The sequence below is a fragment of the Calliphora vicina genome, chromosome X (genome assembly GCF_958450345.1).
Source record: "Calliphora vicina chromosome X, idCalVici1.1, whole genome shotgun sequence".
Taxonomy (NCBI): Eukaryota; Metazoa; Arthropoda; class Insecta; order Diptera; family Calliphoridae; genus Calliphora; species Calliphora vicina.
In genome coordinates, this window is record NC_088785.1 from 7,656,879 (window position 1) to 7,945,236 (window position 288,358).

The window sequence follows — 288,358 nt, forward strand, 5'->3', positions numbered from 1 at the left end:
CTTTCAAATTATATATATAAAAAGTTCGAATAATTACCAAAAATTTATTAACTTAATTTAACAAAATACAAAGGACATAATTAATTAAATTCTAAAAATGAGAACCCAAAATTAAAAGATTTCTAGGGGCATATTTTCCTCAGTTATGGATACATAACATCATTTAATATGGTTCTGTATCCTATACCTGTCATGGTATCTTTTATAATATTAATTGGACCCATACCTTGCCCTGACAAACAACCCCATACCATAATAATGCCACCGCCAAACTTTACAGTACTTTGGATCTAATCCTTTTCCCTTTGGTCGTCTTACAAATGTTCTCCCATCACCGCCTCTTAAATTGTATTTGGATTCGTCGGAAAAGAGGACAGTATTCCATTTCTGTATCGACCAGTTTAAATGATCCCTGGCAAATTGTAGACGAGCAGAACGGTTCTTTTTAGAAATGAGTGGTTTTTTCACAGGACGATAGCAACCAAGACCAGCCTCATTTGACCTGCGACTAACTGTTTGGGTACTTATTTCTAATTTTAGGCTATTAACAACCTCTCGAGGAGTTATTTTTGGGAATTTCTTGAACTCTCTCGCTATTAAATTATCTTGTCTAGGAGTAGTCTTACGAGGTCTTCCACCTAAATGTTGAGTTTTTACAGAACCGGTCTCACGAAATTTCTTTATAATTTTTGAAACTGCTGATTTATTTATTGAATATTTGTCGCAGATACTTTTTTGTTTTAAACCAGTTTTAAAATCGTTAATTATTTTATTTTTCAAGTCTTCACAAATCTTAACTTTAGCCATTTTCGTTAACTTTGAAAAAAAGCAATTATGCGATTGCACAAGTGTTTCTGTATCTTGAGTTTGCGAGAATTATCTGTCATTTAAATAATTTTCCAGCAATTATTGGAAGGATGTGAGAAAAAGGGTTTCTGTAACAATATTTTTCGAAAAGTTTCTCACAAGAACTGTCAAAACAAGTCACATTTGAAATTGGTGTGAGAAAAACTAAATTTTAAAAAAATATAGATATTTTTAACTTCGTATGTATAAATATGGAACCCAAATCAGACGAAAATGTAAGTAGCCAGAGTTTGAATAAAATAATTATATATACACATGTAAGTACACAAAAATGTGTTTTAAAATTATTTTTTTAAATTCAGCAGTTTTAAGCGCCACACTATACTTTTTTTTATATTCAAATAATGACAATCAATAAAACACAATTGTTATATTTTGGCATTTTAAATTGTTTGGCCTTTCAGTGTTTTCGTTTTATTATAATTTCTTTCTTTCGTTGACGTTTGTCTTGCATTTGACACTTAATTACTGGAAATATTCCAATAAGAACAGAATCTGTGTTGTCTGTTTTCGCATTCAAATACAGAAAGACTTTTTTCTTGCACATCGAGAAACGATGGAATTTTTTGTTTCACACTTCATGTGAGAAGTTTTCCGATGCGAGAAATACAGAAACGAGCTACAGGATGCTTTTTACATCGTTCTTTTAAATATTATTATCGTTTTACACTTATTTCTTGCAGAAGTTTAAAAGTTTCCATTGTTTTGTCAGTAGCGAAATAGTGAATATTTTTAATTTTGTTTCCTTTTTTCAGAATATAATTAATTATGTTGTTTGTTTTTCAGTTAATTTATATAAATAAAACTATACAAGTAAAATACTAAAAAAAATAATTTTTATATTAAAAAAATATTTTAAATTTTGGGCTACATATGGAATATTTGGAAAAGTTTCCATTGTTTTGTCAACCACTGTATATTGCTTTATAAATATTTTTTTTTAAACAAACACAGACTGCGAAGCGTTTTGCTTGTCTGCAGTTACACCCAGAGTCTCTGGCGGGAATCGAACCCGCAACCCTCAGATTAATAGTTCAGCACACTATCGACTGGTCTATCGGGGCACCCTTTTAACATTTATTAAAACACTTCTTTCACATTTAAGATTTTTATTAGAATCAGGATGATTCGTATAGTCAATATAGATGTATAATATACACTTACTGAACAATGTTAGTAAATTCAAGTATAATCATAATAAATACAAAAATATATAAATAATATAAATACAAACATTAATTTATAAAGTATATAAAAGTTATGGTTCTTTCTTTTCTGTTTTTTTTTTCAAAATTTCTTCAATTTCATTTATATTTGTAAAATTTAATTCGGGCAATAATTCTGTCATATTAACAGGCAAAACATTAAAATTTGGAACAATTACCTTCAATCGGCTTTCAAATCTTTTGATTTTGAATTCACCAATTTTAATTTCACAATTTTCAAAGTTAACAAAATAATTTCCTTTTAAGGGATATGAAAAATTAATACACGAATCATACAAAATGATTTCTACGTTAATTAAAAATTAATTTCCAATCTCAATTTCTACAATGTATTTTTCTTTCTTTTCAACTTTATTACAATTATTATAGTAATTATTTACATGAATTTACAATTTCCATTTTAGACAAAATATTTTCCACAATAAATGTTATGTTTTTTTATAGTTACAGTCCTTGTTATTTCAATATTTAACTGCATAAAATTTTGATTGGTAACACAATTTCCTTCTTATATTCTTCGACAATAAAATTCGTTATTAACAAAACAAAAACTATCCAATTGCCATCTATCGAGCTTATACTACCCCTCATATATCTCAACTTTAGATTATCGATATCAAAGTGATCCACTTCTTCGTTTTTCATAAAATATCTGCCTGCAATTCCATGTTTGGACATGACTATATTCTCCTGTACTTGTTCTATTTTATCATTCACTTCGTTAATCAACAGTATGAATATTATTACACCACCTAGTTACTTTTAAACTTTCATCGACCAATCGTATATTCTGTAAGTCTGATTTAAATCTATATCTTCAAAATGAACTTCTATACTTAATCTGTCCTCATCGTCCATACTACCAAACAGCCATTTTATCAATCTACCTCCTGCATTTAATAATGCCCTTTTGTTTCTTGAATTTGTGAGAATTTTAAGTGTTTGCAACGAGTGCTCTAGCTCGTTAACTTTCTTATTAAGGCTTATAGGAAGCCAACCATCATCTATTTTAAAGTTATGACAAATACTTAATTTTAATTTTTGAATTGTATCCCTAATGTCGTTTATATCGATTACGTGGATTAACTTCGAGAAACTTTCAATTATGTTGAGAGGTTCACCTTGTAGTACTGCGTAACCCGCTTGGGTTTCGATACTTCCAACCTGGACCGCAGACTCTGTGCATGGGACCAACTAAAACAGCAGAAGTACCAGGATGGTTCACATTGCTGTTCCCCGAAAAAGTTTTCAATGGTCTTTTAATATTTGCCAAATCTATCTTATCAGGATTATTAGCATTGTATTTCTTCTTATCACTCATATATTGAGCAATTTTCCGATGATCTATATCGGAACGGTTCAAAAGGTCAATTGGTTTCATATTTGTCGTGGAGTGAATTGTGATATTGTAAAAGCCTATTTCCCCACATCTATATTTTCGTTATTTCGTTTCAGAATTCGAATGTATTCTAAGAGAGACAATTACATTCTCTCTATGTCGGAATTACCAGTATGAGAATATGCTGTTGTGAAATGCGTTTGAATATTCTTTTCCGCACAAAAGAGTCTTATTAAAACGTTATTGAACTCATTGGCCATTATCAACAACTCTGGTTTACCAAGTAAGGTAATACTTTTCTGAATTTTTACTTTGACCGTACACATATTTTTATCTGTAATTTTATGTACAGAACCCAATTTAGTAAATCTGTCTATTGTGGTCAGAAAATATGTTTTATTTGAAAAAAATTTAAAAATATCCATATGGACAATCATGTTTGGTCTTTCAGGTGTTACAGTATGGTTAAAATGTTTACGATCAGAATTTCTATCGTATTTGTTTTCATTGCATATTCTGCAAGAATTTATAAAATTGTTTATATATTTTATTAAATTTGGATAAAAATAGTAGTCTTTTATTTCGCCAAAATATCTCTATGGTTTCCGTTATTATGAGTATTTTCAATTATCCCATACATTTCCTCTTCGTTAGGCATGTCAACTTTGATCATTACCAATTAACGGTTCTAATTTTTCCTGGACTATACAATATAAATTATCTGGAAGCTCGGAATATATGCCGACTCTCCCTTCTAAACGTTCTTCTAAATAAATCGTTTAAATAATTATCATTACGCAAATCGTTTTCACGTACATTTCGTACATTCCCGTTGTTTAGTTTTTAAAATTCTTATTTGTGTTCTATATTTGTTTACAATATAATCACTTAAGGTGACGGGTGCATTCTTTAAACCGAATGGCATTCTGATAAACTCATAATGTCCCATTGGAGTTGAGAAGGCTATCTTCTGAATGTCCATATCTTCCATCCTAATCTGGTGGAAATCTTTCGCAAGATCAATGCTGGAAAAATAGTGTGCCCTACCCAATTTATTAAATAGAGAATCTATATTGGATATCGGGAATTTATCCCCCACGGATATATTATTTAGATTTCGGTAATTAATGACTATACGCCATTTTCGTTTACCATCGTTATCCAGTTTCTCCGGTACTATCCATAAGGGTGAGTTATAAGGCGATTTACTCGGCCTAACTATTCCCTGGATTAGCATATCCTTTATCTGGGTTTCAATTTCCCTTTCATGTGTAAGTTATGAATTTTGCAGTTTAATTAATTAAAAAAAATAATTTATTTGTTCACTTTTTAATTAGAACTAACTTTTATTACAATTTTTATTCTTACATTATCTTAAAAATAAATGTTAAATTGCATGTAGAGATGCCAAACGGGGAATCCCGTTCCCGAAAATCCCGGGGACTTTTTGGGATTTCTTAATTTTAAATCCCGAGATTTTCGGGATTTTCCAAATCCCATTTTTCATAAATAAATAGGGGAAATTGTTATTTTTGTGTGCCTTTTTCATGTATTTTGACATTTTACATGCCCGAATATCGCAAAGTGATGTTCAGCAAAGTTGTTAAGCTCAACTCCTGTTACAACATAGTTAATAAAGGAAGCGGTATTTTTGGTTTTCCTTGAGTTTTATTTACCTAATAACGGATCCAATTCTTTCCCGATTTTCTTGAAATATAATTTTTTGAATTAACAAGATATGTATTAATAATAGTATGAAAATAAATTCAAACTTAAAAAAATAAAGAAGTAGTTTTTTTCGAAAAAATAAATTACTTTAATTTTAAATTGTACAGAAAATAAGAAAAAGTAAATAGTGTATTTATATTTTTCAGAAAGACATCATTTCGGGAAATATTATAAAAACAAAATAATATCAAAATTCGTATTATTAAGTGGTCCAGAGCCTTCCGAAGTAGACCTATGTTTTATATAAATTTCAACTTTAGACAACATTTTCTCAAATCGCATAGCTGCTTTCAAAAAATTAAGACCTGTTTTATATGTCCCAATATGTTCTTCAATATTGTGCAAAGGGATTTCATAACCTCGAGCTTGGTGCCTTCAATAAATCAAAAAATCTAAAAAATCCCAATTTTGGGATTTTTGGGAATTGTAGGATTGTCATTAACAATTCACAAATATCTTTTTCACTTTTTTATTTGGATCGAAAGTTTCTATATAAGTGTAAAATTTCGGCGCTACGAACGAAGTCCCCAATGAACAAAGTCCCCAAACCGAAAATGAACTAAGGCCCCAAAAGTTTATATAGGAAAAACCAACAACGAAATTTAGGGACTTAGTTCATTTTTTGGGGATTTATTTCATTTCTAAAATTAGGGACTTTATTCATAATGAAATTACACCCCAATTTCTGAAAATGAAATAAATCCCCAAAATTTTTTTGGGGCGTTAGTTCACTTTCTTCTTTTTTAAATAAATTTATTAATAAATTTTTGGGGTCTAAGTTCATTTTCTTAACACATTGACTGCCAAGGCACTTTCAGCAAATAAGATGCTGGGGGCCACAGGATTTTCTTTGGAATTTTTTATGGGATACTGAGTTAGAAAAAATACTCAGTACAAGTTCTGAAAGTGACGAAGAATGTGAAGATTACAGTTTTGATGAGAAACTTCCAGACAACATCGAAAAAATTCTTAAAATCTAGCACTATTGTCTGACATGGCTAGAGAGAATAAAAGTCGTGTCGGACATATGTGTCCGACGTGGCGTAAACCGCATAGGGCAGTGTCACACATATGTGTCCGACGTGGCAGTCAATGTGTTAAATATGAGATTATATACTATAACCTCAGTATAGAGAGAAATCGTTGAAGATTCAATGCAAATTTATAATTATTTTTGATTTTATTAATTGAAAATGTACATTTTTTTATACTTTTGAACTTATTTAAATTTTATTGAATTTGCATATTTTTGTTAATTGTTTTCAAAAAAATAAGAAAAATGGGGATTTATTTCATTCCAAGTTTTTTTTTTTTTGTTATGAAAAACAATTGGGGAATTAGTTCATTTCGGTTTGGGGGTTTAGTTCTTTTTGTTGGGGATTAATTTCATTTAGAACTTTGGGGTTTTAATTCATAATGAATTAAACCCCCAATTTTGGGGTTTTAATTCATTTTCGGTTTGGGGACTTTGTTCATTGGGGACTTCGTTCGTAGCGCCTAAAATTTCATTAAAAACGATTCATAAACAAAACTTTTATTGCATTTTAAAAATTAAAATTTTCCAAAAAAATCAGCTATAATATTTTATTCCCATATTTTTGAAAAAAGTCTTCTATAATTTTTTTAATTCTTAAAAATTTTGTACATTTTTGAAAAGAGGTATAAGGTATAAGAGAGATATAATATGTATATCTTTTCTTTTCCCGTAGCATAATTAATGGCTTTTCTCCGATGTTTGGTAATGCACTGCGTTGAATGAAATCTTTCAATTTGACCATTGACGATACTACTACATAGTGGTATTTCAAATACTTTTATTTTGTATTAATTTTCCAACATGACTATTATAGCGGTAGAATTGAGTGATTTTTCATTGTCCATAACAATTGTCTCCGGTATACCAAAAGAAAGTAAGAGTTTTCTCAAAGGTTCTTTAACATCATCAACGGCTCCAAATCTTAATATTCTCGCTTGCGCTAATTTTGAAAACTTATCTACTGCAGTTAGTATTGGCTTTTTTTCTGTCATAAAGATATCTACAGTATCGGCCATAACTAAAGCACCCCCTCAGTTAATTTTTTTCATATTATATTTTCTTTTATAAAAACAAAGTTTTAAATTTCGAATATGTATTATTTTCATTTGTTAATATGTTTATTATTGATAAACAAATACTTTTAAAGTTAATCTTTCCATAAGTGGTAACATAAGATCAAAAAATATTTTAAGGTAGAAAATGAAACGGACAAAACTAAAGCACCCCTTGATGGATATAATATAACACTAATTTTAATTACTATTTTTTGCAAATCCTTTGCATTGGATGACACAAGCACATCACTTAGGCATAGAAGATATTGAGTTTTTTATCTTGTCTTGCAATATTCCTTCCCAGGCTATTTTAACGGCTTGGAATAAATCATGAAAATTTCAGATCCTTATTTCGGCAATTTTCACGTTTTATTTTCATATTAACAATATCCCTCAAGTTCTCAATAGGATTGTTATTGGGAGATTCAGGAGTTCAATGAATAACTAGAATTTTAATGCTCTGTAGCCAAGTTTTACAAATTTTGGAGGTGTGTTTAGGATCTTTATCCTGTTGGAAGCTCCCTTTAAGTGGCATCTCTTCACTGCCATAAGGCAACATTACATCTTTCATTATATCACGGTACATGAAATGATCCATAATCCCATTAATTTTATGAATTGGCCCAATTCCTTGACCAGAAAAGACACCCCAGACCATTACATTGCCTCCTCCAAGTTTAGTTGTTCCTTTGCAATACTTAGGATTCAGTCTTTCTCCTTTTGGTCTGCGTACACGCCTTATTCCATCGGAACTTTTTAAGTTGTATTTGGATTAATCAGTGAACAGTACTGTCTTCCATTTTTGGACACTGTAGTCGATGTGCGCTTTGGCAAACTTCAGTCTAGCTTTCTTGTTCTTAGCTGATATAATGGGTTTTTTTTGCTGGTCGTCAACTGAATAATCCGACTTCTACTGCTTTTCAACGGATTGTTCTTTCGCTAACGCATAATCATAAACTTGTTCATACTTGACTAGATTATGCTGTAGGATATTTTTGAATTGCTCTTTTGATCAAGGAATCATAATATCGTGTTTTATTTCGCGGACGTCCTCCAGAATGCACCGTTGATATGCGACCAGTCTGCAAAAACTTTGAAATGAGCTTGAAAAAAACTGATCTGTTAATTGAATATTATTTAATCACTTCATGTCGTGATAAATCCGTCTTCCGGTCTTCAATACCTTTAATCTTAAATTCACTGGAGTACTTTTTCCATCCCATTGTTTTTATTGCAATAAACTGTATAAAACTTAAATTATACACACTACGTTTTCCTTTATTTTCATCTTCTGGAATTTTTAAATCCATTCGTTGTCAGTCCCGTCAATTCACAATGCAAATATACAGTAGCGTAGTCAAATTTTTAAACATCTTATAAGGGGGTGCTTTTGTTTTGTCCGTTGCGTTTTGTGTTTTTATATGATTTATCATTTTAAATTAATTGTTCATAAAATTATCTTTTACTAAATGAATGTTATATGAATATTAACAATATAAGTTAATAAAATATATACAAATCAGAATTCAAAAAAGCATTTTTTATTAAAAAAAATTATGTTTTGAAAAATTCTATTGAGGGGGTGCTTTAGTTATGGCCAATACTGTATATGTAAGATCTGTCCAGGAAATAAGGTTATTGGCGTCTCTTGAAGGGTAATTTTGTTGGGATGTCTCTCATATTTGTTTTCCTTACATACTTTGCATAGACTAGCGATTTTCTTTATTTTATAAAGCATATGGGGGAAATAAAATTTGGTCAGTAATTGTGTTTTATTTTCTATACTATTTCTGTTTGCTCTATTATATTCATTGATTATCTCGCGTTCCTGTTCTTCTTCACTTTTAAGGTCTATAACCATGGTTCTAGTGTATTTTGTTTAGTTTTCCTAGAATTTCGTCAGTATTTTCAGTATTTTTTTAAAAGTTGAATAAGAAGGTCGTTTGTAATACTGGGTTCGTTAATGGTGTGTCTATGGAAGGTGGGGCATACTATTTCAAACCTATATGTTGACTGTGCATCTTCATTGGTTATTATTATCTGATTTTGAAAAGCATAAATATAAGATGTTGAGATGAACTTTCGTCACTGTGCTGTGTGGTGGTCATAGTCACCCCTATCGCGAATCAATATTCCACATGAAATATTTTGCCTTTTCCTTTTTTTGTTCATCAACTTTGTCCACATGAAAAAATTCCCCTTGTTGTGAAATTTTTAGATGGAATTTTGTAAACAATAAACAGCTGTTACTAACAAAATTAACTATTGTGAATGAAAAGTTCAGGGGAATATCACGATAGCAATTTTCCCTTCGAGTGAAATGGATATTTCATGGAAACAAAATTTCACATGTTATTGCCGATAGGGGTGAGTATTTACTTGGAGATTGTATACGAAGGTCTAGATAATGCGTCTGCGACAACGTTAGTACTACCAGGTTTATACTGCAATTTGTAATTAAAATCTTCGAGGAATACTTTCCATCTTTTAAATTTGAAGTTCGAATTTTTGCTATTTAAAGCATATGTAAGAGGAAGGTGATCTGTATAAATTTTCAATTTTGGAGAACCATATAAGTAATTTCGGAGGGACTTTAATGCCCATACGATTGCCTGCATTTTTTTTCATTCGTCGCATTATGCTCTTCCGCTCTGCTAAGAGTTCTTGACAGGAATGCGATTGGTCTATTGTCCTGAGATAGGACGCATAATTTGAAGCATCTGTCGTTAAACAAAACTCTTTACTGAAATCTGGGTATGCAAGCATTATATCTTCGGAAGCTAATACTATTTTTAGTTTATTAAAGGCATCTACAGCTTCTTGATCTAGTGCAACTGATATCTTTTTCCGGGTAGTAACCAATTTCACTAAAAATATTTCCCTATTATCTAGTTATTACCGTTGGAGGGTCCCGTAGGAATCGCAACAGTTTTTCTTTTCTTTTGATTAGGTCTAGTAGTATCTTTAAATAAAATTTTCCACTTTCACTTAACACTTAAATATTTCACTTTCACTAATGTTCTATCTTATTATTTTATAATTTCTGTTGGAGGCTCCCGTGGGAATCGCAACAGTTTTTATTATTAAATATATTATATAAAATATTATTGACCAGATCCTTTTTGAATTTAGCTCCTACTAAGGTGTCAGCAACTTCTCTTTTGGCTTTAATCGGATGGTTGTTACCGGTCCTTTTCTCGCTGTTATTTTGCAGCCTTTGGGAATCGCAACAGTTTTTATTATTTATTGTCTTAAATATAGGATAATAAATATTATTGTTCTTACATTAATACTATAACAGCTTGCATAGCAAAGCTTCCTTTTTGAATTTAGCTCCTACTAAAGTGTCAGCAACTTCTCTTTTGGCTTTACTCGGATGGTTGTTACCGGTCCTTTTCTCGCTGTTGTTTTGCAGCCTTGGGGTGCTTTTCTTCCTTCTATGTAGCATATGGGGTACTTTTTAAGAAGTCCTTGATTGTGGATTATGCTTTTTGTTACAGCCTTTGTTTTTCTTGCGCAGCCTGTGGGTGCTTATCCAATTTCTTCCTTCTTGTAGCCTATGGGGTACTTTTTAAGAAGTCCTTGGTTGTGGATCGTCCTTTTAGTTACAGCCTATGGGGTGTTTTTTTTTATTAAAGGTGATGATCCTTTTACGTTGGGCGCCAGTTATGAATTTTGTAGTTTAATTCATTAAACAAATATTACTTTATTTGTTAATTTTTTAATTAGAACTAACTTTTATTCTAATCAATTTCAAGGTAATCAAAATGTTATTTTGCATTATTAGTTATTATGGTCATTTACCTCATTTATTGTTTGCAAATGTGTCAGCAGTTTAAATAAAAATGTTCAATGTATTTTTGAAAATATTATATTTTTTATTTTTTTTGCAAATAATAAATGTTTTCCTCTCAAAAAATGTTGGCACCGCTGCCTTCATATTGTTAGCATTTTTGTCTGTATATGATATCAGTTGTTTTAGCTGTCACTTAACGTTGCGGACAAAATTCAGTTTTCAACAAAATTCAGATTCATACGTAACAGAACGTCAACGTTACAGAAAAACTAACGACATATACAACTTCCCATAAGCTAAAAACAAAACAGCTGATTCGTTACAGAACGGAAAGTACAAACTAATTAGGCCTTAAGTCGATCGGTATAATTTAACCGTTTATTGACCGACGGTACTTATAAGTACCATAACAATAATAAGCTTACAAAATGAAAACAAAACATATTTTGACCCTTTTTGCCCAAAAGTACACTATCATCTTTTGAATAACTCGCTTACATAGAATAACAGTGAATTATTTCATGTTCTCATTGTGGTGTTTATTTATGTTGTAACTAACTTGACCCGGTGCGCTTCGCTACCCCTGTCGAAGTAAAATAAAAAAAATGTGAAAATATTTTATAAGCAAATAAATGAATATAATTAATACCGGAATTTCTTGTTTGTGATTAATTGCATACTATGCCGTTGAAGGTATAAAAAATATCCCGTGATTTTAAAAAATCTTGAAGCTTTTTTTTAAGATATTCGCCTATTTTTAGTCAGACTCCTTACAATGATATGAAAGCTATTTATAAAAAGTTAGAAGACTCTAGCTATAACAGTTGTTTAGATATCAATTTTCAATGCGTCGAGGTACCAAAATAACACATGCAAAGTATTGAGAATAAGAATATTAGAGTTCTCCAGACATTCGATAATAAACATTTACTTTGTATTGGAGGGGGCACGTCCCTTCTTAATTTCTGACATAACAGCACACTGGCATCAACGTAATTTACACAAAGTTTAAAGACTCTTACAATTACATTCACTTGATATTCGAATATTTATATATGTTATTTACAATGGTAACAAAATTACTCATTTGAAGAATTACTTAAACTATTATAATTCTCCAGATATTCTTATTACTGTACGGAGGTTAGGTGAAAATATGAATTGGTCCATAATTGGATTTGTAATCCAGTTATTGAACAAAAAAGGTGAAAAATTTTTAAAAAATTTAAAAATGGTAATTTTTGCGATTTTTAACGCACTGGATGCACCTTTTTCGGGTAGGTATGTTCCGTACTTTTTTTCTACTATTCAATATCTACAACTTTGCTTCAGCCACAAAAGAGATATTCCGTACGGTATACATACGAGATATAACCGTGCTAAAATATAGAAAAAGTGATAGAAATCCACCTTGAGGGAAAAAAATTCGTATGGTCATTAAATTATTACGGCAGCCAACTTGACAAAATAATGATGCAGAAGTTCTTATTTTTGGGGCTACTTTCATGTGCAATTGTCAGAATTGAGTCCCAAAGCAATGAACTGAAAAATGTTGTACTGTGTTATATGGATGATAAAAAATATTGTTTCGTAAAATAGACTTGTAATAGAAAATGTTATAAAAGTTACAAAACTAATCAATATATTAATAAAATTTAAACAAAAATCGATGAGTTTTTATCTTTTGTACCAGGTTCCTTGCAGGTCCCTTTCGGTTTCTTGCAAGTCCTCCAGAAAGTTAAAATATTTAATATTTTTGGACGTTACACAATTCTGCACAAACGCATTATACCTTCCCCACTATTGTGGTGTAGGGTATAAAAATTCGTCGATGGGTAATTTTGGAAACTCAAATTCAAAATTTGGAAACTTGAATTCAAACGATAAATCATTAAATCTGGTAAACGTGATCCTAAGTCATACTACCAAATTTTACGGGGATCTAAAAAGGAAAACAATTATTCCGTGAAATTCTCTGAGGTATATGTTATGAATTGTATATGACTTGTTTTTAATAAGGCTGATTTTAGTTTTTTTATTCTAAGATCATGGGAATTTTACAATTGTATGGTTTTTTACAATTTGTTTCAAAAAAATAAATTATATTTGCTTCAAAAAATGGATGAACATTTTACATTCCATTGAGTATCTTAAAAAAAAACAAATTAATAATATGTGAACTAGTTTTAAGTTTTTCAGAATTTGAGCAATCAATATTTTCAAATAATTAACGAAATTGTATAACAATGATTCTGAGAAACTATTGCTATCCATATACTAAAATAATAATTATTAAAATAAGGTTTTATGAATATTTTAATCAAAGCCATTTTTTGTCTTAAATTAAAAAAATAACCAACACATCTGTAAGAACAGCAACAAATACTATAATATTATATATAATAAAAAAATATAAATGTTATTTTCATTAATTATTTCAGGGAGATTATATTCTAAATATTAAGTAGTATTAAAATTAAGAGACACAACAAAACCACTCTCTAAAATAAAGTCATGTATAAAAAGAAAATATAAATGACAATTGTTTTCATCATTCTGAATGTTATTAGTAAAGATCACTCATGTTGTGAATCGGGAAGTATCTAATGTGTCATCAGCGCACACTATAATAATATATTATTTTTATTCATAAAAATATTTATGAGGAACAGAAATATGATTTTAAAAAAAACCTAAAAAGGAACTCAGACACGAAAAGCATTCAAACATTTCCAAAAAGAGCAATAAAATACAATTGGTCAATTCACAAGGTCTCCTATCAGTCATATTATCATAATATCCTAATATTTCACGACTCGTCGGCTCGGCTTAACCGACTCTTAGGCGTTCGGCGAAGGTCTCTGCTGGTTGGTTACAATAACACAATAAACATAGCATACCGAGTATTATTTTTAATTTTTTTTTTCATTTTGCTTTTCATTTATTGTAATATTTAAAGCCACGTTTGGCCAATTATATACATTGAATATCAATATTAATACTAAATATTACTAAAGCTACGTATACACGGTTGTCATATTCTTACAATATTGTCAGAAAATGTTCAATAAATGGTTACCATCCATGTTTTGCTTGAAAAGCCTTTCAAACCATTGTGAAATATTAGGACATTATGACAATATGACATGTTAGGAGACCTTGCTAATTGACCAAATATATAAATACTAAAGGCCGTATCTATAACGAAAAATTAGGGACGAACAACGATCTGCTAACTAGCAGACCGATTAGGCTTAGCAGAGTGTTAGAAAAGAGTTTATTTATAATGCATTTTTGTCTGTCAGTAAATCATTAGAAAATCAACTCTGAAAGTGTGATGTATTGCCAACTATTGAAAGAAAAATCAATTCTGATGTATTTGTTGACATTTCTATTTAAGTTGTTTCCCTCAAGTCATATAAAGAAGAACAAAATGTTGAATTGATTAATTTTATTTTGTTCCCATACAAACTTTAACCTTTTCAAAACGTTGGTTTATTTCTTTTAAACAAACCGGATACTTTTGATTGCAAGTAAAAGCCGTTTAGTAGTTTAAAAGTTGTAACAACTCTTTATTTATTTAGAAATGTACAACAACAGAATTAAATAGTCGCTCAGTGTTTTTTATACACGTTTATAAATTCGCAGAAATACAGACACACTTTATAATGTCCTGTAAAAATACAGGAAACTTTAAGGCACTCAGTTGATGTTTATTCGAATAACGTCTTTGATAAACTCACTAACGACTGCAACCTCTGCCACTATTTATAACACTGCCATCTGCACTCTAGATTGTTCTTTAACTGTCAAAGCTCGTATATTCGAATTCTAGAGCTTTCGATGTTATTCAGTGTTGCCATACTTACAATCAATGATCAACTCAAAGCTTTTACTCAATGTTAATAATACCCACAGATATGTTACTGTTTGAGAGGCACTGCTGTTTAAAAGCATTGTGCAACTTTAAATCAGCCGTTAAAATCGTTATATTCGAATTCAAGTACAATTTCGTAACAATATGTTTAACGTTTTTTTTACAAAATTTATTTTTACACAAACAGCTGTTGTTTAAAGACTTAGCAAGAATTTGATTGTGCGTTTAGCGAGTGGATAAGAAATACATAACATATAAATAATCCGCGTGTTAACTCTTTCAGCCACGTTTTTTTGTGTATAAGTTTAAAATCAAAACATTTGCATTTTTACTTTAATCAAGGTTAGTTAGAAAATGTGGTTAGTAAACTAACCACCAAACCGCAACGAGTTAAATCCATGCTAAATTAGAAATACGGCTGTAACGGTCTAATTCATAACAATCCCTTATTTTAGCTGTGCAATAGTTATCAAACAGTTATAGTCTTATAAACCACTAATAAAAAATCTTATTCTTAAACGTCTAATAAGACTGAATTATTCATTTTTAATTTAGTGGTGCATACAGCGACCAACCGATTATCAAAGTAGTCGGTTAACTAAATAAAATCAAATTTAAGTACCTTTAAAATAATAATAAACAAAATAATAACTTCAAATAAAATCGTATTACATTTTTAATTTTCAAACACGACTGAAACAAACGAAAAGGCAATAAAAAAGAGTTTAAACCCTTTTTTCGCCGATTATAACATGTATTTAAATAAGCCTTTATTATCTTTGTTTATGCATCACTATTTAGTTTAGTTTGTTTTTAAAGTGGATTTCATATAAAAATTTTGTAAGATTTATAAAAAATGGAAAAAAAATAAGTAAAATACCATTTATTTTCCTATATATTTTTGAAATTGCTCAATGGTTCTAGTGTTTATAAACCGGTTAACCGAAAAACCGGTTTTTCTTCAATGAGATAGTTTCATAATGTTTATTGAAAAGTTTTCAAAGCACGCTGTGAGTTTTGATTTGGAAAATAGAAATAGTTTGACTCTGGTCGAGAAATTAAGAAGATGAAAAAACTGGTATATGATAAAGAATTGAACAATATTAACGTGAAGAAATAAACATTAATTTTTTAAAAATTAATGGTTACGACTTAATAACACAGAAGAATGATTACCAATCAAGGAGCAAATATCAAAGGTCATAGAATTGAGTAATAAAACATATCATTCAAGAATAAAAACATAGCCTTTGGAGTACATAGTAGTATCATTCAAACGACTTTATTGAGGGACCGTCTAATAGTATCAGAGCTATTAAAAATAAACAAATTTAATGAGAAAAGAGAAAACTACAAGGAACAAATCAGGGAGATTGATAAAAAATTATGCAAATGTTAGACATAAAGAACAATACAAATTAGAAAATGTTCACTAATCTAAATTTTCAGATTTTGAAAATTGTTCTAGTACTCTTCCTAATGGTCCGTAATGGAAGAAGACAGGGAAAGTATTAAAAAATACATTAAGCGATTTATTAAGAAAGTAACGATTTGGAAATTATGTGAAATTGTGACATTAGAAAGATCAGAATTAATAAAAATTACCTCTTATATTATATAACTGCAAAATAAAAATCAAGGACCAAATTTTCCAATATCAAAAAACAACTTTTCAAAATAAATATTTTTACCCTAATAACAACTTTTCACAATCCAACATAATTCCAACAAATTTTAATCCGTTAGAATTAAAAAAAAATTAAAACATCAAAGAAATAAAGGAACTCAGATTCAACAAAAAATTTTCATATGAAATAAACATAATTGTGGGATTCAAATGGTCTGCTATTAGGTCGTATTGTCATAATGTCCTAAAATATTAATTTAGTTTAAGCAAATTTTTGTTCTGTTTCATATTGGTCTGATTTGAAACCTAAACTGCTGATTTACAATACAAACCTCTTCAGATTAATATTTTTAAGAATTTCAATGATTCTAAATAGTAGAGGACGATGAGTTTACTTAAAAACTTTTTCAGAATAAATTGCATATAATGAAACTATTAAAAATTAAAATTAAATTCCGCATAATTCTATAACCTTTCATTAAAAACTTACACGCAATTTACATTATGATTTTTTTTCATGTTTGTCCAGACGTCTGTTTTCATGTTTGTCGATGATTGGGGCTGCGCGGGGTCGAGAAGAATGGGGGGTAAGAAAACAAACATGATTTCGGTTTTTCAAGTTTTCATCACACATTTTGCATTTACAAGGGGAAAATATGCAATTTTTTCAGTTTTTGTAAAATTTTTGCCATTATTTTGTTGTTAATTTTGTTCATAAATTTCTTGTTCTAGTGGCCTGAGACACGTTAATGGCCTGGCGATTTTTTAATAACTTTAAAATTTTTTCACCAATTTTTGTCTTTTATATCTTATTATAACGAAAATTACGTACACATTTCGATTCTTTTAAATTAAATTGTAAAAGTCATTATTTAATGCCAAAATTTTTACAAAAACTGAAAAAAATGCATATTTTCCCCTTGTAAATGCACCTCAAAACTTCAGCGTCGTTGCGCCACCAGTTAACGTTATCCTATCATCCTAATATTTTACACAACGTGTTTCTACAATACATAGAACAATTCTAGAGGGGGGACGGCCTGTACCTACAAAGTTTTTTTCGTCCATACAATCTTGGAGCACTGTAATGTACATACGTTCTTTCAATAAATTTGACTTCATTAGTGTGTTTTGTTTTTAAAATTTTAATTTATTAATCATTTCGTTAGCTTTTCAGAAATATTACAGAAGAGACAAAAAACGTTCTAAAATCCATGATTTGAAATATTTTTGAATTCTGATAATGGAGTTGTATTAATTATTTGGTATGATTTATAATGACAAATAATCACAGCTAAGAAGAAGTTCGTTTGCATCTTATAGGTCCTTTTTTGGTACATTTTCTGTATCATATCAGAAAGTCGAGGTGATAATAAATTTTAAAATTATCAAATATTTAATTAAAAAATTGATTTACATTTTTTGTTTGAAATTTAATGAATAAACCAATAATTAAAACAAGTATTATATGTATATTTAGTAACATATTTATACTCAATTCCATTTGACTGAGATAATAATTTTGAAATTTTTACAATATAAAATGGACTTAGCACTTTTGTACATTTATAGTTATTTAATATTAATCATTCCCACTGGCGTAGATATGGGGGTGCTGGGGTGTTCAAAACCACTCCAGACTCGCATCTGCCCACCCCAGATAAAAATTTGGAAAGTCGTAGAAAGATTTTTTTGGATTTGTAGATTGTTCCGTTATGAGATTACTGTGCCCTAGAACATTAATCATGGGGTTTTTGGAACCCAAAAAGTTAAAAAATATTCCAATGACAATCGTACAACGGAGCACATGTAATGTTTGGTTTTTACAAGCTAAAATAAAGGAGTCAAATCCTCAAGCCATTTTGGTTCATTGTTTATCTGACAGGCTAAACTTAGTTATTGTGGATTCGTGTTCACACATATCATCAGCGCAAACATTCTTAGCATAGAGGCTTTATGCATTCACTTTTCGAAACCAGAAAATAATAATGATTTAAAAAGCCTATAGATCCAACATTAGGTAAAAGCTAAAATCTGGATTTGCCGGATTCTATTCCTTCAGTTGATTATTGGAAGTTAAATATATAAAAATATTTTATAAAATAAATTAGCAGTTTTAAATATTGAAAATTAAGTAGTTATGTCAGCAAACTGAATTTTTGTGATATTTTAGTTTTGTTTTAATAAAAAATTATTTTTTTTTATAAATAAAAATGTTTATTTTTACTATTTGGAAGGGCACTTGCCCACCCCAGAATAATCATTCCTGACTACTAAAAACTAAAAATTTTAGAGCTGTATATACTTTATGGTACATTTTATGTTTTCTACACATACATGACGGTTAACTGGTTTTTTCGATGTCGGTTAACCGAAAACCCGGTTTTCTAAAAATGGATAGTTTTCGATTAACCGACAAACCGGTTTTTTAAAAAGTCGGTTTTTTATAAACACTAGCACAAACGCATTATACCCTCCCCACTATGGTGATGTAGGGTATAATGAATTTAAACCTTTAATTTGGGCGGCTGACAAACATCAATTTTGTGTTTTTACACAGGCATGGTGACATGCCGCGCATTATCGTTTAATAACCCCTTCACCCATATTCAGTGTTGCCGTTTTGGTTAACCAAAATTGGTTATTTTCTTTCCTGATGTGTATTTATTTTTGATTTTGGTTACTTTTTTCAAAACATTTTGTTACAGACAGATTTTTCAAAATTTAAATATACGATCCTAATGAGATATAATGTCTAAGACTAATGGTGGTGTACTCTAAAAAAATGTTTCGACATCGGTTTGGGTTAATCCTTGTTGTAGGTGTATAATTTTACATGAGAGTTTTCATAAACAAATTATATATATTGTGATTGGCAATTCAAGCCCTTTGTAATGATATTAAATGATTTGAGAACGAATAATTATTTTAAAAGATATTTACGATTTAGGGTTGTAAATGAGTTCCCAATAGTGGTTTAATTACACAACGGAACAGACATTTTGTACGAGTTGACGAACCCTCAGTACTATGTTAAACTTGTTTTTTTCCAGTCAATTCGCGTTTTCGAAATTTCGCGGTTTTTATATTCACATTATATACCCCATTTTATTGGTGTATTTCTTCTAAATTTTAGGTAATATATCTTAGAATGTGATTTTTTTTAGCTTGAAACTGGTATACGTAGACATATGTTTCTTTTGAGTATAATAATTCTGGTGGATGTTTTGGAAAATTTGTCTGATCTTTCAAGAATGTTGAAATTTGACTCTTTTAGCTTTATCCTCAATAAAATGTTGTATTCCGAAAAATCTAAATAAAAATTTAACACTGCACATTCAAAGCATTAAAGTGAACATAGTTTTTAATTAAAATGAAAAATTAGTTAAAAATGTAATGAAATATTACCGAAACACCGAAATATTACATCCTAAAAAATATTTTGTTTATAAGTTAATTTTTTAGGTAATTTTATCTTATTTCTTGATACACATTTAAATCCAACTACAGAAATAGAAATTTGAGTTTTGTATATACTCGTACATGATATACATCGTTTTTGGTGAAAATATTGTTACGAAATTGTACTTGAATTCAAATATAACGATTTTAAGGGCTGATTTAAAAGTAGCATAATGCTTTCAAGTAGAAGTGCTGTGGTGGCAGACTGTAACATATCTGTGGGCATTATTAAATAAAAGCTTTCAGTTGATTTGATCGTAAGTTGGCAACGCTGTATTCGAATATTCAGTTAAAGAACATTGTAGAAAGTACGCCACAGATGGCGTATGTATTAGTAAGATCTAGAATATTCGAATTTTGACAGTTAAAGAGCAATCTAGAATGCAGATGTCAGTGTTATAAATAGTGGCAAAGGTTGCAGTCGTGAGCAGCGTTGCCACTCATAAAATATTTTTTCCTACCAAATATCTAATTAAAAACTACCAAAACCTACCAAATTTATAATAATTGAGAAATGCTATATGGATTCGTTTCAAAATTAATAGTTAACTTAAAATTATATTATTGCTGCTATAAAATTACCCACACAGAGAACCCTAATTCGTGATGGCATTTTTTGAACTCAACACTACTAATAAATACACATTTACCTGACTAAACTAAATATTTAAGAAAATGCTATCTTCATATTATAGAACAGGGAAAGGCAAAACATGGGCGCCGCGTTTTTCATTAACTCTTTTCTTACGTACGTGTGCACACGCATTGTAGAGAAATAAACAACTTTTAATCAGTCTAGCTTGAGAACTCAAACAAGCAGGTTGTGTATCGTTTTTTTTATCGCACAATTTAAGAATCAGTGTTGCCAGTGAAAAAAAAAATGTCCCAACTTTTGAAGATGTATGATGAACAATATGAGATTTTACATTTTTTATTGGGGAAAAGAGACGAAAGTTTACTGGCAACACCGCTTCGTGGTGAGAGCGGAGAGAGTGTATAACTAATACAATCGTAAAATGCAATAGTATAGGTTGCCTTTCCCTGTTATAGAATATTATTTTGGCTTAACATAAGTAGTTTTTTCGTTATTATTTTAATTATTTTGTTCTTAAAAATACTTATGTATTCAGAAATATCGTAGCCTACCAAAATACGACAAATATCGGAACAAACCAACCAAACTACCAAAAGTCAATTTGTTAACTTGAAACTACCAATTTTGGTCCAATTGGACCAAAGCGGCAACGCTGGTCGTGAGTGAGTTTATCAGAGACGCTTTTCGAATAAACATCAACATAGTGGTTTAAAGTGTGTTGTGTTTTTTCAAGTAAATTCGTGTACATTATAAATTGTGTCTGTATTTCTGAGAATTTATAAACGTGTATAAAAAACATTGAGTGGCTATTTAATTCTGTGGTTGTTGTACATTTTGAATAAATAAAGAGTTGTTACAATTTTTAAACTACTAAACGGCTTTTATTTGCAATCAAAAATATCCGGTTTATTTAAAGGAAATAAACCAGCGTTTTGAAAAGGTTAAAACGTAACAATATTTTAAAATTTTTTGTATCAAATTTATTTTATTTTATAAAAAAAAATAAATTTTTACATACATGTATTTAAGAAAAAAAAATATAGAATTACCAAACAAATTAAAATCGCAATAATTTAAAAACAAGAGCTGCCCAAAAAAACTAAAGATAGTTTTAAAAATGAAATGTCCCATATATGTTTTATCAATTATATTTTTCGCTGCACCAAACCAAAATGTCAATTTTGTTCCTCTATATTATAATCGATTCTTTAAATTGAATAAGCTTAAAAATTGATGAACAAGAATGTTTATTTTTAATATTAAGTTAACTAGTTTCAACCTTTGCTATTTGTTTAGATTTTATTAAAAATACAGACATCTGTATAAAACTGTCTTTACATGAGACAATGATATATCAATTTTAAACAAATTCGTTTTATTTACCAAAAATTTCATTAATAATATATTTTAGAAAAATTATAAAATAGTTTTATTGCTGTAGCCAGTAACGCAAATAAGATAATTAAAATGAAAAATGTTTAGCAAAACCACAGAAAAAGTGTAATATTTGAAAAACTATGCCACTATTTGAAAAGATATGTTCAAGTCAGCTATTTCATCTAGAGGTTAGACAAAATAAAGTACATTTTAAAAAAGTTCAAAGATTTACATTTAGTAAAAATAGTTGTGTAAAATAGAAAATTTCATACTTCATTCATTTTGTTTAAAAAAAGTTAAAAACATGCGCCCATAATCATAGTCAAACACTAAAGTTGGTTCTTTTTAGAAACAACTTTAAAATAAAAACCTGCTTTTAATTATTTTGCAACTATAGTCAAAATTAAAGTATGTTTTAAATTGAATCGACTTTAACTGGGTGCCACCGCAAATGTAGAAAATGTTTTCATACAATATACAACAAAATACAGACAAGTGGCAACGCTGAACAGCTGACATACAAAATTTAAAAAAAAAAAAACAAAAAAGGTAAATAATAAAAGTAACCGGGACAACTAAAGAAAAAAAGTTGTTTGTTGTGGAAAAATGAAATATATAAGATGAATATCATAATTAGAATATTTTGGTACTAATTTTATTGATAACTGTTCAATAATTGCAAAATCTCTACCAATATCTTGTAACTTAAACATTTTTTACTTTCAGCCGAACTTTTTTGCTTGGTGAAGAACAGCTGATGCTGTTGTTAAACGAGTTAATAACAGCTTCAGCTAGTTTTATATTTAAAGTCGACTTCAACGTCAGAAGTATACTTTAACTTGTCTATGATAGACCTAAAGTCCACTCTTGAGTAAAGTCGAGTTTAATTATCTTAAAGTATTCTTTATTTCTGACTATGATTATGGGCCATGACGTTTCAATAAATTTTAGTTGGTTACTTTATTATCATTTTGGCTATTTTTTTAAACAAACTTGGTTACAAATATTTTGAGGTTGTGGCAACACTGCCCATAGTCTCCTTTCGTAATATCTTCACTAACAATGTACTTAACTGGTATATTCATATTAAAAACATTATTTTTGTTTATAGGGTAAATACTAGGGTATTCAATTAATCGGGTTTTGGATTAATCGGTTAATCGAGCAAATAATTGATCGGGGTTTAGATTTAATCGGTTAATAATCGCTTAATATTAAATTATTCGATTAACCGAATAATTTCTATTTTAATTTTAAATTGAAAAGAAAAACACGAATTTTGTATACTTATATAAGAATTTTGTTAATAAAAAGAACAAAACCAAAAAAAGCAAACAATACATAATTCAACAAAACAATAAATAATAAATATGCACATGTGAGTTTTTTTTTTGTCGATTTTAGGAAAATGCTTAAATTTTAAACTATTTTTTTTAGTTTTAATTTATAACTTGACTTGAAAAAACTATATCACTGATTGTAGATGTTGGAAAAATCGAAAGTAAGGCATGATAAAAAGTATCAAATTTCTCAGTTCTTTTTTAGTTTTTTCTAAGCATTTTTTTTTAGATTTCAAATACTTTAATAGTTTCGTTAAGTTCTGATTAAAGACTCGTTTCAGTAATGTGTTCAGTTTCGTCTATTACCATGTCGTCCTTCAACTAATTATCACAAAGTTCATCATAGAATATTCTAGAAAAATGTCATTTCCAAATTCCTTAGTTTCAGTTTTCGTACTATACTTCAAAAAACCTATTGCTAGAAGGGAATTAAGAAATTAAATTTAAAAAAATAATTCTGTATAAAGTGCAAAAAGAAGACATAATCGGTTTATTCGTTATTTGAAAATCGTCAATTTTAATTTATTCGAACAGTTAACCGACAAAAATTAATCGGTTAACCGATTAACGGTTTTATTAAAAAGTTTTAATAAAATTTTAACATTTGCAGCTTTATAATGGTATACAAATAAATTTTAGTAGTCTGAGGGTGAACACATTTCCGCCAATCTGCTCCATATGCATATTTATGTAGCTGTTCCAACGTGCATTGTATGGACTCGCATTTATTTATTTGTTATTATGTTTACTTGTGCAAAATACATTTGTATGTGCACAGCAGGGACTCGACAGTTTCCGGAACATTTGTATATAAGTACAATGTGGTAAGCAAAATCAAATTTTAGGTTCTTTCCAAATTAAGTTGATAAAGTAAGTATTTTATTTTTTATTATTATTATTATTTTAGTTTTTAATATATTTGAAAATATTCGATATATATTTATGTAGGTATGTACTAAAGTATGTTTTTTTTATGTATGTATAAACGTATGAAAGTCTTTAAATTTGCATGCAAGTATGTAAGTATTTATGGGTCTGTGTGTGTGCGTAAAATGAATTCTTTTGTAAACTTCATTGAAATCTCTACGTTCCGGCTGTTGGTTCCTGCCGAATCTCAGATTTCAGCTTAACAAATTCTTTGGCGACTTCATCATTATTGCGTTGAGATAGAATACGTAGAATTGTCCAACCGGTCTCATCCATATGAATTCTTCTTTGTAATGGTAGCCAACAAGCAACGGAACCCTAAACGAGATTAAGAACAAGATTTAAGGAGTAAATAAATTTTTAATATGAATGCATACAAACTATGTATTACCTTCTCTAATATATCCTTTAGAGGTATAACGGCTACGCCCACTAATCGATCGTCTCGAGCGAAGCAGTAATCTTTAACACAGATGTGCAATTCGAAAAAATCCAGCTGCTCTTCAGTGCCAATAGTGCTGTTGGTTGACAAGGAATGGAAATAGTTTTGAATACCTGTTCTATTTTGAAAACATACATATTTATGTGTATACTATGTGTGTACTTACAAATTAAAGGATTCGTTGTATTTCGGCGACCAATTGTTTGATTTTGATTTGGTAGCAAATTTACGTTTCTTATCCTGTAAGTGCGGGCCAATAAGATTGATCTCAACAAAAGGACGAAACATCCCAGATGGAATTTGCCATTTAAGATCATTAGCAGCCACAACTACGGAAAAATAACATATTCATAGAGATAAGTGTAGATGTATATGAAAAGTTTCATCAAGTAATGTTCTAGAAATTCATATAAATAACGTGACAATATATCCTATATTTAGGATTAAAGATTGACCATTTGTCAATTTTCTAAACTGCTTTTTGATATAAGGAATAAATAAATATTTTACAAAAATTTAATAACTACCCAATAATAAAATAACTACAAAAAATTATGTCGCCAAAAAGCCACAATATATACCAAATTATAAATATTTTCATGTCAATCGAAAATAAATTTCTGCCGCCGTTTTTATGTTTAATCTATCAAAAATGTATTTCAAATAGAGATGCCAAACGGGGAATCCCGGGGTTTTCGGGATTTCCTAAATCCCGAACCCCGGGGTTTTCAGAAATCAGTCCCGATTAGCATCTCTAATTTCAAAACGACAATAGAATTGATATGGAAGGTTAACTGAGAGGTAACTGTATTTATTTGTAAGAATATAAATCAATTGTAATTACATACATATAACATATTAACGGTCTAATTCATAATAACTTAAAACAGCTTTATAAGTCGTAAATAAGAAAAAATTCAAAAATTTGTATTCATAAAAGTATAATAGTCTTATAAGTGTGTTATAAACCATTCATAAATTTGAAATATTTATTGCAGCTTCGACACTACTTTAAACCTACTTTAAGGTATTATTTTTAATTTTTATCTTGAAAAAAGGTAATTGTTTATAAATTTGCAATAATAGACGATACTATTGCATTTGCTAAACATAATTTTAACTCCGCCGGGGAATAAATCCCACTTTAATAGTATATGATTTTGTTTCATATTTCTCCGGCAGTGAGCTACATGAGGTTCGCAAGTGAGTTTGATTGCCATTTTTGTCATTTCCTTTTAACCTGTAACGCCATGTTGTAATATTTCGGCTCTGGATCATTCAAGGATCGAGATCTCTAGAAAGCCAAAAATGCATATTTCCAATTCAGATATTGAACGATTGCTTCTCGAAAAGAAAAAGCTTAGAAGAGAATGGCAACAAAATATATCACCTGCTGCAAAGCAGAGGCTGTCCATCGCTACTAGAAGACTGAAGAGAGCCCTTTGTTTAGAAGAGGATCGCAGAAACGAAAGATACATTGAGAGTTTGACGAATACTAAACATACGAACTTTTCTCTTTGGAAAGCCACACGTAACATCAAACCACCGGTAGAGGGAAAAACTCCGTTGAGAAAATCTGACGGTAATTGGGCAAGAAATGATAAGGACAAAGCATTAATTTTTGCCGAGCACCTACGTAATGTATTTAAGCCAAATCCACCCAACAATGATTTTGTACTGGAAAATCCTCCTGTTCACGAGACAGCGGATGATCATATCATAGTATATGAAATACAAAAAAATCTCCAGGATATGACAAAATTACGCCATCCATGATTAAAAACCTACCGAATATAGCTATAATCGTGATATCTGTATTGTTTTCTGCGATCATTAGACTAGGCGTTTTCCCAACTAATTGGAAAATTGCTCAGATCATAATGATACCTAAACCAGGAAAAGATTTAACAATGCCGTCTTCATACAGGCCTATAAGTCTACTGCCATGCATATCAAAGTTATTTGAGAAAGTATTGCAATGTAAAATTATTCCATACTTAAATAACCAAAATATTATCCCAGTTCATCAATTTGGTTTTCGTGAACAACATGGAACCATTGAACAAGTTAATCGATTGACTGGAGAGATCAGAAAATCTTTTGAAAATAAAAAATACTGCTGTGCTATCTTTTTGGACATCGCCCAGGCCTTCGACAAGGTGTGGCATAAGGGGTTAATTCACAAAATTAAGTGTCTACTGCCACCAAGTACGCATCGATTGCTGGAGTCATACATATCAGACCGAGTTTTTACAGGAAATTATGAAATTAAAGCTGGTGTTCCACAGGGAAGTGTTCTCGGACCAACACTTTATTTGATATATACTTCTGACTTGCCTGTGTGTGATAGACTTACCATATCAACATTCGCTGATGATACGGCAATACTTAGCTCACATGCAGATCCGCAGGTAGCTTCTACGAAATTGGCAAATTATCTGAGACTCGTGGAGATATGGTTGAATAACTGGAGAATACGAGTAAATGAACTCAAAAGTAAACACATCACATTTACTCTCAGAAGGGGTGATTGTCCACCTATCACACTAAATAACATAAACATTCCACAGACAGATACTGTTACATATCTTGGTATTCACTTGGATAGACGACTTACTTGGCGTCGTCATATAGAAGCCAAGAGACTTCACATGAAGTTAAGAGCCTCTAGCCTTCACTGGTTACTAAATCACCAATCAAAATTAAGTCTTGACTATAAAGTCATCCTGTATAAATGTGTTTTAAAACCAATCTGGACATATGGAATCCAATTGTGGGGAACGGCCAGTAATTCCAGTATTGAACTTACACAGAGGGCCCAATCGAGAATTCTTAGGATAATGACAGGTGCACCTTGGTACATAAGAAATGAGAACATCCATAGAGACCTACAAGTACCGTTAGTTAAAGATGAATTCAAGAATGTCCATGAGAAATACATCATGAAATTGTGGAACCACCCGAACCCGCTTGCAAGACATCTCACACAGACCCAAACAAGATCAAGGCTTCGTAGAGCCGATCTACCACCCCGCTAAGATGTGGCCCATAGTTTTAATTTTAGTTATAAGATTTTATTACTTACTGTCAGGCCTAAGTAAGACAGATTCGATAAATAAATAAACGATAAAAAAAAATGTTGTAATAAAATGTGTAAAAATTGAGTAAGAAGGCCCACACAATCTAATATACCCACTCCGAAATTAAAACTATGTGTTTCCACATAGAAATATAAAATTTTGTTAAAATTTAACAAAATGACAATAAAAATTAATTAATAAAACAAATTATAAAATAGTGATGTTTATTTTATCACAGAATATTGGTCATTCGATTACTTTTAATAATAATTGTAATAAAATATATAAGAACGTTAGTACATTAATACATTTTAGCTTAATATAAATTTACTAAACTCAAATGTAGATTTTTTCTCTAAAAATTAGTTTTTATCATCAAAAATGTATTATTACTAAAATCAAACAATAAAAAAAAGAGACTTAACGAATATTTTATCCTAATGACAAGCAACACTAACACCGAAAAAGGGGAAATAACTAGGAGCATTGCCAGCTTAGACAAAAAACAGTACATTAGTTATTGTGCCTTTATCAAAAGTTTATGAATAGAATACTTTTATTAAAGGTTTATAAAGAAAAGTGTTTCTTAATAAATTTGTGCTTTAAATCTACAATAAGTTTTTATTATGAATTAGACCGTAAATATTTAGAGAAAATAAGTATTACAAAAATATTTACAGAAGAGGAAGAAAGGATAATCAATATTGACTGCTCTCTCTACCGCTTGAGTTTGACAGGGGAGAGAGGGAGTTAGGGAAATGGTACAATTGCTCCGGTTTTTCAAGTTTTCTGTATGTGCAAAATAACTGTTTCTGAATCAGTAGGTCGACAACGAACTTTAAAGTTGTTGGTAAATATCTGCTAAGTTTGATTAGTTCAAAAAGGTGGTCCGAGGTCCGTCTTTACAGCTGGGAAGAGTTTTTATAGAAAACCACATTGGAGCATTTACAATATATATTGTAAGAGTTGTTAGATTTGCAGAAGGGTTCTCAATTGAAATATATAAACGAAGCATTCTGTTAGCATGTGTTAGCCATCGAGCGTGAGACATTTTGTCTGTTGATTTTTTTGCCAAGTCATTTGAAGCTTTACCACTTGAAACACTCTCAACTGTTTTGTACAAGTTGAATATTTCTTGTTCTATGTACTCTACAGTGCCAGTGCAGAAGGTGCAACATATCGTAAAAACTTCGAGTCAGGTTCTTTTATCAAATCAATGTGGTTCTCTACTACACATTGCCTGTACTTCCTTTCATCTTGTTGAAAAGTTATATTTAATTTTCGAGTGAGACTTTAAAATATTTGCGAATTTTAAATGATTTATTTATTCGTAGCATTACCTACATTCGTTTAACAGATACAGTAGGTTTTGACGATTTCTCCCACACTCTAATAAATTTTCATGTAAATTTCCCACAATAATAATAGGAAACTTTTTTCATTCTATAATACATGTTGTGTGTAAATTCAAATATTTTTTTTGATAACAAATGGTTTTTGTTTTTTTAGAAATAAAATGTTGACAATTTGTATATTAAACTTTTAAATTAGTTTACACACTTTATGTGTAAAACTTCAATTTGTGCACAATATATGTATGTAATTTTAAACATAAAATGCCTATTATATTATAAAAATTTAAAATACAACATTTTGATTGTATTTTTGCTGAAAAAAGTATGTAATTGATTTTGATAAACATGTTATGCTTAAATTTACGCATATTGTGCAATTTTACATGAAAACTTACTTACTTTATAGTAGTAGATTTACATGCATTTTTTAGAGTGCATATTTGGCTTCTATTTCTTTATATGTTGGCTCCTTTTTAGTTTCCCTCTCATATTTAAGGCTATGGCGGGTGCACTTATAAAATTTCATCAGATCTGCATAGGTTGGCAATGGTACCGTGAAATAGCTCCCAAATTAAATAACTCCCAATGAAATTATTCCCATCAAAAATTAAATAATTCCCAAACTTGAAAAATGAAATAACTACCAAAGGGTAAAATGAAATTACTCCCAATAATCGGCGTTTTCATAATTTTAAAAATATTACTCCCAAAAAAGCGAAATAACTCCCAATAGAAATTAAATAATTCCCAACCCGAAGCAATTTATTTATGTAATCTAAAAAAAGGAACTACAAAAGAAATTATTCTTATTATTATTATAGCGTAGCGCAAAGTTTTACTCCTCTGGGATGTGTCAAAAACTGGCTTCACTCAAAAAATTTGCTTTGCATTGCTAAGGTTTTCTCCTTCGTGGTGTATCAAAATGTGGCTTCGCTCAGAAAAGATTTCTTCCATTGCAGAAAGGTTTTATAATATTTCAGAAAGCCGATTTTCATTTCGCACCATATTAAGAAATCGTTGCAACCTGACAAAGGCCGACGATGTAAAAAGAATCTTTTCTGAGGAGAAACCTTTGCGCCCGGCCGAAGGCCTGCAATGCCAAAAACTCTTCTGAGCGAAGCCAGTTTTTTATACACCCCAGAGGAGAAAACCTTTGCGCCCGCCAATGCAAAAAACTTTTCTGAGTGAAGCCAGTTTTTGATATTTATGGGTTCTGCTTTTGCAATGAAAATGAAATAACTCCCAATACAGTGAAATAACTCCTAATTCCCAAAATAAAATGAAATAAAACCCAACAAAAATTTCATTGGGAGTTATTGCATTATGAAATAAATCCCAACAAAAAATTATGAAATAACTCCCTATGCGTTAGGAGTTGTTTCATAATGAAATAAGTCCTAAGTTGTATGAAAAATTTGTTGGGTGTTATTTAATTTTAAAATAAAATTCTGTAGCATAATTTTGGGATAAATTTAAAAAAAAAAACAAAAAACTAGGCGTATGATTGAAACTTCAGAGTCTATGCGGCAAGGCACCTGTTAACATTGTTCGATTTGACTCAAATTTTCAGAGCTGGACCATTATATAAAGTACTTCACGTTTCTTTCATCTTTTCGTGGGGAGTTATTTCACGGTACCGTTGGCAATGCATTATTTTTCAAATAAGCGACAATTTCAACTATTCCTAGTATGCCCCATTCTTCAGATTATGAAAAACAAATAGATAATTGCATAACTCCGTGTTGTAAGAAACAAAGAAGTTGTACGGAAATTTCCCTATTTTAACATTTGCCTTGAATTGTTTTATAAAAAGCTGTAAAGATGCTGACATGACAAATATTATTCGTTTTCAAAAACAATGGAATAAATATCACTTTTTTATGAATTGTCATTTTAAAAGGATTTGAAACAATTCTTATGAACAAATTTAAATAATTTTAATTTTACCTGCTTTAGTGTTCTTATATTTTATGTATAAAATATTGTAGAACAAATTTCTGATAAAAATTTACCAGTAGTTAAAACTCATAAATTAAAATCGCATAAAAAAAATCATAAAATTTATTTATATATTTTTTTTTCTATTTTGTACCACTGTACATATATCTATTTGTTTTCACCACTCGCGACAAATATGATGCAAATCAACATATGTTAGTAACTAGTTACTTCTTAAGCATTTGTAGTTCGCGCCTGTTTTTATTAAGCAATTTGACTAATGCTTTTGCTAAAAATATATAAGAACCGTATTAGCTTGAACACGTTCTTTATTACAAGTCTTAATTAGATTACGCTAATAGCTTAAAATAAAAGTACAGACAGCGTGTTTTTACAAAATTTCACAAATCACAGAATTATTACAATTTCAAAATAAAATCAAAGTTGCTAATCCAAATAAATTTGGTTTATATCCTATAAACATAAATATTTTTCAATATAATCCTTGGTGCCACATCCCTACGGGTAAATTCTTTTATACATTAAATTTAATATTTAGCTAATACAATCCAAATATCACTACAGATTTGGCACCAAATTTAGAATTTGAGTATTGTCTATTGGACTCTTTATAACCTCCAGATCAACTATTTTTAAACCTGCCAGATAAAGTTTATTGTTCTAATCTATGGCCTAATCTATTTTGGAACAATCTCAATATTCTTTAACATCAAGTTCATCAACGGTCCATAAGAAAATCCGAACATCGCTCTGAAATTGGCTAACACAGTATCTGAAGACATTTTCCAGTCACCATACCACAAATCCAATAAAAATATTCAATACAACACGAAGATAGTTTAAAATTTAAGGATGTACAACTAGTCTTCATCTAATTTGCTCACAATTATTATTTAACTAAACTACACAAACTACAGCATCAGCATAATTTTTCTTAACCTCGTTTAACTAATTTGAAGGAGGATTAGTAAAAACAGTAAAAAAGGGATTCCTACAGGGGACATTACCAAATGTTGCTAACACCCTTTGAAACATGTTGCTAAAATCTTTTTGATAAATTTGTTTTTTTGTTTAAGTAATGCAGAATATGTAAAAGAAGAATTACAAAAATTGCGATTCAATCACAACAACAATCAAATTTATAATTGTCTCCCTTCAACGTATTATCTAGGCATTGCTGAATGGCCATTCAACGATGGATTCATTACGACAAATGTAAGTGTCATCTCATTTATTTATATATTTTGTAGTTAGTTAATTATCACTACCAACTTTGTGAGCATATCAAAAATTAATAGAAACAAATATTTTTAATAAATTAATGTTAACAATGATAAAAATAAATAATTATAAAATGTGCTAAAGTGAAAATTTATATTTTAAATAATAATACCTACCTATAGTTATGAATTTGGAATGTATAAAATAAAATAGATCAATTATAAATTTGTGTTTGAAGTGAAGTGAAGAAGAAGAAAAAAATAAGAAAAATAATAATATAAAAAAAAAGAAAATTATCAAAAAAATGTATGAAAAAGCAACAAAGAGAAAAATAATAATTAAAATTTATTAATATTTATAAATATAGTTTTTAAAGTGAGTTTTTTTAAAGTCAATATTTATGGAATATAATTGCCTAATAGCTGCGTTTTATAAAGTTCAGTGAGTTTCTTAAATTTCAATTATTAAATTAATCTAACCCCTTCACATATTTACTTCTTAAATTTCCACGCCTCTGTTCTTTTTTTATTTCTTTTATTCTCAATAACTGACCTACATTAAATTGACCTAATTTTTATTCTGCTTTCCTCACATTCGTTCTTTCAATACAGGGTAAAAAGATCAATTTGATAATGTAGATACTTTTTTTCTTAACAATATTCTTTTTAATTTCTAATTAGAAATATATATATATTTAAAAACAAAACTAAATTTATTTAAATTTAATTTAAACTTCAATCTATATTGTTGTTATTTTTTTTATACCTATATACGAGTAAACCTAAAATAAAATCACACCAATGAATTATAAATGTAAATTACTAAGTAAAAATTATTTGAAGATTGTTATTATTAATAGATAAACTGTAAAAATTAAAATCTTTCTTTAATGAAATGGTTCCAATTGATTTTCATAATAAACTTAATATCATGAATTGCTAAAATTTCAAGTTTTTGATTCTTTCGGCAAAACCAGCTAAGTAGCGATACCACTATGTTAGGGATCATCAGGAAAACTTATTTTGGTATAGTAGTAGATGATCAAGGTAGGGATGGGCATATTGTTGCATTTACCAGCTATTGGCAACAGGAATTTTAGATGCTATAATACCTCAATTTCATTTCAAATTTCGTGTTTCTCAAAAATTTAATTTAATATTGCTAACTACGTATAATTTTGTTTAAAGACTGTTCATTTTTTTGATTAATTCGCATGCATTAAAATAGTTATTATTATGTGGGTTTTTTTCATCTTGCGTTAAGTTCATGGACCCTACCCGATAGCGACGAGCCAGAGCCGGAAAAGAAAAGCATGCGAGAACTTAACCAACTAATTTTTGAAAAGAATACATTTCTTTTGGTTATATGCTACAAAGCTGAATTTCATATTATCTTTCCTTTTAATGACTTGTTGGTTGTATTGGACTTAATCAGTGCTGTATGTCGCTACTTAAGTCATTTTTCAATCAATTAATTATATCGTAATCTATCGAAATATGTAGAAAACTATGTAGTATATTAAAAAATTGTAGGGTTTTTGTATATTAATTAAGTAATATGTAAATACGTACAAATTATTATTGGTACCACTAGTTAAATAATATTATTTCGCATAAAAAGTATTATTAATGTGATGTAAAAATTTTACAATTTCTAAAAATTCAATCAAGATCCGGAGGCAGTAAAACTTAAAATAATGCAACAAAATTTTAGATTCATATTACCTACAACATTTGGCACTTTTTTTATCGCAAATTTTTGAAAAAAAAAATGTTTGACGCAAGGCAATGCTATGTGATCTTCAACACACATTCAATTCTCCCCATCTGCTATTTTTAATGTTAATAATAATATTGATATTATTTATTGAATTTTCCTATTTTTTTTCACTTTATATTTAACTTTTAAGAGATCAAACAATGAATAAACTTCCGAAAAATCCACATAATAAAGTCTAGCGGGTGGTCAATTTACGTTACTCCGCGATGTGAAAAACTAAGATTGTCCCTGTAACAGTAGCCAGGGAGCAAATCTCGGCATCAAGGGATAAAATGCATAGATATCCACATATTTTCTGCTAACAAAGCGGCTGTTAGGTGTGGAGCTCAGTGTCAATAATACCCCAACTTAAGCACTTAAAAACCAACCTAAATACACCATCTCCAACGCGTAAGACCCAAAACATGTTCAAACATTAATGTCTTAAATTTATCTTTTATATAGAGCCAATTTCGTAATTATTATAAAAATTTTGTTGTATTATCTCTGCATAGTCCTAACTAATTAAATAAATAATATAATGAATGCTATTTACCTTTTACATTCACTTTATATTCGCCGGTGCCAGGATGTGAGTATAGATCAATTTGTACAGATATTTCGCCAACACTTTCTTCTTGATTTTCTGGATCAACTGTTTAAGTAAAACTTGTTGTTATAATATATTGCAGTGTATATAGCAAGAACTTATATCCAAGCATAGATATATGTATTTGCAGATTAACCTTCTTGAATATAAGCCCTCGATAAGTACATGTATACAAACCTTCAAGCACTTGGCTGGATATAAACGTTTTAATAAGCGTATCAGTCATTTGGGTATAAAGGCTCAATGCATAACGTAAACTTTGGAGTTCTGATGATTTTTCGAGGAACGTTTTCTTCAGTCCATTGCCACCGGCATGGAAGTACTGTTTAATTGTATCTAAGGCCACGTCAAGAACAGCACATTGTTTAGGTGATAAATTCTTTTCGACTTCTTTGGAAATGTCCATAACACCACTTAAAGCACTTTTAACATCTTGTTTGCCAGCCATATGTGACTTAAATAGACGACCCATATCTTCTATTTTAGCATTAGATGCGAGGTTTTTAGCATTATCGGTTAGATGTTTGAACATCATCTTAAAATACAAATATATTGATAAATAGGTCGACATTCTGTATAAAACTGCAACATTGAAAATTTGAGTCAAATCTGATTGAAAGGATCTGATGTTCGCCAACGCAGGAAAAACTATTTTTCTTTAAGTTTTTCTCTAAAAATATGTATTAAGCCTAATCCTGTACTCATAAGGCAAAATTGCACACACTGTTTTTTATGCCTTTTAAAGGACGTTGCTTCTTTTGTCCAAATATGTAGGTCGAATAGCTAGAAATATTCAAATAAATATTTGAGATGTAATATTTATTTGAATATTAGATGCCATGAGTGCATTTTGCGTTTTATTTTTGAAGTACAGGATAATTGTTAAATATTAGTTTCCCCAATTTATATATAACGGAATCGTAATCTATATGGAATCATCTTTCTAAAATGTTATAAAACTAAGACAATCGCTGGAAAACTAAGTCTCAAAGACTTAACCGTTACAAGTTTTATGATGAACTATTTAAAGCATAACTATTACAATTAAATTTTTATTTATTTATAATTACTATTGTCCAACAAATATTTATATTAATTGATAAATTAATTATATCAAATGTGTATATTTCTTACTGACAAGTATTATTTTTCAAATTTAGTTCAATCTTGAAAAAAATTATAGATATTTCCAAAAACATTCATAGTATGGAAAGTCTTATGCATTTGATCTGATGTTTGTAACGCCCAAAAACATTAGTCTAACACCTTAACCCCTTGTGGACCAAGACCTTAAATCGTTGAAGCTTATTATTGTTATGGTACTTATAAGTACCGTCGGTCGACAAAGGGTTAAAGTATACCGATCGACTAAGAATGACTTTCTGAGTCGATTAAACAATGCCCCTTCGTCCGTCTGGCTGGGGAAATTTGCCCCTCCAAAACCGAAAAGTTTTAATATAAAAAAGAAAAATGTAAAATAAATTTTAATTTGTTTGCCTTGAAAATCTTGATATTAGTTATTTAGTTAGTGTTCTTGTTTATTCTACATTATCGGTTATATTTAGTCTGTGAATGAAAGACATTTTTGAAAACTGTAATATATTTTAACTGATTTTTGTGTGTTTATATCATTTTAGAAAGATATTTATGTATAGATTACAATGGCGAATTATAATATTTAGTAAACTTTTGTTGAAAAAAATTCTAAATTTCGGAGCTTGAGTCATTATTATCCAATTTGACTAAAATTTCAAGTGCTACCCACTTCTCGATTCCCAAGTTAATTATATTTTAATTTCGACTTCATCATACCGTTTTATCTGTCATTGGTGGCAAAACAATAGTCTTTTCAAGAGTGCGCATTACAATCTTCCATAGTTCCTTCAGTAGGCGTTTCAATACGGTCTTTTCACATGATTGTGCGTAAAGGGTTAATGAACCATCTAGAAGATCCATTAGTGGTCGCAATACTTCATCAGCTTCCACGGCAACAGCATTACGTTGGGCTACCTGATTTTGAGCGTTTATATTACCACTTCCGCCAGTACCTTTAATCGCCAGCAGCAAGTCTCCCAGCTCTCGTACCGATTGAGTAATTCGTGGTTCCAGACTTAAATGTTTTTGTATAAATAATGAAAGCAAATTAATATGTCATGAAGTTGGAAAAAATCTTCGACATGCGATCAGTTTTAGATTACAACATCTTACAAATGCACAATTTTATCATTATTGTAAGTGCACTTTGTATTGTGTATAAGTTATTTCTGACTCACTCTTTACACAATAGCGGAGTTCAGTATTAAGTTCGAGCAGTCGTGTTCTATTATGCAAAATATCACACTAAACCAATAACAAAATAAACACTGATAGCTTGATTACAATTGGAACCACAACCACAGTGACGTGAATTTTACTAGGATTTACTTAAAAGTATTACACAACACTTAACAACAAAATTATTAAATAAAGAAACTATGTAGTAATATTACAGTATTATGGGAAAGTTGTTTAAAAAAAAGGAAATATTTCATAAAATAATACTATTTACATATTTATTTTCGTTTGTATTTATGTCTCTGGCAAATTAAGATTTTACCAATCAGAGATTTCTCATTGTCAAGAATGTTTACGACCGACAGGTACATATTTTCTTAAAAGCTTCTTCTTTAAATATCGATATTATTATATTAAAATGAAAATATATGTAGATTAAATCAGGTAATTTAGTAACAGGCTATTCAACGTTCTGGCACCTTATTTCATTTTCCACACAGGTTCTGATTGCTGACCAGTCTGGATTAGAGTTTCCAAAAAACCGAATAATTTCAAAACCGATGTTTCGGTTTTAAAAAATTGAAAACTGAAACTTGATATTAAATATCAAATGTTATAGAAACAAAATCAGTTGATAATATGTATTGTGTAATACGATTACTTATTCAATATAAATAAAATGCGTGAAAGTAAATTTCACATCATTATTTCCTTTTTAGATTTTTGCAGTCAGCTGTTTTGAATGTTTGCCCAGTAAATATCAACTAAAATAACAAATAATTGTTTGTTTTAACTTTTTTTTCTTCTCATTCTTTTTATTCATTCCTTTTATTTCGGTAGATTGAAAAAGAGAGAAAATGATAAAAACACAATACATTGCAAGTTACAGCAACGCTATACCATTTTGTAGTAAAGAAAAAATATGAAGACATTTTGCATTTGCAAGACCAGTTGTATTAAAATTAGAGTTGGGCATAATCGTTCTTTTTACTGATTGGTCGTTTTTGTTCAGAACAAATAAATGAACAAGTTCGTTCTTTTTCTTCGGTTGTTCACTTCTATTCTGTGGTGTTTAACTGAACTAAGTGAATGAACTATTGCTCTCTTAATATTTTTGCAGTGAACAAAACGAACAGGACACTTCTGCTTTTGGAAAAATAAATTTGATTTTAATAATAAAGAAAAGAAGGAATTATATAAAATTCAAACAACATAAATCCCATTTAAAAGCATTTTCAAAACATAAGTTTCAAACATACATATACAGTAATGACAGATGTCCAAAAGGAATAAAGTGAATAAAAAGAACAATAAAGAACAAGATGATTGAACAATTTCACATTGTTCATTTGACTGAATTGTTCAATTGAAAATGTAAACTACGCTATACATACTACGAGTTAAGGTAGGCTCACACATGGCAAATATTTTATGAAAAAGACGTAACCACTAAATAAAATATATTTGAATTCTGTTATTAATTTCAAAAACTTATTTATTTATTGAAATTCATTGTAATATAAAAAGTTCCTTTGGACCAAAATAACTTATATTACATAGTTAAATTACCTGAATAAATATACATTAAAAAAAAAATTATATTCACTTACCTTATGGCGAAAAGACACGCCAAATCATCAAGGGCAGAATTGAGATTTTGCTGCAGTTCCTTAAGTATATTTGCCGCATCCTCTTCTAGTTTATCGCCACCCATAGATTCGAACATTTTTTCCAACTGAACACGCAATTGTTGGATGTTATTCATTAGGATACAAGCCTGTAGATATAATAGACATAATATTATTTATAGGTATACGTATACATATAGTGTATCACAAAACTATTTTGTGATTTTTAGGAGAAATTAGTTTTTCATTCATTTATAATTTTTTTTTAAAAAAACAGGTAAACATAATTTTTTTTTTTTAAATTGATATATATATATTAGAGTGACAATCAGTTGTATGGAAAAAAATTTTTGTTAAAATTTTGAAGAGTGCCGGGTGGAATATTGTGACACTAGCCCTAAACGTTAAGTGCTGAAAATTTGGGCCAAATCGGACAATGATTTCTGGACGCGCATCGAGGTCAAAGTTCAGATATATGCAAAATTTTTTTATATGGAATATAAAAATATATAACATTTCGCTATCTTTTCATTAGAAATTCCAAATATTGAAAAATTTGACTTTGACCTTCACGATTCAAAGGTTATCGTTTTCCGATTTTAGTAAAACTTTCAGAACATATTTAAAATTACAAGGACTATAATATTATGAATAGGTTTTACTTAAAATTTATAACAGTAAGGAAATTGCACTCATTCGCCTAAATATGGACAAAAAATTAGTTTTTCTTGAAAAACGCAAAATTTAAATCGCAGGTACGGAAAAACTGTAAGAGGTATTGACATAATTTTTTCATATTTTTATTTCCTATTTTGATCTCAATAAACCCCAATGTGATGATCGAAAAAATCTGAAATTTGTTAACAAAATTTTTAAAAATTTGAAAATGGAGTTTTGAAACAGCCGTTAAAAAAAATTATTTTTTTGGCCATACCTGCGAATAGGTTAACGGTATCCTACGAAGACAAACACTCATATACAAGTAAATATGGATATATTTTAAGTAAAAATTAGCTTTTATTTTAATTTTTCTAGAAATATCTTAATTTTTTTCCTAAATTTTTTGTTCAAGTGACCTGAAACACGGTAATGGTCTGGCGAATTTGAAATAACTTTAAAATTTTTTAATCAAATTTTGTCATTTATATCTCATTACAACGATAATTACGTACATATTTCGATTCTTTTGCATTCAATTGCAAAAGTATTTATTTAGTAGCAAAATTTTTTCAAAAACTGAAAAATTTGCATTTTTCTCTAATTTTGGCGATAATACAGTTTTTGGGTCATTTTGAACCAAAGGAGATACAGGGTTAATTTCCAAAATTTTTTTTTAATGAAATATTCATTAATATAAATAAATCTACATATTTCTAGAAAACAATGCAGAAAGTTAACGAGTTTCACCTATTTATTCCATTTTAACAGTAAAATATTGCATATATCTGAACTTTGACCTCGATGCGCGTCCAGAAATCGTTGCCCGATTTGGCTCAAATTTTCAGCACTTAACATTTAGGCCTAGTGTCACAATATTCCACCCGGCACTCTTTGAAATCTAAAAAAAAAAATCGGCTGTCACTCTAATATATATATGTCCTTTATTTATTTTAAAATAATCATATAAATACATATATGTAATATAAAAAAATAAAAGTTCATGTTGAACATAGGGCATTTACATTATTTAAAATGGGAAAATCCTAAATTATAAAAAAATTTTATTATTATTTTTGGTTAGTTCTTGTTGCATTTTATTATTTTGCATGACATAAAAGTAATAAGCATTTTTAAATTGCAATTGTTATTAGCAGGGCAAGGATTTCTATGCAAATGCATGTTTGTAGTCAGTAACTCAAAATCTCTTTTGACAATTTATCTTTCGGAATCGAAGAATTTGCAACAAAATGGCATCGATTTGTTGTTGCATATTTTTTTATAAATGCATATTTTGCATATTTTTCTTTTAAATGCATATATTTAGCATATTTTTCCATTTTATTGCATATTTATTTTTTTTGATATATTTTTGTAGCAGCAAATAGTCTAAAGGTATTTTATTCAAAACTTATTCATGTAACATGTTTAGCACATGGGTTACATCGAGTAGCCGAAGAAATTAGATCTCAGTTTGAAGATATAGATTTATTAATTTCGAATGGAAAAGTGTTTTTAAAGGCACCATCTCGTGTTGCTTAATTTAAAGAAAAGTAACCAGTACAATTACGTACATATTTCGATTCTTTTGAATTCAATTGCAAAAGTATTTAGTTGGTAATAATTAATATTTAATAATAAATATTAATATAAATCTATATATTTCTGGAAAACAATGTAGAAAATTAAGGAGTTCCACCTATTTATTCCATATAAATGGTAAAATTTAGCATATATCTGAACTTTGACCTAGATGCGTGTCTCGAAATCGTTGTCCGATTTGGCTCAAATTTTCAGCACACCCTTAAAATCTTTGCAATCTAAAAACAAAATCGGCTGTCACCCTAATGTACATATGTATATGTATATTGAAACTGTGACCAGATATTTATATTTTTCTTGTATTAATAAATATATTTCAAATAAAAAACTTGTTTTTTACTGCATATTTTTGTCATTTAGTGCTTAATTTCTCTCTTTACCCTAGGTCTCCACGTAGCAATATTTATTGCTGCAATTGTCAAATTTGAGCAATTATTGCTAAGCAATAAGCTGTCAGTTCAGTTGTCATTAATGTAAAATTCCTTCTTTCTATGATTCAGTGCGATTAATTCATACATATTTAAAGTGAAAAAAAAATTAAGGCGTATTAAGAAGGTGAGTGCGTTCCGGCAACAAATACAACAATGAAAAAACAACAGGAATTTTGTTTTTTTTAAAATGTAGGGTAAATGTCAAAATCAAGGCGAATTAAAATATTACTATGTTATTTACAATAACAAATGTAAACATAAATATAGTTTGACACAAGGTATATTAATTTTATAAGGTAGTGTCATCTGCGAATTCAGAATACCGAGCGGTTTGGTTATATTTTTTTATAAGTAGTTCAGAGATGCGCAAAAATAAATTCTCTCACCAATACACTTACACTCACCAACACATTCAATTCAAACACACAGATACAAAAACTGAAAAAATAAAGAAAAAGTCATACAGCAGTGCTCATGCGTATTCCTAGTTGTCTCGTTGAGTGCACAACGACTACTAAAATGTAAGAGCATAAGAATACGTGTGATTTGATTTTCCACAATTGTGGTATGAGCTGCGCATGTCTGATGTAAATGCACTTTTATCTGATGCAGAGACCAACGACAAACTAAGAAAAACACTATGGAAGAAACATAAGTCCATAGGGTACTGAGAAACAAAATAACAGAGGAAAACTTCTTATTTCGAAAATTAACAGAAAAGAGGATATAATTAGCTGAGCTCCATAAAAACTTTTGAGTTTTTGCAATCTGTCATATTCAACAACGAAATGCAATATTTTTAGTTCAGATGGGTAAGCCAAATGAAGCCTTGAATATAAGAAATATCCAACCAAGCATGGTATCGGATCTATAATAGTATTGGGCTGCATCTCTGGCGATGGAGTTGGTAATTTTGTATTTACTGATGGCATTATAGACCACCATTGTTCATTCTGAAAGAAAATCATATACATATGTATATAGAGAAGTATAAAATATTTTTTTCTCTTGGAAATGTTTTTTTGTTTTCCTATCTGCATTTTTAACATAAAGAGCTTCACAACCGCTCACTATAAGTATTAAATTATTATTATATTATTCTTTTAACAAACAAATTAATAAATTATGTACAAGAAAAATTTTAAAAAATACCAAAAATCTCAAAACAATAACTAGAATTTAAATAATGCAATATACATACTTTTGTGACAATATTGCTTCATTTTTCCATTTTACATAATATTCCTTCAACTACAAACAAATTAAATTACTTTTACCTGTTTTTTACAATTTTATGTATGAATGAAAATCAAATGTCTCCTAAAATACATAAGCAAAATAGTTTTGTGTTACTCTGTATATAGTATATTGTCGGCTTATTTTTATTTTTAAATATGTATTCGTCTTGCCTGCAACAAGGCGTAGGTGATATTAAAGCTCCATTAGCATTGCGTTTTGTAACGTTTCTGTTCTCTACCGTTCTGTATGGCTTTATTTAGTAGTTATTTTTTTTGAGCATTTAAAATTTAAATTAAATTTTAAATAATAGTTTTTTTTTACATATTTTTAATTTTTGAACAGGCAACGTTACCGTAAATCTAACGCCATATGCAGCTTCTCATAAGATGAAAACAAAGCAGCTGATTCTTTACGGAACGGAATATACAAACTAATTAGTTTTCTCTCCATTAAAATCCCATAGCACTTTTTGCAATCAAGACAACTACATAAATATGTATTTTAAAATCATAAAATGTCCATAAACATTAAAAAAAAACATATGTATTTATTTTTTAGGTAATAATAAGTTAAATGTGGTTTGTTTATTTTGTAATACTTACAATACGTTCGTCCTTCATGTGTTCCGGAAACTCTTTTTTCACAATATCAGCATAAGCTATTAACACCTTTACGATTGTTTTAGCAAAACGTCTCATGTAACGTTTCCATATTTCAGGATCTGGACACTCGAGTTTGCTAACAACATCGAAACATTGTGTCAGTTGAGTGAAAACGTCAACCACCGAATTTGAAAATAACGCATGCTCGCTACTTTTTTGAAACTGTGTGATCGTTAATAAAGATTATATATGATTAGATTAGGCAAAAACTAATTATTCTAAATTGAAAATTGTCATCTGAATTAAAAATTAATATTTATTGAAAGTGTGAGTATTCTAAGTAGAGCAGAAAAATTCATCAACTATGGTTTCTAATTATTATTTGGCATACAATATTTTCACCCGCTTTAAAATCACAAAATTAAACCCTATTTCCTGCCATATATCCTTAATTGTAAAAATTCTATAACTTTTGCAAAAATTATCTGTATGTCACTGTATGTAATGGCACTTGGTGTGTTTATTTGAATATACTGAAATAACTTTTTGAGATGAATAAAAATTGTTCGTCCGCCAGTCTGTCCGTCTCCATCTATCTGTCTGTCTGTCCGTCCATGTAAATTTGTTAATCAAGGTATATGTCGCAATTTTAAACATGTTCCAATGGTATTTGGTCCACATCACTTTTTCGACCCAAGTAGAAACTTTGCTAATTTTGGTCATAATAGGTCGAAATGTTCTCTAGAGCACAATGGGGAAATGAAATAAAAGTTAAAATAAATCTGTAACTACTAAACCAAAAAGAAAAATAATTTCAAAATTTGTATAATTGCGAACCGAATCCAGAACCTTCTGAATTAGACCTATTTTTTGTGTACATTGCAAATTTATGCCAAATTTACTCTAATCGTATAGCTGCTTTAAAAAATTCAAAAATACAATTTTGGGATTTTTGAAAAGCTTCAATAATAATTCACCAATTTCTTTCTCACTTTTGCATTTGGATAAAAAATGTCTATATAAGTGTCATATTTCGAAAAAAGACAAACAAACAAAACAAAACTTTTAGTATATTTTAAAAATTAAAATTTTCTAAAAAAAATCAGCTACCATTTTTGATTCCCACATTTTTGAAAAAAGTCTTCTATCAAATTTATAATTTTTAAAAATTTAATACATTTTTGAAAAGAAGAACACAGTTTCCTGCACATTGATATATATTATCCAAAAGTCTAATTAATGGCTTCAAAATACATAACTCACAGTAATTAACTTCATCTTGTAGTGTTCTCCAATTTTTGGTAATGCAGTAGTCGGCAATGCAGTGCACAAAAATATATTACAAAATGGCAAGATTCTGTAAATTTTCAGTACCGCAATTCTGTAACTGTCAGTTTAACTATTAGTTAATACATAACCAGACTTCGTGTTACTGGGGGTAAGTAATCAAAAGTCGTTAGTTAACAATATTTTTCCTTAAGAGATATTCCGAATTAAATATTACCGATTATTTTCGTTAAAAATAGTCGTTAGATAACGAAATTTGTCGGTAGGTTAACGACAAATAAAATGTTCTAGTTAAGCCATAACGATAATTGTTTAGGAGTTAGCTTTGTAACATAAATATTAGAAATAAGTTGTTCTTTGAAAGTACGGTTGGTCAACTATTTTGTGTCTGTTAGATACGGACTGATTTGAGTTTTAAATATAAAAATTAACATGCTTTAATTATCTTTTTAATATAAATTTGGACATATATATATTTGGTCAATTCACAAGGTCTCTTATCAGTCATATTGTCATAATGTCCTAATATATCACGACTCTGCGGCTCGGCTTAACCGACTTTTAAGCATTCGGAGCAGGTCTCTTCTGGTTGGTTACGATAACACAATAAACATAGCATTATTTTAGAACATTTTTTGATTGAAAATCAATAAAAACCACTGTGAAATATTAGGACAATATGACATGATAAGAGACCTTGTGAATTGACCAATTATATTAATGTTAGAAAATAATATTCGAATTTTAAGAGCAACTTTTATTTGGGGCATAATATCCATATTTTACACATTTCTTTAGTGTATAATGTTTAGTGAGCATTTTAAACCATATTTGGCGATGTGAAACGAGTATAAAGAAGGAAATTCGTTGCAATTTGTCGACTGTCCTTATAACAACACATACATATGTATCTAAATTTTGAATGAATGATCACTTGTGGTGGCATATACATATGGATTATGTTCCTTTGTTTTCAGTAGGTTTCGCGAACATATTTGGGTGAGCTGATGCTTGATTTTTTTATATATAAATGCGATTATTTATTCACACGACTACAAATTTATCTGCAAACACGAAAAAATAGTGAATATTTTTATGATTTTTTTAATTTTAAAAATATTGACATTTATATTTTTAACTACATATGTATATTCGTCGTTAAAATGTATTACCGAGAGATATCGTTGACTTCAAATAGTGAATATTAAATTCGTTAAAGCAACCGATATTTTTCGTTACTTAATGACATCGCGATGCATCGGTAGGAAAGTATAAAAAGTTACAGAATTGCGGCACAGATTGATGTGGATTTTGAATTCATAAATAGTCCATAAGAAAAGTATTTAGATAGATGTGTCACAAAAACTGGTGGGTATATAATGTATTATCTCATCTTGCTTAAAATTATAACCAACAAACTTTTGTAATTTTTGAATTTTTTTCAAAAAAAATTATTTTTTTGAGCCATAAAAAATAATAATACATATACAATTTTTAAACACCTTACAAATATTTTTAAATTCAAATGCATATAACTTTGGAGTCAGTCACTATTTTTAAACAATTATTTTTTTGTTTGACATATGTATACATTCGTTGTTAGTCCAATAAATGGAGAAAATCGGGAAATATTTGGACCTGCTGTAGGGTGGGTAAAAATGTTGAGATAATTGATAGCTACGACGGCGTTCTTTATAGCGCTCGACGAGGAGCTTCTATATGTGTAAGTTTTTTAAAATCGGAACACAGGCGAAGAAATAGGTTCGCTGTAAAAATTTAACATACTTGTGGTGTTCTACTTTCGGGACCACTGGCGGGCCCATGCGGTAAAAATTCAAAACATAAACTCGACAGCACTTCTTCTTTGTGCATGTCAAATTTCATTCAAATCGGAATAAGTGTTTAGAAGTTACAAATTTATTTCACTCTCTTTTTTTTCTATACCAGTGTGTGTTGCCTTCTAGTCTGCGACGACATGTGTAATTTTTTGAAATCATTTTTACTGAATTATTTGCGAGCCATATATACAATTACCAAAATATTACCTCCGATTCCGAAAATGGATAATTTTTTTTTATAAAAAATTTATTCATTTTTGTAATGAACTTAGCCATTTTTGCCAATACACTATGTACTCATTTCCAATTTTTGCGGTAAAAATTCAAAGGTTCAACATTCGCTTTAAAAAAAAAAATTCACGGTTCAATTCCTAACACTCGACTTAAATGTCAAAAATTAATGCCGATTGGCCACTCAGTTTATATATACACATCTGTGAAAGTTGACAATTTTTAAATAAAGTTTTCAAGCTGAAAAATCTAAAAAAAATTGCATTATGGAAAAAGTGATATTTTTAAAAGAAATAGTTCTAACTAAGATTTTACCAAAATGGATTACAATACCGGAGGTGTGTACTTAAAAAAAAACTTAAAATATTTTACTAAATGTTTATATTATGTGTAAAATTTCGTGTTTTTATTAGACATGTTTTTTGTGAAGTGTCGAAAAAGTTGTTTGTCTTCTGTAGTAGAACTTATGTTGCCTACATTTGCCCAAGGAATGATACATACATATGTGGTTATTTGTGGGAAGGTCAGGCTTTATGCCATACTAAAATTTTTTGCAACTACTTGCACCGAAGCAAATAATTTTTATAACCTTCAGCTTCGTGAGAAGGGTATATATAAGTTTGTCATTCCGTTTGTAATTTCTACATTTTTCATTTCCGACCCTATAAGGTATATATATTCTGGATCCTTATAGATAGCGGAGCCGATTAAGCCATGTCCGTCTGTCTGTCTGTCTGTCTGTCTGTCTGTCTGTCTGTCTGTCTGTCTGTCTGTCTGTCTGTCTGTCTGTCTGTCTGTCTGTCTGTCTGTCTGTCTGTCCGTCTGTCTGTCTGTCTGTCTGTTGAAATCAATTTTCTGAAGGCCCCAGATATCTCCGGGATCCAAATCTTCAACAATTCTGTCAGACATACTTTCGACAATTTTGCTATTTAAAATCAGCAAAATCCGTCCATAAATAACGGAGATATGAGCAAAAATCCGAGACAACCTCTGAAAATTTCATCAAAAAACACAATGTATTGCATGCTTTGACAAAAAAGCAACAAAACGCATGGTTGTTGCTTTGGCGTTGTTGTTGTTTTTTATACAACTAAACGTTTGTTTGGTTGTGTGTTGGTTTTTTTTGACAAAAAATCAACAAATCGTATGTTTGAATGTGCATGCTTTGCGTATTTTGTTTTTCTTTTGTGTTTTGTTTCTTTTGGCGTTGTTGTTGTTTTTTATACAACTAAACTTTTGTTTGGTTGTGTGTTGGTTTTTTTTGACAAAAAATCAACAAATCGTATGTTTGAATGTGCATGCTTTGCGTATTTTGTTTTTCTTTTGTGTTTTGTTTCTTTTGGCGTTGTTGTTGTTTTTTATACAATTAAACGTATGTTTGGATGTGTGTTGGTTTCATTGCCTTGCGTATTTTGTTTTTGTTTTTTCTTTTGGTGTTCTGTTTCGTTTGGCGTTGTTGTTGTTTTTTGTGTTCTTGATAAATTTAGGATGCTGTAAGCTGAAAGTGGGCAATGTACATACTAAAGACGTGCACAGTTACAACTGTTTGTACAAGTTTCTGTGTGTTTACTAAAGTGAGTGAGTATTGATGAGTATTTTGGTGTTTCTGTTATAAGTTGGTATTGTTATTATTTGTAGCAGTTATTGTATGAGTGGATAAAAAGAGAATGAGAGTAACATATTGGTTTTCCTATGTTTCGCACAAGCAAGTACTAGTAGATAAAGATGGAATACAATAAGTAACTTATTGTATGATGCAAATAAAAACTCGTGTGTATGATTTATAGAAATTTTACCAACAAATAAGTATGTATGTCTGTTTCTTTATTTGTTTGTGAATTATAGGAGCCTAAACCACTATAAATATATGAAAAAGCATACAAATTTTCTAAAGGGGGCAAGGTTTGTAGAACTTTTGAGGAGTAAATAAAGGCCTTTTTATATAAGTATTTGATATTGTTGAAAACCTTAGGACTTGAAGATTGATTGATATTTTAGTAAAATCAAATCATTTTTTTGGGAAGTTTTTACCTAAAAACTTAAAAAAATATAATATGGTGATTTTACATGGAGAAAAATATACAGTTTGAATTAATGTAAAATTTTAACGGTTAAAGATATCATAACAAGATTTGGAACTAATATAGACTCAATTATCCTTAAATAAACCACATTATAATATTTAAATTTTTTTATTTTTAAATACCGAAATTCCTAAACCGGGTAAAATGTGTTACAAAAACTGAGTTTTTTTAGAAAAGTGCCTACTGTGACGTTATTTACCGTGTGATAGAAAAAAAAAACTTTGTAGATAGGTATTTAAGAAGCATATACGGTTATACAAGTATGAAGCTTTTTCGAGGATCGGTGCTTTGCCTTTTTAGAATGTTTTACTCAAATCTAATTTTTTTATTCAAATTGGCCAAGTTTGGATAGGTCTTGGCGGTGTTGTGTCCGCTTAAATTTACTTTACACGGTTTTGTATTATATAAAAATTTCCGGATCATATAAAAATTGTATATAGTCCCGAAGAAAATTTTTTTCTACAAAAGAAAAAAATATATGGGCTTTTTTGGGAAAATACTTTAAAAATACGGCACTTTTTACATGTTCCAACTTTGGATGCGTTTAACTTTTTATAGGGACAAGTTAATTGTTAGCTAGTTTTTTTATTTTATTTAGAATTTTATTGCCAATATACATAGGTGATATTTTAGAAAAAAAAATCGACCCTCCGTAGGCCCGCCATATCTAAAAAACCATAAAAAAATCGAGAAAAATTAAAAATAAATAAACGTAAATAACTCTTCAACTAATGGAGATAACCTGCACATGTACGCGTATTTTTTGTAGATCTTCTTAAGCGCTATTTATATTTTTAATTTCAGCTCATTCGGATCATAAATGAATTTTTGCCGATTTATTAAAAAAATTGAGATCCGAGGTGACCAACTTTGGGGGCAACTCACTGGCCCCCATTAGCGCTAGGAAACTGATCAACTGCAAATCAACTCGAAAATACCTCAGCTCCAACCATGAGAAATTTTGTAGTAATATCTCCAATAGTTCCCGAGATACCGAATTATTTCCAGAAATAAACGTTTCTAAACCACTGCGTGTTGTTCATTTTTAAACATAAATTTTCGCACATACACATCAACTCACCAAAGTTCACTTGTATATTTGTTTTACCTACAATATTTTATAATACTTGTAGTTACAACAGCTATTTGTGTGCAAAAAAGAAGTTTATGACATACTCAATACAAAACAATAAACAACTGTTTTTGTTTTTAAGAGTATAGTGTGTGTGCAAAAGCAAAACCATACAACATTAGTTATACTCATTCTCATATTTATACCCATAGTAACAGCTATGTATATGGTATACTTGTTTTGACAATACTTTAAGTTACACTCTTGCACGTCTATAGTACATACATACCTATATACTAATTATAAAAAATAATAATGCATCCACAACAAAGGTGAAGGGTATATAAGATTCGGCATAGCCGAATATAGCACTCTTACTTGTTTTTTCTAGAAACATACAAAATTTGTTTGTAACTACATTTAACGCAGCATTAGAGCTTAATGAAGCAAGTTTTATTATATTTGTGGAAAATGCTATGAGAATAAAGATTGAAATCTTTTTTGAAAATATTTGGTAAACCCCAGAAGAGGGGGTTATTATCATTTTTTTAAAAATACTTATTTTTAGCAACAGGGGTCTCTACGCAAAGTTTTATGATGCTAATTTTTGCCGCAATTTTGGCTTTTGGACACATAGTGCAATAGAGATATTTTAAAACGGGATAGTGAGTAATTGTAAAATAAATAAGGCTTTCAGATTGTGAAATAAATATGGTCTTGTTATCAGGCGTATTTTTTGTATATTTTCTACATTAACATTATAATATATAATAAAAACAAGCAAGAAAGTATAGTCGGTCAAGCCCGCCCATATGATACCCTACACCAATCTACACACAGTTACTAAATTATACGTACGATCGACTTTTTGGGAATTTTTCTAAAAAATCTATATATTTAAAAATACAAGGCCTGACTTATTCATTCACTCACTCACTCATGACTGATGAGTCAGTGAATGAGTGAGTGAGTGAGTGAATGAATGAGTTAGACCTTGTATTTTCAAATATATAGATTTTTAAAAAAAGGTCCAAAAAGTCGATCGTACGTATAATTTAGTAACTGTGTGTAATTACGAACCAATTAAACCATTAAATTAGGTGGCATGACATCAGTATATATGAAACCTATTTGTGTTGAATTTTATTTGAATACCAACATTTTTAAGAAATCCATACTCAGTAAAATCATTTTCGGAAGTGGGCATTAAATCCGGACTCTTAGTGTTATCCGATCGTTCGATCGTTATAAAATTTAGTGACATGACTCTTGTATATATATTAGGGTATTCAATTAATCGGGTTTCTAGTTTAATCGGTTAACCGAGCAAATAATCGAGGGTTTAGATTTATTCGGTTAATTTAAAATTATTCGATTAACCGAATAATGTCTATTTTAATTTTAAATTGAAAATTCAACCACGAATTTTGTGTACAAAAACATAAAAAACAATAACAATTCAACAAAAAAATAATAGCAAATAAGGTATTTGAGATCCTTTTTGTATTCAAAAAACTAAATTTTTTTAAGGATTTTAGTGAGATCTTCTGAAATTATCTTTTAAAAAAAAGAATATAATTTAATTTTTTTTCTCTTAAACGATTTTTTTCTTCAGATTTAATAAAACTTGACTTGGAAAAAACACTCTTTTGATGATTGTAGATGTTGGAGAAATCGAAAGCATGATAAAGAATATCCAATATCTCAGCTTTTTTTAGTTTTTTCTAAGCATATCAAATATTTCTTATATCATCGGATTGTTTTAAATATTGAATACTTTTGATAGTTTCGTTAAGTTCTGTACATGTAGTTCATTACATGCAAACAAAGTTTCAAATACATGTAAATTAAATATGTCAGTTGTTATTCTCACTAAACATTTTTCTTGGATGTTTGAAAAAATATATAATTTTAATTTGAAATATGTATTTGAATTGAAATGGAAAAATAAATACAAAAAGATATGTTAAAGTGCAAAAAAAGGAATTTCGGTTAATCGGTTAATCGACACAAATTAATCGGTTTATTTGTTATTTGAAAATCGTAAATTTTAAATTATTCGAACAGTTAACCGTCCAAAATTAATCGGTTAACCGATTAACGGTTAATCGATTGAATACCCTAATATATATAAATTATTTGTGTTGAATTTTATTGGAATACCAACATTTTTAAGAGATTTATGCTAGTTAAAGTGATTTTTGGAAGTGAGCCTCTATGGTAGCTATGACTAATTGTGGACCGATCATTACAAAATTTGGTGAGGCGGGTTCGGCTTATATAAAACTTATTTTAGTCGAATTTGGTTTGGATATCTATATAACTGAGATATTTGTGAGAGCTTAGGGCAATCGTATGGGGGCAATAATGGCCGATTACAACCAAATTCAATAGACTTTGTCCTTGCAATAAAAGAGATTGTACCAAATTTTGTTGAATTATCTTGGAAATTGCGACCTGTAGTTTGATTACAAGGTTTACATGGACGGACGGCCATCGCTTAATCGACTCAGAAAGTGATCCTGAGCAGATTGGTATACTTTAAGGTGTGTGTTGGGACACTTTTTTTGCATTTTAAAAACATCAGCACTAATCCAATATACCCTCCCCACTATCGTGGTGCAGGGTATAATAATAAAATAACGAAGTAGTCAATTTACTTAGAAATCTATTGGTAATGAAATGTAGCAAAAACGATGTGTTGATGATTGTTTATATGCAACTACATAGTAGGATTATTATTTCGCATAATGTCACAATAAATTTAAACAAGTAAGAACAGAGATTTTAACGGAAATTGGATATTTGCGAACGGATAAATAAAACAATCTGTCACGATCGCATTACAGCTTACCCCATCTTTTTTGTCGCGATTGAAGGCCCCATGGAGATACTCTAATGACACGTCATCGTTTTCGTTAAGCCATTGCATCACAAATGGCTCAAACCATGCAGGGTATTCGGGAACAGCACCTTTGTGCGGTGGCACTTCCTTCACATAATTACTGTACAACCACTTGACACGAAAATGTAAATTCATATACTCGGATGATTTACACAAACGATGCTGTTCGTGTTCTTCAAGGGCATATTTCATATCAACAGCAAACAAGCCCCACATGGTAGCGGCGGACAGCTGAAAGATTTTCAATTTAAATAAGTTTAGATATTAGACAATGTTTTTATATTTTTTTTACTATAAATGGTTATGTAAAGGGCGTTTTTGTGGAGGCAGAGAACTTAGCAACTTGTTTCAGTCCTATCATGTTATTAACTGCGGATGTTCGCTGAGGCGTATTTCCACATATCTTTGGCCATATATAGCACTGGATCCTCTAAAGAGCGTCAACTCAAAAATTGTCAATTTTCACTTTTTGCAAGAAATCGACGTGCAGTGGTCATATCTACCCACTGTAAAAATCTGCTATCATTTTCTCTACTCTTTCGCCAAAAAAATACAGTTGTATGCGTACAGATGTTTCATTGTAATGTATTGAAAAAAAATAATAGTTTTTTGCTTCTACTGAACATTTTAAAATTTTGAGTTGACGCTCTTTAGAAGAACCAGTGAGATATGTTGTACCGATTTTTTTTCGATTAATCGAACGATCATTAGTCGAATGAATACCATAATATATACGTAATTGCAACAGTAATTCGTAACAACTGTATACTTTGTCTTATTATAATTATTTCTTCTGTTTAAAAATTTACAGTACCGTACAATTTAAAGTTCTCCGCCACTAAAAAGTACCCAATACACAAAACTAATATTTTATTTAAATATCAATATAGTAAAATAATTAATTAAGTAAGTAAGTAAGTATCATACTTGTCCAATATTGAGCTCTTGTGGAAATTGATTCAATACAGTGCCGTAACTATTTTTATCCTCATCGATCACAGACACTATTAAGGCAATTAGCTTATGCCAAAAGTCCACACTATCCAATTTTGGTCCATGGTCGTCAGATTCGCGTTTGGCTTCGTTTGGATCCACCTTTAAAAATAACATTCAATATAAAATATAAATATACATACATATGTTCATTGGGGTATTTTTAAAATTTCGTGAAGTACTTTATATAATGGTCCAGCTCTGAAAATTTGAGTCAAATCGAACAATGTTAACAGGTGACTTGCCGTATAGACTCTGAAGTTTCAATCATACGCCTAGTTTTTTTTTTTTTTTTTTTTAAATTTATCCCAAAATTATGCTACAGAATTTTATTTTAAAATTAAATAACACCCAACAAATTTTTCATACAACTTAGGACTTATTTCATTATTAAACAACTTCTAACGCATAGGGAGTTATTTCATAATTTTTTGTTGGGAGTTATTTCATAATGCAATAACTCCCAATGACATTTTTGTTTGGTTTTATTTCATTTTATTTTCATTTCATTTATATTGTATTGGGAGTTATTTCATTTTTGTTGGGTTCTACTTTGCAAAAGCAATGCAAAACTAATTTTTTGAGTGAAGCCAGTTTTTGACACATCCCAGGGGATCCCAGCAATGCAAAAAATGTTTGGCAAACGAAGAATAATTTCACTTTTGAAGTTCCTTTTTCTAGATTACATAAATAAATTGCTTCGGATTGGGAATTATTTCATTTCTATTGGGAGTTATTTCGCTTTTTTGGGAGTAATATTTTTAAAATTATGAAACCACCGATTATTGGGAGTAATTTCATTTTACCCTTTGGTAGTTATTTCATTTTTCAAGTTTGGGAATTATTTAATTTTTGATGGGAATAATTTCATTGGGAGTTATTTCATTTGGGAGCTATTTCACGGTACCATTAACAACACCTTTTTTTTATTTTGCCAAAAGTACATACATTTGGGGGATTCAGAAGGTTTGCTATAAAGTTATATTGTCATAAGGTCCTAATATATTATGATAGTTTAAACAAATTGTTGTTGTGCTTCAAACGAAAAAAGTGTTATTTTATGATAAAATAAAAATAGTTCAAAAAGTCTTATTAGTTTAAAACTTTTTTGTTTGAAAAACAACAAAAATGTATTTAAACTATCGAATATTATGACAATATGACCCAATAGCAGACCATTTGAAACCCCCAATTGTTTTTGATCACCTTCACTGTGTTTAGGGACTTATTTCGTTTTAAAAATTGGGGTTCTATTTCATATGAAATAAGACCCTAATAATGGGGTGTTATTTCATTTTTATTTGGGGCATTATCTTATTTCATTTTCAAAATTGGGGTTTTATTGCATATGAAATAAGGGGTTATTTCATTTTATTTATTCGGTTAACCGAAAAACCGGTTTTCTAGAAAAGTCCAATTTTCGGTTAACCGACAAACCGGTTTTTTAAAAAGTCGGTTTTTTATATACACTAAGACGATTCTACAAAATTAATATTTAATAACTTTTTGTTGAGAAAACTGAAAAAAATGCCTTTGTAAACACATCTCCAAACTTTTGATTCAATGCGTTAGGGGTTAACTTTAACCGATTGACTTAAATTTGTACAGCCAAATTTAGACTTTTATATCAAGTGTCACAATAATCTACAAAAGACCATCCTAATATGTATTCATACAAAAGTAGAAAGTTGTGTCACCTGTGAATTCAAAGTGTTATATTGTTGAATATATTACATTACGATTAAAATAGAACAAATCAATCTCTTACCTGAAATTCCCTGTTATATAATTCGTAACAGTTCTCGAAAAGGAATTGATAAGTGGATCTAAGACAAGCTTTGACGCAATCTTTGACGACAGTACTTGCTCTCGGCGGACTAGATAATTCTTGCACCTTAAATTTGTAACATTATTGCGAAATTTAGTTGACAAATGTCACATTTACTTAATAACAATATCCAATTAATCAGGACAATTAATCAATCAATCATACTTACTTTCATGCGGAAAAATGTTATGCTGGTCAACAGATCCACAGTCGATTTCAAATCCATTAGCTTCTCTTGACTAGATGCGGGGAAATTATTGCGATACATTGATAAATCAATTCGTAACGAATTGTGTAATTGGTCCAAGAGTTTAACGAACTTTTCTTTCTTTAATATTAAAAATTTAATTGTATTCGTAAATTAGTATGGAAAACTTGAGTATGGATGTATTAATCTAACTTTTATTTCTCTATGTAGGAAAAAATCATCTGTTGTTTCACGCTGTCTCAAATGTTTATATTGTAAATAATAGAGATGAGCGATCTCCTGATTTTTAAAGAAAGTCGTTCATAGTGAATGTGATTTATAAATCATTGTTCTTGTAAACAATGACCATGATCACGTTTTCAAAATGTTCAACAAAATAACAACAAAGTTAAGAAGAATATATTAGCCCCATTCACAATAGTGTGCAAATGGTCATGCATCATTGAATGAATATGCATTGCATTTTTACTTTACTCTAACAAAATATACAGAAATAAACCATTGCATAAATTTGCAATACAAATGCACAAGATTGTGAATACCGGTATTATTATGTATTAAATGCTGGTATTGAAATATCGCTCATCTCTAGTAAATACTTTGAAACTACATTGGTTTAATATTTAAAATAAAAATGCGTTCACAATCAATGACAGAAAATGTATTTGTGAGCTTTTGCTAATAGGGGGTTCAGACGGCATGTATTGCTTTTATATTGGGACATGTATTCGATACATATGGAATTCCATGTGTATGTCAAAATTCACTTTATACATACGATTCATAATTTCCACGTTCAAACGTACATATGTATGTAATTGCATGTGACATAACCTCTATTAGTTTATATGTTTGTTGTTTTTAACAATATATTTATTTAAAACATTTTTAAATCACAATAAATATATTTAATGCAATGAAACTTATTTTATGATTTTTCTTTATTCTTTTTTGTTTTGTTTTTTTATTTTGCACTCACACAGTGTTGTATTTCAAAATACAACACTGGTATACACACGAAAATAGAACATGCTCTAATTGCCAAAAATGTCACAAGTAATACACATGTATTTTGCATACACAAAGTTTCATATGGATCACACGGTATGTATATGTTTACATGTGGAAAAATGTCCCAATACACGGCACAAAACACAAGCAATACATGCCGTCTGACCCCTCTTTAACTAAACACATGGTTTCAACATGTATTTATATAAATATTTATAAAGTAAAAATTGTAATAAATTCAAATTAACTTTTAATAAAAAAAATTGCATCAACATACATATAATATTTACATGTATTTACTTACCCCAAAGTTACTAGCAGCAAAACGATCACTCGCCGAAACGGCCGATGAAGCGGTTGTATGAGCATAATAAGCATTGATATTGGCCAATAATGTACTCATGACTGCTGGAACTCCGGGGCAAAGATATTTGGCCGAAAGGCAGTGAAAATGTGTCATAGCCTGATAAATATTCTCAATGCCGTAACGCATGGCAAACTCGTCAACAATTTCCTCTGGTATCTCATCAAAATAGAGTTTCCACGCATCATCTCCCTTTTGTTGCGGCAACTTAACCTAAATACAAATATTTTCAATGATAGCATACATATACGAGATACCGTTAGTGGTTTTGTATTAGATGTGCATTGGTAACAATAATATTTTTTTTTAAATTCTTTGTACTATGTGTACTTTGGATCTACCTTCATTTTTCAAAATTGGTTGTCATAAGTAAATTCATGTGCCCGTTTCGTAATCTTAAATGTACATTTCTATAAATAAATATATTTTAACATTATGTCCTCAATACGAAAATGTTGTCGGAATGACTGAAATGTAATTTGTTACATTTGTGGTCAATAAACAGTCAAAAAGTTTAGAAAACCTATAACAGACTTAGTGAGAAAGAAACACGTACTTCAATCAACACAGTGCAACATTTTTGAACAGCAAACTTCTTTTCATGTGAAATTTCTCATAGTACTTATCGATATCGATTATCGATTATTTTGCATGAACTGCGAAATAACAAACAAATATTGAAAAAATTTAAATATGCAAGAAAAATCGTTCTAAATACAGTCTTAAATTAATTCAAAAATACTCATATTGGAAAGTGTATATTTACTGAAAAAACTCTGCGTATATTCAAAACACTCATATTGATTCGATGCTTTTGTAAATGGTAAGAGCTTACAGAATATGCAAGCAATTACATGCATTTTGTAACAAAACACTTGCTGTAGTGAATCATACAAAGACAGTATTCGTTTAATTTATGTATAGTGATAACTTAAGGTAGGGTCACACATGGCAAATATTTGCTAAAAAGCCTAGCCACTTTTTTTTAGCACAAATTTGTGTGACGTGTTTACACTTACAAGTGTTTTGTAAGATCAAACAGCATCAAATAAAATAAAACTAAATTTTTTGTTTTGAATCATCCTAAGTGCAATAAGTTTTTCAAATAAATAAAAGAATTCAAATGTATTTTATTTAGTGGTTACGTCTTTATCGTCAAATATTTGTCATATTTAGTATTCACTTTTGCAAAATAATAAATATGTCGTTTGAATGGTATTCATGCACATCTCTGATAAGGATCTCATCTTCGTCCAATGTAAGCGTATCCAGTTTCATCTTTAATTTCAGGGAGTTTTATATATTGTATTTTCCCTGTATAATGTTTTTCAATATGTTCCCAATATGTTTCGATAATTCGTAACAGGGTACTCCTAGTGATGATGATATTGGACGTAGTGGATTGTCAGGTTTATGGATTTTAGGAAGTCTATAAAGTCTGGGGGCCGTTGCTGCGTTTGATGTTAATATTTTCTTATCATAAATACTTATATATTTCTTCTTATATACATACATCTATAATAAGATTGTTGTTTGCCCCCTGCAATTTTTGTGTCGGATCTATCAAAATTCGTTTGTATGTTTTTCTATCCTTCAATAACTCATCCATTCTCTCGTAGTAGTCCTTCTTGTACATTAAAACTGTTTTATTTCCCTTGTCCGCTTTAGTTATGATTATCTTATCCTTATATTGTTTCAAGAATCTTCTTGTATCGTCATAAATGTTTAGTATTAATTTCTCTTTGTCATTATTCTTCATTGTTTTTCGGTGTGCCATAATTCTGTTGGCTATATGTACCCATTGTTCAAAATCTGCTATCAATCCGATCGTCGAAAAGTTTCCGTTACTGATTGGTAGAGCAAATTTTGAACCTAGAGAAAGAATCCATTTGCTATCATCGGGAATACTTATTGTCGTATTATTAACAAACCATTCAGGGTTGATTATTAAGTTATATTCCTCTCCTCTTCGTTTCTGTCTTTGGCAAAGTTGTAGTTATAGACAAGGAGAAACAAATTGTAAAACAAATTATCCCAACAAAAACTTCCAAAAATGGCAAATAAGATATAATAAAAATTTAAATTTTTCGATATTATAGAAATTTTGAGGCACTAGATGCAGTTTTTCCGGTTAGTTTGTTTTACACTTTCGTTCTCCTATGTTATAGCTACAATTGTGCACAAAACAGTAAAACAAAATTCCAATTGGTTAAAAGGTTATTCGGGAATACAAAATTAGTATTTTAGTAAAATTGTTTTATGCTAAATTCCCAATTTTTAGTTTGATAAATTCACTGAAATTTATTGTTGGGGGATGAGCTATTTCCTATGCGCATTTCACTGGTTGCTTAAGCCAGATCATTTTTAGATCAGTTTTAACCAAAATTTACATCAGACCATAAAATCCGAACAGCAACTAAAACTAGCAAAACCCAAATAGAATTTTGTCAGTTTCGATAAGTACTTCGAGAAATTCCACAAGGAGTTTGAATTTTATGTGTTGCACTGTGTAATTTAAGACGGAAATTAAGGTTCTGAATAAGACGTGGGTTCCAAACATTTTTTTCAATTCTTATCAGTCATAGTATCATAATGTCTTAATATATCACGACTCGGCAGCTCGGCTTAACCGGCTCTTAGGCATTCGGCGCAGGTCTCTCCTGGTTGGAGAGTAGTATTATTTTAGGAAATTTTTTGCTCGAAAAACAATAAAAACCATTGTGAAATATTAGGACATTATGACAATATGACATGATAAGTGGACAGTGGAAAAGTGTAAATGAAATAATTTCTAGTTTGGTGTACCTATGAATTGGACAGAATCGAAAAAACACAATGGTATGAATATAAGGAAATTGACATATACTGATTTACAGTCAGCTAAAAGGTCTTTACTGTACTCAGACGATGTACCATCTTCTATGAATCAACATCTATCAGATTCGTCGGACACAGATATGATAGACGTTTTCTAGGTTGAACAAAACAGCGATATTGACGAATCCATCACTTTATTTACAAAATGCCTTACGCTAGTATCTAGTATCTAGATGAACACGGAGAACGTTTATCAAGATTTAAAAGTGATGGAAGATAGATACCAAGGTCGCAATTCTTGAACTAGCACTCAGAGTACTCTTGGAACTAGGAAAATAGGTTATGGAAGGGAGGAGTGTCTGTGGATATTCGATTTGAACTTTCCTACATTGAAAATGATAGGAAAGACTTCAGCGGAAAGCTTGTTCCACATATGGACAATATGGCTAATGAACGAATTTTCCCTGTAATGTGTTTTGCGGTCCACTGGCTAATCAGCCACAAAGGGGTTTTTTTTCAGAACTCATTACATTGTAGAACCGATAGAACAGCGAATCAATGGAGTTGGATACTTTATCTTCGCCCTGTCCTGTACGCGTTCGAGAAGCTCGAAAATAAACTTTGGAGAACAGGACCATACATGTATTTCATTATCGGTCGGATATAGGTGGTGTAAACAGTGAGGAGATCAGATGGAGTGAAGTAATTCCTACACCGTTTCAGAACACTGATACACTGAATGCTTCTTTCGGCACTTGAAAAATGTATTGTATTCTCATGCCCAGAACATCAAGAGCATCTAATTCCACAATATTTACACCACCCATAATACTGTAGAAGCGAAATGGTCTGTAGTTCGTTTTTGTGTCAACATGCAAAACTGAATCTTGCGTGCGTTGAAAGCGATCCTATTCGCACATTCATGTTTGCCTCATTGTCCCAATCTCCGACAGGCTTGGTATATAACTGAATGAATATGAATGAAAAATATTGCTGTCATCTGCAAAAGAATAGATAGGGTTGGAAGTTTGACGTAGAAGGTTGAATTTATCTTGAACGACTCGTATAGTGTGATCTCTGAGAAAGCCCAATATAAATCGAGAGAAGTTATTACCGACATCAAAAACAATAAGTTAAAAGTAAGATAAAAGTGCACTACTAGAAGATGTCGCTGTTGTGTATAAATACTGGTAGCATTAGAAGCTACCATTGAGTTTGTTGTGAATTTTGATTGAGTCAATATCATTAGGATAAATAATTTAAGTGTATCTTATAACCGTAATTTAAGTGTGTTTATTCTTGTCAAATATAAAAGTGAATTTCGTTGCCTTAATATAAAAAGGCTCTAACTGTTTTTTCCTTGTAAGCCCAGATTTTCGTTTATTTCGATAAATGGTCCGCTTAATGAGTTAGAGCCTTTCTATATTAAGGTAACGATTTGTATAAAAACACAGAGTAACTATTTTAAGTGTTTTTCTGTAAATGTAAATAAAGAGTTGTTAAAAAGATCGCTTTTATTTGCAATTAAAAGAATCCGGTTTACTTACAGGAAATAAATCACCATTTTTTTAAGAGGTAACAATTTAACTGTATTAAATTAACGTTCTTTACGAGATATCTATATATATTTTCTAAACGAATAGTCCGGTTTTAATAAAAATTCTGTCATTTGTCTACATATAATTGTGAGTGTAACTCTGAGGATACAGAGAAAGGGGCAGCATTCTGAGTGTATTATTTCTATAAAATACAAATAACTTTGTTTTAAAATGTATGTTACTTACCATGCCCGAATTATCTTCGCAGAGATAATGAAAAAGATTCTCATGCAAACAGGTGTATTGAACGTGATAAGGTGCCACCTTTTCTTCGCCCTTTATTTCCACCGATATGTGAAGACGTATGGCTCCAGACACCGCCGATTTGTCGGTGCGCTTTTCTAAATTATACCACACGTCCATTTCACCAGACAACGTACGCACTTCTATTATGGTTTGGCCGAGAAAATCATCCGATTCGCGTGTTAACTTTTGACGTAATTTCGATTTGAGATCATTATCCTCATCCCATACACGCACTTTTATGCGATCTGACGAATTGTGACACTCGCTATGTATTCGATGGCAGTAATAATGATGTGAGAAAAAAAAACAAAAACAATACATAAAGAGAATTAAATGACACTTGACAGACAAATTTTGTTGAATAATCCGCTGTTAGTGTGTATTGTGTACATATATTACGTTGTCGCTATTATCACGTTTTTTTTTTTTTTGGAAGAAGAAGATGTACTTAGTAGATAAATTACAAACGTGTTTGGAAAATAAAATAATACAAATTTACATTCAGAATGAATCTCAGAAAAGTTGCGTGTGTCCAAACGATAGCTTAATGTCCTGCTTTAGGTTTAGAAGAAAAAACAACAATTAATATATATATTTAATATATCTAACATTTTTGTATTTTTTAAAACAAATTCTATTTCATTTAAATAACAAACACTTTTTTTTGCATTTCTCGCAACCCAAAAAAATAGCAAATAACAAAACATGGTGATTCGGAATAGAGCGCGAACAAAGTAATTGTCTGCGACCTCGGAACATATTATTTCTACGGACATTTTAAATAAGTTGTTTATTTATACCAATCAATGTACAACTTCAAAACAAAATTGCGTATTTTATTGCAATACAAAATGTTTAACCATCAAACCACTGCATTAAAATTGATTCGGCATCCAACGTAGTTATTTCACTATGTTTCTTAGCATCCGATAATACATTCCGCTTCTCCCAATGGTGATCGTACTCTCTCGACAAAAGTTTCAGTATAGTTTCTGGTTCGATTCACCACGTGATTGAGGGTTGCTTTTCATGACATAATATTTTATAATTTTTTAAACATTTAAAACGCACAGTTTTTACAAAACCTTAACGGGATTGCTAGATTATAATAATGTTCTTGAAGCTTAAACTTACAAAAGCTTCTTTAAATACAGAATCGCTCTTAAGAAGACTATCTAATGTAACGCGAATACTATGTAGTTTATAGTTAAACGATTTATAATGATAGTTTTTTTTTTTGGAATTTCGAGGAGTTCTGAAAATTTCAGTCAAATTATCGTAATATTAAAATGCAATATCGGCTCTGAAGTCTAAAGATAAGTTTACAAATTATAGAGACATTGACCTAATTATTTTTAAAATTTATCAAAAATTAAGTTTTTCTCGAAATCCTTAAAGTTTGATTGACAGGTACATCGAAGATTTGTTCGAATACATTTCTAGTAAAATAGAAAAATATTCTTAAAAATACAAAAAGTAAACGAAAGCAAATTTACTTCTATTGTCAACTTTTTCCAAAAAAATTCAAAATAAAACTAATTTATTATTTAAAATAGAAAAATATTTTCTCTTGAAATGCCTGCTAGATTTTACTATTTTTGTGTACGAAAACTGAAAGTTGAAAAAAATATTAAATACAGTAAAACTAGTAAAAATTATTGTCTAAACGAAGACACTTCATAATTATGAGAACTACTGACTTAATAGTTTTAGCTTTCTATGCCTAATAAAATATTATTTCTTAATTTTTTGGAATTGGTTTAACCAAAAGGTTTTCAGGAGGAATTTTGAAAATTTACTAACTTATTTACAGACGGGAACGAGTAAGTGTTATCATAGTTATTTAAAAACTCATATACGATGTTTTGGGAACATTAAAAAGGTAAAAGATAGTCATGTTGTATAACATTTCTCAAATAGAGAGACCTGAAATACATAATGGTTAGAAAGATATTAAATTAATTACAAAACCTGAAAAAAAATAAAATGTTTCCTCTCGTAAACATATTTCAAACCATCAGAGCCGATTAGGCGCGGTTTAATAGTATACGATCTGATTTAACATTTCAAGTTGCACTCCTCGAAATTAAATAAAAAAAACCATATAGAAAACAATATCCATAATATTCAGTTATTATTTTATATGTACTGATATTTTGTAAATTTTTTTATTTTCAATAAATAACTCAATTTAAATTTATATGTTAATTTAATCTTAATATTTATTGTTTTTATTTTGTTTTACATTAATTTATATTGTATTTATTCAGCCCAAATTGCAATTGCGCGTCCCAGCAAAAACTTCACTTACAATTTTAAATGTTATGACTCATTATAACTATATTTATATAATTGCATTTCTTTTTAGTTATAAGTTTCTTGTAAACCGTTATTAAATAAACATGAATTATTACTGAACAAGAATAATGATTTATTTAAATGTCAATAATAAAAAGATAGAAAAGTGTCGTCAAGTTAAAAGAAACAATAATCAACTAAATTAAAAATTCAATTAATTTAGCATTTAAACAATTGCTAGAAGCCTTCAACAAAACCCAACGCGATTTGCTACAGCAGATAAAGCCAAATTCTAACTAACCACAACAGAAACAAGGTACGCAGCAATTACAAGTGCCTCAACTTTATTAACTTTATATGGCTATTACAACCGAGTGTCGGTTTGAGCCTGAAACAAAATAGAACGCCAGCTATTTCTGTCTTCTGCATGTTTTCAGATCTTCTTGCACCTGGTCATTCCAACGGAGATTGGGCCGCTCTTTGTGAGTTCCTCCTTGTATGGCTTTAAAGCTGGAGCGTCATTATCCATCCGCCAAACGTGTCCGAGCCAGCGCATTCGTTGGATTTTAATGCGCTTGACTAAATCTACGTCGGCATTCTAATTCTGAATCCATCACCAACGCGTATAGGGCCATAAATCTTTCGGAGAATTTTCATCTCAAACACTGCCAACAATGACCCATCTGATATTTTCATAGTCCATGTTTCAGCACCATAGAGCAGGACGGGTAAAGTGAGCGTTTTATACAGTGTTATCTTCGTCCTTCGAGAGAGTACTTTACTTTTCAATTGCCTACTAAGCCCAAAGTAACATCTATTGCCAAGCGTTGATTTCTAGGCTGTATCTTGTATGCAATGGATAGAAGACTTATACCTCGGTAGTTGATGCAAAGGGTAGGGTCTCCTTTTTTGTGAGTACACTGAGGTTCCATTCATCTGGCATGCATTCTTGAGACCATATGGCTTACCAACTCTTTTAAACAGCTCAGCCGGCAAGCCATCTGCGCCAGCGGCTTTATTATTCTTCAACCGGGCTATAGCTGTTTGTACCTCAATATAGTCGGGTGGTGGTATCTCGAGCTGGCTGGAGGGATACTCGGTATTGAATATATACATAGTAGGAAGTACATACATAGTAGGAAGTATAGCATTTTCTTGAAGCATTTCGGAGCGTCGAGTGGAGTAGCTTCTAGCTATCTGTTGTGATTGGAACATTGTGGTGTTTAGATTTCTTTTTTTTATCAGCGCGGGTAGTTTTTGACTTCAAGGCGTGTTCGGACTTTTGCCGCAACAAATTAGTGGTCCGAGTCGATGTTTGCACCTCGTATGCTCCGTACATCCAATACACTAGATGCGTGTTTGCCATCGTGTTCTGATATGGGGATATCCAAGTAGCCTTGTGGATATTAATATGCTGAAATATAGTACTACTTATCACCATGTTACGAGCCGCGAAGGAAAATTTCATGATCGTAGAGTTCTTCAAGGTGATCATAATCGTGTGATCTTCAAGGTGATCGTTTGCACAAATCAGGCTTATGTGAAAAATGTAGCCTTAATACGGATTGCAGCAAGCGGTTCATATACGGGTGTAAAACCGACAACATGATGGCGCAGTCGTTTGTTGACTATAAAGCCGCAACCGAACTCGTGCTTTGCTACATGGCAGCTATAGAATTTATCACAGGCTGTCTTTTTGGAGCATCCTTGTCCTTACCATCGCAGTTGGATTGCAGCACCGTGCTTGTAAAGGGTTCGAATATTCCAGGTGAATAACCCCATTTGAAAATTTCGACGAGAAATTTTTGAAAATTATTTAACAATGAAGAGACTATTTGAAAATTATTTAACAATGAATGGTGTTTTTTGAATATTTGTCATTATTTGTCGTTAGAAGCTTCATAAATAGATTGACGTGAACTAAATACAAAGAAGACCATCAATAGTGACGTCAGCAAAATTCAAGCCAGGACTTCAAGTCGCCGTAAAAGCCGTTCATGATATCAATCCTCAAGATCACAATATCGTTCAAAATCCTGAATAAATTACAGCTAGATGGGAATCGAGATCGTATGACTGCAGTATTAACCCAAATAACCTCAAATATAAATCGTGTGATAAAAATGGTCACATGCAAAACTTTATTAAAATCATCGTATAATAATTCCATCTGTAAGAATGAGGAACATGACTATCTAACTCATAATAATTATGGTATTAACCAAATTGTTGATATATTTTCATATCAACGAAATTAAAATGATGCAAATAAATGCTATTCCAGAGTAAAACTAAATGGACGACGTCAAATGTTTTTAGTAGACACTGATGTTGGTTTTACACTAACACTAATTAATTAATAAAATCGACTAAAAATAAATGCACCACTACAACCTTTGACAATTACTTTTCGAAAACTTAACATCAAATGAGGAGTTGTATGTAGTTCCGTTCGAATACGATACTCTTCTGGGTCTAGTATGGATCCTACAATTCAACAATATTAATGCAGTTGAAATTAATAATGTGAATTAATTTTCAGGTATTGTAAATAATTTTAAGGACAGTTTTCGGATGTGTTTCAAAGTTTGAAGTCATTTTTCAACATCGTCAAAAGTACGAGATCTGCCATAATTTAGAAGCCGCTGATATTATTTCAAAATGTGAAAGAAGTGGAAGGATCACCCCTAGTGATTATTACAAAACCATCGTCCACCGTCTGTACGCGACTGTGTGTGGATTATAAACCAAGTGGTAATCATCAACTATTTTCCGAAAACCACCAATATTTCTGTCATCTTGACCTTTATAAAGCATATCTACGTATTCGTTTTAGTTCGGAATCAAGTGAAATTTCAACAATACCAAATCATAAAAGAACATACAACGTCAATCGCCTACAGTTTGGCATTAAAACTGCCCCATCGGGAATAAAACAAAACTATGTCATACTTCGATGATAAAATCAACTACAAAAATTCAAGCAATTACAATTGTACTTTTTGAGGATGGTAACATTTTACTCCAGTTTCATACTCCAGATAAGACATTTATTGGTCTTTAAATTGTGCATTTATAAAACTTTAAAACATAAACTCCAGTGACCTACGGGTATAGCGGACGTACTCTCACACAAAGTCAAATTCATTGACAACGACTTTGAAATAGTCTACAAAAAAGGTTCAGCTCACACAAACGTTGATTGTCTATTTCGTGCAACACAATTATTGGAGAAAGAATCTGCAGACAAAATTATCATCGAAAAGGTCAAGGAATTATGTTTTCAATAAATTTTTAAAATTTCCAGTGAACACATAATTGCTGAAATATTAACTTCAGAAACATCAAGAGTTCCAGTACTTTCTAAAATTTTGTCAAATCTAGTAGATGGCAATGAGGAACAAGAAAAATACAAACTCGATAATGGTGTTATTTTTAAATGTCAACGAGTCCTCTAGGACAGGAAAGGTTCTCGTAAGGATGGAGAACTTAAACATCTCATACTTAAACCTCACATAGACCAACATAAAATTACAAAAGTTAAACCCATTGTAACTACACATGAATATCATTCAATTGCATATATTTTTAGTTATAAGTTTCTTATAAACAGTTATTGAATAAACGTGAATTATTACTGAACTAATTTATTACATTACAAAAAATCAGTATACAGGTAAGCCTCCATTTACGCGGTACTTTATTTACACGAATTCGATATAACGCGAACTCAAATTAGCAACCATTTTTTTCAAATACGCGACTTTTTTTACACGATTTTTATATAACGCGGCAACAAGCAACAAGAAACGTACAAAACAGAAGCGAATAACAGATTTCTTTTTTGAAAACTTCGTTAATTTTTATGAATTTTTTGTTATGTTTTGATCTCTTTTTTTTTACCCACGTTAACACGAAGTCTGGTTATGCCTTAACTAATAGTTATACTGTCGGTTAAAATTATTTTTGTTTGAAAACTGTCAGTATAACTATTAGTTAAAACATAACCAGACTTCGTGTTACTGGGGGTTAATGTATTAGAATATTTTGTTTTTTTAATTGACATTTTTTCCTTAATTTTCGATAAGAAATAATTTCTTTAGTTGAGTTTTTTTACTTTACTTTTGTTTTAAGTAAGTTTTTAAAAGTACAAATAAAATAAGTTTACTTAAAGTATACATATATCGTCGCCTTAAATGCAAACTGACGTAACTACATTTTTATTGTTTTTACAGGACACGTTATAAAGTCAATAATAATTGAATATTCTTGGCAATTATTCAATCAATTATTGCAATTATTCAATGAAGATATGCGATTTTTAGGTCCCAATTTCGTTTTGTTATGTGACTGATGTACGCGAATTTGATTTAAACGCTACTTTTTTGGGCCCAACAAATCGCGTAAATGGAGGCCTACCTGTATGTATATAAAAATAGAGTTCAACTCACTGCTGGTGCAGAATTTATTTTTTTTTTATTTTTTTGCACAATTACAATTAGTATATTTAACCGGTCCGCTGGCCTTTAGAAAACAACTGTTTTATATTGCATCTCGATCTCGATTTTAATATACAGTGTCGGAAAAAGTCGATAATCCAACCTTCAATGTTAATACACGTGGTGGCATTTTGGCAGGTTCAAATGAATTCAAGAATTCAATAGGATAATTGACGACTTGTTCTTCGTTCATTACTGTGTCAATCGATTTGTATTTTATTGTTTCGCCAGGCACTTTCAATTGTATTTGGTCATCGAGCTTGTTAACATTATCATTTTTTAATTAAAAGTAGATTTCATATGGAAATTTCTTATTCATGCACCTAATATGCAAGAGTAAACAAAATTGTTTATCACAGACCGAAAGTCAAAAATCTGACTTTACACTGGTAAAGCCATTTATGAGTCCATACGTACACACATCCATTTTTATGAAATATAGGGCATTAGCGGTATAATGTAAAAATTGGATTTTGCCACACCCCTCCGCCCACAGACCGAATATCAAAAATCTAACTTTACAGTGTTACCCGTTGGGCTATTCTGAAGATTCCCCGCAATTCTCATCAAAATCGGTCCAGCGGTTTTTTATATATATAGGTGGCATTAGCGGTATAATGTAAAAATTTGATTTTGCCACACCCCTCCGCCCACAGACCGATAGTGTTACCCGCTAGGCTATTCTGAAGATTCCCTGAAAATTTCATTAAAATCAGTCAAGCCGTTTTTGAGTTCATTCGGAACATACATACATCTAGTTTTATATATATAGATGAAAAATGTTTGTATGAGAAAATTCGAAAATCTTCTTTACGAAAGCACCGAATGGACTTAATGTAGTATTTTAGGTGTCTAAAACCATATGCAGAAAATTTCCTTTCCAATGATACCAGTTTGGAGCTAATCGGTTGTATGGTCTCCGAGTCTATAACGGACATAGGTAGAAACATTTTTTGTATTTTATATATATAGATTTAAATTATTATTTTAAAATTGCTTATTTTTGGGACATCCCGAACGAAAATGTAAGTAAGTAAAGTTTTTGCTGGAGTATTCAGTGACAGTTTTTCAAAACAGCAGACTTTGTTATTGAATTTATTTCATACGGCAGTTTGAAGCGACATTGCATTTAAAATGTGACACATAGCATTAGTTAATTAAATAGAGAATGGCGAAACTGAAATACAGAGTTAGGATTAACCAGCTGATTGTAATGTAATACATGTGTGTTGCTTTTAAAATATTTGTTTTGCCACAACAAAAAAATACAAGAGCATTTGACAGTTCTATGCACAACAACTTGGCTATTTATGTTACCTTATTATATGTTCGTATATCTTTAGCCTATGTCTATACTTGATAATTTTTTGTCACGATAAACTTCAGAATGTTTAGCTAAAATAACTTTGTTTTGACAACAAACGACATTAATTGGTGTGATCAATATTTGTCAAGTGTAGTCATAGGGTTACGAAAATACAAAGCAATATTAATAAGTACACAGTAGGGTAGCCCTTATTTTGCACTTTTGCAATTATTTCTTTATCTTTCAATTGATAATACAAACACCATATGCTGAAAATTGGAGCAAAATCGGGGTTGCACAGTGGAACAAAGTTTAAATATTTTACAAAAAATTAAATATTGAAAAAATTCTAATTAGAAATTGTTTTTGTATTTCAATTACCTACATATAGAGTAACTTCGGGTATTGTGGACTATGCGTCTAATGTGGACCAGTGTCTTTTTTCAGAAACTATTGAAGGTATGATAAAACTGATTTGTCGTACATTTTACAATTTGTTTGAAACGACAATTGCACATTTGCTTTCATGAGTTATTGATATGTTGACTTTTTATTCTTGTATTGAAATTAATGCGCCTGCTCAACATTTTTTTCGGCTCAAGTAAGAAACAAAATTTGGTACAGTTACTTGGTAGAATTTAATGTTTGGTTGTTTTATATAGTTAAAGTGGACACGTAGTTTTGCATATATTTGGTAAGAATTTAAGCACATTTAGATTATTAGGTAAAAATAACTTTTTACCACTGTAACCCAAGTTCGTGTAATGTGGACCACTTAAATTACTTGATTATGTACTACTGGTCCATATTACCCGACAATAACTATGTACTTTGTAAGCAATCTATCTAAGCCAAGAACGCGACTTTTTAGTTTGTATTAATAAAAATATATTGAAATTAAATTTTTTAATCATTCATGATTAGCTGGTTCATGAATTTTATGTATTAAATACTAGTCCACATTACCCTCATATAGTGGTCCATATTACCCTCCAATTTTTTTAATGCTGATTTTTGGGTTCCTTAAAATATTTTCACATAAATTTTTTATCCTTTAACGGAAAAAATTTTCAACTGCAAAAACCAATAGAGAATACATTAGCTAATTTATTGCTTCACAACTCTTTTAATATCCATATATATTGTGGCTAAAAATTTAGAAAAAATAAAACGGTAGTCCACATTACCCGAAGTTACTCTATATGTTTAAATAGAAAATATAAAGATACTCTGAAATCGATAATCTATTTTAATTTGATTCCAAATATATCGCGTTCATAATACTTTATTGAAGGACAAATTATAGGCCCTAATTTTGTAAATCACGTCACCAAAGTGATATTTATGTGGAAAGCAAAAACAAAATTTCAAAAATTTTAGAAATTTGTTTTTGTTTTATATACAAATTCTGAACAGAACAAACGCACAAAAATTCAAGCGTTGATTTTTTGACTTTCATAATTTGAAAATTTTGTATATAAAACCAAATCAAATTTGTAAAATTTTTTAAATTTTGTTTTTCTTTCCACATAAATATCACTTTGGTGACGTGATTTACAAAATTAGAGCCATAATGTATTACTCTTTGCTTTTATGCGAACTAAAATAAGTAATTTCTCTAGTAGAAAAATAAGTAAAGTTTTTGCTGGGTCGGGAGCATAGAAAATTGCAAAAGTGTAAAATAAGGGCCACCCTAGTACACAGCCGTAGAACGGATCTGAGTTGAAGAATAACTCGCGCGTCATCGTCATTATCTCCAAAGTACGATTAGGCCGATTTTTGAGAGTTCTGCGTCTCATCTCGCACTGGTATTGATTTTATGCGTCACATAACTGTTTTCACAGTTTGAATCGTTTATGTTAATCCACATGCTTTCCACATGTAACCTTGAATTGAGTTTATGAGAAGCCACCTTGATATACACATTTTGTTGATATACCAATTCACAACTCATGGCAGGAGACACATTGAATCTTAATTCTTAAGAATAACCATAGTATGTACCTGCTTTTTATAGGAAGGTATGGCCAACTAAGGAATATTCAGGTGCACAGCTTTAAAAGCTTGCAAATAAACTTAATGTCCCAAAAATAAACACACAATAATTTCAAATTTTGAAATGACATAGCAAAACGTGATACAGGTAAACTTAATTTTGAGTCGTAGAATCCACTGGTACAAAATTAAGTTTACCTGTATCGGCGTTTTGGTGTGTCAATTGCACGTAGTTATAGTGTTATTAAATACAAGACATGTTTGCATTCTACGGTAAATATATGAAACTTAAGGAGAAATTAATGGGTTTATTTGGAAGAATCGTTAAAGAAATATTAAAATACAACTATGTCTGCATGCGATCAAATGTAATTAGTACGGCAGCAACATGTTTTGATAACTGCATACAGCTGATAATTTATATTGACACTGCCACTGACTACTCACAATTGTAATTTGGGTTTTATTGAGCTGTGCATGATTGCCGTATTACAATAATAAACAGTTTTAAAACTGTATAATACTTAATTTCGTCCGAAATCGCACATATGTGTCTTAATGTAGATATGTATGTATATGAGGCTATCAGCGTGCTATATTCAACTTCCACCACTTTTGCTTACATTCTTATATTATGCTCTGTGCAAAAACGATTTTTTCAGCTCCATCTGCTTTTAAATACCAAAATGTAGCTTGCCCCACTTTTGCATTGATAGTTGGTATTGTAAGGACTGTATGTAACACCTGAATTGTGGGTTACCCCACTTTTGCGCTGATGGCCTCATATATAAATGGGCTTTCATTAAGTCCTTCCTGTCTTAAAATTTAAATAAAACAAATGTAAATAAATCCCAAAATAAATGAATTCCCAATCTTAAAAAATAAAATAACTCTCAATGGATAAAGTGAAATTACTCCCAATAATTGGCAGTTTTATAATAATAAAAAGATTAGTCCAAACAAATGTGAAATAACAACCCAACAATAGTGAAATAATTCCCAATTCGGAATCTTTGTATTATTAACGCTTATAAAAGGTAAAGGTTTTCTCCTCTGAAGTGTATAAAACCGGCTTCGATCAGTAAAGATTTATTTGCATTGAGCTAACCGTTTATTGATACATATCGGAATGGAGAATTACTTTGAGCCCAGCTGGCAAAACAAAAGGAAATGATTGTGCGAAGCTTTATATTAAATAGCTTCCAATATAGATGAAATAACTCCCAAAAAAAAAAATCAAATAACCCTCAACAAAAATTGCATTAATTTCATACTGAATTAACTTCAAACAAAAAATTATGAACGCATTTGGGAGTTATATCATAATGAATGAAGTCCCAATGTGTATGAAAAATTAGGTGGGGGTTATTTAATTTTTTCCAGAGAAGATATTTCATGTTACCTGAAACAAAGTGTGTATCAGATATCATTGAAATTGATCGATGAAAACCACACAAGAAAATGTCTTATAGTGCATTTACACCGAAGCGAAATCTAGTACATACGAGATTTCGAGCCAAATCTTGTTATTTTGACGAGATTTCCCATACAAAATGAAATCTACTTCGTGACTAGATTTTGGTGAAATCTCCTCAAATCTACTTAGTACCAAGTGATGAAACCTTGAATTTCTTAATAATAATATTGGACTAAAAAATACAGCCCTGTTCAAGTAAAATTTGACAGATACAAATAAAAAAAAAATAAAATAAAAAAATGGGGTAAAAATTAGTTGAAAAATATTTTCAATGGATGCAAAAATGAATAAAAAAGGTAAGTGATACATATGAAAATACAAATTATAATACTAAAAATTAACTTATTACCAGCAAATGTACATACAAAAAAATGCGTGTTTTTTTCGTCAGCTGTTTTTGATATTAATAGCCTGAAATCTAGCTAAATGTCAGAAAACAGCAGTGTAAACAGTATAGATTTTGACGAAGATTTCAATTGAAATCCGATAGATTTCGCTTCATTGTAAATGCACTATTACGGTGGCCAGTTCACATTACCGCCGTCCTGTTGAAACCACATGTCGTTGGTGTCCATAATATCCAATTCAGGCCAAAATAAGTTGGTAATCATAGAGCACGCCGTTGACAGTGATGGCCCAAAATCCAGTGACTCTTGAATCTCATGTGGATTGGTATTGTCCCAAATTCGACAATATTGTCTGTTGACGTACCCATTCATCCACAACAAGAGTTTTTGATGAAAATTAGGGGTCACTGAACAGAACACCCATTTTGATAAACGCTATATCCATCCATGGTGATTTGACAAAACAAACTGAATAAATGACAGCCAATTCGACAGATGTAGCTTCAACAATTATTTAATAAGTATAAATAAAATCCTAAAAAAATTATTTTGCTCTTACAGTGCTGGTAAGTGCTACTGATAGCAATATTTAATAGATTTGATGATGCAAAGGTCCAAAAATAAATCGCAGCAAATTAAAGGTACCAAACAATGACATTTAATTGACATTTTTTTCATGTTTTTAATCGATTTCACAGAAATTACATTTATTATTTATTTAAATATATGTATGTATATTGAAATGCGACAACAAATATTAAAAAAAAAAGTTCAACACACATAAAAAAAGCTAATGAATAGTTCATTTGTAGAGTTTCGGTTTAGGCCGATAATAAAGTTCGTGACTGTACTCAAATAGATAATTAGATAATATTCCGAAAATACTTAAAGGTTGGGATTGTCGTTTGTGAAATATTAAGCGAATAATACGAAAAATTGTGTAAATTATGCAAATATTATACATCGCTATATAATTAAAACTAGAGCTGTAATCAGCTTTCTCAATTTAACCAAAAACGATTGACAGAAGTCTGGAAAATTTTGGTGTGTTGCCTTAAATGTTAAATTCTTATCCTTTTGCCATTATAAACACAACAATCTCAAAACCACGCACAATAAGGACTAAATTATTACTAATAACAATTGGAAAATACGTCAAATGTATTCGTTTAACAAAAATATAAACAAATTCTATAAAAAATTTCATTATACTGGAATTTAAAAAAGGAAAAATACCTTAGTGAACTGCAAATTGTGATGCAAAATAATAAAATCCAACAACAACTAAAGAAAAATTAATATTTTTAATTTTTTTTGAGGGTTTTTCTCTTTTTACATAATGTCTTTTTTTAATTGCAAAAATATAACATATTTTTGCTGTTTTTTTAAATTTTATTTATGAATGAAAACATTTCTCATGAAAATGCGAAAGCAAAATAGTTTTGTGATACACTGTATGTGTATCATATTAGCTTTTGCAGATGCCATATTGTATGAGAACTACTTAATCTTGTGATGATTTCGTTTGAAATTTTACTGAATTTGTTTCAACTGAATGGCTAATAACAGTTGTTAATGACTCTCACAATTAAAGTTCAGTTGATATTCGAAAATAACTATGTACTTGGTAAGTGAGCTGCCACTCACTCCACTGTTCCGATCCCACCCATTTTTATATATTTTATGTACAATGGTAACAAAATAACTCATGTCAAGCTTTATTTTCAATTATAATTCACCAGATATTCAATTATAACTATTTTCTTTATACCCACTGTTCAGATCTCGCCCATTTTTATTTACCAAAACTTCGTACAACTTTCTTAAATACTTTCACAATTATAGTTCTCCAGATATTCGAAATTACTATTTACTTAGTAAGGGAGCAAAAGTGTCCTATCTATTATGAGCTGCCGAAATCTGGCCAGACTATCATATGGAACCTATACCGAACGTAACTAATTCGTTTGAAGACAGCATTTGCACACATGTTACAATACCTGTTAAAAACTATTTATACTGAAGTGGTTCGAAAGCTTCGTCTCACCCGCCTTATAGTCCAGACCATGCCTGTCCGACTACCATTGGTTTCGATCGATGCAGAACTCTCTCTCTCTCTGGGATACGCTTCACTTCAGAACAGAGAATCCGAAATTGGCTAGATTTGTTCATGGCCTCAAAAGATGAACAGTTCTTTTGGCTCGGAATCCATATGTTGCCAAAAAGATGGGAAAAGTTCATAGCTAACATTGGACAATATTTTGAATAAATTTATATTGTATAATTGTTTCAAAATAAATGCCAAACATTTTAAAAAAATTCCGCATTTTTAAGTCATACCCCCAATATATAGATAATATTGTAAAACTCACAATTTAAAATTTTCAAACAGTCATAAAGAACAATGATGTTCATGTTTTACAGTTTTTAATATTTTTTAATTAAAGATTTCTTTTGAATTATTATTAAATGAACAATGCATAGTGAGGAAATTTGAAAAAGGGAATTAAATCTGTAATTTCTGAGGGGATAGTCTTATTTTAATGAAAGTCAAGGCTACAGAAGATATATATATATAGTTGAGTTTAAGCTTTTAAAATGTAAACCTTATGGAGCTTTAACAAGTAAGATTTTGGTATATATGATATGTATATATCTTGTATATTTTGTATGGATACCACTATTTTATAAATATCATAGAGCTATATATTTTTTTTTTAACAAAAGAGAAGTAACACTCAGGCAATTAATATGCCTATATATAAATGTGTTACTTTCTTTGGAAAGGGGATAGAGTGTAGAGGAAATGTGGTGAAAGGAGGAGGAGAAAAGGTGGCGTTTTAGTGTTATACCACCGAAGGAGGGCGCTGTTATAAATATTAGTTATTAGTAAACTAATAATTATTGACCCCTATCGCGAATCAATATTTCACATGAAATATGTTCCCTTTTCCTTTTTTCGTTCATCAACTTTGTTCACGTGAAAAAATTCCACATTTTTAGATGAATTTTGTAAACAATAAACAGCTGTTACGAACAAAATCAACTATTGTGAATGAAAAGTTCATGGGGAATTTCACGATAGCAATTTTCCCTTCGAGGGAAATGAATATTTCATGGGAACAAAATTTCACATGTTATTGCCGATAGGGGTGATTATAAACTGATGATGTTGATTGGCAGCGGTTGGGAATCGAACCCAGGCCACAAATACCATATCATGCTTAATGATAAAACGCGCTAACCAATTAAGCCACAGCACCCTCAATATTCTGGGAAGATGTTTGTATGCGATGAAAGCTTTTACTATATATGAAATATGCTTTTGGCATACGTGATATTTTAAAATAAAATATCATTCATGGTATAGATTAACAGACGTTCTTGCGTGTTATTCGTAGTCTAATAGCGGATCAAAATCTGACTTTTCACAACAAATTTATAAGTTGTTTTTTGAAAATAGAAGAAATTACAAATTATTTCTTTTGTTCGTGATTTCTCTCTTGGGGTGGCAGTTCTTCGCTTTGTGGTGTTTTCTTTTCTGGCATAAATGATGCCTTTATTCTGTCTTTTACCATACATTGTGTTCTTTTCTGTAAAAAAAGAAGTTTTGTAAGCATGTAACGTGTTCTTTTCAAATAATGTTGCCCTAAAACCCCGGAAAAATGCTACATATTTCACCCTCAATTTTATAAAGACCCATTTTTTTGGCCAAAACTCAAAACTTTTTTTCCTATATTTGTTGTTGGAATATTGTAGCAAACACTTCAGATAAACAAAAAAAATAATTTGTTTTTGCAAACTTCAATTAACCGTTATTCTATGAATTGAGAAAGTTCAATGTTTTAAGTGCAGTGGTAAACTGAAACACGTGGTGTAATTTTTTTGTTTTCTTTGAGTCACATGTTACTGACGATGGTATTTAAATTTTTAATAGTGAAATATTCAATAAAAACAAGTAAGAAAGTATGGTCGGTCAAGTGCGACCATATAATACCCTACACTAAGTAAAAGAGCAAAATCATTTTACTTTTAAAATTTCAATAATATATATTTTTGAGTGATTTTCGGAAGTGGGCCTTATATGGGAGCTATGACCAATTATGGACCGATCACCATGAAATTAGGTCGTGTGATTTATGTCTATATTAAAGGTAACTATGTTTTCTGTACCAACATTTTTAAGCGATTTATGCACGTTAAAGTGATTTTCGGAAGCGGGTCTATATGGGAGCTATGACTAATTATGGACCGATCGTAACAAAATTTGGTGGCATGAATTTTGTATATATAAAACTTATTTGGAGCGGAATTTGTGGAGATACAGTCGATCGGTATACTTTAAGGTTTGCGTTAGACTAATATTTTTGGGCGTTACAAACATCTGCACAAACGCATTATACCCTCCCCTCTATGGTGGTGTAGGGTATAATTATGGTAATAAGAAATTACATAAAAAACTTTCATAACCTTAAAATCAGTGATTTTAACTTTTTATAAAAAAAAAACAAGTAAGAGTACTATATTCGGCCGTGCCGAATCTTAAATACCCTCCACCTAAATATGATGGTATAACAACTGAAATAATATAACAATTGTTAGAAAGACTAGTTTACGCAGACAAATTTTAAAACATTTGGTTGTGGGACTTATATGGGAGCTATGACCTATTATGACTCGATTGTCATAAAATATATTAACGTGATTTGTATGTATTTATATGGAAGATGTGGCCAATTATGGACCGATATTCACAAAATTCAGTATTATAATTTTTGAATACAAATTACTGATCTGTGTACTATTTTGGTTCAATATATGGATACTATGAGCTATTATGGTCCTAAGTATTTGAGAGCTATTTTTGTAGCATTTCATATAAGTAAACAACGCTATTAACAAGAGTATACCTTATATGGGAGCTATGCCGAATTATGGACCAATATTTAAAAAATTTTGGTTCAGTATAGATTTTTTTGGATATTTGTGCAGGTTAATGTTTTTTCCTGAAGTGGTTCTTATATGGAGGCTATGACCAATAATGGGCCTATCATCATAAAATTTGGTACATCGATTTTTATATATATTGAATAAATTTGTTTCGAATTTCAACCTGATATTTGTAAGAAATTTATGAGGATTTTAGTGATTTTCGGGAGTGGACCTTATATGGAAGCTATGGTTAAATATGGACCGATATTCACAAAATCTAGAAGTATGATTACTGGATACAAATTACTGATCTGTGCGTATTTTGATATCGATATGTTTTAAACATTTTTTAAGGTTAATATCTTTTTCCTTACAGGTTAGCTATGACCAATTATCGGCCAATCGAATTTTAACATGATAAAGGTATTTATAAGAGATTTATGAGTACTTAACTGAATTTTGGAAGTGGACCTTATATGGGAGCTATGGTCAAATATGGACCGATATTCACAAAATCCTGTAGTATGATTTCTAAATATAAATTACAGAACTGTGTGAAATTTTGTTTTAATATTGATATTTTTTAGATATTTATTTTGGTTATTGTGTTTTTCGGAAGTGGTCCTTATATGGGAGCTTACCAATTATCGGCCGATCTTCATAGAATTAGGTACAGCTATTTTGGTATATATGGGGATTATTTGTGTCGAAATTCAACTTTATAGCGACATTTATAAGAAATTTATGCTTATTTTTGTGATTTTCGGAAGTGTATTTTATATGGGCGCTATGGTCAAATATGGGCCGATCCACGAAAAATTTTGTAATATAATTTTTTTTAGCACGAAAATTATTTTTGCTGAATTTTCTATGGATATTCCTATTCTGTAGGCATTTATAGACCATAGAACCATATTTCGGGAAGAAATTTCTATGGGGGCTAGGAGAAATCATAGACCGATTCTTATAATTTTCACCAGAGTTACTCCTTTTATCATAAAAGTAAAGAGTGCAAAATTTTATGATATTAGCTGCAATATATTTACAAAAATGACCAAAAATATGTTAAAATTATCAATTTTTTTTGAGGTTGTCCCACATTTTAATTCATAACTTTGGTTCCACTGTACCGATTTCACTGACTGCTTAGGACAATAATTTACATTTTTTTTGCAACTCTACTGAGTTTGTTTGCGTATTTTGGACGTAAGCGTGTTTTACACAGACGGACATGGCTCAATCGACTTAGAATTTCATAAGGATCAATAATATATATACTTTGTTGGGTCTCAGATGAATATTTCTCAATGTTACACACGGAATGACAAACTTATATATACCCTCATTCACCAGTTATGGTGGTGGAGGGTATAAAAAGCGTATATATTTAGTCAACGTTCAAAAGATTTCTATGTATTTTAATTGAATTTCATCTTTACAATAGTTTTATGAGTATTATAGTTATTATCGCAAGTGGAACTCCTATGGGTGCTGTTTCCAATTATGGACCGATATACACAAAATTCAAAATTGTCTTTTGGATACAAATTACTAATCTGTATATTATTTTGTTTCAATATATCAGAGCTATGACCTATTGTGGGCCTATCGCCATATAATATTGTAAGGTAATTTCTTAGTATTTAAGTCGACCTTATATGGGAGCTATGGCGAATTATGGACCGATATTTAAAAAATCTTGTGGTATGATTTTTGGATACAAATTGCAGATCGGTGTAAAATTTTGATTCAGTTCAGTATTTTTTTTGGGATATTTGTGTAGGTTAATAGGCTCCATCTATGACCAATTATGGTCCGATCATCATAAAATTTGGTACAGCAATTTTTATAAATATTGAAATTTTTTGTTTCGAATTTGAACTTGACAACTCTGTTTTTAAGAAATTGATGAGAATTTTAGAGATTTTCGGTAGTGGACCTTATATAGGAGCTATTGTTAAATATGGACCGATATTCACAAAATCCAGTAGTAAGATAACTGGATACAAATTACTGATCTGTGTATGATTTCATTTTGATATCGATATGTTTTAGATATTTATTAAGGTTAATATCTTTTTCGGAAACTTATATCCTTATATGAGAGCTATGACTAATTATCGGTCAATCATCATAAAATTCGGAAATGGTCCTTATATGGGAGCTATAAAAAATTATAGGCCGATCTTCATAGAATTTGGTGCTGCGGTTTTGGTATACATGGGGATTATTTATGTCGAATTTCAATTTGATAGCGACATTTATGAGATATTTATGCTTATTTAAGTGATTTTCTGAAGTGTACTTTATATGGGGGCTATGGTCAAATATGGGCCGATCCACAAAAAAATTGGTAATGTAATTTTTTTTACCACGAAACTTATTTTTGCTGAATTTTCTATGGATACTGCTATTCTGCAGGCATTTATTGGCCATAGAACCATATTTCGGGAAGAAATTTGTATGGGGGCTAGGAGAAATCAATCAGAGTTACTATCTTTATCATAAAAATAACGAGTGCAAAATTTTATGGTATTAGCTGCAATATATTTACACCAATGATCAAAAATGTCCCACATTTGGATTCATAACTTTGGTTCTACTGTACCGATTTGGCTGATTTTCAATACCAAACTGCTTAGGACAATAATAAACATTTTTTTTTGCAACTCTGCTAAGTTTGTTTGCGTATTTTGGAAGAGAGCGTGTTTTACACAGACGGACAGACAGACAGACGGACATAGCTGAATATTTCTCAATGTTACACACGGAATGACAAACTTATATATACCCTCATTCACCACTTATGGTGGTGGAGGGTATAAAAATAGTATATAACTTACATAATTTCAACCGATTTCAACGAAACAAAAACGCACAAAATTACAGTGATATTTTGTGCTTACGAATCATCAATAACTTTCTGCTAGTTTTTGCTTATTATGAAGAAATCAATTTTTGTTTCAGGAAAAAACATTTGCTTCAAAAATTATGATTTACTCAGAGTTTAGCAGAGTGGAAGTCAAAAACAAGAAAAAAATTAAATTATTAAAAATTTAATAAAATTTATGTTTTTTTGTTATTAATTGTATCTTTTGTTTGAATTCATGTATATAAGTGAATATTTAAGTTTTGGCCAAAAAAAGTGGTTCGCCAGACCTATGTGCACTGTTTAAATAGCAGTTCTTGGTATTTTTTTTAACGGTTTTGTTTGAAGTTTGTATGTGTTAATGAAATAGTTTTGTATTTTTTGATGTCTAACAATATTTAGAAGTTACATAAATGGCAATGATTTTTGTGATCGTTAAAAACGTACCACATTATGAGTAACCATTATAAATATGTTGGGAACATTTTGGGTCAGAAAAGAAAACGCCATTAATTTATTAAATGTGTTTACCATTGTGTGAAGCTATATGAGAGAGAAAACTACCAATTCCTACTGCTTCCAAATCCGTAACGTTTTTTGCTTGGTAATTACTGCGAGTTGTTTATTTTGTACACAGTAATTTCACTAAATATTAGATTGATATGGAGATTTAGTGTTCTTTCCAAAACTACATACATATATTAAAATTTTAATAATTAAAAAATTCATAATAATAATTTTTGCACAATTAAGAAAAACTAGTTTTTAGTTACGTTTTCATTTACATTTTCAATTAAATTTTACTCACCGAATTTTAATATTAAAATTATTTAAGTAGATTAAAATTATTAAGACCGATTATGGCCTACATATATATGTACCAGGTTATTGCTAAAAATAAAATAAATAAAATTCTAAAGTGAACCAAAAAGAACCAAAATAGCCAAAAAAAAGTTATATTTTTATATTGCGGGCTATAGTGCAGACCTTAATTAAATTGTGGCCCACTTTGAGGCAACCATTGGTCATTTAAACTTTAATAAAAAACTTCAACTCAACTATACATCTTTTATAGCCTTGTTATAGCTTATTAAAATCGAACTATCCGTTTTTTGTATAGCAGATTTTTTCCCATTTACTTTAAATTCCGCACAGTGCGATAATGATCTGAACATTAAATAGACTCGAATTGTTTCACATACAATATTTTCGAAAAATTGTTTTGAATACTTCGGATATTTAAATAGGCTTTTAACTAAACTTCCACGGCTTCGTGGTTACGTGAAAAGACAGTATTAATTAATATAAAAACTCTCACATTCGCCCCATGACCTCTTTAAAGGAACGAGGGCTTTTGGATTACTTTATTTGATTGTGTGTTTAAAAAAATAGTTTGTTTTTTCTTAATATGGAGATTTCGTAGACAAAAATACTCACAAATGAAATTTTTCATTCCACACAGGATTTAATTCCTGGGGCATGGTACGAGTACGCTTTTTCACCTTGCTAACCTGCACCGTCACATATGGATCACTGGTACCGCTTTTATCCTTCGCTATCAGGCCTTGAGCACATATCACTGCGCAGGTTTTTTTTTGATAATGATTTAATTGTTTTGTTTTTAGCAATTAATGTGTTAATTTAAAGTGATGATCGCATATTTTTTTTTTTGTTTTAAGTTAATGAATTTTGAACAGCGGCAGCGTTGGTTCGTCGGTGTTCGTTTCAATATTATCAAAGAAGGTTGTTTGTTTGTTTGTTGCATGGGTATGCGTGAGTGCATTAGAGATTACAAAAACAAAAGAGAGAACATTTACATAATAAGAGTAATAATAACAATAATAATAATAATAATCAACAGCATAAAAATAATCGTTAAGAGTGTTAGTAAGGAGAGGATACAATTATTTCATTTTGTGTGAAAGATTTGTTAATGTTTGTTTGAAGGGTGTTAGTAAGGAGAGGATACATTTATTGCATTGTGTGTGTGAAAGAGTTGTTAATGTTTGTTTGAAAGTGAGGGAGTGCATGTTTTTTTTGTTGTTGTTTTAAATCAAAACAATAAAGCAAGAAAAGCATTTTATAAAGAGATTGAGGGGGAGATAGTCAAGTAGAGAGCGATTCATTAAAGATGTTGGTAAAAAGAAACATAAAAATCATCAAATCATGATAAAAAAAAAAAATAAATTAAAAAAATTAATTAAATGGATAAATAATTTAGTGATTTAGTGCAATGGTGTGTGTGCATAAATAAATGTTTATTGCATTTTGGAATTATATGCAAATTGAAAAAAAAAAAATTGCATAACGTGATGAGAGTGTAGTGTGTGTTTGTTTGTTTGTCAGTGGTATCATCGGTTTTATTTATTTTATTTAATTTAATAAATAGTTATTATTATGCACACACACGCAAAGTTAAAATTGATTTTTTTTTAGAACAGATAATATTTTGTTGAATAATATGAAACGAACGGAACCATGTAGTTTTTTATTGTTATATTACATATTTTTTGTATCAAGGAAGAAAGAAGAAGAGAAAAAAACGGAATATTTTTTTAAATTAAATGCATTTTTTTTTAATTTTTTTTGTTAATTTTTATTGAACACATATATACAAATAACAACACAAATAGTTGCGAACGTTTAGTATTAACAAAAAATTTAATAATAAAGGAATACCAAAGAAACTTTTGAACGAACAAATAAAATGGAAACCCAAACAAAAAAACACAGCCCAATACAAAACAGAATGAAGGTTTGCTTTATCAGTGCCAAATAAATATGTTTTTTTTTAACAATAGATCATAAACCACGATAATAAAGAAAGGAATTAGAAAAATATTACAGCAAACCAAACATCGTAGCTAATGTTTTAACCTATGGTACCCTCAATTATTTTCGCTCTCTAAATTACTACTGTGAAAAATTATCCTGTTTTTTTACACGTCATACAAACAAAAAAGGTTAAATATAAAAAAATTTAGCATTATTTCAAGAAAATATTGTATTTTCTTGTTTCCACTGTCAGCCAAGAGAAAAAAACGGCTGATTTCGATTTAAATTAAACAAAACAATGATTTGGTCTTAATTTCCAGGATGGGCACATAATTAAAATTGAATTATCTAGAAATAATTTATACCTAGTACAAAAACATACAAATATATACTACAATACATCTATAAAATGTATACTAAAATTAGGTTTGCCGACAGTCGCTTAATTGTAATCCATCGACATCTCTCTTTTGCTGTGGTTTGACGACAGCGGTTCTAATCAGGCTTAAGGCCGAATTTACATTATGCCTTTTCAGACATGCAATTTTTTCAATTCTCTTTTATATTTGATTTGTAAATTTGAAATATTTTTAAAATTCAGTTTTGCAGTACTAAACTTTTTTATTTAAACGTTACTTATATTCAAATCAATATTCCTTACTTTATGATGTTTGATGACCATTTTGAAGAGAAACTATTTGATTTTTAATTTTTTCGGGAATTCACGGGTACTCGGAAATGAGAATATTTTTTTTCCAATTCCTGTAAATCAAAAATTATGAAAAGTATGTACAAATCAGAGTTAGGTCCAATTTGTATCAAAATTACGTGTAGTTTTCTCTTGGCTGACATTGAAACAATAAATACTTAATTTGATTCAAAAATGATAATTTCTTATTTTAACTTAAATTATGTATCCTTGTCAAAAAAACAGAGCAAGGCGAATTCATTATATAGTTAACTAAAGTTAGTTCGATAAAAAATGAAACATTTACAAAAGCAATATGGTTTGTGCTGTCAACGTCTGTCTGTTGTTTTTGTTACCGTGTTGCAGCCAGAAACTCATGAGATTTTTACAGTTCAAACATCTAAACGAGTAAAGAAAAATATAATCACAACAAGTAAGAGCTATATATATTTATTACATCAAAACGGGGTCCCTTCGACTCCACTTGATTGTTCGCACGTAGTGAACTACCACGTAAACCAAGAGCTATATTCGGCAGTGCCGAATCTTATATACCCTTCACCAAATTATACTTCAAAATATTTTTAGGTAAACAAATTTTTTTTTTCCAAAGTTGTTTTTTTAATTTTTTGGAAAAATTTTTTTTCGAATTGTTATTTTAAAATTTTTTTTTTGTTTTTTTAATTTTTTTTTGTGAAAAAAAAATCGTGTTAAAAATATTATGGTCTTATATACGTCGCACAGTGGCTCATTTTCGTTTTTCATCGGCCAAAACTCTGTAACTTTTGAACCGATAGAGATATTTTAGATTTTTTTTGGTGGACAGATAACTTCTTGAATTTTCATTTAAATCGGTTCAGCAGTTGTTGTGCAATTTAAGGTTAAAGTTGAACTTTTAATTTTTTATAGCATTTAGTATGAAAATGCAAACTTTTCTTTTTTGAATCAGCTATACTTATTAAAAAAGTTATCAGCAGATAAAAACAAGTAAGGAAGTATGTTCGGCCAAGCTCGACTATATAATACCCTACACTATAATTTATTTTCGTGAATGATTTTCGGAAGCGGGTCTTATATGGGAGCTATGACTAATTATGGACCTATCGCCATGAAATTAGGTCGTGTGATTTATGTCTATATGGAAGTTATTTCTATTGAATTTTTTGTTTATACCTACATTTTTAAGAGATTTATGCTCGTTAAAGTGATTTTCGGAAGCGGGTCTTATATGGGAGCTATGACTAATAATGGACCGATCATCATAAAATTAGGTGACATTAATTCAGTTTATATAAAACTTATTTGGAGTAAAATTTGTGTAGATACATATATAAATTAACCATTTACGATCGATAAAGTATAACTTCGGGAGAACATTTGTGTGGGTGCTAGGTGAAATAGTGAACCGATTTCAGTAATATTCAATAGACTTCGTCCTCGGGCCGTAAAAAATGTATGTAGCAAATTTTATCGCAATATCTTCAAAATTGCGACTTGTACTTTGCGCCAGTCATATGAACAAATAAAATAAAAATAGAACAAAAATTTGGGAGTAATTTCATTCAAATGAAAAAAGTGTTCAACAAACAGGTCAAAACAGGTATATATAGGCTTAAAGAGGACACTTTGGATTTTCTCCTGGTTGTAAAATTTGTTTAATCCCTTTTGACCCTATGCACTTTTACTCCACTGAAATTCAAATTTGGCTAAAATATAGTACCTGAGAAAAAAATTAATAACACATCAGGTATAAACGGTACAATGACAAATCATATCAGCTCTTAAAGACTATTATCCTACCAACATGACAAAAGAAAAATCATCCAATTATCTATAATAGTTTGCGAGTAATGATAATTTACTTCTGATCAAATTTACAAAAATCACATTTCTATAAAATGACATAAAATATTTGACTTTAACAGCATGCCACGCACACAATTGACAATATTTTAATCTAATTTTTTGGCTACCTTAGTTTCAATGTGTTTACTATTGAATGGCATTAACATTTTTGAAATCGGAGTTAACAAAAAGTTGGACTTTTGGCCGATGAAATTGAGATATGAGCCACCGTGCGTCGTTGCAAAGGTATTTGAAATATCTATCATTAGATATCCATATTGTCTATATTAATGACTTAGTAATCCAGATATAGGTCAAAAATCGAGGTTGTCCTGGTTTTTTCCTCATATCTCAGCCATTTGTGGACCGATTTTAAATAGGAAACTTCTCGAAAGCATTTCTGATACCTGGGGCTTCCGAAGATACCTGGGGCTTCAGAAAATTGATTTCAACAGACAGACAGACGGACATGGCTTAATCGACTCCGCTATCTATAAGGATCCAGATTATATACCCTTCTCACGAAGGTGAAGGGTATAAAAGGTGTCCATTTTGAAAACTCTCAAAAAATGTTGGCCCCCTGCCTTCAAATTGTCAACATTTTTAGCTGTCACTTAACGCAGCGGATTCTGTTGAAAATAGATTCTAAAGCAGTGATGTTCATGCCATACAACAATTGTTTACAAAAATTTACACACATTTGTTATGCTCTTTGAATTGTTATTATTACAATTGAATAGGGCGGGCTTTACTTATTTATGTAAAAAATAAATATTTTGTCAATAAGATTAGAATATGTAGATATTTAAATATAATAAAAACAAGCTTTGACATCTGTTAGAACCGAAAAGCGTAAAAGTTAATCAGCTGTTTGACTGACTTCACCTTGTATAAATCCGCCTTGATTTGTATTTTTACGCTCTATTTGTTTACCATATACAACTTTCCATAAGCTAAAAACAAAACAGCTGATTCACTACAGAACGGAACGTACAAACTAATTAGGCCTTTAGGTTTTTTGTCTCTCAGTAACGCTTCTATGTATACTTTATTCAATGTAATAAACTTTCTTCTATTACGCTTTGTTGGGCTGTGAGTATTACAATTTATTTAGAAAAATATCAAAAATTTATTGAAAATTAAAAGGTAATAATCATTTTGTGCATTGTTAGATAGTAATTTAACTCAAAATTTTATTGCAAAAAAAACCAAACAAAAAAAAAAATAGAAAATGTTGTTAAATTTGTTTGTTTTTTCCCCATTTTTTTTTCAACTCACAAATATTAATTATTACTTCGCTAAGATATTGTCATACTAATTATTTATTTGTTTGTTTGTTTGTTTTGTTTATCTTTGAATTTGAAACCAATCCTTAAATTACCAAAAAAGAAATTAATTAAAACATTTAAAATAAAAGTAACGCTTAAACATATAAATAAAAAAGTTTGCAAGTATTTGTTTTAAATTTATATACACACACGTAAATACATACATATATTCACATGACAGCAAGAAACTGTAATTAGTGGGTGGTTAGTGGTGGTTGGAAAGGTGTTTAAACATATATAAATTCTATAGTATTTGAAATCAATCCAAAAAGTTAAATTTTTATTCAAATTTGTAGCCGATTAAAAAATACAAAATAAAACTATTTCTTACATTCAAAATATTAAAATAGTAATTCAAAGTAAATGCGTTATTATATAATCTCCACTATAGAAAACATATTTAAATATATATGTACATTTTTTTTACTACGGAATTCATTAAAGGCTCATGTGAGAAAAGAATTGTTCGAATGTGTCGGATTCGGTGCGACATTTGATATAACTAATTAACTGTGCAAATTTCAGTAAAATCGGGTAAGATTTACTCATGCTCTATCGGCTATTAAGTTTGGCAATAAATTTACAAGAGGAATATTATTTTATTTGTTTAAATACATACATATATTTTTTTATTTTTTTACAAAGTTAAAACGAAAACCTAATCTATACATAATTATCTATCTAAAAACATATAAAACACCAAAATCGTTTGGAAGTTATTAAAAGATCTCCTCAATTGGTAGGTATGTATGTAACCCAGCAAAGGAAAATGCATGAGAAAACATACTCGTTTTGTGAAATTTTATAAGGAATAACTAAGGAACAAATATTGTGATGATTATTTTTGAATCATTTTAATCATTCCGTGTTTTTAAGCGATAAAAAATAATTTGTATGTCCAAAAAATTGTAAATTTTGCACAAAATTTTGGTTTCAGACCTTACCCCATGTCTATACTTTACAATATTTAATGACGCGTCAAGATTTAATGGGTCTATTTCTATTCACCAAATGTGTATATCAACTGTTTTCTCGTAACCTCAAATTAAGGTTATAACAAAACGAACGTATAACAGAACATAAACGAATAAATGCGAGATGTAACGAAGAATTCCGAAAGCCAAATAACAAAAATCTTCCTGACAATACTTAAGAGATAAAGACGATGATCCGCCAACAATTCTTCAACTCAGATATGTTCTACGATTTTATTAGTATTGATATTAATTTGTACTTCCATAATACTATATCTATACTTGTCAAATATTTGTCATAACAATAAATGAAGTTTGTTATCAAGAGAATGTTGTCTAAGCTTAAGCTTCAGCTTCAGAATCAAAATATTTTGGAAATAAATCTGCAATTTCTAACTAATCATATTGACATGAAATATGGACGATTTCATTAGTATTTTTTCTGTTAGTTAAACAATAAATAAGAAAATCATATTCAAAGCAATATCTTTTTCGAGTCCAAAAATAATCGATTTTGAATTTGAAAATTCCAAAAATTTTGAATTTTTGTATTTTTTTTATATTTTTTCAGGATAAATTTAAAATAGTTAGTTTCCTAGTTTCCCTAGGCCCTAACGAAATTCTGAATTTGTGCTAAGTGTTCTAAAATTTAAAAGCTGGAATTCCAAAACGGGCAACAGATTTAGATACGATGATGTATGGATTTTATAGCCGAAATAAATAAATCGTATATTTGTTATCTCACCTTTACATTTGGTTTCAAAAGGTGTACCGAAGTAAAAAAAATAATTTTTGAAGCTTTTTTCATATGATTATCTTAATATTAATGAATTCGTCCATATATTGTGCCCGATAGTATGAAAAAACTGGGACAGTATGGTGAAATATATAACTATAAGAGATAAATAATAGCACACGCCACTAAGTTTTTACAAACGAAATTTAAAAAACATTTTTAAGTACAAAAATAACAAATATGACAAAATTAACAAATATTAAAAATCACGCACACTGTTACTTTTGGGACAAAAATAAAAAAGTGTCCAATTTCCATAATTACACTAGTTTACAAATCAGACATTTTTGTTTGCTCATGGAATGAAACTTATATTTTTGAGAAGAGCTAGGGATGCTAGTTAATTGACCATTTTTTTGTTTCCCACCTATACGTCAACATTTTGAGATATATAGGTTTTTATTTTTCACCTGCCCTGAGTACTACTAATACATACTGTAGTGTACCGAATTGTAGTAAATAAGTATTTACATCGTTTTTGGGTACTCAACACTCTGGCGAAGCTAATAGATACTTTCAGAGTTGTATTCTTTTGACAAATTCCAAAAAAAATTAACGGGAACAAAATAAATACTGTTTAAAAAGTACATCTTTCCTGTAGATAAAGGTTAATAAATCGCTATTAAATACAAAACTCTAAAGTAAAAACTATTTTAAAATGTCTTCTAGGAATTGTAAAATAAACCCAGACCATTTTTGTGTTATTTGCGGAAAAATTATTCAGTCAAATCGAGGTTTTCCTATAACACAAACACTGCAAAACGCTTATTTACATTAACAAATTTCGTAAAAGCTTTAAATAAGACAAAACCAGCATTTCAATATTTATGCAGCGTGTTCCCGAGTCTTTCTGAGGCTAAACTAAAAGAAGGGATATTTGCGGGTCCTCAAAGAAGAAAAAATTTGGTTGATACCAAATTTGAGTGCCTATTAACCGATGTTGAAAATGCAGCACGGAATTCTTTTAAACTTGTTGTTCAAGAATTTTTGGGGAATAAGTAAAGTCAAAATTACAAAGATATTGTTGCGAATTTATTACATAATTTCGAACTGATGGGTGTAAATATATCCCTCAAAATTAACTTTTTATATTCTCATGTGGATTTTTTCCCGGAAAACCTCGGACACATGAGTGACGAACATGGAGAGCGTTTCCATCAAGATTTGAAGTTTTTCGAGAGGAATTATCAAGGTTTTTGGGATCAGAATATGCTAGGAGACTACTGTTGAAGTGTCGTGAGGGAGACAAATGAAAATAATTATAAAAAGAGGACTAAACACTTCACTTTTAATTTTGTTGTCCTAATTTAATGTACATTTTTATATGTTTCGTTTTTAATAAATATCTCAAAAGTTTGACGTAATGGAATTTTTTTAATATTTTTTCCGAAGTTAGAAGACCTAAATACACAAATCCCCATATGTTTTAATTCATGAGCAAAAACCTTGTAAACTAGTGTTATTAGAAATATTCATAATAATATGTCACTGTTAGTTTAAAAAAGAATACAAGCTGTTGAAGTTGTGAACTTTTATTTATGTGAAAGAGTTGTTGATAACACTTCAAAAAAGCACGCAGTTTAAAATAACGTAACTTATTTAAAATATTTATATATCGTTTAAATGTCTATTAATTCTACATTATTAATAAGTTAATATTGTTTCGATAGAAAATAATATACATATGTATATTTTATAAATTTCCAACTCTATTATAAAAACCAATATTTTGTATGGAAAATTTTAAAGTTAAACTTTTTATAAATAATAAAAAATGTTTTTAAAAATTCTGCTTCTAATCTTAAATTTTAATGTTTCTAAAAAATGGGCGTGTCATACTCTTAGACCACCCGTCCACTTTTTATATTAAGGTCATAAGCTAGTTGTATATAATTTTGTAACTCTTTCTCTGTAAAATTGTATTTTTGTCGCCCTAGATTGGCCAAATGGGACAGTGTTCTTATGCCGTGCGAAAGGGTTTTTGCAAAGTCGGCTTCGCTTATTAAAGATTAATGATTTGGGATTTTTTCATAATAAAACCAGCGTAAAATTTTTACACGCATTTTTCAAAATTTGCTTTATTATTTACTATTTTACACTTTTGTTAAAAGTTATCCAACTTATTAAAATAACTTCTGGTATTAAAAATATTTTTTAGTGAGTAGAAATAAATTTTCAATATTTCTGAACGCACTAAAAAAGCACCTAACTTAATTCAATATTTTTTCGCGTCGAAATTTTTAAAAAGCTCTAAAAACTGTGTTAATGCTGTGTAATAACACTAGTTTTTCATTAATCGCATAAAATAAATAAAAATATACCAAAAAATATTAAAAATTTTGTGATTTCATTCTTTAACAATTTTAATATTTTTTTTTTCACATGGGAAAATCGATATATTCGTGAAAGTAGAGACCACACATAGTAATATTGCATACTCAGATAATAGGCTTTAAAATTTCAATGGATAAGCAATTCTTGAGTGTTTTTCAAACAACATTTTTCTTCCATAAATCTCTTGAATATGTATGTTAATCTGTAATTGTAATTGATATAGGCAATGATATAAAATACACGCCAAATAAGTTCTAATATAAGGACCACACCAACAAAATTCTCAGATATATATTGATATAAATGGTATAAAAATTTAGATATAAAATTCCACACAGCTCTGTTCAATAAGAACTGGGAAACTCTACTCATAAAGTCAGCTGCAAATATTTTGAATGACATTACGATTTATATTTTTATTTAAAAAAAAAGTAGATGCTTCATCATATATATCTGATTAAGCACATTTTATTTGAATATATCAATAAATTTGCTGTAAATAATAAAAACAATTGGTCAATTCACAAGGTATCTTATCAGTCATATTGTCATAATGTCCTAATATACCACGACTCGGCAGCTCGGCTTAACCGACTCCTATGCGTTCGGCGCAGGTCTCTACTGGTTCGTTACGATAACACAATAAACATAGCATACAGAGTAGTATTATTTTAGGAATTTTTTTGCTTAAAAAACAATAAAACCATTATGAAATATTAGGACATTATGGCAATATGACATGATAAGAGGCCTTGTGAATTGTCCGAATGTGTATAAATTATTACATACCCATTATTCGTTTATGTTTTTTTTTTCTCGATCATTATAGGTAGATATTTATTCGATAATGACATTTTATAAATCATCTAATACATACATTTAGATATTTTTATTTAATTTTGTTTGTTGAGATCCATTTGTCTCTAGTTCAATGAAAAATACAACACTTGCCTGGTTGCCATTGATGATGACAATCTTATATTATTTAAATTTGGGGCAATGAACTATTGTATTTTGATTGTACTGTATAGCAGACTGAGCGGCAACGTAGGCTGAGCTGATAGGTCTATATAAATTACCTAATTCCTTAAGTTGCAATTGAAATTATAATTATGGGCATACTCGATTATTTAGCATTTTTCGCAAACTTGAAACTAATTTTTGAGAAGAATAATGTATGAAGGTGATAATTTCTTACAAGTACTATAAATATATAATTTGGAACATCATGTAATGGTTATGTTTTTGCGTCAGTGATAATAATGGTATAATTAGTTCGTTAAAATTACTGCTCTATGCCGGTCTAAACTAGTTACACTAGTGCTATTTGACATACAATGCGTTTAAGATTTAAAAAATCTAACAAATGCATTTCTTTTTTAGTATGGACAAAGTGTATATAGTTACGAAAATCCGTTTTTTATCCGGAACTCAAGATTATGGAGGTGTTTGGAAAATTTCAAAAATTTTCTTGTTATATTCGATAACATCTACATGAAAAATATTATCACATCCCACCAGTATTTTTTTTGTAGCACAGTGTTATTTTATTAAATTTCTTTAACTTTCTCTGTTGGTTAAAGTTCCCGATATTGCAAATGAGGGAGAATGATTGCAAAGCATGAAACTGCTAACATTTTAACAAATAATAGTTTTTCTTTCTTTACTTTGGAGTTAACGTTCAAGTTTTGCCTTTAATTTTCCATACATGCTTAATTTTTTAATTTATAATAATAAAATAATAAATAATACTTTTTTAAATTGATGCGAACTTGCTCCCAATACGCTTTCCAGTAATGTGTTTCAATTTACAGTCAATAAAAAAGAGCTGATTACAATTATTATGCTACAAAACTATTCTGCCGCCATCATATTTTATAAATATTTATTAAATATGTTTGTAAATAAAAATAATAAACATAATAAATTGCTTTCATGATTTAACCATATATACTACAGCAGGCTACCGGCCACAATATGTCATAAAGTTCATATGGACTCGATTATTCTGACGCCATCAAAGCTACACGACCACCGTTGCACAGTAGTGGATATGAAAAAAAAAAACTGAAAATAAATCTATAACATCTAAATGGATATTCCGATTTTAATAAAGAGACAGTTGTGTGGGGGCTAGGAGAAATAATAGATCGATTCCAACCAAATTCAATAGGCTTAGTCCTTGGGGTAATATAAAAATTTGTGCCAAATTTTGACGAGTTATCTTTAAAATTTCGACCTGTAGTTTGATTGCAGACAGACGAACGGATGGACATCGCTTAATCGACCCAGAAAGTGATATTGAGTGTTATACCCTCCCCACTATGGTGGTGTAGTCTATAATTAAAATTTCAGTTGTGGGATTCTTAATATTACAGTTTAAAAATTTTTATTTTCAAAAAAAAAATCAGAAATCAATTTTTTTTTCCAATTTTTGCTAAAAAACGTCTATGAAGTTTTTAATTTTTAATACATTTATGAATAATTAACATCTCAGAGTGATATTACTACCTTGAGTAGTTTTATTAAAATATGACTATCCGTTTAGAAGTTACAGGTTAATTTCCACTTTTTCCTTTGAGTCGTTCCTGAAATATTCGTGTTCCTAAAAGGATTTCAGAAAAATCTGGGATTCTAAATTTCATAGACCGTGGGCAGTGTCAGGACAGAATCCCAAAATTAATAAAAAAAACACTTTCCGTACAAAAAATTATTTGATGGAAAATGAAGGTATACATTAGGATGGGTCGATTTAGCAATCGATATTGTGCCATCGATTTTTCGATAGCTGTTGGCATGAGGAAACAATTTTAACTACGAATATTGAATATTTTATTCCGAATATATTAAGCCGTAGAAGGTTTTCAATTTTATATCTAAGTTTACAAGGCAACAAACTTAGCATTTTCAGTTTCTTTTTTTTAAAAAAACTCAATAATCGTTTAAAAAATGTTTGAGTTTTTAAAAATTACTCTAGCATTATGTGACCGAAAATATGTACATGTATAGGAAATTGGTAAAATTTAGACGAATTTTTCGATTAAAATTCGAAACGAATTAATTAAGGTAGGATCACACGATTGCCGCAATGAACCAATTTAATACAAATTTTATTGTGCTGAATTGGGGCCCAATAAAGAAATTGTCCCAATCAAATTCTCTGCAGTCACATGATTGCTTCATTTTATATAAATTTGATTGTCGTAAATTGGCGCAAAGCGATTTAGTGGCAATAATTGTTGCATTTCAGTCACACGATTGTTCTAGTTTACGGCAACTCAGAGAAACAGCTGTTGTGCTAGATGTTAAATTTTGTTTTGTTTACATAAATGTAAAACCAATCTATTTTTGAAAAAAATATTTGTTAAATAAAAAAAGAAAATTGCGTCGGCCTTAATTATCATATAAAAAAATTAATAAAGAAATGTTAAAAGATGCATGTGGGTCAGAGAGTGGCTCACAAAAACAATATTTCATTTACAAAAATTAATATTGGCGCTAATTGTCTTCTTTGATTGCCGCACTAGAACACAATAAATATTGGTGTATTTTTAACTTTTTTATTGGTGCATGTTGCCTATCAAGCATTCACATGATCGCCGTACCAGGGTTGCATTTGATTGGGCCAAATAAGCACAATATTGTTGTGGTTTGACATATGAGCCAATAAGTTGTGAAATCACACGATTGACGTATAAAATAGACCAATAATTGGTGCATTGCGGCAATCGTGTGATCCTACCTTTACACTTTTTTCAGGTTTTACATAGTAGGACATCTTTAATCTTTTAATAAAAGTATAACTATTATTAAATACTGACCGATTAAAACTACTAGTGTTACAAGACCGGTAAAATAGTTTTTGTTAGATAATTCAGTATGGCTTACAGAATGAAAAACTGTTTCCAAATCAGTGTTTTCACCCGCAGTTAAGCCGGAGTAGTAGTTGAAGTTATTAACAATATAAATACATCATTATTTTTACGGAATGTAAACTCTGCTCTAAAATGGTATATTATTACAACATCTTGATTTCGCAACGAAAACTAATAAATATTTATAAATATGTACGTATTTATATAATTAATCTCTTGAAAAAGTGCATTAACAAAATTTGATTGCAGCAAATATTGTACTAATGTTAAGAAAGTTAATATCACCCACTATTAGTTGGATATTAGTTAATATTTCTTAAAACGCATTGCCATCTTTTGACTAGTATTTTTTAACATTATTGGACTTATAGTGTCGAAATTCTATTTAGTCTGCTTTTACACAGCAAGTTTTCTTGCGCAAGTCTAGAGTTTATAGGAGAGAGAGGCAAGAAGAAAGAAGAGGGGTACAAATGCAGACTTAGTAGTTTTATTATACTAATGTCTGGTGTGTTTAAATAAATACTTGTAAACAAATTGCCATATATTTATGTATATTTACATACTATGCATAAGTATGTATAAAAACGATGAAACAATTAATTAAATTAAAAATATTATTAAAAAATATATTTTATTATACTATTTTTTGCATATTTAACCAGGTATTTATAAGTATTGTATTATTTCTACTTCCCTTTAATATTAATAATTTACAAAAAAAAAAAAATACGTTTAACAAATAGCACATGCGCTAATAGGGTGTGTAGGGGATACAAAACTTTCAGTATCACAATAAAAATATAAAAAATATATCAATAATAAATGGCATACATACATACATACATATATGCATGTTGAGATCTCCGCTAAATACTTTAATTGTTTGTTTTTCTTATACCAATTTAAAATTTACCTAATCTAAAATAACATTGCATAATATTATGCAATTATGGTAATAGCACATTCAGACGCCATCTTAATTTTAGCTACTTGGCTAGAATCGCTGAAATTTGATGATACTCTTCCGAAACAATTTTAGTTTCCAATAATGAAGTCAAATTAAATATTTAATTGTATTTAATCACATACATTAAACAATTGTGAATGTTCCCAACTAAAATAATAGTTTAATTCATTTTATGATACGGTTTCTCAAAATATTTATCCTGGATTCAGTATAAATGATAAAAATTAATTTTTTGTGTTTTTTTTTATAAATATTTTCAAAATTATTATTTACAATAACAATTTTAAACTAATACGTTATAAATCTTATATAATTTCACCCCAGCTGGATTTCCATTTTTCGAAATTCTATCTAGTTCGAATTTCATTTGAATTTTTCGAACCCCATTTTTCTACCAAATCTGATGTTAGCTATATTTTCAAGACACTCATTATACCCTTCACCTTCGTGAGAAGGGTATATATAAGTTTGTCATTCCGTTTGTAATTTCTACATTTTTCAATTCCGACCCTATAAAGTACATGTATATATTCTGGATCCTTATAGATAGCGGAGTTGATTAAGCCATGCCCGTATGTCCGTCTGTCTATTGAAATCAATTTTTTGAAGACTGTTTTAAAAAAATTTTAAAATTTAAAAAAATAATTTAAAATTTAAAAAAACAATACGAAACATTTTTTTCCCAAAAAATTAAAAAACTGCAAAAAAGAAAAAATAAAGATAAACAACTACCTAAAAATATTTAAAATTTTTATTTTGAAGTATAATTTGGTGAAGGGTATATAAGACTTGTTTTTTTTCTTCAGATAGCTATTAAGACATAAAACAATAAAAAAATAAGCAAAATCATTAAAATGTTAATAACAGTTTAAACAATTTAAATAACATTCGAACTAGACTGAATTTCGAAATTCAAAAAAAAAACCCATTCGGTGATTTATATGAGGTTTATAACGTATTAATTTAAACTAATTACTTTACATAATTCTATATATGTAAAAATTTAAAATTTCTGACAAAACTTAAAAAATCATGAATATTTTTGGACTTGCTCGAGAATTCAGATACGGCATTGAAAGGCTTTCACATATTTCATATGTTCCCTTTGAAAGAAATATGAAAAAAGTGATCAAAACCAAAAATTACCTTTTAATCCTTTGATTTATTTTTGTATTCACTTGTTTAGATGTTTGAACTGTCAATTCAGTTGTATTTGTTGTGGCGAAAAATACAACAAACCAAAAGCAAAAGCACAGCCAACTTTAACATTTTTTAACTAATTTTAACAAAAACATTTCTACAGCACATTAATTAGTTTATGTTCGGCTGTATATCTCAAATGTATCTGTTGTTTTTGTTGCTTTTGCGTTCGCCACAACAAATCCTATTGAATTTGACAGATTCAACATCCAAACAACAATAACCAGTTAACCCTCCGTTACTCGCAACTGATCTAGTTGATACAGGTAACATTTTTTTCTGTAAATTTTTTTAAACGCCCTAAGTTTTAAGCTATTTTTTGATAACACTTTATTTTTACTGCAATTTTATTCTTATTATTCTTTTAAATACTTTGAATTTAATATTGTTTTTATGTTTTCGAAATAAAAAGTGAAGAGATTATTTTCAAACGCGCCATTCTTTTATTGATATCAATTTGATACATTTGATACTACATCATTTTTTATTGAAAATGAGAATATTCCAAATGAAATTGAGAATTTCAAATTGAAATTGAGAAAATTCCAAATGAAATTGAGAATTTCCATTTTAAATTGAGAAAATTCCAAATGAAATTGAGAAATTCAAATTGAAATTTAGAAAATTACAAATGAAATTGGGAAAATTCCAATTGAAATTGAGAAAATTCCAAATGAAATTGGGAAAATTCTTAATAAAATTTAATTCCAAATTAAATTCAATTTAATTTGGAATTTTCTCAATTTGAACTGGAATTTCTCAATTTCATTTGGAATTTTCTCAATTTAAAATGGAAATTCTCAATTTCAATGGGAATTTTCTCAATTTGAAATGGAAATTCTCAATTTCATTTGGAATTTAAAATGGAAATTCTCAATTTCATTTGGAATTTTCTCAATATCATGTATAATGTTCTCAATTTCAATGAAAAATGGTGTAGTCTCGATTGAAAATGAGGGTTAAATCAATTCGCCTTGGTACATGTTCCATTAAATGTTGTAGTTCTGCCGTCACCTTCACAGGAATAAGTAGTCAACTGTTTAGCTGAGGCAATTTGTAAAGTTCGCTTTGTATGGTGATTTGCATAGTAGTAAAAATACATAGTTTTAGCTGAAACTCAGAGATGTTCATTGTTATGCTAAATTACAATTTGGGACTGTAATAACTGTAATAACTAAACTTCGTGATGAATTCGGCCGAAATCATGAAATTATTTAATTTGACTGGCTGCGAATCTATTGAAATATGGTAAATATATTACGTATGATATGCTCTGCCATAATTTGAGACCATTTAAACCATTTTAATATATATACACAGAATAGCAAAGGTAATTAAAAAACGATGTGTAAATAAATCTGTAATTTCGAACGGCTAGTACATTTTGAATAAAACTATTTAAGGCTATAGAATTGCAACAGTTGAGTTTAACTTTTGAATTCAAATCATATACACAAGATTTAAAAATGGAACACCTCGGTTGAGGTCTACACAAAACCTCATTTCACCCACAGCTTACCTTTTACAGTTTACGAGATATTCGCTTTTTAAAATTAAAATGTAATTACAGTAACCCACGTTTTTAGTGTTTACGAATTATTTTTTTTTAATTAACAACAAATTTATAATAATTTTTAAAAGTGCAAAAAAAATTATCATAATTGAAAATTTTAAAGTTGATTTTTCGCAAATTTTTTTTTATTTTTTATTTGGAAAAAAATCCTTTTCGGATTTTAACAGAAATTTAAAATATGTATGTATATGGTAAAAATTTAATATCTAACTGATACCATTGATCAGTTATTTTTGAAAAGTTATACCAATTGTATGTCAAATCTAGGGTTTTTATCCCGTGACAAATTTCCCGGGAATTTTGCCAATTTTTCACCACCCGATTCCCGGGATTTTTAGTCGGGATTCCCGATAATTAAAAACTGATGAAACTACAAAGAAAACATGTTAGAACTCTATTTTTTTTTTAAAAAAAGTGAAAAGTTTTTTTTTTACAGAATTGTATAGAATTGATTTTGGCCTTGAAAGGAAACACAGCAATAGTCCTTGGTAACAATGTCAGCTTTATAATGAGTGTGAAATATCTGATATTTTCAGATGTTGTATTATAAAAATTCACCTTTGAATCCAATAATTTGGAAATGATTAAAAGTTAAATAAAACAGAATGAAGAAAAAACATTTTAACTCAATTTGTAGTAGATTTGAATCAACAAAAATTTAATCATTCAAAGTTTGAATAAATTCTGTTATTAATGAATTTCAAAATTAATTCAATTTAAATGAAGCTTTTGAAGGAAGCTAAAGAATTAGATATTGCGAATGGATTTATGAAATGAAAGCCTGACATTTTTTAATTACGGACTAAGATTTTAGTGAATTAAGCTCAAATTGAATTAATTACTACGAAGTTTTATATATGATGATTATAACACTAAGTTTGTATATGAAATTTTACTATAATATTCGTAGTTTACAGTATTATTATATATTTCGGGAATAGCCGGGTACCCGGGAATGTAGAGACAAATTTTACCGATTCCCGGGAATCAAAAAAGGTCGGGAAATTAAAAACCCTAGTCAAATCTAAACTCCGCAGCTAGTAAAGCTAATCAACTTCATATTCGTTTTAGAAACGAATATTAAGATATATATTTTAATGTGTCTCGTGTAAACTCAGTGATATAGTTCTTTGATATAAATTTACCGGTTAACCGAAAAACCGGGTGTTCTTCGAAATCTCAGTTTTTTGCGAATCGGTTAATTTAAAATGTTGATTTTCGGTTAACCGGTTTAACCGGTTTTTATCACTCGGTTAACCGGTTTTTAATATTTAGGACTAAAATTAATAAATCTCATGTTTTTGTGCAAAACATTTTCAGAATAAATTGCACATAATGAAACTATTAAAAATTAAATTTTTGGAATTCGTTTTTTTTTTAAAACGAACACAAACTGCGAAGCGTTTTGCTTGTTTGCAGATACACCCAAAGTCTCTGCCGGGAATCCGCATAATTCATTTTAAACTTAGTGATGATTTTACCAAACTTTAAATTGAATTTGATGTACATACCTTCTTTCAATAAATTTGACTTCATTAATATGTTTTGTTCTTAAAATTATATTTTATTATTCATTTCGTTAGCTTAGTGTACAAAGTCCATTTCATAAATATTACAGCAGAGACAAAAAACGTTCTAAAATCCATGATTTGAAATATTTTTGAAATCTGATAGTGAAATTTTATTAATTATTTGGTATTATTTATAATGACAAATAATCACAGCTAAGAAGAAGTGCGTTTGCATCTTATAGGTCCTTTTTGGGACTTGTAACATTTTCTGTTTCATATCAGAAAGTCGAGGTGATAATAAATTTTAAAATTATCAAATATTTAATTAAAAAATTGATTTACATTTTTTGGTTGCAATTTAATGAACAAACCAATAATTAAAACAATTCCATTTCACTGAGATAATAATTTTGAAATTTTTACAATATAAAATGGATTAAACATTCCTGACAAACGAAAAACATGTAGCGGCTGATTAAATGGAACAAATTAGTCGAATGTTTTAAATTCTTAGATATTACTTCATTATTGATGAAAACTCTACAGTTGAAAGAATTAAATAAACTGCAACATAGAGAAGGACTGCCAGAATTAATAGTTATCTCATTTTTTTTTTTAATTCTTGTTATGAAAGAGTTTTGCATCTCACCTACTCATATGTAGTATATGAGTTAGATATCAATCATACGCCTAGTTTTTTTTTTAAATTTATCCCAAAATTATGCTACAGAATTACTACGCAAAAGTATGTATGTGCTTACCCGGTGACGTATACTTATATACTTATACTTATTATAAATTTACTAATTTGTTGTTAGTACCACAAGCATTAAATTGACATATTTTTAAATTTATCGTACAACCGAGGTGCGCCAATCACGGTTGTGAACACACCGCCAAAACATAAACCCTACTATATACGAGTTGCGAAGTTAAAAAAAATCATTAGAAATTAAAATTTTTGTAAATTACATACATATAAGTAATATTTTTACAATATCTCCTTTACTATACAAAATATTCAGCGGAAATCTCAATTAGCGTATATGAACAGATTAAGGTTAAAAACACGATAACATTGTAATACGTAATAGTAGTATTGAATTACATTTGTAGTAAGTAGTATTGAATTACATAGTTGCTTAAGTAATAGTAATAGTGGTAGTAAAAGATATAGTATTACTGTTGTAAATGTACATCTAACTAAATTATATACAGTTTAGGTTGAGGAATATAGAGAGAAACAGAGCCAGTTGTGGATAGGAAAAGGCTTTGTTTGCATCTTTAATGGATATGTGTATATCGTTGAATTTTTGATAAATGTAGAAGCATAACAAATAGACCTTTCTTTCTATCCCCTTTTGGTAAAGATTCACTTATTTATTTGTGGCAATAGCCAAATAGTAAGATCTAATGGCGTTTTCTTTTCTGACACAAAATGTTACCAACATATTTTGTACCATTTAATAAAGGTTACCCATACCCTTATAATGAGTTACATTTTTAACAATCACAATACTACTAAAACCAATGTGATCTAAAACTATACTTTTTGCTTCCATTTGAATACTATTAATCAAAAAGTACAACAAAAAATTTTCATTAACACAAACGAACTCAAAACCAATAAAATTTATAAAATTGAGATTGAAAAATGGAGCATTTTTTCGGGCTTTTAGGGCAACATTATTTGAAAAGAACACGTTATACGCTTACCAAACTACATTTTATTCAGAAAAGAACACAAAGAAAGTTTAAAATTAAAGGCAGAATAAAGGAATCATTTATGCCAGAAAAGAAAACTCCATAAGAATCTTTATTAAATTAACGCAGTTTGTACAGCCATATTTATATATATAAATTTAATAAAAAAAAATCTGTTCTCTTAAACGTATTACAACCGAATTTTATTTTAAATGTTAGTTTTAAGGTGTTTATTTGATTTTTGGAAAGACCTAAATAGTTTGTAGCAACTGAGTCAATGGAAAATAAATTTTTTTATGCACTTTTTCATTTTATACTAAAAACACGTATTTTATGAGATAAGCTAAGTACTCTGCTCAAAATTTCGTGCGACTATATATAAAATATTTGGAAAGAAATATGTATATGCGAAATAATTTCGCAAAAGCGTCAAATGGCGCCCATTTAAAATATATGTTACAAACTATTTTGAACGACTTGAATGTTCCAAAATTAATTTAGAAGTAAAGGGTGTCTCAGTAAGAATGAGACAAATATTTTTGGAGATGGTTGTGATTTTTTTATTGGATTGAAACGAAGATATGTTCCGATTATGTATGGAATAAAATATCCGTCAAATGGCACCAACGTAACAAACAAAATTACACTAAATTTTAAAAGTGCACTCTTACTGAGACACCCTTTAGTAAACACTTTTTAAATAAACCGTTACTTAAATATAGTACATATGTATATACAAAAATCAGAAAAACGTTTAATTGGTACATTATGGGGTAATTCCAAAATATATCGACCCAAAAATAAGTTTCAAATTTTTATTTAAATTCAAAGAATACGTTCACTCTTATCTGCGCATATTATGACGTATAAACCAAGCCCTATTAAGTTGGACATCTCGGGCGTTTTTGTGAAAAATCTGCAATGTTCAGTATTGAATAAATTTGGAACGCATAATTTGATTTTAACATACATAAGTGACTTTATAAAGTACATAGCTACTAACAGCAACAGCTCACAGAAATGCAGCAAAAATGCAATAATGAAAGGGAGAATTTTGCAATTTTTTTTTGTTGTCTAATATCGAACAAAAGCGCAGCATAAGAAATGCGAAAAGGAATAAATTCCCCATAAAAAATTAAAATCGCAAAGATCTCCATTACATTACTGCTTCTTTGCTGCATTTGTTTAAGCTTTTACAGGGAGTAGCTATAATAGAAGCATTGTATTACTTGCGTACATTTCTATAGCAAAAAGATCTCCAAAATGGTAAAATGTCCTACTTTTGTCTTACGGTCTAAATATGCTATGATAAATCGAATTTACATGACGCGAAATATTGGAGGTTAAATGTCACAAAAATCAATTTATTTGATAAATCTTGCTTGTTTTACATACATACATACATACAACTACGCGTTTAGAAGTTATTACACAATTTAAATAAAATAACATTTTGTATATTTTGATTAAAGATAATTTTTGCATATCATTGATCGTTTTCGAGTTATAACCAATTTTAGTTCTTTGGCTATGTATCTTTCTAAATTCAATATGTTCAGTATTAATAAAGCATGTTTGATAATTTTTTCTCAGCCTTTAGTAATAAAAGACTATTTTAAGACTAGATTGCTGAAGGTGAGTTAGTAGTTGGAAGTGGAATTTGTAGTTGAGTGTATCTGAACGATCACTGTTCTCCCCCTGCCTTAGATTTGAGTGATTGGTGTCGAAAGTTGAAGCGGCAGAAATCTATTTCAAAGTACAACATATTAAATTCTGATAACAATATTGATAACACTGCTTATAAGTATGACAACATTAACTATAAAGCAGCTTAAAAAGCTCTAGCTGAGCTCTACTTGTGACTTCTAGAATATGTCGTTGTTCAATAACCTAAACAACCCAGTTAGTTTATTGTTAATCTTGATTAAGTCAACATCAAGCGGATAAATAATAGAAGAGTGTTCTAAACCGCAATTATAACGGTAGGTTATGTTTCATTGCTCTACCGATACTAAAATGGAATGTGTTTTGCTGAAAACAATGAACTTGTTCCTGATACCTGCACATTTTTTCGAAATACACGTGTTTCAACCCGAACTTATCTCATTGTGGATGATACACTACAGGAAAAATCTGTCCGTATGTGAAATAAACTCCTACAGTTATGTTAACCCAAGCAGTTACCCTATGTATGTATGTATGTATGTATGTATGTATGTATGTATGTATGTATGTATGTATGTATGTATGTATGTATGTATGTATGTATGTATGTATGTATGTATGTATGTATGTATGTATGTATGTATGTATGTATGTATGTATGTATGTATGTATGTATGTATGTATGTATGTATGTATGTATGTATGTATGTATGTATGTATGTATGTATGTATGTATGTATGTATGTATGTATGTATGTATGTATGTATGTATGTATGTATGTATGTATGTATGTATGTATGTATGTATGTATGTATGTATGTATGTATGTATGTATGTATGTATGTATGTATGTATGTATGTATGTATGTATGTATGTATGTATGTATGTATGTATGTATGTATGTATGTATGTATGTATGTATGTATGTATGTATGTATGTATGTATGTATGTATGTATGTATGTATGTATGTATGTATGTATGTATGTATGTATGTATGTATGTATGTATGTATGTATGTATGTATGTATGTATGTATGTATGTATGTATGTATGTATGTATGTATGTATGTATGTATGTATGTATGTATGTATGTATGTATGTATGTATGTATGTATGTATGTATGTATGTATGTATGTATGTATGTATGTATGTATGTATGTATGTATGTATGTATGTATGTATGTATGTATGTATGTATGTATGTATGTATGTATGTATGTATGTATGTATGTATGTATGTATGTATGTATGTATGTATGTATGTATGTATGTATGTATGTATGTATGTATGTATGTATGTATGTATGTATGTATGTATGTATGTATGTATGTATGTATGTATGTATGTATGTATGTATGTATGTATGTATGTATGTATGTATGTATGTATGTATGTATGTATGTATGTATGTATGTATGTATGTATGTATGTATGTATGTATGTATGTATGTATGTATGTATGTATGTATGTATGTATGTATGTATGTATGTATGTATGTATGTATGTATGTATGTATGTATGTATGTATGTATGTATGTATGTATGTATGTATGTATGTATGTATGTATGTATGTATGTATGTATGTATGTATGTATGTATGTATGTATGTATGTATGTATGTATGTATGTATGTATGTATGTATGTATGTATGTATGTATGTATGTATGTATGTATGTATGTATGTATGTATGTATGTATGTATGTATGTATGTATGTATGTATGTATGTATGTATGTATGTATGTATGTATGTATGTATGTATGTATGTATGTATGTATGTATGTATGTATGTATGTATGTATGTATGTATGTATGTATGTATGTATGTATGTATGTATGTATGTATGTATGTATGTATGTATGTATGTATGTATGTATGTATGTATGTATGTATGTATGTATGTATGTATGTATGTATGTATGTATGTATGTATGTATGTATGTATGTATGTATGTATGTATGTATGTATGTATGTATGTATGTATGTATGTATGTATGTATGTATGTATGTATGTATGTATGTATGTATGTATGTATGTATGTATGTATGTATGTATGTATGTATGTATGTATGTATGTATGTATGTATGTATGTATGTATGTATGTATGTATGTATGTATGTATGTATGTATGTATGTATGTATGTATGTATGTATGTATGTATGTATGTATGTATGTATGTATGTATGTATGTATGTATGTATGTATGTATGTATGTATGTATGTATGTATGTATGTATGTATGTATGTATGTATGTATGTATGTATGTATGTATGTATGTATGTATGTATGTATGTATGTATGTATGTATGTATGTATGTATGTATGTATGTATGTATGTATGTATGTATGTATGTATGTATGTATGTATGTATGTATGTATGTATGTATGTATGTATGTATGTATGTATGTATGTATGTATGTATGTATGTATGTATGTATGTATGTATGTATGTATGTATGTATGTATGTATGTATGTATGTATGTATGTATGTATGTATGTATGTATGTATGTATGTATGTATGTATGTATGTATGTATGTATGTATGTATGTATGTATGTATGTATGTATGTATGTATGTATGTATGTATGTATGTATGTATGTATGTATGTATGTATGTATGTATGTATGTATGTATGTATGTATGTATGTATGTATGTATGTATGTATGTATGTATGTATGTATGTATGTATGTATGTATGTATGTATGTATGTATGTATGTATGTATGTATGTATGTATGTATGTATGTATGTATGTATGTATGTATGTATGTATGTATGTATGTATGTATGTATGTATGTATGTATGTATGTATGTATGTATGTATGTATGTATGTATGTATGTATGTATGTATGTATGTATGTATGTATGTATGTATGTATGTATGTATGTATGTATGTATGTATGTATGTATGTATGTATGTATGTATGTATGTATGTATGTATGTATGTATGTATGTATGTATGTATGTATGTATGTATGTATGTATGTATGTATGTATGTATGTATGTATGTATGTATGTATGTATGTATGTATGTATGTATGTATGTATGTATGTATGTATGTATGTATGTATGTATGTATGTATGTATGTATGTATGTATGTATGTATGTATGTATGTATGTATGTATGTATGTATGTATGTATGTATGTATGTATGTATGTATGTATGTATGTATGTATGTATGTATGTATGTATGTATGTATGTATGTATGTATGTATGTATGTATGTATGTATGTATGTATGTATGTATGTATGTATGTATGTATGTATGTATGTATGTATGTATGTATGTATGTATGTATGTATGTATGTATGTATGTATGTATGTATGTATGTATGTATGTATGTATGTATGTATGTATGTATGTATGTATGTATGTATGTATGTATGTATGTATGTATGTATGTATGTATGTACATAATATGTAAAGAATATCAATATTCAGTAAATTATTGCGAGAGTGATCGTTATTTGGAAATTATTTAGTTAACATTCAACAATTTGAATGCCTTTTGAATGTATGGCATTTTATCGTTCTCAAAAATGTAGCGTGACAGATTTTGTGGAAATTTTTGAAAATAGAATTAGTAATTTAGCAAGTAACTCATCCAAGTAACTCATCCAAGTAACTCATCAAACATTGATTTACTAAGTACTGTACTGTTGTGAGATAATTAACTTATTTCAGAGCTATGGACTTAAATCTTGTTATATGATGGTTACAAGACCAAGTAGTGACACATGCATTGATCGATCATGTGTTTAGTAACGTGGATGAAAAAGGTGCTATAGATTCTGTAGAATGTGATTAGTCAGACCGCAATCTTGTTTGCTGCAAACTAAAATGTGAAATAAATCAGAAAATATTTTCGAGTAAAATAAAATAAAACTGCAATTATGAAAATGTTAAACAATAATCGGATGTTGCTTCAAACTTAATAAATATGTATTATAAACAATGCACTTCTGTAATCATGATAAATAAACTAATAAAATCTGGCGCTATGTATAATTGGAAATTAAAACAAGTAAGAAAGTATGGTCGGTCAAGCCCGACCAAATAATACCCAACACTAAGTAAATGAGCAAAAGAATTTTTCTTTTAAAAATATTAATAATTTATATTCGTGAGTGATTTTCGGAAGTGGGCCTTATATGGGAGCTATGACCAATTATGGACGACCGATCACCATGAAATTAGGTCGTGTGATTTATGTCTATATTAAAGGTAACTATGTTTTTTGTACCAAAATTTTTAAGCGATTTATGCACGTTAAAGTGATTTTCGGAAGCGGGTCTATATGGGAGCTATGAATAATTATGGACCGATAGTAACAAAATTTGGTGGCATGAATTTTGCATATATAAAACTTATTTGGAGCGGAATTTGTGGAGATACATATATAAATTAAACATTTATGACCGATAAAGTCGGAGGACATTTGTATGGGGGCTAGGTGAAATAATGGACCGATTTCTGCCAGTTTCAATAGGCTTGGTCCTTGGGAAAAATAATATGTACTAAATTTGATCGAAATATCTTCAAAATTGCGACATCTAGGACTATTTATATTTTAAATATCAGCTCATTCGGATCATAAATAGATTTGTTTCAGTTAGTATAATGCTCCCTTCGATTCAGCTATAAGTTTATTCTACAAAAATTATCTACTCAACATGCCCTTTCAGAATTATAGGGTCGCTATTCTGTTCCAAAAATGCTGTTGGACAGTGTAATTATTTTTGCATTTTAATGTAAAAGAATCGTAAATTCAACACAATTGTCGTTTTAACGAGATACAAAAACACAAATTGGTTAACATTTTTAATGTTATTAAAAATTACCCATTAACGTGTCTGAGACCACTTGAATAAGAAGTATTCTAATATTTAGAGAAATATTCTAATAAAAACATATTTTTACTTTAAATAAATTCGTATTTAATCGTTATATACGAGTTTTTGTATTGGTAGGATAGAGTTAATTTATTCGCTGATATGGCCAAAATAAGTTTGATTTTTTAACGACAGTTTCAAAACTCCATTTTAATTTTATAAAAAGTTTTGATTCTTAAATCGTGAAGTTCAATATTCAAATTTTGCAATACATATTTCGAATTTTTAATGAAGGTTTTGTGAACTTCATTCATGCCGATAGTTTTCGTAATATTTTGATAATCAAAGATAGAAGTGTAAAAACAGAATAAACATGATTTTTTTTTTAAAAAAAAGGTATGTGTTTTTGATTAAACTAATTTAAAATGTTCAACAAATTTTTGAGATCCAAACATTCTCAAACAGTATAGATACGCAAAAATTATCTTCAAACCAAATGTAAGAAATTTAATTATCTCCAATATTTTTAATAACACCTAAATTAATAGGACGCCTAATAACCAAGATATATGTAAAAAAACAGATTTTTGACATCTAATATCTCGAAAACCGTTGTAGATACGCAAAAATTATGTGCAAGCAAAATGTAAATTATTTTTCTCTAAAAATATTGTAATAACGATTAATAACTCATAGGACGCTTAATAACGGAGATATGCAAATAACTGTTTCTTTTTTGTGATTTTTGACATCTAATATCTCGAAAACTATTGAAAGTATTATTGATGTTACTTAGAACGTCAAGATAATGGTTATTGCTAACTTTTTTTGTTATATTTTATTCTTATATTACTCGCTTTTTTAAAAAAAAAAAAACTAGTTAAACATTATTTTTTCAGTAGAAAGAATTCAGAATTTAATATTAATGCCAAAATATCTTAAAAATTTGAATTTACTTTGTATTCCTAAATATAAATGGTGTCTAATGAACCGCGTCATACAAATTGCTTAATTCACAATAATCTATATTGTGTATATTGTATTAAATTAAATACACTTTTTGTTTATTGTATTTTAAACTTTAAATTAATTTAATTTAATGTTAATTCAAACCTAATTAAAATATTTAGCTTCATAGATGAAAATGCGTGTTGTATACTAAAATTTGACTCTGACTGTATATATTAGAGTGGGTCAATTTGTTCGGGCGTGAAAAAATCTGACAGGCGTATAGCAAAATCAGAATCTACACAAAATTCTAAGAAAATTACCAAAAGAAAGTATGGGTCTAAAATCAAAACCTAGCTCTCGCTGAGAGACTTCAAAATAAACGTTTAAGAAATTTCAATTTGACTCTTTTTTACGAAAATGTTTTCCGGAACATTTCAGTGTAAAGCTCTTTGTACTTAATTAGCATATTTACATGCCACCTTGGGTCTGACATTTTTAAAAATTCTCCAAAAATCTATTTATGAGCTGTGAGCTGATATTTAAAATATAATTAAGGGTAAAGAGCGTTATTTACAACTTTGGTATCTTTGGTGACCTCCACTAAAATTATTCTGCAAACATTTTCGTAGAATATTTTAATCCTTAAATGTCCTTTTTTAAAGGACATTTTCTCGAAAAGAGGGTCAAATTTACACCTAATGAGTGGAGATAGAGGGTTAAGATCTTCCACAGAAATGATCACCATAAAATTCCACGATACAACTCTGACAAAAAAAATCTCTCAGACATTAACTAACATTAAAATTTTTCGTAGGTTAAGTTTTTGCTATACGCTTGTTGACCAAAAAAATTTACCCACCCCAGTATAATTTGGGGTGGGTCAATATTTTTGGTTTTCAAAGTTTCTTAAAATATCTTTCATTAGGCGCTTCCTGTCTTTAAATTTAAATAAAACAAAGCGTGTGTGAGATATCAACGAAATTTATTATTCGTTTGTAAGGCCTATCGATGCCATTATGTATGGAATATTAACATCGTGCAAATGTCCGCCGTGGTGCGCATCCGAAATGTCCAATGGTGTTTTGGCAAAACTAGACGGATAAATGGCAGCCATTTCGTCAGATGTAGCTTCATCAATATGGCCGCTATCAACTGTCAATATTCGGAATTCCCAAATTGGAATTTACTGTATAAGCTAGTTAAGCGATAATTTGAATATTATTTTTATTATACATATTTATAGAGCAGTAAAACTTGAATTTTTCTTAACCCAATCAATTGAGTTACGGTTTAGAAGGATTTTGATTGATTTAAAAGTAATAAACCTGGTTTAATTCGTAACGTATCTAGGAATAAAAGTAAAAATTGTTTGTCGTTTTCGCTTTTATTTGATTTGTTATTCAACACATCGTTAACAAATCAACATTTTTTAAATTTTGTTTTAAAATGATTTTTTTCGTGAAAAATATCTGAATATTGAGCAGTTTATAAATAATATTGAAATAACTTGGGGGTAATTTAAATTTGTATCCTTTTTTTTTTTTTGTTTTTTAAACAAATCGAACAAACCTCTTTAATTTTTATATAACGTGGATAATCCCGAGAACAAAATTGACTGTAAAAAGTTACGCCACTGAAAAAAAAAACATTGTTTTTGTCGCCTGTGTAATTTATTTGATTTACAATTTGCAGTATAAACGAATTAAAGCGCATTTACACGACCGCATTTTACGACGAAGTTTTGAAACACTATTATATAAAAATGTGTTATGTTTATATGAGATTCGGATGGTTATCTAAATTGTATATAAGTTTACAATAATCCTCCAAAAAACCCTACTGTCCCAAAAGTATATCGTAAAATGTGATCGTCTAAAGCTACTTTTAGTGGTGCTATTAAGTGGGGTGGGTGATACAAAAAGGTTTAAAGTTGAAGAAAAATTTTGAAATTAATAAAATAACATTTGCTGTCATTAACTGTCATAATTAGATATTGTTTGTATTTTGCAGTGTAAGAAATCTTAATAGTAAGTAAATCATTTGATCAAAAGAGGACAGAAGAAGGGTGAAAAAGTTAGATAAAATAGAATAGAGAGAGATTGAGTATAAAAAATCACCATAAAACGATGTAGTATTTAGAAGAAATATTTATGTATAATATTGATTGGTAATTGGAAAAAAAGTTATGTTTGCTATGGTTGTGACTTGACTTGAAAATTATATAAGGACAATGGCTTTTATTATTTTATGTTGTTGTTGTGTACCTGTAATTATTAATTTGCACGACCATTTTGAAGTCCCCTCAACAGTTGCGTGCTCAGCCTGTTCTAAGGAATCTATGTGTGTATCTGGATCCACACCAAATGTCATCCTTGAAAATTAAAGTTTGAGTTTTTCTTAAGATATTTCTTATTGTTTTTTTTTTTTTTTTGTTTTAATAGTTATATACGCATTTAAATATGTATGTATACATTCGTATATATATTTGCAAATTGTTTGGTTTGAATTTTTTTTGTAGGGCGTTAGAATTGTTTCTATGGGCAATTCATTAAATTTTCAATTGATTTCATTATGTGTAACAAAATTAAATCTACTTAGTTAATAATAGTTATTATACATAATTCACACATACAATATAAAATAGTATAAATAGTAATTTATATGTAGATAAAATTAAAACTTACACTTTGCGATTCTGTAACATACATAAAGCCAATTATCTGGCAACGTTGTACCGGCTGGATGACTACCTCGTTCTCATTATTCTCAAAAATAACCAAGCCATGGCGAATGTATACAAGCAGACTTCATTATTTTAATATTTATATATTATATTCATATTTGTGAATTGCAAATTGCACATAAATATGTAGATTACATTTAATTAATGAATACGCTCGTATTTGAATGAATTCGCCATTTGCTTAAATTCGAATTGAGTCATGTTACAAAAATAAATATCTAGTAGTAATTTAGACATGTAGCCATTTTAACCATGGTTGTTAAAACTAGAGTGTATATTTATCATTTTTTCAGCTCCACAAGAGTTTCGATAAATATTTATTTTTGTTTATTCTATGCTGCCTATTCTAGCATATGTACATTAGGGTATAGCTTTTCTTAATATTTTTAAATAAAATCAAATCGATCCTATCCAAGTTGTAGGGTAACTAAAAAACTATTGCTTAATAAAAACAAGTAAGAAAGTATGGTCGGTCAAGACCGACCATATAATACCCTACACTAAGTAAAAGAGCAAAAACATTTTTCTTTTAAAATTTCAAAAATTTATATTCGTGAGTGATTTTCGGAAGTGGGCCTTATATGGGGGCTATGACCAATTATGGACCGATCACCATGAAATTAGGTCGTGTGATTTATGTCTATATGAAAGTTTATTATGTTGAATTTTGTGAGTATACCAACATTTATGCACGTTAAAGTGATTTTCGGAAGAGGGTCTATATGGGAGCTATGACAAATTATGGACCGATCGTAACAAAATTTGGTGACATGAATTTTGTATATATAAAACTTATTTTGCACGCAATTTGTGGAGATACATTTATAAATTAAACATTTATGACCGATAAAGTCCAATTTCTTAAGGACATTTGTATGGGGGCTATGTGAAATAATGGACCGCTTTCAGCCAGTTTCAATAGGATTGGTTCTTGTGCCGAAAAAATAATATGTATCAAATTTGATCGAAATATCTGGATCAAAATTGCGATCTGTACTCTGCGCATAAGGTTTACATGGACAGCCAGCCAGCGAACCAGACGGACGGACGGACATCGTTTAATCGACTCAGAAAGTGATTCTAAGTCGATCGGTATACTTTAAGGTGGGTGTTAGACTAATATTTTTGGGCGTTACAAACATCTGCATAAACGCATAATACCCTCCCCACTATTGCTTATCATTTGCTACATGAAATTCTGCCGTCACTTTTCGCTAAAATTATGGCCGGCACATAGATTTCTGAATATAAAAATTTAAATGGTTTCAGATTATTTCATAAATTTACTTAGACAAATGTTGGTCTTACCCTAATGTACACACACTTTTATACAGTAAATTATTGTGTGATATGCTTACGTTTTACTAGCTTCACTAGAAATCGCTATGAGATAGATAACCAAATGGCCACAGTGGGAGAAACAAAAAATTTAAATAAGTTTTTGTAGACATCATCTAGTAGAGTCCATATAGAGTACAATTAGAGTTTTTCACGGGAATTTCGGCAAAATTTTCATTCCCGAAATCCCGGGAAATTGAGCGAGAATTCGCGGGAATTATTTTCTTTTGTTTTATGTGATGTTTTTTGAACTTGACTTTCTCTAAAAGATACTAAAAGTTCCAAAACAAATGCAGAAGATTCATACAAGAAAAAAGATTCCAAAAACTCGTGAATGTTCAAGGCTGTCACAGAATTCTATTCCGAACGAAAGTGGAATTATTTTAGTATTTGGCTTTTTCACAAAGAGTAAAACAAAAATGTTTGGAATAAAACGACCATCCGTGGAATTGAATTTTATTTAATATCATTGGGTTTTCTTAAAGTTTCAAATAACATATTTACTTAATTTTTGATTTAATAGGCAATGCCCAATCAAAATTAAAAAAAAATTAAATATTTAGACTAAATCTAATGGAAATTGAAGCCATTCCGATAAAAATTACAAATGGTGACAGGTTTTTATATAACCTAAATTAGAATTCGAGCCTTATATTAAATTTTTATTGGATTTTTTTATTTGCATCCAATTACATTTTAAAACCAAAAACATTTTTTAGATTTTTAACGAAGTCTACATTCTTAAAATTGAATAATTTGATCTTGGCGGGAATTCCCGGGATCCCGGAAAATTTCAAAATGAATCCCGATTTTCCGGGAAAAGAAAAACTCTACGTACAATATTTAAAATTTAATTATATTCAGATTTATGTTCATTTACATTTTTTTTTAATTCCGCCACTGTGTCTGTTTTGTGTTCCTAGAAAAAAATGTTGCCCTTTTTTTTGCCGCCTTTTAGAAAAATGCTCATACGTTAAGTAATGCTCCTGGAACTTAGTTATGTAAGGTAATAAATTAATTGTGTAAATATTTTGAGATATTAATAGACATATGATGTTTAATGACATTTTTGATCTAAATTGTAGGATATTTATTAAGCTATAAGATTTTTTAGTTCACCTAATAGCCTTTAATTTAATACCATACATAACTAGATACAATTACCACTACGTTAACTTTTTGAAAATAGGGGCAGAAAAAGGGTAACAGTTTTGAAAGTATTGAGAATTTGGGTATTGAGTACTAAATATTGACGGTTTTGTAGTATGTTTTATTGTGTTTTTGTAAAGTTTAAAATTATGACTTTTTACACTTTTTTGGAATTGCGCTAAATAAAATAATTCAAATTGTTTGCGTTTTTGGTAACGATATACACAAAGAAATAATAGTGTTGTGATGATCAACAGCATCATATTATAATTGGATGTATAGTTATGGTTGTAAATTACAATATGTATCATCATAAAATATCATCCTTAATTAAGCCTTATTATTATTGTTTATTTGCAAATCAATCATAATATGATCAGGTGACATTTATTGGACTCAATCATATTATGATGCAAGCTTATTGTTCGTTGCATCACCGATGACTTCCGAGTCAGTGGTGAAAACTGCGATAGTTTTATCGCGAATAACCCTATAACTGAATATATGATGTTGCTATTTTTTTTTAAGAAAATATAGAAAGATTTTGACGAACTTTCCATAAAAATTGTGTAATTAATGAATTTATTTGTTTAGTAAAAATATCTCAAAAGTAGGGGGCAGATTTATATCAACTATATATTCCGAATACCAAGTAAACTCATTATCTGTAAAATTTAGGTTATTTTTATTATTTTGATCGAATTTAAAGAATTGCTAAACTGATTGGTATAAAAATGCAATTCGGAAAAATTCAGTTAAATAGGAGCGGATATTAGAGCCTGAGAAAATGGAACGGAATATTTATTTAAAAAACATTTTGTAGTGTAAATATTATTTTCCGTCTATGTTTCGGTAGGCAACTGAACTATGACTAGAAATATATACACAGTTGGCCACGTTTTCAAGACATCCTCAATGATAGGTGCAGGACAATGTGAAAAATCGTCAACGTCTTTCGTGGACGACTAAAATAGTGGCAATGTCGCTCAGATTGTCGTTCACACAACAACAACGAAAAGTTTGGATAAAAGTTGACAGACGACCAAATTCAGGACAATATTGCACATATTGTCGTTAAGAGTGTTTGATATAACACATGTCTTACATAAACCGTCCACGACGATTTGGCCAACTGAGTATGTATATCGTCACCTAAAATGCAAAATAACGTAACATAATTTTAAAAATTTTGAAGTATTAAAAGTACCTTAATTTCTCCCACTTGATCATTAAACAGAATGACAAACGCATTTGCAAACATTCTATTTTGGTATTTTTGTTGTTACGTTATTTTGCATTTTAGGGGACGATATGTATTTCGATTACCACAAAATATAAGTTTATTATTTGTATATTCGTCTAAACAAACATTCTTCTCGTGTGATATTATGTCTTCTATGGTTTATAGAAGGATCATTTCTCTTAACTTTCGTTTTGGAACTAACTGTCATACACAGGAAAACAAACATATAATCACACATACTGAAAGGCAAACACTCATTCACACACACATACTAACTAGCCACCGCATAAATACATACATACATACATATTCATATTCATATTATATTAAGCGTAAAGAGTACAATTAATTAAATTATTTTTTTTTATTATAAGATTGAGTTAAAAAAAACACACACACACACAAAATTAATATAAATTAAGAGACATTTAAGAAACTGAATATCCATATCCATTGAATTACAATACATGTTATTAGTAGTAGTATTTATTATTATTATTAGTAGTAGTAGTACAAAGTAGTAGTAGTAGTAGAAGAGTAGTAGTTAGTTAAGATTCAAACCTGTTATTGCTATTTTAGCTGACCATTTGCTGGTGCCATCCAGGACGCTCTGTTTCACAGCTTTCATATGACCTGTATGACTTTTTTCCTCTACGTTGAATACCGTTCTAAATATGATTATTATGAGTGATTACACAATTATAATATGCTTATTATATAAATATATGTAAATGTAAATATTTAATGTAAATAAATAAATAAATATTATAATAGTAACACTGTAATTTTATTAATTAATATTTCATAGGAAGTATATCAAATGGACTTTTGTCGGTTAATATGGCCGACATTTTCCACTCTACACCAAACACTTAAACCATCGTACACTTTACTTTTGGTAGGGTCAGTGTCATGTATGCTATGAACAGAATTAAATGCAAATATATTCCTATATTTACTTCAGTGTAAAGCTAGCAACACACAAAGGCGGAATTTTTTTAAAAAAAAAATAAATCTGCAATGTCGAAATGGATAGTGCGACAGTATAGTAGTTTTCTTATATACACAACATTAAACGATTTCCTATAATACATTTTTTTATTACATGTGTTTACGGATACCAAATGGGATATTCGTACGAGTCTTGTTTTTGTTTTCACATAGTTTTTTTTTACTAATACATTATCAGCACATAGGTTTTTGACAACTATGTTAAGTCTTTCACTGGAGATTAAATTCTCTGCAGTCACATGATTGCCTCATTTTATATAAATTTGATTGTCGTAAATTGGCGCAAAGCGATTTAGTGGCAATAATTATGGCATTCCAGTCACACGATTGTTCTGGTTTACGGCAACTCAGAGAAACAGCTGTTGTGCTTATTGCCGCACCAGGCCTGCATTTGATTGGGTCAAGTAATATTGTGCTTACTTGACATATGAGCCAATAAGTTGTGAAATCACACGATTGACGTATAAAATAGACCAATAATTGGTGCATTGCGGCAATCGTGTGATCCTAACTTTAGAACAGATGATGCAAAAAGAATTATTCTTTGATGTTAATGATAAGCAAACTACTCGTTTATGCATAAGGTTTAAAATTTAAAGATTTAAACCACTGCAGTGGTGCTGTTTTGCTGGGATTTAAATCGGACTATCTGTTTAGAAAATACAAATACGTTTGTTATTTGATTTTATCAGTGTTGCCAACTATTTGAAGAACAAACGGGTAAACAAATTACAAAAAATTACCAATAATTTAAAAATGATAAAACGCAAATAGTAGGGAATATAAGAAAAGATAAAATCACTTGGTATTGTTGGTGCTTTGCTTAAGCTTTGATATTTTTACAAATAGAGCTTGAGTGTTTGTAATTCTCATACACTGTATAGTTTGATTTGTATAACATCTTTAGCTTTTCTAAAGCCTTTTGGGTAAAGGTTTACTGATGATCTGACCTAAGCAACCATTGACATGAGCATAGGAACTAGCTTATATGCCAACAATATATTTCAGTGAATTTATCAAAAAGTAAATTGGGAATTTAGCATATGAAAACTAAATCTTACTAAAGTATTAATTTTGTATTCCCGAAATAACTTTTTAATGAACATTTTTAGTTTATCTAAAAATCTTTACTCACAAATAAGCCGAAAAATAAGTAGAATTATTCTACTGGAAGAAGTTCTAATTTTTGTTCACGATGTTCCGGAAATAAGAAAAAACTATTTCCTAAACAGTTTCAATTCAAATATTTATCACATATTGAACTGGTTTCAATAATTTTATAATTGAATCATGTATTCATGTGCTCAAAAACAAAATTTTTTAATATTTTTTCTACTGAATTTTGAGTTTTGAATTTGATAATTTCGATAATTGAATATACAATATTCGTTATTGATTGAAATTTAATAAAAAAAGTTATTGAATATGCAATATTCGTAATTGAAAACACATTTTAGTTATTTTTTGTATGTTTCAATTACGAAAATTGTGTGTTCAATAACTTTTTTTATTAAAGTTCAACCAATAACGAAAACTGTGTATTCAATTATCAAAATCAAAACTTAAAATTCAGCAGAAAATATCAGAAAAATTAGTTTTTAAGCACATGAATTACATGATTCAATGATCTTCGAATTCCTTTATAAGGATGATTTATATGTGTACGACTAGCCCTGTTCAAATGTTTGGTGTAGAGTAGTAGGTTACTAAGTGGATGAGAAAGATAGATAGATAGATAGATAGATAGATAGATAGATAGATAGATAGATAGATAGATAGATAGATAGATAGATAGATAGATAGATAGATAGATAGATAGATAGATAGACAGATAGATAGATAGATAGATAGATAGATAGATAGATAGATAGATAGATAGATAGATAGATAGATAGATAGATAGATAGATAGATAGATAGATAGATAGATAGATAGATAGATAGATAGATAGATAGACAGATAGATAGATAGATAGATAGATAGATAGATAGATAGATAGATAGATAGATAGATAGATAGATAGATAGATAGATAGATAGATAGATAGATAGATAGATAGATAGATAGATAGATAGATAGATAGATAGATAGATAGATAGATAGATAGATAGATAGATAGATAGATAGATAGATAGATAGATAGATAGATAGATAGATAGATAGATAGATAGATAGATAGATAGATAGATAGATAGATAGATAGATAGATAGATAGATAGATAGATAGATAGATAGATAGATAGATAGATAGATAGATAGATAAATAGATAGATAAATAGATAGATAGATAGATTGAAAGGTGTGACATTCGGGCTAAATATGGAAATTGAAAGATATATTTAAATAAAAAAAAAATGAATACAGGAAGTATTTATTTAAATCATTTTGAAGAGCGAAATGGAAGACTAAAAATTAAATCGGACTATACAAGGAGTGACATTTTATTGAATTGATTATAAAGGTTTGTCCGCAATGCGAGCGATTAGTATTATAAGGTTTTAGTTGGATATATATTATGTTACATTTGCCTAAATTAGCTTAACTAATATAGAAATCAAATGAAAACCCAATTCGTAACCAATGTTGTCAACATTTGTAGTCACACATTACATTGACAGTAATTTAGTTTATTCATAAATTGTATGAATAATGTATAACATATACATATATCGTATATATAATAAATATGTACGTATAATAACATTGATAAATGGTTCACTTACCTTATAAGCTCAAATATTTCGGGCTTTTCTCTTTCGCGTTGTTTCATGCGTTCCTTCATAGCCGTTATTATCGAATGTGCTTTGTCTTCAGCTCCATGTTTAGAGCTTTTCTCGGCAGCTCCTAAAGTTGTTGATGTTTTTTTTTTTTTTTTTTTTTTTTTTTTTGTAATAAAATAGTTTATTAATTTACTAATTGTATGTTTTTGATATAAATATGTGTAATTACTTTGCAAACAATCGGCATTTAGGAGATCCTTGCATTTTTCGTGACATTTTACGCCACACTCCGTACAGCGAACACCTTGACGGGCAATGCCCCATAAAAGACCCTCGCACTCGTAACAATAGGTGGGTGATGTTGCAGTCCATAAAACAAAATTATGTGGGGTGGTCGATGAAATCGGATAAATTAATGCCTGCAATGCCTTCTTATACACATGCATTTTCTGTTGAACGTTTAACATTTTTAATTTCTTACTTAAATTGCATATTTTATATATGTATATTTATAAAAAAATCAAATAGAACGATCTACCAACAATTCGCTCATTCACACTATTTATTTAGCCTAATCCTTCCACCATTATTGGTGGGGAAAGTTAACAAATTTTGGTCGTTTTTAATTTTTATGAATTCTAAAAATTAAAAATTTTTTGCTCAATAGATCAGATTAAAAAATAATATTAGTATAATTTGCAAGTATTTTTTTACTTATAATTTTTTAACCAAATACGAAAAATCGAACGAGTTGTGCTAATATGGTGTAACCTACTAAGTTTTCAATATATTCCGATATAAATGATCATCCAGTAAGACTTCCGAAGCTGTCTTATATTCAGTTTTTTTTCAAATGGTAAAATTGTTTTTTATAAATGGACGTTCGAACATTTTTAGATGAATGGGTACGACAACAAACAAAATGGTCGAATTTGGGATGATACCAATCCACATGAGATCCGTGCATGCATCCCGAAAAGATCACATTTTGGTCCATATTTCTTTGAAACGACGTTGTCCAGGCCATAATATGAAGCGCTTAATGAAAGACCATCAAGAATCATCACTTAATTGTGAAGAAAACCATCCGTTATTCTTAAATACCTCTAAGCTATCGTTACATTCCGATTACCGATATTATCGTAAACACCCTTAACGCTATTTTATAATTATTTTTAATTATGAAAATACAAATTTTTGGTTTCGCCTAGGAATCTGAACAACAATAAATCAACTCGAAAACACCTCAGCCCGAATCGTATGAAATTTCGTTAAGATATCTTAAACAGTTCCCGCCACTTTGCGCCACAGAAAACAAATTTTTTGTCGCCCGCAAACTCACTCACTCACACACATTCCCATATCCATCAATCCATACAAACATACATATGTATATGTATGTAGCAAATTAAAAAAAAAAACTTACCAATTCCTCATCATTTAGAGTTGCTCTCGGTACTGCAGATGTGAGACCTGCATTCCGTTTTGTTGCGGCCATAGTCTAGAAAATTTGGTGAATTAAAATATTAATAATTTGATATTTAATATTCTGCATGGATTTTCAAGAAATATGCGAAAGTTGCTGTTGAACTACGAAAAAAGATTATATTTTTTTTTGCAAAACAAAGGTGCTAAAATACCAGCATAAATAAGGCAATACATAAGTAGAGATAGAATATTATAAAACAAAAAATTATTATAGCATAAATGTATTTAATATATTAAAATTACCAAATTTAAAAAACTACTACAACAAATAATAAAAATGATATATCATTCAGTAAAACAGGCTTTGTCTGTACTAGTAGTTTTATCAGGGTTATTTCATACCTGAGTGAGCTCAATATAGATAAAATAAAAATTGTCATTATTGGATACAAAACTCGAACATCATTAAACAAAAAAAAAAAAAAAAAAAAAAAACATAAAACTATAAAAGCAATACGTGTGAACTACTAACTATAGTACATAATTTAATCAATTCGCGTTGTGTATTTTAAAAAAATTAATAATATATAGTAAATAGTTAATTATTTAATTAATTAATTAATTTTAAGTGTTTTGTATTATAAAAACTACGGAAAAAAGTAACGAAACAAACAAATTTTTGTAATGTGAAGCCAATGTGAATCAATCTAATAAAATGTAAAAACATTCGCAAATTCTTGTTTGCTTTAACAAGAACATACTTCTCATATACGGAGTTTTCGAGAAAAATTATACATATATATTCCATCTAATTATCACCAATTCGAAACAAATTTTGAAGTATACTATGATCGTCGGCCTTTACAATATTTTAGATTCAACCAAGATCAAACGTAGGTTTTTATACAGCCATATATTAGCTTCAGTAAAGTCATATTTACGCTTCATTAATGGGACTCTATGTAAGCTTTAATAACTGACAAAAAATTCAAAACCTACTTAATCACAACATATGTATGTCCCTAAATTTTCAAAATTTTTCAACAAAAAACAGCGATAGTACTACAGAAAACAAAAAGGGTTTAACTACAATTAAAATTAGCTGAAAGTGACGAAACTTATTTTTCAATTCTTTTATTTATTTGAAATACTTATTTTGCTTATGACAAATCACAGCAGATATTCAGCTTGATTTTATTTAATTCTGTTTGGGTTTTTGTTCTGAAAAAAATAAGGCTCCTCCTGCAAATGCTTCAATGCCGCAATACTGATTCAGATATTTTTTTGTTTACCTTTATTTATATAAGAATAAAAATCAATTAAATATACATACATATTTATATAAATTGTGTGTGACTTTGAAAGAGAACGATGAATAAATGGCATAATGTATCGAAATGTTATCCAACAGCAGGAACATATGCAAAATCTTGCAAACTATATTTACCATTGTTTGTTCCAAAGATTTCGCTTAAGCGTTTAAATGAGTACCCTAAATGAGTACCCTTTTCGAGTAAATATTAGAGCCAAGTGTGACCGTAATTTTAGTCTCATCGCAGGCAGGTCTTTATACAGAGATCCGGAAAAAGATTTAAATTCAGTCTCAGAATAACTGAGTTCAACAAATTTGGCATGTCGAATAATGTACGAACTCTGTTTGTTTGGCTTTATATATATTTGCACAGCTGATTTCCTCTTAACAACTATTTCTTGAATTGTCTTTTCATATTTAAAGGAATTGGTGATATTCATTGGAATGATATATTTTAAAACTCCGGAAACAAGATTTTTTATTTTATGTTTGTGAATAAAAAATGTTTTTCATATTCATCGCATTAGTTTAAATCTGTACCTTGAGCACCTGCAGGTCCATATTAAACGGATACATCCATATTCATTACATACATTCGGTTTGGAAATAAAAAACGTAAAGAGAATCGAATAAATAATTTATAGCTAACATTATTTGTAAGGGAGCAAAGAAAAAGTGTGATTTTTCGTTTCAATCAAATACCTATATAGATTTTCATACATCATTACATAATTATCAGTTTTTTACTTCCTCGTCAAAATTAAAATTTTACCACGAAAGTAAATTTCAATGTTTGCTTAGTGTTATGAAATACTGTGTTTATTATTTTGAATCTAACGCATGCGACATTATATCCCTTGTAAAGTGATCTAAAGCCTTAACACATACCAAAACGTGTTGCAGTATTTATACACTTTTTAGAAACAACTTATCAAAAATTTGGTTTAAATAATATTTAAGAAGCTAAAATTTTTTGTTAAATTCACATTAAAAATTATTAACTAAAACTTGCATATTAATCTTAATGTTACTGGTTTAACCCCAATTTTTAAAGGCGTTTTCCTATAAACGCACTTTAAATTTTAATGCAATTTTTATTTTTTATATTGAGATGATCCATTATTTTGTATTATTAAAAAAGTACGGTCTAGCATTGATTCCACCAATTATTTTAGAATATTCAGATCAATATCCTCCCATTTTTGTTTAATATTCAGTTTGAACTCTGTCATTGACTTTATGCTTTGATTCGTGGTATTATTTGGTTAAAATGTATGTGCCATTTACACGAACAAATCCTCCATCGCATTTAAATCCAGTCTGCAAGCCGGCTAGTCCAACCGAGGAATATGTATTATGTTCAGCGATTTGGATTATTTTGAAAAGTGAATTGCAGCATTAGGTGTGTTCTCGTACTTTCCAGTAAAAAATATCCAGTAACTTTATTTTAGAGAGTAAAAATAAATTACTCTCAATTTGAAAAATTACAAAAAAAAGTACGCGAACAACAATTTGTAAAAATAAGTTGTATGTTATTATAATTCAATTCAAAACGTTTGTTTTGTGTTATTTTACATCTTTTCTATGCAAACTTGTAAATTGTATTAATTTTCAACTTTTTAGTTTTGTTTATATTTGCAACCATATGTTTTAAACATATTTTTATGTTGGACAAAAAATAACATGTTCTCTATCTACGAACTGTCACTTTTAACACCCTCTTGCTTTCTCGTTACAAGTTTTTAAAAGTAAACGAACGGAATCCCGTAACTTCCAGTGATAATTTGTACAAATTATCAAGTACGCGAACACTACTATTGTCTTGTTGAAATATGCAGTCTTCATCCATTGTTTCGCAAACCATAACACTCCCTCCACAAAAATGTGAGAAAATTTATCAAAATTTTAACAAAAAATCTCTATCCTCCCTCCCATAACCTATTTTCCTAGTTCCAACACAATGCATTGCATGAATAGGGTTCATCGCCTGAGTGCTGGTCCAATTAGTGGAATCAATGCAGGACCATATTTTTATAATTATAATACAAAATAATGGATCATCAGCTCATTATAATAGATAACATACTGCCTCAGAATTTAAAACGCCTACAAAATTTGTGGTTAAACTAGTAACATTAGGATTACAAAAACAATAACTGTGCAAATAAAGTTTATGTTAATAATTTTTAATGTGAATTCAACAAAGATTTATTGAACAATTTTGTTGCTCCCCATTACGAAAAGGATTCAGAAATAAACTATAATTATTATATCGACTTTTGGAATGGCACATCAAAATGCCGACACACCTAAATTTATTTATGGGTCTACCTACTCCCTTCACCTTGAGAGACAAGTGTATACAATGTATACTATACATACATATATAAGTTTGTAATTTCCACATTTTTCATTTAAGGCCCCATAAACTGTATATATTCTGGATTTTTATAGATATTGGAGTCGAGAGCCATGCCCGTCGGTATGTTGAAATCCACTTTCTGAATTCCACCAAATAACATTCATACATCAATATAAAAAAGATATCAAGATACTGCCCGTCTCCCCGCTAGAATTGTTTCATGGTTTCTACACACAGAGAAAAAATATAGTTGTGCATTTTTACTGTAACCATTTATTTGTTTTAATTTTTTATTTTTTATAACCGGTTATAAATTTCTACTTAAAAAAACAAGTTTACAAGTTTTTTAACAATATTATATTCACAGTAACTATTTACATGATTGTGGTAACCATAATATAGTTAATTTACGATTCACATGATTGTATCAACCATATATATGTTTACAGTAAACAAGTATATGTTTGTGGAAATTTTTTTCTACAATCCTGGGTACCCGGCTATTCCCGAAATATATAATGATACTGTAAATTAGGAATATTATAGCCAAATTTCATATAAAAACTTAGTGTTATAATTATTAAATATCAGAGCTTCGAATTGATTAATAAAATTTGAGCTTAATTCACTAAAATCTTAATCCGTAATTAAAGAATGTCAGCCTTTCATTCCATAAATCTATAAATAATATTGAATTTTTTAGATTCATTCCAAAGCCTTTTTTTAAACTGAATTAATTTTAAAGTTAATTAATAACAGAATTTATTCAAACTTTGAATGATTAAATTTTTGTTAAATCAAATCATTTACAAAATTAATTGAAAAGCCTTTTTGTACTAGATTTGAATTGAAGAAAAATTTAATCAATTAATAAATGTTTGAAGCCATTTTGTTATGGATTTGAAGAAGAAATTTAAAGAAATTTGAATGATTCAATAAGAAATAAATTCTATAAATAATGAATTCACTTTTTAAGTTTTCATACGAAAAACCCCAAATAAATAATAATAAGCGGTCTATTATAGCCATAGGCATTATAGACATATAGGCATTCCCGACTAAAACCCCGGGAATCGGGTATTGAAAAATTGGCAAAATTCCCGGGAAATTTGTACCGGGAATTCCCGGGATAAAAACCCTACCCAGGCCATCACCATCTGTATTTTCTTGTATATGAGTTTTAGGCGCTAATTTTGTAAATCACGTCACCAAAGTGATGTTTATGTGCAAAGCAAAAACAACATTTCACACATTTTAAAAATTTGTTTTTGTTTTGTGTACACAATTTTCAAATTATGAAAGGCAAATCAACGCTTGAATTTTTGTGCGTTTGTTTGGTTCACTTTTTGTACATAAAACAAAAACAAATTTTTGAAATATCACTTTGGTGACGTTTTCTCTAGGTTGGCCAACCAATTATCGTACCTGGGATTTTGCGGATTTCGGGAAAAAATTATTTGTTTGCTATATTTTGGCGAATAAGCCCAATTTCTATACTGTTATGAATTTTAAATTAAACGTTTAAGTCCAGATAATTTGAAGGTTTTACTAAAATCTGAAAACGTTAACCCTTAAATCGTGAAGCGTTTATTTGGAATGAAATATTATATATTTTTGGGCCGATTTTTATGAAACTTGAGAAAAATATATTACTCATAAAATTAAATGTAATTAATTTATTTAACGACAAAATTTTTGGTAAAGCTCTAAAAAAATTTTGTATTTTTCGAAATGTCAAGGTAATAAGTCATATTATTATAAGATTTTGTGATAACCATTTAAAATGGAGTATGGCCCAAAATTAAGACTATGTGTGTCGGCATACTGGTGTGTTATTCTTTTTACTTACAATACAGTGTTATCATCAATCAATTTGTTTTTAACTGTTTAAAATATATGCAATTTTATTTAACGCATTCAATGATGTATTTGAGTTTTTGAAAAATCATACTTTTTTAACCCCTCAGGTATATGTATGTATGTATGTAGTATGTACTATATATGTTTGAGATTGAGTACTTGCGAAAGTTTTGTTTCATTATTGTTGAAATATATTTAGTAGTATGTGGGTTAAAAACTGAAGTGAATTAATTGTTGTTTCAGAACGTTGTGATTGAAATTAATATGAATGAATATTTAATGTTGATATTTTTGTCGGCAACACGAATTATTATATTTTTGTAATGGAATATGTAAAATAATTAGAATAAAATTTATAATAATAATTGTAAAGGAATTAATAATAATTTAATTAAAAATAAAACTAAAATTAAAATTAAAGCATATAAAACATAAACATTATAAGACATTGTTGTTGTCGTTGTTGATGAGTTTTTTACAGTGTATTTTGATTATTAGAATAGATTACTTATTTCAGTAAGACATAGTAATTAAATCAATCAATCAATCAATCAATCAATCAATATTGTATAAGTATTATTTACATATGGCTAAATTCCATGTTAACACAATAACTACTGATTTATAAAAATTAAAAAGGTAAGAAATATTTATGCATATTTTGAAAAGTTGTAGAGGCGCACAGTGGTGCAATTTCCACCAAATCGAGTTTTCTACCTTATATACCAAAGGGGTTCGGGTCACCAGCTACCAAAGTAAGGCACTTCGGGTATATGATCCGATTTAATTGATTGTACTACATATAGCATTGTTGATCTCAACAACTAGATTTCATATATATTACAGTCTTTCAAATCGGATCGGAGAAAAAACCGAAAACTTCCATTGTTTTCCATTTTGCTCAACTTTTGGCCTAGTGAACCGCCCCCCCTTAGTCTATACGATTTATACAGATTTATTTTCAATGTGTATTAATATTGCACCACTATGTGTGGGAATTATATAAATATCGGACAGACATTTAGAATTTTGCTAAAATTAGCTTGCAATATTATTTATAAATGTAGATGTTTTGGTTAACGAGGAAAAATAATCCATGTACTGTCTGCGAAATAATTATATACACACTGTTGGGAAAATTGGAAAATCACAAATCATCCTGTACATATCTACACATTTTACTCCTTCACATGATAAATAACCTTGAAAATATTCTGATTTATATCCTGTTTGTCATAATGTATATTTTTATATATTTTATTCCCAAAGAAATATTTTTAAAAATTAAAAGATTTATTGATATCCAGGGAGATCTTTAGGGACCAAAATTATTGAACACCTATGTTAATTAAAAATAATTTGGGTTAAATAAACGTATTTTTGGATCCGAGGGCTGTTGTAGTTTTCAATAGGATGGATAAAAATGTTGAAAATTTAATTTTAAGAGATAAGTGAGAGCTACGATTAGGTTTTTTGTAGTGCTCGAGTAGATTCTACATGTGTAATTTTTTTTTGAAATCGGAACACAAACGGAGAAATAAGATCGTTTTAAAAATGTAACATACCCGAGGTGTCCTACTTTGAGGACTCTTGGTTGCGCCTCTGGTGGGCCCATGAGGTCCAAGTTAAAAACTTAAACTCTTTGTGCGTGGAAAATTTCATACAAATCGTACTTACCGTTACATATTTATTTCGCTCTACATATTTTTTTCTATACCACTGTGTGCTGGGCTATTGGAAAATCCAATTTTGACAGTAAGTTATGTTGTGAAGTTATCTGTAGAAGGTGAAGAATCTGCCGTTATGGGTGTTAGAAATAAAAGGGATACATATCTAATATTAAACAACAAACAAAATTAAAAACAAAATCCAATTATCCCTGTCAAAGGTTAATGTTTTTGTATAAATTGGTTTATATCTCATCCATTTTGATGATTTTCAACACAAAACTTCTCATGACTATATCTAATATATTGCTGTCATACATATGTGGTTATCTAGGAGTTCGGGGAATTTATATCAACTTAATCTGTTCCGATATCTATCATTGTTTTAAAATATATTAAAAATAAAATAAAAGTATTTTATAGGTTCACAAATGAATATTGAGTTTTTAAACAATTTATAATTTTCTTTTTGTGAAGAGTCAATTCTGAAATTTGACAGTATACGCAAAATAAAAAAGGGAGGTACTTTGTTGTGAAGCGACACATTTTTTGCACATTTCTGAAAAGGGATTTAACTGAACTTTAATTACTGGTTATAAGTTGTTTGGGGTCTTTGGACAGTTAATTTCAATATAGAGGAGGACATAGCTATACCGCCCAATTATGAAAAAATATTTCCCGGGAGTTTTTTTTCCCTTTTTTGATTTTTCCTATTCAAATTCTATGTTAAAAAAACGAAAAGGGAAAAAACTCCTGGGGAATATTTTTTCAGAATTGGGCCGATGGTGACTCGGCCATTTATAATGATCGAAATATATGCATGTACCAAACACCTACATATATTTAACAATTAACTTTTGAAATCCGTTTACCGAAAGTTTTGTCTACTGTTTTCCTATTTGTTTCTACTAAAATTAAGATTATATGTATAAGTATAGTGTGCCATAATTAGTTCGCAGACTGTAGTTAAGATAAGCTATTTATAGATGTATGTATATGTTGTAGTAAAACCATATTGTACTTACAAGTTCTGATACCAATGGTATAGATTTTCGACGCGGTCGAATATCCGGCATACTGTCGATATTACTGTAGAAAGGATTGTCACCAGGATGACCATTACCACGTAAGCCCACATCACCTGAACTGCTGCCATTCTAAAACATAAACAAATAAATATAGAGCATATAATTAATTATTTCAAAGTTACAATTTTATTTCCGAATACATTTATTATTCGTCAATTAAATAATTTTTTATTCAAATAAATTTAGGGTTATTTTTTAAAAATCTAAAAAATATTTAAATAGTTAACCAAAAATATGCATTTTAAATTTTTGGATTAAGCTGTTATTACTTTCTGCTTTTTATTTGAATAAATATTCGCTTATTTTGGTAAAATTTTCAAAATATTTGTTTATTAAAAATTCAATAAAAACTCGAAAGACGAATAAAACTAGTCATAACTTACTAAAATCGATACATACATATTTATTTTATTCACAATTAAGTGACAGTATTTTATTTTTAAAATAATTTTTCGAATACTCGAATAAATTTATTTTCAAGTTAAAATTTATGAAATAATAATTGGTAGAAATCTGTTTGAATTAGTTGTTTCCTCTTTTGTTTCATTGAGGTTTCTGGTGAACAAACTTTTCACAAAAATGGTAAATTTATTCAAATATTGTACAAATTTCTCTTTAATATTTCAAATTGCCAAAATCTTAATTTAGCTTCCATATGTAAATATTGTTTAATGTGAATAAAAAAAATACTCCCATTAATTTATTATTACAATATTCAAAATTATTCATGACCATACTCAACAAAAAATTAATCTTCCCTTTGAATAAAATTGTATACCCTAATGTAGACTAATTAAATGAAAATAAACCCTCCTATTCAGTGTTGCCAATTTAGCCCTTTTTGGGCTAAATTTAGCCCTTTTAGTATATACTAGGGATGCCAAACATTTCACAAATCCCGGGATTCTTATTTCACATCAAAAAGCATAAAATTTAACAATGAAAAATATTTATTTCATAAATATTATTAAGTTAAAAATGTTAACTTAAAATATAACATAACAAAACAAAAATATAAAAGTTTTGTTTTATTTTATAGCAAAAAATAATAAAATTCATATATTTATATTCATATTTGGGCTGGAATGTGTGAAACTGATGAAATACATCCTTCATAGCCAACGCGAAGTTATGATTCAAGCCAGATTTGTATTACAATCTGCTTTCTAGGTATTTTGGGATCTTCAAAAATCTTCCAAAATATCAAAAATAAAGAATTTCGCGGGATTCGTTAATCCCGAAAAATTCCGTGGATTTTTTTTAAAAATCCCTGGATTGGCTTCCCTAATATATACTAGCTTAGCCCGTTGCGCTTCAGTGCCCCTATCGTAGTAATATACAAACATGTGAAAGGATTTTATAAGATATTAAATGAATACCGGAATTTTTTGTTAGTTTTTAATTGTATACCATGTTTTTGCTATAAAAATATCTTGCAATTTTAAAATATCTTGATAAATTTCTTAAAATGTTCGCTCTGTTAAAGATACATTAATTTAAAATTTTCCGTGGTTTTCCATGAAAAATTAAAAATTTCACGGTAATTCCCAAACCCTAATGACCATTCGCGTTAGTTTGGTATTTATATAGGTTCAAAGTTCATATTTTTAATATATGCGTGCAAAATACTTAAAGCAAAAATTGTACTAACTTCAGAAGTTTCAGCAGATTTTATAATTTTTAATATTAATTCATATTAAAGTTAATGAATCGTAGATTTTAAAATATTTGTCTAGAAATCAGTTTCTTATCAAAACAGCATATACCATACAAAATCGTCCTTGAACTTGAGCATTGTACGTTTACAAACTAGGGACCGTAACGGTTATTTACGGTCCCTGTTAAAAACACATATAAAATTCAGAATAGAATAATTTGGGGTTCTCGAGATAATTGAAATTTAGGAATATATGTAAACAAAATAATTTACGTTTTTGTGTATATTTTTATAACTAATTGTCCACTTTTTATAAACATAGTCTTATAAAGGGTTTTTTTTAAATTGAAATAAAGACGTTTTTAATATCCATCCAATTAATTGGCTTTATTAATCAGATCATTTATGGCGGAAATGTGGCCGCCATATTTAAAATGAATTTAAAAATTTTAACATTTTTGTACTACTGGAACCACAATACATCAAAATTGTGTAGTGGTTTAAAAAGCCTCCAAATTTTTTTCGATTTTGTTGCCCTGTGTTATTAATTGCGATTCAGCTATTATTGCGCCAGTTTATGTTCATGTTTAGACGCTAAAATTTATGTTTCGAAATTAGTTCTAAAATCATGCAGACTTTTTTTACTAAATAACAAATGGTTTTAAATTAAGGCCCTAATTTTGTAAATCACGTCACAAAGTGATATTTATATGGAAAGCAAAAACAAAATTTTAAAAATTTGTTTTTGTTTTATATACAAATTCTTAACAGAACAAACGCACCAAAATTCAAGCGTTGACTTGCCTTTCATAATTTGAAAATTTTGTATATAAAACAAAACAAATTTTTAAAATTTTTGAAATTTTGTTTTGTCTTTCCATATTAGGGCCTAAATATTTTGAAAGAGTTTTTTTTAGAATTGTAACTTCTTGCAGTAATACTTATATATTTATACAAGGAACTATCGGACCACTCATCTACAGTGATCGAAGAAACAATAAAATTTGTGTAAGTCATTATTACATATTTAAATTTCGAATTATGAACAGAGTAAACAAATCGGGACGTTTGTATCGTTTTGTTTTGTTCTTTGCAGTGAGCAGTGTTGCCATAACCTCAAAATATTTGTAACCAAGTTTGATTAAAAAAATAACCAAAATGCTAAAAAAGTAACCAAATAAAATTTATTGCAATCGTCATGTTTTTAACTTTTTTTAAAAATATGAACGGAAGTATGAAATTTTATTTTTTTTAATACATTTTACACAGGTTTTTATATTTCAAAATTTCAACATTTAGAATATTATGAAAATAAATTCTTAATAGCAAAATATTCTGAAAAATCGACAGAAATAATTTTTAATTAATTTTTTTTTTAATATTTTAAAATATTTTTTTTCAATTTCATGCCTTTTTTGATATATTTTTTATTTTTACTGAATGTAAATCATTAAATTTTTTTAAAATGTACTTTATTTTGTCTAACCTCTATATGAAATACCTGACTTAAATATATTTTTTCAAATAGTCGCAAAGATTTTCAAATATTACACTTTTGCTGTGTTTTTGCTGAACATTTTTCATTTTACTTATCATATTTGCGTTACTGGCTACAGCAAGAAAACTATTTTTCATTTTTATAAAATACATTTTTTATGAAATTTTTTATAAATAAAAAGAATTGAATTGAAATATCAAAAAAATAAGGTATATAACGTGAATATAAAATAAAGAAAATCGATATTTCGAAAACGCGAGCTGACTGAAAAAACAAGTGTAACATAGTACTGTGAGTTGATCAACTCGTACAAAATGTAGTGAAATTTCCGGCACCAAAATGTCTGTTCCGCTGGTGTAATTAAACCAATATTGGGAACTCATTTACTTACATCCCTAAATCACAAAAATCGTAAATATCTTTAAAACAATTATTCTTACTCAAATCTTTTGGCTTAAATTGCCACATGTAAAATTATACACCTACAACAAGGATTAACACAAACCGAAGTCGAAACATTTTTTTTTAGAGTACACCACCATTAATTAGTCTTAATTATACGATCTCGTTAGGATCGTATATTAAATATTGAAAAATCTGTCTATAACAAAATGATTTGAAAAAAGTAACCAAAATGAATAATAAATACACACCTACACATCCGGAAAAAAAATAACCAATTTTGGTTATAAATAACCAAAACGGCAACACTGGCAGTGAGTAAAACAAAAATCAAACATAAACAATGAGAATGATTGTCCCATTTTGTTTTGTATTGTTTTTGCTCATGAGCGCAAACTGTACATAATATAAACGTACGCAGCTAGAAAAGAAAAGAGTAAGAACAATATTGAAACATTCTGATAAAAAGCGTTTTGTTTTGTTTGTTTTCATACTCTGATTATGAAAAATTTTAAGCAATTTAATAAATTTAACTTAAATTTAAAATTTATTCGATTATTCTACATAAAATTGTTCCAATTACTCGTTATTCGAAAATGGTAATTTTTAAAATGTTCGAATAATTATTCGTAAGAAATTATTCGATTAATCGAACTATCATTACTCTAGTTGTTACCCATATATTGAATTATCCTTAGTGCAAGGACCATTTTTTGTTTGAATATCAAGAAATTGATTTTTAGGAAAATATATTGAAACTAGGGTATATTCCTATAAGACCAATAGTTTAAAAATTTGGTAAGCGGTTAAAAAGAAGTTATATACAATTGAAACTTTTACACTATTCTAACATAAAATTTGAACGTTGAACTTCGATAGAATCCAAACCATAACAAATAAAAAAATTCTAAAATACTTTAAATTTCGTGTTACCACAAAGAACTCGAGTTTCAAATTTCAACAAATTGGTACGATACCTTGTCGAATAGTTTTGTTTCCTCTCTATAACAGTATTTTTTACCAGTTGATTACACAATATTTCAAATCGTACCCAAAACATAAAATTGGCTTTGTTTTAATTTTTGCATCCCACATTGGTGCCTTGTGGCCTCGCACCCAATTTGTCTACAAGACCCAAATGTGAGAAGGCTTGAGAAGTTATATTAAATGCAGACTATCGGTTTATAAATTACATAATAAATTTTCCCGCACCGAGCACATTGGGACAGAATCAAAATATTTTATAAATAAATCTTCCATTTCTAACTGACTGATTCGTATGGCATGAAATTTTACACTGGCGTAGCAGTGGAGTATTCGACGAAACGCTTTCGAATTTTGTATGGTTTTCCTAAAAGCTAAATAGTTATTGAGTTATACGCATATGACAATTAAAATTTCACCATACCCAGCATTTTTATAACTTCGTGCACAATTTATGGCCGATTTCATTAATAGATTTCAGTTAGTTAAACAATAAATAATCACATGAAAAAGGTTTCAAAGAAATATCATTTACGAGTCCAAAATTGATCGATTTTGAATTTTAAAATTCGGAAAATATTGAATTTTTTTATCTTATTTTCCGAAAAACTGCTAGGGAACTTATAAAGCATTAATATGTTTTTGAAAAGCATCTCAACAAGAGTAGTATAAATATAGCGTTTCTGGTGTGATTTAGAGGAATTTTTTCCTCTAAACTGCTAGAGAAGAGGAATATTGAAAATTTGATGAGGAATATTGAAGAGCATTTTCTGAAATTAAGGCAGCGACAATTTGATGACGAGGAATTGTTGGCAGAGAAAAAGGCAGCGAAAATTTGATGACGAGGAATTTTTGGCAGAGAAAAAGGCAGCGACAATTTGTTAATTTTTGTTTTCTTGCTTCAGGTAATTTGAGTAATGTAGAAAAATGCTTTGTGTGTTGTATTGTGTGGAATTGATTTTGTTTTTTTATTTCATTAGTTTTGTTGTACTGTTGTTTAGAGGTTTTTAATACAGTTTTAATAGGAGCAGTGTTGCCAATTCAAGGCTAAAAAAGGGCTAAAAAGAGGCTAAAAAAGGGCTATCATTTTTAATTAAAAATATACATACATTTGACACAAAAAACTACTTAGAATGTTACAATAGGCAAACAAAAATGTATGAATATAAAACACGTTCAAATGCAAGAAAATAAGAATATTTATTCCTGTATGTTGATCCTTAACTTTAAAATAACGTAATATGGGGCTACACGTATATCATATGGCGATGTTTTTAAAGCCTCGTATTTATCACCTGGCCTGCAAAATGCTCCTCGGCAAATTTTTTTATATGAAAGACAAATTATGTATAAAGTAATGCTTTGTGATAACTTCGAAGGAGAATATTTTAATAAGTGAATATATGGCAAATATGCCTCTCATGTAATGCAGAAAAAAAATATTCTAAAAATTATACACGTCGCCGGACAGAATTGATTTTCATTGGCAAAAACATACATCAAAACTAAGATAGCCAAAATATGTAAACATAAATATGTAATTTAAATTTGGAAAAAAGTTAATTTTCTATATTTGATCAGATAAAAATTATCATAGCTAAATTATTATCGATAATGAACTAAATTTTTCTTTCTAAATTGGTTGGATTGTAGTCTTTGAAAACGGTATACTACATGGCATATGTTATAAAATATTTGTTAAAGTACTATATTTACGTCAATACATCGCCCAGATAAAGTTAAAAGTATTCTCTTTAACCCTATATATGATTTTATAAACGCCCGGTCCCGCTCGTAAAACATTAACATATTTATTAACAATTTTTATTCAAATAACGTCCATTTTCTCTATATTAGTTATAGCTTTTTTTAATGTATGGAAGGTCCAAAAATTTGTTGTTCTTAAATTGTTTACTAGTTCAACATTTTTAGTTGATTTTTGTCATAATATCCCTACCAATTTTTTTGAATTGATTTTACTAATTTTCAACAGTAAAACTTTCAGATCATTAGAGTAAATATATAATTTTCATTAGAGTAAATATATATGGCTAAATGAAAATAAAAAAGTCTAAAAAAAATGGCTAAAGGCTAAATCAATTTTTTTGTGACTAAACAAGATTGAAAAGGGCTAAATTTAGCCCAAAAAGGGCTAAATTGGCAACACTGAATAGGAGGGTTTATTTTCATTTAATTAGTCTACATTAGGGTATACAATTTTATTCAAAGGGAAGATTAATTTTTTGTTGAGTATGGTCATGAATAATTTTGAATATTGTAATAATAAATTAATGGGAGTATTTTTTTTATTCACATTAAACAATATTTACATATGGAAGCTAAATTAAGATTTTGGCAATTTGAAATATTAAAGAGAAATTTGTACAATATTTGAATAAATTTACCATTTTTGTGAAAAGTTTGTTCACCAGAAACCTCAATGAAACAAAAGAGGAAACAACTAATTCAAACAGATTTCTACCAATTATTATTTCATACATTTTAAGTGGAGTTATTGGAAAAATTTTAGAAAATGTTAAATAATTTATCCAAATTAATAGTTCTTAGGGTATACAATTGTATTCAAAGGGAAGATTAATTTTTTGTTGCATCAAATTAAAAAATGTTACATCATAATAGCAAATATAACCACAAAAATTAAAAGTTTCCTCAGTATAACATAAAATCTAAACAATTTTCATAGTAGCAAATATAACCACGAACAATAAAAAATCTCTCTATTCAAATAAAAATTTAAATAACTATAACAGGTCTCACTAAGCCTTTAATTCACAAGTCTCCACTAAATATAACTTTAAAACGAAAATAAAATGTTAATAAAAGTCTTTACTTTAACCAAATTTTAAGAAAAAAATATGAATTACCTACTTAAAACAATACATAATAAATCCCTACACCAGTTTTACAAATTTCAAACATTTTAATCTCAGAACAAGGTCTCAAGATATAAAAATAAATTCACAAAATAAATATTTTAATCCAAATTTCATCCAAAATTTAAGAAACAAATACCAATTATTTAACTGCTACAAATCAATAATAAATTATATTCAAACTTAGTTTTCAGTCTTTATTTGGGAATTGAACTTTCAACCTCCTAATTGATAGATTAGCTCATTACCAAATAGCTTGTCGACTCATCTCAACTATATAATAATAACTTAATAAAATTCTGGTTATTGAAATTACTTTTTAAACCCTAAACAACAATATTAGATGTATAACAAGGTCTCATTAAAAATAATTACAAGTCTCCACTTATTATAACTGCACTAAAACATAATTTTAACAATCAATGAAATCCCCTATAAAGTAAATAAAATTATCAATTAATGAAATGAAGAATAATAAAAATAGATTCATAATTTTTAATTCAAAATCAAATAAAGATTTCAAAATACAAAAATATAAATTTTAATATTAATATTAATATTAAACTACCTCAAGAGCATTAATGATCGAAATAATAATAAAGTTTACATCAAAGTCTACATAGAATAATATGGTCTACAAAATATTTCAAACTATAAATATTAAAAATTTCTACAATTGCATAACAACTAATGAATAATATATTCAATTCAAGTTTAAAAATTTTCTACTTTTTACTTTTTTACATTTTTACTTTTATAATTTTTTACATTTCTACTTTTATAATTTTTTGCTTTTCTACTTTTTACTTTTTTTACATTTCTACTTTTAAAATTTTTTACTTTTCTACTTTTTTATTTTTCTACTTTTTTACTTTTCTACTTTTATAATTTTTTGCTTTTCTACTTTTTTACTTTTATAATTTTTTACTTTTCTACTTTTTTTACTTTTATAATTATTACTTTTTTCTTTTCTACTTTTCTACTTTTTTACATTTCTACTTTTATAATTTTTTGCTTTTCTACTTTTTACTTTTTTTACATTTCTACTTTTATAATTTTTTACTTTTCTACTTTTTTACATTTCTACTTTTATAATTTTTTACTTTTCTACTTTTTACTTTTTTTACATTTCTACTTTTATAATTTTTACTTTTCTACTTTTTACTTTTTTACTTTTATAATTTTTTGCTTTTCTATTTTTTTTTACTTTTCTACTTTTTACTTTTTTTACATTTCTAATTTTATAATTTTTTTTTACTTTTTTACATTTTTACTTTTATAATTTTTTGCTTTTCTATTTTTTTTTACTTTTCTACTTTTGATTTTTTTTTTTACATTTCTAATTTTATAATTTTTTACTTTTTTACTTTTATAATTTTTTACATTTCTACTTTTATAATTTTTTGCTTTTCTACTTTTTTTTACTTTTCTACTTTTTTACATTTCTACTTTTATAATTTTTTGCGTTTCTAATTTTTTACTTTTATAATTTTTTACTTTTATAATTTTTACTTTTTTCCACTTCTATAATTTTTCGCTTTTCTACTTTTTTACATTTCTACTTTTATAATTTTTACTTTTCTACTTTTCTACTTTTTACTTATTTACATTTCTACTTTTATAATTTTTACTTTTCTACTTTTTTACATTTTTACATTTCTACTTTTATAATTTTTTACTTTTCTAATATTTTTTTGGAATAATTTCTTCTTGCAATTCATGTTTTCTTACTAATTTTTGCATGCTGAACATGAATTTTTCATTTCATTTATCAAAATAGCGAATGTCGATTCTGAATTGAATTACCATGAAAATATGTTAACTTTTGTATTTGGAAAATATAATGTCCATGGTATAAAAATAAATGGTTAAAGTTGGAGTATGCTTAAAAAAGTGCATACTTTAAAGTGTCATCTATTATTTTACGATAATTTACACCAACAAACTCCAAAAAAACTTAAAAAAGCAAAAACAAAATTTTTTCTTTAACTTTTTGTTTAATATTATTAATTGTTAATTTTTTTTTATCTTATGTTGTATTATTAGCCGTTATCTTAAATAAATCACATTAAAATCTGACAGATGGCATAAATGAAATCAAAATAATTAAATTTTATTAAAATGCAAAATCCTCTATCTTATCATTTTCACACATACAAATTGAATATTTTGAGAAGAAAAAACCCTCTATCTATCATAAAGTCCCCAATAATTTTAAAAACCAACTATTTTCTCGACCAATAAAAAATACAAATATTTGCAATATTACTCTTAGTAAAAGCTTAGCGATAGACCAAAAGTATGAGTAATAATAAGACAGACTTTCACGAATTACATCATGAAAACAAAAAATATCCAAGCGAATCCAAGGATGCAGTATTTTTTCTGAATCTAAGGTCGTTGAAGTTGTAATTCACATACAGAAGATATTAATCATAATGAAATAATCCCGAAACTTCGATTACGTGAAAAATTAGGTTTTACATATAAAAACATGGGTTTTTATAATACATATTGCTTAACAATTTAAAAGTAGAAATGTAAAAAAGTAGAAAAGTAAAAAGTAAAAATTATAAAAGTAGAAATGTAAAAAATTATAAAAGTAAAAATGTAAAAAAGTAGAAAAGTAAAAATTATAAAAGTAGAAATGTAAAAAAGTAAAAAGTAGATAAGCATAAAATTATAAAAGTAGAAATGTAAAAAATTATAAAAGTAAAAATGTAAAAAAGTAAACAGTAGAAAAGTAAAAATTATAAAAGTAGAAATGTAAAAAAGTAGAAAAGCAAAAAATTATAAAAGTAGAAAAGTAAAAAAAAAGATGAAAGCAAAAAATTATAAAAGTAGAAATGGAGAAAAGTAGAAAAGTAGAAAAGAAAAAAGTAAAAATTATAAAAGTAAAAAATTATAAAAGTAGAAAAGCAAAAAATTATAAAAGTAGAAAAGTAAAAAAGTAGAAAAATAAAAAATTATAAAAGTAGAAATGTAAAAAATTATAAAAGTAAAAATGTAAAAAGTAGAAATGTAAAAAAAGTAAAAAGTAGAAAAGCAAAAAATTATAAAAGTAGAAATGTAAAAAATTATAAAAGTAAAAATGTAAAAAAGTAAAAAATTATAAAAGTAGAAATATAAAAAAATAAAAAGTAGAAAATTTTTAAACTTGAATTGAATATATTATTCATTAGTTGTTATGCAATTGTAGAAATTTTTAATATTTATAGTTTGAAATATTTTGTAGACCATATTATTTTATGTAGACTTTGATGTAAACTTTGAAAATTTTGGAGACTCTGATATTGGATTTTTGAAGTTGTGGTTAAAGTTGTTGTTGATTTAATTTTATGTTTTAAAAATGATAAATTTTATTATCTGCTTAATTAGCTTTTTGAATCTAAAATATTGTGTTAGAAATGTGAGATTTAAATGGGTGGTTTTTATTTGTTTGACAAAGTTAGGTTTGAGTGGAGAATTTTATAATGGATGTTGTGTTGAAAATTCTGGAAAATTCTTTTTGAATCCTTATTATTATTTCGATCATTAATGCTGTTGAGGTAGTTTAATATTAAAATTTATATTTTTGTATTTTGAAATCTTTATTTGATTTTGAATTAAAAATTATTAATCTATTTTTATTATTCTTCATTTCATTAATTGATAATTTTATTTACTTTATAGGGGATTTCATTGATTGTTAAAATTATGTTTTAGTGGAGTTATAATAAGTGGAGACTTGTAATTATTTTTAATGAGACCTTGTTATACATCTAATATTGTTATTTAGGGTTTAAAAAGTATAATAATAGTATAAAGTATAAATAACCAGAATTTTATTAAGTTATTATTATATAGTTGAGATGACTCGACAAGCTATTTGGTAATGAGCTAATCTATCAATTAGGAGGTTGAAAGTTCAATTCCCAAATAAAGACTGAAAACTAAGTTTGAATATAATTTATTATTGATTTGTAGCAGTTAAATAATTGGTATTTGTTTCTTAAATTTTGGATGAAATTTGGATTAAAATATTTATTTTGTGAATTTATTTTTATATCTTGAGACCTTGTTCTGAGATTAAAATGTTTGAAATTTGTAAAACTGGTGTAGGGATTTATTATGTATTGTTTTAAGTAGGTAATTCATATTTTTTTCTTAAAATTTGGTTAAAGTAAAGACTTTTATTAACATTTTATTTTCGTTTTAAAGTTATATTTAGTGGAGACTTGTGAATTAAAGGCTTAGTGAGACCTGTTATAGTTATTTAAATTTTTATTTGAATAGAGAGATTTTTTATTGTTCGTGGTTATATTTGCTACTATGAAAATTGTTTAGATTTTATGTTATACTGAGGAAACTTTTAATTTTTGTGGTTATATTTGCTATTATGATGTAACATTTTTTAATTTGATGCAACAAAAAATTAATCTTCCCTTTGAATACAATTGTATACCCTAAGAACTATTAATTTGGATAAATTATTTAACATTTTCTAAAATTTTTCCAATAACTCCACTTAAAATGTATGAAATAATAATTGGTAGAAATCTGTTTGAATTAGTTGTTTCCTCTTTTGTTTCATTGAGGTTTCTGGTGAACAAACTTTTCACAAAAATGGTAAATTTATTCAAATATTGTACAAATTTCTCTTTAATATTTCAAATTGCCAAAATCTTAATTTAGCTTCCATATGTAAATATTGTTTAATGTGAATAAAAAAAATACTCCCATTAATTTATTATTACAATATTCAAAATTATTCATGACCATACTCAACAAAAAATTAATCTTCCCTTTGAATAAAATTGTATACCCTAATGTAGACTAATTAAATGAAAATAAACCCTCCTATTCAGTGTTGCCAATTTAGCCCTTTTTGGGCTAAATTTAGCCCTTTTCAATCTTGTTTAGTCACAAAAAAATTGATTTAGCCTTTAGCCATTTTTTTTAGACTTTTTTATTTTCATTTAGCCATATATATTTACTCTAATGAAAATTATATATTTACTCTAATGATCTGAAAGTTTTACTGTTGAAAATTAGTAAAATCAATTCAAAAAAATTGGTAGGGATATTATGACAAAAATCAACTAAAAATGTTGAACTAGTAAACAATTTAAGAACAACAAATTTTTGGACCTTCCATACATTAAAAAAAGCTATAACTAATATAGAGAAAATGGACGTTATTTGAATAAAAATTGTTAATAAATATGTTAATGTTTTACGAGCGGGACCGGGCGTTTATAAAATCATATATAGGGTTAAAGAGAATACTTTTAACTTTATCTGGGCGATGTATTGACGTAAATATAGTACTTTAACAAATATTTTATAACATATGCCATGTAGTATACCGTTTTCAAAGACTACAATCCAACCAATTTAGAAAGAAAAATTCAGTTCATTATCGATAATAATTTAGCTATGATAATTTTTATCTGATCAAATATAGAAAATTAACTTTTTTCCAAATTTAAATTACATATTTATGTTTACATATTTTGGCTATCTTAGTTTTGATGTATGTTTTTGCCAATGAAAATCAATTCTGTCCGGCGACGTGTATAATTTTTAGAATATTTTTTTTCTGCATTACATGAGAGGCATATTTGCCATATATTCACTTATTAAAATATTCTCCTTCGAAGTTATCACAAAGCATTACTTTATACATAATTTGTCTTTCATATAAAAAAATTTGCCGAGGAGCATTTTGCAGGCCAGGTGATAAATACGAGGTTGTATTTTTTTAATTAAAAATGATAGCCCTTTTTAGCCTCTTTTTAGCCCTTTTTTAGCCTTGAATTGGCAACACTGCTCCTATTAAAACTGTATTAAAAACCTCTAAACAACAGTACAACAAAACTAATGAAATAAAAAAACAAAATCAATTCCACACAATACAACACACAAAGCATTTTTCTACATTACTCAAATTACCTGAAGCAAGAAAACAAAAATTAACAAATTGTCACTGCCTTTTTCTCTGCCAAAAATTCCTCGTGATCAAATTTTCGCTGCCTTTTTCTCTGCCAACAATTCCTCGTCATCAAATTGTCGCTGCCTTAATTTCAGAAAATTCTCTTCAATATTCCTCTTCTCTGGCAGTTTAGAGAAAAAAAATTCCTCTAAATCACGCCAGAAACGCTATATTTATACTACTAACAAGGATAACTTTTAAATCGAAAACGAAGCAATAACCTATTTTTTTCTCGAAATTCTGAATTTGGCCTAAGTGTTCCAAAATTCCAATGCTGGGATTCTCATTACTGAGAAATAAAGCATGGAAATTTTTTTTAAACTGTGTCCTCAAAAGTAATGAAAATCGTGGATCTTGACAAAGTTATGAATAAAACTCAAAAAAAACCGACAAAACCCGATTTTTGGCAAAAAACTCGATTTGAGTTCCGAAAAATCAGAAAAAAATCTCAAAAATACCGTACCCTATAAGCTTTCAAATTATGCTTGAGCACCCATGAAAATAAGAAAAAAAACTTGTTTTGGGACACACTAATGTTTATGGGCGAAATGCAAAAAAAAAATCGAGAATTGTGACTTTTTGATTGTTTTTGGGAATTGCGGGATTTTCATAAATCGTATATTTGTTTCAAATACAATTGGTGTCAAACGGTGCACCGCGGTGTACCGACGACAAACCATTTATTGACATTTATTTATATATGTACATTAGAGTTAATTTAAAAAATTTGATTTGCGGATATCATAATTTTTCTGAAAGTTTTTGCGTAAATAAAAATAATGGCGTCCTTTTTAGACGCGGATTTTCAGCACATTTTTCTGTAGAGTAAAAACGGTTGAATATATTGCAAATTTGATTTTTGAATCCTTAAAAATAGTTCCACTAACCCACAACAGAGGGTTAGTGGAATCAAAAGATTTTTTGATTTTTTAAACATGCACGATGAAAAGACATTTTACGGTACCAATATTTCCTTTATATGAGAACCCGTTAAAAAGTTATGTGGCTTTAAAAATGTTTTGCTAAGGCAAACTAATAAAAAAAATTCTAAACTTTTTTTTACCAAATTTTATTTTCTTGTAAAATAAATAACTTTGAAGCCTCGTAACTTTTTAATGGTTAGTGATAGAAAGGAAATATTGGTGCCGTTTTGCTAAGCTTAAAATGCTTTTTCACTGAGCATGTTTAAAAAAACAAAATTTTTTTTTTTATTTTTTTATGAGATTTGCGCCTCTGTTGTGGTTTAGTGGAACTATTTTTAAGGATTCCTAAAACATCAATTGTATTAATTGTTGATGCAGACTTCATTGGTGAAATCAGATTTGCAATACATATATTTAACCGTTTTTACTCTACAGAAAAATGTGCTCAAAATCCGCGTCTTTAGGTGCGTTGAACCACCACAAGGAGTGAAAATTTTCAAAAAAAAAAGGACGCAAAAACCTTCAGAAAAATGATGATACCTGAAAATCAAATGAAGTGATCTGGTCACAAACGAACTCTAATGTACATATTTATGAAAAAATAATTTAATGTTTAATATTGCAGAAATTTTGAATTTCATAGATTTCTAGTCAAAAAACTTATATAAATACAAACACATTTAGATTTTTAAAATTTTTTGCAAACCTCTAAAGGTTTGGAATTGGCGAAGTCCGTAAGTTCAAAAACAAAATAAAGTGGCAGTGTTTTCAGTATTTTATTTTAATTATTACATACATATGCATTAGAGTGACAATCAGTTGTATGGAAAAAAATGTTGGTTAAAATAATGAAGGGTGCCGGGCGGAATATTGTGACACTAGGTCTAAAAGTTATGTGTTGAATGACGCGTTCCGAAATCATTGTCCGATTTGGCTCAAATTTCCAGCACTTAGGAAGGGAATCGTGATATTCCCCTGAACAATTCATTCACAATAGTTGATTTTGTTCATAACAGCTGTTTATTGTTTACAAAATTCCATCTAAAAATTTCACAACATGGGGAATTTTTTCATGTGAACAAGGTTTATGAACGAAATATTGGAAAAGGGAACATATTTCATGTGAAATATTGATTCGCGATAGGGGTGAATTTGTTATCCGTTTGCTGTAAACTAATTTTGTGTTTTGCAAATTCATAATAAATATATAATGATCAGATATGAAGTCGTGTCCAATTTAACAATATACATATTTAGTTTACTATTTAAAATTTAAAAATGATAAAAAAGCCAATAAATTATGTTCTTTTGAAGTTTTTTTTAACGATATCAAACGAAAGTTTGACTGAAATTTGATAAAACGTAAAAATAATTTAACAGTTTCCGAATTTTCATTGTTAAAATACATATGTATGTATGTATATTATTTTATTACAGATTTTATCATATGATTTTCTTATTTCTTGTTTAACTAACAGAAACAATATTAATGAAATCGGCCATAGATTGTGAAAAAACAGGGCCAAGGTATGATGAAATTTTTAAATTTGAGTTTTCAAATGCATATAACTCAATAACTATAAGAGATAAACAGCACAAACTATAAAAAATTCCCAAGCATTTAAAAGTGATTCATGTATGAAATTTCGATAAAAAAAAATAGTTTAAATTCCGTATTAGCATATTTAGGCGTTTTCTATTTCAAATCTATCATTATTTACATACATAGTTTTAAATAAAAGTTGTGTAAGAAACATTTTTTCTGGAAGCAAAGAGTAATTTTTAAATAAATAAGTAAATAAGTTTTTCTGTCAAAAAATACAAAAATTCAACATTTTTCGAATTGTCAAATTCAAAATCGATTATAATAGGACTCGTAATATTTGTTGCTTTCAAACATAACTATAAGAGAGAATTAGCACAGGCCACTATTTTTTATAGGCCTAATCAAGGGCTTTAAGAATATGTTGCATGTCTAAGTGAGGTTCAAATAGAATACTCCTCTGCTACGCCAGTGAGAAATGACTGATTTATTTCTACAATATTTTGATTGTGCCCCACTGTGATGTTGGGTTAAATGTGTGTTCTCCCCCAAACTTACCTTTTCACGTTGTTTATTAAGTTCATCTTCTTTGATTTTTTCTTGGTTATTGCGCTCTTCCAGCTTACGTTCTTTGAGTGTTTTCAACAGTTTCCACTTACTACTGCCAAGTATCGAACCATTTGTTTGCGAAATGTCTATACTAGAATCTTGACTTATTAGCTTTGGGAACGATTTTGTTTCGGGAGTGGTTTGTTCAGTGGGAGTTGTTGGTATGCTAGAGCGATTGTCAAAATGCTGTTGTTGTTCATACAATTCTGCTGACTCGGTTAGGTCTGATTGAGCTTGTGTTTTATTGGTAGTTTCCATAGTTGAGTAAATGTTATTGTCGTGATCATCAATATCTGTGTCATGACCGTCATATGCTTCGTCTTGATTGTAAAATATCTGATTGGCATTGCTCTCAGTGGCTGGTGGTGTTGTGGTGGGTGTTGGTGTGTCGTCCTTAGATTTGAGTGGACCATTAGTGCTGCTGCATTTGTTGGTCATTAATTGTTGGTTTTTCTTAAAAAGTTGGTAGTTGGGTACAGTCTTAAAAAAAATCTTATCATCTTCGTTATCATCAATTCGCATGTCATTGTCCAGACCACTTAACTCAGTGGGACTGTCGGGACCTGAGGTGGCTCCTGAAGACATACTACAGTCATTTGGTTTTCCGTTTTCGCCCTCTGTATCCATTTGTTCCATTTCAATTAATTTTATTTCTTCTTTATCTGTGGAAGAGCTATCTGGTGGATATATAACTTGTTGCTTTGTGGTTAATGTTGTTGATATCAATGGTTTGGGACGTTCGTGGCTATTTCGACGGATTTGTGTTGGTTTGAGAGCCTTCGTATCTTTGAAATGTTGCCGTTTGGCTTCGTCTTCAGATGACAACGATGAACTTGTTGAGTGTGTCTGAGCTTCTGCGTTATCTAAATCGTTAGAGCTGTTATCTATGGCTATATTCGAACGACGCATGTTGCGTCTCTTTTTGTAACGTTTTTGTGGTGGCGGCTTTTCTAGCTCTTGATTTTGTATACGATGTTGTTGTCGTTTCTCTTGTTCTAAATGTTCGATCTCATTGTCGTCCAATGTACCAGGTTGGCCCTTATTTTTTATTTCTATTTCCAACTCGGTTGTAGTGTATATATCTTGCGCGGTTTCATCTCCATTTATATCCTGCCAAGCTTTATGCATATCGCTCACTTTGGTATATCTATCAGTTATAATACGAGATTTGGAAGTTCTACGGTAAGTTTGTGTCATTTCCGGTTGAAGTTTAACCTTGTGCTTTAGCTCTTGCAAAACTTCGGACATCTGAGCACGAATTTTCTCATCCGGCTCATATTCGTCTATGTCATCTTCTCTATGGTTGTGTGCTGTCAACTGGTCGATTTGGTTAAAAAGTTGCTGATTTTCCTCAGCTTCCTCCTGTCGCTGTTGTTGGTCTTCTAGCTGTTGTTGCTCCTGTTTCTGCTGCTTTTCCAATTCGTCCAGTTGTCTTAGCTCATAACAGAAATATTCATCATCTGTGTCTATGCTATCCTCGGTACTTTGACGTCTTGACGATGACAGTGTCCGATAGGAGTATTGGCTTCTATTATCTTCATCTTCTTTAGAACTGGCCGTTAAACTGGGAATTTCTAAAGATTGTTGAGTGGATGTGGCAACAACCCGACTATTTGCAAATGAATTTTTAACTAATGATGCTGGGTCAGTTGTGGAAGTCGTCGTTATGTTAGTTGTGGTAATTAATAGAATATTAGGAGAAATAGTGGGAAACAGTTGTGGTCGTTCATTATCATTAAGGCAAAGTGAGTCGATCTTTTTAAGCTGGCGCTGATTGCTTCTGGTACCCGTTACAGTCTCAACCGCATTATCTTCATTAAGTCTTGTTTCATTCGCCAGTTCTTGCAAATTCTGAATACTTGGGGACGTTTGAACATCATCAGATGGTGAGGCATTTGATAATTTGGCCTTTTGCGTAGCTCTGTCGCCAACTATCGGAAAAATACTACTCATTGGTCTGTTATTGCATTCATCTCCCAAATCATCATCAATTTCGAGGTCTGTTTGATCATTGAAACTTTTGTTGATATTCGTAAATTCTTCGTGAAAATTTTGATGTATTTTTTCATCGATTCTGTGCGGCTCTGTTTTTTTCGGCTCAGCCGGTTTGTGAGATTCATGCAGGAACTGTAAATCCAGCCGTTGCATTTCACTGGGCAGCATGAATCTGTCTTTATCATGCATTTCGAAGTCGTTGTTGAGTGCAACTCCTCCATAATCGCTGGCTATCGACTCATCATTATCCGATGATGTAAAACTTGCTAAATCGGCTTCAGGATCCGACAGGCTAGATCCGTGACGCAAGCCACAGCTGTACCGCCTGTATGTCTTGGCCTTTTGCATGAAATTGTTCATGGTTGTGCTAAAAGAAGCCTTTTTTCTATGTTTCCCTCCCATAGAGCTACTCGTGCTTAAATACTGTACGGACTTCGGGCGACTATCAGGACCTGAATCCTGCTGGTAAGGTATGGCACTTGTGTTTTTTCTTGTAGTTGTGACAACAGACGGATACGAACCGGCCTGGCCACGCATATGAACTTTGGATCGATGTGTTGCCATATCACCAGTCGGTAATGATTGAGAGCGATTATAGCGGGTTGGACGTTTTAACTTGAAGTTATCATTCAATAGATTCCCGAGTCTTTGCCAAACTTTGGGCTGATGTTTACCATGATCTCTACGAGTAGCATATGTCTCAGAGGAAGAATCCTCTGATGCCACCGAGGCTACTAGAACAGATGAAGGTTCACGGACATCTTCATGAAATTTCGCATGCTTGTTGTTTGTATGTGGATGATCTAATCTTCGGCTGCTGTTGTAATCTATTAGACTACTTGATGTTGGATAGTATACTAAACGATCTGTCAGCTGTGTATTGCTTCTGTTGGAGGTTTTACTCGTGTGCTGATAGTCTTCACAAGTTTGCGCTAATGCTGAAGCACTGACTTGAGTTTTTAATAAGTCCGGCATACGACGTTTTTCTATTTGTTGCTGTTGTTGGTCCCATGCCAACATTTCATCTACTGTGTGTGTGGAATTTTGCTGCTCAAGGATATTGTTTTGAAATATTGAGAACATGGATTTATTCTCAAAGGCCGAACATATGGGCATGTTCTTGGAGAGTTCTCGAATATAGTTAAGGTTTTCTTCGGAAAATACATAATCTTTTTGTTGCTGTTCTTCTTCTATGCCAAATTGGCTTAGTTCAACATTCGAGGGCAGTCTTTGGGATTTCATGGTTAAAAGTTGTAACATTTCCATGTTAATATCTTGGTATTTTGTTAGAAAAGGATTATTATCGGTGTTATTAAAGGAGACCGGCGAATTAGGGGACTTATCCCACGTGGACAAACCACTCATGGAGGAAAGTCCTGAATCCGATTTCGGTTGCTTGGGCGAACATGGCAAGGCTGAGTCGTGACCGACCTTCTTCGATGATTCCAATAACAGAAAATGGTTCATAGGGCTGATGTTATCTTTATTGGCCAAAAATAACATAACATCGTTGGAGGCGTGGTCCATATTATGCAGAGTCGCCATATCAATATCGGGCGCTGGTGGTGGCGGACTATGATTACCGCTGTCGCTCAATATCAGATCATCTTCTACTAGCCCAGCTAATTCGGGCATTTTGTCTTTGTAATCAGGATTTTGTAAATGCAACAAAAACAACATGCTATTGTGACGTTCCAGGCTACGTTTTAGTGATTTAATGTAGGCATCATTGCTATAAATATTTTTCGAGGACAAAGATGTTATGGAAGTGTCACTTAATGACGAGCTGGGAAACATGTTTGAATTAGGATCAATAATTTGTTGCATCAACAGGTTTTCATAGGAAGCATCCACATCCACATAGTTACTTAAACGCATATAATTTGTACAATTTTGCTGCTCTTGCTGAATTTTCTTCTTTTTGTGCATTTCCTTTTCCTGGCTATCCAACAGCTTGAGCTGTTCGTCCAGATTCGAGTTATGGCGTATCAGCTGGACACTGTAGTCGGTGACTTCTGGTTGTGCAGTGTTACCTGTATCATGTATCGCAATTGCAGTTTTATTACTACTTAACGGCTCCAGGGGAGCTGCCGTCAGACGACACAGAGAACTGGCTGCTTCCATTTGCGTCTTGTAGTTATCAAATGAATTTCCCACCAGCTTTTTAAGAGTATCAATATTTTTCTCCAGCTTACGCATAACCATTTTAAACCATTCCTTACTCTCAATGCTTCTAAGTTCTTCGGCCATTGTCACGGGATTTAAGAGTAATAAAATCAGATTTTGATTAACCTGATTTAATTTCTCTAAAAAAAGTTTCTCCATTTTAACCAGCTGCCTTAATTCATTGATTTCTTCCCTGGCAGGTGTAGGAAAATCGACAATTTTATTTATTTCTAAAAGTAGTATTTTTGTTATACTATCTAACTTATCCAGGCCGTCATAGAAATGTTCGTCAGATGAAGAAGAAGTGGTGGTAGAACATTGTGTCTCGTTACTACTTTTCACTGAATGACTTTGGCTATGGGATGTCAAGTGTGTCAACTCGGTATTAGGATGTTTTTGGGCTAAAGCACTTTTCAAATTATTGATCATTTCCATTTCATCTTTGTGGTGATGTTTTTTCTTTTTATGCTTCTTGGATTCTTTGTTATGTTTTAGTAACACTGAAGAAGATGAATTCGTAGCAGGCGATGCTGATGCTGATGCATCTGTAGTTTGTAGTTTGGCTGATTGGTTGTCAATTGTACTGCTTACAAAAATTTCAAGTTTGGACTCATCCAGATTTTTAACAGGTTTGTGTTGCTTTTCATAGTTCTGCTCCTCCTCGATGTCTTCGTGTATCATATCAAGAGCAGAATTGGTGCGCGTTGATGGATTGGACATACCCATCATAATTTGCTCGTTTTGTTGTTCTGTTTGATGCAGTAATTTATCGAGGTTGTGATTAAATTCGGCAGCCAGATTATTTTCACGATACATTTCGTTGAGTTGTTTATAGAAATCCTCATTCATTTCCGATTTTCTTGCTCTCCCTCCTCCCGTGTCGTCGGGCTGTATGTGTATCACGTCTGGCCCAGTTTTAGAGGCTGTTTCCCGAAAAAAATTAGTATGTCCCGTTAACGAATCTAATTCACTAGTTGTAGATGCAGACTGCAGAGCTCCGTAAACACCAACGTTTTCACCACTTAAAATGTTGTAAGTTGTTGGTAGACGTGAAGTACTCTTGCCACGATTATTCGTTGCAAGCTGATCTAAGAACAACTGATTATCCTGCTGTTGATCGCAATAGAGGCCCTCAAAATTGGACAATATTTTTTGTTGTGCGGCTGAGTCCGTCGTACTAGAAAGTGTCTGAAGAGGTGGAGACAATGTTGCATTCATAGATCCTCTGGAACCATAACGTCTACTATTATGCTGACCCTCATCCAAACCGTACACTAAACTGGGGCTTTTGGACTTTTCCAACGAAGCGTACTGCAAATCTTCTACCGAGCATTGCTGCTGATGTTGCTGCTCATTGAACAACTCACCTAAAGTATCCAGCTCACTTTCTATCCTTTTGCTGGTGGTATCATGCTTATTTAACTCATCATACAAATTTTCAAATTTTCCCTTTATGCACAAGTCTATGCCCTCATTAAGCGCCGTTTCCACTTGACACTGCGGCTGCAGATTGACCGACAGAAAAATATCATTTACAAGCAATTCATTTTCATTGTCAATTTCCAGCTGCTGTTGCTCTCGCCCCTTAATATTTATCAGACCCATTAGATTGTTTACCACTGACTGCTGTTCCACCATAATATTCTCCAATTTCTCCAGACGTGACCAAATCTTACTATATTCCGTTGTTAATAGATCTAAAGCACCCCAAGCAAACTTCAACTCTGTCTCCAGCATACTTATCCTCGTTCCAATCTTCTCCATATAGTCTGATATTATGTAGTCACTATGTTGCTGTGAACTATATTGCTGGCATAATTGCTGCTCGCTGCCATAAATAGTGCCAGCTCCAGTATTACCTGGTGCAGGTAAAATACCACCAACACCGCCACCATTTAAATTACTTGCCATACTGGGATACATGGAACTATTTATTAAGCTCATATGAGAGTTGTTCAACGAAAACATTTCCGACTGTTGACCCATCTTTTGTTGCTGTTGCTGCTGCACACATTGCAGACTGCCAAAAATGAAATTTTGTAGGTGAGTATCACTTAGTTTACTGTTAATACTAATATTTGTTGAGCTGCCATATTGTGGCATTTGTTGTTTTTGCATTTTCCTTAAAGTTTTCAGTTGTTGGGATGGCATTTCGTTGTTGTTGTTGTTGTTGTTCACGTACCACTTTTAAATTTTTTAATTCAATATTGGAGTCAGTATATTATTTTTGCTAACCCAAAAATGTTAAATCACTCAAAAAAAAATAAAAAAGATCCTGGAGAGACGGCAGTCGGATTTGTCATTTCCGATTCTAACGAAATTTGCTACAGTTATTATATATTGCAAGTCTTTATCCTAATATATGACACCACTTTCTGAATTTTTTTTTTACAATTTTAAGACACCATATTTTTGGACCTGTCTCGAGTAAATTTCGTTAAATCCGTAAATAACAAATCCGAAAAGTGCTGATTTATGTCCGCTTTGAATGGATTCTTTGTTTGCATTTTTACGTGTGCATTCTTTGATTTTGTGAATGTTTTGAAGTGACTACCTACACACAAATTATCTAATTTATAAGATTAAAATCTAAAATGGTCTTCATTTTCTACCTTGTTTGCAAGGTGAGCTACGGTCACCGCATAATACAGTTATACAATTACGTTTCAGATAGACTAAACATTAGCGAAATAACTGCTATTACCGTGAATAATGTTGTTATACCAAAAACAAAAATATTATAAAAAAAAACATTTTGGGATCCGCTATTAGAACAACCAAGTAGAGTACTATATTCGGCTAAGTCGAATCTTAAATGCCCTCCACCAAAATATGATGAAACTTATAGAAATTCCATTGGTATAAACACTCTAATATTCATATTCAGTGTTTGCTATTGGGACTTAGCTCCCATTATAACCAATGCAATGGAACAATGTTAATGTGAATGTATTTTATATATTGTTAGAAAACCTAATTTACGCAGAAGATATTTTGTTTTCTAATTCAGTAATTTATAATTGAAATAACTATATATTCCTACTATTTCCATCAGAGTCTATAATTTTATAATAGGAACAAAATGAGATATTTAACTATTTATATACTTAAAAATTGGTTAACATTACCGAATGCCTCAACATTTTCTTTATTTACCACAAGAAAGAAAGAAAGAAAAATAAATTCAAACTTCAAAAGTAATTTCTTTCTGTTACATTTTTTACGGATGTGGGACTTATATGGGAGATATAACCTATTATGGGCCTATCTTCATTAAATATTTTAACTTGAAATCTATGTATTTGAGGCCTATTTTGCTTGAATTTTATCTCAATAACGTTATTTACAAAAGTTTTATGGATATTATAGTGATTATCGGAAAACGACCTAACATGGGTGCTAGGTCAAATATGGAACGATATTCACAAAACCCAGTAGTATGTTTTTCGGATGAAATATGTATATTGATCTGTATACAATTTTAGTTCTATATCGATATATTTAAAATATTTATAGAGGTTAATGTGTTTTTCGGAAGTGGTCCTTATATGGGACTATAACTAATTATCGCCGGATCTTCCACAGAAATTGTTGATAATCGATCAAAATTTTTAACAATTTTTGTTGTTAATATGTTTTCAAATGATCATATTTACAATTTTTCATAGTCAAAAAAAAATTAATTTAAATAACACTATACAACAAAATCAATTTTTTTCCAAAATTACAAGGTCCGACCAATAAATTTTGATAGAGGAGACAAAACAAAAAGACACGTGTATCGGCGTTTTAAAAGTTTACATCTGAATTTTATTTGGGTTAAAGTTTCCCAACTCAGGCATATTCTTATTGTTAATCGGCATAAGAAACCATGTGATCCTTACATTTTAGGTATAAAATGTGTTCAGCAAATTTATGTAAAATGTTACTGAGAACATTTTTGTGGAATATGTTAACCCTCTAAATCCTTCCAAATCCATTATCATACTAAGTCCAGCACATTTAGTTTCAATAGGCTTGGTCCTTGATTACAAGTCGATCGGTATACTTTAATGTGGGTATTAGATTAATATTTTTGGGCGTTACAAACATCTGCACAAACGCATTATACTCTCCCCACAATGGTGGTGTAGGGTATAATGAAAGAAATTGTGATCAATGTCCATGGAATCGAAGCAATATACTATAAAGCATGGCAAGTAAATTTAATACATATATCGTGTAAAATTTGGACATAGAACTATATAACACAATTTTTTTCAACAGGTCACCCACCGACTGCTGAATGCATTAAATAATCGATTTTTTAAATGTTTGTTCAATTTACAAAAGATCTTGAAGTAGATACACTGACCGGCCCAACAGTAAATGAACTAACTAATTGCACATATATTTCAAAATATAGGTAACTGCTGCTGGCGATTCTCAAAAACTGAAAAAAACTGAGCTGAATGATATTACATATTGCAAAAATGGCATTATATGTTAAGTGTACATACATAGATATATCGTTCTAGAGTGAACTGTTTATTTAAACAAAATGTTAATTCCATTATTTTAGTATTTAAGGGCTGAAAATTTACAGAAAAAATATTAGCTAATAACAATATAATTGTTCAATATGACAAAATGATTGTTATCATCGTCAATGGGCAACATATTGTCTAGACAAAAAGTTTTTTGTCGAATTTGTTATAGAAATATCATCGACTAACTACTTTCGACACCGAAAAACTGTCATTAAGTTCCTCATTTCTCTATCAGCAATTGAAAATGATAATTTCAAAACTTTTATCTTCAAAAAAGTCTAGAGTTTTTTTAAGTATCAACAATTCATTATCGAAAACATTCATACCTGTTTTCATTGCAGTTTCGATTTATACGATTTTCTAACTTCAAATACACAATTACCGGTCCTGACACTAATTTCCCAGCAGTTCTAGTAGACTGTCCTACATAACTAGCTACGTGACTAGTTATTTTAATACGTGCATGTATTAAGCTTAGGGTCAATTGCTCCTATTGGATAACTTAAAGACAAATGCTAACAAATAACTACACAATTAACGTTTAAATTAACGTTAACTTTGAGACACTTAAGTGACAATTGTCTTTACGCTAGATTACATGGAATGTATAAAGTAACCAATAGTCTTCTCTCTGCATTATAAACAGCACATACGAGATGAATATGAAGTTTAGTGATTTGATGGTTTAAAAAGGCAAGTCGCAAAATGAAGCTCTAAAGATTATGGCTTTAAACCATTGTTAACCAAACTCTCACAACAATAGATTTGCTTCGTATTCTAGTGTTACGATGTGTGTACACTGAACCAAATTTCTTATGAAAATATCCTTCACTGGCAACACTTGTAAAATAACTCATGTTCGTTTTTTAATTTCGGTTTCACATATATAAGAAAATCACACATAGACGGTGCCCGCGGGCGTACTGCTGGAGACCAATGCTTTAAACAAATAGGCACAGTTTTTTTTGTGGTACACTTTTAAGTACGTTATTGTCCACCAATATTGATGAAACATATACAGTGGGGAGCTGAAATGAGTACATGTTTCTATTTTCTGCACGTCTTATGGAATAAAAATGAAACTAATAAAGCAAATCCAAAACAAAAAACATCCAGTTCTAAATAAAAAAAAAAACAGACAAAACTATAATAACTCGCATGTACTCAATTTTGCACCCCACAATAACTTTAGTGAAGAATTGCATCTTTTAAAATTTTTTTCAATATCCGTTATTACGTAAATAAAATTTTACACGCACTGGCATATTTTCTACCAATTTTTCATTAACTTTATTTGGAATACTCTCTCTCTCGTGCTCAATCCGCTGTTAAAGCTCGTACAAATTGGTAGGAGTTAATTGGTATTGTTTCAACCGCCAAAGTTTATTCTACAAAAATGCTCTACTCAAGATGCCCTTTCAGAATTATAGGGTCGCTATTCTGTTCCAATCAAAAAGTCTCAATTTGTTGGACAGTGAAATTTCTTAAACGTGTATTTTGTAGTCTCTCAGCGGATGCTAGGTTTTGATCCATTGTTTCTTGGGGAAATTTTCTTACAATTTTTCGTAGATTACGTATTTGCTATGACCCACCCTAATATATATGTATATACTTTCATAAAAGTCTGTAAGGATTTAATCCATTGACTTAAATAAATAAATAGAACACCAAAATAACAACACTCATTAATGCTATTATTAACACAACAATAATACCAGAGACTCTCAAAATCGCATACATTCGTTCAATATATAAAAATGGATCCAAATCTGACATTAATAACTATAGACCAATAGCAAATTTTACCGTTGATTGAAAAAATTATGGAGGAAATATTATTTAGAAGAATAACCGAATATAATAATAAATACAACATCATTTGTCGCAACCAACATGGATTCCAAAAAGGAAAAATACAAATAAACTGCTTGTTAACTTTTCTCATTACATGAACGAACAATTGAGCAAAAATTACAAACTACCTTAATCTACGATAATATTGCGTTAGATCTCCAGTAATCGTAGTGACGAAACAAATGTAGAAGATGGTGTTCCGCAAGACTCAAAATTAGGTCCACTGTTGTACATAATATATTCTAGTGAATTAATAACACACATTTGCATATGCATATGCATTAAAACGCAACTATTAAAAATAATTAACACAAATCATCAACACAACTACAACACAAACAACATCACATCAACTATTACGATCGAAAAAAGTGGTAATAAATCCGAATCTTCTGAACTACTGGTCCGATTACAAAATGATGTATGAACGTTAGGGTTGTCAATTATTCTAGTTTTTTTAATCGAATAAAAGTTCATATTTGTTACATTATTCGAGTGATCGATTAATTTTTATTATTTCCTTGATTATTCAAACGAATAAAAAGTAAAAAATATTATTCGAATAATTTAGCAAAAGTATATTTAAAAACAGAAATTTTTGAATAATTTGCTTGTTAACAATGAATAACAAGTAAGAAAGTATGGTCGGTCAAGCCCGACCATATAATATCCTACACCAGGTAAATATGCAAAAACATTTTTCTTTTAAAATATAAATAATTTATATTCGTGACTGATTTTCGGAAGTGGGCCTTATATGGGAGCTATGATCAGTTATGGACCGATCAGCATGAAATTAGGTCGTGTGATTTATGTCTATATGAAAATCATTTATGTTAAATTTTGTGTGTATACCAAAATTTTTAAGAGATTTATGCACGTTAAAGTGATTTTCGGAAGCGGGTCTATATCAGAGCTATGACTAATTATGGACCGATCGTAACAAAATTTGGTGACCAAATTTTATCGAAATATCTTCAAAATTGCGACCTGTACTTTGCGCACAAGGTTTACATGGCCAGACAACCAGCCAGCCAACCAGATGGACGGACATCGTTTAATCCACTCAGAAAGTGATTACAAGTCGATCGGTATACTTTAAGGTGGGTTAGATTAATATTTTTGGGCGTTACAAACATCTGCACAAACGCATTATACCCTCCCCACTATGGTGGTGTGGGGTATAAAAAATACAAAATTAATAATATATCTATAGATGTAAATAATTATAAATTAGAAGATTTTAATCGTTAAATATTTTATGAAATAATTGTTTAATGAAATACTTAGATTTCAAAGTATTTTCAAATTCGTAAATGTTTAACGGGTTTGCCTTAAAGTCTATTAAAAAATTAAAGTTTAAATAACATAAACAACTTTCAAGAGCGGTATTCATTACTCCTTTACTACAAAAAATAACGCAACATCTATGCAGTGACACATAATTTTACAAATTTTTAGCATACTTTGAGACAACCTAAAAAAAACTTGATAATTTTAAAATAGTTTTTGTTATTTGTGCAAATATATTGCAGATAATACCATACAATTTCACACACGTTATTTTTATGTTGAAAGGACTAACCCTGGTAAAAATTATAAGAATCGGTTCATGATTTCTCCTACCCCTCATAAAAATTTCTTCACGAAATATGGTTCTATGGTCTGTAAATGCCTACAGAATTGCAGTATCCACGCAAAATTCAGGATAAATAATGTTTGTGCTTAAAAAAATCAGAACACCAAATTTTTTGTGGATCGGCCCATATTTGACCATATCCCCCATATAAAGTTCACTTCCGAAAATCATTTAAATAAGCATATATGTCTTATAAATATCGCTATTAAGTTTAAATTCGTTATAAATAGTCCACATATATACCAAAGTCGCTATACCTAATTGTTTGAAGATCGGCCCATAATTGGTTATAGCTCCCATATAAGGACCACTTCCGAAAAACGCATTAACCTACATAAATATCTAAAAAATATCAATATCAAAACAAAATTTTACACAGATCCGTAATTTATATTTAGAAATCATACTATAGGATTTTGTGAATAGCGGTCCATATTTGATCATAGCTCCCATATAAGGTCCACTCCCGAAAATCACTAAAATCCTCATAAATTTCTTACAAATATAGTTATCAGGTTGAAATTCGAAACAAATTTGTTCACTATATACAAAAATCGATGTACTAAATGTTACGATGATAGGCCCATAATTGGTCATAGCCTCCATATAAGAACCACTTCCGGAAAACACATTAACCGGCACAAGGATCCAAAATAATCTGTACTGAACCAAAATTTTACATCGATCAGTAATTTGTATCCAAGAATCTTACTACAAGATTTTTTAAATATTGGTCCATAATTCGGCATAACTCCCATATAAGGTCCACTCTTGTTAATAGCATTGTTTATATGAAATTCTACAAAAATAGCCCTCAAATACTTAGGCCCATAATAGGTCATAGCTATCATATATTGAACCTAAATAGTATAAGATCAGTAATTTGTATTCAAAAATCATACTACTGAATTCATTCATATAAATATATAAAAATCACGTTAAAATATTTTATGACAATCGAATCATAATTGGTCAATTCACAAGGTCTCTTATCATGTCATATTGTCATAATGTTCTAATATTTCACAATGGTTTAAAATTGTTACTGTTGCTATTCAAGCAAAAAATGTCCTAAACTATTACTACTCTGTAAGCTATTTTTAGGTGGCATGTCATAGTGTCCATTGACATAATGTCCATGGACATTATGACACCCCATAAAGTGACATTATGTCCATGGACATTATGTCACTTTGCTTATGGATATTATGACACTTTTTTTAATCGAATAAAAGTTCATATTTGTTACATTATTCGAGTGATCGATTAATTTTTATTATTTCCTTGATTATTCAAACGAATAAAAAGTAAAAAATATTATTCGAATAATTTAGCAAAAGTATATTTAAAAACAGAAATTTTTGAATAATTTGCTTGTTAACAATGAATAACAAGTAAGAAAGTATGGTCGGTCAAGCCCGACCATATAATATCCTACACCAGGTAAATATGCAAAAACATTTTTCTTTTAAAATATAAATAATTTATATTCGTGACTGATTTTCGGAAGTGGGCCTTATATGGGAGCTATGATCAGTTATGGACCGATCAGCATGAAATTAGGTCGTGTGATTTATGTCTATATGAAAATCATTTATGTTAAATTTTGTGTGTATACCAAAATTTTTAAGAGATTTATGCACGTTAAAGTGATTTTCGGAAGCGGGTCTATATCAGAGCTATGACTAATTATGGACCGATCGTAACAAAATTTGGTGACCAAATTTTATCGAAATATCTTCAAAATTGCGACCTGTACTTTGCGCACAAGGTTTACATGGCCAGACAACCAGCCAGCCAACCAGATGGACGGACATCGTTTAATCCACTCAGAAAGTGATTACAAGTCGATCGGTATACTTTAAGGTGGGTTAGATTAATATTTTTGGGCGTTACAAACATCTGCACAAACGCATTATACCCTCCCCACTATGGTGGTGTGGGGTATAAAAAATACAAAATTAATAATATATCTATAGATGTAAATAATTATAAATTAGAAGATTTTAATCGTTAAATATTTTATGAAATAATTGTTTAATGAAATACTTAGATTTCAAAGTATTTTCAAATTCGTAAATGTTTAACGGGTTTGCCTTAAAGTCTATTAAAAAATTAAAGTTTAAATAACATAAACAACTTTCAAGAGCGGTATTCATTACTCCTTTACTACAAAAAATAACGCAACATCTATGCAGTGACACATAATTTTACAAATTTTTAGCATACTTTGAGACAACCTAAAAAAAACTTGATAATTTTAAAATAGTTTTTGTTATTTGTGCAAATATATTGCAGATAATACCATACAATTTCACACACGTTATTTTTATGTTGAAAGGACTAACCCTGGTAAAAATTATAAGAATCGGTTCATGATTTCTCCTACCCCTCATAAAAATTTCTTCACGAAATATGGTTCTATGGTCTGTAAATGCCTACAGAATTGCAGTATCCACGCAAAATTCAGGATAAATAATGTTTGTGCTTAAAAAAATCAGAACACCAAATTTTTTGTGGATCGGCCCATATTTGACCATATCCCCCATATAAAGTTCACTTCCGAAAATCATTTAAATAAGCATATATGTCTTATAAATATCGCTATTAAGTTTAAATTCGTTATAAATAGTCCACATATATACCAAAGTCGCTATACCTAATTGTTTGAAGATCGGCCCATAATTGGTTATAGCTCCCATATAAGGACCACTTCCGAAAAACGCATTAACCTACATAAATATCTAAAAAATATCAATATCAAAACAAAATTTTACACAGATCCGTAATTTATATTTAGAAATCATACTATAGGATTTTGTGAATAGCGGTCCATATTTGATCATAGCTCCCATATAAGGTCCACTCCCGAAAATCACTAAAATCCTCATAAATTTCTTACAAATATAGTTATCAGGTTGAAATTCGAAACAAATTTGTTCACTATATACAAAAATCGATGTACTAAATGTTACGATGATAGGCCCATAATTGGTCATAGCCTCCATATAAGAACCACTTCCGGAAAACACATTAACCGGCACAAGGATCCAAAATAATCTGTACTGAACCAAAATTTTACATCGATCAGTAATTTGTATCCAAGAATCGTACTACAAGATTTTTTAAATATTGGTCCATAATTCGGCATAACTCCCATATAAGGTCCACTCTTGTTAATAGCATTGTTTATATGAAATTCTACAAAAATAGCCCTCAAATACTTAGGCCCATAATAGGTCATAGCTATCATATATTGAACCTAAATAGTATAAGATCAGTAATTTGTATTCAAAAATCATACTACTGAATTCATTCATATAAATATATAAAAATCACGTTAAAATATTTTATGACAATCGAATCATAATTGGTCAATTCACAAGGTCTCTTATCATGTCATATTGTCATAATGTTCTAATATTTCACAATGGTTTAAAATTGTTACTGTTGCTATTCAAGCAAAAAATGTCCTAAACTATTACTACTCTGTAAGCTATTTTTAGGTGGCATGTCATAGTGTCCATTGACATAATGTCCATGGACATTATGACACCCCATAAAGTGACATTATGTCCATGGACATTATGTCATTTCGGTAGTGCCATAATGTCCATGGACACTATGTCACTTTGCTTATGGATATTATGACACTTTTGAAAGTGTCATAATGTCCAAATTTTGTTTAGAAAAACTAATTTTTATAAAATTTTTGATCCTAGTAACAGTTTATATTTTCATATATTAGAAAACTTCATGTAGCGAAGCCACCTGCTGCGTTCCATGGGGGAGAAAGTCTCTAAAAGCGGCCGCAGGCCACCAATAAGAAATACCTTTTTCTGCGATCTTAGGGACTTTCTCCTCCATAGAACGCGGCAGGCGGCTTCGCTAAATAAAGCCTTTCTTGTAAATAAATTATTACAAAGTATTTTTTTGAAGTGAAAGTTCTTACATTTTTTATTGAACTTTCTTTTTTTTGTCAAATTTATTCCTAAATTCATATTTATATTTTACATTACCCATTTTAATACTTTTACTTTTTTAAACTTTAAATTTGTGACGTCTGAACTCCACTAAATTCAGATTACAGATAACTAAAAATCGCAGATATCGTCTTATTACTACTTTAAATTTACAACGGTAAATTCGATAAAAGTTAAATTAAAACATAAATACTTAAATTATTTTTTAAATATCATGGACATTATGTCACTCCAAAAGTGTCATTATGTCCATGGATTTTACGACACTTTCACATGGACATTATGACACTACCGAAATGACATAATGTTCATGGACATAATGTTCTTTTGGAGTGACATGGCCATGGACATTATGTCAATGGACACTGTGACATGCCACCTATGTTTATTGTGCTGTCGTATCCAACCACTACTAGTCGCATACGCCGAGCCGTCGAGTCGCTGATAATATTCGGGAGCCGACACCAAGAATCGCAGTCAAAAAGTTCTAGTCTCGAAAAATTAAGCAAAACCGCCATACCATTTTTCACAAGCCTCCGCCGCCGATAAAAGTGTTCGACACAGGTCTCTGATAATCAGCTGTTTTTGTTTACAATTATTTTTTGAACAACATTTTTATTCAGGGTTGTCAGATTTTTTTTACCTCCATCGCCAAAAGCTAAACGAAAAATCGCCAAAAGTCGCCAAAAATTTTTTTTTTGGGAATTCTACATACATATTTTATGAATTATAAAGTCAATTTATTTCGGTTTAAATCTAGTACATTAGTTATTTATATTAAATTGATATCAAAAGTTTTTTTTTTTCAAAAATTAATTGCAGTTTCATTATCACTGCATTTTATCTGGAGGCTGAAATCAATTGCAACACAATTTATTAACATTCATACCTATAACTTATTATTCTTATCAATGAATCTAAAAGTTCGTATTTAATTTTATTACGTAAGCGTTGCTGGTTGGTAAAATTAACATGTTTACAATGCTAAGCCTTTAACAATTCCAGCTGCATCGCAATAATTGTAAACTTGTGGCCAAAAATCTAACAAATTTTTTGAAATTTCACCTTTAAAGATCTAAGTTTAATTGATATATGCTAATTTTGACCATTACAATTCATATTCCCCTGCAGATACTTTTGGATTTAAATTAAGTTAATAAATTTTGAACTACACATTTTAATATTGAAAATTCATTATATACTTTAAAAAGAGTTATATTTTTTGGTAACTGTTTAAGCATTTCTTTTAAAAGTTTTTTAAGTACAAAAAAAAATTTTCTTTTAAAATTTCTGCATCATATTCCTCCATTTTTATATTTTGTAATTCCGTTCCAAATTCTGTGCCAAAATCGATAGATTCCAATGGCAGAAAAGAACCCGGCGAACCAATAGCCAATTTTAATGAGCATATTAAGTTATCAATATTTCCATTATTATTTAAAAATGAAGGCTTAAATATTTTAGAAGAAAAAAATAATATTGTTCAAACTATTTGATCGTGTATGCTACCTGCATCCATATGATCAGATAATACGTGATTAATTTTAATTATTAATTATTGGGTTAATAAATATCAAAGAAATTATTTCAAGAAAAACAAATAATTTGTTAAAAATCACCAATTAAATCGCCAACTAGTCTTTAAATCGCCAAAAAATCGCCATGTCGCCAATTGTAAATTTTGGTCGCCAAAGGCAATGAAAAATCGCCACGTTTGGCGAGAAATCGCCACATCTGACAGCCCTGTTTTTATTTGTTTTCGTAAAAGTGGTTGCAGAATAATATTTAATGGACGCTATAGAAAATAATTATTCAGGGTTATTCCTGTTCTCACTTTCACCATTCACCTTATTTTTTAAAGCACAATTACAACAATAGTATCTAATTTTCTCAGAATTTCTTATTAGAAATGTTTACACGTAATTTGTTTAACCTTAATTATATAATTTTCGAAATTTTATTTTATATTATATTGTTGTAATTATGCTTTCAAAAATAGGGTGAATGGTGAAAGTGAGATCAGGAATAGCCATGCATATTTTCGTTTTCTCACTTGGCATTGTAACAGAAAATGTTTGTAATTGTTTTATTTTGAAATGGTCTTTTATATCAGCTGACTTCCCAGTATGCAAAATGATTCGAAGTTATATCGAAAATGAATCATTTTTTCGTAAAATTTTATCGATATCGACTTCGATATAATGTCGAGAATGTGCGTGTTTTCCTAGGTAGAGTGCAGAGCGATAAAGAGTCGAAAATCGTTTATTATTCTGATTCTAATTTTTATCGATATACTATAGCTTTTTCGGTATTAAAAATGTTCTAAAATGATTCGATTTCGATTAAATATATGAACAATTTCGTATACTTTATACTATCGAGAAATTTCTTCTTGAAATAATGCATATTCAATACCTTTATTATTATCCAATAATGTTGGGTTAGATGTGTTTTCATTTTCAAATGCAATAAACTCTGCACATATTTCTGATGTTTGCTGATTTTGAAGATTCGAATTGTCAAAAACAACATCAATAATTGGCTGCGCTTTTCTTTTAAGACGTCTTCGATCCATTTTTCGTGTTAAACTATATTTTTATGAATATGTTATTGATAGGATAAGAAATAAAATTTAATTTTCTCACAAATTGAATTTGTCAATTTGTGAAAAAATAAAATTTGACATTAAAAAAAACTCGAACATTATTCGCCATTTGTATAAAATATTAAAATACCATATTCTAAAAAATGTAGATTGGATAGAGCATCATAATAAATTCATATTTTCGATTTTAATTCGAAATAAGTTCGATAAAAAGAACTGACTCGAAATGTTGCATACTGGGTTAGATTTGAAATAGCGCACTTAGTTATGAGGGGTGGTTCACAACAGTCGTATTTTTCATGTTATTATTTTAGTACTTCTGAAATTAGGACACCTTGTGAATTAGCTTAATATGTCATAGCTACCACATAAGTCCCACAACCCAATATTTTGAAATATGTCTAAATATATTTGTATACCCTTTTTTATACTCTGTTTCTTCACTTGTGGTTAAAAAGGAAAAATGTTGATAAATTGTTAAATTTCATACGTTCTAATAATAATAGTACTCTTACTTGTTTGTTTTGTTGTCGATAAATTAGAACAGAAACCGTTTTTAGTTTTTTTAACTGAATATTTATTTTATTAATATTAGCTTAACAATTTATTTAAAACCAAGAAAGCTCGATCATATAATACCTTATACCGAGAATATGAGCAAATTATGAAACGATCGCAAGCAACCAAATTTAGTAGCATCATTTCTGTTCATATATTATTTGAGTAAAATTTGATCTCGATATTATATATACAATATATACAATATTTGTGCATGTTAAAGTGATTTCTGGAAGTGGGCCTTATATGGGAGCTATTAGAGATGAGCGATCCCGTGATTTTTGAAGAACGTCGTTCTCAGTGAACGTGATTTATAAATCACTGTTCTTTTAAACAGTGACCGTGATCACGTTTTGTCTATTTTAAGCAAAATAACAATTATGTTAAGAAGAATATATTATATTATTTTCATTCTTAAATCTGCTCGTATGTAAACCAAAAACTAATATTTGCTGATTTAAAAATGTTTTTAAAAAAAACAAGTAAGAGTGCTATATTCGGCTGTGCCGAATCTTATATACCCTTCACCAAATTATACTTTAAAATTTTTAAATATTTTTAGGTAAACAAAATTTAATTTTTTCATTTTTTGGAAAAAAAATTTTTTCGATTGTTAATTTAAATTTTTAAAATTTTTTTTTTTTAAATTTAAAAAAATTTTTTTTTTGTTTTTTAAATTTTTTTTTTGAAAAGAAAAATTCGGGTTAAAATTTTTTTTCCGATTTTGACCCATTGTAGGTCCAACTTAGTATGGTCGTTAGTATATACGTCGTTGCAAATGTCTTTGAAATATCTATCATTAGATATCCATATTGTCTATATTAATGTCTTAGTAATCCAGATATAGGTCAAAAATCGAGGTTGTCTTGGTTTTTTCCTCATATCTCAGCCATTTGTGGACCGATTTTGCTGATTTTAAATAGCAAATCACAGGTATGTAAATATCGCTAATCTCTAGGAGCTATGACTAATAATGAACTCATCGACAATAAACTAGATGACATGACTTTTGTATGTATGGAACTTATTTGTATTGAATTTTATTTGGCTATCAACATTTTTAAGACTATTATGTTCGATAAGTGACCAGGCAAAAATTTTGTGAATTTTGGTAATGGCAACTAGTTATCACATACATTATTTTGTAATGAGAGGTGGTTACCCAGCACATTATATTATTTAGTAGAGTAGGTAATTTTTTATACAGGTTGGTAATGAAATTTAGCATTTAGCACTAGATAGCATTTAGCACAGCTAGTGTGTTTGACTGAAAACTGAGACGTTAGTGGTTCAACACTAGTCGAAACCATTAATTATACCCTTCGTGAGAAGATTTGTCATTCCGTTTGTAATTCCCACAATATAATTTTCTGACTCTATAAAGTATATATATTCTGGATCCGTCTGTCTGTCTGTTGAAATCAATTTTCTGAAGACCCCAGATATCTTCGGGATCAGCAAAATCGGCCAACAATTAGCTGAGATATGAGGAAAAAACCGGGACAACCTCGATTTTTGACCTATATCTGGATTAATAAGTCATTAATGTAGACAATATGGATATCTAACAGAGCTGTAAATGAATCATTCATTTTTGAATTAATTCGCGAATCATTCACACAAAAAAATGAATTGAATGAAATTTGAGGCAATTCAAATGAATTTGGTAAAAATGAATTGCAATTCGTTTCCAATTCAAATGAATTGAATTGATTTTGAATTAATTCAAATGAATTAGAAAAAATAATTAGCAATTCATTTCCAACTCCGAAGCGGAATTCACAGCATATTTAGCAGATTTTTCAAAGTCATTAAGTATGCTGCATAATTATCCGACGGTTAAAGAGGCTTTCTTTAAATTCAATTTATGTAGCTCATTTATATGTTTAGCATATTTATGAAACACAATTGTGTTTTGAACTACATATGTACATTGTTATTTTTTCAGATTTTTGATTATTTTTGGAAGATAGTTTTATTTTTTTGAAATAAATATTAACAAAAAGTTAGTCGTTGGGTGGTCGTGGGGCACAAAATTTAAAAAATTATTAATTGCTTCTTGAATATTAAATGTGTTTTGTCGTTCAGCGTATTTCAAAATAATAATCAGTTCTTCTTGAAAAAACAAACTTCAAACACCATGTTTTCATAGATCAGGCGCGGATACAGGACAAGGCTTTTCAATTTGTGTACTGAATATTTTCATTTTGGTAGGAGACATTTTTCATTCCCCCTAGAGATCTGCTGTTGAATTTGATTGATTTCAACTCATTTTTGATTCATTCATTTGAATTGCTAATTCTTTTTTCTAATTTATTTGAATTAATTTAAAAATCAATTCAAATGAATTGTAACTCATTTTTACAAAATCATTTGAATTGGAAACGAATTGAAATACATTTCTGCCAAATTCGTTTGAATTGATTCAAATTTAATTCAATTTATTTTTTCAATTCAATTATTTAATTCAAAATTTAGCTAATTCATAATGAATTAAAATCGAAAAAGAATGATTCATTTTTAATTTTAACCATTGATCCTATATTTTTTATTCTTGCCTTTATAATAGTCAGATTTTTGGTATTCTTTTTGCTTACAACTAATTTAATATTAAAATTTTGCAGTATTTATGTTTATAATTAAGTAACAGAAAAATTAAATTATATTAATTAGAATTTATACTTGAGCGCTCTTTAAAATGGGACTTTGTATATAAATTAATTAATCATTACACTTTTTGTTTATTTCAAGTATATAATCATACTCTACATTTTAAGAAATAAAATAAATGGAAAAAAAGGAATGATTCATTTACAGCTCTGATAGAAATTTCAAAGACATTTGCAACGACGTATATAAGACCATAGTAAGTTGGACCTACAATGGGTCAAAATAGGAAAAAATATTTTTTAACCTGATTTTAAAAAAACAATTTTTTTTTTAAATTTAAAAAAAAAATTAAAATAATTCGAACAGTTTTTTTTTTCAAAAAATGAAAAAAACAACTTTGGAAAAAAATTATTTGTTTACCTAAAAATATTTATAATTTGTATTTTGAAGTGTAATTTGGTGAAGGGTATATAAGATTCGGCACAGCCGAATATTGCTCTCTTACTTGTATTTTGTTCATATTATATTAATTTATATCTTTATTTTTTTCAAATTTCAATCATATTTTTCATGAGTGATTTTCGGAAGTGGATGAGCTATGATTAATTATGACCCGATCGCCATCAAATTTATTTCTATATGAAACTTATTTTTTTAACATGAATTTTACTTTAAAAACTCAAAATAAAACTTATTTCTTGAGTTTTAGTTTTTTTTTCTTAGAAAATAAAAATTATTTTTGAGTTTTATAAATTTTCTTCAATTATAAAACTTAATATGAACATTTGTGCTTATAAAATTAAAAAAAAAATGTATTTAGAAAATTGAAAATGTACCATTTTTAATCATGTTAATACTAATATTATTTTTTCACAACAATGTTTTTCAACAACATGGTCCCCGTAATCTTACGCGTGTGCCGACGAGAATGTAACCAAAAGTGTGCAACAGCTTGAAACGTAATTTGTATGGGCTGAAATGGAAGTTATGATCTATGATGATTTTTGGTTTCAGAAGGATGGCACACCTTGTCACATAGCTCATCAAACATTCGATCTTCGGAACTGCAACTAGACCCCTTTGTGGGGTGCCGTTGAATGCCGAATAACCCAGAAACGATCAACAACTATTCGTGAGATAAAACCAGAAATGTCAACAAAGTCTTGGAAAATTGGCAGTCACATGAACAAATTCGTGTTCCATAAATAATGGGAATATTATTTATTTCTACTAAAACCATCATAGTATATCAAAAGATATAAAGTTAATTCATTTTATATAATTTTTAAAATAGATAACTATTTAAGAAATATTTGCTAGTATAAGCCCGTTTAATTTAAATTGACTGTGATTAAATCATATATGTACTATAAACATATATTGTTAAAAAAAATCCGAAAGAGCAATTCTTAAATTCTTAGAATTTGTTTCTCAAAATGTTAAAAAGTTTATAATTGGACAAATTCACCTGTTTGTTATCAAATATGAATGGCTAAACGTTATCGTCAATAGAAAACCATTCATAACAAAGCTTTTATGAATTTGAGGAATGTGAAAATAGTATTGCATTATAAAATCTATAAGAAATAGTAAAACTTGGTGCTTGGAATTCCATTTATATCGATATTTAATAATTAATAATTTGTTTGTTTTTGATAGAAATTGGAAAATCTTAAAACTTTTACCCTCAAAAGTTTTGAAACTGCATTCATATTTCGCTGAATATGCATTCAACTTTATCTGTATGTATATGTACATATTGATAAATATTTTAAGTATATATTTTTTACATTAAAGTCGTTACTGTTAATATATAGGACAGGATTCTATTATGGTCTTTGCAGTTTGCAGTTTGCAAATGTCAAATAGATGATCATTAAAAGAAGAGTTTGAATTGCTTTGCAATTTGACGTTTGTGTATTGTTTATTGACATTGTAAACTGTTGGAATAGCTTTATGACAAAGTTCTCAATATAAACAACTAACAAACAAAACCGACAATTAAAGTTTAATTTTTACTCTTAAATCTTCACAAGTTAAATTTCAAAGTTCAAGTATAAAGAAATATAGGACACTGACTGGCTGAATGAATAAATATTGGATTAATTTCTAAGAATTAAACAATAAAAGGCATGTGCCCTATATTTCATATGAATACACATTTTGGAATTTAATTGACTTTAAATTCCTTAAATTGTTTTGTTTTTGACAAAAATCTAACTGAGCGATTTATTGTTTTGTTTATCCAAAGATGTATGTAAGTATGTATGTAGTACGTATATGGAGTTGTTTTCAAAGATTCATTTAAATGCAAACGCAAAAACACAAACAAACGCCGGCCACTATAAGTATGTACATATATGCATTGATTGTTGAGTTTTTTTTTATATGTATTTAGTTTTTACAAATATGTATTTCGGTTTATTTCCAAAGGAATTTAATTATAAATTTTGTATAGTTGCATGAATATATGCATAAGAATTTAAGGAATTTGCCTTAACGTCGTTCGTTATAATGATGGTTCTCAACAAATTCCCAACACACGCGCACGCACGCACGCACATTATTTTTGTATGTACATATGTATACGAATTTCATTGATTTCACATTTATATTACAATTTAAATAACCAGAGTTATATTGCATACTTTACAGGATATTCATATGCAATTGAAATATTTGTATTATTTATTACACTGTAATTTATGTTAACACCAACTTTGTAAATTAAACAAATTAAAGAAACACTTTGATTCGATGTAAATCCCGTATAATAAATCTAATTTAGGTATATTTCGTTTCCCTTCAATGTCCCGTAGCTAGTTTCGAATCGAATTAGAGAAGTTTTTAAGTAAAAAAGCTGGTAGTATTTGTTGCTCTACTATTTTTTTATGTGGTTGGTTGTTAGAGCAAAAAAAGCATAAAGTGTTTTTTTTTATATTTAGAAAAAGACTTCTTAGTGTTGGAGCTTTAATAGTTGTACGAACTCTGCTGTAAATAGAAGCTTCGGTTAGCTAAAGCTTTATGTTAACGGAAATAATATAAACTCCTGAAAAATACAACTCTTCAAATATATGTATGTACATATGTATGTCTGTATGTGTGCGTAAACCACCACCAACAAACGTAGAGCCAGAAAAACTCAACGTTAAAAAATCCCCTAAAATTGAGAGTATCATTTCACACACATTCGCAGTCTTTCAAAATAGATTTGCTTTGAATGGGTCTTATTTTATTCATTAGTAGCAAAAACTAATTACCGTGCAATCGGATAACTAGCACCAGTGCCAGAAATTAATTGAAATTCGTAAAATTGTATAAATAATAGTGATTTTTTTATTTCTTAAACAATTTGCTATTAAAATATTTTTAAAACTTTGTCTTTCTTTCATAAGCTTGCCAGATGTAATGTTTTCAGCAGTACGCGTACTTTTTATTAAAGTAATGGTTTTGAAAAAGGGGATTGCTTAGAGAGAAATCAACAAGTAAAGACTAATAAAGAGACTTATTTTGTTAGTTAAAAAACGTGTTTCAATATTTGGAAGTAATTCTACAAAACACCCACCTAAAAGTATACCGATTACTTTCTGAGTCGATTAAACGATGTCCGTCCGTCTGTCCACTGGCTGGCTATCCATGTTAACCTTGTGCGCAAAGTACAGGTCGCAATTTTGAAGATATTTCTATATAATTTGTTTTGGCCCAAGAACCAAGCCTATTGAAACTGGCTGAAATCGGTTCAGTTATTTCATCTAGCCCCCATACAAATGGCCTCCCGAAATTGGACTTTATCGGTCATAAGTGTTTAATTTATATATGTATTTATACAAATTTCGCTCCAAATAAGTTTTATATATACGAAATTCATGTCACCAAATTTCATTATGATCGGTCCATAAATAGTCATAGCACCCATATAAAACCCTCTTACAAAAATCACTTTAACCCTTTCACGACCATAAGACTATTTGGATAACAGTAATCATTTTGACTATTTAATGTGAATCAGTTAGAGCCGAAAAAACATATTTTGAAAATAAAACCAAACAAAATTTAACGGATTTACTGGCATTTTGGTCGTAAAGTTCAAATCACATACTCATGTTTATTGACTACATATTAGGGTATTCGAATTATTCGAGTTTTCTCTTGTTCGAATAAAACGAATAATTCGAATAAGAGATTTAACTCGTTCGAATAATTCGATCACACGTTTGAAATTAATCGAATTATTCGAATAATTTAAATTTTTTTAAAAATGTATAGAATGATGTTTTGATGTCGATTTTTTAATATTTTATTGTTAAAGAAAAACAAAAAATAACGTTAAAGTTAACAATTAACTTCCGAACAATCTACAAAACATTTGACTAGCAAACCCTTTAGTTTCCGTTTTGGAGCTATGCTTTAAAAAATTTGAGCTAGTTTGACATGATCCTGAATTCAAATATAACTTATTACCTATTGTTCTTTGCAAAATGTGTCCCAAATAGTTTAGATAGCTATTTCTTCAATCTTTCGAAAAAAAATATTTAAAGAAAAAAATAAAAAAAAAATTAATATTTTTTTCCTCAAAATAAAACATTTTTGAGGAAAAATAAAGCTCAGATATTTTTCCTTGAAAACATATTTAGTCGCTTAGTGGGATACAAGTGGGATATCTTTTTTTGCAAAATCTATTTTTTTTAAATGGGCCCTTTTTTATTTTTTTTTTCGCTCAAAAGAAAGCTTAGTGGGATGCGAGTGGGATATATACCAAAATAAATGTTTTGTAACTCAAGATATACAAGATATACTATTTTTTTCCATTCTTTTAAGAGCATGAAATCCCCCACATATATTTAAAGATTATGGCTTTCATCTATTTCAATGTATTCATTATAAATGTCATCCTCAATATCACTTTCGACGACCGTTTCAAAATCACATTCAACTCCACTTTAATCTTAGTTAAAATTTTGATTATTAATTGCGATTCTTCTAATATTTCGCCAGCTAAATAACAAATATTTTATTGTGTACCTTTTATTTTCATTGGTTCTAGTCCTAAGTTAAAAATTTTGAAAGATTTGTTTTTAGAATTGTAACTTCTTGCAGTAATATTTATATATTTATAGAAGTATCTATCGGAACAATCATCTACAGTGATCGAAAGTCCCTTTGTCTTTAGTTATTTGTCGAATTTCAGAAACAATACAATTTTTGTGAGTCATTATTACTTATTTTAATTTGAAATTATTAAAAATTTTAAAATTGTTCCAATTATTCGTTATTCATAAATGGCCATTTTTAAATTGTTCGATTAGTCGAATGAATCATATCAATTCACGCAACATGAATAATGATTTTATAACTTTTTGTAACAAAAATGCACTTTCCAGGTCGAATATATATCGCAATATAAAATTTAAAAAATCAGTTTTACGCTTAAAAACATTTTTGCACAATTCTTGAACATAGTACCAAAATACAATAAAAAATAAATGCTGTAACTGAACTTGTTTTAATCTAAACACATTAATAAGAGACACTTTTACGTACTAATTAAAATTAAAACGACACTCATTCCTTTTTTCGTTATTTAGTTATTCAATATTTTTGTTTTGGGACACTGGTGTCCCCGTGGTCGTCAAAGGGTTAAAGTGCATAAATCTCCCATATAATATATATAGTGGGAGTATATATTGCCCTCTCCGACTAGAGTTATGCTCTCATAAATACATAAAAAACTAAATAAATATAAGGCCCTCTCCCGAAAATTACGCACGATTATAAATTATTGATATTTTAAAAACAAAAATGGGTTTGTTCATTTAGTTAGTGTAGGTTATTATATGGTCGGGCTTGACCTACCATACTTTCATAATTTTTTTATTAATTGTACAGCATTCTGCGTAAAAGTAATTTAGAATCTATACTTTTTAGAAGGGTATATACATATAAGTTTGTCATTCCGTTTGTAATTTCCACAATGAAATTTTCCGATAGCGGAGTCGATTAAGCCATGCCCGTCTGTCTTTAATATCTTATAAACCATTCACCAAATTATACTTCAAAATAAAATTTTTAAATATTTTTAGGTAAACAAAATTATTTTTTTTTCCGAAGTTGTTTTTTTTCATTTTTTGGAAAAAAAAATTCGAATTGTTTTTGTAAATTTTTTTTTTAATATTTAGTGAAAAATTATATCTTATATATGTATGTACTTATGTCGTTGCAAAGGTATCATTAGATATCCATATTATCTATATTAATGACTTAGTAATCCAGATATATGTAGGTCAAAAATCAAGGTTGTCTTGGTTTTTCCTTATATCTCAGCCATTTGTGGACCTATTTTGATGTATGAATCGTGTATGTAAGTTATTTTGGGGGCTTTGGAAAGTTGATTTCAACAGACAGACGGACGGATAGATAGACAGACGAATGTGGCTTAATTGACCCCTCTATCTATAAGGATCCATAATATATGTGGTATAATAATATATGTGGGTTATAGAATCAAAATCTGCAAAATTAATTTATTTTTTTTTCGAAAACTTGTAATATCATCTAGTTACATTTGATGAATGCCAAGCCAAAGCAACTACCGATTAAAGCAAAGACAGCAATGTTCATTGGAGATAGTTAGGTTTGCTTTGTTCTAATTACACAGTGCAACAGTTCTACCAAAGGGTAGTAAAACCTTATACTCAGTTTGTCCATTTTGGTGACCAATTTTTTTTATGGGCCCCCAATGATTCTGAAAATCAGTGGGCCCTTAAAAAATGGTGTCATCAATTTTTGTCCAAAAGCTAATTCAGATTTGGTGATACCGCTTAACTTTATATGGCAATAATATAGCTAAGAGTCCACCAAACAAATTTTGTTAACATTTTTTCCCAAAAAATTGCTTTTTCGTGCACTTTATTTGAAAAAAATATAGGAAGAACATTTTTTTTTTACTTTTTTTACAATTACTTCCAGGGACTTACACTTTTGAACACGTGCACGCTTACACATGGTTGCTTCACCCATTAACGCCGAATGGGTAGAAAAAATACATTTAACAAAATATTATTTTTTACGATTAGGCGGAATACGATATTGCCAAAGAATTAATATTATTGCACTTGAATGGAAATCGTAACATGAGTCACTAAAAATTTTTATAGATGACCATTTTTAGTTTACATACCTAAGGTAGGTTGAAATTAAAAAAAGTCTCAAATGACGATTTGGCGATTTGAATTTTTGGATTTGAGAATTATAAGTTATTTATAATTCATAACACGAGATTTAATTATGCATAATTTATGTAAATTTGTCGGCGCTACGAACTAACTCCCCAAGCCGAAAATGCATTAAAACCCCAAATTTTGGGGTTCTACGAAGCGAACAAAACCACCAAACCAAAAAATCTCTAACTTGGGATTTTTTGGTTTTGTTTTGGGGAAAACCACAGATGTTTTATCCTCCGGGGTGTATGATAAACTTTCCTCGCTCAGTAAAGGCTTTTTGCATTACCGGTCATCGGTCGTGCGCAAGAGGTTTCTCCTCTTGGGTGTATCAAAAACGGTATCGCCCAGTAAAGATTTATTTTACTGCAGATATGTTTCTAAATACTTAAGAAAACCTTTTGCCCCAGCAATGCAAGAACTATTTACTAAGCGATGCCGGTAATTGATACACCCCAGAGGAGACATTTTTTACGCCTGCGTTACGGCATAGATGGGGGTAGTGCACTAATTTTGCAGTTTGCACTAATACTTAGTGATAGTGCAAAATTAGTGCAATCATTTTGTTCATTTTTAGTGATGAGTTGAAAATTAGCAGCCTCACTAAACATTAGTGATAGTGAGTTAAAAAATTTTGCACTCAAAATTAATTTAGTTGATTTAAAAAAATGCAATCATCAGTTTATTGCAACATTTTTGTATGCACTAATTTGAGTGCATTTTCAAATTGTGCACTAAATTTTTAAGTTCAAAATTGTTTAAGTATATTTCTGTACACTAATTTAAAACTTAAGACTAATATTTCATTAAAAATAACAAAAAATATTTAAAATTTTTATTTTCCGATTTTGGATTCAACAATTTCACGACTACTCATTTTTGAAAATTTAGTGATAATATGTTTAATGCAGCTTTTTTTGATTGCAGGTTAAAATTTTGCACTAATTAATTGTAGTGCAGATTTTTGCACTAAATCTTCGTTTAGTGATAGTTAAAAAATTATCACTATCACTATTTTTTTTAGTGCTAGTTAAGAAATAAGCATTATCACTAAAGCTGATAAAAAATAGTGCAAACTAAATTTTAGTGAGTGATAGTGCAATGCTGATTTCAATCAACATTTAGTGCACTACCCCCAACTATGCGTTACGGAAACCACCGCAACCGTAACCTCAACAATAACACAACCAAGGTCTATTAATAAGGTACATATGTCCAACTAAACAGCTGATAATTTTTTGTCCCTTTGTGTTTACATACTGTGTTTGTCAAAATTTGTTTACATTTTTAGATCGCCATTGTTTTTTTTTCAAATTTGTTTACTTTTGTAACGTTTCGTGACAAAATTGAAAACTGAAAAAATAAATTAAAAACATAAAAATAATAAAAAGTGTCGTGAACAAATTGAAAAAAAAAATAATAAAAAAATGCGTTACTGCTCTTCAATAGTTCTTAAATTTCATATATCTAAAAAAATAAATGTATGTTGTTGAAAATAAAATTATATTAGGTATGTTTTTGACAATTTCAGTATAGTTTTACACAAACAAAATGCCTGTTTTTCTTCTTGTTTTTGAATTGTTGTAGAGTTGCACAGACCTTATTAATAGACCTTGAACACAACCACCAATAAAACCACTGTAATGTGTAAAGCTGTACTAGCACATAAGAAATTAATAAAAATAAAGAAGACGGAATTATTAGGAAATTTAATTGGCAAATAAAATTATTATATGTAATATAAAAAACTATTTTTAACACTTTTGTAAATAGGTCAGAAGTTGTATTGCTATTTAAGAATTCTTTGGAAATATAAAATTAAAACAAGCACTTTTGTATTTAGCTAATAAGTTTCATTGTAAAGATAAATATAAATAAAAATAATTCAAATCAGTGGTGAAAGAAACTATTTGGGGGATTTACATTATAATGTATGTAAATCCCGGCAGAAAGCCTTCAATGCAAAAAATATTTACTGAGCGAAGATTTAATTCATTTTCGGTTTGGGGACTTTGTTTGCAGCAAAATCCAAGATTAGAGCGGTGTATTTATTTAACAAATTCTTAGGATTAAACACAATACAAAACTTACTTGTCTAACCGTTACACTGTAATGATTGTGTCGCCATAGCAGAAAACTTAAACGTCGAGTACGTTCTACCGATGTCAGGATTAATAACTGCTCAGATTTGTCGACGGTATCGTCTTTACATTGAGCCATTTTACCAATAAAATATAAATATATCACCACAAACACTAAACAACTTACGGGCGTAGAGTTGAGACTGAGTTTGATAGTTTATAATTGAAATAATGTGCCAACTTAATAAAACAAATAGTGTTGAAGTGGAAATGGTAAATTTTAACTACATCGTTTATTTTATCAGTTAATTAAGTTCCACTCACACCTAGTCCTCGATGTACGGCTTTTATTTGTAAAACTTAAGATTGAAGCGGATCGTTTGAATTTTGTTTAGACGATTCGCTTAATATTTCGATTAGTTATTGTGTAAAAAGCTTAACTAACGTGACCAGATGGTTTTAATTATATAACGGTAAATATTATGTAAATGTAGAATTTTAAAAATTATATTGTGAAAAGGAGGGAATCATAAATTAATCACATTTTTTTTATTAAATACATATATATCTTTTCTTAAAAATAAATTTAGTTTGGATGAGTCTTAATTTGTTGTTTAGTAAATGGACTGCTGCAACATTGTAACATTCACATATCTAGGGGCAAAATAAGTTATTGGCGTTTTTCCACAAGGATAAACATATTATTCGAATAATTTAATAAATTATGTCGAAAATCAGAAAATTTTCAATAAATAGTCACTTATATTGGCAACTTAACGATGTTGAACACACAACTAAAATAAGACGTTATTGCAAGTAATAGACAATAGGTTATGAAATTTTGCACGTAATTTTAGAAGCTAGTTCACAAGATTTTGTCAGTTATTAAAACAGCTTGTTTACTATGCCAAAATGTTATTTTATTAACTAAATGACGTTCTTGCAGCAAATGGGCGATATAAAAAAATGTGTTATTGTTTTTAAATAATAAGTCCTTATTAGTCAGAACGTTTTTTCGTTAAGTTTGATAATGTTTGTAAAAATTAGTTTCTAAACAAATTTACAATGTTTCTTTGAGATAATTTTCTTCAATATTTTTAGTTATATTCTATAAACTATTTAAAAAAATTACTTGAAAATTAACTTATTCGAGTATTCGAAAATTATTGATCGAATAATTTGTTATTATTTTTGAAAATGTTTCATTCGAATAAAAACTAGTTTTTGCAATCTTTGTTATTGGAATAACAACTATGGTGGTCTTAACATTCATCGAAGACACGGTAACCAGCCCTTTAATTGTGATGCGTATGGAATTTCAAAGTAGCAATAAGAAGTGTTGATGTCGTGTAAAAATCAAATATAATCAACCCACCCTATATACATAAGTTTTGAAGTTAAATTTTAATAGAATAAGATTTTTAACTTGTTGAATATTGGTGTCTACGTTATATAAATTATATAATATGTAAGATAAAAATAATTAACTATTTTCTACATATTGATGGTCTTTTTGCCGACAAGAATTTAGTATTCTGTTTTAAACACTACTTCTATAAACAGCATATTAGTAGACCTCGAATGAATATTCGGTTTCAAAAATCCGGTTTGGCCAGTATCCAACAACATTAAAAAAAAAAACTATTAACCAGGGACCGTAAATAACGGTTATCCAGAAAATTTTAAATCAAAAAATCTCTATGTTAGAGTCAACGTAGACCTATACTGTTATATACCAATAGATTCGTATTGACGTGCTCTCAACTCCACAGTTAACAGTTATTTTTCAACGTAAAAATAAAAGTTCGCACGAAACACTTAAAAAAACAGTTTTAAATAGCCGTCATAAAAAATCTCATTGAGGAGATTTATTTTATCCGTCTGAAAAAAAAACTCATTTGAGGACTTTTATTTTTTCCGTCATTAAATAAAAGTCTATCTGATATAAGGCTTGTAGTAATTTATTTCTTTAAGAAAAAAATAAAACAACAACAATTTGTTAATAGAAATCAAACAATAACAAATTAAAATCGCACTTGATTTTATTTTAATGAAAAATTATTCAATTGCAATGTAAAGCCCCTACAAATTGTAATGACCTTAGGTGTCAATTTACATAAAATGAGTTTTATTTTCTGACGGAAAAAAACTCTTAAATGGCTTTTATTTTATGACGGAAACAATAAAATTCTTCGAATGAGTTTTTTTATGACGGAAAAAATTAAACTCCTCAAATGAGTTATTTTTATGACGGCTATTTAAAACTGTTTTTTTAACAGTTTCGTGCGAACTTTTAATTTTACTTTGAAAAATAACTGTTTTAGATGGATTTTTATTTTTAAAGTCACAAAATGACTAATAACCGTTACGGTCCCTACTATTAACTTGCTACATTGATATAGGCAACTGAAAAACCATCCGAATATAGGATGGAATTAAGTCCGTCTAATCACCTAATACTCGTTAAATTTGGAAAATTTTCAATTTTTGTCCGAAATTCAAATAAAACTATATTAGTTTCTAAATGCTCCAAATAATTTGTAAAAATCATAAGTTTTTATAATTTTTTTATTTTAGTTTGCAATTTATATTTTCAGATACTATTTCTGCTAGTGTCAGAGCAAATTTAGATGGTATTAGTCACCAAAAATCGGGATAATTCCGGCAAATGCAGGATGTATGATTACGTTAACTAAATAAAGCTTTTTTTGCAAGTAAATAAAGTGACATTAGTGGGTTATACATGTAGGTACTATGCCATTTCGAAAAATGACTTGTACGTACTGAACAACATACTTTTCAATGACTTACATATATATATCGTTATCTTTGTTGGCATACAAAATTTTACATTTTTTCTACCCTCCTTTACGAAAAAATTAAATTTTATCACAATAAATATGCATTATAAAATTTTACAAATTCTACAGAAAAAAAACAGAATTATTAATTCCGGTTTTTCTTAACACCATTTTTGAATGGCCCGATTTTTCAATATATTTTTGTTATACCTCTTTTTTGTAAAAAAAAATGCCTGGTCACGCTAGTCAAAATGAAATTAAAAGTAGCCACTACTAAATAAAATGAGTTTATGCTCTTTCGCAAAGATAGTAATGAGTGTAATGAGTGCCCGCATAAATACATACATATGTACATATGTATATATTTGGTTAATTAGTAATATGGCATACATAAAACGATATGCGGGTTTAACGCATTTCAATATTTATCGTATGAATTAATACAACTTAAGAACTTATTATCAAATTACAGATACACACACATAAAGAAATTTAGAATCCGAACTAAAAGAATACTAAAAATTGTGTATTAATTTGTTCCTAACGCAATCACGTTTTCAGAAAATTTGAAGTTTTAGTAACTTTTATTGAGCAAAACAACGTTGTTTATTTAATTGAATATCGCCCTGGCACTCCATCGCACTAGCAGTTAATAGAAGAGAATGAGTTTTTTTATACAATTGTTTGCTATTCCTTTTTCTTAGGTGTTAGTTGATCACAGCGGGAGTCAGTAAAAATTAGCTTTCGTTAATATGTATTCCTAATGTACAGTGACGAACAATCATTTAACAGATTTAATTTATTGTTTTCTCTTCTAATATTATTGATATCATTTTGAGCTTTTTTTAATATTTAGTATTTTTGTTACTAAAACAGATACATATGTATACATACATATATTGCAAAAAAATTTTGCATTAAGCATTAAAATACAAACTTTAATACATTTGCTATAACTTTGCATATTAACTTTATCATCATCCCTTAAAAAATGTTTATGAATCCATGATCTTATTCCGCGAAAACATTGTAGATTGGGGAAAGTTTTAAGTTGTGAAGCAATAAATTAGCAAATGTATTCTATAATTTTTTGGCTTTAAAGGAACCCAAAAAAGTTGGAGGTTAATGTGGACTAGTATATGAGAGTAATGTGGACTAGTATTTAATACATAAAATTCATGAACCAGCTAATCATGACTGATTTAAAAATTAAATTTCAATATATTTTTATTGGTACAAACTAAAAAGACGCGTTCTTGGCTTACAAAGTACATACATAGTTATTGTCGGGTAATTTAGACCAGCAGTACACTTTAACTATATAAAAAACAACCAAAAATTAAATTCTACCAAGTAACTGTACCTAATTTTGTTTCTTACTTTGGGCGAAAAAAATATTGACCACGAGAATTAATTTCAACCTATATATATACAAGTGAATGTGTGTTTATATCTGGAAGGAACAATAGGATACTTTTTGTTTTGAATTTTCAAGTGGGCGTGGTACCTCCCATACAAAGTTAATTTTAAATATCATATATTTTGGAAACTATAATAGCTATAGTCCTCAAATTTTGCATGAGCATGAAAATGGGGGTAGAAGCCACAGAGGGCGTGGCACCTCCCATATGATGATAATTAAAAAATCTATTATATGGGATACAATAAGAGATAGAGTCCATAAATTTTGCACGGTTATTCTATCATCAATATTAATAGTTAGGACAAGAATGGGCGGACTAGCAATAGTGGGCGTGGCACATCCCATACAAACTAAATACTAAAAATCATATATATGTCAATAATTTTGATATGTAAAGCAATGAAACTTTGTATGAATTACATATTTAGGCCAAAAATGGGCAAACTAGCAAAAGTGGGCGTGGCACCTTCCATAGATATAATGACAAATTATATATAGGGAATGCTATAGCAACTATCAATATTAATTTTTAGTACAGAAGTGCGCGGACTACCAACAATATTAAGTAAATGTTAAAATTTGTATACATTTGAAACCCTTATATATATAAAAGTTATATACATATATATATATAAAAGTCAATATGTATTTGTTTGTATGATTGTTTGCGTATTTGTAATGGCACTCGACTTACAGTAAGACAATTAATGAACAATCTAATCGGAGCGATTTTAATCGATTGAAGTTTCCTACTTGCTTAGTATTTGCAATGACAATTGATAATGCTCAAGGTCAGTCTTTGCAAGTTTGCGGACTAAATCTAGAAAATCCATGTTTTTCACATGGACAGAAACTAATTTTAGACTAAATATATTGTAAATCTTTACGGTACGGGTAGCGAAGCACACCGGGTTTTAGCTAGTCTATCTATATAAATAAAAATCAAATGTCGTTCGTTGGTAATTGCATCAATTGAGAACGGCCGGACCGATTTAGTCCAACTTAGGTTTTAACGGAATGAAAAATTGACCACGCCCAATTTTTATGCCCACTTTTTTCGATTTATCCAAAATCGGAAAACGGATGCACCGATTTGGCTAATTTTTTGTTTAAATGTTCATAGTAATCCAATTTAAGTTTTTACTGAAAGAAAAATTTACCACGCCAATTTTGTTTTGATATATCCAAAATCGCAGTACGTCTGGACCGATTTGGCAATTTTTTTTTATATTCGCAATAGTCCGCAAAAGTTTTTACAGAAATAAAATTTGTCCACGTCCACTTATTAAATACATCTGCAAAATACATCAATCTGTGATCACTCATATTTCAGACCTAAATTCGATTACTTATATAAAAACTCACAATATCTCAAATCGCTAATAACTTGGCCAATAAGCGATTAATCAAGAAAAGGAGCTCGATCTGTGATCACTGATATTTCTGGCCAAAAATCGATTTTTTTATATAAAAACTCAAAATATCTAAATTCGTTAATAACTTGGCCAATAAGCGTTTAATCAAGAAAAGGAGCTCGATCTGTGATCACTCATATTTCTGAACAAAAACTCGATTTTTTATATAAGATTTTTTATATATAAATTTCCATTTTTGGTATCATAATACAATTTCACCCTATTCTTGATTATTTCTTTACTGAGCCAGCTAATTCAATATATTAAAAAAGAACCATTAAAAGAAAAAATACCAATTTTACTTATCCTCTTGTTTGAACTTTAAATTTGTATAGCATTTCCTATATTATCAACGGATTTTGTTTCTATAACACTTAATACTTAATAAATTATCACAAAGACTTTTTTAAAACCGAAACCGCGGTTTGAAATTCTTCGGTTATATGGAAACTCTATTGAAACTGCACAATTTTTGCCGAATTATATTAATATTTAAAATAAAATATAAAAGTATTATTTTATTTTATAACAAAAAATGTTCATCTGTCTGTTTGAAACACGATTGGGCAGCCACGAAAGGAACCAACTGGCTAAAATTATCCACAAATACTCTGTTGATAAGGTTTGTTTGGTATTGAAAATGATCCATGATTTTCTCTAGTCCCATACAATAGTCCACCGGAATACTATTTGAGCAGTCATAAATAAGTACATACATATGTTGATTATGCGGCAATCCTTATAAAATTTTGCACAAAATAAGTTCTGTAGTACTGTAAAGTATTGCGGAAATCGTATTACATTTATCACTAGTCACCTTCAGAAAATAACTTGAATATTCAAAATAATCTTATAATAACTAATAAATCCTTGTACCAACTTTTGTCCATAATAATATAACCGATGTATCAGAAAAATATTTTATTGTCAATAAATATCTTGTATATAATGAATCAATATTTCACATGAAATATGTCCCCTTTTCCCATTTTTCATAAACTTTGTTCACGTGAAAAAATTACCCATGTTGTGAAATTTTTAGATGGAATTTTGTAAACAATAAACAATAAACATTTATTTAAATGATACATAAATATAATATATCATTGGATATGTGTTTTAAAAGCATTTTGAATACATGAACAGTTTCTGCAATAAATTATCCGGGTTATCAAGGTTTTACTGTATGCTGAAATTTATCTTTCTAGGTAATACGAGATATCAAAAATCTAGTAATTTTCCGTGATTTGTTAATCCCTAACATACTTTATTACTTGTTAATTAATAAATCTTCGGAATTTCAATAAGTTATGAATACAATTTAGTTATTTATTCCGTTTCCATCACCATAATAGTGCATTTACACCTACGCCATAAACATGTTATAAGTTGTTTATGGTGATAAACTAGTTTGAGAAACTTGTTTATTCATACAAAACAAAAACAGATTTGTAACTAGCTTTTGAGATAAACTAGTTACAAACAACGAGTTTTTGCTAATGCAACTCTGTTTTTAAACATTTTTCTGGCAGCGCTGTTAACATTTGACATTTGCTCAAAAATATAAAAACAGTTTTCTTTTAAAAAATAACCAAACTGTAAGAAAAAGTTTAAAAAATGTATTAAAAAGAGTTTTTTATATAATATGGACAACGAAAATGCAAGGTATGTTTATATGTACATTAGTACATTAGTATTTTTCTTAGGTTTCATCAAAATCGGCCCAAAAATATATAACATTTCGCTATCTTTCCATGAGAAATTCCAAATATTGAAAAAATGTACCTTTGACCTTCACGATTTAAGGGTTAACGTTTTCCGATTTTAGTAAAACTTTCAGACTATATTTAGAATTACCTGGTATATAATATTCTGAATAGCTTTTGCTTAAAATCATAACAGTAAAGAAATTCGGCTCATTCGCCAAAATATGGCCAAAAAATAGTTTTTCTCGAAAATCTCAAAATTTAAATCGCAGGTACGGAAAAACTATAGGAGGTATTTTCATAGTTTTTTAATATTTTTATTCCCTATTATGTTCTCAATAAATCCCAATGTGATGTCAAAAAATTTTGAAATTTGTTTAACAAAATTTTTAAAAATTTTAAATTGGAGTTTTGAAACTGAATTTAAAAAAATTAAATTTTTTTGGTCATACCTGCGAATAGGTTAACGATATCCTACGAAGACAAAAACTCATATACAAGTAAATATGGATATATTTTAAGTAAAAATGTGTTTTTATTTTAATATTTCTCAAAATATGTTAATTTTGTTTCTACATTTTTTGTTCTAGTGGCCTGAGACACGTTAATAGCCTGGCGATTTTTTAATAACTTTAACATTTTTAACCAATTTTTGTCTTTTATATCTTATTAGAACGACACTTACGTGTACATTTTGATAATGCCAAAATTTTTACAAAAACTGAAAAAATTGCATTTTTCCCCCTTGTAAATGCACCTCAAAACTTCAGCGTCGTTGCGGCACCAGTTAACGTTATTCTATCATCCTAATATTTTACACAACGAGTTTCTACAATACATAGAAGCATTCTAGGGGCGGCATGTACCTAGAAAATTTGTATCTTCCATACAATCTTGGAGCACTCTAATGTACATATATATGTACGTGCAGCAACGTTTTTTCTTCACTTCGCGTTGCAACGTCGATATTTTTATTAAATTTTTATACCCTTCAGCTTCGTGAGAAGGGTATATATAAGTTTGTCATTCCGTTTGTAATTTCTACATTTTTCATTTCCGACCCTATAAAGTATATATATTCTGGATCCTTATAGATAGCGGAGTCGATTAAGCCATGTCCGTCTGTCTGTCTGTCTGTCTGTCTGTCTGTCTGTCTGTCTGTCTGTCTGTCCGTCTGTCTGTCTGTCTGTCTGTTGAAATCAATTTTCTGAAGGCCCCAGATATCTTCGGGATCCAAATCTTCAACAATTCTGTCAGACATACTTTCGAGAATTTTGCTATTTAAAATCAGCAAAATCCGTCCATAAATAACGGAGATATGAGCAAAAATCCGAGACAACCTCTGAAAATTTCATCAAAAAACACAATGTATTGCATGCTTTGACAAAAAAACAACAAAACGTATGCTTGGATGTGCAAGCTTTGTGTATTTTGTTTTTTTTGTGTTTTGTTTCTTTTGGCGTTGTTGTTGTTTTTTATACAACTAAAGTTTAGTTTGGTTGTGTGTTGGTTTTTTTGACAAAAAAACAACAAATCGTATGTTTGAATGTGCATGCTTTGCGTATTTTGTTTTTTTTTGTGTTTTGTTTCTTTTGGCGTTGTTGTTTTTTATACAACTAAACTTTTGTTTGGTTGTGTGTTGGTTTTTTTGACAAAAAATCAACAAATCGTATGTTTGAATGTGCATGCTTTGCGTATTTTGTTTCTTTTGTCGTTGTTGTTGTTTTTTAAACGTATGTTTTTAAACGTATGTTTGGATGTGTGTTGGTTTCATTGCCTTGCGTATTTTGTTTTTGTTTTTTCTTTTGGTGTTTTGTTTCGTTTGGCGTTGTTGTTGTTTTTTGTGTTCTTGATAAATTTCGGATGCTGTACGCTGAAAGTGGGCAATGTACATACATATATACTAATTATAAAAAATAATAATGCATCCACAACAAAGGTGAAGGGTATATAAGATTCGGCATAGCCGAATATAGCACTCTTACTTGTTTTATATTGAAGTCAGCTGTTTTATGACTTGTCAAAAATAAACCACTTAACTAACTGCCTAAAATGCAGATGTAAACGGTATAGTTTATGAAAGTAGCTTATGATCATAAACTAGTTTGAAAATTACAAGTGTAAATGCACTATAAGTTCGTATTGATATAAGTATTTGTTATTGAAATTGAAAAATAAATAAAATACTTACATTTAATTGCAGTATGATCTTGTTGTATGCCCAGTGCCAACGCTGTTTTGCCGTTACTTCTGTCTTACGTTTCATAATTTGCATATGCCCACCAACGACTTCTTCCGTTTCACCACGCATGAGCTTCATTTTTCTCGACTGCGAAGATCGAAGACTGGCTGATACCATATGTAAATCACCTATTTGATCGTCTTCGACATTGGCAATGTCATGACTAGATTTGCGGCTAAGCGACTTCGATGGTGATGATACGGTGGTGGTGTCTTGAAGGCCAACGATTGAGGAAATGTCATCCTTTTCTTCTTCTTCTAGTATAATACTGTCTTGTTTCTTGATCTGATGATGTGGTGCTGATGTCGCTGATGTCGCCACTGATTCTAACGTTGTGGATAAAGCTGAAGAGGTCGTGCATTCAGCTGGGTGATGTGAATCATCCAATGATGCTGTTGTGGTTGGTGCCTGCTGTTGATGAGTTCTTAAACCTTTGACACTTACGCTGGAACTTTCATCTAGATAATTGCCACTATCCTCACTATGATACATATCGTCCATGTAGTCATCCATAATTTCATTTTGTTCCTGTTGGTAATCATCATCCAGCACATACTGCAAGGACGACTGTTTGTGTATTTGCCGTAGCTGCTGCTGCTGCTTATTTGTACTATATATTACATCCTGCTTGGCTTGGATCTTCTCCTTCTCCAGATATTTTAATTCATCCTCTTCGTTGAAATAATCATTCCGATAATCATAACTGCCACCATTTGTGTGCTCATAATAACCATTAGCGGCCATGTGTCTAGCAGACGGTGCCACTGGCTGATTATCCATGTAGTAATCGGCCTGCTCACTATCGATGTCATAAGTCGGAACCATTTGCATGTACGGTAGAGACTTATTGTCAAGAACTTCGGGGTCCTCTTCGTAAATCTCGGTCGGCTGTTGTTTAACCAAACAACCCGATTTATCATTGATGGTGGGCAGTTTTTTGCCAGTGGATCCACCAGCTGGTGGCACCGTTGGTAATAGTTTCTGCGGAGACTGCTGAAGTATATTGTGGTGGTTTTGATTTGAATAGTAATAATCCTCCTCCTCTTGCTCGTCCAATTGATGTTGATCGAAGCCTCCATCATTATTGGGCATATTGCTATTATCGTAATCATCACCACTGCCGCCATAGCTCGATGCGTATGGACTGGCTAGCGAGTCTTGCTGAGATATAGTGCTTCTTTGGTAGTAGTTTGCAGCACATGTGGTGGTAGGTTCCTCTTTAATTGGCACCCGCTTAATGAGCGAAGCGGCAGCTGTAGGTTGCAAATTCTTTTGAACTTTTGTGCTGGCCATTGAGGCACCTTGATTCACAACTTGACTGGCTGTTTGCATTGCTGCCGCTGCTTTGCCAAAAATGGAACCCAACATGCCACCACTACTTGATTTTGTACTAGTTGCTTGTGAAGTGCTGATACATGTTGTAGCTACGGCTGTGGTAGCAGCTGGCGCTGAAGAAGAAGTTTGCTGTGAGATCTGTGATGCTACATTAGTTAGAGATGACAATATAGAACTGGTAGCTTTTTTGGCTGCTGTCACAGTGGTCGAATTGTTAGATTGCACGGAAGATGAGGCAGATGCTGATGTTGTTGCCACTGTTGCACTTGCTGTAGAGTACGCTATGGAGGTGTCAATAAAATGAGCAGTAGTTGCGACAGTTTCATACTCGCTGTAGCCGCCATACACATCAATAGCATGGTTTTCATCAGCATAATACTCTATACCCACATCATTCATATCCCCAGTGACAGCGTCATCGTACATTATCATTTGTTCCGAATGATTGACCATTTCGTCTTGGGCATAGTCCACACTACTTGTCATATGATAGAACGTAGTTTGACTGCTGTTGTAGTAGAGGCCACCACCCTGAACATCGTTTTCCCCATTACCATAAATATCTGTGTTGTGTGATGATACCACATAGTCCCTATCTAGTTGTTGGTTGTTGGCATCTGTTATAATAACATTACCATTGGTGGTAACAAAATCATAATAGCTGTCTTGTAGAGAAGATGTTACATGAGGTGTGGTGGTAACTGTTGTGTCATAGTTATATTCAATTTGTTTATTGTACGACACGGAGATTTGTGGACTTTGGGTATGTTGTATTGGTTCAGACACAACGATCTTTGAAGGTTGTGTTGTAGTCGAACTAGGAGCTGTAGATTTTGTGGCGGCGCCTAATAAGCCGCCCACATTAGGCACAAACTTCGAGGCTAAGCCAAAACCGAAACCTCGTTTTTGTTGTTGCGGTTCATTGCTGCCAGCAGCTGCCAACACACCATCCAATCCTCCCTTTAGACTCTGCGACAGGCCACCCAACATGGTGACTGCTTTAGTGCCAGCTGTGGTGGATTTTTGGGAGGTGGAAGAGCTGGTGGAGGACGCTACTGCTGATTGCATGGTTGATATAGCCGCTGTTGTCGCTGTTGCCATTGTGGATGTAGATTTTGTATAAAAATCGCCAGCAACATCTGTGGGCTCACTTCTACTCGCAACTAAGCTACTAATATTAAATAGGGACTTGCTGTATTGGTCTGAATTTGAATATACAGGCGCGGTAAATATGTCAATGGACGATGTTGTTTCACATGTTAATGATGGTTTTTTTTCTGTGATGTTGTTATAGTTTGTCACTGGCATAGTAGTGTACTGAGTACTGATAATCTCAGATGTCGTAGTGTCGGCCATCAATGAATTTAGGTTCACACTAAAGCTGTTATAAAAATTGTCATCAAAATCAACCATCGTCAAGGCAGTGTTGGCAGTCAGTTGGTTTGCGGTTGTTGTTCCTGTTGCTGCAATTAGTGTGGATGATGGGGATGGGGATGGAGATGTTGTAAATTCCGATGTGTGAAGTGTTGTGGCCGTACTTTCAGCTTTAACTGTTGTTGCTGCAGCAGTTGCTATTACTTCCAAATCATCTACAGATGTGGCTATGCTCTTGTCAATGGATTTGTGTGTGCTAATTATGATATTGTTGTTATTGGCGGCCTTTAATTGTTTTATGTCTGTGGTGGTGTCGGTGTCGGTGTCGGTATATGTGTCTTTGTCTGTTATCGTGTTATCCTCTTCTTTAATTTTATATAAATTCAAATAATTTTGACTATCGTATTCAATGGAGTTCGAAGTCAATATAAAGTCCATTATGTACGAGGGTAGCTCTTGAGATGACTTGCTGTTCGTTTCATCCGTTACGAAGTAAGTGGACGATGAAGCCGTCACTGCGCTATAGTCTTTTAAATAGTCTGCATATAAGGCTGTAGTTGATATAGCAGCCGTGGCAGTCTTGGCTTGTTGGGTTGATGTCGGTGTAGAGTCAGCCTTGGGCGCTGTAGTTTCAGTTGTTGTAAACAAACAATTTGGTGTGAATGACAACTCTGAAGCCAATTCGGCTTCATTGTTATTAATCGAATAACAACTATTGTCGTTTGCTTGTATTATGGTTGTAGTTGTTGTCGTATAAGATGACGAGGACATTGTGCTTGTCGGGCATGAATTATTCAACATAGAAGAGGATGTGGTTGTTAACGACGAGGTAGTCGTCGCTGTAGTATGTGTTGTAGGTGATGATGTTGTTGTTGCTGTTGTTGCTGTTGCTGCTGCCGTTGTAAAACCGAGCTTATAGTCGTTTAAATAACTATCGTAATCGTAGTCGTCGTAATCATCTATATACAAAGCAGACGAAGACGAAGTGTCTTTGGTCTCTATCGTCTTCGTCTCCAAACTAGTTTCGCTATATTTTGTCGGGGTTATTGATGATGAGTTCATTGAGGCATGATCGAAATATGCTGTTAAGGTGTTTGATGATGAGGACGCTACTGATGTTTGAACATTGGATGACGATAATGTTGCTGTTGTTGCTGCATAACTTGTTATTGAGGTAATTGGAACAACACTTTTACTAGGACTTGCCAATTTCGTTACAGGCGAACTTATGCTACTTCTACGGCTAATATTATTATCACTTAGATTTAAAGCTGTTATTATATTATTAAGTCCTGTGTTATTTATTGCTAAAATTTTGGATGAACCTTGTGAATTTACAGTTTTGTGGGCTGGTGCTGTCGAAGTACACGTCACACTGGATGATGATGATGAAGAAAGCGTGGTTGACGTGTCAGTGGTTATGGTGGATGATAATGTTAAATAGTTGGTATGAATATCTAGACTAGGATATAATGGTAAATAACTGCTACTATTAGGTTTTTGGTTAAGGGTAAATTGGAGATTGGTGTTATTGCTGTTACTCTTGCTGCTACTGGAGAATGTTGGCAATGTATAGGGTTTTAGATAATCGCTATAGTCGTATGGGGTTTTATAATCATGATCAATTTCAGTTGCTGTTGTTGGGGAAGTTGTAGTTTTTGCTAAAGCTGATAATGTTGATATTGATGTTGTTGATGTTGTTGTTGCTGCAGGTGCTGCTTCAGTCCTAGCTACTTGTGGTGATGATGATGATGATGTTGATGAAGAGAGTAATGAATCGTATTGCGTTGATATTTTGTATTGATGGAATACTTCCGAAGTGGCGTCATTTATAGCTGTTAAACTGTTTAATCTGGACGGTGTCGTTGATAAATGATAAATGGCTTCTTCACCATCTTTTGCTGCTTCTGATTTATCTTCAGCATTACCTTTGGCTTTTTCTTTATCTTGTTGGGTTTGAAATGATACTAAGCAATACTTGTCATCAGCAGTTTGTACATTATTATTGAAAACATTATTATTTTTGTAATTATTAAAGTTATCATAGTTTTTCGCATCCGTTGTATTGTTATTGTTGTTAGGCAAGAAATGGGCTGCTAGGGATGACGATGTTACTGCAGCAGCTGCTTCTGTTTTTGTAACAGATGTTATTAATGAGCTTGAGCTTGCTAAAGAAGTAGCTTGATATGCTAGCGAAAACGTTGATGATGTTAATGATGAGGATGTTGCTGATAAAATGGACGATGTTAAATTAATGTTATCTAATGTATCGTTTGCTGTCGGCGACGATAATTGTGGGATTTGTGGTAGTGCTTTGCTTGTTGCGGCATGACTTAACTGGTATTGAGGTGATTCAGGCAATTGTTTGTTGGCCACGTGTCCATGACCAGTGTGATGAGGTTTTGGCAATTTTCTAGAAGTCAAGTTTTTCAGAAGCGACAAGCTCGACGCTTCCGAAGTTTCTGTTGTCGCACCTGTCGCTGTCGCTGTAGACGCAGTGGCGACGTGGCCAGAATGTCCCATGCTACTGTTGCTTGCACTATCAGCCACGACTGGCGAGGCTGACGACAACAACAGTATTGAGGATGAAGCTGCTGTCGAAAACGTAACGGGTGGCAAATTCGCTGAGCTGAGATTTGATATCATTGTTACGTTCGTATAGGCACATGACGTTTGTATATTGTTGCTCCCACTTATGCTACTGCTTTTGTTATTACTACCAATAGCCACGAAACCACTATTATCATCATATCTATACGACATTGATGAAGTCAGTCCTGCACCAGTTCCAAGTTTTGAGCACACACCACCTGTTGAGGAAACACCTGTTGCATCTGTTACATTACTTGTCGAGGTTTTTGTTGTTGATTTCTTTAGCAAATGTTGTGGTATACGGGTTTCGCCGCTGGCAATGACAGATGCTGTTGTCATGGCCATAATGATGGAGTAACGACATTTTTGCAAGTCTTGTAATTTTTGTTGGTTGGCATAAATGTTGGCGGTTGCAGTTGCAGTTGGTACCGTTGTATCACTATACGTTGACATATTGTCCAAAGAATTCAATCCAAAATCGTTATACTCGTCCGTCGATTGCATGGCGGTATGTGGCCGTGGCTCTATCGAGTAACGGGACTCGTAGGAGTTATAAGAATTATTGTAATCCTTTTCACGACTATTAATTGTGGTTTCCATGAGACCGCCATTATCATAATACAAATTGTGTGGGGGAAGATTTTGTGTGGCGGACGTAAAAGGTTGCTGCTTTTTATAATCCAGATTTATTTCATTTCTATATGCCGACATCGATGTTGTACTAGTGGCCATATTGGTGTCGGTGTTATCTTCAAAAAATGCTTGTTTTAAATATTTCCTCGCATAGGTCTGAGGCTGGGACTGGGGCAAAGGTAATACGCGCTCAGGTGGCTTGTGACCATAAAACCCTGCGTCATCGCTGTGGTCATAATGTCGTTGACCATTTAACTGAGCCTTCACACCATTCGCCACGAACCCTCTGTCCCAATCCCCATTATTAGAGGTCATACCTCTACCGCCAACACTTGCACTATTATATCGAAATGTGGGTGTTGACGGTAGACTGACATTGCTCGGTCTGTTTTGGCCTGTACTGTACATACCATCCCACATACTATGGCTATGCTGCACTGGTGGCACTTGGGGCAACATTTTATTATTACTATCTCCCAGAGACGTAAATGGTCGGTCATTTCCCTCTTCGCCCACTGTCGTTCCATAATTCATAAACTCGCCTCTAAGATTGTCATAATCACCGTAATCAAGCGTGGAATAAATATCGTAACGATCACTACTATCGCCACTGCAGGCATCGCGATGGTAGATTAAGTTGTTGTCTGTAGTGATTACGTTTTTACAATATTGGTTGTAATCATTGCTGTAATATGAGACATTATAATTACCGGCATTTGACATGGTAGATGCTGATCTTTGATGGTGGTTGTAGCTATCACAGCTACTACCGTCGTTGTACTCTTGGTTGCCATACAAATCATAACTAGATGTCTGATCTTCTGTTTGACTTTCATACGTATTGTAAGTGCTTTTACTGGGTAAAGTGCTGCTAATTGGTCGGTTATTGCAGGATAAGGCATCGATTTCATTAAAATAATAATCGTTTTGAGTGTAAGACTGTAAATATATTAAAAAAAACATATAACATCAGCGCAATCATTATAAAAAAATATTTTTTATTTGCCTATCAAAGATACACGGACGATAACAAATTCTCAGTTTTGGTTGTTTTCGATTATTTCTGATTTTTTTAAATATTCCATGCAAATACAATGTTAGTTTAACATAGAATTAATTTTAATTTGTTTTTTTTTTACCAAATCGGACAAACCGTTTCGCTAATTAAATGTTCTATATAACAGTTTTTATAGGTCTAGAATCTCATTAACATATAAATACATCAAATTGAATAATAAATTCCGTGCCACAAGATCCGTCTTGCCCTGTTTAAATCGGAATTTATTTATTTAAAAAACCGACTTTTATAGAAAACCGCTTTTTCGAAAAATATAATTCTAAAAAATAATAAAAAGGTCTAGGAAGGGATAAATATTTCCAATTAAGTATACAGTGGATTTCATGTCAAGTGATCAAATATTTAAAACCGATGTCTTCCGATCGGGATGCTCTAAGGGATGCACTAAACCAGATCGGTCCAGAACAATCTGGGTTAGAGGAGTTGTTTTTTCTCATCCATGTAATTACCTATTATTTTTAGTAAAATTTTGTCAAAATGTTTCAATCTTAGGAAAAAAATAAACAAAAAATGTTTGACCGCAAAATCAAAATGGGCCCTTTTTTCTCCAAAGAAAATTTAGGTGTTTTCTTGAAGAGCTTTTGTCCGCTTAGTGGGTTGCGAGTTGGATATCTATCAAAATAAATGTTTTGGAACACAAGACATAAAATTTTAGATTTTTTTGCAAAAAAAAATGTTGTTGATTTTTTTTTAAAATTTTTTTTTTTAATATTGAATTGTTTTTCTCAAAATAAAGCTTAGGTCTTTTCCTTGAAACCCCTTTTTGTCGCGGAGTTGAGATGCGAGTGTGATATCTTTCAAAATAAATGTTAAAAATTGTATGTCTAGAGTTAGACATATAATTTTTGAAAATTATATGTTTTCAAAAGTTTTTTTATTTTTGAAAAAAAGTCAAAAATTGTATGTCTTGATTTACAAAACATCTTCAAGGAAAAGACCTAAGTTTTGTTTGAAAAATAAAAAGGGCCCATTTTGAAAAATAAGTCAAAAAAACGTTTTTGATTTTCCAAAAAAAAACCTTCTTTTTTCGAAAGATTGAAGAAATAGCTATCTAAAATAACAAATTTTGCTAAGAACAATAGGTAATATGTTACATGAATGAGACAAAATTTTGAGAGTTTTTGACCGATCTTGTTGAAAAATTGTGTCTAAATTACTATCCAATAGGCTAACCTTGGTGCAAATTTCATCCCGATCGGAAGACATCTGTTTTAAAAGATTGTTCATTTGACACGAAATCCCACATATATTTATTACTAAAAGTTGTTGAACTTTTTGCAAAAAAAAAATTAAAATTTTACCTCACAAAAGTATACGCATTTCAAGATTCTTTGTATTTCAACTAAATTTATAGACATAAGATCATGAATAAATTTTTTTTTAGGGACATCTACTATGTACTTAGGAACTTATTTGGCTAATTTGTGTCACGATTCAGGTTAACTTTGTGCAATTCCCCTTCAAATGAGCGTTATGGGCGAAACATGTATTTTATATTCCTTATTCTTCAAATATAAAGAAAAACAAGTAAGAAGGTATAGTCGGTCAAGCCCGACCATATGATAGCCTACACCAATCTAATTATGGACAAATCGCCATAAAATTAAGTGGCATGACTTCTGTATATATGAAACCTATTTGTGTTTTAAATTTTATTTGAATACCAACATTTTTAAGAAATCTATAGATACTCATTCCAATTATTTTCGGAAGTGGGCATTATATGGGAGCTATGACTAATTATGGACCGATCGTTATAAAATTTAGTGACACAACTTTTGTATATACAAAAATTATTTGTACTGAATTTTATTTAAATACCATAATTTTTAAGAGATTTATTCTAGTTAAAGTGATTTTCGGAAGTGGGCCTATATGGCCGGATCGATCATTACAAAATTTTGTTATAAGAAATCCACATTTGTGAGATTTAGGGTGCATTATTGTGAAATGTTTTTGTTTGAATCTAAATTATTTGAATCTTTAGCCCATTTGTGTAACAGTCGGGCAAAATGGACTTATATATTTGCCTGCCCATCTTGTACTGCAGTTATACAACACCAAAACATGGTACAAGCCATTAGTTATAGTTGATTTTGTATTACTTAACATACATACATATGTATCTCCATTACACTTTGCCAAAAATTTTAATTGTACATATTTTATTCACCATATGAAATGTTTATGTAGAAGTAAATGTCTTTTTCTCAAAGATCCCGATATGAAGTTCCATATACCTTTTAAACAATTTTAAAATAACTTTTAAAATATGATTTTTGTTCCTTCCAATCCACTGTTCAAATTATTACTCTTTATTCTGTGGCGGTTTTTTCCCAAAGATTTCCTCTCCATTTGACAGAAGCTTCGGACGACCTTATCGTATCAAATTTTCAAAGAATTTCGATCTAGAATTTGTCAGTTTAAATTACTGAAGAACATTAATTTCACATTTCTGGTACATAAATAATTAATTAATCAATCCAACTTTATTTTGCTTATATAAAAAATATGTTTCTTTGATTTATCTGTAGAATTTTATACAAATTTTCCTGTACACGTTTATGCGTGCCTATACTAAGAAATAAACATTAAGCTAATTTTAATAAATATTGTAACAGGATAATAATACAACACGTGTTCACAAGTTAAGAGGAAATTTAAACAAAAAATTCGTATACTTTTGTGAGGTACCTGTAGTGACCTCTTATGGGGTTTTTCCGTTTCTTGGAAGTGCTGTAGTTATTTTGTAAAATAAATAAAAATCTATAAAAAGTTATTTCTAGAATTTAAAAATTATTTGTGTAACTATTGTTAGATCATAAAAAATATAGGTTTATGCTAAAAAAAATAAATAAATTCGTATAGAGACACTGTACATTAGAGCGTACCACCTTACAAGCGAAAAAAAGTGCGCCGTACACCCCTAATATAAAATATTTATGCAAGGCTGTTACGGAAAAATGTATGTAGAGCAGAATATTGGTCTTCTCGAGACAAAAAAAATATTGATATATCATACTTTAAGATCCGACTTTCAATGCCAAAGATATAAACAAAAATCAAAAAGGCGTTTGGCAAAAAAAAAAACTGCCTTGCTGAAATACTTTTATTTATTAGGGGGTGTACGATGATTTTTTTTAGGTGCGCACGGTGGTTCAAAATCTCAATCTAGCCGGTAAAAAGTAATTTTCATGTATCAAAAGCAATTTTTTGTATGGTAATATGTTCAAAAGTATCCATAGTACATAACGGCATATTTTTTTTTCTTTAAATAAAGGGTTTTTCAACAAGAACTTTGTTTTCAAAAACAAAATAAAAGAAAACATTTAGATGAAGATGATTCATATTTTTATTGTATTACGAAGAGAAAAGTTCGGCTATTATGAATAAAAAATGATATCTGGCAAATGTCCACTCTTTCATCAAAATTTGTAATCACTTTTTGGCCAATTGCGGCAATTTTACTTGTTTAACATACCATATCAAGTAAAAATGGGCTTCGTCTGAAAAAATTATTTTTTCAGAAAAACCAGCGAACAGAACCACCATTTTCATAGTGTATTTTAATTATTTTAATGCGATTTTCAAATGAAATTGAATTCATTGTAACAATTTCCAATGCATCTACAACGAATACGTCAAAAAACTAAATGTCAAAACTATCATGCTGTTGGTGTTGCCACAATTGAAAAACAAAGTTCTTGTTGAAAAACCCGTTAGCCATACCAGCATTGATATTGTATTTCTTCAAATACAAGTAATTGCTTCTTTGCTAAAAATGTATGTATATCTCAAGTGACGTTTAATAGTGCAACTGAAATTGTCGTTAAAAATAGTAATAACAATTAAAACAAAATTGTTGGTGTAATTAACATAGCAAAAATTACTGTTTAAATTTTTCATAAAATATGCTTTGTTGAGAAATAAAAATGCAATTATGTACATTCATATGTGATTTAAATGTGAAATTTTTGTTCAATGTCCAAATTCTATTTGGAATTTCAAATGGTAATTTATCGGACTTAAGCTTTAATTTTTATGTTGTCTTCCTCTATATACATACATATGTATGTACATTAGGGAGGGTAGATTTTTTTTCACGAAAAATCGTATAGCAGAAACGCATTCTATGGAAAATTCTAAGCAATTTTCCCCAAGAAACCATAGGTCTAAAATCAAATCCTATCTTGCGCATTTCGTCTTTTATCCAATGATATTTCAATATAATTTTTGTTTTAATAGTTTTTTTTATTGGATAAAAGACGAAATGCGCAAGATAAGATTTGATTTTAGACCTATGGTTTCTTGAGGAAACTTTCTTAGAATTTTCCGTAGATTGCGTTTCTGCTATACGATTTTTTACTTTTTGATCCTCCATACAAATCGACCCGGCCTAATGTACATAAATTAAGCGATTTTTATTTCATTTAGAGTTTAACTTGTCCATTACAAGGAAGGACCTGTATTTTTATTTTTTAAAGTAGGCGTGGCATTTCGCCCACTTCAAATTTTTTAATGAAAGGTAGCCTTTAATTCCTTTCACACATACTGAAAAACGGTGTGAAAATTTCAGCAAAATCGATCCAGCCGTTTAGCAGTCTATAGGCTTCAAACAAACCCACAAAGAAACAAATTTACATCCAAAAAGCACACATTCATACACAAACATCTATATTTTTAATTCTCTGATTGTTTATATTGATGAAATCTATAAACGTACCAAGTTTCATGTCGGTACGGCTTTGCAAAATCGAGTTATGACTTCTTTCCGGCTAGATTGAGCATTTGGACCACTGTGGTACGATCTACTGTACATATATCGTCAATTCCAAGACAGATCGCCCAAAAATTAAAGGTGTTTCTATGTTCACAATATTTTTTCCTCACATACTCTATAGAGCGGCATGCTGATTTTATTTCGCTTTTTCACTTTTTGTAACTTCAAATGACTTACATATATAGTCATGGGAATGATTAAGGAATTTAAATACATTATAATTGTGTTATATTTGGTTACCTAACTTAGATGTACATACGGTTACAGACGTAATCACAACGGTTACAGAAATGTATAATATTCTTCATTTTAATTCAATCTTAATTTTAATTCAATTGCATTTTTTGTTCAATGTCGTTCAAAGTATAGAATTTTGTTTGATATTAAATTTTAAATTCAAACTCTTTGGCTACTATGTTAAATATATTCTTCTTAAATAGAACCTATTCACATTTTTCATATAGATATAAAATTCATCTGGAATTTATTGCAAAAAACGTTATATTTTTGAAATTCTTATAAAACATTACAAATTTGTAGTTCCCTAGTATTTTGGAAATTGTCCTAGGCCGAATTACCGCATTCGATATAGAGTAAAAGTTATTTCCTTATTTGAGATTAGGCATAAAAAAAATTTATTACATTTTATTACAAATATTCGATATCGAAATGAATGCTGTAATTTGACCGCCCCTGGCCTAAAATACAAAAAAATATAAATTCCAGACAAATTTTATTTTTATATGAAAAATGTGAATAGGTTTTTTGTGAAAAGAATATTAGACATAGTAGTCGTGCCAAAATTTTATATTTTCTAAATACCATGATGTAATAAGTATGGTGAGAGCGTTTCGACAACAAACACAATATTTCTTGTTGACAAGAGCATGGGTTTTGTCAAAATTGAATTTGTCAAATAAAAAATAAACAAATTTTATTTTTGCATATTAACTAAGAAACGGCCGTTAAATTTAAATTATTTTTGAAAAAGAACAACGTGCTTTATCCAAATTTCATTATATGAAATCTTTTTATTCACATTTTCATTCATGTTTTTTGATTTAAATTTTTTTTGTTTGAAAATAAAATTTATTATTTTTTCAAAATAAATTCAGTTTGACAAAACACAAGCACTTTCAAAATAGATAAATAAAAATCAGCTGTGTTGTTGATTTCACCTTGCTTAGTGCATCCTGCTAAATACGATAAAAAACTAAAATTGTAGAAAGCACATTGAACGAAAAATGTGTTTAAAAAATTCATTGCATTAAAATGCAGTATTTATTTCTGAAATTGTTGTGTGATTTAAATCCATTAGGCGTTCTCAGAGAAATGTTTGTACATATGTGTGTCGATTTTGGATGGCAATCGAACTTCAGTTGCGTTGCCATAGGCCAAAAACAAATTTCTGGTTGCCAATTTGGAAAATGGCAGCTAGCCAGTTGCTAAATTGGTAATATGTATCATTTAGGCAACTGACAACGCAACTGAAGTTAGGTTTCCATGCATAATCAACCCAATAGTAATTAATAGTTACATAATTTTGTGTTTTTTAGGGCTTTCAAAAGGTGAAAAACGCGAGTTTTGGTAATTTTGTGGAACAAATTTTCATTCTGGGAGTTCTCTAATGAATTGGACGATATACAAATTAGTACAGTGTATATATGTAGATAGATTTGTATATATATATATTTTTTTTCAGTTATTGTTAACATTTATAAATGTATTTACTTATAAAATATTTTCAAACTTACCGTCATATTTCAAATATGCTGTATAATTATTCATTAGCATGTTGTTTTTATTGGTGTTGGTGTTTATTTATTTATTTAGTTTTTGATTTATATTTTTTAATATTTTAAATTATTTTGAAAATATGTCGCCCTCAAAAAGGCAAAATTAATAATTTTGTTTAGTGTTAATTTCTATGCTTGCCGTAACATCTCTTGATCTCTCTCTCTCTTTTTTTATCACTTTATTAATGTTATTTATTATATCTAGTGTTCACCAAATGACCGTAATTCGATCAGAATCATTATTGAACATTTAAGGAAATCAAATGTGAATTAGTATGTTTTATATATACATATGTAGTATATACACTTTATATACAAATACTTACAATTCAAAACAAAACAGTTCAGTAACAGTAAATAAATTCATTAAAATAACAGCAAATTTCAATTTAAAACAAGTAAGAAAGTATGGTCGGTCAAGCCCGACCATATAATACCCTACACTATGTAAAATTTCAATAATTTTTTTTGAGTGATTTTCGGAAGTTGGGTTACGGGTTATGGACCGATCACCATGAAATTAAGTCGTGTTATTTATGTCTATATGAAAGTTATATATGGTGAATTTTGTGTGTATACTAGGATATTCAATTTCTGGATTAATCGGTTAAACGAGCAAATAATTAATCGGGGTTTAGATTTAATCGGTTAATATTAAATTATTCGATTAACCGAATAATTTCTATTTTAAAAGAAAAACACAAATTGTGTATACTTATATAAACATAAAAAACAAACAAAACATAATAATTCAACAAAACAATAAATAAAAATATACACATGTGAGTTCTTTTTTCATATTTTAAGGAGATCTTCTAAAATAATCTTTTAAAAAAAGAATTTAATTTAAATGCATAAATTTTAAACTAGTTTTTTTTAGTTTTAATTAAACTTGACTTGAAAAAACTATCTCACTGATTGTAGATTTGGAAAAATCGAAAATAAGGCACGATAAAAAGTATCCAATTTCTCAGTTCTTTTTTAGTTTTTTCTAAGCATATTTTTTTAGATTTTGAATACTTTAATAGTATCGTTAAGTTCTGATAAAAGACTCGTTTCAGTAATGTCTTTAGTTTCGTCTATTACCATGTCGTCCTTCAACTCATTATCACAAAGTTCATCATAGAATATTCTAGAAAAAATGTCATTTCCAAATTCCTTAGTTTCACTTTCCGTACTATACTTCAAATAACTATTGCTAGAAGGGAATGTTCACGAGTTAAGAAATTAAATTTTAAAAAATATTTCTGTATAAATTGCAAAAAAGAGACATTTCGGTTAATCGGTTAATCGACACAAATTAATCGGTTTATTCGTTATTTGAAAATCGTCAATTTTAAATTATTCGGACAGTTAACCGACAAAAATTAGTGTATACCAACATTTTTGTGAGACTTATGCACGTTAAAGTGCTATGACTAATTATGGACCGATCGTAACAAAATTGGAGCGGAATTTGTGGAGATACATATATAAATAAAACATTTATGACCGATAAAGTCCAATTTCGGAAGGACATTTGTATGGAGGCTAGGTGAAATAATGGACCGATTTCAGCCAGGTTCATAATAGAAAAATGAACTCGTTGGAAAATAACTAATAAATTTATATCCAAAATTTCTCTATGAACATTATTTTTGAAAAAATGTCAACAGCAAAAAAATGCTTGAATAACCACTATTCTCCACTTATGTTGTCATAACTCAAAAACAACTAGTCCGATATTATTGAATTAAACTTGGAAATTTTTAACCTTCAATCCGTTTATATATTGCGTTTCAATCGGCTCAGTAGTAGTTATAATAGCAAATTTTTTTGTTTTAAAAAAATCATGAAAAATCGAAAACGAAAAAAAAATTTCAGATTTATTGCGTATCGCAATGCCACATGTAATAGGAACAAAATGAGATATCGATCATAAAAATCGACTGATTCTTTTCAAATTTATGTATTCACAAAATTTTAGTTTTTTGTTTGTTATATGTACATAAAATTGAGTAGTTATAGTTCTTCTTTCGATTGATTGAATTTTGAAAACATTTTCCCCATGCTGTGTAAAAATGTTCACATCGAAATTCATTTAATTTTTACAATTGCGGTAGCAAACTAATAAACGCTCATAAATGTGCGTACACGCTGAATTGCTCTTCTTTTCCGTTGGCTAAGAACTCCTTGAGCCGTTTTATTTCATTCGAGAAGTGTTTGCGATAACGGAGTTTATTTATCGACTCATCAAAACGCTGCTTGAAGTGTGTCCTTTAGCATAATGGAAATAAATTTCACTCCTTGCCGATCACACATTCAACCAAAGTAAAAGAAGCATACTCTGTAATTGCATTGGTCATGAAGAAGAAAAAGTATGATGAACATAAGTGGGTAATTTGTGTTGTTCTTAAAATTTCCTCTTAGGTCAACAAAGCGACTTTACCTTGTTTTATATGTATGTTTATGGAACAGCAGATCTAAAGCAGAACATTGGAAGAGAAAATAATGGCCTTCTAGGGAAACACTGGATCCAGGTATGACAAATGTAATAAATTGAGAAAAGCGTTAGGATTTCAATCGATTTTCATGATCGATATCTCATTTCGTTCTATTACATGTATCTTGGCGATAAAGCAATAAGTCATTAAACAATTTATGCCGTTTTCGATTTTTCATGATTTTTTTAAAACACTCTATAGTGTGATTTGTATATCTTTAGTTTTTCTAAAGGCTTTTGGGAAAAAGTTTCCTAATGATCTGGCCTAAGCAACCAGTGAAATGCGCATATGAACTAGCTTATCCCCCAACAATAAATGTCAGTGAATTTATCAATAATTCGGAAATTTAGCACAATTCTTACTATAATATTAATTTTGTTTTACCGTATAACTACTGAAATTTTTTTTTTAGTTTCTTTTGGCTTCAAAAATATATTTTTGGCTTCTCCGAAACTACTGAACCGATTGAAACACAAGTTTTTTGTAAGTTTTTTGGGGGCTTCGGAAAGTTGATTTAAACAGACAGACAGACAGACGGACATGGCTTAATCGACTCCGCTATCTATAAGGATCCAGAATATATATACTTTATAGGGTTGGAAAATTATATTGTGGAAATTACAAACGAAATAACAAACTTATATATACCCTACTCATGAAGGGAAGCAGCATTTTGTATACAAGAGTGTAAAGGAATTTAGGAAATAATGATGACTGTTTTAAGTTTATAGATTGTCAAAACCAATTCTAGCTGAGTGTGTATATAAAGAGTGCGTATTATTGTAAACAAATCAAAAAATATAACTAATGAATTACCAAAAAACTCTAAGGGCAATTATTACAACTTGCCTTTATGTTCGTAATAGTAAAAGGTAACTTTGGCAAAGCAAAAGCTAGCTTTAAGATTACCTTACGAACATAAAGGCAAGTTGTATTAATGTCTCTAACGTAACTAATGAGTTCAGCAATGATGTTTGAAAATGGTTTACTAGAGCAAAATATTAAATATAAAATTGTGTATTTAATTATAATGGAATCTTAACCTTAGTAATTTGAATTGTCTTTCCAAAAAAATATGAAAGTAAAAAAACGTTTGGAAAATTGCTTAGTTATTAGTAAAACATGTAATGGTAATTCAAACCATAGCAAATATATGTATGTATGTATATTGAAGATTTAACTATAATAAGGTAATTTTGCATTTTTTTATTAACATATTTGTTGGTAGATTTTTTATAAAACTGGAAATGGAAATTAACTAGTATGAGCTTTCCGCAAAAAATACCCAAAAACTAATTTTAGAAGTACCTAAAATTGAGCTTGTTTTTACCCCAAGTATATTAAACGCACAAATTTTGAATATTTATGTTTGTAATTAAATAATTTTATTTTAAAAAATTAATAATAAATTGTTAGTTTAATCCAACCTCACCATTTGGTTAATTTTGCATAAAATTTTATCTTCAGAAATCAGAAAATATTTCTCTGAAGTTTCCTTAAAATCCTCTAATAAAAACATAAACATTTTTATTCTATAAATTTTTATGTAAAATTTACAATAATTAAAAAAAATTGAATTTGAAACGGATACTTTCCGGATTTTACAGCTTTTTTTCTTCATGGCCTTGGGAAATTTATAATAACTCGAAAAGTTTCCAAATGGTTGGTTAGAAAGATAATTCAAAATACATTACACTTCCGTTATAACTATAACTATTTTATTGCAATAACTGCAAACAAATTAAAATTTTTCCTCTTGTAAACTCAGTAACAAACAAGAGAGCAGATGCGGCACGGCTTATCATTAAACGAATTTTCAGAGTTGCACTTTTCTATCAAGTGTATTAATCTGAGGCATTAATCCGAGCCACACTTCTTGTAATATAGCTTATATCATCAGTTTGTACCTGCGATTTATTGTGTAGTTATATGTGTGTATGTTTTTTTTATATTATTACATTTACAATTATATCATATTATGGATTACTAAGTCAATTTAATTAAATGTCAATAATACTGTGTAATTAGGAAACTTAAATCTATAGTACTATAGAAAATGAAATTGCCACAAACAGCACAATAAGTTTATCTATATTCAGATGATATATTTAAAATGTCTTATTTGAGTGACAATAGGATTAGCGTCTGATTTCTAAATACTTTATATTCTATATGAGGAGCCGCATAACAAAAGGTACTTTTTTGCCTATTTTAAATTTTTGGGAAATTGAGTTTTATTTATTTCGCCGCCTTAAAAAACAGCATGAGCCTGGAAATGGTAACAAGTTTCTTTCTTACTTATCAATAGATATATCTAACTTAACATTTAATGTGGTGACTTATGGCCACACTAAATGTTAAGGATGTTTGATATAAAACCATTTTAATATCGGAAAAAGAACTTTTTGTTAAAAACAAAATTAAAAAGTATGTTTTCTATGCGTTTCTTTTTAAACGATAATATTTTAAATGAATGTTTTTAATCCTGATCTAATATACAAATTACACATTGAATTTAAATACTTTTTTTTCGATTTATACTAGTGTTGTACGTTTTGTTAAGCACAAATTGTTTTAGAACCCATTTACTTAGTAAAAAAATTAAAAAAATTTTGCTAACTTGATTGTGTCTAGAAGATTTCAATCAAAATATTAAAAAAATACCAAAAAAAAAAATTTTTGGAGAAATGCGAAAAAGTACCTTTTGTTCTGCGACTCTTCATTTTGGAAATATATCTACCATTTTTAACTGGCTGAAGATAATTCAAGTTTATTTTTTGAAGACGAAACTCTTCAGGAGCGGTGTGGGCTCTCAAAGTAGTCATGCAACATTTTTAAACGCTTGCGAATATTTTATGGTTTGTCCAAAAATATAACATATGTATATGTAATCTTAAAGCCTGATCAATGGCCTATAAAAAACATAGTAGCGTTTCCTATTAATCTCATATAAGTATTTACATACATATAAAGCATTTATATTTTTATGGAAAGTGTACCAACAAGGATAAATTCAAAATAGATAAAACCTACAATATGTTAATAGGGGTTTCACTAGGCCCTTTGGGCTAGGGATTCCAAAAGCTGGAATATCAAAATGGGAAACAGTTTTAGATACTATGATTTATTCCAAATTATTAATTTTTGGAATTTTTTGTACATAAATTGTATATTTGTTTCCATCTTAATATTTGTTGTCAAAAGGCGTACCGATGTAAAATAAATTCATTGCGTTATGTAAATGATATTCAACTTTAAATTTACTTATTTTTGGATTCGTAAAAAAATATTGATTTGAAATTTTTTCTAGTGCTCGGAAAGTGCACTTTCTAAAAAGAGAAGGTTAATTTTAGTAAAATTCGAAGTGAATTGCATCCGATATTTCCAAAATATTTAGACAAAAATTGTGAAATAGTAGAACGCATAAATATATAATACTTAATCAATGAAAGGTTTGTTCTTTAACATATCGCCATGTAAAAGTGGAAACAGATATATGACTTAAGCTATGTATAGACGGTTGTCAGATCTGGCAATGTACTGAACATGAAAAATTGTTAGCAATAGAGTTCTGACAATTGTAAGAAAACCTTGAGAATTTATTTTTAGAACCTGGAAAATTCTTTTAGTGCTATTTCATTTAAACAATTACACTTTTCGTTAAGTTAGGAAAAAAACTAAATTCTATGATCGATACATTTTTTTTTCATAACGCTTCAACACGAAATTAGTGTTAAACGAACGGCTGTAGTACATACCTACTTTAAGGCACATACAAAATTAAACCTAGTAAAACCTTGTACCAAAATTCATAAGTTTAGCTTAAATTTTGCTAAGATACATATTTAATTTTCAAATTTCTTAATATTCTTCAGAAAGAATTGTTTAAAAACCTCTACTGAGTCAAAAGTTATGTGCATTTAAATTAAAAAGTAGTTTTTCCGAGATTTTTTTTCGAAAAAAGTATTTACGTTAATGTTTAGTCATACAGAAAATAAAAACAAAATAAATAATCTGTTCATATTTTTCAGAAAGGTAATATTTTGGGAAGTACTATAGAAGAAAAACAATTTCAAAACAATTTCAATTAAACTTCAAAAAAATTTACAAAAGCAAAATAAAGACATTTTTTCTACAATTTTTTGTTTAAATAAATAAATTAAGTTATATTAAATAAATCACGTTAAAAACTGACAGATGGCATAAATGAAATCAAAATAATTAATTTTTATTAAAGTGCAAAACCCTCTATCTGATCATTTCATACATACACATTGCATATTTTTTAAAAGCAAAACCCTCTATCTATCATAAAGTTAAAAACCAATTATATGTGAGATTCGGTAGTTGCTTTAAAAAATATTGTAGAATACCGAATTTTAATAACTCAAGTAATACGGGAAAAAAACAGTTTTTTGGCTCTCCTGAAAAGTTGTGTTTTTCAAGATAGAGGGTTTTGAATATATGTTTTGAATAGATATGTAATTTTTTGAAATCGGAATACAGACGAAGAAATAGGATAATTTTAAAAATTGAACATATCCGATGTGTCTTACTTTGAGACTATAATATTTTTAAAAATTAATAAATTGATAAAATACTTTTTCTAAAATATGGGAATAAAAAATCTTAGCTGATTTTTTTAAAAAAATTTTAATGCAATAACAGTTTTGTTTATGAATCGTTTTTGATGAAATTTGAAACATATATAGACATTTTTTATCAAAATTTAAAAGTGAAAAAGAAATTAGTGAATTGTGTTTGACAATCCAACAATTCCCAAAAAATTTTCAAAAATCCCAAAAAATGGTATTTTATTCGGGCAAAATATTTTGTAACATATTGGATCATACAAAAAAGGTTTCAATTATTTGAAAGCAGCTATGCGATTAGAGAAAATTTGTCATAAAGTTTAAATTTATATAAAAAATACGTCTACTTCGGATGGCTCTGGACCTCACAGTAATACAAAATTTTAAATTATTTTTCTTCTGTAATACTTCCCAAAATGTTACCTTTCAGAAAAGTACAAAAAATTATTTATTTTGTTTTTATTTGCTGTATATCTAACCATTAACGTAAATACTTTTTTCGAAAAAATCGGGGGAAAAAATACTTTTTAAAATTTTTTAATTTAATGCACATAACTTTTGTCATAGTATCGATTTTGAAACAATTCTGTTATCGTAATACTAAACATATTGTTGTTAATTAAAATATATACATATATATCTGGAGAGATTTGTATCCGCTATTAGCAAAGGTGTGTAAAAAACTTGAAATTTTAATTTTCAAATGTGAATATCTCGTTAACTATAAGAGATCAAAAAATATTTCTTTAGCTCTCTTATTGTACATTCTAAACATATATAAATCTTTCAAATCGGATGGAGAACAAAAATTTGTCATCATTTTTTATTTTCCATATACCCGAGATATCCCACTTTGTTGCCTTGAGGCTCCGCCCCCACCCTTAGTGTTGAAATTCCAAATTAAACTCAACTACATATCAAAGTCAGACTATCGATTTAGAAGTTACATATTTATTTCCGCGTTTTTTCAATTCCCCAACTGTGCAAAGTCAGATGCATGAAATGTGCACATCTAACAATAAAAAGTGTCTGACAATTATCTTATGTCAACGTAATGTATTTACACGATTGTCAGATGTCTTACAACATTATTGTCCTCCAATGTACTGAGAATGCTTTTTCTGACAACGTTGCAAGACAAAAATTGTAAGTTCACGCAGTTGTTATACATTTTCTGAACATTTATTTGACAATATTGAAAGGTCAAGCAATCGTCTATACATAGCTTAAGGAAAACCAAATCCCGCAATTCAAAAAAAAATAACAAACAAAACATCCTAATTTTCGCCTTTTTTGGAATTTCGCACATGACGTCCATATTTGGTACGGGACTGTTAAAAGAATAATTTGAATGATTTGCAATTAGAGATGCCAAACGGGGAATCCCGTTCCCGAAAATCCCGGGGTTTTCGGGATTTCTTAAACCCCGAAGCCCGGGATTTTTTAATTTTAAATTCCGGGATTTTCCAAATCCCGTTTTTCATAAATAAATAAGGTAAAGTGTCATTTTTGTGTGCCTTTTTATGCATTTTGACATTCTACATGCCCGAATATCGCAAAGTGATGTCCAGCAAAGTTTTTAAGCTCAACTCCTGCTACAACATAGTTAATAAAGGAAATCGGTATTTTTGGTTTTCCTAGAGTGGGACTCTGGAAAATCAATTCTTCACATTTTTTGTAAGTTATCTAACAAAACTCAATTTAAATCCTCTTCAAACGAAATTGATTTTATCTCAGATGAGGAGCTCGAACAAAATGAAAATATTTCGTTTGCTCAAAGGCTAAAAGATATTACACTGTGCAACAAGAAAATCTTTCCCGAATGAGACCAACGGGAAATGAATGTAGATAATTAGTATACCAAAACCCCCAAAGGGTTTTAAAAAGTTAGCTCGTGTTTTAAAGTTATTCGCCTTTAAAGTTCAGCTTTTTTGAGTAAAAAGTTTTCATATATATTTTATGAATAATCTATTGAAGTAAGTCAATATTTATATAAAGTAATTTTAGTTGAATGTTCTAGTTCTAATATACTTAAAATTCATTAATATTAACACTTTTTGCAGATTTATTTTTTTATTTTTATAGTTTTTGGTACTTAGATACGCAATTTTTGGAGAATTGCTGAATATTGCTGTAAAAGTATTGAGTATCGTGTATCGAGTATTTGCCATATTGTTTGAGTACTCAATACTCAAAAGTAGTTACTCAATACTTTTAGACTTGTATTTTTACAATTTAATTTATTTAAATTTAACGGTTATGGTGCAAAAAATGCATCTCTACTATAAATACAACTCAGAATAAAATATTATTAAAAAAACTGGAATAATAGTTAAAAAGTTCAAAATATTTATTGATATCATCTTATAAACCTAAAATGTTTATAAAAAGGAGTGATGTCTGCTAAAACGTTACCGAAAAGCAGAAAAATATATCGTTTTTAAATTTAAAAAAATCCGTCAAAAATCAGGAATTTGATAATATTTTAAATAAAAACGAATTGATTGCTTGTCAATCAATCAAAGAGGTTATTGGCGGGTTGTTGGGTACAAATAGGTCTGACAGCTATCAGAGATCTGTTAACGCAATGATGAATGCTTTTTCTAAAATAGGCGTTAATATGTCGCTCAAAATTCATTACCTACATCATCATTTAGACTACTTCGGTCAGCAACTAGCGACCGAATCAGATGAACAAGGTGAACAGTACAACCAATTGCAATGCCATTTGAAATGAGGTAATTTTTAATATACATATATATTTTTTTCCCAATACATTTTAACACAAATTTTGCAGATATCGAGGAAAAAAGTCTCCCGATGCTGTATTAGCGGAAATTTGTTGGTAGAGCAAGAACTTGCATTACGATGATGAAGGAGAAAAAAACACAGGAAGTGAACCAAAAAATGTTTCTACTTCAAATTCTGGTTCTACAGAGCATCCACCAGAGCAGAAAAGACCACAAACTATATAATGTAGTTCATTTTTATATAAACTATGTAAAAAAAAATACAAATTAAATTTTAAAAATTAAATATATATGAAAAATTTTTACTCAAAAAAGCTGAACTTTAAAGGCGCATAACTTTCAAATACGACCTAACTTTTTAAAACCCTTTGGGGGTTTTGGTCTACTGATGTTCTACTATCACTTCCAGTTGGTCTCATTCGGGAAAGATTTAATGACCCGAAATTTGAGGCACAGTGTTATTAATAAATGTAAAAAACCCAAATATCAATAACGAAACCAAGTTATAATGTAGATTTGGTACTTGTAAAAGAAATAGATCACTTTATTTCTGAAGGAAGGAGGAAAATACTTGCAGATTTGTTATAAGTATTTGCAAAAGGTTTTGCCAATATGAAAGATGTTTTTCGGCAGCAGCATATGTCGGAAACAAAATTCGTTCCAGAATGGCAGACGAAACCATAGATGCAATAGTATGCTTTTTAGTGTCTAATACAAATTAATTGCTAAATAAAAAATTTACTATCAATTGCAAAGACATAATTATGTACGTTTCTTTCTTATAATTTTCGGGATTTTAGATTTCTTTACCAAATCAGTCCCGATTAGCATCTCTATTTGCAAAACATAATGGTATCCAACACTGTTTCCCATTTTGGAATCCCAGCTTTGGGATTTTGGAACACTTAGCCCAAATAGAGAATTTCTATAATAGGTTGAATTCGCATATTGTAGTCGTTTTATATTTTAGAGTTATCCTTGTTGAGATGCTGTTCAAATATAAATGCTTTATGAATTCTCTAATAAACTTTTTTTCTAGGATGCAAAGAGTAATAGCAGTTTTACTGTAAAAAAAATACAAAAATTCAACAATTTCCTAATTTTCAAATTCAAAATCGGACTCGTAAAAGATATTGCTTTGAACCGTTTTTCACACGATTTTCTTATTATTGTTTAACAAAAAATATATTAATGAAAACTAGGCTTAATCTAGAGATTTAAGAATATATTAAAATCTTTGATTATGTGTGAAATTGTATGCCAATCAAATCAGCCAGTTAGAAATTGCAGACTTATTTCCAAAATATTATAATTCCGCCCACTGTACTTTGTGATACGAGTGGTCCAATTTCGCAGTTCGTTTGTAATACATCGAACTGTGTAACAATAATCCATTTTGTGAATAACCCCCTTTAATAATGAAAGCTTAAAACATCAAGTTAGTACTGACTATAAGTAGGTATTAATTTCAAAAACGCACAGTTCAAATTGTAACCAAAGTATTTATGTACATTTTGCAAAAACTTTGCTGAAAAACAAGTAAGAAAGTATGGTCGGTCAAGACAATACCCGACAATACCCTACACTAAGTAAATGGGCAAAAAAAATTATTTTCAAAAACATCGCAAATGAATATTCGTGACTGATTTTTGGAAGTGGGCCTTATATGGGAGCTATGATCAATTGTGGACCATTCACCATGAAATTATGTCAAGTGATTTATGTCTATATGGAGATTTTTACGAGATTTATGCATGTTAAAGTAATTTTCGGAAACGGGTCTATATGGGAGCTATGACTAATTATGGACCGATCATAACAAAATTTGGTGACATGAATTTCGTATATATAAAACATATTTGAAGCGAAATTTGTGTAGATTCTTATATAAATTCAACATTTATGAACGATAAAGTCCAATTTCGGGAGGACATTTGTATGGGGGCTAGGTGAAATAATGGACCGATTTCAGCCAGTTTCAATAGACTTGGTCCTTGGGCCGAAAAAATTATATGTACCAAATTTTATAGAAATATCTTCAAAATTGCGACCTGTACTTTGCGCACAAGGTTTACATGGACAGACAACCAGCCAGACGGACGACTCAGAAAGTGATTATAAGTCGATCGATATACTTTAAGGTGGGTGTTAGACTAATATTTTTGGGCGACCCCATTATGGTGGTGTAGGGTATAACAAGTAAGAAACCTTACCCTACACTAAGTAAATGTTTTTCCAAAAACATTTTTCTTTTAAAATATCAATAATTTATATTCGTGACTGATTTTCGCAAGTGGGCCTTATATCGGAGCTATGATCAGTTATGGTCCGATCACCATGAAATTAGGTCGTGTGATTTATGTCTATATGAAAGTTATTTATGTTGAATTTTGTGTGTATACCAACAATTTTAAGAGATTTATGCACGATAAAGTGATTTTCGGAAGCGGGTCTATATGGGAGCTATGACTAATTATGGACCGATCGTAACAAAATTTGGTGACATAAATTAAACATTTATGACCGATAAAGTCCAATTTCGGGAGGACATTTGTATGGGGGCTAGGTGAAATAATGCACCGATTTTCAGCTAATAGGCTTGGTCCTTGGGCCGAAAAACTTATATGTACCAAGTTTTATCGAAATATCTTCAAAATTGCGACCTGAAAGTGATTACAAATCGATCGGTATACTTTAATATTTTTGGGCGTTACAAACATCTGTACAAACGCATTATACCCTCCCCACTATGGTGGTGTAGGGTATAATAATGGGCTCTTGACAATGTCCCAATTATAATTTGTCCTACAATAAAGTATTTTGTAAGCGAAACATGTAGAAGAAACATTTTTTTGATTGGGCCACAACAATTCGAACCCACCAACATAAACCATTTTTGTTTGATAATCTAGCGCCTCACTCAGTACACCTCGACCTAGTTATTTTGTTGAGCGTCATCATCTGCATGTCACACATAAAACTCAACATACATAATGTACATTTATTTAAATTATATTGTAATTGAAAACAGTTTTAAAACAAATACCGTCCCAGCTGTGAGTTGAACTCGCGATCTTATATTTATATCTATTTTGGACTATCATCAAAGCTTACAAGATAATGCATTAGGAACGTACTAGTAAAGTAGTTACATTTAAAATCTGCTGGACTTAATAGAAAAGAAATTTTTTGGTAAAACGTATGTGACCAGATCTTATGAATTAATTTGTATTTATTCATGTTTTTAGATCTTAACGTTGTCTGGGTGCTTCTAAAATTTAAGTTTTTTGTAAAATATACATACTTATATAATCTCTATGGAAGTGCAACGAGTTGTTTTTAAAGAACTCAACTAGTATTTTCTATATTGCCGTTGGAATTTTTATTTAAATCTTACTATCGGACGTGTAGAATTTTAAGAGTTATTTCAGTTTGTGATGGACACAAAATAGCATTTATGTTAACATTGGTTACTTTCATATAGTGTACGTTTAAAAAATAAAAGATAAATATTTAAAAAAATATTATTAATATTATTAATTTTTTGATACAAAAATGGTTGATTTTGTTACAAACGAAAGACGAACTTGGTATATCCCATCTTTAAAAAACACGTACATATGTACTACATATTTAATTAACATAAAATATATAATTCTACAATTTATTAAAGCTGTCACTAATCAAATAAATGTAAACAAATGTGAGGAAAATTAATCCATATGAAAGGTCTAGGAACTATAGTTATAATTCTCGAAATGCAATCAACTTCTTTAGTTTTAAATTTTATATGTGGAAGTTTTTACATTTAATTTTTTTTATAATTTATTTATTTTTTGATAGCTATTATTTTTGTACATATGTAGTTGTTTAAAAAACTCAAACTTTTGATCAGGTATTTGATTTAAATAAATAAAATATTATTATTGTTTTGTTTGTAGCAATTTCTCTTCCAGTTCAGATCCAATTCTAAAAGTTGAATGATTCCAAAAAAACAATCGAATGTTTGTCAATTTTTAACAATTTGCTATATACATATGTAGTTACATTTTTCGATTTTTCGTTATGTGTTGTTGTTAATTTATTTCCAATCTAGGTATTTTTATTTTCTATGAACGTTTTTTTTTTATCTTACATACATACTCAAGTTTTATCAAATAATCGACTTTATGTAAACACACACACACACACTTACGTTTTCAGCTGTACAACAGACGTCCTTCGCTTCATTTTTTTTTATTCTTTTATTTTTTTTTAATTTTGCTTTTCACTAACATTGAAAGCCTTTAACATTTGTTACGTTCTAGATGCAGTAGTTGTAAAAAAATCATATCAACTGAACTTTCTTTCATTCTGTAGATTCTCTTTCGATTTTTTCTGTAATTCTGTATTGTAAATCCTTTAAGAAATTATTTTTAATTTAACTAAATCAAATATTATAAATATTTTATTATTTATTTATTTATATATTTTTAATAATAACACAAACACCACAACAACAACAAGTAGTATTACAACTGTGTAATTGGTTTTTTTTCTTCCTTCTGTATGTTAAAAGTGCTCTCTAAATCTCTTGACAAACACCAGTGTTATACATATGTATATGTGTGATTATATTATGCTCTATTTGCTAACAAATGTTACCCTCTTTTGTATTGGGAATTTTGAGAACATGTGACACCCTTTTGAGCATGTGCACCAGGGACGGCAATGTTGGTAGAATTGTACTTTTTTTAGTACAATAGGTCACTGAAAAGTAGAAAAGTACAACTCATTTGAAAATTATGTACATATAACTTAAAAAATAAATATAAAAGAGTTCACAATAAATATTCGAAACACTTGGTAGACCCACCGAAGCCGGGGTTTTTTAGGTCGAAACCGAACCTAATAAGTATTCAGCATATTCCAAAACACACCGAAACTTTTTTAAGAAATTTCCGATAAAATTTAATTATCTAAATTTTGCATTAAATTTCAAAAATTTGTTAGCCGAAACTAGGGATGCCAAACGGGACTGGGTTTTACAAATCGTGGGATTTTTCGGGACTTCGGGATTTTACTTAAACGTCAAAAACATAAAATTCAACAGTAAAAACTATTTATTTCGTTAATATATTTACATAAGTAAAAATTTTATAACTTTTGTATTGAGTTTATATGCTATGTTCATGTACCAATCGAGTTAAAATTGGTAAGGTAGTTTAAAAGTTATTTACAATTGAAACTGCACAACTTTATTCGATAATGTTTGCTTCCTCCCTATATTAATATTAAAAATAAAAAGTATTGTTTTATTTGATCTGTTTAAAGCACGATAGCGCACAAACTAAAGGAGCCAGCAGTCTAAAATTATCCACAAATGCTCTCTGTGGATAAGGTCTGTTTCGTATTGAAAATGGTCCATGTTTTCCCTAGCCCCATACACTCATCCCCGCAGGTACCCTAAATAACGATTATCCAGAAAATTTGTAATCAAAAAATCACTATGTTAGAGTCAATGGAGACATATACTGTTATATACCAATAGATTCGTATTGACGTGCTCTTTCAGAACCTATGGTGATATTATAAAATGATCCCAACTCCACAGTTAACATTTATTTTTCAACGTAAAAATTAAAGTTCGCGTGAAACTCTTAAAAAAGAGTTTTATTTGAGGACTTTTATTTTTTCCGTCAGAAAAAAAAAACTCATTTGAGTACTTTTATTTTTTCCGTCATAAAATAAAAGTTATTTGAAGAGTTTTATTTTTCCCGTCAAAAAATAAAACTCTTTTGGTTTATTTTCTATTTTTTCAGTATTTTTCTTTATTGAGCCTATCTGATATAATGAGTGTAGTAATTTATTTGTTTAAGAAAGAAAAACGACAACAATTTAATAATAGGAATCAAACATTAGCAAATTAAAATCCGAATTGTTTTTATTTTAAAGACAATGATCTGACTGAAAAAATAAAAGTCCTCAAATGAGTTTTTTTTCTGACGGAAAAAATTAAAGTCCTCAAATGAGTTTTTTTATGAAGGATATTTAAAACTCTTTTTTTAAGAGTTTCATGCGAACTTTTATTTTTACGTTGAAAAATAATGGTTTTATATGGATTTTTATTTTTAAAGTTATAAAATAACTTTTTATATATAAGATATCACTTATAACCGTTACGGTCCCTGGTCCCCCGGAATACTGTTTGAGCAGTCATATATTGAATATGCTGCAATTCTTATAAAATTTTGAACAAAATAAGTTCTAAGTACTCAATTATACTGTAATAATTAACATCGCGATAAAATAAGTAACAATAAACAAGTTGTATATGAAAATAAATCGTTCTACCAATTTTTGTGAGGACCAGTTCAAACTAAATTTTCACAAATTCCATCATCTTTAACGCGTATCTTCTATTTCTGTATTGACCATAACATACCCTTCAATGAACCATAAATACCCCCCTCAATCAGGCCCAACTGCATAATCGACCCACTCACAATTGATGTCTCTCTTAATGATAAAAAAAATCTACTACAAACTCTAATATTTACCAACAATTATTTTACGAAATTCGACAACCAGCTATAGTATAGTCGATAACGAAGGAAAAACAGTAATAAACTCTATTTTACCCGAATACAGCACTAATTTTTCGGCTGAGACAATAGATATACTATATATAAGGCTACTCAGCATTTGAAAAATATTAAGGGCAAATTTGCCTTATGTACTGACTCCCTTTCCGCATTAAATGCTATACGAAATTTTAATAATGACCAATTCTATCCAAGAATTATAAGACAAATAATAATTGAGAGACAGCCCCATATTAAACTAATATGGGTTCCAGGTCATTCTGGAATAAAAGGTAACAATATTGCAGACAATTGTGCTAAAATGTCGTTAAAAGCCCCCCTTATAACTACACCAAATCTATCATCGGATAATATAGGAAAACTTATTAAAGACAAATTTCTGAATAAAAAAGATAACTGGAATCAAACTACTGAGTGGTATAAAAACAATAACCCAAAAAAAATAAACGCCTACGAAATCTTCAAGAATACCGATTACAACATACTTCCAGTTAAAATTATACGTTTAAGGCCATTCGTACTTAATGGATAATAACCTACCAAAATTATGCAACTTTTGCGGATTTGACCCAGTTAGTATTAGACATATTTATTACGACTGCCCCCACGTAAATAGATCTAAGAATGCTATACTTAATGTTAATGACATTTTCCAGTTAATCGACATTCCAATGACCACTAACAATATTAAGTTAATAATAAATTTTTTGAAACATTGTAATCTTTACAATTCCATTTAACTTTCTTTGATCTCAATAAGCTTAAGACCCTCGCTGTCATAGCTTTATTTGTTATTGCACTAATAATTAATTATAAGTATAATATTGAAATAAATAAATAAATATACCCCTATATCAGAAAAATATTTTATTGTCAGTAAATAATTTGTCATTCATTCATAAATGCTGATTCAAGTTCCCATAGAAGGCCAAAACTATATATTGATGGTGAGTTTGCAAGATTCGGCACAGCCGAATATAACACTCTTACTTGTTTTATATTCATATTATTTAATATATGGAGATGACGAAAAACATCGTCCATAGTCAACGCGAATTTATTAAGTAATAAACTTGTGTATAAGTCTGTCAATGTAAGGGAAACCTGATGATCCTTGATTAAAATTAAAAAATCTGTCTCCGTTTGGATTTGAAGCGATATTAATATTATAAGTATGCTGAAATTTACTTTCTAAGTATTTCAGGAACTTCAAAAATCTTCCTAAAATATCAAACATTTCGTAATTTTTTTTCCCAAAAATTTTTTTTTCCCAAATACCGAGATTCTGGAAATCCCGATCCCGAAAAATCCCGGGATTTTCGGGATCGGTATTGACATCTCTAGCCGAAATAAATTTTTTGACTAATCCAAAACCTTTTTAATTCTGTAATTTTAAAAGTACGTTGCCGGTGTACACAGAAAAAAATGGTAACAGTTATTAAGCAATTGAAAAAATTTGTTTGAAATATGATTTTAATTTTCAATAATTTTTTAATTGAATATCATGATACAACCATTAGAAGGTAGAATCACTTGGGAGAGAGTTTAAAATGCTATGCCTTGTTACGTGAAATAATAGAAAAATAAAATCCAGAAATCCAAAAATAAGAATAATAACAAATGAAAATTGAGAAATATTTTGTTTCTTCAGCTCAACACCGCAGGCTGCACTCTATTCTTTAATTTTATTTTCAGGACATTTTATAAATCTTACGAGATTTTGTTCAAATGAACATTTACGCAAACAAAATTTAACACGCATGTTTCTCCTTACATTTTTTAAGTTGAATTTAAATTATTTTTCAATTTAGTTAATTTTTGTTGTTTTCATTTTTAATGTTTTATTTCAATTGTACTTTTATTTTTTATTTTATATTAGTCTGACAATTCAAGGCATGTATAATTGAGAACATAATTTGTAGTGATTCTACCTTTTATTGTTATATTATGTTGAATATGTTTTTTTAATACTCATATCAGCAATTTCTTTTAGATATTTATTAACAATTTCAGTTGTTAAAATTCAATAGGAATATTATATTGAAAGTAACAAAAATAAATGTGTCAAGAAAATAAAATTTGAAGAAAAATATAAACATTTTGTTGTTTCATAAAAAATATGTATGTTTTCTTTTGCGGATTATCAAGAAATTGGTGTATTCCAGATGTTAAGTTGAATATGTAAATATAATACTGCAATAGGAAAAAATGGACATCGATTTTATATTTTTTTTAGTCTTTTCAACATAAAATGCGTCGAATGTAGAAGGAACGCATTTAAGAACAATACTAGGGGAACAATCTGTATAACCGTTCGTGGAAGGTGATACTGACCTGTACTTTGTACCAGTTCAAAAGGTGAGATAATGGACATAACAAGCTTTAACTTTACATTTTAAATTTATATTTGTATTTCATTATTAGGGGGCGGATTTATATGCAAATGCATGTTTTTTCTCGAACGTCCAAATACAATGTAGACTAATTGTCTATCCGAATCGCACATTTTGCTGCAAAATGGCATCGATTTGTTAGTGCATATTTTTGCATATTTTATTGATAATGCATACTTTGTTATATTTTACTTCAAAATGCATATTTATATGCATATTATGCCAATTTTTAATAAAAATATAATTTTTTGTAAATATTTGTTTTTGTCGAATTTGTTATAGAAATATCAGTAAATTTTATCGACTAACTTCTTTCGACATCGAGAAACTGGCATTAAGTTCTTCATTTCTGTATCAGTAATTGAAATTTATCATTTCAAAACATTTTTCTTCAAAAAAGTTTAATTTTAGTATCAAAAATTCATTAAATGTGTCGAAAACATTCATATTTGTTTTCATTGCACATTCGATTTATAAGAGATTTCGTTATCGAAAGATTTTGTAACTTCACCTACACAGTAACCGCTCCTGACAGTCATTTCCAAGCAGTTCTACGAGACTGTCGTAAACTAGTGATTTTAGATAACTTAGAGACAAATGCACTACACAATTAACGTTTAAAGTCCCTACACTATAGATTACTTAGAGACACTTAAGTGACAATTGTCTTTATGTTAGATTACATGGGATATATAAAGTAACCAATTGACGAGATAAAAATTAAGGTTGGATGCTACTTTACAGCACGATCAAAATATTGATAATTTTAAAGGGAAAGTCACAATATAAAAGCTCTATGTCTTTAAACAAGTATTTATACCAAGATATTAAAATTAATATAAATATCCATCGTTTTTTAGAATTAAAGTTATGTTAAAAATAGTTTTAGAACTTTAATTGTTTAATTCCTAGTATAATTTAAAGAGTTCTAACTGCTGGCAACAGTGTTGTGTATTTTTAAGACATTTCGAAATCTATACTTAATTATTTTATGTTTCTGCACAAAAATATAAGTGCATATTTTTTAAATTTTTAGGTCATATTTTGATTTTTTTGAAGCATATTTTAGGCGCATATTTTCCAATAATAAATGCATGAAAATCCGCCCCCTAGTCATTATTATAATAAATTGTAAATTTGTTTATAATAATAAAAACAACAATTAAAACCATCAAATGCATTTTTAATTAATATAAGAAAAATCTATAATTAACTAGTAACTATATAATTATTCAATGTTACAAACTCTATTGTTAAAATTTTACTGTTGACTATTAACAAATTTTTTGTTTAATTTGACAAACTCGTTGTTAAAACATATTGTTGAGTATTAACAATTTTAAGTAACAAAAATATTTTTTGTATCTACAAAATAAAAAAATAATTGTATTGACGAAAATGGTAATTAATATGACAATGGATTTGTCGTAATTTTTTTCTGTGTATAGCTACTGAAATTAATTGTTAAAACAAAAGATACAAATTTCGCTGGTTTATCTCCCTTTTTATCCTTTTCTATACCAAATTTCGAATAAATACATGGCCTTTTAAATTTCAATAAGATGGGCTCAGTTTACACATGCGTTTACACATGCAAGTAAATTGATGAAAGTTGAGAATACGTATTATTATCGAAAATACATCGAAATGTCTGCAATTAGGTAAAAGTTCATTTTGTAAATGTTAGCGAAGGAGAATGATGTCTTCAAAAAGCCACAAATATACAAAAATTACAGCCAATTTGATAAATAATCCTTTTATATGTACATATATCAGCATTTGTTATTTTTAAGCCTATTTGCGGCTGGAAAACAAATTTTATTATTTTTATTAGTAACAATAAAGTGTTACCATGATATTCAAATACAAACATTTCTGGGGAAAATGTTAGTATTAACAATTTTTATAGGTATTGGTAACAATATTATTTATATATTATTAACAAGTAAGAGAGCTACATATATTCGGCTGAGCCAAATTATACTTCGAAATAACAATTTTAAATATTTTTAGGTAAACAAAAATGTTTTTTTTTTCTAAAGTTGCTTTTTTCGATTTTTTTTTTGTTGCCACTTTTTGATTTTTTGTTTAATTTTCTAAGTCAGCTGTTCAGCGGTGCCAATTGCCTATATTTTTTTGTATATTGTATGAAAATTTTTTTTACATTTGAAGTGACACCCAGTTAATGTCGGTTCAATTTAAAACATACTTTAATTTTAAATATAATTGCAAAATAATGAGAAGCAGATTTTTATTTTAACTATGTTTGACTATGATTATGGGTCATGATTATTATTTTACCACCACCTATTAAATTTTTCTAAAACTATTTATTGGAAACTCTGTTTCTATTCACTTGTATGAAAGTGTAGAAAATCACAGTCCACCTAAATTCGCCAGACAGTGAGCTGCATGTTAGTGCAAAAGTGTATGTGAATGTATTGAGTTTTTCGAACTGTTACTTGCATGTGTAAACGCTAGGTTAGGCATGATTCAGAAACACGATTGGAAAACAATTTTAAAATTTTTGTATTCTTATCACTGTTTTCGAATAATTTTTGAGTGTTTTTCATACACAAATTTTAACATTGTTTTGTTTCCGAATAAAACTCCAACATATGAATTTATAGAAACAATTTAATTTAATACAATAAATGCAGAAACAGTACAATTTTAAATGGATGGTACGATTTTTAAATTGCATTTACCATCCCTGATGGGCACTATACACACACACATACTAGCAAACATATATGTATATATAGAATGTTGTTAAGAGTTACCAGCAAACAATTACCGTTATATATACTTTGATGGGTGTTGCCAACCACGATTTTTATACGCACCAAACTATTACAATCAGGGATGAAATAATAGAATTTACTGCATTTTAACAAAAAGTGAAATTTTTTTACACCAGTTACACTAAAATGATTAAAAAAATTTTTTAAAAAATCACTTTCGAGATATTTCCACTTAAAATTTTTACAAAAAATTTTATTTTTTAGCAGATTTCATGTTTTAAAAACAGTTTAAAATCTACGGAAGTTAAGCTCTGAGTTGAGAGTCGCTTATTATTTTAATTATACCCTACACCACCATAGTCTAACATCCACCTTAAAGTATACCGATCGACTTAGAATCATTTTCTGAGTCGATTAAACGATGTCCGTCCGTCTGGCTGGTTGTCTGTCCAGTAAACCTTGTGCGCAAAGTACAGGTCACAATGTCCTCCCGAAATTGGACTTTATCGGTCATAAATGTTTAATTTACATATATGTATCTTCTTTCGCGCCAAACAAGTTTTATATATACGAAATTCATGTCACCAAAATTATGATCACTTTAACATTCATAAATCTAGTAAAAATCTCCATATAGACATAAATCACTTGACCTAATTTCATGGTGAATTGTCCATAATTGATCATAGCTCCCATATAAGACCCACTTCCGAAAATCACTCACGAATTTAAATTATTGATATTTTAAATTAAAATTTATTGAATATTTCATACAATATTTTAAAAAATAACTTTAATTTTTGACAAAAATTTAAATTTTTTTAAGAATATGAGAATATTCCAATTATTTGCGTAACCCTGGTAATATTCATTTCTAAAACCAGTTTCAAATAAATTCTGTTCCTGAGAAAAAACTGAAAAATTAAAAAATTCACTGTTTTTTTTATTTATTCGCCTGTTGGTCAGAATCGGTCATAAATTTCTACTTAATAATATTTTTAAAAAAAAAATTTATGTAATTCAAAAAATGTGAATGTAATTTAAAACATAAATAATTTAGTTAATTAAAAATATAAATTATGAGTATTAATAATTCAAAAATTGTGCGAATCCAATTAAACATAACTCCACTTAACTCCAAGTAATAATCGACTATTGACAATGGCCCATAATCATAGTCAAATACTAAAATCGGTTCTTTTTAAAAACAACTTTAAAATAAAAACCAGCTTTTAATTATTTTGCAACTAATGTCAAAATTAAGTACGTTTTAAATTGAACCGACTTTAACTGGATGCCACTTCAAATATAGAAAATTACAAAACAAAAAACAGAAAGTAGTAAACAATAAAAGTAACCGGGAAAACTAAATAAAAATGCAGTTTGTGGTGGAAAAGTGAAAAAGATGAGATTATTATCATATTTAGGATATTTGGGTACTAATTTTATTGATAACTTTTTTTTTGTATAACCAACACTCAGGGGATACCCATTGTGTTGATGTCGTGTATTGATTGACACCATTGTTCTGAAAGAAACGCCATTAGCTCCCCAGTTGAACGACTACTACGGAAGCCATATTGTCTGTCGTTTAGAAGTTTGTTCGATTCTAAATAATTGACAAGGTGAGAGTTTAAAATTGTGGAATTTATGGTTGTGGAATTTTGTTTATGTTTTCCTGGGTCAAAAGTCCCAGATAAAGCAGTTAAGGCAATTTTAACTATAAAAATATGAACAAAACTGTACAGAATTTAAAGAATGTTTAAAACAAAATGAAAACTTTGTAAAACAAGTTTGTTCCCTTGAATACTATTATAATTAGTTATTTTTATACCCTTCACCTTCGTGAGAAGGGTATATTAGAGTGCTCCAAAAAAATAAAATTGCGAATTTTGACCGTCCCCCCCTCTAGAATTGTTCTATGTATTGTAGAAACACATTGTGTAAAATATTAGGATGATAGGATAACGTTAACTGGTGGCGCAACGACGCTGAAGTTTTGAGGTGCATTTACAAGGGGAAAATATGGAATTTTTTCAGTTTTTGTAAAAATTTTGCCATTAAATAATGACTTTTACAATTTAATTTAAAAGAATCGAAATGTGTACGTAATTGTCATTATAATAAGATATAAAAGACAAAAATTGGTCAAAAAATGTTAAAGTTATTAAAAAATCGCCAGGCCATTAACGTGTCTCAGGCCACTAGAACAAGAAATTTATGAACAAAATTAACATATTTTGAGAAATATTAAAATAAAAGCTTATTTTTACTTAAAATATATCCATATTTACTTGTATATGAGTTTTTGTCCTCGTAGGATACCGTTAACCTATTCGCAGGTATGACAAAAAAAATTAAATTTTTTTAACGGCAGTTTCAAAACTCCAATTTAAAATTTTTAAAAATTTTGTTAAACAAATTTCAGAATTTTTTGATCATCACATGTGGATTTATTGACAACATAATAGGGAATAAAAATGTGAAAAAAGTATGTCAATACCTCCTATAGTTTTTCCGTACCTGCGATATACATTTTGCGATTTTCGAGAAAAACTAATTTTTTGGCCATATTTTGGGGAATGACCAGAATTTCCTTACTGTAATGATTTTTAAGTAAAAGCTGTTCAGAATAATATACTCCAGGTAATTTTAAATATAGTCTGAAAGTTTTACTAAAATCGGAAAACTTTAACCCTTAAATCGTGAAGATCAAAGGTCAATTTTTTCAATATTTGGAATTTCTCATGGAAAGATAGCGAAATATTATATATTTTTGGGCCGATTTTGATGAAACTTAAGAAAAATATAAAATGAAGTCTAGTATTCACAATAACAGTACAAAAATGGAAATTAACCCTTAATAGCACTTGGGGTCCAAATGACCCTCAACTTTTAAAATCACAAAAAAGACATTCATTTTGACCCCAAGTACTCTTAAGGGTTAATTTACATTTTTGTACTGTTATTGTGAATACTAGATTTCATTTTATATTTGTCTTAAGTTTCATCAAAATCGGCCCAAAAATATATAATATTTCGCTATCTTTCCATGAGAAATTCCAAATATTGAAAAAATTGACCTTTGACCTTCACGATTTAAGGGTTAAAGTTTTCCGATTTTAGTAAAACTTTCAGACTATATTTAAAATTACCTGGACTATATTATTCTGAATAGCTTTTACTTAAAAATCATTACAGTAAGGAAATTCTGGTCATTCCCCAAAATATGGCCAAAAAATTAGTTTTTCTCGAAAATCGCAAAATGTATATCGCAGGTACGGCAAAACTATAGGAGGTATTGACATACTTTTTTCACATTTTTATTCCCTATTATGTTGTCAATAAATCCCCATGTGATGATCAAAAAATTCTGAAATTTGTTTAACAAAATTTTTAAAAATTTTAAATTGGAGTTTTGAAACTGCCGTTAAAAAATTTTTATTTTTTTGGTCATACCTGCGAATAGGTTAACGATATCCTACGAGGACAAAAACTCATATACAAGTAAATATGGATATATTTTAAGTAAAAATTAGCTTTTATTTTAATATTTCTCAAAATATGTTAATTTTGTTCATAAATTTCTTGTTCTAGTCGCCTGAGACACGTTAATGGCCTGGCGATTTTTTAATAACTTTAACATTTTTTGACCAATTTTTGTCTTTTATATCTTATTATAATGACAATTACGTACACATTTCGATTCTTTTAAATTAAATTGTAAAAGTCATTATTTAATGGCAAAATTTTTACAAAAACTGAAAAAATTCCATATTTTCCCCTTGTAAATGCACCTCAAAACTTCAGCGTCGTTGCGCCACCAGTTAACGTTATCCTATCATCCTAATATTTTACACAACGTGTTTCTACAATACATAGAACAATTCTAGAGGGGGGGACGGCCTGTACCTAGAAAGTTTTTTTCGTCCATACAATCTTGGAGCACTCTAGGGTATATACTAGAGATGAGCGATCCCGTGATTTTTGAAGAACGTCGTTCTCAGTGAACGTGATTTATAAATCACTGTTCTTTTAAACAGTGACCGTGATCACGTTTTGTCTATTTTAAACAAAATAACAATTATGTTAAGAAGAATATATTATGTATTATTTGCATTCTTAAATCTGCTCGTATGTTAACCAAAAACTAATATTTGCTGATTTAAAAACATTTTTTTTTAAATAGGAAAATAACAAAATTAAGCAAATGTAACAAAATTTTAAGAGAATTAACTGATATGGTACTTAACATTTTATTATATACACTGTGTTGGAGATAAATAAAATTATGCGCCTAAAAATAGGCTGTTGTTAGCAGTGAATGTTGAAAAATATTAAATGTCCTTAACAGTTTGTTGAAATACTTAAAAGAACGACATTAAAAGTAAGTGTTACTTTCTTGTTTTGTTACCAGTGATTTTTTAAAAACGTTACTAATGAATGTTGAAAGATACAAAAGAACGACATTTAACAGTATGTTGAAAAATGTGAAAGAACGATATTAAAAGTACCTGTTACTAAAGTTGTTCCAGTGATTTTTCTAAAACGTTGCCTGCGAATGTTGAAGAAAATAAAAGAACAACATTTAACAGTATGTTGAAAAATATAAAAGAACGACTTAATTGTACCTGTTACTTGCAATATTCAGTAACTGTTGTTACCAGTGATTTTTCAATCACAGTGATTAAATCACAGGTATGGAAATATCGCTCATCTCTAGTATATACTATAAGTTTGTCATTCCCTTTGTAATTTCCACAATAATATTATTTTCCGACCCTATAAAGTATATATATTCTGGATCCTTATAGATAGCGGAGTCGATTAAGCCATACCCGGTCTGTCTGTCTGTTGAAATCAACTTTCCGAAGCCCCCAAATAACTTACATATACGATTCATACATCAATATCTCCGGCTGAGATATAAGGAAAAAAACCAGGACAACCTCGATTTTTGACCTTTATCTGGATTACTAAGTCATTAATATAGACAATATATATATCTAATGATAGATATTTCAAAGACCTTTGCTACGACGTATATAAGACCAAAGTAAGTTGGACCTACAAAAACACCAAAAAAAAAAATTTAATTTTAACCCAGATATGCCGATTGCTTAGCTTGATCATTTTAAAATTACTTTTATATTATTTTGGAAGCAAATGAGAAATAAAAAACAGTGCAATTAGAGTTTTTTAAAAATGTATTGAAAAAAGTGTTTTTTTAAGTCGTCCAATATAGAGGACATTGGGGTCACAACAACAAAACTAAAACGCAATAATGAAACATTCATGCATATAACAATCAAGCTACTCTTTATAAATATAGATTCCAAAAAATGTATTTATTCACTTGTAAATGTACAAAATTTTTCTCTCTCGCGAGAGATGTCCATAATGACTGAATATGGTCATTATGAAAATATCACAAATTAAAAATTCAATAACTCAAAAATAGTAGCAAAAAATAATGCGATCACAGAATCTCATGCGATCACAGAACATTTTTTTCCAAAAAATTAAAAATATTTTAAATTTTAATATAATTTGGTGAAGGTCACAGACGAATATAGCTTTCTTACTTGTTCATGTTCATTTTGTAAAAGTGAAATTGAATTTTAAAACACTTTTTTTTAAGATTTTGTTATTTTTTGTTTGTTTTTGTGATATTTTAAAGTAGAAATTAATTTTATATTTATGTAACAATACATTTTTATTTATTATTACTGCCGGTTAACATAATTTTTGTATGAAAACTATTACGATAAAAAATAATAATAAAGACATTGATAAAAGCAGGGTTAGTGATATATTAGATTTTCTTCTGATCAGCATTTTGCTTAAAAAATATGGTCACCGAAATAATAGTATTTTATATAAAAATCTTCAGTATAACATTATTTTATATAGAAAAATATTTGGTCAATTCACAAGGTCTCTTATCAGTCATATTGTCATAATGTCGTAATATATCACGACTCGGCTTAACCGACTCTTAAGGCCCAACTATAATATGCATACACTAGTTTAAGTCAGCTTAAGCAACTGTGCAAATACATATAAAACGAATGTGACAAACTATAATGTACTTAAGAGAGTTTCGTCAAATTTTATTTGCTTAAGCAAAGAGCGAAGATGGTCGCACATTCCATAAGTTTGTTTATTTTACACAAAGAAAATAAAGAAAAAAAGAAAAGGATGAAGAAAATTAATTTATTTTCATAAAATAATAAAAAATACGCATTGTTTTTAATTACGTGTTGCACATAAATGTGCAAATGGGGCTAAATTGTTTTGAATGCACGTAAGTACATTATGGCCACCTAAAAGTTTCTTTTGATTTTCTTAAGCATTTGACGGACTTTTCGTTCGGTTTCGACATTAACTTAAGCTAGCTTATGCATATTATAGTTGGGCCTTTAGGCATTCGATGCAGGTCTCTGCTGGTTGGTTACGATAACACAATAAACATAGCATACAGATTAGTATTATTTTAGGACATTTTTTGCTTGAAAAGCAATAAAAACCATTGTAAAATATTAGGACGTTATGACAATATGACAAGATAAAATACCTTGTGAATTTGTGTATTTCAGTATATACAAAATAAAACAGTATTTTCTATGGAAAATATTGTTACGTTTTTACCATTTACAAATTGATTGCAAATATTAAAATAGTTCAGAACTTTAAAATTGTAAAAACTCTATATTTATCCTAATGTACAACAACAACAGAATTAAATAGTCACTCGGTGTTTTTATACACGTTTATAAATTCGCAAAAATACACACACTTTATAATTTACAAGTATAAATTTGACTGACTCACTTTGGTGTTCTCACGGCCAATTTATATACATTACATTACCATCTATAAAGCTCTATTTCAACAATGATCTTCAAACTAGAATATTCGAATTCAGTGTTGCCATACTTACAAACAAAGATCAACTCAAAGCTTTTATTCAATGTTGTATATTCCACAGTTATGTTAAATTTTGAGAAGCACTGCTGCACAGTGGCTCAAATGCTCAATCTAGCCGGAAAAAAGTCATAACTCGCTTTTGAAAAGCCGTACCGACATGAAAATTGGTACGGTTTTGAGAAAAAATGCACATTAATGTGTGTTTTTGTACGTACATTTTTATACCCTTCAGCTTCGTGAGAAGGGTATATATAAGTTTGTCATTCCGTTTGTAATTTCTACATTTTTCATTTCCGACCCTATAAAGTATATATATTCTGGATCCTTATAGATAGCGGAGTCGATTAAGCCATGTCCGTCTGTCTGTCCGTCTGTCTGTTGAAATCAATTTTCTGAAGGCCCCAGATATCTCCGGGATCCAAATCTTCAACAATTCTGTCAGACATACTTTCGAGAATTTTTCTATTTAAAATCAGCAAAATCCGTCCATAAATAACGGAGATATGAGCAAAAATCCGAGACAACCTCTGAAAATTTCATCAAAAAACACAATGTATTGCATGCTTTGACAAAAAAACAACAAAACGTATGTTTGGATGTGCAAGTTTTGTGTATTTTGTTTTTTTTTGTGTTTTGTTTCTTTTGGCATTGTTGTTGTTTTTTATACAACTAAACGTTTGTTTGGTTGTGTGTTGGTTTTTTTTACAAAAAAGCAACAAAACGTATGCTTGGTTGTGCATGCTTTGCGTATTTTGTTTTTTTGTGTGTTTTGTTTCTTTTGGCATTGTTGTTGTTTTTTATACAACTAAACGTTTGTTTGGTTGTGTGTTGGTTTTTTTGACAAAAAAGCAACAAATCGTATGTTTGGACAAAAAAGCAACAAATCGTATGTGTGTTTTGTTTCTTTTGGCGTTGTTGTTTTTTATACAATTAAACGTATGTTTGGACGTGTGTTGGTTTCATTGGCTTGCGTATTTTGTTTTTTCTTTTGGTGTTTTGTTTCGTTTGGCGTTGTTGTTGTTTTTTGTGTTCTTGATAAATTTAGGATGCTGTACGCTGAAAGTGGGCAATGTACATACATACATATATACTAATTATAAAAAATAATAATGCATCCACAACAAAGGTGAAGGGTATATAAGATTCGGCATAGCCGAATATAGCACTCTTACTTGTTTCTTTATTGGTTTGTTTGAAGCCTATAGACGGCGAAACGCCCAGCAAAAACTTCGCTTACAAAACTACAATTGCTACTTAAGTAATGTCTTTTTTAATAACTTACTTTTTAAGTATGCTGTTTTTGTTTTTTAGACTTTACTATAAAATAAACAAACAAAACAAAAAAACTGTTACTTTTTTTAAATTTGCCCATTTTTTTATTGCATGTTTATTTTTAGAAAAACAGAAAAGAATATTGTATTACTGTTTGAAAACCATTATTTGATGAACAAAGAAATAACTAAGCAGTGGTGTAGTGAGCACAACGGCAGACTACCAAACAGAAGGTTGCAGGTTCAAATCGGGTCTGCAACACATTTTTATACCCTTCAGCTTCGTGAGAAGGGTATATATAAGTTTGTCATTCCGTTTGTAATTTCTACATTTTTCATTTCCGACCCTATAAAGTATATATATTCTGGATCCTTATAGATAGCAGAGTCGATTAAGCCATGTCCGTCTGTCTGTCTGTCTGTCTGTCTGTCTGTCTGTCTGTCTGTCTGTCTGTCTGTCTGTCTGTCTGTCTGTCTGTCTGTCTGTCTGTCTGTCCGTCTGTCTGTCTGTTGAAATCAATTTTCTGAAGGCCCCAGATATCTCCGGGATCCAAATCTTCAACAATTCTGTCAGACATACTTTCGAGAATTTTGCTATTTAAAATCAGCAAAATCCGTCCATAAATAACGGAGATATGAGCAAAAATCCGAGACAACCTCTGAAAATTTCATCAAAAAACACAATGCATGCTTTGACAAAAAAACAACAAAATGTATGCTTGGATGTGCAAGCTTTGTGTATTTTGTTTTTTTTTGTGTTTTGTTTCTTTTGGCGTTGTTGTTGTTTTTTATACAACTAAACTTGTGTTTGGTTGTGTGTTGGTTTTTTTGACAAAAAATCAACAAATCGTATGTTTGAATGTGCATGCTTTGCGTATTTTGTTTCTTTTGGCGTTGTTGTTGTTTTTTATACAATTAAACGTATGTTTAGATGTGTGTTGGTTTCATTGCCTTGAGTATTTTGTTTTTGTTTTTCTTTTGGTGTTTTGTTTCGTTTGGCGTTGTTGTTGTTTTTTGTGCTGTACGCTGAAAGTGGGCAATGTACATACATATATACTAATTATAAAAAATAATAATGCATCCACAACAAAGGTGAAGGGTATATAAGATTCGGCATAGCCGAATATAGCACTCTTACTTGTTTTTTTTATTTTTTGTTTGCAAATACAAAATTCTATAAATAACTCTACTAACAAAACAACTTATTTCCGGGCAAAATATAAAGGATTACTTTTGGGACATCGCGAACAAAAATAATGACTTCTTACAGTAGAAAAATAAGTAGACGAATCGTCAAATTCCCCTTATTTTTCGGCTTATTTGTAAGTAAAGTTTTTGCTGGGCGTCTGGACCGATTTTCCTGAAATTTGCACACAGTCATTCTGTATGTGTAGGCTACCACTCATTAAAAAATAAAATTCTAATAGAATTTGGGCATTGAACAAAATTTTTTTTTCAAAACAAAACATATTTTATGAAAAATTTAAACAGTAAACTCTTACCTTTGTTATATTAATTACACTAACAAATTATTTTAATTGTTCTTATTATTTTTTTAACGACAATTTCACTATTATATATCACTTGAGATATCAATTTTTTATCAAATTGGTCGGGACCGGAAGCATTCTGGATAATCAATTTTCCCGGTTAATTGAGTACCAATTTTTAGTAGTTTTTTAAAGGATTTTATGTACATGCTTAAATAATATAAGGATTTTATTAAATTTCGGACATATGCCAACAGCATTTCATTTTCTGGGCAGAGTAAGTTATTCCACGCATTTTCCAAAACTGCAGAAGTAACAGCGTTCCAAGCATTATTAATTGACAACAGTGCTTTCTGGATGTTGACAACAGTGTTTTCTGGATGTTAAACGATAGCTACGACGAGGTTTTATGTAGTGCTCGATGAGGAGATTCTATATGTGTAACTTTTTTTAAATCGGAACACAAACGAAGAAATAGGATCATTTTAAAGCCTTTTCATATTTTAGCCTTTTCATTCACTATTAATCCTGAAATTGGAGTTCGATCATTCCAGACCCATTCATAAACTGCGAAATCTACTTTTGGATATTCAGCAGTCTTTAAATATTTTCAGTTTCGTTTGGGGAATTCCTCTTTTTCGTTTTATTCACATTGTGTTTGTTGTTCAAAATTAATCGATGCAAAAAAGTTGAAATCGATCCAAAATTTTTTTCTTTTTCTTTCACAGATAATTGATGTTGCCGGATAATCGAATCACGGATAATCGAGGCCTCACTGTACTTGTTTTTGAAGCAATATATCAATGCTAATGTAGCTATTTAAAGAAAAATAATATGCCGTTATGTACCTACTATGGACACTTGTCAACCACCCGTTAAAATCGTCATATTAAGCCTGTTCGTCGCGAATAGGCACAGATTCACTTCTCCCATAGGCAGCTAGTTCAATCTTATTTCCCGATATCGGTCTTCCACATTTCTGTATTCTATAGACCATGTCGTCCAATTTCTTAACTGCCATATGTGGTTCTTTCCAGTGATACTGTAGTATGGAAGACAAATCTTTATTACGTTGTGAGCTATATCTGGTTTTCACTTGGTCGTTTGTCATTTTAATTTGTCTCCGAACAATTTCATGCATTTCATTGGCGAATTCATTGGCCGTACCTTTCTCACAATTATTTAGTGCCTCTGCTGAAGCAACTTCTCCCATCTCAGAATCCGGCCTGATGATCTTTTCACTGCGGGACACATCAAGTACTTCAACAGGAACCATTCCATGTTCATCGATGGCCTATATTGTTACACTGCTGGTTTCACATCTGCTGGTTCCAATACCAACAAACCATTGTCTATACAATCCTCCTCTTTCTCACGGTCCCATACCAAATCCTCTGACTGCGTTGGCAACTTTTGGTGCTCAACAAATACTACATTTCTTACTTGAGACTTGCTCTCATATCCGACGTCAAGGGGTATTTTAACATTTCGCCTATTCATGACTTTTTGTCCCATATCCAAAGTAATGCTGCGACTAATCTGAAGTCTGTACCAATGATTACTTCGTCCACAATATCAGCAACAACAAATACATGATTTACGCTAATGCCACCAATAGTTAGTTTCACATTAACTTTACCATGTACAGTGACAGGCTCTACAGTAGCAGTGCGTAGACTTACATTGCAAATTGGTTCAATTGCTTTCTTTACTAAATCTGATCTGATGATAGACTACGCTCCCGTATCCATAGCAAGGAAGAAGCACATCCTTACTATGGACCATTCATATACCCACTAGCAGTAAGATTGTTATTTTCCTGCTGCATTACTGATATGGAGATGGTCACGTGTCAGATCCTGTCCCTCTGTACTAGCTCGTTTTGTTGTTGCAAGAGATAGGTTTTTGACAACAGACTTAGGTTTTTGACAATTCCGTCTCGTCTATATGTTACCCTATGACCCTAACTATGAAAGAAATTGTAAAGTTAATTTTTGTTGAAGTCGACTTTATTTTAAAATAGAACTTTTGCTTTTATTTGAAAAAAGCTTCAAAACTTTTTCCAACATATACATTCAAATAAATGAAAATATTTTTCAAAGAATGTAAATATAAAAACGAAATTTCAAAAAATTAAAGAATAAAAATGTACACAAAAGTTCAAAACAAAAAGCTTTTTTTGAAATAATAAAACAACATTTTAAATTATATTTTAAATTTGTACTATGGTACGAAATTTAAAATAATAGTCAACTTTTTGGAATTAAAATCGACTTTAAGGTTTTTGTAGTCAGGCTGAAAGTATTTAAAAGAATAATAAAAACTAGGATCGCCTGGTGGTCAAAATTCGACCACTAATAACAAAATTATACAGTTACTTTGAGTATACGAAAAAATATTTTTCACGATTGTGTACAAATACACGTGTATTTAGATGTGCATAAACATGTTGTTGTTGTTTTTCAAGCAAATTTAAAAACACTTTTATGGAAAGAATTTTTAAAAAAAATTTAATTGTGCACATCTAGAGAAAATAATCTTTTAAAACATATATGTTTCATCAATATTGGTGGACAATAACATACTTAAAAGTGTACCACAAAAACACGAGTGGCCTATTTATATATAAGATAAAATTGCAGTACCCAATAAACCAGAAAACGATATGATAGCAAAACCAATATTAACTTATGGGGGCGATTATGATATCATACATATATTATTATTGAAAACGTTATTATTATAATATAGTTTTCATTAAAATAAAATAAATGAATAAATTACAAACATTTGGAAAAAACTTCATGAATGACCTAGTTCAATTGAGCTATTCACTCAACTGAGCGAAGTGAATCATTCATCATACTGAGCGTTTTCAGCTCAGCACTGAGCGTATTCAACTGAGCGGTTTTGTTTTATGCTCATGTTTCTTTCAGTACTCATGAAAGAGCTGCACAAGCACATTCATTTGTCATCTTCATGCATGGAACACATTAAAGACAACAGGCTACCAACTGCAATCTGTCAAAATTAGAATTCACACGTTTATATGAAGACGATTCTTTTGACGACAGCACAGCTACACGATTGCTTTTGCCGCTGTAGCCGAATTAAACAAATTTCTATTTCTGTCAACTACAAAGCAGAAATAGTGTTGCTAATATAATAAAAAATGTAAATCAAAAATATATTTTTTTTACTTAATTAAGAGAAGTTTTTGATAACCATATTGATGTAAATTAATAACAGGTACATAATTAATTATAACCATATATATGGGGCATTTCATGTCAAGTGAACCAACTTTTGAAATCGATGTCTTCCGATCGGGATGAAATTTGCACCAAGGTTAGCTCTATTGGATAGTAACTCAGACACAATTTTTCAACAACATCGGTCGAGAACTCTCTGAGTTATAGGGGGTAAAATTTTGACAATTTGGTCAAACAGGGGTTTTTTCTTATCCATGTAACTTATTACCTATTGTTCTTAGCAAAATGTGTCCCAAATAGTATAGATAGCTATTTCTTCGATCTTTCGAAAAAAAATATTTAAAAAAAAAAATAAAAAATTTTTAATATTTTTTTTCCGAAATCAAAAACTTTTTTGACTTTTTTTTAAAATGGGTCCTTTTTTATTTCTTAAAATAAAGTTTAGATATTTTCCTTGAACACCTACTTGGTCGCTTAGTGGGATGCGAGTGGGATATCTATCAAAATAAATATTTTGTAACTCAAAACATAAAATTTTTGACTTTTTTTGCAAAATCAAAAACTTTGTTGACTTTTTTTTTTCAAAATGGACCCTTTTTTAATCTTTTTTTTAGGTCAAACAAAAGCTTAGATATTATCCTTGAAGACCCTTTTGGTCGCTTAGTGGGATGCGAGTGGGATATCTATCAAAATAAATATTTTTTAACTCAAGACTTACAATTTTTGACTTTTTTTTTTGCAAATGGGCCCTTTTTTTAAAATTTTTTTTGTAGTCAAAAGAAAGCTTAGGTCCATTCCTTTAAGATATTTTTAGTCCCTTAGTGGGATGCGAGTGGGATATCTATCAAAATAAATATTTTGTAACGCAAGACATACAATTTTTTAATTTTTTTTTGCAAAATCAAAATTTTTTTCCAATATGGGCCCTTTTTTAATTTTTTTTTTTGCTCAAAAGAAAGCCTAGGTCCATTCCTTTAAGATATTTTTAGTCCCTTAGTGGGATGCGAGTGGGATATCTATCAAAATAAATATTTTGTAACAATTTTTTAATTTTTTTTTGCAAAATCGAAATTTTTTTCCAATATGGGACTTTTTTTAAAAAATTTTTTTTTGCTCAAAAGAAAGCTTAGGTCTTTTCCTTTAAGACCTATTTTGTCACTTAGGAAGATGTGAGTAGGATATCTATTAAAATAAAAATGTTGTAACTCAAGACATTCAATTATTGACTTTTTTTTTGCAAATTCGAATTTTTTTTCAAAATGGGCCCTTTTTTAAAAATTTTTTTTTAGTCAAAAGAAAGCTTAGGTCCATTGCTTTAAGATATTTTAGGTCCCTTAGTGGGATACGAGTGGGATATCTATCAAAATAAATATTTTGTAACTCAAGATATACAATTTTTGATTTTTTGGCAAAATCAAAAACTTTTTTGACTTTTTTTTAAAATGGGCCCTTTTTGTAATTTTTTTTTTTGCTATAAAGAAAGCTTAGGCCTATTCCTTTAAGATGGTTTTGATCGCTTAGTGGGATGCGAGTGGGATATATATCAAAATAAATGTTTTGTAACTCAAGACATACAATTTTTGTGTTAAAACATTTATTTTGATAGATATCCCACTCGCATCCCACTAAGGGACTAAAAATATCTTAAAGGAATGGACCTAGGCTTTCTTTTGAGCAAAAAAAAAAAATTAAAAAAGGGCCCATATTGGAAAAAAATTTTGATTTTGCAAAAAAAAATTAAAAAATTGTATGTCTTGCGTTACAAAATATTTATTTTGATAGATATCCCACTCGCATCCCACTAAGGGACTAAAAATATCTTAAAGGAATGGACCTAAGCTTTCTTTTGACTACAAAAAAAAAGGGCCCATTTGGAAAAAAAATCGTATTTGCAAAAAAAAAAGTCAAAAATTGTAAGTCTTGAGTTAAAAAATATTTATTTTGATAGATATCCCACTCGCATCCCACTAAGCGACCAAAAGGGTCTTCAAGGATAATATCTAAGCTTTTCTTTGACCTAAAAAAAAGATTAAAAAAGGGTCCATTTTGAAAAAAAAAAGTCAACAAAGTTTTTGATTTTGCAAAAAAAGTCAAAAATTTTATGTTTTGAGTTACAAAATATTTATTTTGATAGATATCCCACTCGCATCCCACTAAGCGACCAAGTAGGTGTTCAAGGAAAATATCTAAACTTTATTTTAAGAAAAAAAAAAAAAAAAGGACCCATTTTAAAAAAAAGTCAAAAAAGTTTTTGATTTCGGAAAAAAAAATATTAAAAATTTTTTATTTTTTTTTTAAATATTTTTTTTTCGAAAGATCGAAGAAATAGCTATCTATACTATTTGGGACACATTTTGCTAAGAACAATAGGTAATAAGTTACATGGATAAGAAAAAACCCCTGTTTGACCAAATTGTCAAAATTTTACCCCCTATAACTCAGAGAGTTCTCGACCGATGTTGTTGAAAAATTGTGTCTGAGTTACTATCCAATAGAGCTAACCTTGGTGCAAATTTCATCCCGATCGGAAGACATCGATTTCAAAAGTTGGTTCACTTGACATGAAATGCCCCATATATATGTTTACTCAAAATAATTGTTTAAATCTTAATTACTTTGGAATTTTTTACGGTTATTTTTTATTAAAGTGGCACCACTGAATTATAAATCAGCTGTTTACTTTGTAGCTGTCGTCTTCAAAATAATTCAGTAGCTGCCACACGACTACAACTCCAGCCAGCAGAATTTGTGTTCGTGTAGTCGTGTAGCCTGCTGTCTTCAATGTGTTCAATGCATCAATGTTTCACATGTTTCACTTTACTGGCCTACCTAAACAAAAGCGTAAGGCGGAACGTTTTTTTCCGCTTAGCTTTAACGCTGAAATGTCATACCTAAATAAAAGAGTCAACGCTATATCAAACAACACAAACAAAATTATCAAAAAAATAAATATAACAACACGGATTATTTAAACAATAAAGTAAATTACGATAAAAGTGTTTCTGATTTTTGTTTTGTGATTTGTAAACAAAAATTTTATAAAAAAACTAAATATTAAAGTTTAAAAAATGAGTTTCTTGCTTATTTGTTTCTCCTTCTTTATTTATTTGTTTACATTTGTTGTGTTTTGCAACTAACTTCACTATTAAACGCGCTGTCAAAATTGGATTTTCCAATTGCAAAGCGTTGCCGCCGCGTTATTTCGGTATGCTACATACAAACTGTATGGGCATGAGAATTTTTGACAACTAAAAAACGCTTGCCGCCCGTGTTTAGGTATGCCAGTTACTCGTCAATTCTGTAACATTCTTTCGCTCACTGACATTGAAAAGTGAGTGAGTATTGTGTCCTACAAAAATAAAACGATCATTCGAATGTAGGTTTGTTACGTATGTATATGATCGTATGCTGCCGCGTATATATTTTTGTTTCAAGAATTATTAGAGTTATTCAAATTGTTTTTGTTTTCATGAAGGAATTTTTATATGTGTGCTATTGAATGAATGTGAATTTATCTATGGTATGGTGATGTAGAATGAAATAAAGAAAGAGTATTGCTGCAGTTTGTAAGTAAATTTAATAAAAAAACAAGTAAGAGTGCTATATTCGGCTGTGCCGAATCTTATATACCCTTCACCAAATTATACTTCAAAATTTTAAATATTTTTAGGTAAACAAAATTTAATTTTTTTTCCAGTTGTTTTTTGAATTTTTTGGAAAAAAAAATTTTTCGATTGTTATTTTAATTTTTTTTTTTTTAAATTTAAAAATTTTTTTTTTTAAATTAAAAATTTTTTTTTTTTTTAAATTTAAAATTTTTTTTTTTTTAAATTTAAAAATTTTTTTTTTGTTTTTTCAATTTTTTAAAAAAAAAAAAAAATTCGGGTTCAAAATATTTTTTCCCGGTTTTGACCCATTGTAGGTCCAACTTACTATGGTCTTATATACGTCGTTGCAAATGTCTTTGAAATATCTATCATTAGATATCCATATTGTCTATATTAATGTCTTAGTAATCCAAATATAGGTAAAAAAATAGGTCAAAAATCGAGGTTGTCTTGGTTTTTTCCTCATATCTCAGCCATTTGTGGACCGATTTTGCTGATTTTAAATAGCAAAATTCTCGAAAGCATGTCTGACAGAATTATTGAAGATTTGGATCCCGAAGATATCTGGGGTCTTCAGAAAACTGATTTCAACAGACAGACAGACAGACGGACAGACAGACAGACAGACAGACAGACAGACAGACAGACAGACAGACAGACAGACAGACAGACAGACAGACAGACAGACAGACAGACAGACAGACAGACAGACAGACAGACAGACAGACAGACAGACAGACAGACAGACAGACAGACAGACAGACAGACAGACAGACAGACAGACAGACAGACAGACAGACAGACAGACAGACAGACAGACAGACAGACAGACAGACGGACATGGCTTAATCGACTCCGCTATCTATAAGGATCCAGAATATATATACTTTATAGGGTCGGAAATGAAAAATGTAGAAATTACAAACGGAATGACAAACTTATATATACCCTTCTCACGAAGGTGAAGGGTATAATAATGAAAAAGAGGAAATACATAATTGTTATTGTTAAAATAATAATTGTAATTGAAAGTATGTAATTAGTAAAAAAATACTATTTCAAAAATACATTAGTGGATTATATCTAACAAAACACATAATTAAAAAAATACAAAGTACTGATATTCTTAATTAAATTAGCAATATTATTTCAATCACTTTTTTTAGAAAACATATACCTATCTTATGCTCTTTTTTACTATACTGCTACATCAACAGAGCATTTGTCAGCTGTCATGAGCGATCTATCGTGGGGTTTTCGCTGTTTTTTGGAATGACAGTTTAGAATTTCTGAATTTAAGGAATAAGATTTATAAAATCTTATTCCTTAAATTAATGTTGAAAATATACAAATTGTATCACAAAACTATTTTTCTTTCGTATTTTTAGTAGAAATTTTGTTGATCATATATGTATACATATATAAGTTGTAAAAGTCAGGTAAAAAATATATATTTTGCCAATTGATAACTAACATTATGTAAATGGGAAAACACCCAGAAATTGCAACAATATTCATTTTGGTGTAGTTATTGTCACATTTTTATTTTGGATCACAATTATCAGATCATCAAAATATTTTTCCTTTTTCAAATTCCAGTTAATATCTTGAGTTTTTTTGGTAATTTTATTATTTTGTGGTAAAAGAATACCCTATAGTTAGTGAATGTTCTGCTTAACAAATATTGTCTAAACATTTGGTTAGCATCGGAAATTAGAAATAATAAAAAATTAACTCTTTTTTACGCAAAAATATTAGTTTAAATAAAATATAATTTTATTTTTTAAAATTTTAATCAATTTTTTCACGCATAAATCTCTAATTGTCAAAAGACTGTGTGTTTTTACAACTAACAACAGCAATAATTGATTTAATTCACTACAAGCAATTCTCAAAATGAAATGGTCATTATACAACATACTGAGCTAATGAGCTAAAAGAGCGACCTAGTTCATTTCAGTGAGCTGAGCTGAAAAGAGCGGTCACTACACTGAGCTAATAAACCCAACTCTATTGCTGATTAGAAATGTATGCAATATTTAATGTTGTGAATGAGATGAAAATATGTATGATATGATGTGTTATTTTTCTTTTCCAGGTTTTTCTCTTATTTCAGCGATATATCTAGTATAAGAGATTAAAAAAAATATAAAATTTTTAGTATTAAATAGCATTCTGAATAAAATTTGTATCATGGCGATTTTACTATTGTTTTTATTGGAAATTATGATAGCGAAAACGATATCATAATTGCCTGGAAAAACGATATTATAATTAAAGGTACAATTTAGTCCGCAAAAACTATCGTTTATGACCCGCAAACGATATCATATATGATAGTTTATATCATCTAGATGATATTGTATTGATATCGTTTTAATATCGTTTGGTTTATTGGTTATAAATATATTTTTATCAAAAAATAGCTAAAAACTTAGGGTGTTTAAAAAAATTTACAATAAAAAAATTGCCTGTATTAACTAGATCAGTTGAGTAACGGAGAGTTAAAGAACGGTTAAGTTTGAATTAGAACTAAAATTTTATATTTAGGTGGCGCTATTACTAAAATAGTGCTTATTTTATATTACAAAAAAAAACATCTTTTTTTTCAATTTTGAATTTTAAACAAAGGAAGTAAAACCTGTAACAACAGCGAAAAAAAAGTAAAAAAAAAATATGACATAAATATGCTCTTAAATCAAATATATGCAAAAATATGAATTTAAGGGTAAAATATGCAAAAATATGCACTAACAAATCGATGCCAAAATTCTTAAATAGTTCTGAAACGTGTAAATACCTTATCCATGTGCCCATTAGACTCACCAGAAAAAACAGGCATTTGCATATTTTGGTTTCCTTGGTTATAACATTTAACTTTGGCTTTACTTTGTTTCTTAATTAAAGCCTTTAAAACTGCCTCTTTTAATTCCTTTAATTCGTTGGCTATACTTTTCTCATTATCAGCGATAAATTCGATTTTTCTCACATTACATATCTGAGGAATTATCTTTACTGTTTCTTGTACCAGCGCGAATGAGACGGCTTCAGTAAATGATGACTTTGGCGTGGCACAGACTGCTTGTTGTATTTCAGGATAGCGAATGACTTTCACAAATGCCTCTATCTTCAAATGCTCCAAAATCGAATGGTTATCCCCCGGATAAATTAGCTGTAGCAAACGCTCGATTTACATCGCAAAGCCTTGAAGTGTTTCATTGGCCTCCTGCACTCTACCACACAATTCCATTCGGTATAATTCCTTCTTATGTTCCCCACCATACTTACGTAGTAGCGCCTCCATCATAACAATTTCTATTGCTCGCTGGCACGCTTTTAAGAACTGCTGCTGCATTTCCTTTCAAGGCCAAAATCAATTCTATAGCTTTTTCTTCATTGCTACATAAGTTTCTCTTGGCAACTGTATCAGATTTGAACTTGAAAGCGTTAAAGGTGTGCTGCCATCAAAACTAGGAGCCTTTATTCGACTTGATGCATATATTCGCACCGCTCCATCTTGGCATTGAAGATTATTAATTTTCATTTCCGGATCGAGAAATTTATTATCAACATCTTGGGATTGTTTTTCGGTCAGCTTTTTGTCAATGTTGCTGACTTGCGTTTCAAGATTATCAACCCTGCTATTTATAACCTCCGAAATTTCCTGAAGTTTCTCCTTTGTGGCTTTAGAAGTTTCTTGAACTTCAGCAAATTTCTCGTTTGTTTCTTTAAATTTTTTCCAACATAGCAGCAAACATTGTGCTTAAATCCATGCTGCTTGTTTACAAACAATGATCAACTCAAAGCTTTTATTCAATGTTGTATGTTTCACAGCTATGTTAAAGTTTGAGAAGCACTGCTGCTTGAGAGGCATTATGCAACTTTAAACCAGCCGTTAAAATCGTCATATCTGAATTTAAATAAAATTTCGTTACAATATTCATAGATGATTTCCAACACAAAACTATGCTAATATGAAAATAAATTAAAATTTTAAGTTTTAGTACTCTCTAGTTGGAAAAAGTACCTACTATTTGAATATTATTTTGACACCGAACATTTTTTTATGCTAGTTGTTTTTTTTTTTGTAAATTTTTTCTATAATATTCATTTGAAAGTAAACGCAAAAACAAGGAGAATTTAATAAGGTGTCATCGGAAGCCCAGCCGATTATAGAATTTGAACGGTGAAATATCAAACTTCACGTATAAAAAATATCCGCCCGAACTTAGGTATTTTTAATTGCAAATGATACAAACTAATGAATTCGCCCCTGCTGTCACCTTGTTAAATTCACACTTTGTGCTAAAATAAGGACATCGTTTTTGGGTGTTTTATTTTTGAAATGTTAAAAAAAATAAATTTGTTCTGTTTTGTTATAAATTGGACAAAAATATACATATGTACACACGTTTACATTTTGTTATTATTATGAAACGTATTCTCTTAGGTCTTAATTACAGATAGAATTTCTAGAGTCATAAAGCTTACGGCGTCCCACCCATCCGAATTGAAGAATACATAATAATATACATTAGATTAATATTATGCGAAAGAAAAAGTGCAAAAGAGAATGGGATACAAATGATTCAATGTAAATATACAGCAGAATAGTTTTTTAATGTAGATACAATAAAAAACGCGAAGGAAATTTATAAAATGATTAATTGAGCTTTTAAAATTATTCATTCCTTTTTGCTTGGTTCTTCTTTGGGTACATCGGGATATTCCAATTTTACACCAGGTTCACATGTAAATGTGGGGCAGCAGTATGGGAAGGGAGCTGTTTTGTTAGTTTTCTCTGTATCAAGTTTGCATTTGTCATTGGCCAACGGCAATGGTCCACAATCTTCAACCAACTCCAATAATCTGAAATTATTTAAAAAAAACAATTAATTTTAGCTAAATGCCCATCAACAACAGCATTATGAAATAAATTCGTACTTGGCTGGATCTTCTTCGTTTTGAACACATGTAGAACGACCGCAGAATGGTGTCAAATCCCAGGTTTTGCCAGGTTCAACAGTTGCGCAGCGGGTGGAGGCAAAGCACATGCCAGGGAAGTCTGCAAATAAAAACAAACAAACGAATGTTAGTTTGGAAAGACTCGAGGGCCAAACTGTTCTTGATTTTAGCCCAAAACTATTTAAAAAGTAAGTTAGAATGCTTATACTGCAATTACACAATTTACGTCGTATGGTGTCGCCATACAGTGAAGGAATTTCAAAAGCAAATACATACTAATCTTTTGCTAACAAAAGATTTGAATTTTTCCATTTTTTCAAATATTTGTTCATGGCTTAAAATAAATTTTAACAGTTGAGGGATTCAAACGGTCTCCTATTAGGTCGTATTGTCATAATGTCCTATAATATTTTTTTGGTTTAAACAAATTTTTGTTTAAATCTCAAGATTTTTATTAGGTTTAATATTTTTTCATCCGAATAAAGTGTTTTTTCATTGTTGTAAACTCGATCGGTTTCGGTTTTCTTAACATTTTCGGTTTTTTTCACAAATCAGTTTATTTAATACGGTTAAACGATTTTAAATAAATGTATTTTCTGAAGATTACAATATGTTAATTTTTTTAAAAATATTGATAACATTTTTAAATACATAGACTTATTTCATAGAAAATTGTAGCATTTGACAATATTTCGTAAAAAATATAAACTCCTTAAACATTCAAAAATGTCAAATATACAAGGATTTAGTATACAATTCCAATTATAAATGGAATTAGAACCAAAAAGTTTATTTAGTGCCATAATAAATAATGGTAGACATTAATCATATTGAATCAAAATTTGTTATAAAACCGGTTAAGAATAACAAAACCCGAAGCCGGTTTTTTTTAAAATGCACTTTTCGGTTAAACCACTGGTACACGATAATTTTAACAATTGGTTTTGAAAACAATAAGTTTGTATATATAAAAAATGTTTTTCTAGCTTTAATACTCGTAAGTACAGACATTTTTCTGACTACTTTACAGGAACAATATTATTTATTGATTTAATTCCAAACGACTTCCAGTTTCTTACAGGAATAATATTATTTATTGATTTAATTCCAAACGACTTCCAGTTTCTTTGATGTTACATTTTACAATTGTTGGCCTGAAAATAATACACTCGCATTTGTTAAAATTTCTGTAGAATACTTTCCAATTAATCAAAACTTATTTTGCAAACCATCATTAATTGTGTCAACTGTATTGTCGGCGTTATATAAAGTAATGTCGTCTTAGAAAGCTATAATACTGTTGTAAATTTTCACCAATAAATCAAAAACAGAAAAGGTCTTACTTATTATTCAGAATGACAGTACATAGTCCTTTGAAAGTGACTTTGAGTCTAATCTTCAGAGATAAGTTATTTTACTTGCACCAAGTTTTTTACTTACTACTATCATTGCAATGATAGTAGTAAAGTGAAACTTTATGTGAATCCAATGCGTTGGCGACTTTGGACTAGCTAACAGACAGTCACTTTGTAATCTTTGTAGGGTCCATTCATTAATCGCTAGTAACGTTGCTAACTATTTAACTACTATGATGCGTAAAATCACTAGTTCGGGACAGTCACGCAGAACTGCTGGGTATTTATGTAATTGATTATATATGTACATACATACATACATACATACATACATACATACATACATACATACATACATACATACATACATACATACATACATACATACATACATACATACATACATACATACATACATACATACATACATACATACATACATACATACATACATACATACATACATACATACATACATACATACATACATACATACATACATACATACATACATACATACATACATACATACATACATACATACATACATACATACATACATACATACATACATACATACATACATACATACATACATACATACATACATACATACATACATACATACATACATACATACATACATACATACATACATACATACATACATACATACATACATACATACATACATACATACATACATACATACATACATACATACATACATACATACATACATACATACATACATACATACATACATACATACATACATACATACATACATACATACATACATACATACATACATACATACATACATACATACATACATACATACATACATACATACATACATACATACATACATACATACATACATACATACATACATACATACATACATACATACATACATACATACATACATACATACATACATACATACATACATACATACATACATACATACATACATACATACATACATACATACATACATACATACATACATACATACATACATACATACATACATACATACATACATACATACATACATACATACATACATACATACATACATACATACATACATACATACATACATACATACATACATACATACATACATACATACATACATACATACATACATACATACATACATACATACATACATACATACATACATACATACATACATACATACATACATACATACATACATACATACATACATACATACATACATACATACATACATACATACATACATACATACATACATACATACATACATACATACATACATACATACATACATACATACATACATACATACATACATACATACATACATACATACATACATACATACATACATACATACATACATACATACATACATACATACATACATACATACATACATACATACATACATACATACATACATACATACATACATACATACATACATACATACATACATACATACATACATACATACATACATACATACATACATACATACATACATACATACATACATACATACATACATACATACATACATACATACATACATACATACATACATACATACATACATACATACATACATACATACATACATACATACATACATACATACATACATACATACATACATACATACATACATACATACATACATACATACATACATACATACATACATACATACATACATACATACATACATACATACATACATACATACATACATACATACATACATACATACATACATACATACATACATACATACATACATACATACATACATACATACATACATACATACATACATACATACATACATACATACATACATACATACATACATACATACATACATACATACATACATACATACATACATACATACATACATACATACATACATACATACATACATACATACATACATACATACATACATACATACATACATACATACATACATACATACATACATACATACATACATACATACATACATACATACATACATACATACATACATACATACATACATACATACATACATACATACATACATACATACATACATACATACATACATACATACATACATACATACATACATACATACATACATACATACATACATACATACATACATACATACATACATACATACATACATACATACATACATACATACATACATACATACATACATACATACATACATACATACATACATACATACATACATACATACATACATACATACATACATACATACATACATACATACATACATACATACATACATACATACATACATACATACATACATACATACATACATACATACATACATACATACATACATACATACATACATACATACATACATACATACATACATACATACATACATACATACATACATACATACATACATACATACATACATACATACATACATACATACATACATACATACATACATACATACATACATACATACATACATACATACATACATACATACATACATACATACATACATACATACATACATACATACATACATACATACATACATACATACATACATACATACATACATACATACATACATACATACATACATACATACATACATACATACATACATACATACATACATACATACATACATACATACATACATACATACATACATACATACATACATACATACATACATACATACATACATACATACATACATACATACATACATACATACATACATACATACATACATACATACATACATACATACATACATACATACATACATACATACATACATACATACATACATACATACATACATACATACATACATACATACATACATACATACATACATACATACATACATACATACATACATACATACATACATACATACATACATACATACATACATACATACATACATACATACATACATACATACATACATACATACATACATACATACATACATACATACATACATACATACATACATACATACATACATACATACATACATACATACATACATACATACATACATACATACATACATACATACATACATACATACATACATACATACATACATACATACATACATACATACATACATACATACATACATACATACATACATACATACATACATACATACATACATACATACATACATACATACATACATACATACATACATACATACATACATACATACATACATACATACATACATACATACATACATACATACATACATACATACATACATACATACATACATACATACATACATACATACATACATACATACATACATACATACATACATACATACATACATACATACATACATACATACATACATACATACATACATACATACATACATACATACATACATACATACATACATACATACATACATACATACATACATACATACATACATACATACATACATACATACATACATACATACATACATACATACATACATACATACATACATACATACATACATACATACATACATACATACATACATACATACATACATACATACATACATACATACATACATACATACATACATACATACATACATACATACATACATACATACATACATACATACATACATACATACATACATACATACATACATACATACATACATACATACATACATACATACATACATACATACATACATACATACATACATACATACATACATACATACATACATACATACATACATACATACATACATACATACATACATACATACATACATACATACATACATACATACATACATACATACATACATACATACATACATACATACATACATACATACATACATACATACATACATACATACATACATACATACATACATACATACATACATACATACATACATACATACATACATACATACATACATACATACATACATACATACATACATACATACATACATACATACATACATACATACATACATACATACATACATACATACATACATACATACATACATACATACATACATACATACATACATACATACATACATACATACATACATACATACATACATACATACATACATACATACATACATACATACATACATACATACATACATACATACATACATACATACATACATACATACATACATACATACATACATACATACATACATACATACATACATACATACATACATACATACATACATACATACATACATACATACATACATACATACATACATACATACATACATACATACATACATACATACATACATACATACATACATACATACATACATACATACATACATACATACATACATACATACATACATACATACATACATACATACATACATACATACATACATACATACATACATACATACATACATACATACATACATACATACATACATACATACATACATACATACATACATACATACATACATACATACATACATACATACATACATACATACATACATACATACATACATACATACATACATACATACATACATACATACATACATACATACATACATACATACATACATACATACATACATACATACATACATACATACATACATACATACATACATACATACATACATACATACATACATACATACATACATACATACATACATACATACATACATACATACATACATACATACATACATACATACATACATACATACATACATACATACATACATACATACATACATACATACATACATACATACATACATACATACATACATACATACATACATACATACATACATACATACATACATACATACATACATACATACATACATACATACATACATACATACATACATACATACATACATACATACATACATACATACATACATACATACATACATACATACATACATACATACATACATACATACATACATACATACATACATACATACATACATACATACATACATACATACATACATACATACATACATACATACATACATACATACATACATACATACATACATACATACATACATACATACATACATACATACATACATACATACATACATACATACATACATACATACATACATACATACATACATACATACATACATACATACATACATACATACATACATACATACATACATACATACATACATACATACATACATACATACATACATACATACATACATACATACATACATACATACATACATACATACATACATACATACATACATACATACATACATACATACATACATACATACATACATACATACATACATACATACATACATACATACATACATACATACATACATACATACATACATACATACATACATACATACATACATACATACATACATACATACATACATACATACATACATACATACATACATACATACATACATACATACATACATACATACATACATACATACATACATACATACATACATACATACATACATACATACATACATACATACATACATACATACATACATACATACATACATACATACATACATACATACATACATACATACATACATACATACATACATACATACATACATACATACATACATACATACATACATACATACATACATACATACATACATACATACATACATACATACATACATACATACATACATACATACATACATACATACATACATACATACATACATACATACATACATACATACATACATACATACATACATACATACATACATACATACATACATACATACATACATACATACATACATACATACATACATACATACATACATACATACATACATACATACATACATACATACATACATACATACATACATACATACATACATACATACATACATACATACATACATACATACATACATACATACATACATACATACATACATACATACATACATACATACATACATACATACATACATACATACATACATACATACATACATACATACATACATACATACATACATACATACATACATACATACATACATACATACATACATACATACATACATACATACATACATACATACATACATACATACATACATACATACATACATACATACATACATACATACATACATACATACATACATACATACATACATACATACATACATACATACATACATACATACATACATACATACATACATACATACATACATACATACATACATACATACATACATACATACATACATACATACATACATACATACATACATACATACATACATACATACATACATACATACATACATACATACATACATACATACATACATACATACATACATACATACATACATACATACATACATACATACATACATACATACATACATACATACATACATACATACATACATACATACATACATACATACATACATACATACATACATACATACATACATACATACATACATACATACATACATACATACATACATACATACATACATACATACATACATACATACATACATACATACATACATACATACATACATACATACATACATACATACATACATACATACATACATACATACATACATACATACATACATACATACATACATACATACATACATACATACATACATACATACATACATACATACATACATACATACATACATACATACATACATACATACATACATACATACATACATACATACATACATACATACATACATACATACATACATACATACATACATACATACATACATACATACATACATACATACATACATACATACATACATACATACATACATACATACATACATACATACATACATACATACATACATACATACATACATACATACATACATACATACATACATACATACATACATACATACATACATACATACATACATACATACATACATACATACATACATACATACATACATACATACATACATACATACATACATACATACATACATACATACATACATACATACATACATACATACATACATACATACATACATACATACATACATACATACATACATACATACATACATACATACATACATACATACATACATACATACATACATACATACATACATACATACATACATACATACATACATACATACATACATACATACATACATACATACATACATACATACATACATACATACATACATACATACATACATACATACATACATACATACATACATACATACATACATACATACATACATACATACATACATACATACATACATACATACATACATACATACATACATACATACATACATACATACATACATACATACATACATACATACATACATACATACATACATACATACATACATACATACATACATACATACATACATACATACATACATACATACATACATACATACATACATACATACATACATACATACATACATACATACATACATACATACATACATACATACATACATACATACATACATACATACATACATACATACATACATACATACATACATACATACATACATACATACATACATACATACATACATACATACATACATACATACATACATACATACATACATACATACATACATACATACATACATACATACATACATACATACATACATACATACATACATACATACATACATACATACATACATACATACATACATACATACATACATACATACATACATACATACATACATACATACATACATACATACATACATACATACATACATACATACATACATACATACATACATACATACATACATACATACATACATACATACATACATACATACATACATACATACATACATACATACATACATACATACATACATACATACATACATACATACATACATACATACATACATACATACATACATACATACATACATACATACATACATACATACATACATACATACATACATACATACATACATACATACATACATACATACATACATACATACATACATACATACATACATACATACATACATACATACATACATACATACATACATACATACATACATACATACATACATACATACATACATACATACATACATACATACATACATACATACATACATACATACATACATACATACATGTTTTATTCGACTGTGTCAATTCATACATATTCACCATGAACACATACAATTTTTCTACAACTTGACCAACAAATTTTTTTTTAAATAAAGATATTTTCTCACATTTATATCATTATAATTTTATTATTATATAATATTCGGACCAAATTTCGTATTTTTAGTTCCATTGGTTTCGGTCATATCATGTTATTAACAGCGGATGTTCGCTGAGGTGGGTCAACGTATTTCCACATATCTTTGTCCATATATGTTTTACCGAGTTTTCCAAACATTTTTTAGAAACTAGAAACATTAATAATTTTGGCTCTATCGCACTTAAAATTCAGTTGATGAAAAAAATTCAAGTATTTGTCTTAAATTGGTGGCCACCACTGTATGTATGTAGAAGGTCTCGTTATGTATTTATCTGTGAAATACCAATTTTGTCTGGTTTGGTTTATTTAATTTGCTAAATGAACAAATGTGGTAACTAGTTTTTGACAACTTTCATTTTTATTTTAAGTAACTTAATACTAATAACGTTAATAAAGATTCAATAGTGAAATTAACTATTTTTTCAAAATATTCAACTCGCATTAGTTAGCTTCTTCTTGTCTGTTGATTTCTTGCACGTTTGGGAATGTCGTGATCAGATAATGCAACGTGAGAAAATATATGTTTTACGCATTAAATGAATGTTCGCTTAAACAATTTACTATTTTGAACATGTTAATAAATAGTATGCCACTAATACCTCCAAGGTTGCGTGAACACAGTAATTTTACCAAAGTACTTGTTTGCAGTGTTTTTTAATTGGCCATTGTTTAAATATTTTTCAATTCAGCCAACTGTAACGACCTCAATGTTTTGTTACCATCATCATAGCATTTACAACTCTTACTTACCCCTTAGTACATCAGCTGGTATAAGACGTTTGTAGATTTTAATATCACCTTCGGTTGATGTAGAGGTTGCGGCAGAGGCTTTATCCTTCTCACCAGCAGCCCAAACACTGGCAACGACCACGAACAATACAACAGCAACGGCATAGAAGATCTTCATTTTTGTTGATTTTTTATTTGTTACTTTTTATAATTTTTTATTTCTTAACTAAGTTTTTTAAATTTGTATATTTTTAAATTTTGTTTGAATAATTAAGGGCTTTTAAGATTTTTTTTTTTGAATTACAGATACACCCTTTTAACTATGAAACGGAAACGTTCTATTTTTTGTGTATTTTTGAAATGTATTATGAAATATAATTTATTAAAAAAGACAAATTTAAAATAAAAAAGGGGAAAAAATCACACGAACCGTTGCAAGCGAAAGTGAGCACTGAATTAAATTTGAAAATTGCTCAAACACCGGTATTTATACGTGCTGGAAAAAGGCTAACAACTCACAAAGACAGGCTTTTGTTGTTGTGATTTAATATTATTGTTTTTGTTTCTTGAAACGGTCCAATAAACCAACGTTTCAAGCTGATTACAATTAGCACCACAACAGCTGACGACACACAGTGGAGGAATTGTCTAAAAGCCAACTTTATAGAAGTATTATAAAAAGTAAATAATTAAAAAATTACAGAGTCTTCTAAATTGCAAGTCAGTAAGTAAGTTTAAAATTTATGCCAAATTGGAATAAAATTAAATGCAGTTGCATGTACATATTAATGTTTTTTAAATATTTTGGTCTAATTTTCTAAAAACTCAGATCAAAAACAGAAAATTGACATCGACTTCAATATACATACACACATGCCCAATGTGCATTACTTTGGGACCTTTTGACCCCGAATGTATATGCATTTAAAAAATTTTGCATGGAAACTCACATTTACTGAACTTTTTATTACCAGAAATCCAACTTTGTATATACAAATTGTAAAAACCTTCCCTACCCATTAAAAATAATTTTTTGAGAACCACATTTTTTTATACGCTATAGTAGATGTAAAACTAAAAACTTTATACGCAAATAATAATACCACTTTTGTAAACGTATCTATCATGATGTCCATATATTTTCAATCGGATTAATATTATTGAAGATATTTAAGATTTTAAGTGAATTTAGATCAGTTTATGTTAGTTATGTTCTGTTAATTACTTAAAATGTCAAAAAATACTTGGCCCTGCTCTTTTGCTGTGATTGTAGTCAACGGTTTTAATTGTAGTCAAGCTAGCTATGTAGCTATGTTTCAGCTACTGGTAAAATAAAATAAAAATATGTGAAAAAGATTGTTGAACTGACTGAGAGATGCAGTCAGCCAAACAGTCGACCTACCTACCTATCGACCGACCGACCGACCGACCAAACATTGTATTTTAACTGTCATCGTCATTGTGATCCCATTTTAAGTATTTAAACGTGTGAACGTCAAATAAAAGTTAATCTTAGTGTTTGTAGTTTATAGTCAAAGTGAGTCAAGCAATAAACTCTTTTTTTGTTTCTTTTTGCCCATAATAATGGTTTGTTTTGTTAATGTTTGTTATGTGATTGGCTTATATTAGTCATCCGCAATTGTGATACCTGATTATATCTATAACACGCCAACAACACAAATCTTAAACACAAGATAAATTAACTACATATATTACGTTATAGGCAACGTCGCACATTGTCGCGATGGCGGCCAAAAATTACAAAAAATACGTTTTGAATTAAAACGAACAATTAACTTTATTTTTAGTGCAATATTCTTATTAAGTAAAATCAAAAATAATTTTTAAAAAGATTTGATGATTTAAAGTCAACAGTTTTAGGAAAGTACGCAACTGTTTGAAAATAATGGTAAGAGCGTATGCAAACTTTAACAGGTTAATTAAAACAATTAAGAGAGCTATATTCGGCTATGCCGAATCTTATATACCCTTCACCAAATTATACTTCAAAATACAAATTTTAAATATTTTTAGGTAAACAAAATTTATTTTTAAATTTCCAAAAAAATGTTTTGTTTTTTAAATATTTTGGTCTTATATACGTCGTTGCAAAGGTCTTAGAAATATCTGTCATTAGATATCCATATGTCTATATTAATGACTTAGTAATCCAGATATAGGTCAAAAATCGAGGTTGTCCTGGTTTTTTCCTCATATCTCCGGACCGATTTTGCTGATTTTAAATAGGAAACATCTGGGGTCTTCAGAAAATTGATTTCAACAGACAGACAGATAGACAGACAGACATAAGGATATGGCTTAATCGACTCCGACTCTATAAGGATCCAGAATATATATAATTTATAGGGTCGAAAAATTATATTGTGGAAATTACCCTTCTCACGGAGGTGAAGGGTATAAAAAGTGTTGATATTGCAGTACAACTTGCAATAAAATATAAGGGGAATATTGTTATAATATGGCTACATTACGTTTTTCAATATTTTGAAACTTATATCCAATGTACCGTTACTTATAATGTAAATGGAAAGAAAAACATCTGTAAGTGAAAAAAGTACAAGTTCAGTGGTCTATAGAAAAAAAATATTTTTCATGCATTGTATTTTTTTAACAAGTAGATTTCAAAAATTTTTGGTTTCATTTTTCCATTTTTTACAATTTTCAGTGACAACTCAGTTTAAAATACGTACATACGTTTTTTGATATTTGGCTTTTACATAAAACATTTAGTACAGCAGAAATTGTGTATTTGCAAAAAGAAAGTCCAATCAGTAGTTCATCGTTTTTGCAGCAGATGAGGGATATGAAAAGGAAATTTTTGAGAAGCCAAAATTTTTTTTATAAAATTAAGGGCATTAAACTAAAATTTAAATAGTATCAACACATTAGTTTTCCAGGATATAATGTAAGGGACAGTAGTCCTTGTAATTTTTACTCTTTTGAAAAAGCATATTTTTGAAGTAGGGACACTTCTCCAAATTGAACGAAATTTTGACGAAGCATTAAATATGTTAAAATTATTGTCTCTACAAAATTTCAATAAGTTACAATTGTTTTTCTCTCTGTTATGGTATTTTTTTTCATGATATATGGGAAGGAAACGAATCCTTGATATTTAACTGTCCAAATTTTAGGTGTATTTATATTTTAGCAATTTGAACATGTGTGCTTCTTTTTTTGTCCGCTCGTTATATGAACTCACGACACTGTGCGTCGTAGTTAGCCATGATGATTGAAAAAAACCCAACAATAATTTAATATTAAAGATATATTGCTGATGCGATGTTATGAGAAATATACTCCACATATGACATTTGAAATTAGGTTTAACAGAGTTTAAATTATTTTTACTGTTGATATATTTATTAAAATTTAAGTCAAACCACGTAATTAATTTATTTAAATAAATCTTCTTTTTTTTACTTTTCTTTTGTAAGTAAATCATTTTTATAAAATCAATCAAATGTAATGTCATAATTTAAGTCACCCGGGCCGGATGGTATATTGCCAAAGATGCTACAAAGTGCAAAAAGGCATATCATTCCCTGGCTTCATAGAATTTTTACGCTCTGTCTCTCCCTCAAACGGTTAACTGGAGGAGAGTTAAGGTCGTTTTTATTCTCAAAATTGGCACAAGAAGTCATGTGAAGGCGAAGGACTTTCGACCAATTAGTCTTTCCAGCTTAAAACGTTGGAAAGACTCATTGACGCTCACATTAGGCATCGCCTAGAGGGTACAAAACGGCTCTCTAATAGTCAGCATGCCTAGCTTAAGAGGCGCTCTACAGAGACAGCCCTGCATGAGGTTGTAAGAGTTATAGAGAGATATCTCGAATTTAAACAATATACAATGGCAGCCTTTTTAGACTTAGAGGGTGCTTTCAATAATGTAACTACTTTTGCAATTCAGCAAGCTCTTACTAACCTAAACGTTGAAGAATATATCAATAACTGGTTAGTAACAATGTTGAAATCAATAATAAGTAAAACGGAACTTGTGCTTTTCACGACAAAGACCAAGATTCCAAGCTACAAACTTCAAATAATGCAAAATATCTAGGTATTATACTGCACTCTAAATTGTCATGGAAGCTAAATACTCAACATAGGTTAAAAATGCAACGGTGGCCTATTATACCAGTCGTAAGATGTTTGGTAGAAAATGGGGACTTCGATCGTTCTTCAACCATCTGACTTCATATTCACTAGTTAGGCAATGTAGGAATTCTCTGTCAAGGCTAGGTCGTCTATCTGACATTACTTTGGTTTGGGTACCTGCGCACTGGGACCACTACGGTAATGAACAGGCAGATGAACTAGCCAGAATGGGATCTGCCTTAGATATCGGACTATTAAAGGTATCATCTTCAGAAACTTTCTTACAAAGGCTGAAAATAGATGACGTAATTAAGACACATGTAGGGTAGCCAAGTTGATGTGGCCATCTTTTAACGAAAAACGTACTATGCAACTGATAACCTGGAATAGAATGGATATATGAAGGTTGCTGGCAGTATTAACGGGACACTGGATGTTAGGCAAGTACTGGGATTCCCTTTTAACGAACATTGTCGTAGCTGTAAGGATAGAGAAAAAGAGGAAACGATTTTCCACCTTCTCTGCGAATGCCCATCCCTGAGTACGGTACGGGTAGCGAAGTACACCGGGTTTTAGCTAGTATGTATATAAAAGTGAATGTGTATTTGTATGTTTGTAGGTTTGAAAATTTGACTTATTTGAATAATTTTTGTTTTGAATTTTCAAGTGGGCGTGGCACAGTGTTTTGATTTCATATAACTATTGACCAAAAATAGAAGGAGTTGTCGTACAGGCATGAAAGTTGACACACTTGAACTGATAACAGATAGTCAAATACAAAGTTTGATTTCGGAGAAAGGATTCGTGTCCTTCCCATATATCCTGAAAATGAAAAATATAAAAAAATAAATCAAAATTTATGAAATTTTGTACAATAGTTTTCTGGAACATTTACAAGATCAAAAATTAAAAAAAATTACAAAAAATTAAATTTTCATAATGTAGTTTTGTAAATGATACACTTATAATATTCCCAATATGTCAATAAAATATTAAGGGTCCTCATGTAAACGCTTAAATGTCTCGTAAACTGTGCAATCTGTGCATTTTTACACTCTCGCAAATGAACTGTCAAAAAATGTACGGAAATTCGTTTGCACAACTCCGATAAGTTTGCGTGACAATTTAGACTCGCAAACTTGAATTTATTGTGCATTTGATGAATCAGCTGCTTTTGTTTACTTTTATTTATGTATAAGAAATAAAAATCAAATAAAATATAAAAATTTTGTGCATGTGAAAATTGTGTAACTATGGAACAGAATGATTGGATTGAATGTCACAGTGTATGAAAGCATTAACCAACAGCTACAATATAAACAAAATCTTCCAAAATATGTATACCATCGTTTGTTCCACAGATTTAACTTTCATTCAACAATTTTATAATTAAAATTTACATATACAATTTTAAAAACAAAACATTTTTAAAGCTTTTGTTGAATTTATTTTTAATTGACATTTTTATGAAATATAAATTTTCCGTAGAAACTTGCACAAAATTGAAAAGGTGGGTTCATGAAACACGTCGCGCAAACTTGCACATTTGCACAAATGGGAATCTTAAGGTTTTTTACTTTATAAATTTAATACAATTATTTAATTTAAAACAATTTAATAATATCAAAATTTTATTCCATCAATTTAATTGTACATTGAAAAGTTAATTTTAGGGAATAGCACACACACGAAGATATTTTACACTCTAATATTATCAATTTCGGTAACAGTATTCTGTTTCATTTATAAAACAATTGGGATTTTCGGGAAATCTAAAATCCCGAAAATTATAAGAAAGAAACGTACATAATTATGTCTTTACAATTGAAAGTAAATTTATTTGTCAATTAAAGCATAAAATACTTCCATGAGTACATTATATAAGAAGAAATAACAATAAAGTATGTATATTAGGGTGGGTCGATTTTTTTCACGAAAAATCGTATAGCAGAAACGCATTCTACGGAAAAATCTAAGAAATTTTCCCCAAGGAACCATAGTTCTAAAATCAAATCCTATCTTGCGCATGTCGTCTTTTATCCAATGATATTTCAATATAATTTTTATTGGATAAAAGACGATAGGATTTGATTTTAGACCTATGGTTTCTTGAGGAAACTTTCTTAGAATTTTCCGTATCGGTCGGTCAAGCCCGACCATATAATACCCTACACTAAGTAAAAGAGCAAAACATTTTTCTTTTAAAATTTCAATAATTTATATTTTTGAGTGATTTTCGGAAGTGGGCCTTATATGGGGGCTATGACCAATTATGGACCGATCACCATGAAATTAGGTCATATAATTTATATTTATATGAGAGTTTACTATGTTGAATTTTGTGATTTATGCACGTTAAAGTGATTTTCGGAAGCGGGCCTATATGGGAGCTATGACTAATTATGGACCGATCGTAATAAGATTTGGTGACATGTATATATAAAACTTATTTTATTTGGAGCATAATTTGTGGAGATACATATATAAATTAAACATTTATGACCAATAAAGTCCAATTTCGGAAGAACATTTGTATGGAGGCTAGGTGAAATAATGGACCGATTTCAGTTTCAATAGGCTTGATCCTTGGGTCGAAAAAATAACATGTACCAAATTTGATCGAAATATCTTCAAAATTGCGACCTGCACTATGCGCACAAGGTTTATATGGACAGTCAGCCAACCAGACGGACGGACGGACATCGTTTAATCGACTCAGAAAGTGATTCTAAGTCGATCGGTATACTTTAAGGTGGGTGTTAGACTAATATTTTTGAGCGTTAATACCCTCCCCACTATGGTGGTGTTGGGTATAAATAGTGTTTATTTTAAATAGCTTCTTGCATCTATGGTTTCATCTGTCATTTTTGTTTCCGACATATGCTACTGCCGAAAACCATCTTTCACATTCCATCTATTTCTTTTGCAAGTTGCAAATCTACATTATAATTTGGTTTCGTTATTGTTATTTGGGTTTATTAAAAATATCTTTTGGCCTTTTAGCAATCGAAATATTTTCAATTAGTTCCAGCTCCTCATCTGAGATAAAATCAATTTCATTTGAAGAGAATTTAAATTGAGTTGTGTTAGACAACTTACAAAAATAGGTGAAGAATTGATTTTCTAGAACATCACTTTGCGATATTCGGGCATGTCAAAATGCATGAAAAATGCACACAAAAATTACCATTCCCCCTATTTATTTATGAAAAACAGGATTTGGAAAATCCCGAAAACGTCGTGATCTAAAATTAAAAAATCCCGGGCTTCGGGATTTAGGAAATCCCGAAAACCCCGGGATTTTCGGGAACGGTATTCCCCGTTTGGCATCTCTAGTCACAATACATACTTGTGGCAATAATATACCAAAAAAAATTTAAAAAGTTTGTCTCTGTTGAAAAATTTTAACTTTGTATTACAGCTGCCTTTTAGCTAACGGTACTAAGTATATATACAAATGATCAATATTTATAAACAATACCGGCGCACAGAGGGTTGAAATGTACCAAAAGTGACGATTAATTCAAAAGCTGAACTTTATCTGTCACAGTCATGTTTGGTATTGGGTCAATATTTATAAACAATACCAGCGCACAGAGGGTTCAAATGTACCAAAAGTGACGATTAATTCAAAAGCTGAATTTTATCTGTCACAGTCATGTTTGGTATTGGGTTAAAGTGTATTTTAAATTCTACATTACTAACTGCTAAAAGTACAGTTGTGAGTAACTTACTTTATTGGCAGTGAGCGGTCAAATACAAATAATTTTTACAAATTTTGCGAGCTGTGGTTAAAATTGAAATTTGTGATATTTCGAGAGCTTATATTTTTTGTTAAGACTGTTAAAAGTAGAAATATTAAAATGGAACCATCAACTTCAGGTATTTGAGAACATAAATAAATATTATTTGTTTAGATAAATGTTTTGCAAATATTTTTTATGTTTTTTTAAAAGTGCTCCATTATTGGGGTTTTTTCGATATATAGATTGAGTTTAAAAAAGTTCACGGCGAGATCGAGTAAATTCCATTAAATGCTCTTAAAATATGACATTTCAGCGAAAAGATGTGATTTCACCACTTTCTAGACCAACATCATGCCATATAAAGAGATTGAACATAACACCCACAAAACCCAGTCACAGGACTAATTTTGTGTCAGTTACCTTTCCTCAGTAGTAACTACACTTAAACACTAGTTAAGTGAAATGTCTTGTTTTCACCTATCATAAATCGTTCCTTTTGGTAATAATTTTGTATTCACTGGTACAGTACAAGTGCTCTTAGAACAATTGACACAAATTTCCCGCAGGGATATCCAAAAAAAAAATATTGCGGGACTCCTTTTTTATATAAAGAGTGAGTTTTAGAGAGGAAGCATTAATTTTTTCGAAAATCCCCCTTATGGGCGGCCCATTTTTACTCAAATCGAATATTTTGACAGTAGAAGGCTGCACACAAAATTAGGTGAGTCTAGCTTGTCGGGAAATAGTTTTTGCCGCTACTTGGGGTTTTTTCGGCCATAGTGATACGATATAAATTTTGTGATTTTCGAGAAAAAACATTTTTTTTTGCCATATTTTGGTGAATGATACCAATTTCCTTACTGTTATAAATTTTAAGTAAAACCTATTCATAATATTTTTAGTCCTGGTAATTTTAAATATGGTCTGAAAGTTTTACTAAAATCAGAAAACGTTAACCTTTAAATCGTGAAGGTCAAAAGTCAAATTTTTCAATATTTGTAATTTCTAATGGAAAGATAGCGAAATGTTATATATTTTTGGGCCGATTTTGATGAACTTAAGGGAAAATATATTTTATAAATTAATTACCATGTTAGACAAAGATGTCCAACGATGTTTAACATCATGTATAAAACGAACTAACTCCATGTTTTTCTTGCAACAAAACGAAAGTTTGCAATATTTTGCGTGTATATTTAAATTTATAAAATATTTTGCAACACTTCTATTTTCAACGTAATTCTCAATATCACTCTCGACGACCGTTTCAAAATCACATTCAAAACCACTTTAATTTATCTAAGTTAATATTTTGGTTATTAATTGCACTAATATTTCGCCAGCATATGTTCACACCACGGACAACTCGTCATGATTTCGAAATCAATTCCAAAATTATTCAACCTTTTTATACCCTTCAGCTTCGTGAGAAGGGTATATATAAGTTTGTCATTCCGTTTGTAATTACCAAAATAAATAAATATATTCTGGATCCTTATAGATAGCGGAGTCGATTAAGCCATGTCCGTCTGTCTGTCTGTTGAAATCAATTTTCTGAAGGCCCCAGATATCTCCGGGATCCAAATCTTCAACAATTCTGTCAGACATACTTTCGAGAATTTTGCTATTTAAAATCAGCAAAATCCGTCCATAAATAACGGAAATATGAGCAAAAATCCGAGACAACCTCTGAAAATTTCATCAAAAAATACAATGTATTGCATGCTTTGACAAAAAAGCAACAAAACGTATGTTTGGATGTGCATGCTTTGCGTATTTTGTTTCTTTTGGTGTTGTTGTTGTTTTTTATACAATTAAACGTATGTTTGGATGTGTGTTGGTTTCATTGCCTTGCGTATTTTGTTTTTTTCTTTTGGTGTTTTGTTTCGTTTGGCGTTGTTGTTGTTTTTTGTGTTCTTGATAAATTTAGGATGCTGTACGCTGAAAGTGGGCAATGTACATACATATATACTAATCTTATATATAAAAAGAAGTGTACATTTTGATGTCACCACTAACTGCGAAAACGGGTCGACCGATTTCAACCAAAATTTCAGGGTACGTGGGGATGGTCTGTAGATGGTTTATGTGAAGTTTGCACGAAATCGGCATAGTGGTTCCGGAGATATGGCTGGACCGATTTTTATCAAATTTTCAGTGAATCTTCAGATTTTTGATTTTCGGTCTGTGGGCTGAGGGCGTGGTAAATGACACTGACTGACGAAACAATGAAATACAAATCGATTGACACAGTAATGAACGAAGAACAAGCCTCAAGTATGCTACTGAAACATTGAAGGTTGGATCACAGATAATGTTTCTCCGCAACATAAACGCGCCAAAATTATGCAACGGAACACGATTGACCATCAAAAAACGTTCACCAAATTTAATTGAGGCAACAATCATCGGTGGCGGATTAAAATGCGAAGATGTAATGATTTCACGCATACCAAAGATTTCCAACGACAAAGCATAAGGCCAATCGTTGACTTTTGCTGGCTTACATTTGGAAAATTCATGTTTTGTATGTGGTTTGCTCCCGAGTAAATAAAAAAAAAGAAACGTATATCACCTGTCCTTAAGATGAATTCATAAATATAATATTCCATTTGCCTTAAATACATCCGTTTAATTTTTAAAGGGCATATCATGTCACTGTACTTATAGATATCTGCTACAACTTTGTCAAATGACCACCTCAGTCTTTCGGGTGCGATGTCAGGTCGGGGGAGTCCGTGCTTTTTTTTCCGACACTGTATATTCAAATCGAGACCGGGTTCAGCTAGTTATTACTAAAATTAAAAAATAATAATGCATCCACAACAAAGGTGAAGGGTATATAAGATTAGGCATAGCCATAGCACTCTTACTTGTTTTTTATACACGTTTATAAATTCGCAGAAATACAGACACACTTTATAATGTACACGAATTCACTTGAAAAACACGTTATATTTGAATTCAAGTACAATTTCGTAACAATATGTATATTAGAGTACCTTGCAGAAAAAATTAGCAAATATACCTGTAATATAATTCCGAAAATATATCGGCTGTAAGATACCATTTTTAAGAGCTGCACCGTTTTCAAAACACCATTGAAAATACGGGTTTCTATCAATAGCGCACTTATTGTCATCGTTGTGATAAAATTAATGACAAAATATAAAAGGAAAATTGATTTAAATTATGTTATTATGTTCGTCATTAAGAGTTTTCCGGTTTTTCAACTTCGAATATCATTAATAGATCTGTTCCGATGTTTTTTATGTATATATTGTACCTAATTAACATTTTAAAATCTGCTCCATAGAAGTTAAACTGACCATTATTTCACATATTTGTAATGAAAATGAAAAGTATGTATGTGTACAGAACCATGATTTTATCACATAATTAATAATTGCAATATACATATTTTATTGCTTTAAGTTTTACATCGAGTTTGCAGATATAATTTGACCGTATACACCAGTTTTTGGTTAATTTAACTTATATGCACCTCTGATCTTAAATCACTTATTTTAACCTGAAGGGTTATATGAGAAACGGTTAAATTAAATCGGAGAAGACCATTCTAATGGTACCTCAAAATTAATTTTTCAATAGAAAATGTGTGAAATAAAATAAAATTTATAATAAGCTTAAATATGTAATAAAATCACATCTCGAGTGAAATGTTTAAATTAAATGTAATCCATAGTCCTATAACATTTTGCTAGATATTTTGAAACAAATAACATATTGATTACGCCCAAAAATTATAATTTTAAAGACGTCCATCTCACCAAAAAGGAAAAATTTAATCAAATTTGAAAACATTCTAAACTTTATTTGATACAAATCAAGGCACTCTAATGTATATATAGCCATCCATCATTTAGACTCTGGGTCAAATTAAATTTACCAGAAGTGAAAATAGTATTAAATACAGTGGTCTATTTGCCCATTGGCACACAAAGTGATTGATTTTAAATCATCTACGTACCATTTCGAAGATAATGGTCCAGATTTAGATAATATGATACATAAACAAATTCCTAACCGAAAGTTGGATTTGTTGTATCTATTTGGCGAAACCAAAATAGATAAATAATAATTTGTTACACGAAATGTAACAAATAAAATTCAGTTTTATATTGATTGTATTTATCCACAGAAATTGGAGTGTACTTACTTATTTGTTGATGCACCTAAGTAAGAAAAAACAAAGGAAGATTTTTTTGTTGGTTTTTAAATTAAAAATTATTTATTTTTGTGGTTTAAATGTTTTATTTTATGGTAGTTTTGTTTAAACGTTGATGTTTGTGATGTGTAAAGTTCACTTTTCTTGTTTTTAAATGTTTTGTTTTATAAAAATGTTTTTTGTTTGTATAAAAAACTTGTTTTATTTTTTTGTTTAATATAAATGTTTTTTGTTGTATGTTTATTTTAATAACTTTTTAATTATTAAATTTATGTGTTGATTATGTTTTGTAGATGTTGATTTTTTGTTGAATGTTTTAAATTCGTGTTTATTTTATGTTGGTTGTTAGTCGACGACTGTCGTTTTCTTCGTCGTTGCCGGCTTAGGCCGTTTTAACACGGCCGCTGAATTATTGGCCGGTGCGACTCAGTCGAGGTCGATCAAAGGGTTCTCACCCTCATTTGATGATCGATCCTCGACATGGCGGCCCCCTTGCACTGGTGCAATGTTAAGGGTCCCAGTTAATTGATCTAGGGCTGAAACGATTTGCTGCACCAGTCCTTGGACATTTGGCGCTTGAGTTGTGGTTGGCGCCGTTGACGCTGCTGTTGTTGGCGACGCTGAGGCTGTTGTTGTTGTCGCCGTTGGCGCAGATTTTGTTGTTGTTGACGCCGTTGGCGCAGAGGTTGTATTTGTTGACGCCGTTGGCGCATAGGTTGTTGGGATTGTTGTTGTTGCGGTTGAGAAAGCCTGTCTAGTACACTCTCCGGATGCAACATGGTATGATGCAAGTCGCCACACACATGACATCCGTCCATGGAAATGCATCCTCCGACCAAATGTGTACGCGCAAAGCAATTGGTATAATAACGATGGACCCTTACCACATACTGACGCTGCCGCAGTGTCATTCTCTTGCATTGTTTGCAAAAACGAAGGGGGTGGTAGCGGAAGCACACGAGGCACAATTCGGATGATTGAAGAGGATCCATCTGTAAAATATAAATAAAATGGAAAAGAACCAGCAGAAATGGATTCACAAACAAAAATTTGGACAATTTTGACAGAACATTTAGGAAACATAACTCTAGTCAATCTACAGACTTATCACATAACGGAAGCATGCAAAGTTTTACTACTTGTCTAGTAACGGTACCAGATGCTGTTCGAATGTCAGCAACGCGGACGCGCTTATCCTTTCCTAAATGAACTTCCTCAATTCTTCCCATTTTCCATTCACAAGGTGGGAGGAGCTCGTCTTTGATAATGACGAAATCACCTTTCTGCAGATTTCGTTGTGGATGTTTCCATTTATAACGCTTGTGAAGCTCATGGAGGTATTCAGTTTTCCATCGTTGACTGAAACGATGGTGAAAAACCTTGAGCCGCTCCCATCTGTTAATAGTCGAAATGTTGTCTAGAGGTAGTTCTGGAGCGAATAACAATGGAGCTCCTCTTAGAAAGTGTCCTGGAGTTAGGGCTTGCAGATCTTCGGGGTCTTCAGACATTGGGGAAATGGGCCTGGAGTTGAGTACACTCTCGATTCGAGCCAGAAGAGTCGAAAACTCTTCAAAATTGAACTTTTGAGCTCCGGTTACCTTTCTGAAGTGTAACTTGAAACTCTTTACTCCGGCCTCCCAAAGACCTCCCATGTGCGGAGCGCTGGGCGGAATGAACTTCCACTCGAATCCCAAAATTGCATATTTCTCGGTAATAGATTTAGATGATCTTTTAAGAAATAAAGAATACTCCTTCCGTAAAGATCGACTTGCACCGATGAAATTCGTACCATTATCGGACATAAGGCATTTTGGAAGACCTCTTCTAGCTATGAACCTGGCGAACGCTGCAAGAAATGCGTCAGAGGATAAACTGGAGCATGCTTCGAGATGAATGGCTTTTGTTGAAAAGCATACAAACACACATGCATATCCTTTTACGTATGGAGAATTTCGAAAATTTCCTGGCTTTATTTGAAATGGGCCAGCAAAATCGACACCTGTATATGTAAAAGGTAAGGAGAATGAACATCTTTACATGGGAAGAGCAGCCATAATCTGGGACTTAACTTGCTGCTTATAACGAACGCATATTAAACAATGGTGAACACATTTCTTTACTGCTCTTTTAAGTCCTGGGATATAGAACTGGTTTCGTAATGCATTAAAGTCTTGTGAGAAAAATCGAGAAATATTTTACAGAAATTGGACGAGTTTGGTATAATTATAATTTCATCATAGATCAAATTATAATTTCATCATAGATCAAAGATGAATTTGCTAATCTAACGTTAACTCGCATAACTCCGGTAGAATCCAGAAATGGATTTAAAGTAAGTAGAGAACTTTTCCTTGAAATAGATTTTGATTCTAGGAGTTGATGATATTCACTAGTGTAGTAAATCGTTTGAGTTAATTTTATTAACATAATTTTTGATGCATTAAGTTCAGCTTGACTGAGAGTCAAATTTGGATACTGAGCCTTTGGATCTTTGTTTCTGGTTGCATTAATGAACCTGAGAACATAAGCTAGGACTGCTAGTGCTCGAGGAAGAGATGATAATCGGTCTATTAAATTATGGTCAGCCGGTATTAAAGAATAAACATCAATCTTTCTTCTTTCGTGAATAACTTCCGGCAAGGCGTTGGATTCGGGCCAGTGGTCTCGGGAGTCCAAGAGCCACATTGGTCCGTACCACCACAATGGGTTGGCCACAAGATCTTGTGGCTTACAACTGCGTGTGCCAAGATCAGCTGGATTGTGATCTGTTGGAATGTGATTCCAGATGGCATTACCAACATTTTCAATAATTTGAGTTGTCCTATTTGCTACATACGTTTTCCAAGCTGCTGGAGGTTTTTGTACCCAGACAAGCACAATTGTTGAATCAGACCATAAGTAAAGTGTAGGACTATTGAAAGGTAGATTTAAAAGTGTTTGCCTTACGAGCTTCGAAAGTAGTACTGCTCCACTTAGCTCAAGACGAGGTAAACTTATTCGTTGCAAAGGGGCAACTTTGCTTTTCGCAGCTAATAGATGTGAGTATCCAACGCCGGAGTTTTCTGACACAACATATACTGTAGCGCAATAAGCCTGCTCTGAGGCGTCACAGAATCCGTGGATCTGGATATTGTGTTGTGGGTTGTAGTTGATCCACCTAGGAATTGTAATGGATTCGATGGACTATCAGTAAAAATGTTCCACTTGGCAAGAAAGTGCGGTTTAACATTTTCATCCCAGCCAACCCTATCTTGCCACAATTCTTGTAAAAGAATTTTGGCTTGAATAATAATAGGCGTAAGCCATCCTGCGGGGTCAAAAAGTTTAGCAATCGTGGAAAGAATCTGCCTTTTGGTTGCTGAGGCATTAAAGGGCAATTCTTGAACTTTATAAGAGAAGGAATCACTTATAGCATTCCAACGAATTCCCAATGTTTTTGTTGAACTTGAATCGTATAATTTCAAAAATTGTCTAATAAATTGTCAGATGAAATCTGAGCTCAGGATGATTTGCTGTTATTTTCTTTAGAGGGAAACCAGCTGATTTTAAAGTGCCAATCAGCTGTTTTTGAGCTTCCATAGCCGATGACAAAGAATGGCCCCCTGATAATATGTCGTCAACATATGTCTCTTTTCTCAAAATTCTTGAGGACATAGGGCTATCCTTTCTCCGAATCTGACGCTAATTGCAAAAGAGTGCAAATAGCTAAATAGGGAGCACATCCTATACCGAAAGTTACTGTTGTTAATTCAAAATCTTCAGTTGGACTAGAATTATTTCTTCTAAACAATATCCTTAGATACGGACGATCAGATTCATGAACCAATATTTGGCGATACATTTTTTCAATGTCCCCATTGAAGACATACTTATATAAACGCCAATTTAAAATGATCGTCATTAGATCAGCTTGTAATGTTGGTCCGACGTGGAGAACGTCATTCAAAGAAAATGAACCTTTCGTTGATCCGTTGAAAACGACACGAACCTTTGTTGAAGCACTTTCGGGTCTAAAAACGGCATGATGTGGTAAGTAATAGAAAAAGAACTTTCCATCATTATAAATTTCTTGAGAACTGGATTTTCTCATGTGACCAAGAGAAATATATTCATTCAATATATCACTATAAACTTCCATAAGTCTCTTATTCTTTTCTAGCTATGATTCAATATGTAAATATTGTTTCTTAGCAATATATCGTGATGACTGTTGGAACACAGCCTTTGGAAATTCGCTTTTAAATGGAAGTTTAACCATGTATCTACCATCTGGTTGACGATAAGTCGTTTCGTTATACAATTTTTCACAGAAGTGATCTGCTTCTGAATGTGGTTTCATTTGTGGAATTTCTTCTAATTCCCAGAATTTCTTTAAAATCGCCTCATTTTCCTTAGGAATATGATCTATGGCTGTTAGTGAAATAGTGTGCAATTTCAATGGACCGTAAATATACCAGCCATAAATTGAATTCTGAGCAATGAGATTACCTAAAATATTTTTCTTTAAACCATCAAGGGCAATATGAGGTATTATATCACTTCCTAAGAGCATGTCAATTTGTGCAGAAAGCAAGAAGTTTGGGTCAGCTAGTTTTAAATCATTGATCTCGGAAAGATCAGAAATTGATATTGTACAGCTTGGCATTAAATTAGTCAAATTGGAAACAATTATGACACTTGCACTTAGTTTAAAGTCGTGCTGTTTGTCGTATAAAGTAATGGTGCTTACTTTATCAGCATTCGCTACTACAGTACCCCCCAAACCGCAAATTTCAAAATTCGCATTTTCAGTCCTCATATTTAATCTACTAGTCAAGAAAGCTCTCTTTGGTAATCTCATTGCTCTCTGAATCTATCAGAGCTCTAATTGTGAATGGCTCACCACAATGTAGGATTTGAACAAGAGCTGTTGGAAGTAAAATTTTATCTTGATTTACCGACAAATGTGTATTTGTTCTCATTGCCTGTCTAGTCGATCCGGGATCGCATGACTCTTCCGATGAAACTGAATTTTCCCTTATTTGGTCATTGACAATATTTACCGGCTCCACATGAAAAGCGTTCAATGTGGAATTTCTATTATTTGAGTTTTTTGCGAATTTGTTTTCTCATTTTTTTTGAAATGAAGCATGCTTTGATGTTTGTTACCACACTCATTACATCTATTGACACTAGTGCATTCTGAAACTTTGTGGGCGGCGGATAAACAATTTGAGCACATTTGATTTTGTGAGACAAAATCGTTTCGCTGCTTTTGTGAAAAGTTTGCGAATTTTGTGCAGAATCTTAAATGATGATTTTTTCGCATAATTTGCATTTAGGCGCTTGTAGACTTCTGTTATTATTCCTCTGTCGCAATGAGTTATTAGAATTCATTTGATTTCCATCATTCGTAATTCCAACAACTCTTTCTACTACTCTGTGCCTTTGAATGAGGAATTGTTCCATTTGAGACCATGACGGCAATATGGAATTAGAAGCTAGAGATTGTTCCCAAAGAGGGAGTGTCTCACTAGGTAATTTTGTTGAACATAGGTATATGAGAATTGGATCCCAATTTTCTACCTTTACCCCATGAGAAGACAGCATTGCTAGGCAATCACTTATTGTAGTCTGTATTTTATTAATGGCTTCGGCTGATTCCGATTTTGCAGGTGGAATATTGAATAGAGCTTTCAATTGAATATCAACTAGAACGCGTTTATTTTCATACCGTGCTCGTAAAGCACTCCATGCCAATGAAAAACCGTCGTTCGTTAGTGGATATTTATTTACAATAGAGCTTGCTTCACCTTTTGCCTTTCTTCTTAAATACAATAATTTTTGAACGTCCGGCATTCTTACTTTGCTAATATATACAGCACTGAACATATCTCTAAATGAAGGCCATTCTTCATAGGAGACATGAAAATCGGGTGCATCGCACGGTGGGACGCTGATACCCATATCTGGCGCTTCATACGTTATGTTCATGGGATAGTAACTAGATGGATCAATTCAAGAGGAGTGAGAGGGTCCACTTTCTCTTTTAGCATTTTCGGCGGATGCCTTAGAAATTTTAATAAAATCCATCATTTCAGCCTTAGTTTCCTGATATCTATCCCTACATTTTTCATTATTATATATATATAAATTGCAGTGTAATTTTTTATCGAACGTGTAATTTTGGTGTGACCCATGTGTAATTTATAATTCTTTTGGTGGCAACACAGGTAAAAATACAAATATTTCAGTCAGTTGCTTGATGTTGTTGTGGATATTTTATTTATTACCCATACATGCATACAAATTAAAATCTCTTTATTGAATAGCCTTAATGAATTTCAGAAAAAAATTAGGCATTTGTTATGCTCTTTTAAAGAGAATAAGAATATGTGTATTGTTCGTCTGCACAATTGTGCTATGAAATGGCAATCCCTGCTCTATTCTATTAAACTAAATCTTAAAAATAAAGCTATGCTGATGCATTAAACACATTCAAGACAGCAGGCTACCAACTTCAATCTGTCAAAAATAAAATACACACATTTATATGAAGACGATTATTTTGACGACAGCACAGCTACACGGCCACACGACTACTCATGCCGATGTAGCCGAATTAGGCTAATTTCTATTTTTGTCAACAACAAAACAGAAATAGTGTTTCTAATAGAATAGAAAATGGAAATAAATTAGTGCAATATAAAACAATATATTTTTTTTACTTAATTAAGAGAAGTTTCAGATAACCATATTGAAATAAATTAATAACAGGTACATAATTAATTATAACCATATATATATATATATTTTTACTCAAAATAATTGTTTAAATCTTAATTACTTTGGAATTTTGTACGGTTATTTTTTATTAAAGTGGCACCACTGAATTATAAATCAGCTGTTTACTTTGTAGCTGTCGTCTATAAAAGAATTCAGTAGCTGCCACAGGACTACAACTGAAGCCAGCAGGATGACTCTCTCTTATTTATTACCTACATCATATTTATCATACGCTCTATAAAAAAAATTTATACACAATACATGCACAATTTGCCAAAAATGGTGATTTCTTGAAATTTTTGTATGGGGACCCCCCAGGGAATGTGCCACTAGCATGGGTGGGTGTCGGTCATACATTTAGGCTCGATTGGGGGGACTTTAAATGGGTTAAATTGGGATTTTCAAAATTTGACCTTTGGGACAAAAAAGTGAACATCAGAATTCATTTTAGAGGTATGGTTCCTTTGACAAAGTTGTTATTTTGATCCCTAGAGTACGATTTTCCTTGTCACTTGGGCGGTCTGCCCTATTGTACATTTATTCGTTTTATTCGATTATTCTACATAAAAATTTTCGAAAAATGGTAATTTTTAAATTGTTCGAATAATTATTCGTAAGAAATTATTCGATTAATTTTATCATAAATATGTTCTTTTAAAAACTACCATACAACTGAAAAGGGATACTATTTCAAAAGTATCATGGTACTCTCGAGATTAATTTGATACTATTATACAATTTTCCGTATTTTATTGATTATATGATTTTCTGTTGCAGCAAACTATTTTCGAATGAATATCATGTATAGAATAGTCTTTTCTATAGAAAATCATGTGTACAACAGTATTCTCCAGATATAACCTTCAATATAACAGTACATTCTATAGAAAATCTTTAGTATAACATTATTACCTTGTTAGAAAGATAATTTTCTCTAGAAGCTTAGGTTTATTTCAAATGTTTAAAAAACAGTATCATAATAGGGAATTTTGTTAAGATATCAAAAAAAGTATCATTATTTACCCAATTTTACAAATTTCAATTGATTTCCGGCACGTGTTTTAGTTATCCGATTGTAATTAAATTTTACAGTAGATAGTTTTAGCTACTAATGAAAAAAAATAAGACCCATCCAAAGCAAATAAATTTTTTAAGTGCATGTCTAGTGTACATTGTCCCTGAGATTAATGGGCGCGTACCAATGATTTAAAAAAAAAACAAAATACGCACAGCAATGAAACCAACATACATCCAAACATACTTATTGTTGCTTTTTTGTCAGAAGTTACAAACGAAACAAAACACCAAAAAACAAAATACGCAAAAAAGGCCATCGTAACAATTGTAGAAAAATCAAAACGGAACACTCGTGAAAATATTATATGTATATGCATGATTACTATAAGCTTGTCCTTGCAATTGTAGAATAAGCTTACGAAAATAATATTGTATTAACTTTTGTATAGAAAAGCTTATTCGTCTCAATATTTTTATATAATCACATTTTTATATTATTTAGTCATTTTATTATTTAAAGGAAGATCAATTACTTCTTTAGTTTGTCTTCTAACACTTTTTATATTTATTAGGCATTTTTATTATCGTTTTATTTATTATTTATACATTTATTATATTATTACCAGAGACCGAAAATAACAGGTTCACTTTCACTGGTAAATTCTCATTCACAGCCATTTAATAATATTTTTTTGTGATATATCACTGAGAGAGTGATTTATTCGAGAAAATTTTAGGTTTGGGGTTGAGAGAAACAGAAACGAAACAAACACAAATAATCTGAATGAGTGATTAATAATTTATTTTTTTCGTAAAGGTCAGTTTGTGACTTTTATTTGCGAACATGAAAAACAAATTGCAAAAATGCATTTGATACAAAAGATTAATAACAATTTAAAAAAAAATTCTCATTTCTCATTCTGTTACTCAGACTTCGTTACTTCATACTTATCATATTATTTCCATAATTTGTTAAAAATTACTAACAATATGGTATTGTATGTAAATAAAAGAGAAAGTAACAGTTATTAAGAACAAGAACAAATGAATTGTTTATCTCACATCAAACCATTAAAAAACAACAAAAACGACATTTAAATAAAAATAATTTTATAACTGTTATTTTCAGTGATTTATTTTTATCACAAAAATATAAATCGCAATTTGGGTTTTTTGGTATATGGACGAGTTATTTTCGATCTCTGATTATTACCAATTATTTTGCACGTCCACTCGATATGAAATTTACATGCAAAACACTTTCAACAATTTTGCTTAAAAAAATTAAAAGGTAGAACAAGACTTGAGAATGTATTGAAAACGATAAGCGTTTTTCAATATTTTGTTTTCAATACTTTAGAAACAGTTGTGTATAATAAGAGTTTCTAAAGCATTGTTAAAAACGGCTTGGGAATTCACATTTTATAAATATTATTATAAATGAAATTAAGAAAAGCATAAAACCCACTATTTATATAAGCTTATTCTCAAGTTGTATTGTAGTTTTATTACTATATGATATGTAGGGAATAAAACCAACACACATCCAAACATACGTTTTGTTGTATAAAAAACAACAACAACGCCAAACAAAACAAAACACAAAAAAAAACAAAATACACAAAGCAGTGAAACCAACACACATCCAAAAATACGGTTTGTTCCTTTTTTGTCGAAGCATGCAATAAATTGTCTTTTTTTGATGAAATTTTCAGAGGTTGTCTCGGATTTATGCTCATATCTCCGTTATTTATGGACGGATATTGCTGATTGATTTTTGAATTGATTTCAACAGACAGACGGATAGACAGACGGACATGGCTTAATCGACTCCGCTATCTATAAGGATCCATAATGTATATACTTTATAGGGGCAGACAGACAGACAACTCCGATATAGGTATATGGATGCAGAATATATATAAGTACTTCATAGGGTCGGAAAATTATATTGTGGAAATTACAAACGGAATGACAAACTTATATACATATACCTTTCTCACGAAGGTGAAGGGTATAAAAACAGTTGTTTATTTCCTTTAAATAAACCGGATTCTTGTAAATTGCAAATAAAATCACCAAGTAGTTTAAAATTTTTACAACTCTTTATTTATAAATTTATACAACAATAGTTCAAATAATCACTATCTTTTAACACACACACACGCATTGGTAATACAGTTTGACGTTAACTGCTTACACTCTTGTGATTCTGATAATGTCCATGGACATTATGTCAATGGACACTATGACATGCCACCTCAAAATTTACCAATAAATCCCGTGCCACCGAATCAGTGTTATACATATACATTTAAAAGTGAATAGTTCCCAATGTTACACACGGAATGACAAACGTATGTACCGACATTCACCACTTTTGGTGGTCCCACAAGAAAAAGAGTACAAATGGGATCGTCTGAAAGAAATTTGCAATGAAAACATTTGACATTGAGAGAAAATACGGATGAAAATTTTACAGTCGTATGGTTCTCTTTATTTTCTGAAATTGTATTAGAACTGCGTTGCAATCTGAAACAAAGCACAAAAACACTAACAGCTGTTATCAAATTAATTCATGCTGATCATGTAACGGAAAAAGCAACAGTCAAACGACATTCATCACATATTTGTGACATACTGATGCAATTTTATTTCTCTTTGTAAAGTCGTAAAAAAAGTCAAAAGGCACATTAATGCATATTTATGATTTTTTTAGCTGATTAATAAAATTAAGTAAAAGTACAAAACTTTATCGAATTTATAATTTTTAACTACACAGTTAACAAATTGTCTACACAGAAAAAAATAAAAATGAGGTTCAATTACGAAATTGATTATATTATTTAAAAATATGTTTGATTTTGCTCCAATCATCAAAATGATACTATTAATTAATTGGAAATTAAAAAGTTTAATTGACAAAAATAGTGTTAAAAACCCAATTAAATTCGTATTAAATAAAATAATTGAATTTCTGCACAAATTTCAATTAAATTTTTAATTGAATCAATTATGTTTGTAATAGCAATTTTGCACTAAATTTTATTAAAATATTAATTAACACAATTCTGAAATTAATTGGCAATTTTTTAATTTTATTTCATTATTATAATTATTTTACATATTGTATAAACATATACATTTAAAAGCTTAAAATTAATTAACAAGAAATGTATGTAATGTATGTAATGTATTATTAATAGTATCATTTTGATGATTGGAGCAAAATCAAACATATTTTTAATTAATATAATCAATTTCGTAATTGAAACTCATTTTTATTTTTTTCTGTGTACATAGATACACACTAGAGTGATCAAATATTCGACATATCGCTGGCTTAACATGCAAAGGCTCTAAGTCCATATCTTAAAATTTTACAGGAGAGACAAAAAACATTCAATAATTTTTTTGCGTAAATATTTTTGAATTCTGTAAACGCAATTTTTTTATATTTTTCTTTGTTTTCGATGTCCGTAAAAGCAAAATGATAACATAAGTATTTGCCAAGATAAAAGATTTTTTGGACTTAGAGCTTTTTCTATTGTTTAGTTTGTATTTTTTCTATGGACTTAGATCTTTTTCATAGAACTTGTCTTTCATTTCTTATTTACTAGTTTTTATACCCTTCAGCTTCGTGAGAAGGGTATATATAAGTTTGTCATTCCGTTTGTAATTTCCACAATATAATTTTCCGACCCTATAAAGTATATATATTCTGGATCCTTATAGATAGCGGAGTCGATTAAGCCATGTCCGTCTGTCTGTTGAAATCAATTTTCTGAAGGCCCCAGATATCTCCGGGATCCAAATCTTCAACAATTCTGTCAGACATACTTTCGAGAATTTTGCTATTTAAAATCAGCAAAATCCGTCCATAAATAACGGAGATATGAGCAAAAATCCGAGACAACCTCTGTCACATGTCACTGAACATTTTGGCAGAAATGGTTAAACTGTACTTCTTATAGGGACTTAGAGCTTTTTCTTGTGATAAATTGGACTAAGCGCTTTTGCTCGTCACTACAAAACAACAACAAAAAGCGAGATAACTCCAATTTTTTTCTTTGTAATCAATGTATTTTTACTTATTGTACATTACTGCATTAAAATCTCAATTTCTTGTTAAGCCAGCGATATTCCAAAAACCAATTTTCGAATAATTCGAAAAAGCGTAATTTTTAAAAACCGGTTCCGGTTTTTACATTTTTTGTCAATTTATGAATTGAGGTATAAATTAAGCTTAAATATTTTTTTTATTAAAACTAATTAAAAAATCATTCAATCTTTTAAAAATTTATTTAAATTAAATTTATTTAACACAACTTTAAATTTGTTTAATATTTAAATTTTTTTTTAAACGAACACAAACTGTGAAGCGTTTTGCTTGTCTGCAGAAACACCCAGAGTCTCTGGCAGGAATCGAACCCGCAGCCCCTGGATTGATAGTCCAACACACTATCAAAAGAAATGATATATATTAATATAATATTAACAAATACTAAAAGTTAGTTGTATTTTTTAAAATAATATTTCAAGAAGAGAATTCAATTTAAATGATTTGAGGGCACACGATTCCTCAATTTATTATACCCTTCACCTTCGTGAAAAGGGTATATATAAGTTTGTCATTCCGTTTGTAATTTCCACAATATAATTTTCCGACCGTTTAAAGTATATATATTCTGGATCCTTTTCTGAAGAACCCAGATATGTTCGGGATCCAAATCTTCAGTAATTCTGTCAGACATGCTTTCGAGAAGTATCCTATTTAAAATCAGCAAAATCGGTCCACAAATGGCTGAGATATGAGGAAAAAACCAGGACAACCTCGATTATATGTGGATTACTAAAGGTAGGGTCAGACTACGCAAATTATTTGACACAAGATGTTTCATGTGTTAGATCAAAACTACATCAAATAATTCATGGGTTGATTTTGTGTTCACACTGTACACATTTATTTGCCATATTTGTTTAATCAAACTACACCGAAATACTATCAAACACACAAAGGGGAAAATATATTTGATTTGTGGTCACATTTATGGTAATATTTGTTCTAAATAATTATTAAATAAAGCTGCAAAACAACTTTAATTTCTTTCATCAATAAAAAAGACATTTCTAGAAAGTAAAATATTACCAGATTTTGCTTTACATTTGAAAGAATTATGAAATTTCAGTACTTTTATTTAAGCGTCAAATATTTTATGTTTCTAGTTTGAACAGAAAATATTTTTGCACTGCAAACAAGAAAACAGCTGAATTTGGTCAAACAAATTTATTTGCCAATATGAAAACATTCTTGTAATGTGACCAATGTGTGACCACTAAACAGCAAATATTTTCCTGCATTTTGGGTATTTTTTTATTTGATCTTGCAATTCATTTGCAAGATCAAACAGCGTCAAATAACAGCTGTGGAATCATGTGTTATCGCAAAAGTAGTGTTGCTATATCTTAAATTAAAAATCGCTAAATAATGAAAACAAATCGCGAAAAGATCACAAGCTTGAACAATTTAATAATATAATTATTAAATGTTTATTTATTAAATTATATTACTATCAAAATTCATAATTGAAATTGAATGGAAATGTAATCATGTTTTATACTTGAAAAATATTTCAAATATTAAATATTTTTCAAACAAAAAACATATGGCTTGAATTTATGTTTCCTTTTTACTGGAGAATGCTATTGAAATAAAGTGTAATACAACTGTAATTCAATTGCTTGACTATAACTCAAGGCTTGAATTACACTTGCTATCAACTTGAATTCCAGTAAAAATGCTTATTGGTTTTTTAATACATATTATTAATCGAACACGACTTTTTCCAAACTTTTTTCATTCAGAATAAGAACATGTTCACAAATATTGTTAAATTTTATGGAAATGTTTACCTTTTTTACATAATTTTTTAATTAATTCCAATTCAATCGCATTATCTAAAAATTTATAATAAACATTTTTGTATGATACTAAAATCAGAAAAGGGAAAAATGCTATTAGACATATTCTTCTTCTGCAGTAAAAAAAAATTAAACAGATCATACTGTTTAAGAATTATTTTTTAATTACAATCAATTCATACTATTTATGTATGTATGAAAAATTTTCTTTGATTTTAAATTCAATCTGTATAAAATTTCAGTTAATATTCCATATGTACATATGAGCAATTTTAAATTTTGAAAATAGACAAACTCCAAGTATAAATAAAAAAAAATCAAACATCAGACTATGTTAAACGTATAAAAATATAAATCGCATAAAATTACAAAAATCGCAACATAGACTTCATGTCTTCAATTAGTTTTTCTCCCAGTATGTCATCCTAGGCTGAATGACTTTTATGTGAAGAAGAAGACTTCATTTATTGATGCAATTATTTAGTGAAAATAATTTAAATAACAAATATTCAAGAAATATTGAATATGTATTTATGTTTAAAAAAAAAATAGTGAATTTGTGTCTTTAATTTAGTACGAAAAATATTTAAATAATCTCCTCTTATTTTTCCGCCATGCTGAGCAAATTATTTTCTGTTTTTTTCTATTTGATCAAACAATTATTTTATGAAAGTGTTTGATATAGTGTGACCACACGGCAAATATATTTACTGATTCTTTTTTGCAGCAGTTTGGTCAAACAAAAAGTGAAAAATTAAATTCAATATATGATAACAAAATTCAATAAATCTCTAATAAAATGATTACTTTACAATTCGAAATAAGTGTTTTAACCTTAAAAATATTTGCAAGATCAAATTATATATTTTTTAGGTATTTATGTAGCTAGTGGTCACACTTTGTTCACATTAAGAAAATATTTTGTTTGCCGACAAATAATTTTGTTTGACTAAAATCATCTGTTTTGTTGTTTGCTCTAAATTTTATTTGTGGTCAGATTCAGGCAATGAAATATTTGACGATAAACGTCAAATATTAGCTGTGTGTGACCGTACCTTAAGTCATTAATATAGACAATCACCCCTATCGGCAATAACATGTGAAATTCTGTTCCCATGAAATATTCATTTCCCTCGAAGGGAAAATTGCTATCGGGAATATCACGATGAACTTTACATTCACAATAGTTGATTTTGTTTGTAACAGCTGTTTATTGTTTACAAAATTCCATCTAAAAATTTCACAACAAGGGGAATTTTTTCACGTGAACAAAGTTGATGAACGAAAAAAGGAAAAGGGAAAATATTTCATGAGAAATATTTATTCGCGATAGGGGTGAATATATACAAAAATTATAGATATTTCAAAGACCTTTGCAACGACGTATATAAGATCATAGTAAGTTGGACCTACAAAAAAAAAATAAAAAACCAAAAAAAATTTTTTTAAATTTAAAAAAAAAAAATTAAAATAACAATTCGATATGTTCGGGATCCAAATCTTCAGTAATTCTGTCAGACATGCTTTCGAGAAGTATCCTATTTAAAATCAGCAAAATCGGTCCACAAATGGCTGAGATATGAGGAAAAATCCAGGACAACCTCGATTATATGTGGATTACTAAGTCATTAATATAGACAATATATACAAAAATTATAGATATTTCAAAGACCTTTGCAACGACGTATATAAGATCATAGTAAGTTGGACCTACAAAAAAAAAATAAAAAACCAAAAAAAATTTTTTTAAATTTAAAAAAAAAAAATTAAAATAACAATTCGATATGTTCGGGATCCAAATCTTCAGTAATTCTGTCAGACATGCTTTCGAGAAGTATCCTATTTAAAATCAGCAAAATCGGTCCACAAATGGCTGAGATATGAGGAAAAATCCAGGACAACCTCGATTATATGTGGATTACTAAGTCATTAATATAGACAATATATACAAAAATTATAGATATTTCAAAGACCTTTGCAACGACGTATATAAGATCATAGTAAGTTGGACCTACAAAAAAAAAAATAAAAAACCAAAAAAAAATTTTTTTAATTTAAAAAAAAAAAAATTTTAAATAACAATTCGAAAAAATAACGTTAGAAAAAATAAATTAATTTTGTCTACCTAAAAATATTTAAAATTTGAATTTTGAAGTATAATTTGGTGAAGGGTATATAATATTCGGCACAGCCGAATATAGCTCTCTTACTTGTTTTTGATTAAAAAAATAACAGAAATAACACGTTCACTTATAGTTGGAGTTGCATTGTATAAAAGATTTACTTTATTTTAACTTTTTGAAAATTTGTCCAAGTAATCAAAATCTGGTTTTAAGTCGCTAGTTGTTGCAATACTAGTTTCTTTGTGCGGATTTCGAACTTATTTTATTGTTAAACTGAGTTATACGAAGCTAAATCAAACACGCGCCAGAACGAGACGCAAAATTTTCGAAGGCATAAAAGAAAAATTAGCCTGAAATAATGACAATGACGAGCGACTAGTCCTCGATGTATAACTTGTTAATGGCATTCAACATGAAATCATAACACACATTTAGAAGAAAAGTGTTGTTTAAAGTAATCGCAAAATCTTAAAATAAATAAAAATTCGATTTTGTCGAATAATTCGAGACAAAAAACCCGGTTTGTCGAATAACTCGAAAACCGTCCTTTTGTAAAAACCGGTTTAAAAAAACCGGAAAATTTAAAAATAATAACCGGTTTTTCGAATAATTCGTTTGACCACTCTAATACACACATATAGTATAGTATATTTTAGTATGTAAGCATTAGTAAATAAGTTTGTACATATAGAAATCAACAAAAAGCTTGATTGATATTAGTCACAATCTGTGATTTTCAAAATCAACCTATGGAAGAAAATACCAATATATGTACATATTTACCTATATACATAAATGAGACAACCAGAGTCCATGAATGGTTTTGATTTATTTAAACTACGTGCTAATTTTTACTGATTGCAATAGGACTAGAGTTGGTTTATTTGTTGATTAGCTTGGGAGTACACAACAAGTCGGTTACAGTATTAGGCCAAGTCATTGCAAATGCAAAACAAATATAATTATATTTATTAGTTGATTGAATTGTTGGAATGTGTTTTAGGGCAAACCAGTTTGCTTTTGTTTGGCCTTATTTGTCTATATTGTTTCATTTTTAGCATGCAAATGTCTAACATATAAAACAGCTCAATGTGAAAAAAAAACAAGTAAGAGTGCTATATTCGGCTATGCCGAATCTTATATACCCTTCACCTTTGTTGTGGATGCATTATTATTTTTTATAATTTTTATATATGTATGTACATTGCCCACTTTCAGCGTACAGCATCCTAAATTTATCAAGAACACCAAAAACAACAACAACGCCGAACGAAACAAAACACCAAAAGAAAAAACAAAAACAAAATACGCAAGGCAATGAAACCAACACACATCCAAACATACGTTTAATTGTATAAAAAACAACAACAACGACAAAAGAAACAAAATACGCAAAGCATGCACATTCAAACATACGATTTGTTGTTTTTTTGTCAAAAAAAACCAACACACAACCAAACTAAACTTTAGTTGTATAAAAAACAACAACAACGCCAAAAGAAACAAAACACAAAAAAAAACAAAATACACAAAGCTTGCACATCCAAGCAAAGCTTGCACATCCAAGCATGCAATACATTGTGTTTTTTGATGAAATTTTCAGAGGTTGTCTCGGATTTTTGCTCATATCTCCGTTATTTATGGACGGATTTTGCTGATTTTAAATAGCAAAATTCTCGAAAGTATGTCTGACAGAATTGTTGAAGATTTGGATCCCGAAGATATCTGGGGCCTTCAGAAAATTGATTTCAACAGACAGACAGACGGACAGACAGACAGACAGACGGACATGGCTTAATCGACTCCGCTATCTATAAGGATCCAGAATATATATACTTTATAGGGTCGGAAATGAAAAATGTAGAAATTACAAACGGAATGACAAACTTATATATACCCTTCTCACGAAGCTGAAGGGTATAAAAATCCTAACAATATTTATAATTGCACTAATTGCAATAATTGCTGAACCCGGTCCGCGTTGCTGGCCCTTAGAAAACATCTGGCTTATATTGCATATCGACATTGGTTTTAATATACAGTGTCGGACAAAGTCGTTGATCTAACCTTCAAAGTTAATACATGTGGTGTCGTCCGGCTGGTTCCAATGTACATATTTAAAAATTCAGTAGGATAATCGACGGCTTGTTCTTCGTTCATTACTGTGTCAATCGATTTGTATATTATTCACCCTTATCGTGGTTGACGTAAACGTCATACGCCTAAGACAGTTTCGTACTAGATTAAAGAAACAGTTTGTATTTTATCTTTAATCTAGTACGAAACAGTCGTAGGCGTAAGACGTTTACGCCAACCACGATATGGGTGATTGTTTCGCCAGGCAGTTTCAATTGTATTTGCTTATTGAGCTTGTTAACATCATAATTTGTTGTTGCCAAAATTGCACATTCGCACAGCCAATCCGAATTTTTGTAGATGGTTGCAAGACTTGGGAATACCTTGGCGACAACGGCATGAATATTCATTTGCATTTGGCAGAAGTTCGGGAACGAAATCTCATTTGTGGCGGGATCAATTGGAATTTTTTCATTTCATATGTCCAACAAGTGTTTTGAGAATGTTTCGGCAGAAGAGTATTGCAGCAAATGCACACGCATGTTCGTTGATAGCGTTAGGCTTCTGGAGCTTAATTTCCAGTGAAATTAATTTGAAGGAACTTCGCACCATCATTGGGAAGCGGGAGCAATGATCCAATTCAGTGGTACATTTGGCCATGAACTTTAAAGGTGGGCATGAAGCCGACGTCATTTGAAAGCATGAGTTGCACTCTTGGGTAATATGAAGGAAGTGCTTGGAAATAGGATGACGCCGGAAATGGAACTTAGAAGCAGCTCAATAACTGGTGGCAGAATAAGGCTGACTTCCAAAATGTTAGTTGCTTCGTATTTGAACAAAGTATACTGTTTCATAATGCCGGCATACAAAATGCTTACTGTGTATACTATTACAAAATGCCGAAAATGAGTATTTTGAACGCAGTAAAAAAGCAATCACGCATCGGTTTTATAGTTGATGCTTTCTTTGACAATTTTTTATTTACGCACACAAATAAAAAAGAAAATAATATAGAAAATGGCCGACTCACAAATGGAAGTAATATTCACCCCTATCGCGAATCAAAATTTCACATGAAGTATGTTCCCATTTTTCGTTCATAAACTTTGTTCACGTGAAAAAATTCCCCATGTTGTGAAATTTTTAGATGAAATTTTGTAAACAATAAACAGCTGCTACGAACAAAATCAACTATTGTGAATGAAAAGTTTAGGGGAATATCACGATAGCAATTTTCCCTTCGAGGGAAATGAATATTTCATGGGAACATAAATTTCACATGTTTTTCACGATAGGGGTGATTATTTTTTTTGGATAAAAAAACTTAGGCCCTAATTTTGTAAATCACTTCACAAAGTGATATTTATATGGAAAGCAAAAACAAAATTTCAAAAATTTTAAAAATTTGTTATTGTTTTATATACAAATTCTTAACAGAACAAACGCACAAAAATTCAAACGTTGATTTGCCTTTCATAATTTGAAAATTTTGTATATAAAACAAAAACAAAAACAAATTTTTGAAATTTTGTTTTTGTTTTCCATATAAATATCACTTTGGTGATGTGATTTACAAAATTAGGGCCTTAATATAAACAACAAATAAATACTTTTATATATTTTTCAGTGAAAAAAATTATAACTTGCATTATGTTCATTTCATATCATAAATGTAACCAAAGTATGTGCATAATTAAAATACCGTAGTAGAACTGCATACAAACTTTGCATTGATACATTTTGGAAATCAGCCTAACTTTACCGTTCGAACAGCACATTTCCGGGGATTCCATAGGGAACTTCAAAACGCAATGTTATCAATTTTTGTTCATTGCGCCAATCAGTACGTCCTTGTGATTCCTGTAGTAATCATACTTATTGTAATAAAATGTCGGCAACTTTAAATCGATTCTTTATCTTGATCGATTGGCTTCTAGTCTTTCGATATGCTGTTTAGGTGTCTCTGCAGCACTGCGACGCATCTGCCGTTTATGTGGCTCTAGACGTAAATACCCTTTCAAAAACTAATTTTATTTGAATAAAACCGCAATTTTTTAAGTGGAGTGCGGAGAGTTATTCAAAATATTATATTTTTAATAGATTTCATATGGAAATTTCTTATTCATCACCTAATATGCAAGATATTATATTATTATTTCTTAAAAGAAAGCTTAGATATTTGCCTTGAAGACCTATTTGGTCGCTTAGTGGGATGCGAGTTCCATATCTATTAAAATAATTGTTTTGTAACTCAAAACATACAATTTTTTTTTTCAACATTTTTTTTTTTTTTAATTTTTATGTTTTTTTTTTTTTTTGCTCAAAATAAATCTTAGATATTTTCCTTGAAGACCCCTTTGGTCTCTTAGTAGGATGCGAGTGGGATATCTATAAAATTAATATTTTGTAACATATTTTAGGAAATGACAGCCTAAGGAGATGTTACAACTGGCTCGAAAAGAAAGGTTTAGAACTGGCAGCCGCCATAACAGAAGCGATACTAGTGACAGATAAATGAAAATTTACGCCACCAAAGCTAGCAAAAAAAGGGAGACTAATGGTGTTTTCTTTTCTGACACAAAATGTTGCCTATATATTTTGTACCATTTGTTAAAGGTTACCCATACCCTCACAATGTGTTGCATTTTTAACGATCACAATAGCACAAAAATCATTACCATTTCTCTTTTATGTAGCTTCTATATATGTACATATTATAAAACTATACTTTTTGCTTAAATAAAAAGTGGTGCATTTCTTTCCCTTTGATAAAATTGAGGGTGAAACATGTTGCATATACTCAGTGCACCAAGTTGTAACAACAAATAACTTACTGCAGATAATGCTTAGTTCACAGATGTGCGACAGTGTTGTGAGCGTGGCCATAAATAGATAAATCGAATTATGGAAATTAGAAAAATGGCTAATGGTATTTAATAGAAGACAATTTTACTAATAAGTATCAAAAAAAAATTAAATTAAAATAATATTTTTTTCCAAAGATATGGCTCTTCAAAGTTGTGGTTTGAAATAAATGCAATATTCTATAAAAAATTATTAAAAACAAGTAAGAAAGTATGGTCGGTCAAGCCCGACCATATAATACCCTACACTAAGTAAAATTTCAATAATATATATTTTTGAGTGATTTTCGGAAGTGGGCCTTATATTGGAGCTATGACCAATTATGGACCGATCACCATGAAATTAGGTCGTGTGAATTTTGTGTGTATACCAACATATTTAAGCGATTTATGCACGTTAAAGTGATTTTCGGAAGCGGGTCTATATGGGAGCTATGACTAATTATGGACCGATCGTAACAAAATTTGATGACATGAATTTTGTATATACAAAACTTATTTGGAGCGGAATTTGTGGAGATACATATATAAATTAAACATTTATGACCGATAAAGTCCAATTTCGGAAGGACATTTGTATGGGGGCCAGGTGAAATAATGGACCGATTTCAGCCAGTTTCAATAGGCTTCGTCCTTTGGCCGAAAAAATAATATGTACCAAATTTGATCGAAATATCTTCAAAATTGCGACCTGTACTCTGCGCACAAGGTTTACAT

General features: G+C 29.7%; 4 protein-coding genes across 4 annotated transcripts; all 4 read right to left on the reverse strand.

The window, feature by feature from the left end:
* Positions 1-24,182: 24,182 nt before the first annotated feature.
* Positions 24,183-215,473, reverse strand: LOC135962851 (serine-rich adhesin for platelets-like). Its single transcript, XM_065514755.1, has 23 exons — positions 215,206-215,473; positions 201,144-201,161; positions 187,547-194,470; positions 130,227-130,358; positions 121,999-122,073; positions 120,802-121,021; positions 120,576-120,696; positions 117,403-117,509; positions 82,753-82,894; positions 61,533-61,857; positions 56,872-57,144; positions 55,518-55,676; positions 55,289-55,414; positions 53,455-53,622; positions 52,477-52,758; positions 43,111-43,332; positions 38,562-38,728; positions 36,490-36,787; positions 34,855-35,212; positions 34,624-34,722; positions 24,861-25,023; positions 24,644-24,770; positions 24,183-24,570 (listed from the first exon to the last, which is right to left on the reverse strand). Exons 2-23 carry the CDS (start codon positions 201,147-201,149, stop codon positions 24,409-24,411), a joined length of 10,656 nt encoding a protein of 3,551 aa, XP_065370827.1. The 5' UTR covers positions 201,150-201,161; positions 215,206-215,473; the 3' UTR covers positions 24,183-24,408.
* LOC135962771 (uncharacterized) lies at positions 132,119-152,801 on the reverse strand. Its single transcript, XM_065514663.1, has 2 exons — positions 146,723-152,801; positions 132,119-132,127 (listed from the first exon to the last, which is right to left on the reverse strand). The coding sequence occupies exons 1-2, from the start codon at positions 152,696-152,698 to the stop codon at positions 132,119-132,121; spliced, it is 5,985 nt and encodes a 1,994-aa protein (XP_065370735.1). The 5' UTR covers positions 152,699-152,801.
* Positions 215,474-243,561: 28,088 nt separating the features above from the next.
* LOC135962826 (uncharacterized) lies at positions 243,562-255,058 on the reverse strand. The gene is made up of 3 exons (XM_065514724.1): positions 254,842-255,058; positions 244,187-244,307; positions 243,562-244,111 (listed from the first exon to the last, which is right to left on the reverse strand). Exons 1-3 carry the CDS (start codon positions 254,996-254,998, stop codon positions 243,928-243,930), a joined length of 462 nt encoding a protein of 153 aa, XP_065370796.1. The 5' UTR covers positions 254,999-255,058; the 3' UTR covers positions 243,562-243,927.
* A 15,975-nt stretch (positions 255,059-271,033) lies between these two features.
* Positions 271,034-271,672, reverse strand: LOC135962852 (uncharacterized). Its single transcript, XM_065514756.1, has one exon. The coding sequence runs from the start codon at positions 271,670-271,672 to the stop codon at positions 271,034-271,036; it is 639 nt and encodes a 212-aa protein (XP_065370828.1).
* Positions 271,673-288,358: the final 16,686 nt, after the last annotated feature.

What these genes read in the sequence shown, in the direction of transcription:
- LOC135962771 (XM_065514663.1), bottom strand. Translation starts at nt 152,698, where the DNA reads ATGGAGAAGATTGGAACGAGGATAAGTATGCTGGAGACAGAGTTGAAG.
- LOC135962851 (XM_065514755.1), bottom strand. An exon ending in AGATCATACTGCAATTAAAT is followed by an intron (nt 130,359 to 187,546) that starts GTAAGTATTTTA and finishes TTTATGTTTTAG; the next exon opens with AATGGCAGCAGTTCAGGTGA. An exon ending in GAAATATTTGAGCTTATAAG is followed by an intron (nt 117,510 to 120,575) that starts GTAAGTGAACCA and finishes AATCATATTTAG; the next exon opens with AACGGTATTCAACGTAGAGG.
- LOC135962826 (XM_065514724.1), bottom strand. Translation starts at nt 254,998, where the DNA reads ATGAAGATCTTCTATGCCGTTGCTGTTGTATTGTTCGTGGTCGTTGCC. An exon ending in ACCAGCTGATGTACTAAGGG is followed by an intron (nt 244,308 to 254,841) that starts GTAAGTAAGAGT and finishes TTTTATTTGCAG; the next exon opens with ACTTCCCTGGCATGTGCTTT. An exon ending in AACGAAGAAGATCCAGCCAA is followed by an intron (nt 244,112 to 244,186) that starts GTACGAATTTAT and finishes AAATAATTTCAG; the next exon opens with ATTATTGGAGTTGGTTGAAG.
- LOC135962852 (XM_065514756.1), bottom strand. Translation starts at nt 271,672, where the DNA reads ATGAGGACTGAAAATGCGAATTTTGAAATTTGCGGTTTGGGGGGTACT.